The 254679-nt window shown below is 42.1% G+C and overlaps 5 protein-coding genes, 1 long non-coding RNA gene, 1 other non-coding gene and 4 pseudogenes across 8 annotated transcripts; 3 read left to right on the top strand and 8 right to left on the bottom strand.

The window, feature by feature from the left end:
* Positions 1 to 2255: 2255 nt before the first annotated feature.
* Positions 2256 to 17983, bottom strand: ISM2 (isthmin 2). Its single transcript, XM_088025156.1, is given in 12 exon segments — positions 2256 to 2776; positions 3950 to 4033; positions 4286 to 4427; positions 5700 to 6041; positions 7368 to 7542; positions 7544 to 7605; positions 7749 to 7830; positions 12585 to 12688; positions 15604 to 15718; positions 15881 to 16048; positions 16246 to 16645; positions 17947 to 17983. Coding segments are annotated over 12 exon segments (2232 nt in total).
* Positions 17984 to 20643: 2660 nt separating this feature from the next.
* LOC114208996 (U6 spliceosomal RNA) lies at positions 20644 to 20750 on the bottom strand. The gene has a single exon (XR_003609212.2). It is a non-coding gene; the product is annotated as a U6 spliceosomal RNA (small nuclear RNA).
* Positions 20751 to 25631: 4881 nt separating this feature from the next.
* SPTLC2 (serine palmitoyltransferase long chain base subunit 2) lies at positions 25632 to 127110 on the bottom strand. Its single transcript, XM_028097752.2, has 12 exons — positions 126876 to 127110; positions 103930 to 104124; positions 90235 to 90389; positions 88423 to 88571; positions 86032 to 86156; positions 81126 to 81219; positions 77924 to 78029; positions 76739 to 76958; positions 74367 to 74493; positions 33931 to 34066; positions 31111 to 31240; positions 25632 to 26751 (listed from the first exon to the last, which is right to left on the bottom strand). The coding sequence occupies exons 1-12, from the start codon at positions 127002 to 127004 to the stop codon at positions 26632 to 26634; spliced, it is 1686 nt and encodes a 561-aa protein (XP_027953553.1). The 5' UTR covers positions 127005 to 127110; the 3' UTR covers positions 25632 to 26631.
* LOC114225101 (ubiquitin carboxyl-terminal hydrolase isozyme L5 pseudogene) lies at positions 49198 to 50147 on the bottom strand (annotated as a pseudogene).
* LOC148163858 (heat shock protein HSP 90-beta pseudogene) lies at positions 94997 to 101613 on the bottom strand (annotated as a pseudogene).
* Positions 127111 to 131917: 4807 nt separating the features above from the next.
* LOC114198393 (cytochrome c oxidase assembly protein COX19 pseudogene) lies at positions 131918 to 132395 on the top strand (annotated as a pseudogene).
* Positions 132396 to 138110: 5715 nt separating this feature from the next.
* LOC114206630 (uncharacterized) lies at positions 138111 to 142824 on the bottom strand. The gene is made up of 4 exons (XR_003608701.2): positions 142154 to 142824; positions 141445 to 141524; positions 138736 to 138844; positions 138111 to 138196 (listed from the first exon to the last, which is right to left on the bottom strand). It is a non-coding gene; the product is annotated as an uncharacterized LOC114206630 (long non-coding RNA).
* A 19103-nt stretch (positions 142825 to 161927) lies between these two features.
* Positions 161928 to 185525, bottom strand: ALKBH1 (alkB homolog 1, histone H2A dioxygenase). The gene is made up of 6 exons (XM_028100046.2): positions 185339 to 185525; positions 182500 to 182608; positions 178916 to 179078; positions 169201 to 169291; positions 166211 to 166404; positions 161928 to 165195 (listed from the first exon to the last, which is right to left on the bottom strand). Exons 1-6 carry the CDS (start codon positions 185519 to 185521, stop codon positions 164766 to 164768), a joined length of 1170 nt encoding a protein of 389 aa, XP_027955847.1. The 5' UTR covers positions 185522 to 185525; the 3' UTR covers positions 161928 to 164765.
* An 85-nt stretch (positions 185526 to 185610) lies between these two features.
* SLIRP (SRA stem-loop interacting RNA binding protein) lies at positions 185611 to 193691 on the top strand. The gene is made up of 4 exons (XM_028097878.2): positions 185611 to 185722; positions 189631 to 189689; positions 193030 to 193137; positions 193583 to 193691. The coding sequence occupies exons 1-4, from the start codon at positions 185626 to 185628 to the stop codon at positions 193652 to 193654; spliced, it is 336 nt and encodes a 111-aa protein (XP_027953679.1). The 5' UTR covers positions 185611 to 185625; the 3' UTR covers positions 193655 to 193691.
* SNW1 (SNW domain containing 1) lies at positions 193692 to 226536 on the bottom strand. Of its 2 annotated transcripts, XM_028097864.2 has the most exons (14): positions 226465 to 226536; positions 221404 to 221557; positions 217306 to 217467; positions 208542 to 208637; positions 208303 to 208409; positions 207210 to 207314; positions 205461 to 205530; positions 204464 to 204529; positions 202683 to 202799; positions 201347 to 201488; positions 198289 to 198385; positions 196483 to 196600; positions 194462 to 194625; positions 193692 to 194381 (listed from the first exon to the last, which is right to left on the bottom strand). In XM_028097864.2, exons 1-14 carry the CDS (start codon positions 226476 to 226478, stop codon positions 194183 to 194185), a joined length of 1611 nt encoding a protein of 536 aa, XP_027953665.1. In that variant the 5' UTR covers positions 226479 to 226536; the 3' UTR covers positions 193692 to 194182. The 2 variants fall into 2 exon arrangements, with proteins under 2 accessions (XP_027953665.1, XP_027953655.1); XM_028097854.2 differs by having other exon boundaries at positions 193692 to 194625.
* An 8091-nt stretch (positions 226537 to 234627) lies between these two features.
* Positions 234628 to 235222, top strand: LOC114207701 (high mobility group protein B3 pseudogene; annotated as a pseudogene).
* Positions 235223 to 254679: the final 19457 nt, after the last annotated feature.

Raw genomic sequence — 254679 nt, 5'->3', positions numbered from 1 at the left:
AGCTAAACTCAGTTTGGGTAATAGACAACCACTAGGTACAGATTAAATTTAGACAATGTGTTTAAGTGTCAAGTTATATTAGAGAGGAGGGGAATTAGCAGATTCCTATGAAAACAGACTCTGGGATGTCTTTATCTTCTTATTTAATAAAAAGTTTCTGCTGGGGCACCTGGGTGGCTCAGTTGGTTGGGTGGCCGATTCTTGATTTCAGCTCTGGTCATGATCTCAGGGTCCTGGGATCGAGCCCATTGTTGGGTTCCCCACTCAGTGTGGAGTCTGCTTGGGATTCTGTCTCCCTCTCCCTCTGCTCCTCCTCCCACTCTCTCTCTCTCTCTCTCTCTCAAATAAATAAATTTGGAAATTTATTAACAGAATAAAGTAAATAAATAAAAACAGTTTCTGCTAAAAGATAATTAAAATATGCCTGTGCTAATAATCATGTCGATTGCCCCAGACAAGAGAAGGGGAGTGAACTTGGATCCCATCTGGTGACGCGACACCCGGCCCTCTCTGGCCCTGTAATATTTTAGTTGCACTGCAGTATTTTTAGACTGTGGGCCAGGACCAGACAAATAAACTTACCTCTAGGTGTGATGGTTATGGAAACATTAGCTCTCTGAGCATCTCCAGGTGGTGGCTTGGGACACATCTTGTCTCATCCTACTTTCCGATGTGTCTCTGTTCTTCCCCAAGTGCCAGGAGGGACAGTGCAGTGTCTGGTAAGGGTACAGGTCCACTTCCGTCATCTTACAGGTATAGTCCTCTGGGCAACTCTGCGTTGGATCCCCTGGGCGCAAACCACTTAGTCTGGAGTGTGTGCCATTTACCGCTGACTTAGAAGTCCTCCCGTCCCCAAGAACTAGCGAATGTGCCCCTGAGGTCCGGCCAGCACCTCCCAGGCTCCCAGACAACACCGTACAAGTGTGGGTAGGGGTAACTCACATCTACATCCAACCTCTGCACTCCAGGAGCCCCGCCCGCCCAGCTGGGTGAAGGAGTCGCAAACACAAGCATGGGCGGCTTGGGTTGGGCTGCAAGCAGGGCTCCCTACACCTCTGCTGAGGCTCCCAGTTCTTCATCAGACAGAATCTGAAAATAAAGTGCTTTATTGCTGAGGATCACAGAGAGCTTCAGGGCAGCTGTCCAGGGGCTGAGGTCTCCACCTTTTGGAGCTTTTGTGAACAGGACAGTTGGGACTTCAGCACTTCAGCTCCACAGAAGGCAAGGATGTATGGTTTGGGGGGCTAGGGGGCAGGGGAGAAACACAAGGTGTGCTAGGGGAGCCGATTAGGTGCATCTCTTCCCAGCTCTGAGCTCGGTGCATTCAGTAACAACAGCTTGGGAGCGTGAAGTAGGCCATGGTGGGAGTGTTTACACCACAGAAATCTAGGCTTCCCTGATTTCCCACCAACCCTGTCCAGAGAACTGGTTTACCAGTTCACCGTGGGGCACATCCTCCTGAGCGTAGCTCTGAGCCCACCCCAAGCCGTGCCATCTCCCAGGCCTGCACATGCCTATAACCTGGACAGAACAGAGGTGCTGGACAAAGAAAGGGACCTGAATTGGTTGACTTATTCCCTGCCTGGAGCCAGCCCTTGTCTCGGCCGCCTCAGCCTGTCTGTCCACATTTGGCCCCACAGATTGACTTCAGCCCTACACAAAAGGGGTGTCCCCTGAAAGGCACTTTGGAGCTGAGGACAACCTGTTAGGGACCCAGTCCTCGTCTGTGGTGGCTCCCAGTAGGGGTGGGGCAAGAGGGCCTCGTGCCACCACCCAGAGGTAAGGAGGGGGCTGCTCAGGAGGCTGGCTGCCCGCCTGGCAAGGGGCAGCTGTAGCGCCTCGGGGCCCGGGCCTCCCGCCACAGGTCCTTGGAACCACGGTGTGCATGGAGAGCTGGGCCCTCGCCTGTGCCCAGAGCCCAGCTCAGGGGGAAGGGGGAAGAAAATGCGTGGCCAGGCTGGGACACTGCCTCCCAGTGGGCAGAAGGCAGACCCCACAGACACACATTTCCCTGATATACCCCTCTACCTCAGGGACTGAGCTCCCTCCCTCGCCCTGGGCCTCCCCCGACCCTGTATACCACTCAGCCTTGTCCCCAGCCCCACCCCGACACCTGGGGTGCCCACCTGCCTGGGGTTCACAGGCGGAGGGCCGGTGGCAGCAGGCCGGCATCACCGGGTCTGGGCAGAGGCAGGGCGAGGGGTCTGCAGGGCGGGCGGGTTCTCGGGCACAGCGGGGCCCCCCACACACACCCATTAGTACTCCTTAGCCTCCTGCAACTGGGCCAGGTATTCGTCCTCAGGAGGGTTGTCGGCGCAGGCCCGGCCGTTGTCTGGGGGCCGCGCGGCATGGTAGCGGCTCCAGTCCCCCTTGCAGAGGATCCAGGGCAGCGTGGCCACCCTGAAGGGCAGCTCGGGCAAGAAGTGGGTGCTGACAAGGTCGGGAGCGCCGGCGCCCTTGCCCCAGGTCAGCAGCTGGCTGCCCGCGCCGTAGCGGAGGTGCTGGGCGGCCAGGGCGCGGCTGGCCACCGACGGCGGGGAGCGCAAGCAGAAGCGCGCCAAGGGCTGCTACAGGGCCAGGCGCTCCCGCGGGCCACTCGCATCCCCCCAGCGGAAGCTGCGGCCCCGGGGCTCATCCTGCAGGCTCACGGGGCGCTGGACACGGGCCTCCAGTGGGTACATGCAGGGGCAGCCAGGCAGGTCCTGCAGCACGTGACTCAGGTACTTGGCCAGGAAGTCACTCTTGCAGTTCAGCCACTCCTCACAGCTGTCCACATCTGCAGAGGGGGGAGGGGAGGCAGTCAGCCCCCCTCCCCCCTCCCCAGGTGGGGTGGAAGCTGATCAAAGCTGATCAGGGACCAATGCCCGGAGAGAGAGGGTCCCACACCAGAGCTGGGTGCAGTCGGTCCCACCCTCCCCTGTGGACAGAGAAGGGCTACCACACACCCTGCAGGAAACGTGAAGCAAGAGGCCACGTCTCAGAGTGGATGTTGGCCAAGGGGCTGGCGGAGGGCCCTGGAGGCTGTCCCTTTACGTGCTGGATGGTGGGAAGGAGCTGGGGTCTTGGGGAAGGAGCTGGGGGGGGGGGTTGGGGGCAGGGAACACTGTTTTAAACAATTCCACTGTCTTCACCATTGGTCTATTCTCGTTCTTACCTCCACCAGTCTCAGGCTCACTCTGTCTCTCTGGGCCCCCGGAAGTCCCCTCTGTCTATGCTGGCCTCCTCCATTCTCTCTCCCTTGGGAATGTGGCCTCTGATTCTGGCCACAGAGAACACATGGCTAGCTTCCTCTTTGCTCCAGAACATGGGGGCACACTCTGCCGTGTAGTGCTCAAGCTGGCCATGTGTGTCTCTCCTCCTAAGACCTGAGCTCCTTGAGGGCAGATCCCCGGCCCCGCAGGCTCACCCCACCAGCTCAGGGAGCGTCAGAGGATTGAGCATAGGGCCCATCTGCAAGGGGGCCTGTCGGCAGCTGCCTCCCTCCTTTATGGGGTGCAAGTGACACCAAGAGATGCAGATGCAGGACGTTCTAGTAAAAACAGCCTGCTCCCAAGCTGCTGGAAGGAGCAGTTCCGGAGTTCTGGCCCCTGACCTGTTTCTGATAGCACCCCTTCCCACACAGACCCTGCCTGAGAGCCTCCAGAGTGACCGGGAGTGGAAGGCAGAATATCCCCATCCCAGCCTGCAGCCAGGCAGAATATGCCCCACCGGGTGGTCTCCCATCAGGACCCTCTTTCCAGCAGGAATGTCAGGCTGGGAAAGGCCAATGGCTTGGTTAGGGGGACTCAAAAAGACCAGGGCCCCTTTACTGGGGAGGCTCACCTTCCAGCTGGAACATGTACTAGCTCTCCATGGATGGAAGTGAGATTCCTGTCTGTGCAGTGATGCTCCACCCTCCCGGCGAGGTTCTCCCCAAATCCCCAGGAGCAGGGCCTAGCTCCTCACTGACCTGGACCGAGCATGTGCGTAGCATTGTGGGCCAGGGGCTGCCACTGCTCACTGGGGAAGCCCAAGGGGTCCTTGTCCTCGGTGCCTTTGGGAAGAGAGGCGGCCAGGCTGGTGGGGCCCTGGTGCACCTCTGTGCTCCCAATGGGGAGGCCCAGCCCTCACTAGGCTCTCGGTGCCCACAGCATCTGGCCTAGGCCTGGGCCGAGGCCAGATCCCTGTATCTGTGAGCTGCCTGCATCCCTTCCCCCGGCCCTGCCCTCAAACAAGGCCCCCATTCCCAGGGCACCAAGCCCAGCATGAAAGCGGCTGCCTTTGCAGGCCCTGGGGCTCATCTCACCAGGACAAGGGGGCAGGTCGCAGGCTCGGGACTCGGTGGCCGTGCAGGTGGAGCCGCAGGGCCGAGTCCTCCTCTGGCTGCCGCTGCTGCAGCTCCCACCACAGGGAGACCAGGGGCTCCACTCCTCTGGAAGCTCATAGTCTGGGTCAAGGCAGGGAGCCAGGGGTGAGTGAGCAGAGCCCACAGGGAGCATCGGTGCCAATCAGCAGAAGGCGCCCCTTCCTCAGGAGGATGCCACCCGCGCCAGGGCTCCCGGCCTAGTGGACGAAGCATGGGCTGGACTTTGGCCCCCACCTGTCCCTCAGCTGGCACCCCTGTGCAGCGGACCCCCGTGCGGGTCATGTCAGTCAAAGCCACAGTGACAAGACCGCCCTGGCACTGCGATGTTAAGGAAGATCCTGACTTCCCATGTTCGGGACCCAGGCCTGGCCTGAGGAACCTGACGTACACCATGATGGCACGTGCAGGCCTCCCGCTGCACAGGGCTGAGAGCCGGGGGGGGGGGGGCGGTCTCTGTGGGATCCCCAAAGTCCTGACATAGCCAGCTCTCTCCTCACTTCCCAGGAGGGTCTGAGCAGGCAGGCACCAACATTTTAAGGACAATTAATGGATGAAGAGCTGAAAGGCATGAAAATTCTGCCAGTTTACATTATTTTGGTGAACTGGGGAAAACCTGCTGGGCCTCAGTCTTCATCACGGCACCGCCGTCCAAGGACGAAACGCCAGGGCTCTGGGGAGAATGGCTGCCACTGTGCATGAGACAGGTCCGTGCCCAGGGAAACCTGAACTGCAGCATAAAAAATAAGAACAGCCGTCACGGGGGCTGGCCAGGCGTGAGGGGGCATTTTCTGGACAGTCTGGGCTGTTATGTTGCATTCCAATAAAAACAGCCAATATTTAGTCTACTATATGCTGGCACTTGAAGTGCATTAACTCAATACCCTCTATACCCAATCTTATGTAGTAAGGGCGGTGTCATTCTCCATTCTAGAGAGAGAGGAAATGAGGCACAGAGAGGTTAAGTAACTTGCTGGTAAGCGGCAGAGACAGGATGCAAACCCCACACAGTCTGAAAACGAGGTCAGTTGTGAGTGGTGGGGTTTATATTATTTCCCAGTTTGTTGGCAACTGACAGATACGAATATATATCAAATTAACAAATGTCCGTCCTGCTGAGGGCGGGGGGGTCTCAAGGCTGTTGTGAAGGTCAAACGTTTGGGGAGAAATAAAACCCCAAATTTTGCAAGCAATGGGTAATGTTGCTACTGAGGGGATGACGGTGTTTCTACAGGCCTAAGCTCCCGGTCTCCACCGCTGCCCCTGCTCGGGAAGCTCTCGGGCCTCTCTCTCGCCCCATTTCCACTCAGGACCTCCAGAGGCGGCAGCCGGGGACGCCAAGATGGGAGCGCTCAGCATAGCCGTCTGTCTCCTTGAAGGCCCAGTCCCCGGGGGCCAGCCAGCCCTGCTCCCAGCTGTCTGCACTGAGCCCGGGCTCCCCCTCCTCATCGCTGTCCTCCTGGGCCTTGCTCTCACCGTGCTCTGCAGGGTAACCCTCCTCCTCCTCTTCGTCCCCTGGGGCTCTGCCCTTGAGATCAGTCCTCCCCTCCTCGCCCTCCAGGTGGCCGCAGAATAGGGGCCAGAAGAGCTCCTTGGCGGGCAGCCAGCTTGAGGCACCCTGGGGCCAGCAGCGGCTGGGCTCGGCCGGTAGGTCCATCTCCACCTCGGCCTGGGGCTCCTCCACCACCTCAACGGTCACCTGCAGAAGGACAGACCCAGGCCGGCCGGCAAAGGAGGGCTCAGGGCAAGACTCCAAAGACAGGATCATGATGAGTGTCGGTGGCAGGGACAGAGGCCCTCCCTTCCCTCCAAACCGGCTCATTTTCTTCACCAACCTTCCTGGCCTCCCAGGGCACAGGGGGTCACGATTTAAGCCTTGGCTGGGCATCCGAATCCCCTGGGTATCCAGACTCCTTGACCCAACCCTCAACACGCATTTAACTCCCTGACGTGGAGCCAGGCGCGGAAGCTTTAACATTGTGCCAGGATAGAGACCCACTCGTTTAAGAGACGCGGGCTGTGAATGGTGACTCTACGGGCCTGCGGGCTGCCCAGCCAGAGGGGCCGCCAACAGCCCTGGGGCTCATTGTGGGACTGGAAAATAACAGCAAAGATAGCAAACTCCCTCAGCGGCCCCGGGTTGCGGGGGGGGGGACACGGGGGGCGGTAAGGGAGTTCCCTCACTCGCCCCACGGTGGATGGGAAATAAGGAACATGAAATCATTTATGTGGAAGTGAACTTTGAAAACATTATTTTGACTATTATAAAATAATATGAGGGGCGCCTGGGTGGCTCAGTCGGTTAAACGTCTGCCTTCGGCTCAGGTCACAATCTAGGGGTCCTGGGATCGAGCTCCGCATCGGGCTCCCTGCTCAGTGGGGAGTCTGTTTCTCCCTCTCCCTCTGCTTCCCCCTCCCCCCGCTTGTGTGTGCGCTCTCTCTCAAATAAATAAATAAAATATTTTTTAAAAAAGAATATTAGATTCTACACTTTTTTGTGGCCTTTTCTCTTTTGATGAGAGTGTTTTGTAAACTGTAGATGCTGCACAAAATGCAGAACTACTACCGTCAGGGATTGAGGACCAGCAGCGGGGAACGTAAACTGGAATCCCACTGGCCCCATAAAGCCCCTCTGTGGCGGGCAGCCCCCCACTACCGGCCCACCCCATTCTGCACGCAACCGAGCCTACAGAAAGGGTTGGGCCTGGGTGGGGGCCACAAATCACTCCTCCCCCAGATTCCTGGAAGCCCCTGCAGCTCACGAGGCTTCTCCTCTCGTCTGGTCTTTATGACAGCCCTGCCAGAGCCGTCTGTCCCTCGTCATGGGCTAGAAAACAAGGGCTCAGGGGGCCACGTGCCCTGCTCAGTCTGTGGCTAGTAAGTGGATGAGCAGTACTCCCGCTACTCCATCTTCTGTGACCCCGAACAGGACCCCCGCCCTACAAGGAATATAGGATGGGAACACTGTTCATCCCAGCTCCTCTCCAGGGGTCCACTGGGCCCACAGCCCTCCTGTAGCTCTCACATGGATATTGGGGTTTGGGGCACTCAAGTCTGTGTTGGCCAATCCTGGCAGCTTCTGCAGCTCAAGCAGCAAGGGAGTGTCCTCCAGGGTCCTGGGAGGGGCCGCCCTGTCTGGGCTCAAGGCTGCTGGCTCACTGAGAGCCCGGCACCTATGACGGCATGGCCCTGCCTGAAGGCGTTCTGGGGAGTGGGTTCCCCTCTTCTTCCCTAGGAGAGCCGGGATCTGGGAAGGCTGACACCTGAAGGAGAGAGAGGGGGAGGGAGGGGTGATTGGGATCAGGGCTTGCCCCAAGTGGACTTGAAGAGAGGGATTCAGGAGCCCTGGGGTCTGTCCATGTCACAACTACCCGCCTCCCCCATGTGACTATGTATCCGAACATACCTGCTTTACCACCTCAGAGGGTGAGTGAGGCCATGTCCACAGACTGTTTGGACAGATGGTGTCCACATGAGGCATGATGGGGCTAAATCAGGTTTTTACACATAGAAGAGACACAAACCAACCTCCTCATTTCACAGATGAAGAAAACTGAGGTCTAGAGAGGGAAGCATGTGTTTCCAAATGCAGTTAGCAGACCACATGCTCTTGCCTGGGGAACAGACAGCGGGCCTCCCAAGTCAGGGCAGCAAGGCCCAGAAAGGCCCACAGGGAAGTGAGGGCAAAACCTCGGCCCAGCAGGCTCCCCGGCCACTGGCCCTCCCAAGCCGTCCAGGTGGGGGCTGTATTCCTTAGCATCCCTGACCACTGCTACCTTCCTTCCTCCAACTGCCCACCTGGGGCCCATTCCAGGGGCTGGTACGGCTGTCTGTCTGCCAGTTAATTCCCTCCACCGGCCAGTGCCCCTGGGGGGTCCACACCCGGACTGTCCCTGCTTCTGCTCAGATAGTAAGTGAAAGACCCTGGTTGTCTCTGACTCCAGCTGCAGCCCTCACCTGCTCAGACAGTGGGACACTAGGGTGGCCGTCCACCTACTTGCAGGCTGCAGCCATTACTCAGGTCTCCACAACAGGACGGAAAGAGCACTGTCCAGAGCTGCCTTTATGAGCCTCAGGGGCTGGGACCCTGTGGATTCTGCCCCGACTCAGTCCACAGCCTTGACCCCATCTCCCACCACCTACCTGAAACGGTGTGAAAAAACACAGGTCTGGACGGTCAGATCAGCTTGGGTTCAAATCCCAGCTCAGCCTCTTACTAGCTCATTCAACTTGATCTGCAAAATGAGGATAATTTCTACCTGGAAGGATTGTCAGAATTTTATTTATCAAACATCTCCCCAGCATCTGTGTGCCAGGCACTTTTCTAAACACTTAATCTCTCATGTCATCCTCCCAACAACCCTCAGAGGTAGGTGCTAGCTATCATCCCCATGGAAATGGACAATGGAAGCTGAAGCACAGAGAGGGCAAGCAACTTGCCCAAGGTCACACAGATATTTAGTGGCAGAGCCAGGATTTGAACCAGACAGCCTGGGCCCAGAGCCCACACTCTTCTTCTTTTTTTTTTTTTTAATTTTATTTTTAAGTAATCTCTACACCCAACGTGGGGCTTGAACCCACAACCCTGAGATCAAGAGTCACACGCTCCACCAACTGAGCCGGCCAGGCGCCCCAGAGCCCATACTGCTAACTGTTATGCTCGGACACTACAGGCAAGAGTGTGGAGAGTCTACTTCATAAATCGGAGGCTTACTCAGTCTAGTGTCTCACTATGACTTTCTTTCCTTGGGTTGGAAAAGAGAATCAGAACCTTCGGTCTCTCCCCTTTTGCCCCTCCCTGCAGGGGTCCGCAGACACCCGGCTCCAAGGCTCCTGCATTAATCACTGTGGGAGCACAGTGGGAGCCTGGCCCTGGAGTTGGCAGCCGAGTCAAAGGGCTCTGGTCTGGACAGCCAGGCTGGACGAGCAGAGACTGACAGCTGAGTAACAGAGCAACTCAGCCCCTTCGCTGACCAGTCCCGGAGGCCTGGCACATCCCCAGGGGCGGCCTTCCTGGCAGCTCCCAGCCACAAGGCCACCAAAGCCCTAACTGTCCCTGTGACATGGCTCAGCGGCTCCCCTGTCTGCGGCCTCCGGGGCCCAGGGACAGACAGTCTCAGGACAGCAGGACCTCAGGGTCTGCTGCCTCTCTGGCTGATGCAGAGGTCCCTGCCTCGCGAGCAGATAGTTAGGCAGTGGTTCTCAGTTGTTCTCAGTGGTTCTCAAATGAGGACATTTAGCCAGGTCTGGAGACATTTGTGGTTGTCGCAATTGGAGAGGGGTGCTACTGGCACCTTGTGGGTGAGGCTAGAGATCCTACGACACACAGGACAGCCCTCGTACAAATCATCCAGCCCAGAATGTCAACTATGCTGAGGTTAAGAAGCCCTGCCCTCGGGGCACCTGGCTGGCTCAGTCCGTAGAGCATGTGACTCTTGATCTCGGGGTCATGAGTTTGAATCCCACACCGGGTGTAGAGATTACTTAAATACATACATACATACATACATAAACTTAAAAAAAAAGAAAAAAAGAAACCCTGCTTAAAGTCAGGCCACTTAGGTCTGAATCCCTAGATAGGCTGGCTTCTGACCTGTGGGACCCTGACAGGGGCATATCCTCTGTGAGCATCCTTATCTGTAAAATGGGGAACAGTGATGGGAAAGAGCTGGTATCCAGCAGGTGCTCGGAATGCGTATTTCCAGCCCTCTTCAACCTCTCCACTCCGGGTGCCCAGGTGGACCAGGTGATGAGCAGAGGCCATAGAAAACCCCAGCTAAACATCCCAGGCACACATGCCACCCTTCTCTGGAGCTGCTCTCAGGGCCCCTTGCCCCGTGTTTCAGGCCCCAGGGAACCCCAGGAGTGGAGTGGAGGGGGGACACCCGTCTTAGTTTGTTCCTTCAGAAGCCAACCCTGACACGAGAATTCGAGGGCAAGTCATTCCTTTGAAAGGTGATCCCAGGAGACAGGAGCAGGGAGAGGGGGCGTGAGTCAGGGACGGGAATCAGCTAATATAGAACGCTCCCAGGTTAGTGACCCCGGGGGGGCAAGTGGGGCTCAGTCCCATCGGGTGTCTCAGCTTCTCCCCCAGAAGCGGGGGGCTGGGCTACGTACCTACAAGCCCCGCCTGTCACTGGTTGAGGGCTGCCAGGGGGAGGAGAGGATTTGCTCCCTGGGCGCCTCAGGCTGGCCGTGACAGCTCAGAGCAGGCCCTAGTGGCAGCGACAGCCGTCCGGTGGCTAGATACCAGCAAGTGGAAGAAAGGGCTGCAGAAATCCGGGCAGAGCCCCCCGTGCCTTGCCCCGCCAGTGCTGTGAGCACATCTTCCCTCCCGAGCCTGGGCCAGGCCCTTTAGGTGCCTCTGTCACCCCGGCTAGACTGCAGGCAGGACTTCAAGTCTGCTTCGTTCCTGCTGTAGCCTGCGCCTAGCACAGTGCCTGGCACACAGCAGGAGCTCAATCAATCACTGTTGAGTGACAGAACGAACACTAGCAACCCCGAGGGCTGAATGTGACCCTCTCTGTGTTAATGATGAGCCTACGGAGGCTCAGGCGGGGTCAGGGATTGACGGGAGGTCACCAAGGTTACCGTATTGAGCCTGGGTTCAAACTCAGCTCTGGCTGATCTTAACGCCCATGCCTGGGTGCACACACACGTGTGTGGGCACTCACGACAACCTCCACGAGCAACCACCTCTGGATTCACAAAGCACTTCCGCTTTTGTCATCCTGCTGGCCGCCAAATGGATGGTAACGGGGGCGGGCGGGAGTCCACTCGGCCCGGGTTCCAATCCCAACGTGTGCACTTCCGAGCTGTGTGACCGTGGGCAGGTTAACTTAATTGGCCTTAAACTCAGCCTCCATAAATTAAGGAAACAGCAGTCTCTGTCTTGTGTGGTTGTTGAGTTAGAAGTAGGGCTGCCTCACACATGGCCAGTGTGCAGTGAACCTTACCTAGAGGTGGTGACAGATGGTTTTGAGAGAGAGAGAGAGAGAGAGAGAGAGAGAGACCCTGTCACCAGGCACCGTTAGTTCTTTACATCTTGGTTGGTCTGAAGTCCCCAGCACCACCACTGACGTGGGAACTCTGGGGGGCGTATTCCCGCGGCCTGAGTTCTGAGGCTCCAGCCCCTTTAAGAACACCTGTCCTATCCCACGGGACCGCCGCACCCATCTGTTAGCCTCGCAAGTGGAGTTTCGCACAGGCACAAATACCCAAGTCCGTTCTTTGGGGGAATGGTGTCAACGCCCAGATAGACATGAGATATGTAGATATATACCAAGATCTATGCCCCCCCCACACACACGTGCATCCTCCCAGGCTTGGCCAGGCAGCCCTTGACCCACGTGCTTCCAGTCAACAGAAAAGCCCTTCCTGCACCGCATGAGCCTGCCCGCTAAGCTGCTTCAGCCCCCTCATTTCACCCCGGCCTCCCTTCCCTCTGCCGCAGGGCTCAGGAACTTGCTCTGGATAATGAACCCGGCGGCCAGGTGCAGCCCGGCACCCCCCTCCCCCCAGCCCCAGCAGTCCACGCCCATGCATACAGAGCCAGGCCTCGCACGCAGCCACCTTGGCCTCCCAGGAAGGGCCGGAGACCTAGGGCTCAACGGCACCTGCCTCTTCAGCCAGGCCAGAGGACCCCAGGCAGAGGAGGGCGCTGGACTTCACCCTCCAGCCCTCCCGGCCCCCAGCTGAGACCTCAGAGCTCCTCGTTCTCATGAGAGTACTAGTGATGGGGCTGGCTGCATGCTGGGTGCCCTGTGTCCTCGCACAGGCTGGGCATCTGACTGACCCCTCTGAGAGGCCCCACCTTCTCATTCTGCACTGCCCCCCCCAACTACGTAGTCAGTGTTGCCAAGCATGCTCACTGAATTCTCATGCCCCTTGGGGCAGGTGCTCGCGTCCTCCTCACTTCAAAGACGAGGCGGCCGAGGATCAGACAGGTGAGGTAATTTGGCTGGGGTCACCCAGGGGGCTGGCGGAACAAGACTCGAGGCAGATGGTCTGGCTGGAGGGGCTGTGCCTTAGCCCTTGTGCTTTGCCAACTCCGAGCAAGGGCTGTACCTTCTGGTTTGCAGACCGCCGCTCAGGTGCAGAGTGTGCCGAATGACCGAAACACTAGAGCAGGATATTCTGCTTCTCACAACCATCTTTCCGTTTGATCTTCGCAACAACCCAGTGAGAGGCAAAGGGAAGGAACGAGATAGGGAGACCGAGAGCCAGTGAGGCGAGGACTTGCCTGGGACGACCAAGCAGCCCAGCCTCCTGGTCCCCGTTCCTATACTTCCCTTTCTCCCTCAACCAGCTCTCCAGTAGTTCCAAATTCTGAGCAGGAAGAATGGTCTGGAGGGAGAGTGATGGTCACAGTCAAGGTCCAAGGAGGTAGCCAGTTGCCAGGGGAGGCTGGGGGCGAAGCCACAGGCTTGGCATCACACACGCCCACGTGATCCTCACTCACTGACTGGGCTAGGAAGTGGGCACACCCTAACCAAAGAAAACCGACCTGTAGGAATATATCTGCTTCTTGGTGCCCCGGCCTGGCAGCTGAGACCTTTCCACCCATCACGCCCCTCCTGCACTCCAGCCCTTGATGCCAGGCACCTGGCTGGATGACGCCCAGGACCGAAGTGCTGACTAAGCACCCCGGCCATATGTGTGACGCTGCCCCAGGCCCGCAGGCTCCTTCCTCTGGGCCTGAGCTCTTCACTCTCAGCCCGCCCCCTCACGCGTGCATCCTTCCGTGGGGACCGCATCCCTGTTGCTACAGCAGGAGAGCCTGCAGCTCCGCCCCACGGGGGACCCTTCCTGCGGGGCAGTCCGTGCAGCCTGGAATGCTGTCCCCTCCCTCCTCTCTCTCCCCTAGTTCTCATCTCCATCACCCTCTTGTGGCCCCAAGTCCTCAACTCTTTCCCCTACCCCCAGGTCTTCCCTTGCCTGCCCAGGAGGCGGGGGTGCCAGGGCGAGGTGTCCAGGGGTCCCGGAGTTAAGCCAAGCTGGGTTTCAATCCAGCTGCAGAACCCTGGGTTAGTTATTAGACCCACTGTCTGTTTCCTCATCCCTAAAACGAGGAAAATAAGACAAGGAACACAAAATGCTAGGCTGTGGCTGTTTGGGTGGTGTTCTGATCCTAACTAGAGCAGAAGACCCCCCCCAGGCAGAGCTCTGTCATTCCTTGCCCATCTAGCACCCACCAAATCCTTGTAACGACGATGCCACACACGTGCACCGTGCTTTCTCACCCAGCAGGCCAGCCGACAGAATGGGCTCTCTTACTCCCATTTGATTGTGGGGGTAAACTGAGGCTCAGCAACAGGCCTGCCCAGAGAGAGGGTGGCACATTTTGTTCCTGATGCTGATGATTTCAAGACTTTTCAAGACTTCAGATGAGCAGGCTGGGGTATGTCAGGCAAAGATGGACCACAAGGTCGCTGGTATAGCTCTTGAAATGACAGCCCTGGCTCCCAAGCTCAGTTAGGCTTACCGGCTCAGTGCCTTGATATTTCCTTCTGGAAAATGGGAATAACACCCATGTGCAACAATGAAATAACATCGCATAAAGTACTTCGCACAGACTCTGCAAGGCCCAGAGAAGGCTTACTTTCCCTCAGTCATCCTGTACCTTTAGATTGCGGGGGCGGGGGGGGGGCTTATGTTCTTCAGCTTCTTCAAAGTCTTTGGAGTTGTCAGTTATTTCTGACATATCACCTAAGGCCCTAGAATAGCACTCTGCCTTATCTTAACAGGATTTCTTAGCTAACACCTTGACGTGGAACAGCTTTAACACACATCACCCAGACTTATGAAGCAATGTTTGAGCTAGATGGGATCACGGAGATGACTTAGCCCCTCATTTTAAATGTCAGGAAATCATCCAAGGTGAGTCATACATGAGTTAATGACCCACTGGGACCAGAACCCCAGGCCCTGGGATCCAAGCTCTGTTTTTCCTTCATGGCACTAATTTGCTTTAACATGTTTTTGAGGGTTCTGCCAGGCCCTATGCTAGGGCTGGGAATATGACTTTGGCTCTGAAATAACTCATCCTCTAGGTTAGTCTTGGGGGAAGATCTGGCAAACATATAAAAAATAATCACAATACAAAGCAGTAAGTACTAAAATAGAAAATATGTCAAATGAGTAGGGGGGAAAATGTCAATTCAATTAATTGTATGACCACTGTCATCCCCACTTAGGAGGTGGGACTGGCCAGAGGCTGTTCGGTTCCTCTGGATTTGTCTATAGCAGTGGTCGCCAACAATGGTGAGGGGGAGGGGTGTCCCTCAGGAAACGCTGGGCAATGTCTGTCTCTGTCCAGGAGTGGGTGCTACAGGCATCTAGTGGGTCAAGGCCAGGGATGCTGCTAAATATGCTACAAAGAATTATACAACCCAAAATGACAGGAGTGTGGAGGTTTAGAGGCTCTGGTCTATAGGATGTACTCTGAACAAGGGGCAAAAATTGGACATTAGGGGCAAAAAATCTTGGATATTACAATGGTTTGTAACACACCAAAGTGGCATAGTACATAGACAACATATTTATGGTATTAAAATTTCAGTGGGAGAAGCATTTAGTGGGAAAAATATCTAAAAGTCTCCTTAGGAGGGCAGCATTAAAAAAAAAAAAGGTGGATAAATACCAGTCCACAGAGACCCCAAGTACCAGGCCCTTGCTTCCCACGACGTCTGGAGGGCCTCAACAGCCTAGGCACTACTAGCCCCCCAAGCTGGGGAACCACTCCCCCACCAGTCTCCTGCACCCCTCTGGGCCTCTCGGTGTCCTCATACAGAAAATGGGAAGAACTACTCTGTCCTCCTCCTAGAATAGCTCAGTGCATGGGAGGAGCCAGGACCCCCTGCCACACCAGTCTGCATTCCCTGGAACAAGTCTGGAGGGTTTTGTCCCCAGGGGATGAGTGTCCACTGCTGTCCACGGAGGAACGGCTGGACGGCTGACCCCTTGTGCAAGGAGGCAGGTTTTGACAAACCGTGGTTCCTCTACACGTCTAAACCACTTTTTTTCAACCCGCTCCTGTTTTCAGTCGCACCCCCAAAGCCCACTCACAGGCCACCCAGAAAGTGCCCCCTGCCCATCAGGTCTTAGCGACCTCTTCTGCTCTTCCAAGTGCGTAGTAATATCAAGGTCCCTGGCTGATCTGACTCCCCTGCAAGTTGAAAGACGCCACTCACTACCTCATCTCATCTCAATTCACACCCAAAGGGACTCAAATGCTTTGCAGGTCTGATTTGAGGCTGCACCGGCCGGTTATTCGGCCGGTCCAATCTCCGCAGCTCCGCGCAGCGCCGCGTTCGGCTCCCACCATCCCGGCCACTCTTGGAGCCGCCCCTGGAGTGGGGCGGCGTGGGGGAGGGTCTGCAGGAGAGTTTCGCTCAGAGCCAGGCAGCCGCAGGCGGGACAGGCCGGGCTGTCCCGCGGGGTCCGGGGTCCGCGCCCCGCGCTCAGCCCAGAAGTGGAGTCTCTCCCCCGCTGGCCCGCCGCCCGGCCGGGACGGGGGCTCCTGCAGGTCCGGCGCACCTGGCCCCCGCCCCGCGCCCGCCCTCGGAGGTCGCCGCTCGCGCCCCGGCCCCGCCGCTCACCTCCGCCAGCCTCGCGGGGCTCCGGGGCCGCGGCTTCCTCAGGGGGAGCGCCCGGTTCGCGGCCAGCAGCGCCGCCAGCAGCACCACGCCGAGGAGGTGCCCCGCGCTGCCGGGCAGTCAAGCCATCGTCTCCCTCCCGGCGCTGCTCCGCGCCGCGCCTCCTGAGCGGCTCCCGCGCGTCCCTTCGCGCCCGGCCTCCCCTCCTCCAGGGCCGGGAGCGCGCGGGGCTCGGCGCGGGAGGCGGGGGTGGGGGGTGGGGCAGACAGGCGGCCGCGGGGGCGCGCGGGGCGGGGGGCGCCGCGCCTTTCTCGGGTCAGCGCCCGGGACGTCCTCCGCGCTTCCCGGAGGGGCGGCTCCTCGGCGCGCCCAGACAGTCTCGGCCGGGCGGGCGGCTCCCTTTGATCTGGCCGCCTCCCCGCCCTGTGTCCCCGCCGCTGTCGCCGTCGTAGCCGCAAGCGAATTCCTGGCCGGGGGACGTCGCAGAGGCCGGCTCGCTCCAGCCCCGCGCTGCCGCTCCCGCGGGTCGCCCTGCCGGCGGGCGCGCCGACGGCGCAGGGACACTCGGACCGCCGAGGTTCGGCGGGCGGGGGACGCGCCGCACCCCGCGCGGGAGCCCTCAGCTCTTGGGCTTGTACCTCGAGGTAGGTTTGCTCGGGGAGGGAGGCCAGGAAGTCACCCCCACAAGGCTCCTCCAGCTCCTCTGCTGGAGGTGGAGCCCAGAGAAACACCTGCCACCGTGCGCCCGATTTCCTCAGGATGTTCTCAGAGCACGTCAAAAAACCAGAGAGGCTTGAGACTCAGATGTGATCATAAAGTCCCAGAAGGACAGCAAACGGCTGGACACGTGTGAGGTCGTGGTCAGAAGATCGTGCCCTGCCACTGGGTGTCACCTAGTTTTATCCTGGGTAAAAGAATGGGACCACCCACTCCCTCTAGCGAGACATTCATGCGGGGAATCCTCACATGTAGGGTACGCAGGTCATGAAATAAAAGCTCGGCTCATGATAAATATCAAGAAGTCCGAGGAGCAGTGACAATTTTTGTGGCCTGATGGGGATTGTGAGGGATTGTAAGCACAGTGAGACAAGGCAGGTGGGGGGCGGGGCAGGACTGGAGGGTTGGGGTTTGGACAGGTCAGTGAGGAGCAGTCAGAAGACACTAGGAGGGTGGCCACTCGGGGGCCACAAAGGCTGCCTAGGTTCAGGGCAGGGATAACAGATCCCTGGAAGTGCTGGGGAGGATGGCCAGGAAACCCACCATAGGGGTAAAACCTGGGATCTGGGTTTAGCCAAAGTGAAACTCTTAGGGGACTGAGCACAGTTGAGAGAAACCACTACTATCTGCAACAGCACAGCCCAGTACTCGCCAGTGTTTGGTGCATCACAGGGATTACAACCTGGGCCTGGAGTTGGCCACAGTGGTTTGAATCCTGCTTCTACCATTTATTAATAAGTTATCATTGGACAAGGTCTTTGACCTCTTGGTGCTTTCGTCGTTTATAAAAGTGTGTGTGGGTCGGGGAGTACTGACCTCGCAGATGTAAGGAGTAAATAAGAATCTGTGTTAAAGATTTTCATTAGGATGAAGTTGCCATTTTTTGGTCAAAAGGGTCAAACATTGGCAATTTCATGTGTTTCAACCTAATAAGATGCTTGGTACACGGTAAACACTCAAATGTTAGCCAAAAGAAACTGGCCTTTGAGCACCTGCTACACCATATGGCTTTTTCTAGACGAAAGGTGAGGCTACCTTGTTCTTTATTTTTTAGGATTTCTTTTTCACACCCAACCTATTTTGTCTTTTCGTCAAACTTCTGTACCTTCCACCAGATCAAAGTTAGAGCTCAAGTTCATTCCTTTGGATGGACCCGTCTCTGAGTCAGTCACTACAGCTGCGCTCCAAGCCCTTCTCCAGGCCCACCCCCCACCCGCCCTTACCTAGACAGCTGTCCTAGCCTCCTGACTGGTCCTGCTAGATCCACTCTTGTTCTCACTGCCTCCTCACCAGTGCTGTTCCTTGTCTTCACTGGAAAACAACGCATGGTCTGATACAGCCTTCTGAGTTAATCTGATTCTAGTCTTTCATTCTTTGAGCTACTTTACAACTCTGTAGGTTGTAGGTAAGAATAGTAAAATCATTCTTGTCTACAGAAATGCAAATTGTGTCCTGCCCTCCAGAGGCTCATTTGACCTCCCAAAGTGAAAGCAACCAGTTTTGCCTTCATTTGCACATTCATTTCAATATTCTTGTTCTAGAAATTTTGTTTTTCAGTATCTCCTTTGATTGCTTGTCATATCCTTACCAGTTTACTCATTCAGGAGTTAAATAAAATCTTTAACTCATGTTCATTTTTTTTGAAGATTTTTTTTTTATTTTTTTTATTTATTCATGAGAGACAGAGAGAGAGAGAGAGAAAGGCAGAGGGAGAAGCAGGCTCCCAAAGAGCAGGGAGCCCGATGTGGGACTCGATCCCAGGACCCCAGGATCATGACCTGAGCCGAAGGCAGACGCTTAACCATCTGAGCCACCCAGGCGCCCACTCATGTTCATTTTTATATCTGTAAGGGAATCAGGATTTTTTTTGAGAATGACCTTCTAACAGTCTTGCTGTACCGTTAATTCCTACCTCCCCAATCTTGGCTCACAGCAACCACTTGTCCACTCTGTCACGATAGGTTAGTTTTGCCTTTCTAGACTTTTGTATTAATAGAATCATATTTATGTATTCTTTTGTGTTTGGCTTTTTTATTTGAGCATGTTTCTAAGATTCATCCATATAGTTGTAGGTATCAGCCATTGTTCCTTCTCACTGCTGAGTAGTATTCAATCACATGAACATACTACAATTTGATTATCCATTCACAATGCTGGCATTTAGATTGTTTCTAGTTTAGGGCTATTATGAATTAAAGCAGCTGTGAATATTCAAGCGCAAGCGTGCACATGCTTTCACTTCTCTTAGATGAATGAAATTGCTGCCCCAAAACTGCTGAACTGTTTTCTCAAATGGCTGTGCACTTTGCATTCCCACATCTTTGCCAACACTTGGTTTTGTAACTTTTTTTGAATTTAGCCATTCTAGTGGGTGGGTGAGTGGTGGAATCTTATTATAGTTTTAATTTGCATTTCCCTGATGACCAGAGATGTTGAACATTTTTCCATGTGCTTTTTTGGTCATTAGTGTATCTCCCTTTGTGATGAGTCTGTTCAAATCTTTTGGGGCGCCTGGCTGGCTCAGTTGGTAGAGCACCCAACTCTTGATTGAAGGGTTGTGAATTCAAGCCCCATATTGGGTGTAGAGATTACTTAAAAAATAAAATCTTTAGGGACGCTGGGTGGGTCAGTCGGTTAAGCATCTGACTCTTGGTTTTGGCTTAGGTCGTGATCTCAGGGTCCCACATCAGGCTCTCTGCTGAGCGGCGAGTTGGCTTGTACCTCTCCCTCCCCTCTGCTCCTCACCTGGCATGCCTGTGCATGTGTGCTCTCTCAAATAGATAAAATCTTTTAAAAAATAAAAAAAATCTTTTAAAAAATCTTTTATTTATTTACTTGAGAGAGTGAGCATGAGCGGAGGCGGGGGGTGGGGTGGGTGGGTGGGGAGGGGCCGAGGAAAAGGGAGCAGACTCCCCGCTGAGCAGGAGCCGGATGTGGGACTCAATCCCAGGACCCTGAGATCTTGACCTGAGCTGAAGGCAGACACTTAACTGACAACCACCTAGGTGCCCCTCCCCAAAATAAAATCTTGTTAAAAAAGTGTTCAAACCTTTTCCCTATTTTTTATTTTTCTTAAAGATACTATTTATTTAACAGAGAGACACACAGCGAGAGAGGGAACACAAGCAGGGGGAGTGGGAGAGGGAGAAGCAGACTCCCTGCAGAGCAGGGAGCCTGATGTGGGGCTCGATCTCAGGACCCCAGGGTCATGACCTGAGCCGAAGGCAGACGCTTAACGACTGAGCCACCCAGGCGCCCCTTCCCTATTTTTTAGTGAATAGTCTTGCCTTATTGAAGTCTTGCCTTATATTTTAAGGGTTCTTTCTATACTCTGGATGGAAAAGCCTTTGTTAGATATATACTGTGGATGTATTATCCTAGTCTGGAGTTTGCATTTTCCTTTTATCAAGGCTTAAAGTTTTCATTTTGGTGAAGTACAGTTTATCAAGATTTTTGAGCCATGCTTTTTTGTGTTCTAAGAAATTGTTGCCTAATCCAGAGAACCAGATTTGCTTTTATATTTTCTCTTGGAAGTTTTATAGTTTTGATGTTCAGATCTATGGTTTAATTATTGTATATGATGTGAGGTAAGGGTTAAAAGTCTTTTCCCCTAGATATTCAGTTCCAGCACCATTAGCTGACTAACTGTACTTTTCCAGTTGAATTAACTTGGCACTTTTGTCGAAAATCAACTACCCATGTATGTATGGGTCTATTTCTGGACTTTTAATTTTTATTCTATTTTTTTAAAAAGATTTATTTATTTGAGAGAGCATGAGCAGGGGGAGCAGCACAGGGAGAGGGAGAAGCAAGCTCCCCGCGGAGCAGGGAGCCCGATGTGGGGCTCGATCCCAGGACCCTGAGATCATGACCTGAAGCCGAAGGCAGACGCTTAATGCCTGAGCCACCCAGGTGCCCAGTTATTCTAGTATGTTAACATACAGTGTTATGTTTGTTTCAGTGATTCAACAATTGTGTACATTTCTCGTAAATATGGAATGCTTCGTGAATTTGTGTTTCATCCTCGTGCAGGGGCCATGCCTCTCTTCCCCGTATCACTCCAATTTTAGTGTAAGTGCTGCTGAAGTGAACACTATCTCTGGACTTTCTGTGGTGTCTTATTTGTTCTCTCTGACCATTCTAATGCCAAATGCAGTCTTGGTTAGTATAGCTCTGTAAAAAGCTTTGAAATCAGGTAGTACAACTTCTTTTTCAAAATGGTTTTGGCTAGTCTAGGTCCTTTGCATGTCCATATACGTTTTACCAACTTGCCAATGTCTACCAAAAGAGCACACTAGGGATCTTTTTCAATGCTTGCAAACCCTCCTTAGTTTCCCCCAATGTGTAAGATCACTGCTCACCCCTGACAGCCCAGCGCAGCAAACTTCTGCCCCCTCCTCGCCAGCCCGCTTTGTCATCCTTCCCTTTGCTCCTGGAGCATCGGATCCTCCGTGCCTTAGAAAAGTCTTCTCTGTCACCTCTAAACCACATACTGGTTACATGTTTCTATCATGCTCTTTACTTTTCCTTCACAGCACTTACCAGTTTGTAAAATGATGTGTCCATATGCTTACTTGTTTACTATTTGTTTGCTGCTGGTATTGGTCATACTCAGTGCAGTGCCTAGCATGGAAACAGTACTCAGTATTTATTGGTTCAATGAATAAAGGCAGAGACAGCTTTCTGAATAGTTTATTTGGGCAAAACAATATATTTGCATGGGATGACTCTTACGTCATCTCAAGTAGTTCCCCTCCGGTTCTTAACATGTGCTTTCAAACGGATACACTTAACCCAACCCATCATTTAGAGCTTCACAGTCATCCAACAAGGTTAAAAAAAAAATCATCTGGCAAAAACGGGAGACGGGGGTAAGAGAGAAAGAGAGAAGCATGACATTTTAACACATTACTAGAATTTAAAATTTTTTATTTATATTTCCCCCTCTCACTCTCTCAGATTATATAAGCATCACAGCAATGGAGAGGGATTATCACAGCACCTCTTGCAAAATCCAGTTTACAGGCAAATTGGTCAATGGAAAAATAAAGGCCAACAAAAGAAGATCTCAGCTCCCCATAAGTGATTTCTCTATTCCTATTCTCTTTCCCCCTTCCCTTCATGTTTGCTGCCTTTATACAGAGAGGGCTCATCAAGACTGTGTGGGCATGCTGGCTGACCTGCACGGTGATCTCACCAGTATCCTGTGAAGAACCATCAAGGATGCTTTTTATCATTCCAACCATTGGTTTAACATCACTGAGGTAACATGACCTATCTACCCCACTCAGGAATACATCCCACATCCCCATAGAAGGCCTGCCCCGACCCACCAAGCTTTGCACAAGAAACCTGAAAACTGTGGGGAAAAGCAGACTCTGAACTGACTCAAGCCTCCTGGCGCAGGGAGGGATCCACTTACCCACAGAGATGGCAACAAGGAAGGACACTGAGCACATCTGGGTGGTGCTCTCGTCTTTACCTTGCATTCACCTTCCCCACAACTTCTCCAAAAGAACAGAGGTTTGGGCATTGCTTCATCAAAAACGTATAACCACAGTTTTAAGAACCATTGCATTCTTTAGGGTCAGTTTATTAGAACTCATCATACCACAAAGAGTCACAGTTCAAGGCCATCTATCGTGTGTACTATGTAGTAAACAAGACCTTGCCCACGGCTCCCCCATCAAGCCACTCCCAAGGGCGGACTGGGTATATCTCCAGACTCACGAGAAGACTAGAATAATAAACAACTTCAGCAAGTCCACAAGCTAAGTCCTTTGGGTCCCCCGTCTAAAAAAGAATCTATAGCAAAAGGTCCTTGGAAAACAGAAGTCACTGGAAATGACAAAAGGGGCAACATTTTCCATACAATTAAAAGCAAAAGGATCATTGGCTCATCCTAGCATTTCTTCTGTATTAAGGCAGGAAGCCAGCCTTCTAATTAGGCTATCTGGGCACATGGTCATTGGGTAGGAGCCTAAACACTACATTTCCTGTGGATAAATCTGAGGAGAAAAGAAGATACGCTTTTTGCCACGTGGAAGGTATTTTGATTAACTGGCTTAATGGATTAAGATGCCTGCTGGCTGGGCACTGAGCTTCCATGTTAAGCAGGTAGCAGCAGATCTTTAGGTTCTGGGGCTGCATTTAAGCAAGTAGCAGCTCAAAAGCCAAGAAGAATCATTTGATTCTCATAACTTCCCCTTGACGACCCCCTTGGGCTATGCTGAGTTTACCTGTGTGAAAGGCTCAATAGTTCTGATTTTCATGAAGGCAGACATTCAGAAGGAAAAGCCCCCACGCTCCTCCCCCTTTGCTGACCACATGAGTTGCAGCCAGAAGAGATGAAAGTCCATCTTGGCTTACCTCGACCACCAGGAAAGGAAAGACACTCTGGGAATTAGGTCACAGCAGTTCTTAATACAAGAGAACCTGAAGCCAGTCAGTTGTATCTACAAATTCTTACAAAATAAGAATTATCCAAATTCTTTTTCTTCACTGCCTACCACCCAGGACGACTAGGGGCCAGAGAGCCTCATCAGTTTGGAAAGGGAGCAGGGCTGGGGGGAGAGACAGGTAGGTAGTGGTTAATAGCATTGCTTTTTTCCCCTTCCCTGAGAAGCCAGGAAGTCTCTCCATGTGAGCCGTTCTTCCTCCTGGTTTTCACTAACAGAAACGAAGCAAAGCCTATTAAACACTAAAAATTCAGTCAGACTGGACTAGCCGTAACAAACTTAGATACAGGCTCCCTCAAGTAGGGAAGAAGGAAGTCCCCTGACTTCTGACATGTAAGGCTGAGTGTCCCAGGACAGGGTATCTGACCCAGCGATCCTCCAAGCACAGCACCAGCATCGAGTTTTTCTCTGGAGTTGACATTCTAAAACTCAAGAATGGGAAGATACAGAAAGGCCAAATGCAGGACAGAGGGACTGTAGAGACAAATCATTGGCACAATATTCCATTCCTGGGCTTCTGGAAGGGTGTTAAGCAAACGTAGCCGTCAGCCGTTGTTTGTTTTTTGATTAGTGTTCCAGGAGTCATTGTTTGCGGATAGCCCTCAGCCATTGCATAGGGTAGTTCTGTGCACCTTCCAGGATTGCTTCAGGAAGAAGCGTGTTTTGACCATCTAAAGTCCTCACCCTGTCGTGAAAGTTTAAGATAGTAACTATAGGACTAAGCTGCCAAGTTCTTCAAACAAGCAAGCAGGACTTTGGGGTTGGGGAGACTAAGATGATTTTTAACAGGAAGAAATTTTCCAGAGCAAAGCAAAAAGAGCAAGGACCCCGCCCCTGAACACACACTTTCACCATTTACTTACTGTAGAGTGTGTGCCATATTTTAGGGTAAAACTTTTAAAATAAAGGTGGGAGGAGAGTCTGCTACTGCCTCTTGATCCATTCTTTGTGATTCTGATGTCTCCTAGTTATAAATTTCCTGGTTTCTGATGTGATCAGCAGAAAAAGGTCTTACAAGCCTGAAATGGATAAAGGCAATGCTAAATAGAAAGAGGGATGAGAGAAAGTGGTAAGGATTTGTCATATCTCTATTGACTGACTCCGATGATCAACTTTGGTAGTAACTGTTAGCTGACACCTGCGTGCATCCCATCAGATTCGTGAGTCAGGCTGTGTTCACCCATGCACGAAACAATGCTTCAGTCTACTCCTTCCCAGTGACTATATTCGTATACGCCTGCATTTCCCCCAGTGCTTGGTTAAATAATGATACCTGTGATATGACTGGACTCTAGATTTCTATTACAGTTTCCAAGAAGAGACAACTAGCGTGTAAAACATTTTGTCTTCTAAAAAGCAGAGGTCCTGGGTGGATCACAGTTTTGTCTCTTCAAAATAAACTTGTAACTTAATTACATTTATTCTGACATAACTTTGCACTAGCAAAGTGATATATATTACATATATATATATATATATATATAAATGTACTGAAATGCCCATACTGACATTTTAAATTGCAGTGACTTCATGCAAACCAAAGTAAAAAGAGTAGCAAGGTAAGTTCACTGCTTGAAGTTTGGGACTTTTGCAAACCCTACACCATTTGATAACTGACTGCAGTGCAAAAGCTATCTGGTGTTCTAGTGGGGTTCTACGATGAGGAACAAGATGTAAAGGTTAGCAATGTATTTTATTCTACAGGACTAGTGACTTAGTTACCACAATGTCTTTTTTTACCTCAGTTTCTCCATGCTAAATACAGCCCCTGCATTTCTACTTGGTTCTTTCATTCACCCTTTTCTGTTCTTTAAAAAAGGAAAACAAAACCTTGGAATATTTCAAAGGCTGAAGGCTCTCAGATGCTGAGAGGGACCAAAGAGAACTTAAGACATGAAAACAAAGCTTCACCGACAATCCTGTTGCCCCCCATCCTCCACCACATGTGCCTGCATAAGCACCGCAGCTGATGCCAAGGGGCCCAGGAGAATTTCCACCAATACAAGGAGTGAGTTCAAAAATAGAGACGTGCAAAGCTACTTTCACACAGTGTTTTTCCATTCTGTTCCCGATCCTTCCCCCATATTACTTGATGGCTACTAAAAGACAAGCTGATCTTGGGCACAATAAAGTCAAAAGTTCTCTTCACTTAAGCTTTGGTGAACAGAAAAAAGAGCTTTAACATGGTGGTTTTCAGATTTGTTCTTTGGTCAAGCAGTTTAAAGCTCTCTGAAACTAGTCCCTTTACCTAGTATGAAAAGAGTCAAAATAGAGGATCCCAGTTTAGCGAAGAGATATGTGTTCAGAATTTCTCGGCGGGGGGGGGGGGGGGGCAGGGGGAGAAAAGAAAAAAGAGACCCTAAACCCCAGATGCCAGACTAGAAGTGTCTTAGGACATTAAGAGTAAAGGAGAACTAGCACTCAGAAGAGTAATGTTTAAATGGGTCAGCTTCTAAAAAGGGTAAGTTAACTTTAATTCTTAAACAGGAACATGACAAATGATTTCTGAGCAGAGGATTTACCAACATTTTCTTTTATCAGTTTAAATCCTAATCTGGACCCAGACCCAGGCAGAGGCGCTGACAATTCTGAAAGGCAGAAAGCAGTAGGAACCAAGCATGGACGTTCTGCCAGGTCTGTGCCCGCGACCCCGGCCCCCGGGCAACTGTGCGCACAGGACACACAGAGAGGCGGCAGGCGGCCTCACCACACGGGGCTACCCCGGGGTGGGGAATGGGGGTGCTTTCTCAACAATGTAAGCATTTTAAATAGCAGGTGGGAGTGTTAGTTTAGAGCTTAGGAAGGACCGAGAAATTGGACATACCCCTCAGACAGTGACCATCATCAATATCTGATGGTGAAAGAAGAAATCACCTGGTGACCAGAACAAGACCAAACTTTGGGAGGCTCCTGGCCAGGGGGAGTTACATGACGAGGGGCAGTTTTTAGCCGTGTTAGTGTTTATGGTTTTCCTTAAACAGCTGAACTTCAGACGAAAGGGAGACCACTTAGGTTGAATACTTGACTGGTTCAGTAAGGATTCCAAGGTTGGCGGCCTCTGAGACCTGGATTGGAAGTAAGCGGAAGGCACTTGCTCCCTGGGGAGAAGGGTTGGGTGAGTCTCGAAGCTGCAGTGCCGGGGCCAGCAGGAGCTTTGGATGGGCCAAGTCTGTAGGCAGCGGGGAGATGGTAACGGCCTGTGTGGTTAGCCAGAGCCAGGCTAGGGTCAGCGGGATTTCATAAGAAGAAGAGTTATAAAATAAAATATTTTTAATGGACAAAAAAGTAGAGTGAGGTCACCTCTTTTCTTAAAGGTGAAATGTAGCAAAGGAAGAATGTGAAGCAGTTTTTTTACTATTTACAAAATGCCATTTAGAACAAGGTGGCCACCGTCAGTAGTTGAGGAAATGTCTCTCGCGTGAGATGGCCACAGAAGTATGGTTCCTGGAACTGGCTCAGAAAGGCCACACACTGTCCTGGGGGAGGAAGAGTTCCTCCAAGGGAGCACCAAAAAGGCTCAGTCTTCTGTTTCTTCATAGGTAGTCTCGTCAAAGGGCCTGTCCAGTAGAGGCACCAACCGATGACGGGAATACTTGAGTTGCAACAGGTCCCCAACTTCATCTATCTCCTTTAAAGCCTAAAAATATATAAGAGTAGAGGTCATTCGGAGCCAGTAGGATGTGGGCATGCCTGGTGCTTTATGGTTCTAAAAACATTCATGGCAAGATTATCCTCTCGTGTGACCGTGTGCGTCTAGTGCATTAACTCTGATCAGACTATGGGACAGCTGTGGAAAGAGCCAGTTTTTGAGCAAGAACATCAGGCTGGTCATGAATAATAGGTTGTGAAGAGCAGTTATGTAGGATAAAGGGTAGAGCTCATCAAAGTATGCTATACTTAGGAGAAAAAGGAATATGCGCCCTGAACTTGCCAGGCTGGCTACCACTGTCATTTGTCCTTTCATACTTCAGTCCTTGCTGTTTCTGTTTAACTACAAGAAAACCGATGGGAAGTCTGCATTGAGATGCTTCCTAGATACAAGATGAAGAGAGCCCCCAAAGTACACTGAGGATCAGACTTAGTAAGAAAGAGGGGAAGCCGTTAGGAGACTCTGGGTAGGTCATGGACCAGGGGGGAGGGCGGGGGGGCAGCAAGAATGGACAGAGCCGGGACTTAAACTCAGACATGAGTTTGAACTCTAAAATCCTAACCTTGAGAGATCATCTTATCTTCCCATCAAAAACTACTTATCTCAGTGTAACTTTCTTATAAAACTTTTGTTTTTCCAAAAAAATTCAAGCACTAAGAAAAGTTATGAAATGAAAAGTTTCTTCCTGATTGCTACACCCATCAGCTCACTGAGTTAACCTTTCCAAAGAGCGGCACAGAGTGTCAGAACAGAGAATCCCAATACAAGAAGGGGATACGTGTTCACGATTTCTCAGGAAAAATCTAATAGAAGGACATGGACACTCAAAGCCCCAGATACTTCTCAGAGAAATCCAAAGAAGACTGTAAAAATATTGTAATCCTAGGTTCTAAGGCTTTTTAATAAAAGCACCTCACGCAGGCCTCACAATGCAGTTTCCATGGCAGCTCTCCAGCCCTATTATTCACTCCCCTAGCACCTGTGGATATTACCCAGTGGATCCAATGACAAATCCAGGGGGAAGGGCCTTAGCTTTCGAGACAGGGCTCTCTCCATGACACCATCTCATTAGACTAGGAAATGGTGAGGTGGATGTAGATGCTGGAGTGTGCCTCTACAAATTCCCATCACATCATATACATCTGTCCATTCTTACATTCATAATTTCATATGAAAATGTATACCTTCTACTTCATAACCGGAGTCAGTCAGTTGAATATTAGTAAAAGACACATTTACCTGTTCTTAAATTTTAACTTTTATCTTTTAAAAAGATTTTATTTATTTATTTGAGAGAGAGAGAATGAATGAGTGGGGGGAGGCACAGAGGGAGAAAGAGAATTCTCAAACAGACTCCCTGCTGAGCGCGGAGCCCAACGAGGGGCTCAATCTCATGACCTGAGCTGAAATCAAGAGTCAGACACTTAACCGACTGAGCCACCCAGGCGCCCCTAAATTTAACTTAAAAATCAGCATTTATAGGGGCACCTGGGTGGCTCTGTTGGTTAAGTGTCTGCCTTAGGCTTACGTCTTGATCTCTGGGTCCTGGGATAGAGCCCCACATCGGGCTTCCTGCTCGGCAGGGAGTCTGCTTCTCTCTCTCCTGTTCCCCCTGCTTATGCTCTCTAATAAATTAAAAAAAAAATCTTAAAAAGAAAAAAAAAAGAACAGTGGTATCTTTAAGAAAAGGTTTAACTGAAAGCTCCATATGGAAACAATTTAAGATTGAATTTCAGCTGGGAGAACCCATTAACCATTTATCCCCCCTGACCTCTGATATAGGATTTATTAATTTAAAACAACACATGACTAAGATCACAAAGTAAAAGACATTTATGAACTCTGACTTTAGAATATTTTTTTCATCGACATAAAACGAAAATGAATAGACAGAAAAACCCACAGTAGCCCAAAGGGATCTAGATTCCATGATTTCCTCTGATCTGATACCAAATATTTCAGATAAATAGATTTTATTTACATAAAACTGTAACTAGAAACTGCCAGTCTGCCATTATGTGGGTCACCTGGTTTGAGTGGGAATAAGGGCCGGTTACACGTATCACCATCTGTTAGCAAATAATCTACACTCAACCACTGGATTACAAGGTGAGCGGGGTTCTTAGGGGGAAAAACATGTAAACCACAGAGTTGAGTTTGATCCTTGAATGAGAGAATACTCTAGGACAGCTGTGCACTGGAGCTCATCGATAACCTTGCCTACCTCATTTTTAAAAAATGTTTTATTGTGATACAATTCACATGCCATAAAAGTCATCTTTTTAAAGTGTACAATTCAGTGCTTCTTAGTATATTCACAGAGGTGTACAATTTTCATCAGTATCTAAACTTAAAGTATTATCACCTGAAAAAAGAAACCCCATACTCACATCCTCACCCCTGCCTTCCCCAGGTCCGGACAACCATCAGTCTATTTTCTGACCCTATGGATTTGCCTATGCTGGACATTTCATAATGTGGTCTTTTGTGCCTGGCTTCTTTTACTTAGCATGATGTTTTCGGGTTCATCCATGTTGTAGGGCTCCAACTTCATTCTTTTGCATGTGGTTTATCCAGGTGTCCAGTACCATTTGTTGAAGAGACTATTCTTCCCCTATTACCTAGTCTGGGCTCTCTTGTAGAAAATCAACTGGCCATAGATGCTTGAGTGTATTTATGGACTCTCAGTTCTCTTCCACCATTAGTCTACAGGTCTATCCTTATGCTAGTCCGCCACTGCCTTAATTACTGTAGTTTGTAGTAAGTTTCACATCTGGGAAGTTTGACTCCTCCGACTCAGATTTTCTCTCTCCGTACTGTTTTGGCTATCTGGGGCCCCTTAACAGTTCCATATAAACTTTTTTTAAAGGCAAGTCAAACTTTGAACATCTAAATAGAAGAGAATGGAAGAAAAGCTGGTATCAGTGGGTTAAAAAAATAATAAATGCAGAAATTCCTAGTAAGATTTATGAGAAATGGGAAAATCTATTGAAAAAAATCTGAAAGGCACCATCACAATAAAGATACAGTACCAATAATAAACTGAATCCAATTTTCCAGTGTCAGAATGTGATTAAGAATATACTCATACTTGTGGAAGTTTTGTTATATAGAAATAAGGAAGAAAAATCAGTCTTCAGCTGCTCAGAAATAAAAATGTCAATTAAATTGCTACAATGAACTCTTAAAAACATGTTTTCATAATATTAAGATTAGTAGCTCTCCAATGAATTAATGGGTACTTCTAGCAACTGAGCCATGAACAATGAGGGTTTGAACTGTGTGTGGGTCCACTTACATGTGGATTTTTTCAATAAATACAGTACTATGTCTTTTCCTTATGATCTTCTTAATAACATTTTCTTTCTTCTAGCTTACTTTATTGTTAAGACTGTGGTATATAACACATATAACTTCCAAAATATGTTTGTTATCAGTAAGGCTTTCAGTTGACTAGTACTTAAGTTTTGGGGGAGGCAAGTTACATGTAGATTTTTTTACTTTGGGATGGGGGGTCGTGTTAGCTCCCCTACCCCTGCCCCCTGTGTTGTTCAAGGTCAACCATAATTTTTTTATGCAAATATCACATTCTAGAGTTCTATAAACTCCCAGAAAGCAATACCTACTTAAAGTCTGAAATCTTGGATGTGAAATAACAGCATGTTAAGAGAATATCACAAGAATAAATTAAGAAACCATAATTAAATTCAGTAATTATGAGCCCTTACTACATGCCTGGCACTGTGGTAGGTCCTGGAGATACAGAACGAGCAAAAGAGACTTAGTCTCTGCCCTCAAGATTTATCCAGTGGAGAAGACTGCCATTAAATAATTCCAGGTGGGAAGGATTTACTAATGGGGTATCTTAAGATTCCAAGGAAATGGCAAGCAAGAGGATTGGGGAATACCCTTGAGCAAGTTTCCTTTAAGTGGAGATGTGAAGAATCAGTAGGAGTCAGCCAGGCAAAGGAGAGAGAGGGCTCAAGAGAGAAAATTCTAGAGACACAGAACAACATACAAGAAGGCTTGCAGTAGAAACAGCTAGAGTACAAAGAGAGTTAGACAGTTGTAGAGGCCATAATAAGGGAGAGCGTGGAACAAGATAAAGCCATAAATTCCCCAGCGCCCTGACTATACAGGGTCTAGTGGGCAATGCTAAACGGTTTTGAATTTTTTTTTTTGTAAATAGCAGTGTTTTAAGCAGCATCGCATACTCCCTCCTCTATTTTACCAGTTAATTCCTTAGGTGCTCAAAGAACTTCAGGATCAACAGATGATCAATTTCATGTGATACCCAGGCCTCCTTAGTATAGGTATATTTATATCAAGGTGAGAGTGTCTACTTACGGTATCAAGTATTTCTTTGGTATGAGCTGCTGACAGGCAAAACCGGGCTCTGGACTCAATAATTGGAGTAGCAGGAAATCCCACCACAACTACACCGATATTCCGCTTCAGCATCTCCCGTCCAAAGGCACTGGGAGGAGAAAACAGGGTAAAGACACCAGGAAGAGTAATAAACCACAGAACAAAGGTCCTGAATGATTTAAAAACTCTTAGGTGATACAGACATTGGAAACTTCTATTAGGAATTTCCTCTAACTTCTTTTTAAGTTAAAATTGCCAGACTTAGGGGCAGCGGGGTGGTTCAGTCGGTTAGGCAGCTGACTCTTGATTTTGGCTCAGGTTCTGACCTCAGGGTCCTGGGATTGAGCACTGCATCGGGCTTCATGCTCAGTGGGGAGTCTGTTTGTCTCCCTCTCTCTCTGCTCCTCCCCACTGCTGGCTCGCACACACGTGCTCACACCCTCTCTCTCTCTCAAATGGATAAATAAATCTTTAAAAATATTGCCAGACTTCCTCAATTCAATCCTAAAGTGGTCTTCTCCCAAATGGTCTCCTTAACAAAGGTGAAGAATATAGCTGTCAGAGACCAAATTTTAATAGGGCTTGCCTAAACTAATTTGCAATTACAGCCTAAAAGTGTTCCTGATGCATAAATAGCTCATTAACTTCCATGTACATTTTATTTGCTAATTATGTTGTTTCTTGACTATTCCCTTAGGCTGTTTTTTTTTTTTTTAAGTTTATTTATTTAAGTAATCGCTACACCCAACATGGGGCTTGAACTCAACCCTGAGATCAAGAGTGGCATGCTCTTCCTACTACACCAGCCAGGCATCCTTTCCCTTAGCATTTTAAAGCATCTGTTTGAGAATAAGAAATTCCCCATTCTAATTACCTGCGTAACCAGCCTTTCCCCACTCCTTCTAGTACGTCCTCTGACCCTGAGCACCCTGCATCTTCAGCACACCCTCCCAAACGGTCTAGTTCTTTATTCCTGTCTGCCTCACCCTCTCTAAATCTTAATGATAATGTACACAGTTTCCCCTGTGTAGAACAGGTTAGACCCAGTTCTTTCTAAAGAAACAGTTCTAGACTAAGTCCTCCAGACCACACAACTCTTTATTTATGATAATTCCATTTAAGGAAGAGTGAGAAAACCCTACACCTCTGCTTTGGTTCATTCTCTCCATTCCCTCTGATGGTCAAATACGCATATGACTTCCTGTTGAAAACTGAACTCTTTTTCCCTCAGTGGCCACCTTTTCCCAACTGACCTCTTATTACTTTTGGAATCACCCTACTTCTGGGTTCCCTGCTTTTAATCGTTCCTCCTAGAGATCCATGTTAATGAACATTTACTGAGTGCCCTATGAGTGCCAGGGACTCTGGTGGGCACTGAGGATTCAAAGATGAATAAAAATATTTGCTCCTTTAATGAGTTCAATTAAACCTGAGAAATGATCCTTATCCATTTTATATTTAAGATCTAGTCAAAACTCACAAATCTGAAAAGGTATGTGGATTTTTTCTTTTTTTTTTTTTTACTAAGTCTACACTAAGCAGATAACTCTTTTTTACATTTCTGATGCAATTTTGCATATACTTATTTTGCAAATAATTGTATTAGCTCATTTCACATTACTTTTCAAATGTCTTCTGCTTTCATTATACACCTGGACTTCTCACCGGAAGCTATTCCAGGGCAAGGTTTTCCATTATGCACGAGTTGCATAAACCAAAGAAATTGGTGTAACCTGCACCTTGGGTAGTCATGCAACTAACTATATGCCCTGACCTCTCGGCCCACACTCCCCCCTTGGGCACTGCATTTTAGCTCCACGCACCTTCTTGCTACTCTTCAACTGGCTAAGCATGTTCCTGTGTTATGATCTTTGCAAAGAACTTCTTTCTCCAAGTGGCTAGCTCTGCTCCTTCCTGCTCAGATGTCACCTTCCCTTCCCCCCAGACACCCCCCTGAACACCCAGTTTGATACTGTCATCTGCCTGCCCACGGGGCACTCTCAATCTCCCATATCCTGGTTTACTTTTCCCTGTAACATGTAACGTCTTTTTTTTTTTTTTAAGATTTATTTATTTGAGAGAGAGCGAGCACGAGAGGGGGGAGGGTCAGAGGGAGAAGCAACTCCCCGTTGAGCAGGGAGCCCGATGTGGGACTCGATCCTGGGACTCTGGGATCATGACCTGAGCCGAAGGCAGTCGCTTAACCAACTGAGCCACCCAGGCCGCCCCCCTCTTCTAACAAATTACATAACGTATTTTTTGTCTGACTCCTGCCCCGTTAGAACATAAGCTCCACAAGGGCAGGGATTTTTATTTTTGTGTTCTGTCCACTGATCTATCCTAATCTCCTAGAAGAGTGCATTAAACTCAAATTTGTTTAATGAAAGACTAACAAGTTAACATATTTTATAAATTGGAATCCACTATTTAATCTATGGAATTCCTAGCAAATCTAGAAGGTTAACATAATGAGGCCAAGACAATTTTTCCTAACAAAATACACAAGCCTGAATCTAATATCATGGGAGCCTTGAGTCTAATGAGACCAGTCTGTAGCCTGCAACAGAACATACCCAATTTTGGGGCACCTGAGTGGCTGAGTTGTTAAGCATCTGCCTTCGGCTCAGGTCATGATCCCAGGGATCCTGGGATCGAGCCCCACATCCGGCTCCCTGCTCCACGGGAAGCCTGCTTCTCCTTCTCCCACTCCCTCTGCTTGTGTTCCCTCTTTCGCTGTATCTCTGTCAAATGAATAAATAAATAAAAAATCTTAAAAAAAAAAAAAAAAAAAGAACATACCCTATTTTGGCCGGCATGTAGAGCATCAAAGGCACCACTGGAGAGTCTTCATTCCCATAGATGATGAAGCCCATCTCTTTCAGACGTCTCCTAAAATACTTCGTGTTTTCAGCTAACTGCTGGATACACTCTTTGCCTGGAAAATCATGAGGAGGAAAGCACAAATAACACTAAGAAAAAAGGAGTGGAAAAAAGACAGCAACCTATCTCCATTTTATCAATCAGTCCTATGTTTGGTTCTTCATTTCTAACATAAAATGTTTTCACGTAACAAACTGTATGAAATATAAATATAAACAAATCTTGCTTTGTGGTCTGTCACAGGTGTTCCTAGTGGATTTTGTAGTAACATACAAAATGAAGTTTAATGATTAGTATTGTCATGGCACGTTAGCATCCTTAAACATTTAAATCAATACACCTCATTTAACACTCTACCATCCCTTCAGAGTATGTAGAATATTCACTGTTCCCTTCATTTTACAGATTAGGCGACTCTCACAAAGGTCCTGGCCTGCAGTCACAAGGTAATAAGGCACAGCTGAGACTAGAATCTAGGTCTCTCAACTTCAATATTCATCCCAATGAACCAAGCTGCAAATACTTTTACACATATGACCAGATATAGAGCCATCAGAGCCCCAAATTTTCCCCTTAAGAGTTTGAGTTTATGTCACCATCTCCCTGAAACATCTATCAGACAACAGTAGTGTATCCATAATAACATCATATTTTTTTAAAAGATTTATTTGACAGAGAGAGACACAGCGAGAGAAGGATCACAAGCAGGGGGGAGTGGGAGAGGGAGAAGCAGGCTTCTTGCTGAGCAAGGAGCCTGATGTGGGGCTCGATCCCAGGACCCTGGGATCATGACCTGAGCCGAAGGCAGATGCTTAACGAGTGAGCCACCCAGGCGCCCCCATAATGTCATATTTTTAATCCTAGTTTGTTCATCTTCCCTAAAATACAAATGGAATAAAACAAACATTTCTCAAACTGCTAACTAACTAAATGTTTGGACTGGGTTTTGACATTATGGTAGGTCAATCTATGAACAGATGTCCAAACAATCATTCTGTCCTAAGAGTAAGCCTAGGGGCACCTGGATGGCTCAGTTGGTTAAGCGACTGCCTTCGGCTCAGGTCATGATCCTGGAGTCCCGGGATCGAGTCCCACATTGGGCTCCCTGCTCAGCAGGGAGTCTGCGTCTCCCTCTGACCCTCTTCCCTCTCGTGCTCTCTATCTCTCATTCTCTCTCTCTCAAATAAATAAATAAAATCTTTAAAAAAAAAAGAGTAAGCCTAAATTCAAAACATCAGCTTGCAAAGGGCTAAGAACTGTTTCAGGGTCTTCTCGACCACAAATACTCATAAACAAGAAAAGGTTGCAGTCATTTTCTCACATATATTAGAGAGCCAACAAATTCACATTTTAAAAAATACAAATATCATACAATTCAAAAGATAAGTAATCAGTTTATCAGAAATACAGGTGGTTAACCAACGTCCTTAGAATACCAACTTATCCAACCATTCACTGATGAATAGCTACCCTCAGTAAGTCTGCTACAAGTAACCCACAGTTAATACTTTGTGCAAATAATTTTAGGTTGACTTCGACTGGCTTACTGTGAGCACTGAAGAACGCCACTTCAGTTATGACCCCGTCTCACAATAAAGCAGACATTAAAGTATGTTACATTTCAGTATGTCTATATCTGATGATTCTGTGCCCAGGTTTTCCCCCAGAAATACCAATACATGCTTACTCCACATTTAGAAAAAGAGACTTCCACTTCTGGCCAGGATAGAGTACCCAGGACCAGATTTACCTTTCTGCTGTCCACAACAGAAAACTGGAAAAAGCACATAAAACAAAATGTATATAGAATGTTTTTTCAAACACCGGGTCATAGGCAGCACTGGACTGTGCTGTTGGAGAAGGAAAACAAAACATGAGCCTCTGGATTGCTCCCTGACTGGCTAGAGGCAGGTCCCAGGCTGTTTGCTGCCCAGGGAGAGGAACCTAGTCTGGTCAGGGGAGGACACCAGAGATTGGAGTTGGGGAGTCTGCAGGAGGGGCCCCTTCAGCCTTTGGAGGAGTGCCATCCGCTCTGCATGAGAAGAAACCACCAGGGGCTGTGGAAAGAACTACCAGAAAACAGCAGAGTCAATAGTTCCTGGTGCTCATATGGAGTTGGCAACAGTTTGTATTTTCACCTCCCAAAATGGGAAGACCTCAGAATCACACTAGCCGTGGAGTGAAATTAGCCCTAGACTAAAAGTTGCTGTGGATCTATCCTAACAAACCTTAAAAGCAAGTCTGGAAAGGATCCAATTGATTCCAAGAACAAAGTCCAACAACACTACCTAAAGGAATACAACAAAGCGCAGCCCCTGATAATGTAAAATTTGCAACGTCTGGCATACAATAAAAAATTCCAGGCATTCAAAGAAACAGGAAAATATGACCCATCAACCAGGAGATAAGTCAATCAACAGAAACAGACCAGAAATGACAGAGTATCAGCAGACAAGGATGTACAAAATGCTATTATAAATACCCTCCCTACATTCAGAAAGGTGGAGGAAACACGATAAAGGGAGAAAGGAAATATATAAAAAGGAACAAACAATTGATACAGGCAACAATGCTGATGGATCTCAAAAGCATTATGTTACATGAAATAAGCCAGACACAGGTTATACAGCGTATGCATTCATTTATAGGAAAGTCTAAAAGACATAATTACAGACACAGAAGACAGATTAGTGATTGCCAGGGAGTGGAGAGAGAACTGACAGCAGAGGGGTATGAGGGAACTTTTGGGGGGGGTGACAAAAATATTCTAGCCCTTGACTGTGGTATGGTTACCTGACTGTATACATTTGTCAAAACTCATGGAATTATACACTTAAAATTGGTGAATTTTACTGTATACAAATGATATCTCATTAAAGATTATTGTTTTTTAAAATATTTATTTATTTGACAGAGAGAGAGACACACACACAGCGAGAGAGGGACATAAGCAGGGGGAGTGGGAGAGGGAGAAGCAGGCTTGCCGCGGAGCAGGGAGCCCGATGCGGGGCTCGATCCCAGGACCCAGGGACCATGACCTGAGCCGAAGGCAGATGCTTAACGACTGAGCCACCCAGGCGCCCCTAAAGATTTTTTAAAAAATTTAGTGAAACACTTGCATATTAGTATACGTTATTTTTTTTCTGTACCCACTTTTTTTGCAACTTGCTACCTTTTTCTCATCACAAACCAGTTAAAAATTTTTTTTCTCAGTCCAAGAGTAGCAAGAAAAATTATCAAGGAAGAAAAGAAATCTGAAGGATGTAGACCTTAACTTTTCCTTTTTTTTTTTTTAAAGATTTTATTTATTCATTTATTTGAGAGAGAGAGAGAGAGAGAGCACAAGCAGGGGGAGGGGCAGAGGGAGAAGCAGGCTCCCCAATGAGCGGGGAGCCCAACTCGGGGCTCGATCCCAGGACTCCGGGATCATGACCTGAGCCAAAGGCAGATGCTTAACTGACTGAGCCATCCACGTGCCCCAGACCTTAACTTTTCCAATTACTGTATCATTCTAAGTAAGTTTTCTTTAATGAAAGGAAGTGAAAATCTCAGTCTTACTATTCATCACCTCTGCTCTCTGACGAGAAGAGTCCCAGAAGAAAATACATCTAAAATGACACTCACATAACACAACATGAAGATAGTGGGAACAGCATTTAAAGTCTCCAACTTACACATCCCATTATTGTTGAACAGTATTCCTTTGTAAAGATACACCACCATTGTTTTGTTCGTATATCCACTCATATGTTACTGGACATCAAGGGATTACCAACCTTCACTTTGGCAGCTATAAAGTTTAGATTAAAAAGAATTCTCTCCTAAACATGTATTTAAGCATCCTAGTCACACTGGAATTGAAATAAAATTTAAAAATAAAATGAAAATAATAATAATAAAAGAATTAACAGCTCAATTTCACTTGATCCTGACTGCTTTTAGATGGATATAATAAAAGAATGTATTATTTATACTTTATACATAAAGAAACAGGCCCAGGGATGTTAAATTATTTCTCTAAGGCCTTTCTTTCAGGAGGTAGATCAAGGTTTTCTGATTCTGTCAATGCTTTTTCTTCTACACCACATCAAGCAATTATGTATTTTTCAAACTTTAAGGTGTTCAGTCCTTTATTGGGTAAGAGTATCTGTGTCTTATTTTTAAACAGCACTTACTGGCAATGAATGGAGGAGGGATGAATGGGTGCAGGAGCCTAAGGAGACACAGGGCAAGTATGAGACAAGTGAAAAGCAATTCTTCCAATCAACTCACCCTGAACAGCAAACTGCAATCTCTGCTGGTGAGTACAGGAATAAAGACTGAGTGGAAGTGTCAAGGCCAGTGCTAAAGAAGTCAGCTCAGAAATGGCCATCGTAGGGAATCACACAAATTAAGTGGTCTGTTGAACCTACAAAAGTCGTAGCCTGAACCATGAAACTGCTGATATTTGACTGTCACCTAAAAATGGCAATTTCTTATGGTTCAACCAAATAATTTCAAAGGCAATAATAGGAAAAGTAGACAAATAACTGCAAACAATTCAGTAAGCTCTGGCACTTATACATACTGGGAAGTAGTTACAAAGTTATTCCTTATTCTTAAGGTGATGCTGAATTTTAAAGACAACACAGTTACCCATTTTGAATTAAGTATCATCTAAAATACTAGTTAAGAGGCACCTGGGTGGCTCAGTCAGTTAAGCGTCTGCCTTCACCTCAGGTCATGATCCTAGGGACCTGGGATCCAGCCCCAGGCTGGGCTCTCTGCTCAGTGGGAAGCCTGCTTCTCCCTCCCCCCAGCCCAGCCCCACCATGTGCGCGCTCTGTCTGAAATAAATAAAATCCTTAATAATATAAAATAAAATACTAGTTAATACTAATGCAAGAAGTGTAATTGCTACTTTAATCCAATCTGCTAGCTCAGTTCCAAGAAGTTTTCTTACCGGAGTTGCAGCAAGTTATACTGGGCTGGAAAAATGGTCTAACAGCGATTTTTTTTTCTTTCTTCCTTTTTTTTAAAGTAATCTCTACACACAGGACTCAAACTGATGACCCCAACAAGAGTCACATGTTCTACCAAGTGGGCCAGGCAGATGCCCCTCTAATAGGGATTTAAAACATGTAAAGTGTAAAAAGAAGGTTTAGCCTTATTTTAAAAAAATCTCTTAAAATGTCTTTATTCTTTCAAGAACACAGATGGTAACAGAAGAGGTCAGCATTCTTCTCTACTTTTCAAACATAAATCTTTTTATTTATTTTTATTTTTTTTAAAGATTTTATGTATTTGACAGAGAGAGACACAGCGAGAGAGGGAACACAAGCAGGGGGAGTGTGAGAGGGAGAAGCAGGCTTCCCGCCGAGCAGGGAGCCGATGTGGGGCTCAATCCCAGGACCCTGGGATCATGACCTGAGCCGAAGGTAGAGATTTAACGACTAAGCCACCCAGGCGCCCCTCAAACATAAATCTTTAAGGATGATAAAAAGCAAAGCAATTCTGAGAAAACCTCTACACTGATTCTCTTGAAGTTTACAACTAAACCTCACTTTGTGGCTGTGTGTTTGTGGAGTTCTTCAATAAAAATCTGTGGTGTGGTACAAAAGAGAGAAAGAAAAGGAAACAGGAATACATAATTTAATTTCTCAGAAAATGTAAAAGATAACTTTAATAGGTCATTTTTAGTCCTCAACTTCTTTGCAATAAATTTTATGCTTAGGAAGTGATGAAGGATCAAAAGATTGTGATGGCATCATTAGGTTTAATTCTTTTAAGGAAAGAGAAAACCTAAAAAGGAGGGGCATCACAATTATTTACCTACTGATAACCTATATTAATAACTTTATATCACTTTTACAAAATAGGATTAGATTTGGAGCTATATATATTAACCGCTGCCAAACAGATTGTGAAGTTGAACCAACTGCATTCCAGATGTTATCCAAAAGGTCTATTTTATCACGTCTTAATCCAGATTCCTCGGGATTCTCATTCAGCCATGTAAACTTAATGTTTGAAGGAACTACCGGACTCAAAATTTCATACGCCCTCTCAGACAGGTATCAATCAGAACAGATAGTATTCTATGAGCTACAAATTTTCTAAAGTCTCAGGACTGGTTAAAGAAACGGGATAAGACCTATGTACAAAGTGAGGGGATACAAAAGGCAGCAGACATTTTGTCTTAAATGGTGTTAGTGCTAACTACTCAGAAGTTATGCTTCAAAGAATATAACATGTACTCACCTGCTTAAATAGCAATATAATTGTCAATTTAGGTGATGAGCTTTTATATAACTTATAATCAACAAAATATGTCTGAGTCTGCAACTTCAAAAACAACATTTCCGGTGTTAACTGAAATCTTTCAAAATAAAGGACACAAATATAAATGATATTCAGCCAGAGTTGATCCCCTAACTCACATCATACTCCATTATACAGCTCCTAATCTTCTTAGATTTCCTGGATATGCTGATATAATCTGCTTTCCTGGGAAAAATAAAATAAAATTACTGCTACTCTTCAGACTTATACTTCCCAATTAATTATAATGGGCTGGAATAATTTGAAATTGAAGAACTTCTTCCCCCACTTCCCCCTTCTTAAAGGGATAATCTCAAAGCAGATATGGGTTTTCTTAATTGAGGGTCCCCCAAACAAAACAGGTAGCCCCAAGAATGGTTTCAATTAGTTTTCAGCATTAATCACAAGGTAAGGGTCATAAGACAGGATAAAATATGGAAAAAAACTACCCAACACCTTGTTCTAATTATACTCTTAAACACATTACATTGTGGATATTTTACATAATATCTCTTAATACTTTATGTCTCAGAATTGAATTTAACTATCAATCTTTTAGTTTAATCATCTGTCCAAATGTCTCATTTTTGCTATTTGGAAAGTTACTTTTTCTAATATTTACTGTGGTTGGATTATACTGCAGAGTAGAAAGGAACGATGTTTCCCTCCAGCGGTTTTTCCTCTTGAAAAGCATTTTTAAAAAATAGAATAAACAGGGACATTGTGTGTTTACTTTGCCTATGTTAAGCGTGTGTTGCCACTGAAATCTACAATGAGGTTATACCTTAAAGATCTCTTAAATGAATGTTTATATAATATCAGGTAAATGAGATCACATGCAAACTATGTTTTCAAAGGCTATTCCTATGATTATGGAAGCTCTTAGTACTTTTCTCTTCAAGGCACAGAAAGGATGTAGTATATAGCAAGCACAGTGCCAGGCTCAATAAATGCTTCTTCCCTTTCTTTTTCATTTCAGCTACTGTATCTCTAAATATTACCATGTTGACTACCATCCAGCCTTATCTCCTGATAAGATACTACTTTATAGTCTACCGTCAGTGAATGTAAGAATGTTGATTCATATTAATCTAAATTGGCGTTCTCTTCTACTAGTGGTGCTACATCTGAATCCAATGTAAGGACAACAGCTCAATCTCTTGCTAGCCTGGAAGTATTTTGGGCCAAGATGAAGAGGGAATCAGGTCTGCCTTAACTATTGCTATCATGGCAATAGTTCCGAGAACTGTCAATTATTTGCATGGTAGAAGATCTCAGATGCAAAATCACGACACTTTCCAAAGAGACAAGTACACCTAAGGCTGAGAACTAAAATTCCTTTTATGCTCAGTACGTAAACCACAGCATCTTTCCTACATCAGTAACTTCTGAGAGGAAGAACAGACTTAGTAGGGCTGCACTCCTTTTCCTTTTAGAAAGAGCAAGTTTAAGAGTTATTCTGCAGCAGAGGAAACTAAACCAACGCCCGGAGGCGCTAAGTCACTCCAATGGAGGAACCAGGATTTGAACTCCCTGGTTCTTCTAGTCTCTTTTTTCTTTTCTCTCTCTCTTTTTTTTTTTTTTAGATTTATTTATTTATTTTAGAGGGGCAGGGAGGAGCAGAGGGAGAGGGAGAGAAAAACTTAGGCAGACTCTACTACATGCTGAGCCAAACACAGGGCTAGATTTCTTGACCCTGAGATCACGACCTGAGCTGAAACCAAGAGCCGGAGGCTTAACTGATGAAGCCACCCAGACGCCCCGCTGGTTCTTCTAGTTTCTAAGACTGTGCCCTTAGCCACTGCTCACTGATCCACTCCAGCTTCCGTATTAAGTAGGTCTTGAAAGGGAATGGTAGTTAACGGGAATGAAAAAGGAGAACTGAGTAACTGTTTAATTGAAGTCACTGACAGGGCTTGCTGGCACATACCTTGGAGACTTACCTGTCTCTTAGGACCTTTCACTAACTTGGCCTCCACCACCCCAGCCCGGGAGGCCACTCGGCTCCTGGATTCTTGGGCCCTGTCCATCTGCTCCTAGGGAAAGAGGCGGTGCCCAGAGACTTGCTTTCATCTGTAGCCTCCTTCGTAACAACGCTCCAACTGATCTTAAGGGTTAAACTGCTTCAAGCTTCTGCATTCTTTGCTTCCTGACCTAAGTCCCTGATCTATAGCAGACCTGACTTATTTCCTCTGAGATTTGCAGACCACTGGTCTTGAGGCGTGGAGGACTCAACCTTCCCGCAGATAAGGCCTGACTCCACGTGAAAACAGCTTTCCCGATGCCAGACGTCTGTTCAGGCTCATGTCCACTCAGGAGAGCTGCCGGACACTGGCTTCTCCTGCATGCAGCCCCCTCCCCTTTCCCGTGCCTTCCCTTTTAAAAGCCTCGGGCTTGCCCTGGATGGGGAAGATGGTCTTTGAGACGGTAGTCTACCACCTTGCCAGGTTGCCGGTTTCCTGAATAAAGCAACCTTTCCTTTCCCACCATCACTTGTCTCTCCAGTATCGATTTTCATGTGGCGAGAAGCCAAATCTGAGTTTGGAACTGGTTCTCTTGTCTGGTAACACTTGCAAATTTCCATTCTAAGATTTCTATCACTGCTCTATCTTCCAAAGGGGGGCATCCTGGAAAATTTCAGTCAACCATTGCCAGTATTTCTTAGTAAGACTGCTATTGGCATTTGGGGCACAATTCTTGGTTAAGGCTGTCCAGTGTCCTGAAGAGCATTTAGAATCACTAACCCCTTGGCGATAAATGCCAATACCACTTCCTCATAGCCCAGTCTGTGATACCAAACATGCCCCTAGATGTTTCCCAATGTGCCTTAGGAAGGCAGCACAGTTCTTGGTTAGTTGAGAACTACTATTGGCCCTAAAGTTATTTCTTCACAGGGAGCATGGGTTTCTTTTCTCTTTAGCCTTAAACTTAAGTTGGAGATGCATTAGCTGTATATAGATCTTAGGCATGTTTTTACCTCCCTTAGATTCAATTACCAATTATCTGGAGGAAGATATACATGTGGGGCAATCTGGTATATTTAGAGTATAAAACCACACATGGGAAAAACCAATATAAAATATGAGCTAACTGATTAACAGTGTATGAAAAGGCAATACTTTATGATTAGGTAGGGCCTCTCTTCAGCAGGCCCTTTCCTTACTTTCCTGGAATTTTATTTCTATTCCATTAATTTGACTGTTCCAAATTATTACAGCTTATATCATATATTGTACTCCCTCATTACTCTACTCTCTCCAGTTTTTCTCCTCCTTCTATTGAGATATAATTCATGTCCTGTAAAATTCACCCCTTTACAATGTACAATTCAGTGGTTTTTAGTAGAATCACAAAGTTGTGCCACCATCACCAGTATGTCATTCACCTCCCCCGCCCCAGGAAACTCCATAACTGTTAGCAGTCCTTCCCCATTTCCTCTCCCATTAATCTACTTCTTGTCTCTATGAATTTGCCTATTCTGGACGTTTCATATAAATGGAAAAATATAATATGTGGCCCATGGTGTCTTCCTTCTTTCACTTAACATGATGTTTCCAAGGTTCATCCATGTTGTAGCATGTGTCAGTACTTCATTCTTTTTTAATTGTCTTTGAGTGGATACACCACATTTTGTTTACCCACTCATCAGCTGATGCACATTGGGTTGTTTGCACTTTTTGGCTATTGTGAATAATGCTGCTATAAACATTCGTGTACAAGTTATCATGTAGACATATGTTTTCAATTTGGTTGGGAATACACCCAGGAAGAGAATTTCTGGGTAATATGCTAATTCCATGGTGTATGGTGTGTGAGGAACTTGAAACTGTTTTCCAAAGTAGCCTGGCAATTTTACATTTCCACCAGTAACATGGGAGCATTCCAATTTCTTGGATCCTCACTAACAATGTTAGTCTGTCTTCTTTATTCTAGTGTGTGTAAGGTGGTTTCCTGTGGTTTTCATTTGCAAATCCCTAATGTCTAACAGGTTTGAATAACTTCTTTTTTTGAGCTTATTGGCCATTTGTGTATCTTCTTTGGAGAAATACTTATTTGAATCCTTTGCCCATTTTTTAATTGGGTGTTTTAATTGGTTTTAGTATGAGTTGTAAAAGTTCTTTCTTATCAGACATGATTTACAAAATTCCTCCCGTTCTGAGGGCTGTATTTTCACTTTCTGGATGAGGTGTCCAGAACACCTTTCAAACAACAAAAGCTTTGATGAAGTACAATTTATTTTTCTTGGTTGCTTGTTCTTTTGAGTGTTAGAACTAAGAAATCACTGCCTGGGTGCCTTGATGGTGCAGTCGGTAAGACTCTCTCCCCCTCTCCCTCTGCCCTTCCCCGGATACACACACTCTCTCAAAAATAAATAAATCTTAAAAAAAAAAGAGAGAAAAGAAAAAAGAAATCACTGTCTAATCCCACAGTCATGAGGATTTACATCTATGTTTCTTCTAAGAGTTTTGTAAATTTAGCTCTTACATTTAGGCCTTTGATCCATATTAAGTTATTTTTATATATGGTGGGAGGTAGGGGTCCAACTTCATTTTTTTGCATGTAGATATGCAGTTGTCTCAGAATCATTCATTAGAAAACTGTTCTTTCCCCATTGGACTGTCCTGTTGAATACCAACTAATCATAAATTAAAAAGTTTACTTCTGGACTCTCAGTTGTATCTTTTTTTTTTTTTTAAGATTTATTTATTTTAGAGAGAGTGAGCAGGAGAAGGGTCGCAGAGGGAGGGAGAGAATCCTGAAGCTGATTCCCCGCTGAGTGCAGAGCCTGACACAGGGCTCAATTCCAAGACCCCGAGATCATGACCTGAGCCGAAATCAAGAGTCAGCCACTCGACTGACTGAGCGACCCTGGTGCCCCCAGACTCTCAGTTGTATTTCTTGGTCTATGTATTTATACTTATGCTGGTATGACACTATCTTGATACTACAGCTTTGGGACATGAGACTCCTCTAACTTTGTTCTTTTTCAAGTCTATTATAGGTCTCTTGCATTTCCATATGAATATTAGGATTTGCTTGCCAATTTCTACAAAAAACGTAGCTGGGATTTTGAAAGGGATATTGCTGAATCTATAGATCAACTTGGGAAGTACTGTCATCTTAACAATACTAAGTCCTCCAAGCCATGAGCACAGATATCTTTCCATTTGCTTAGGTCTTCTTCCTGTTTTGGTACATTTTTTTCTTGGGTAGAATGTAGTAAATATTGCCAAAATATTGAGTTGGGTTGAGAAGGCAAGGCAAAGGAAGAAATGAATAAACACATTTAATATAAAATGATACAGTTCCGGGCGCCTGGGTGGCTCAGTTCGTTGGGCGACTGCCTTCGGCTCAGGTCATGATCCTGGAGAACCGGGATCGAGTCCTGCATCGGGCTCCCTGCTCAGCAGGGAGTCTGCTTCTCCCTCTGACCCTCCCCCCTCTCATGTGCTCTCTCTCTCTCATTCTCGCTCTCTCAAATAAATAAATAAAATCTTAAAAAAAAATAAAATGATACAGTTCCTTAACCATCTGAGCCACCCAGGCGCCCCAAAATGATACAGTTCCTAATTTGAGTAAGAATAAATAATGTTTCTTCTTTTCTCCACTTCCCTTTCTAATCCCCTCTGGAAATGTGTTTTTAAATGTATTAAAATGTGTTGGAAAGGTTATACTGAGTATTGACAAGAGTATAACTCTCAAGATGTTGCTAGTCAGACTGTGAACTGGTACTTTGTAAAAATGGCAATATATGCTGAACCTAAGCATATGTCTATTCTATAATCTGGCAGTGCTATTCCTAGGTACAAACACCCAACAGAATTGTGTACCAAAAGACACATACAAGAGTGCCACTCTTAATAACAGCCCAAATCAGGAAACAACCAAAATGTCCATTAGCAGAATGAATAACTAGAAATATATTCTAACAATATTTATTGTTTGATACTAGGCAGCAATGCAAATGAACTACATTGTACCACCCAAATGTGCAAATAAATCTCAAGACATAATGATGAATAATATACAACAGATTCAAAAGAGTGATTATATGTATTATATGTATGATTCCACTCATATGAAGCTCAAGAACAGGCAAAACTAATAAATAGTGATAGAAGTCAAAATAGTGTCAAAATTATCTTTAGTCACTATGTCAAAATCTAATGATGTAATGTATGGTGTTTAACATAACATAAAAAAAACCATCATGTTGCATGCCTTAAACTTAAAAAAATATCTTTAGCAAGTTGGAATGGAGACTGGGAAGAGGCATAAGATAGCTTTCTGGGAAATGGAAATGTTCTATTTCATGATCTGGGGGGTGGTTAGACAGGTGTGTATTCACTGAACTGTATGCCTAAGATTTGTGCACGTTATTGTAGGAATGTTAATACTTAAATAAAAGTTAAAATAAACATTTAAATACTTGGAAAATCAAAGGAAGTTAAAAAAACTGGAATGAGATTAAATTTCTGATCCCTCAATTTATAATCTTAAGTATATCCAACCACTATTTAAGTAACCACCCTTAATAAAAATCACCCTTTTACTTAAAAAACAAAACCAAATAGAACTATCTAGATATTCCAGGGTGGTCTCGGGCATTCTCCTGCCAGCCTTTGTTATTCAAGACAAACCTGGAAAAATATTGAAATTTTTTGGTGCTGGGTGTTCCAGGAATTTCTAAGACAAGGGGAAGTGTTATGAAGCCCTTGCCTGGAGGCAGGAAATGAAAGCATAAAGGGGCTGGCCCTTCCTTTCTTTTCTCCTTTGTCTTTTTAAATGATCATATGAATAAAGGCACAAATCAGACAATACTAACCATAAAAATATTTATTTTCCACCTGTGCATCTGCTTTCATTCTCATAAAGTCATTTTTCCCTAGACATTTTAGTATCAGGTTTTTCTTCTACATACTTTGCAAGAGGGAGAAACTGAGGAAAGGCCAGCACAAAGTATCGCTAACAAGTCTGGTTCCCACTGCCTACTGGACGACTGCCTTTTAGGAGAGCTACGGGACATTATAATTGGAATTATCAGCGTGTGATGGGGCACAGAACTACTCAGCAGAGAACAAGTTAAGATGATGCTACCGTAGGACTGCAGCAGGAATAAGGGTTCACCAGAGAGATCAATTTGGGATTAAAAAAGCTTAACCGTCTCTGGGTGAGTCTAATATTATCAATGCACAAAAAAAACAGGGTCTCTTGAGACTGTGTTTCCTAAGAAAGACTCAAATCTGAAAATCTGACCATCAAATATGGTAATATTGGCAAAATATTAATTTCTCAGAACTAATGCTTTTGATAAATTAGAAGAGAAGGATGGGTTCTTTTGGAAGTGGAGGGTTTGACTTCCATTTTAAGAGGGGTAAAGCTGAGCAGAGGGAGTAGATGCAGACAGTTTACAGAAGGCTGGACTTGTCCCAGGACTTAAGATATTCCTGAACTAAATAAACCCCAGGTGAACAGAACATTCCGTACATGTGCAAGCATATCCTTTAATACAGAGAACTGCTGGGATTCCTGACTCCACTTAATCAGGAAATCAGAGTTCTAAAAATAATTTTTATTTCTTCCAAGAAAGAAGAAGTGGGTTGGCAAGTGAACATTTAGATTTGATAACCAACAGTAATAAAAAATATTCTGAAGTCTCTGGGGTTTTCAGGAGCCTAAAGGAAAATAATGGAATGTTGAATCCCCGTTAAAACTGCTACTTACTTTTTTTAAAATATGTACATCTACAAAAGTCTCAATAAAATGTGTAAGTTTGTTTCACACCATATTACTACTCCATATAAATGATGAACTATTCCATCAAATTCAGTATTGTCAATTAAAAGTGCTCAGATTTGAGAAAAATGACCAATTTATATTAAGTTCACCAAGTAAGAGTTAAAATTGTGCATACAGTAGCTGTGAATATGCTTTAGGATTTTTTTTAAGTCTGCTAAAATAAAATTGGGATGTTTATTACTTTTTCTACTGGTAGCAGTGAAAATCAGTAGACACTATACTTTTGTCTTTTTCAAATGAGCTGCATTAAAACCATACTTTCTCAAGGAAATACTGTTTCAAAATCCTCAAAATGTTTAGATATCAAAGACAAATACAGATTTTTTTTTCATTAATGGTGAGGAGAAACAAGAGATCCAGTTTAATCAAGATCTGCCATTTATAAATTTTAAGCATGTAACTGAGCTAAAAGATTGAGAGATTATAACAATTACAGGTAGAGAATATCATTTGTGCAATTTCTAGGTTCAGTATGATAGTGTACATCCAGAGAACCAAAAGAAGTTCTCAGATCCAGTGTCAAATAATGGAAATGGACAAGGACTCTTTTTTTTTTAAAGATTATTTATTTGAGAGAGAGAGAGAAAGAGCAGGAGCAGGGGGAAGGCAGAGGAAGAGGGGGAAGCAGACTCCCCGCTGAGCAGGGAGCCCAAAGAGGGGCCAAAGGCAGACACTTAACCCACTGGCACCCTGGACAAACACTCGTAACATCACTTTTATTTAATATGCACTACATATACATGATGCAGGTAGGGAAAGAATCCATGCATTAAAGACAAGACAGATTGGTACTATTGCCAAACATGCAGAGTCAATTAGGATGTTGCTCAAAGTTCTTTTTTTTTTTTTAAAGATTTTATTTATTTGAGATGGGGGGAGCAGCAGAGGGAGAGAGAGAAGCAGGCTCTCCACTGAGCAGGGAGCCCGATGTGGGGCTTGATCCCAGGACCCTAGGATCATGACATGAGCCGAAGGCAGACACTTAACCGACTGAGCCACCCAGGTGCCCCTCAAAAGTTCTTTATACTTAATGGTTTCCATTAAATAAGTGCAGAAGCAGAAATGTGTACACATCGCAAAACATCTTCATTTGGTTTCCTGTGCTTTCTTTGCATTGTTTTTCTTTTGCCTTTTCTACTAGTGGTATTAACTGCTGGTGTTCTGCTAGAGTCTTTAATGATTCCATAATGAAAGGCAGATAATTATGCTTCCTTCTGATATTTTCAAATCTTTTTAGTTTCTTTATTTCTTCTTCAATAAGCATCTAACTTTTGGTAACCTCTGACTGAACAGCATTTAACATATTGTTACCCTGATCTGTATCCATGGGTTCCTCAGCAAGTTGTCTTTGTAACTTTCTGCTACCTTCTCTTCATTTATCATTTTTCTATCAGACACATGGCTGTTAAGCTGAATCGAATTTCACCTTCACTGTACTTTTGTTCCTTTTTTTCTATGACTGGCCTCACTGTGCTGATCCAGTCATCTTGATGGTGTGCACTGAAACCAATCGGTCCTTCTCTTAATCCATCTAATTCATGCAATCTTCCATTTATAGGAATGTAACTGACAAAGTGAAAAGCATCTTCTTCTTCTGCTGACGTCTTTGCACCAAATTCAAACATCTGCTGTCTGGCAAAACTGTTGTGTACGTGTCAAATCACATCTGAACTGCTGAGTGCCAAACCTTTCATAGCTGCATCAAAGCTCTGTGAAAATTCTTTAAACTCTGACAATGTCTCTCCTAAATGGACATCTTGATGGGTATGGTTCAATAACACACTTACTACAGCTTGAGTAGCACAAGCATTATTAATTACCTGCTTGGCAAAAAATATCGTGTCAGGTCTGGAGTCCTGAACTACAGAGCCTGCTGGTTCTTCTCCTGGCTGCCACTTGAAAAGGAAAATTAACCCATCAACTGGCTTTAACTTTTCAAAATTCTCGGGCTCTAAACTCCATATTTCTTCTACTTGGGCTCCTCGGCAACCAAATTCTTCAATGAGTTCAGTGAAGACCCTGGGGTTGCTTTTCATGAGGCACACTCCCCGGGCCACACACGGCCCCGGCTGCTACTTCAGGCTCTGCCCACCTCCCACCCCCCCAACCAACTGCCACGGGCCTCTGGTCTCAGTGATCACAGCAAACCTGCCGCTGAGCTCATCAGCTGCTTGTCATCCTGCCTACTCCCACCCCGACAAGCCTGCTTCAGGATTTCTTAAAGAAATAAAAGTAAACACCTAAAGAAGTTGAATTTGGGGACTACTAACATTTTTTGAAGCCTTATTTAACTTTAAGATATAAAACTGTTAAAAAAAATCTAGTACATAAAAATAAAGAATAAAGATTTCATTTATTTTAGCATTTATTTGGTAGAAATACAGGAGATAGAAAAGTAGCATCATAGTCTTTACACCAAAGACAAAAATCTCACTAGGAAGACTACACAGAAAGGGAAGAACGGATTATGTGCTAGGCAAACAGCCATTAAACAAATATATCCTGAGTATCCACCCAGTGTGTGCCAGACATCTAGGCCCTGGATATACTATACGGAATGAAAGAGACAAAACTCCTGCCTGCATGGAGCATACATTCCGATGTGGGAGATGAACAACAAAAAAGGTAAATAACCCACTCAAGTGATGTGTGAGAAATAACCTGGATGAGCCAAACACTATCTCCACAAAGTGCCAACGCCCAGAAGCAAAAGCACGGGGCGCCTGGGTGGCTCCATTGGTTGGGCAGCTGCCTTTGGCTTGGGTCATGATCCCAGAGTCCTGGGATCGAGCCCCGCATCACGCTCCCCACTTAGCGGGAGTCTGCTTCTCCTTCTGACCCTCTCTGCTCTTGTACTCTCTCTCAAATAAATGAATAAAATCTTAAAAAAAAAAAAAAAAGCAGCAGCAGCAAAAACACACGTGGCATTTCCTAGGGCAGAGTGAACCAGCATGGTTGGAACTGAGCCTGTGTGCGATACAGAACGTCCATAGGGGGCCAGTCACAAGGGATTCATAGTCTTCACTGTTAAGAAAGGCTCTGACTCTGACTTTGACTTTGAGAAGCAGGAGAGTCCCCAGGAGAATTCTTAAAACAGAAGATTGATAAGATCTCCTACGTTTCCACAGGATCACCCTGAGTGCTGCATTTAAACAGAGGTGAGGACAAAAGTAGAGAGGGCATGGGAGGGGACAGTGGCTCAGACTAGGATGGCAGCAATAGGTAAGAAAAGTAGACAGGGGATATATTCTGAAGGTAGACAGAAATGGTACAAATTGTTAAAGTGCATAGAAGATAGAGAATAAATGTTTAATGAATGAATGAATCTTGGATAGGAAGGAGACCTATGTGGACTAGAGTACTCAGGAAAGGCATCCAAGAGTCATTACACTGCACTGGAACTCTCTGCATGGAGGTCTCTAATTTTCAGCATTGTTTATTTATCTTTATTTCTTCCAATTCATTTTTTCTTGACTGATCCCTCTATGACTATTAAATCCATGTGAAAATAGACAGAAGTCTAAGTGAAGTCAGTAACAGTGGGGATACAGAGTATGTTCAAAGATATTAAGGAGGCACAATCTAAAGGCTCTGGTGATTAAATATATGGAATGGAGAAGTAAAGAAAATATAAGTGATTTCTTGTTTGGACAACTTCATAAATAGTGATGCCATTATCTGAGGGAACACAAAAGAAAAAGCATGTTTGAGGAGAAACAAATGGAAAAGGCTAAAAACTTTAAGGAAACAAAACTCAATTTGGAAGGAGCAAGTATTTTTAAAGTCTAAAGGTTTAGGGGTGCCTGAGTGGCTCAGTCGTTAAGTGCCTGCCTTCAGCTCAGGTCATGATCCCAGGGTCCTGGGATAGAGCCCCACATCGGGCTCCCTGCTCTGCAGGGAGCCTGCTTCTCCCGCTCCCACTCCCCCTGGTTGTGTTCCCCTCTTTCGCTGTGTCTCTCTCTGTCGAATAAATAAAATCCTTAAAAAAAAAAGTCTAAAGGTTTAAAATCAAGTAGGTCAAGACTACTGCTTCTAAACTTGGATTGGCATATTAAAAGTTAATTACTGTTTGGAATGATGAGAAGATTCTGGAAATGGATAGTGGTAATGGTTGCACAACGCTGTAAAATGTACTTGATGCCAGTGAATTGTAGACCCCAAATTAGTTAAAATGTTAAATTTTATGTTACATATATTTTACCAGAGTGTTCACTCACTAGAGGTCAAGTTTTTTTTTAATGAGATATAATTCACATTCTATACAGTTCACCCATTTAAAACATGCCATTCAATGTTTTTACTATATTTGTAGAATTATGCAACCATCATAAACATTAATTTTAGAACATTTTTATTGCCCCCCAAAAGAAAACAGCACACATCAGCAGTCAGTCATTCCCATTTCATCCCAATCTTCCGGCCTAGACGTCAGGTGTAAGCGATACTTTTTTTTGTTTTTGAAGAATGTAATATAATTTATCCGAAAGTCACGTTTTTCTATGTAAACAAAAGACTTAAGGGGTAACTTCTAAAAAAAGTCCACACCTCTTAAAACCCTAAGTCTTGGGTGCCTGGGTGGCTCAGTCGGTTAAGCGACTGCCTTCAGCTCAGGTCATGATCCTGGAGTCCCGGGATCGAGTCCCACATCGGGCTCCCCGCTCGGCAGGGAGTCTGCTTCTCCCTCTGACCCTCTTCCCTCTCGTGCTCTCTATCTCTCATTCTCTCTCTCAAATAAATAAATAAAAAATCTTTAAAAAAAAACAAAACAAAAAACCCTAAGTCTTTCTCCACCATTAGCTTGGTGGTAAATACACAGCTCTACTGTGTAAAAATTCCCAGACATTTTTTCTGCAGTTTAGATGAAAATCATACAAATCAGTAAAAACAAGCAATTTGCTTTTTCATTTCCATTTTGTTTTTGTTATTTTCTACCAATGTTTTATGTATTTCTAAGCTGGAAAAACTCCAAAGGAACCACGAGCTCTATGAAAGATGAAGGACAGAAGTAAAAAAAAAAATTAGGTTATGGAAAAATTCCTGGGACCTTTTAAGACATGCCTCTGCTCTGTACCATCATTAATTTGCTCTTTTTATAAGTTTCTGTTTCTGTTCTTACACCTTTCATGTGTGGTCTCCTGTCTTCAAAACAAACTGCAAACTCTGAGGGCAAATACAGTTTTCTCCCCAGCACCTCCCCCCAAAACATACAAACATTCAAGTTGGTCTGAGAAAATGGAAACCCTTTTATGTGTTCAAACTAATTTGGATTCACAGCAGAATTAACTATATCCAATTACACTAAGGCAAATAATGAAATATCTCATATACAAAAAGCATTCTGACATTTGAACCTGGATGTCCAGGTTCAAATTCTGGCTCTACCACTTAGTAACTCTGTGACCTTGGGTAAGCAACTTAACCTCTCTGCTGCCTCATTTTATAAAAGTAGGAGAATTATGTCTAATACTTGTTCTGAGAATTTATTTACAAACTTAGAGCAGTGCTCAGTATATAGTAAACACAATAACATGTTCACTATTATTACTTCCTTCGATTTGTGTATTTTTCCCTTAAAATTATGCCATTTATACCTTCCACATTACATGATCTGACCCTCTAGCTTAGCTTTCAAAGATGAAATAAAGGATCCTGTTTTCCCTCACTGTTTCTAGTTCTCCACTTTTTTTTTTAAAGATTTTATTTATTTATTGAGAGAGAGAGAGAATGGTAGAGAGAGAGCATGAGATGGAGGAAGGTCAGAGGGAGAAGCAGACTCCTCGCTGAGCAGGGAGCCCGACGCAGGACTCGACCCTGGGACCCCAGGATCATGACCTGAGCCGAAGGCAGTCGCTCAACCAACTGAGCCACCCAGGCGCCCTAGTTCTCCACTTTTTAATCCCTTTTCATACTCTTAACACATAACACAGGACACAGCTGGTATTACCAACATTTAAACACATAAAGTTTACAATTTATCAATATGCCTCATATATTACATGCTCTACCATACTATCGGCTTTCCGAAGCTAGTTTTAGCCAGTGTTCCCTTATCTCTGCCTTCACATCACCCATTAATTGCCATCCAGATAAGGCTAATTTCCTATGCAACTGGAGTATTCAAGATGGCAAGCAGATGCCCTTATTTTCTGAAAACCACTCCTCTCCATAACAGGGATGCAACCTGGTCTCTACCTGGGCTAAACAGATTCTCTCCCCTAATTTGGAAGAGGCATACAGAGTTGCTTGTGCTGACATTTTAAAATCTGAAACCATCAGACAGCTATTTTGAAGTAAGACATCAAAGCAGTAAAAGCAGGTCTGAGAAAGACAGGAAATAATAACTCTACTGTCTTCCTAAATTTCACTCCTGAGCTGTAGTTTGGTTCTTTGGTGGCATGGACACTTCTGAAGTCAGACTGTCTGGGTTTATGTTCTGGCTCCATTCCATCCTCCACTAGCTGTAACGTTGTGGCTAGGTCACTTAACCTCTCTGAGCCCAGTTTCCTCATCTGCAAAATGGAATTCATAATGACAATGATTTCACCTACTTTGTAAGGTTGTTTTAAGGATTAAGTGAAGTAATACAGGCAAAGTGCTTAATAAAATGCCTTGTACATAGTGTTTAAAAACTCATTATTTCAATTATTTTATGTTTATATATGTAAGAATTTATTATTTTTATTATTTTACCTATAACATTATTTTAAGGTCTTACTCTTTCTTCAAATCAGAAAAAAGCCAGGAATAGATGAGTATATATACTTTGTCTTCTAAGGATATACTAAAGATCTTGAGCAAAAAGAAAAAAGCAAGCCAACTGAATCTTCTAACTCTAAAACCTAATCAGATGCCAAAAAGGACAGAATAAAAATTAATAAAATAAAACATAGAAGGGGTTAGGAGGTATTAAGAAATACTAGGAAAATGTTGCTTATTTTGAGAATTCAAAAAACTGAATGTTTTCCCTTAAGAAGTTTTTGAAGATGCTATGTCATTTTTCATGGCTGGCACACGGTAAGTAGTCAAAAAGTGATTGCTGAGTGAAAGAAACCTTATTGTGTCTTAAACTAAAAAAAAAAAAAAAAAAAAAGCCAAAACCAGACAGAGGAGGTAGAAGAAGTTCTCTCTAGATGTGTTAAAGATCAGGATCAATTAAAGGAATAATATGCCTTAAAAAGACTAAAAAAGATAAAAATGTAACAGACACAGCTCTTATCGGCTAATAAAATAAATTTAACATATTCTCAATTAACTATGCAGATGGGGGAAGAGTGAGGTACAACAGCAATGGTGCTCACATAACCAAGAAAGTCTCCATCTGAATTTGAAATATGTATTTTATTTTTTAATTTTTAAAGATTTTTATTTATTTATTTGAGGGGGGGAGAGAGAGCGTAAGCCATGAGGAGTAGAGAGGGGCAGAGGGAGAAGCAGACCCCCCCTACTGAGCAGGGAGCCCGATGTGGAGCTTGATCCCAGGACCCTGAGATCATGACCTGAGCCAAAGGAAGAGCTTTTAACTGACTAAACCACCCAGGCGCCCCTGAAATATATTTTAGTATCTTAAAAGCAGACTTACCTTATTGCTAACATTTAATTTTGGCATAAGTCTACATACGGCAGTTCCACCAAGAGGGGAAAAGACCAACACATATTTAGGGGAAATGATATACATGTTTAGTTGCAGAGGTGGATTAGGATGACAAATATGCCATAATCTGTTTGTAAAACCAAAAATATATGAAACATGCAAAATCTAAGAATAAACAGAAATTAATTAAGAAGGTCTGTTTGCAATCACTTTAAATATACAGAACAAACAAGTTCAACCCAAAGCAGCACAATCAGCTATCAAAAGTAACTTTTCCCAAGCAATGCCTTATCATGGCCTCTTTTCATTTCAATTACTGTTTTGAGCTTAGAAGTGCAAAAAATCTAGGTATAGAGACTGCATGATCTGGACATAACATAACCCCTTTCAGGAGGGGTGAAGGATCTGTAAGCAAATGTGTTCCAGCATAATTCTATGGAGATGCACTTTCAGACTTACAGGCTTCTCCTCCTGAATCTTCGGTAATTATGGCAGGTTTCTGGCAATTCACTGTTTTCTTCTACACTATCCTCACAATTACTGGTCAATACTCTCAGGCTGCAGTGACATCTGTGATGCTTTACACAGTATCAAAGGCCTTCACTAACTAATCCTATTTCTTACTGATCATTACTAGCTGAGTTCTCAACCATTGCCTTGAAGAAACCTCCAGAAGTCATGAAATGTGCATCTGAACACCTGGCATAATTCACTCCCTACTTGTGTGATAGCTCTATCACTTGCACACATTTGCTGGCCATTACACATAGGTCCAAACTGTTTGTCAGAACACAAAACACACAACAGAAAAAGAAGACACCACCAATGCTCAAGTTATGATAGAGAAAGAGCCTCTTGCCCAAGAGTTATCTGTGTTCTGCCGGGGCACAGAGTAATTCTCACTGGTCTAACGTTGAGGAGGGCAACTGGTGAGACTCCACTCTCACCAACTCTTGAACTATGGGGAGGAATTAACAAGGAACAGTAACAGAATGGCTTATTTTAGGGGCGCCCGCGTGGCTCAGATGGTTAAGCATCTGCCTTCGGCTCAGGTCATGATCCCAGGGTCCTGGGATCGAGTCCTGCATCGGGCTCCCTGCTAGGCGGGGAGCCTGCTTCTCCCTCTCCCTCTGCCTCTCTCTCCCTCTCTCTCTCTGACTTTCATGAATAAATAAAACATTACAAAGAAAAAAAAGAATGGCTTATTTTATTTTGTTTCATTTTTTTAATACTTCAGAGAGAATTAACATTGTAATACATTAGCCTTATATGGGGTGCTACCAGATGAAGGTATGCACATGAAATGCTGGAACAATATGGAACACTTCACTTACCATAATGACAAGATTCTGACATTCAAGCCAACTTGCATATGATCACTTGTTTAGGCATTGTTAGTGTCCCCATTTACAGAGAATTCACAAGCTGACAGCCCTCTCACAATGTGATTTCCTTCCCTTTTTTTTTTTAAGGTTTTATTTATTTATTTGACAGAGAGAGAGAGAGTGAGAGCAGGAACACAAGCAGGGGGAGTGGGAGAGGGAGAAGCAGGCTTCCCGCAGAGCAGGGAGTCCAATGTGGGACTCGATCCCAGAACCCTGGGATCATGACCTGAGCCGAAGGCAGGCGCTTAACAACTGAGCCACCCAGCCGCCCCTCTTTTGTTATTCTTAAGCACTATTAAACACAGAGGGTAGGGGAGGTATCCTAGCAGGACTCATCTGTTTTTTGTTCTGCCAAAATTATGGAGTACAGTCTAACAACCCTAGAACAAAACTGTCTCCAGTAACTGCTAAAAAGGCAGTAAGTGTTCTCATTTTCTTCCCTCCCATAACTACCAAACTCTTCTAATCAAGTGGTGTTATTTATATGCTATTGCTAAAAAGGAATAACAGTAATAAATCTGTAGACTATATGCCAAACAACTGACATGGATTATCCAAGGACATACGATCATAGGGACTGTACTTTCTGTGACATATGTATAATATTTGGGTTTTGAAAATAAGCATGTATTAGTTTTATAGACAAAATAAAGAATGAATAGATGAATACATTTAAATTGGTATTACAAATCCTGCATTTTGGATCCTTAAGATTGATCCCTGAGCTGTATTTATTCATGTTACTGATGACCTACTTTCTAGGAAATTGCCCAGGGTATAAACATCATTAACGGGACCAACTAAAAATCAACTAACAAATAGAAACTAAAATATAGTTAACTAACTTAATATTATAAGAAAACCAGAGTTTAGAACCCAAAGCTGGGTCTTCACTGCCAAGCACAATATGGAGGGGGGAAAAATTGACAGGCCTAGAACAGAGTTTATTCACTTATTTACATCTACTGAACCTGGAAAACTTTGCAGGCAAATTTTAATATTCAAGGCTAATCCACTGAGAACGCAGTGATGGCTAGTTTTGTGTCAACTTGCCTGAGCCACAGTGACCAGATACTTGGTCAAACATAATTTGGCTGTGCTTTGTGAGGACATTTGGGATGAGATTAACATTTGAATTGGTGGACTGAGTAAAGCTGAGTAAAGACTGTCCTCTGGGGGGACCTGGGTGGCGCAGTTAGTTAAGCGTCTGACTCTTGGGGTTTCGACTCAGGTTATGATCTAGGGTTGTGAGATTTGAGCCCTGTGTCGGGCTCTGCGCTCAGTGGAGTGTCTGCTTAAGACCCTCTCTCCTTCTCCCTCTGCCCCCCTCCCCCGCTCTCTCTAAAATAAATAAATAAATCTTAAAAAAAAAAAAAAAAGGATTGTCTTCCCTAATGTGGGTGGGCTTCATCCAATCGTTTGAAGGCCTCAAAAGAACAAATGGGTCCTCCTAAATAGGGAGGAATTCCTCCTGCCTGTCATGCTGGCACATCAGGTTTTTTTTCTGCCTTCAGACTTGAACTGAAGCATCAGCTCTTCCTGGGTCCCGAGACTAATGGCATTTGGACTAGAATTATATCAGCTCTTTTGCGTCTCCAGCTTGCCAAATGCAGATCTTGAGACTTGTAAGCCTCCATAACTATGTGAGCCAATTTCCTGTAATATCTCTATTTTCCGCTCTCCTTTTTCCTCTCTATAAAAACACCAAATAGGAAAAGTCCAGCAGATGCTTTATGATGATGATTGCAACTCTGATGCCTCAGAAAGCTTAGAATCCTGTCCAAGAAACAGCCATCTATTCTTTTGACCAAGTTATCCCAAGCCCAATGGGACTCGGATGATACTTAATGGAACATTTTCTTGAACAATGGCCACACTTTTACTTAGACGTTAAAAATAATCTCTAACTGCTGTTAAAGCCAGTCATCTTTAACTATCTTCTTTCTACTTCTCTCCCCAAACGGTCACCATCCCCACCATTAATGTTTGAAGTAATAAGCACAGAATTAGAAAGAGTACTAACCCATACAATTACTGTACTTCATTTAGACAGTTTTGGTTATAAAAAAAGAGATAAGAACCTCCTCCCCATGCCAAACACAGAAGCTGCTAGGTACTTCCTTTACTCTTCATCAATGGCAAAAAATAGCACTCTAGGTCTCCACGGCAGACCCCACCCTGCCACTGATGGGGTGTCATTTAGGAATCACTGAACGGTACACAACTCAAATCACATAGAGCAGCAAGTATCTTAGACCAAAAATCTTGTAGCCATACTCTCTGTACATTCCTCCAAGAACAGGGTATGTTACAGAATTAAAAACTGAATAAATGCAGTAAAGGTAAAGATCCATTAATGGAGAAAAGAAAACCAAAATGGAGAAAAGAAAAACTCTGATAACTTTTGCTTAGCTTATGAATCTTACGAGTACATAAGTACTAAAGTTGATTTCCATGCCAACAGAAATATATTGATAATTAACAAGATTAAACCACAAAGGAACTTCCACTCCATATTATTATTTTTATTTTTTCACATTTAGATGATACCTTAGTGTAGAGGACGGCAGAACAGGGATGAATTCTTAACTAAGTCATCCAGGTTTCTTTCCTAAAGAAGCAGCAGTCTCTCCTTCACTCATGTTTCTTAATTATCAACGGTCACCTTCTATGGACAGGTCTAAAGTGGGTGGAGAAGGCGGCAGACAACACTTTCCACTCATCACAACACTTTCTAGATCAATAAATTGTACATATGTCACAAGTACCCAATCAGGATGTACTGGGAAGAGTAGGATCTCATAGCTTACTGGAAAGGAGAGAGAGGGACAAAAGAATGCCTAAAGACACACATCAACCACCATTAAAGGTCCTCCTTTGTTCTTTACTACATGAACAGCTGCAGAATTTCAGCCTGTCGATTGAAATTAAGATCACTATACCTAGAAATACCTTCAAGTACTAAGTAAGACTAGAGAAGGAAGGAAGGGTGGGAGAGAGAGGAGAGCATGGGATGTAAAGAAAAAAACATTAGCGAAGCTATTCCAACACCCCACACTGTGTTGGAATTTGAATTTAATGAGTTCAGGTTTTTCACATGATTTCAGAGAAAGAAGGATAAAGTATCTTATCCAGAAATGTTAACCTAAAACAAGTATTTGCTAGAAGGCAGGGCAGACTGATTTGAATAACATATTCCCCTTAAGTACCAACTAAATTGCACTAGAAAATATTGGTTTTGAGGTCCTTAAGAGACCCAAGGAATAGGAAAATAAATGTACCTCCAACCCACTCTTTACAAGCTACTTTCGGGCTCCAGTGAACAGTCTTGTAAAAGGGATATTTATAAGGGACTTCTAGAAAGCAAGAGTTCAATAACTGTTTAACACTAAAGCAAAATGAGAAGGAGCTAGGTTCACCATCTCCTAGAAGCAGCCCTATTTTGCCAGACTGGCAACAAATAAAGTGCTCAGCCCTGGCAACTGTCAAGCTATTGAACATCAGGGCACTTGGGTGGCTCAGTTGGTTGAGCAACTGCCTTCGGCTCAGGTCATGATCCTGGAGTTACGGGATCGAGTCCCACATCGGGCTCCCTGCTCAGCAGGGAGTCTGCTTCTCCCTCTGACCCTCTTCCCTCTCGTGCTCTCTATCTCTCATTCTCTCTCAAATAAATAAATAAAATCTTTAAAAAAAAAAAAGCTATTGAACATCAAAGCAGACAGCCTGCCTCTCCCTCCCCTAGGGACACTGTTCCAAAGCTGACTTTGGTGTTTTGTCTCCCTACAAGAATTCGGCCAAGCATCTGACTCTACTCTCCCATATTACTACTGGTATTTCTCTCATCTGCAACTAGAGCAGCTTTTGCTAAGTGACTCTCTCAAGCACCGTTTATCACCCTCTCCACAGTCATAGCTTAATCCTTTAATTAGTTTCAATGCCAAAAACTAGGATTTCCTGAGGAGTGTCACAGGATGTGCACCAAGCAGCAGGGGCCAAGGCTTAAAGTTGTTCAAGAGTTTCAAAGAATGGTTGCTAACGCACAGCCAGGAACAGAGAGCCCTAAACAAAAGGAAGAAAGGAGGCCAAGTGCCTTAGAAAAATTAAGGAACTGAGTTTTATTTATTTCTAAAAGATTTTATTTGAGAGCGAGAGAGAGAGAGAGAGAGAGCACATGATCAGGGGGTAGGGGCAGAGGGAGAGAGAAGCAGACTCCCTTCCAGGACCCTGGGATCATGACCTAAGCAGATGCTTACCCCACTGAGCCACCCAGGCACCCCAAGGCACTGAGTTTTAGAGGGTGCCAGCTCACTGTCAGGACAGAAAGTCTTCATTTGTCCAAAGACTATCCTACTGTCCTTTGGGGCTGGAACACCTAACAAGCTACTTTTACTCCAAACTGAGGGATGAGGAAATCTGTGTACCTCGCTCAAGCACCCACCACCTTCAGATGAGAAGGGTCAGCAAATAAGGCAATTGCTGGTAAAGGCGAGGCTTGGAATTAACCTAGTAGTTGCAGAGGTGGAAGACAAGGACCTAATAAGTTTCACAAACTAATTAGTATTGAACTTTTTAAAGTTTATAGTGGGCAAGGCCATCTGTAGGTTATGCACTAAAAAATCTGATTCTGAATTAATAGGCCATTAAAAAAAATGTGAAACAAAAATAAATGCAACCAGACTTAAAGAGCCAACCATGGGTCTCTGAATTCTTAGTTCTCTTTCTCCCCTCTTAATTGGTTTCTGAGTTCTCCACTCATGCCTCGGATTCATTCAGCAAGGATCATCAGCTCTCTAGAAGAAAGCATAAAGGGATCCAGACTTCCAAAAACGATGAAAACTGGCAACTCAGTTTCACCACCAAGGTCCTGTTCCACAAGCCAACATGTCCCTTATTTTTCTTTCAAAAGAAAGAGACCCTATGTCTGGCTTTCCAATTTCCTTTCCTTCCCAAGTTACTACCTCTCAGTAGAGCAGCTCTTGGTTCTCTTTGGTGTAAACAAGCCCAAACAAAGAAATAAACAAACAAATAGCCCTTAAGTCCCTTAAAAATTAGTTTGCATTTTAAACTGAGGTTTTCTTTAAAATGCACATTCTAGGACCTTGTCCACCAAGACTGGGTAGTTTGGTAGAATGGACTAGAATCCTCATTTCTAACAACAGTGGTGCTCAACCTGGCTACACATTAAGATCTGGGGTGCTTTTAAGTAACACCCTGCAGGGGCCTCACCCCCCAGAAACTCAAACGGTCTGCAAGGGGCCCTGACATCAGCAATATGACTAATTTTGAAGCTTTCCTCTGTGAAAGCAACGTTAGGAACCACCACACCAACAGTGCCTCTGATGCAACGTGGTCCCATGGACAAAGTGTGAGAACAGAGGCTCACAAGAGTACACCTGAATGAGGTCTTTCTGAACCTCGCTCTACCACCAAAGCAGATAGCAGGCAGAGTAAAATATTTAGATAATTAGAAAAACCATAGGTGACTTTTTTTAAAATCAATTCCTCTTCAGAAAGCTCTTCAGAAGAGTATCTGGTTCTTAATTGAGAACAGAGTCCATCTATCTTCTCACTTATTTATACATATTAAGTATTCTTGTAGCAGTAAATCGCAAAGTTGATGAAAAACTAGGGTGAAGTCTCCTAGACAAAGTCCTCTGAAATACTTCTGGGGAAAAAAATACTTCTAACCATGTTAAGGTTTAGAAAGTTATTCTTCAAACAAAACAGAGCCTGGATTATAAGGTTCACAAATTACAAGTCATAAGAAGAATAGGTTGAAGTAATAATGGTCGTAAGTCTCAGCTAAACAATAATTGAATAAATCAAATTGTGGGGGAAATCTTTAAAATAAATTTGATTATGAAATAAAACTAAGGTAACTCACCCACTTCAATCTTAAAAAACAAACAACTCTGACTTCACAGTACTTTAAGAATTAGTTTACTTATATCATCTTACTAAATCTCCAAAATGAGGGCCACATCTAGTAGAGGGCTCCTTTCCTGTCCTAGGGGAACAACCTCAAACTCCTTATTTATGTTTTGTCTTAAGAACAATATTCTACTAAATGAACAAGTCTACATTTGTTCAAAGGTTAGCTCCGAGGGCTGTTGCCTGTGGGCATCTTACTTAATAGCCAGCTTCAAACAAACTCTGAAACAAGACACAAAAGGAGAGACCAGTCTTGTGGTGAGAAACTTCTATTAACATTTGGATTTGGAAGAAAGAAAGAAACTGGAAGTGGAAAAAGAAACACACTCGAGCAACAGAAAGCTCTTGAGTATTCTGAACAAATTTCTGAAGCGGAGAGGGAGGCTAAGAGGGTTACGGATCCACAGAGAGGAAACAGATAGGTAAATGCCCCCAAAGGGCTTTCATTTGTATGGCTGATTACTCAGAACTATATTTAGCTGTGTTTTGGAAAATTAGCAAACCAGAAGTCAGAAAATTAGAAAGGTTAAAAGGTCTGTTTTAATAAAATGTTAAATATCCTTACTGCAACTTTAGAAGAAGAGGATGGAGTTCAAGAAAGCCACGTTCTTTCTATTCAGAGACAAGATACTGAGAAAACTGGTACCATTTGTGGGTGCAAATTTCTCCACCAATAAAGTGGTCGTATTGCTTGCTGACTTGAGAAAGCTTAAGCCATTGGTTTAAAAGCCCTTTGGGCTAGATAATAACGAAGCTAATTTACAAAAGGAAAATCCTTCTTTTCCTCTGATAGCTGGTAATTTACTAGAGTGATAAGCTTCTATAGAAAAAAATCTGCTTAGAAAGATTGATAAGGAACGTAAGACTAATAAGATCTGAGTTGGCTTCAAATAATTAACTGGTTTTAAGGAAGTTTAAGATTTTGGTCAGGGGGGGGAGGTGGGCAGTGGGTGGTGGTGGTAAGGAAGGAGATTTTTGGAGAGGAGAAAGAAGGAGGAACCGGAGAAAAGGGGAAGCTGAACAAAGGAAGAATTTGCCTGTGTCTCTGAGACCAGCCCTTCTCTGGAATCCTATCCTTACCACTAGACTGGATGTTTTTTCAAAGGCAGAGATCATGTATTGTTCAACCCTGCACTGCTCAACTGCAAACCCACCACAGGATACAGAGTAGATGCTTGATAAATGTTTTATAAATGTGGACTCCAGTATTTTTTTTAACGGCATCCTAGGCAGTCAGTTATAAAGAAAGGAGGTAATCTAGTCTGACTCTCAGTGTCAGATACACTGCTAAGCTGTAAGTAAGAAGAAAAATGTGTTTATGAGAAAACTTGATTTTTATTTACATGAATTTCTAATAGTGAAATAAACAAATTAGGTAAAAGCAGATAAATAATAATAAAGAAGAAAGTGGAACCAAAACAGTCCTGGGCTCAGAAAGCACAGGACTTGGAGGGGGGTGTCCAGGCTAAGCCGGTCCACCAAACATAACAAGGGGATGTAAAAGCCATCAGCCTCCTGCAGAGAAGCAGGAAATTCTCCCTATGCCTGCCCCTCCCCCCCAAAGATTGTTTTCTTTAACAGTTCTGCCTCCTTAGCATGGGACTCCTGGAATGCTTTCTTTTTTTTCTTTGTTTTTAAAGTTTCTCAGCTCTCCTAAATCAATTTTTGACAGTTCCTGGGATTCTCAAGATGATCATTTAATACCTCATTAACAAGTCTATTATAGGAATTAATTCAAATGAGCCCAAACTAATTTTAATTAAACCTCAATCTGCCCAAGGTATTCCTTTTTTCTCTTACACCAATAGCCGCCTAAATAGGCCCAGTCCTTTAAAATTAAGAACTACAAAAAGTGCAGTTTTCTGGAAAATTACCTGCCATTTTTAAAAAGATTTTATTTATTGAGAGAGAGAGCCCGTGTGCACTGGAGCAGGAAGGAGGGGCAGAGGGAGGGAGAAGCAGACTCCCTGCTGAGCAGGGAGCCTGAGGACACAGGGCTCCTCCATATCAGGACCCTGGGATCAAGACCTGAGCCAAAGGCAGATGCTTAACCAACTGAGCCACTTGTCATCATTTTTAAATCTACCTAGTAAAATGTACCTATTTATTTTGTTCCATGATTTGGCCATTTGGTTTAACATTCATCTACTCAAGCAACATTCATCTATTCAAGCAACCATTTTCTAATAGTTATGGATCATGTGTGCATCCATCATTCATTCATTCATTCAGCAAATTTATCAAAAGGCTACTGGATGTCAGACACTAAGGTGGGTGCTGTGCATGTTATTAATTACATCTCTGGAAGAAATAAAATACAGCCAAGCACAGCTCTGGAAAATGGAAAAGCACAACTTTAGTTTCTTTGCTCAGACATGTTTTGTCTTGACTCATAAATAGATCTTACAGCTAAGTTTCCATTACTGGATGGGTGTGTGTGTGTGTGTTGTGTGTATGAAGTAAAAGCTAGAATTTCAAATGTCTAGTGGAATTTGTCAGAATTTCCTTGGTGTCAGTTTTCTACTCACCAGCCTGGCCTCATCCCTACGTTCACAAGCAGGCTGGCAGCACACCTCCCACCCACCAGTCCTTCACTTTGGTTCTGAGGTAAGATGCCTCCCAGTGTCTACTCACCAACCTAGTGGCATGTCCCTCTCTTCTTTGGGAAAAGGATAGCGACTGGAGGGAGAATGCAGGAAAGGTGTGAGGAAGAAAAAGGAGTGCTTACAAAGTAGGGTAGGGGATGGATCTCAACTTCCCTTGCATGCTGTAGCTTTCCTGAAGGCTCTACATTCTGGTCACCGCAGAGCAAATCATCTTCTCACCAAAAAAATGAGAACATTGCTTAACAATCAATCGTGTAATATTTGTGTGTATGTTTAAGCCTTACTTTCAATCGTATTTTAAGCAAGATTTATTTCCATATAAGTTATTCATGTAGCATGGAATCTGATAACAAAAAAAGTCTAACTCATAAAAGTAACACATTCATATGGTAAAATAAAATTCTAGCAGTACAGAATATTAAATACAAAGTAGAGAAGTCCCCCCTCCCCGCCTTGGCCAGCCACCTCCATTCCCATCCCAGGAAGCAGTGCCAGGTTCTCCTTCTGGCATTTTTGACGGCTAGCACTACAGTGCTGAATCCACTTTCCCCTCTGCTTCTCCTCCCAGAAACCCTGCGTGGTAGTGTGGTGAGAGAGCTGTGCTCCTGCTCCTTTCCATGTTTCTTTGACTAATCACCACCAAGTTTTGTCATATCACTATTTTTAATTCTAGTGGCCAGTCACCTTCATAAACCTAAAGACGATTCCTTAACGTAAAAACGTGCTGATTTATAAACAAGATAGTATCTATTAACTGTCCACCAAGTACATAACAGAAACTGATACACTTCCATGTCCCTCACCTTCCTTTATCCCCTTTCTACACCTCCTGTCTGCTACTGTTTACACTGTCAAGGTTTTTGTTCTTTATATCTGGTTTATAATCACTGCCAAAGTTTCCATGCTTTACCTGTAACTGACCCTACGAACTAGAAACTAACTGAAAGCAATATTATGATTATTTTACCCCACTTGTATTAAACAAAAGAAAATCTTCCAAGTGTCAAAGCTAAGTGATTTCTCTTTTTTTTTTTTTTTTGAAGATTTTATTTATTTGACAGAGAGAGACACAGTGAGAGAAGGAACACAAGCAGGGGGAGTGCGAGGGAGAAGCAGGCTTCCCGCGGAGCAGGGAGCCCGATGCGGGGCTCCGATGCGGGGCTCCGATGCGGGGCTCTGATGCGGGGCTCCATGCGGGGCTCAATCCCCTGAGCTGAAGGCAGATGCCTAATGACTGAGCCACCCAGGAGCCCCTGATTTCTCTTTTTTTAACCCCTAACAATTCAAGTCACATTTTAGTTTTGATTTAATGCAGACGAGTTGTTCACCCATTTCATAGCTCATTGTATTATCATTACACAACAACGATTTCAGATCCACTAATTCTGGCTTGGAAGGGAAAAAAGAGAAAAATCATACTAAGGCCAGAACTGGAGAGAGAACAGTAGCCCCTGTGAAAACATACAGTGCCATAAATCCTACATTCTGACACAGGTCATATCTTTGCTTAGAATAGAATAGATGTTAGTGGACAACCTTAAAACTCAACTGGAGTATTTAATGACAAGCAAATATTTATATTTTAATTCAAGACTAATCTGTTTTATAGTTACCTATAAATCTATTTATAAGAAACTAAGTTTAGCTTCTCTATCCTAATCTGATTTATAATGTTCCTCCAATGATTCTTAGGCTCCATTTCTTTTTTACTGATGAAATACACCTGCCAGTTAGAATGGAACAAATGCTTCCCAGGCATGGAAAGTGAGCTTACAAATGGTTGCTTCTGGTTACAAGAGGACCTGGCTAGGAAGAGCAAAGTCCAAACCACCTGTATCATCAAAGTATGAAGATTTATCCCACTAAGAGAAAATCAGTAACAGCATCAAGTCAAAAATACATTTATATTTTTTAAACTAAATTATTAATCTTAAATCTAACATACATTTTTCCCCCAAGTCCTATTATTCTAAGAACATTGATCAGTATACATGAGGCTTCAATTCAAGAATAATCCTATATAAGTGAATGAGGGATCTTATCCTCTTAGGTGTATAAATTTCTTAAGTCCTCAGCATTTAAGAACACAAAGAATATAATAAGGGACTAAATCATAGGTCATTAACTCTTACAATGCCTCTCTTCAAGGCACCAAAGTTATTATTCATTTAACCATCTACCAAGCATTTACTGGATGCCTACTATGTGCCAAACACGGTTTTAAACAGAAGCAATAAAGTGAACACAATGGCCAAAACTCCATGTTTTCATGGAGTTTATAATCCACTTTGGGAAGGTAGATAACAATTTTGTGAATAATCAAGTCAAACAAACCATTACTAACTCCAAGTTCCTGACACAGGCACTATTTAAGATGCAAAGGAGGAGCAAGACAAGGGTCCTCACAGGGGAGCTGACATCGACATGCAAAAACCACATAAAGGGTTAGTGAGCTTTCACACATTATACTGTGATATCCCTAAGATACTGGTTGATGATCTATGTCACCTGGCCAACAAGCTTTCAGAGTTACTGCCCAATACTACTGCCTATTAACGGAAAGTTCATTTTTGGGAAAGTGTCCCTCTTTCTAGAACAGTATTATTCTAATACTTTATTCCGTTTCAGCTTTGTATTACCAAACATGTTTGCTACAGGTACAAAATAAAGTGTGGATACTAATAAGATAACAGAGGACTCAGGGGTGCCCAGATGGTGCAGCTGGTTAACTGTCCAACTCTTTTTTTTTTTTAGCATCCAACTCTTGATTTCAGCTCAGGTCATGATCTCAGGGTCCTGAGATAGAGCCCCGACTTGGGGTCAGTGCTCAGCATGGAGTCTGCTTGGATTCTCTCTCCTTCCCCCCATCCCCTGCCACCCCCCATGCATGCTCTCTCTTTTCCAAAAATAAGTAAATAAATCTTAAAGAAAAAACTTAACACAGGACTCAAACTTCAAGACAAAACCAAAAATTATTAGACACACTGAATGCGGCAATAATAAACTTTATGCTCGTTGGAATTGTGAGGTAGCTACACAATCAGTTATGAAGAAAAGGACCAAAATCAAGTAACAAAATACTTGAGACAGTCAAAATTATAATGAAAAGGTAAGGCTTAGAGATTTCCTTATATGTTCGGTATTTTAGGACTGGACACAAACTATAACATCTAGCAGTTAAGTCTACTGATTGACTTGCATACACACTTTAAACAAACATTGTGTTCAAACATTAAACACTGGCTCTGTGAGACAAGATCATAAATTTGTGACATTATAAAGTTGTGAAATAGGGCTTTTGGGAGAAAAAGGGTATTAGCACAAAAGTCACAGCCTTTCAGCTCCCCCCCATTTCCAATTCACAGCACTATGGAAATTCAATGAGAGACAGAAATATTGTTGCAGCTCAGATGTAAACCTGACTCCTTCCAGGCAAATTTCTTCAAATATAGAAACTGAAGAACAGGGGCGCCTGGGTGGCTCAGGCGTTAAGCGTCTGCCTTCGGCTCAGGTCATGATCCCAGGGTCCTGGGATCGAGCCCCACATCGGGCTCCCTGCTCCATGGGAAGCCCGCTTCTCCCTCTCCCACTCCCCCTGCTTGTATTCCCTCTCTCGCTGTGTTATCTCTGTCAAATAAATAAATAAAATCTTTAAAAAAAAAAACAAAAAGAAACTGAACAGTGCAGTATTAAAATGTATGGTTCTAGAAAGCCTAGATAATCCAAAATGAAAATGAAAAATACCCCTAAAATAAATCATGCACACACATATATAATCATACAGAAACACATGACACCAATTAATTGATTCATACAAAACAGGAGAAGAAAGCAATAAACACTTGCAGAAGATATATTTGACATGGACTAAAGAAAAGATTGTTTGAGGCACAAAAACATTGTCCATACGGGAAAAAACTCATAAATTCTACCATATCAAAAAGGAAAACTTTTCTAAAACATAATTATTAGAAACAAGATTTAAAGAAAAGCCAATTTTCTCCCAGTTTGAGAGAAAACAGTAGTAAAGAATTATTCTTCTCTCCCTCTGGCCCTCCTCGCTGCTTGTGCTCTGTCTTAAATAAACAAAATCTTTAAAAAAAGCAGGGGGGGCGGCGCCTGGGTAGCTCAGTTGGTTAAGTGGCTGCTTTCCGCTCAGGTCATGACCTCAGGGTCCTGGGATGGATCAGGCTCCCTGCTCAACAGGGAGTCTGTTTTTCCCTCTCCCTCTGACCTTCCTCCCTGCTCCTGTTCTCTGTGTCTCAAATAAATAGATAAAATCTTTAAAAAAAAAAAAAGAAAAAAAGAATTATTACCGAGAATACATGAAGAACTCCTAAAAATACCCATCTAAATGAATGGCCAATCTGACTACTAATCAGGAAAATAGAAATAAGAACTACAATGAGGGGGCGCCTGGGTGGCTCAGTTGTTAAGCGTCTGCCTTCGACTCAGGTCATGGTCCCAGGGTCCTAGGATCAAGCCCCGCATCAGGCTCCCTGCTCAGCGGGAAGCCTGCTTCTCCCTCTCCCACTCCCCCTGCTTGTGTTCCCTCTCTCGCTGTCTCTGTCAAATAAATAAAATCTTAAAAAAAAAAATAGAAAGCATCTAAAATACCAATGACCTATTTTAACCCTGAGATAACTGACTCAGTATATGACTCAGTGATGAGGCACAATATGGAGTCCATTATATTCCCAGGTAGGTATTCCCTTGTCTCAATGAGCTTTAGCATTCCCACATGTTCTGCAAATGCAGGGACATCTGTGGTCCTCTTTTGCTCACCTACTTTCTTCATAGGTTTTTCTGCATGTCACAGGACATTTTCATTAGCAATGTGGGGAAGATGACAGAAATATTGCACAACACATTTAACAACTCAAAGTGAACAGGAGACCAGGTCCTATCAGGAAAAGAGCAGAAGTACAACTGCAGTAGACTCCACAGCCTCTTCCCCAGACTCGTGCCCAACTGAAAACATCTTTACTGGTGTGCTCATGACAATTTATTATAGTGGGTTTTGATTCAGACAGTTAAATATCATAAGGATTTCTGCCAGTCATCATGGCAAACAGTGAGCCTTCAGACAGTGAGGGATACTGACACTATATGGATTCGGTCATAGTAAAAGCATAAAAGTACAGAAAGAGACAATTTCAGAATAGTGATTATCTCTGGGGAAGGGGTGAGAGAAACAGAATCAAGAAAGGACACTAAAGGGAGTTTTAGCTACCTTTTTCTTTTTAAAAACTGAGATAAATGGGGTGAGATATTATCATTAAAATATGGGATCATGGGTACATTATTTTTTGTACCTTTTCATAAAAATATGAAGGACCAATAACATTCTTAACCAGTCTGATGCACGCCAGAAGCCTGCCAGCATTAATCAGCCCACAGATTCAAAGGAATCTGAATTCAATATTAAACAAGAATCTGAATTTTATTTTAGGGCAAGAGAACGAGTGTGTGTTTTTTTGTGTCACCCTAACACCCTTCACAAGTATGCCCCCCATCAGAACTGCCACCCTTCGAGCCTCTACCCTTCCCCACTCAATCATTCACAATCCCTCTACGTGAACTACTATGCTCAGGCCACAGTGGTCTCCTCGCTGTTACTGAACACAGAGTGGCCTCCATCTCCAGGCCTTTTTATCCCTGGATTTTCAGGGCCAAGTCCTCACCTTCTTCAAATTCTTGCTAAAAGTCTTACCTTCTCAATGACTGCCTTATTTGAAATTGCAAACTGGGTCCCCAGAACCCCTGATCATCCATCTTCCCTACTTCCCTTTTTCCCAGGGTACTTATCATTTTCTAGCACACTGTATAATTTACTTCCTACACTAGAAACCCCGTTGTGCAAAAACTTTGGGGTGTTTCATTCTTGATGAATCGCAAGTGTCTAGCAATAGCACCTAGCACACAGAGGGCAAATACTTGGTAAAGTGATTAATAAAACAATTTCTCTATGTTACAGTACTCTCTGGGACTGACAGAACAAGCCACTATCCTCTGTTATCTCCAATACTCCACAAGTATATACTCCTCTCAAATCATCTGCTTGTATGCCCATTTCCTGTGGATTCTGATTCAGAGTCTAACACAGAGTGAGATACTCAATGTTTATGGAATGAATGAAATTCAAGGTCTTGAACATAAAAGATTAAGTTTCACTCAGGGCAGGCTGCTTCTACTATAAACTCATACTCAGGTAAATTAATTGCAGGTACCTCTTTTTTTTTTTTTTAAGATTTTTATTTATTTATTTGACAGAGACACAGCAAGAGAGGGAACACAAGCAGGGCCAGCGGGAGAGGGAGAAGCAGGCTTCCCGCTGAGCAGGGAGCCCGATGCAGGGCTCGATCCCAGGACCCTGGACCCTGGGATCATGACCTGAGCCGAAGGCAGACACTTAATGACTGAGCCACCCAGGTGCCCCGCAGATACCTCTTTTTAAAGGTCACCTTAAGGCACAAAGGGCTGCTACCTGATTCACACTTTCTTTCTACTACAAAGACAATAAAAAGGTGCATTTAATGATGCCATAAAAATATGCATTACCTTACACACTCAAATCTAAAAGAAATCAGGTCAAATTTAATTAAGATCAGGTAGCCGGATTTAAGAGAGATGGTACTTCTCTCTACTTTTGGTTACATTTTTATTATCCTCTATTTTGGCAGAGAAGCAATGTAGCCAAAAGAAGTTTGCCTATACTAATTAAAAGTTTTAGAGAGCAATTTTTTAAAATATATAAAAGCTGGTAGTGGCAAGTCGTAAAAATGGCCACAAATTCTTGGACCCACTTTCCATTTGATGTGGAATCTGATTTCCCATGCTCTGCAATCTAGACTGGCCTTAGTGACCTGCTTGTTAACAACAAATCAGCAAAGGTCATGGGGTTTCAGCAGGTTATTTGGGAACACTTGCTCTGAAGCATCCCCTCTGGATTCCCAGTCACCATGCTATGAGGAGCCCATGCCTCATAGGGAGGACATGTGAAGGTGCTCTGGTCAACAGCCTCAGTTGAGCCCAGTGTTCAAGTCACTTCAGCCCAAGTGACATGGGAGGGAAGAAGCCTCCAGATGATCCCAGCCCCCAGCCATCTAAGTCCTCCCAGAGGCGTGAGTCTTTCAAGCTCAAGCCCTGGATATTATGGAGCAAAGACAAGGCATCCCTGCTGTGCCCTGACCGAATTCCTGACCTGCAGAATCTGTGAGCATAACAACATGGCTGTTGTTTCACACAACTAAGCTGGGGGGGGAGGGGCGCGTGTCAGAGAGGCAATAAATAAACTGGAAAATGAGTGCTAACCCAAAGCCTGTAACTAATTACCACATTTCATTTTCTCACCACCAGCAGAGCCTAGATTTCATTACTTAGTACAGGTAAGTCATTTATGCAGAGGTCACATATCACACAGATCCACATTCTAGGACAGGGCAAAGAAATTATCCAAAATTAACTCTTGATAGCTGTTAGCCATTCATTTTAGTCACCTTTCTGTACGCTGAATCAATAAGGTTGATGCACCTTTGTGAAGTAACTAGATAATTGCTAGCTATATAAATATATATCTCAGATCAAAACACTACTTCTGTTAACACCATGAGGAAGGAGAGAAGATACAGTAGCTACTGTTAAGAGGCGGTTACTCCCAAGGCTCCATGCTGTGTTCACAACATGAATGAAATATTTTCTTTCCCAAGGAATCAATTCATGAAACTGAAAATGATCAACACTTTGAAGATCTATTTCCAAAAATCTCTTGCTAGAGATAATAAGGATATACCACAGATCAGAAAAAAAATATTAAGGAAAAATTCTGATTTAAGAAAACAGATTTGCATCCATCAAAATCAGATTACTTTCTTCTTGTTTTCCAATACAAATCAAAACAATCTTACCATAAAATTTATATAAATGAAGAGTGGAGAGCTCAAAGCTGACAGTGTAAAATCTTTTACAAGAATAAAACTCATTTTAGAAGCATTTAAAAAGCAAGTAAAATTAATGTATGTCTCATACAATGGAAATACTTTTAGAAGTAAAAAAACAAAACAAAACAAAAATCCCAATTGTTCTAACTTTTCTGCAATCAACACTGCCCTCTAGTGATGCAGAATAAAAGTAAAATAAAAAAGCAAGTACCACATTTTATTTATTGTTCATTTCAGTGTGTTTGTCAGAGTATCTAGTTTGGACTACAAATTCCACCAAAGAAAGAAAAAACGAATTCAGGATGACTTTTATTACCTATTGTTAAATTAGAAACTCTTTAAAAAGGCATTAAATCAAGGACATTAATACATGCAAAGAGCAGCTTTTAAATACAATGGGAATGAAACATCGCTACACAGTGAGTTACATCTTCATACATAATTCAGGAAAGACCCTGCAACTTAGACTCTAAGACCTTAAGACCCTGCGAAATTCATACGATTCTGGAAAGACCCTGTGCCTTATCACTGAAGACTTATGAAAATAGGTAGAACAGTAAGATTAAATAAAGCATCACCATCTATAGCCAAGAAAATTCAACAGGAAGCAAGCCAGGCTAGTTCTCATGGCAGATGTGTATCAAACACAATGAAAAGTGTCCGGAGCAACCAACGCCTCACACACCTGACAGTTCTGCCCATTAGACTCCTCATTTTAGGAAAAAAGTTTGAGGAAAAGAGCACGTTTAGTTGCTAAGCATTTACTGAGCAGAGGAAGTTTTCCAAGAAAACAGAGACTTACCAAGGGTCGTGCCATCCTGCCCCATGATGCACTTCATAGAGGTGACAATCTGTTCCACGACAGGTGGTGACAGTGACGTGGCATACACAGCACTGTGAGAATGTGTCCGCAGATAGTCTATCAGCTCCTGGGGAGTTCACAGAAGCAAGGCATTAGAGGGAAAGCCTGAATTCTCTGCAATGTCACTGAACTCCTTCCAGGTGCAAGCACACTCTTCCTCCCTTCAACACCACTGGAAGAGGGACACTAATCTGAGATGCAGAGGTCAGAGGATACTATCAGCAACAACTGCATCGGACACATGCCAACCTCCTTAGGCTCAGGCTTTGTTTTGTTTTTTAAACATGCCACAACAAGAAAGAAAGAAAAACTAGTTTTAAAGAAGCCCTCTAAATTTGGAGAACATATCGCTTAATGTTATAAACAGATCTACAATGCTGAATTAAAGTGCTTAGATTACTTTTCAGACACAATAATTTACTTATAACTACTACAAAAAATATCATCTGCATATTACCCTATACCTGCAAAGCCCTGAGTAACAGAAAGACAGTTCTCTAACATCAATTTTAAAGGGATTAAATGTCCTCCAGATACACAGACATTTATAAAATGATACAAATATGGCAGGAATTAAATAGAAATTCACTGGGTCTTTCATGAGAACAGGAAAGCCATCTCATTGAAGAAAGAAAAACTTTGTATGTCAGTTACAAGGAGTCCAAAACAATCAGTTGTATATCCCTATTCTCTCCTTCTAACTTCACTAAATCTTTAAATAAAATGTGCAAAGTAGCTTACGTACCAGAACTCAACAAGGAGATACAAAATAGGACTGTAAAACAGTTTATCACTTCAAAAACACTAAAAACTGAACAAAAGCCACAAAAGCATAGATATACCAGACTTAAATGATGTCCCAGATTATTACTTTAAGTCCTTTGGTTTAGCAATAAATCTTACCAAAAAGCAAGCAACTTTCCAAAGTGAGCCTGGTCCCATTAACAAAAATTTGAGGTAAAAATCTATCAAACTTGACTAAAACCACTAATGAGTTTTCTCTAAAAGGCAATCAATTATTAAGAGAAAGTCCATGCTTTAAGTTTCCCAATGTCAGGTTTTAAAAAGGAATTAAAGATATTTATGAGCTCCTACTACATGCCACATACAAATATTTGACAATGTATTTTTATTAATACTATGGAGAGTTTTTTTCTTACAGTAAGTTTTATTGAGATATAATTCACTTTTCTAAAGTGTACAGTTCAGTGGCTTTTAGTATATTCACAGAGCTGTGCAACTTTCATCACTAATTTTTTTTTAAAATTTAATTAATTAATTAATTATTAAGTAGGCTCCACGCCCAACATGGGACTTGAACTCACGACCCCAGGATCAAGAGTCACATGTTCTACCAACTGAACCCCCACTATCTAATTTTAGAACATTTCATTATCTCAGAAAGAAACCTCATACCCATCAGAAGTCACCTTCCACTCACCACATCCCCTCAGCCCCTGGCAACTACGAACCTACATTCTGTCTCTGATTTACCTGTTCTGGATATATCACATAAAAGAAATAATATGTGACCTTTTGTGACTGACTTCTTTAAATTAACACAATGCTTTCAAGTTCATCCATGTTGTAGCATGGACATACACTATTTTTTCAACCCTTACTACAATCTTATAAATTGGGCATATTCATCTCTGTTTTACTGATAAGGAAATGGGAAGGTTAAATGCTTTGCCCCAGGGCTCACAAAGTTAGGGAAATATTCAAACCTAGACCTCTGTCTCATGGTTCAACCATTTCCACCACACCACATTGATTCTCAAATGCCTCAGAATTCATTACCCAATTTTTAAATTGAAAAGTACAATGCCTTATAGTAAACCAGAGCAGGCAAAATAATCTTTTAACTTTCTATCTTTATGCTCACCCAAGATGCAAGTGAGGCCAAGCGCAGGGAAACTGGTCTTCTATTCCCACTGGCTCTCATTATAAACTCACTACTTTTGAAATTGTGGGTACAACTCAAACCCAGAAAAAGACTGCGGCAAACAGGCAGCACCACTGTGCGTCCTTTCACATAAGAGGGTGTTCTGTATGTCAGACCAGCATGTGGTTTAGAACGAAGCTCAAGTAAGAAAACAACAAACAATGAACAGAACCAGCCTTTAGTTCATCAGAGTCACTCACTGAGCAACTCAAGTGTGAAGCCCACTGGCACTGTGAGCCTAAGCCACAAACAAATTCAGGATCTCCACATCCCAGTTCAGGATGCTTACCTGCTACACGTGAGTTACCAAATGTGGTAGCCAGAACCACCTTTACCCTTAATTGTTCAATTTGCGTGGCCCATTTACCTTCTTGCCTCCAATGTATCCTCCAGAAGCACCAAAGCTCTTTGTGAATGTGCCCATCATAACGTCCACATCCTCAGGATCCAGACCAAAGTAATCCACCACACCTCGACCTCTAGGGCCCAGAGCCCCAATGCTGTGAGCTTCATCTAGATATAAGTATGCCTTGTATTTCTTCTTAAGGGCAATCACTTCAGGAAGGCGAACAATAGATCCCTCCATGCTGGCAAAATGGATAAAAAATACACTGAGACTTTTTAACTCTCAAAATTAAGAGTTGGTCACCTTACTACTACTATTAATTTTCCCAGTTTATTGCTTTTTTACTTTTTTTATTTTTTTAAAGATTTTATTTATTTATTTGACAGAGAGAGACACAGAGAGAGAGGGAACACAAGCAGGGAGAGTGGGAGAGGGAGAAGCAGGCTTCCTGCTGAGCAGGGAGCCGATGTGGGGCTCAATCCCAGGACCCTGGGATCATGACCTGAGCCGAAGGCAGACGCTTAACGACTGAGCCACTCAGGCGCCCCTTCCCAGTTTATTGCTTTTTTAAATGGTTTGACAACTCTGCCTGTGATTTTAAACTGGCAAAGTTAGATGATGCCATGGCTAGGCAGATGTCTAGGGGAAAGGAAACTGGATCTTTTCAAACAAGCGCCAGAACAGAATTGACCTTAATTCACCACAGATGGATAAAGGTCACAGCAGATTCTTCTAACACTTGCAATTACAGGCAAGGTTGGATTTTGCATTACACTGCAGATGAAATTAAAACAGCAGAATAAAAGAATAAAAAAGATAGGAGGTAAGAGAGTTAAGTGCAAGGGCTGCAAATAAACCAGAATAAAATTGTTCTTAAAATGGAATGATGTAGAATTTGGTTTGACACATTAGAAAACATATTCTAATTCTTGCCCCTATGTATACATTCCCTCTACAAACAGTAGAAAAATAAAGGATGCAAAAAGAAAGGGAATTTGAAGACCATTAGCAAGATGGAAAGAATAAGAAAAGCCAGACAAAAAGACTTCTGTGCCAGTGTTGACTCTGCTTCCAGGTATTTTATCAAGTCATAAACACTGCCTCCTTGGTGTCCAGAGGGGTCCAGATTACTGTTCCCTTCTGCTTAAAAACTCTGTAATTTCCTGGAGCCAAATCAGAAAGATAAGAATAAGAAAACAGGATTACCTATATATTCCCTCCACAAGGATTAGAATTTTCTTCCAGGGCCTTCGTGTCCGAGGCTGACCATAAACAATGGCATCTTTCAACAGCTTCTCTAGGCTTTGCATATCTGTAAGTAGCACACAAAAAAGAATTTCAACACAAAGTACCTTCCTCTTTCTGAACCCTACTTCCGAAATGCAAATACACATTTCTTATTCAGGAAGTGTGTCTCAGATGGCAAAGGACATTAACATAATCATAACTGAGCCGAAAAAGATAAGGCAAAATGGGTAAGCTACTGCTAGCTTGAATGACAATCTCATCTAAAATGTAATGAATGTCCAAAACCACGGAAACTCCACTAAATGACTGTGGCACAGGCAGTTCCACTGGGTAGCATGCCTGTGAAATGACTGATGTTTCATGTTAAATACCAGGCCGTTCAGTTAGTGGGGTTTGTTTGTTTTGTTTTGTTTTTTTGTATTTGTAGAATCAACTGTATCTTTAATCCTAGTGAGTCATTCAGAAATACATGCATAAAGAAGACTGAGCAAGAGAGTGCAAATAAACAAATACACCTCCTAAAAAGCAAATATGGGGGAAAATTCAAAGTGTACGCCCCATTTCCTTTCACCTAGGATACACTCAATAACCGCTTGTTAAATAGCTTTATCTTAGTAGCGGGCTCAAAATACACCAGTCTGGGCATGCATGAGACTATGTGGTAAGAAAGCTTGGCAATCAGTTGAGACTGTTCCATGTTTGACTCGATCAGCTCTCTTGGTCCTTAAGGATGGTTACCAGGCCCAGAAACAACTTGGCTGGTACTACCACTAATGAGGATCATAATTTTCCTGTTAAAGATAAATGCTGTGAAGACCATTGTTACCATGACAGTAGACTTCATACTTAAAATATCTGCCCTGAAATAATGGCCTTAAGGACCTTTCCCCCAAAATCTATGCAATATTAAGTCTGGGGTATATTTAACAGGGGTGGAAGGCACCCCATCATAAAACGTGATTTTATATTCTTTATTGCTCAGGACTGAAGGAGGGGGTTACAAAGTTACATGATTTTGCTCTTTCTATGAAAGGACTTTGGTTAGGAAAGAGAAGTAAGGTAATAAAAACACATACCACAAGTGAGATTGCCAAAGGTTGTGACTCTGTTTATACCTTCAGTTATTCAGAACAAAACAATCTGCTACCTAACCCAGAGAGGAGATGCTACCACCGAAGTATGTCTATTGTGAGGCTGCTATTTCTGCTGCAGAGATCAATGTGTGGCACCCAGCAGGAGACAAATAAAAATGCACTCATTGTTTTAGTTTCCTCTGTTTATATACAGAAAGGAAGAGAAAAATATTGACTCAAAATTTTAGATGAAAGGAAGTACCTATACAATGCTTGACCGTATCACCTACTCAGGGAAAAAAAATTCAATTATCTCTCTCATATTATGCTTCCTAAATTCCATGCAAATTAAAGATTCAAATAAAAAATATACCACAAAACCATGAAAAGAAAATATGAGAGTAACTTTATAATCTTAAAATGGGGGAGGCATTATGCAAAATCTAAAACTCGTAAGAATAAATGTGCCAACACCATTTTAATAAATCTACCAGCAAGACACTAAAAGTTAAAAACGAAAAAAAGAGTAATTAATATAAAGGGCTCTTATACTCAGTGGAGAACCGAAACAGTTTGAAAATGGCCAATTCACAAAGAAATACAAACACAATTAACTGTATAAAAAAGTTGCTTAAAACCTAATAATCAAAGAAACAGAAATTAACATGTTATTGACTTACTCAATAGAAAATATTTTAAGTGATTCATAATGTCCTATGTCAGCCTGTAAGTAGAGTCACTGTCATGTTGTTGAGTAAAAATTTGTACCATATTTGGAGGCAATTTGGAAAAGTCTAAAAATTTTATAACCTTTTAATCAGGCATCCTAAGACTGCTAGGAATTTATCCTAAGGGCTTTTATCAGACCACTGAGCAAAAATGTGAGTAGGTAGTACTGTTTCTAGTAGAAAAATTTAGAAACCACCTTGATGTCCAAATTGAGGGATGGACTGAATGAGGGCAACTCCAGACACCACCTGCCACCCTGGCCTTAGGGGAGGAGGAGAGTCACATGGACCGTCAAAGTTCACACGTGTTTTAAGAAATAGGTTACACAATTGTGCTTAATAATGCCATGTACTTCATAAAACAAAATACTGTATGTATCATTTTCATTATAAAACATTTTAGACAAGACAAAGACAGAAGGAAGAAAGTTATTAGCATCCACACGCCTCCCATCCAGAGTACAGATCTAACATTTGGGTGTTTATTCTTCCAGACTTTTGTCTGTATGTGTACACATTTTGGCAAAAAAATGGTATTAGACGTACAGTTTGGTAATCTTTCCTCCCTACATGCTAGTATTTTAACTACAAAAGTTACTTTCTTATTGTAAATCATTATTTTAATAATACACAAGACCCCTCCACTTGGGGAGAAAGTTCTGGCAGTGCCATCTTCCTCTGGGGAGCAGCTGTTCATACCTGGACTCCAGTACCTGTTCTGTATCAGTGGTATTCCACTAGTGCTTTCTCAACAGTCTCTTCATTAACCGGCCAGAGCTCCTTAAGATGAGACCCTGCTTTATTCATCTCGGTAGCCCTGGTGTTACAGCAAGACACACCACAGGCATCTAGTAAATGCATACTGAACAAGTGACTTCTACACAAGGAAGATGAAAGAGTTGAAAGCTAAATAAAAGGAGAATATTGTATTTTGTACAGCCTCTGGAGAAATATGTATGAAATAGAGGCCTTCAGCCTCTATTTCTAATGAGGAAGAGGATAACTTCTAAAAGACTGGCCCAGAAGGACACTTTAAATGTTGCTACATGCTGGGCACTGGGGTGGCTCAGTCAGTTAAGCGGCTGCCTTCAGCTCAGGTCATGATCCCAGGGTCCTGGGATCGAGTCCCATATCAGGCTCCCTGCTCGGCGGGGAGACTGCTTCTCCCTCTCCCTCTGCCTGCCTCTCTGCCTACTTATGCTATCTCTCTGTCAAATAAATAAATAAAATCTTAAAAAAAAAAAGTTGCTACATGCTTCATTTATATCTTCCATTATTAACGTAACTACTGTTACCACTGCCATTAACCCAAAGAATATTAAACACTAAAGCCTGCAGTAAATTCCACATCAAACTCACTGTTGTGTTTGAAGATTCGAATGGTTGCTCCTGAGAGTCTGGCTCCTAGAACCAGCGAAGCATGGTTCAGTTCATCACTCAGAATCAGGCAACCCTGCAAAACCACCAGCACAGAAAGGTAAGAAGCTAGGGGGAAAGGTTTACTTACACAAATTACAAAATGCTAAAATCATTAATAATGGTATCTTATTAAGGAAAGCTTATACAACAGCAAAATTACCAATTTCAGGAAGGAAAGTATACATATTTTTGTTTTGCAAAATTAACTTAGTAGTAGATACAAAATTCTAGCCTTTTAATTTCTTCAGTTCTATGACCGACTTAAATATTCAGATATGTAGCAACAGGCTATTATTTATACCTAAAATCTGATATATCAGATAGTCTTCATGGGGTTTCAGTTTTGCTGGTTTGATGGCATTCCATATGAGTTTTGGTATGATGTGCTATTATTTGTGGGAAAAAGTGGGGGACAAGGGAGCTGAGGGAGTAAAGCATTCTTCCTCTCACTCCTAATAATACCCTGAATTCAATGAAGATTCCACTTACTAATACTCTCCCCCACTGACATGAAGTGTAGGCCTCAATTTTGCATTTAAAATCCCTCAATAAGCTCTACTTTAACATGTTAACATGAGTTTCTCCTAAGGCAACAAGAAAAGGCTGAAGCTCTCAGGGATTTTATTTCATCCCAGGTTCTTACTCTTCCACAGCTCAGGCCCTTCAACCTGTAAGAACTGAACTCAGAAACAGGTTTTTCTGCCAACAGTGTCCTCAAAATATCCACTTAGATTTTATAGTAAGGTGCAGAAAATATCAGCATGTTCCCGGAGAAAAAAGAAAGAAGACACACACACAAACACACACACACACACACACACAAACACTGATTTATAACAAAATATTCTTAGAGGGATACTTAAACTCGTAACAGCAGATGTCTACAATTTTTACACTGTGCAAAATTTTTATTATTAAGATAAAAAGCTACCTAGTTAAAAATGTGTACATTAAAAAGGAGAAGTAGAGTTGAAGGTACCAGTATGAAGGTACCATACCACAGTATGGGCTGATGGGTTTTAAAATGTATATGTAATGTAGTATACACATACACACAGACCTGTGTATGCATGAGTTAGTATACAAGCATATATTTTTCTAGCTCTAAGCACTGAGGGACAAGAAGCAGTGACACCCAAGGGGCCGTAAACACAACAGACCTTGATTTCTAAATACCACCCTCCAGTAAAATGAACCAGGGCTCAATGGAGAACTGGTTGACCCCAAAGCTAAAATAGGTTAAAAAAAAAAAAAAAAAGCTCAGGACCTCTTGTCATGCTACAAAGAAAGTGCTCTTTAGGGGGAAAAAAAAGAATGAGCACATATTTAAATGGCACAGGAGCCCACCTGAAAGATCTCCCAATGGCCAAAACTGGAACAATCCGAGCAACAAAATAAAGGGCAATCGTGCTGGATCCAAATAATAAAATATTCACGAATCTGTATTAATGTAAATGAATAGAGGAGAAGCAACAACTCTTCCTTCAGAAAAGTCAAGGTAAGGAAAGACAAGGAAAGTCAGGAACTGTCACACAATGGAGACTGAGGAGATACCACGCAGATCCTCGACAGAAAATGGTATCGGTGGAAAACCTGGTGAAATTGAAATAAGTTCTGCACTTCAGTTAATTGTATTGTATCAAGGTTAATTTTTTGGGTCTGATAAATTCCACTCTTATGTACGATATTAACATAAAAGGAAGCTGAGTGAAGGGTATACAGGAACTCTGTATTCTTTTACAAGCGTAAATTAATCTTTGAAAAAAAGTGTTAAAATTGGGGGGGTGGAAAAGGGAGAAACTGGGGAAGAAAATGAAGAGAGTGAATTTCTCTTCTGCAAGTCTTCAACCCTTTACTTACCACTCTTGGCATTCCACTATACCTTAAAAGGATACCCCCCTCCTTCCCCTCCATACAATTTTATTTTCTTCTCCTTCCAGCTCATTTTTTTGACAAAATCTGCAATATAACTTGCTATTTGCCTCCTTTTTAGACAGCCTTATTCACCATTTCTATGTATCAATCTACTATGAGGCTCTATTATATCGTTAGTTCAAAAATAAAATAAAAATTAAATGTCAGCAGTTAAAAGCTAAGTGCTTAATATGTTCCAGGGATTATGTTAAGGGTTTTAAAGGCAATATTACTTTTAATCCCCATTAAAAAAATCTATGAGGCAAGTACTATTATCCCCACTTTACATAAGAGGAAACTCCCTTTTAGAGGAGCAAGATTTTACAAATCTTGCTCAAGGTCACAAGCTTCGTGAGTGACTCATTACAAAGCTTCTGCTTCCAGAACACATGATCTTAATCTATAATATACTATCTCCCCCTGCCTTTAAGCTGAAAAATCAACCACCTCACAAATTTAGTATCAGATTCAAAGAAATATTAAAACTGGATTAGTTTCTGTCTTTAATGGATTAAATGATACTTAAACATTCAGCTATAAAGTTTGATTTGAAAGATAAATCTTTAAAGTAGTATCTTCCAAGTCTGTATACAAGATCTCTAATTCTACATGATTAGTTTCTGAACATACAGGGAAGAGCAGGATGAGATCATTTAACCCTCTAGGGCAAAAAATTCTGAGAAATTCCAAATAAGAATCTCAAGATTTATGCCACTCAAATGCAGGACAGGAATGTATTATAATCAATATGAAGTCAAAGAACCACACATTTATGTCTTTCGAGGTATCTGTCCATTGTATCTAAGCTGTTGAATTTACCAGCATAAAGTTGTTCTTATTTCCTTGTTATCCTTTTAATGTCTGTAGGATGTGCAATGATGTATCCTTTCTCATTCCTGCTACTGGCAATTTGTGTCTTCTCTATTTTTTATCCTCACCAGTCTGGCTAGAGATTTATCAATTTCATTCATTTTCTCAAAGAACCACCTTTGGGGGGCACCTGGGGGCTGCTTAGTTGGTTAAGCATTTGCCTTTGGCTCAGGTCATGATCCCGGGGTCCTGGGATCAAGCCTTGGGTCTGGCTCCCTGCTCAGAGGGGAGCCTGCTTTTCCCTCTCCCTCTGTCTCTCAAATAAATAAATAAAATCTTAAAAAAAAAAAAAGAAGCCCCTTGGTTTCATTCATTTTTCCTAATTCATTGACTTCTGAATTCAGCTTTATTTTATCCTTCCTCTATTTGAAATCTTTGCATTTAATCTTTTTTTTTTAAGATTTTATTTATTTATTTGACAGAGAGAGACACAGCGAGAGAGGGAACACAAGCAGCGGGAGTGGGAGAGGGAGAAGCAGGCTTCCCGCGGAGCAGGGAGCCCCGATGCGGGGCTTGATCCCAGGACCCTGGGATCATGACCTGAGCTAAAGGCAGACGCTTAACAACTGAGCCACCCAGGCGCCCCTGCTCTTCTTTCTTGAAGTTCTTATGTAGATGGCTGATTCAAAACTTTTCTCTTTTTCTTAATACAAGCCCTTAATAGCTGTATATTCCATCTGAGTATTGCTTTAGCTTCATCCCATATACTGTAATATGCTACATTTCCATTTAGCTCAGAGTATTTTCTATTTTTCCTTTCTTCTTTGACTTATGGGTTATTTGGAAATATGTTGTTTCATTTTCAAATATTTGAGGATTTTCCAAATATCTTTGTGTTACTTATTTCTAATTTAATTCCATATGATCAGAGAACATACTTTGAATAATTTAAATTTTTAAAAATTTGTTGAGGCTTTTTTAAAGGCCCAGAAAATGGTCTATCTTGGTAAATGTTTTGCTGTTGTTGGGTTAAGTGTTTCATAGATGTCAATTAAGTCAAGTTGGTTGATAATGTTTTTCAAGTGTTCCATAACGTTACTGAATTTCTGTCTAGTTCTTCTATCAATTATTCAGAGAGGGTAATGGAGATCTCTAATAATAATTATGTATTTGTCTATTTCTCCTTTCAATTTCTTCAACTTTTCCTACATGTACTTTGAAGCTCTATTATTAGGCACCTATACGTTTAAAATTGTTATGTCTTTTTGGGACACCTGGGTGGCTCAGTCAGTTAAGCACCCAACTGTTGATTTCAGCTCAGGTCTGGACTCAGGGTCATGGGATTGAGCCCCATGTTGGGCTCTGTGCTCAGCACAAAGTCTGCTTGAGATTCTCTCTCTCCCTCTCTGTCTGCCCCCTCCCAACCCCCCAATTTGTGCACTTGTGTGTGTATGTGTGCATGTGCACACATGCTCTAAAAAAAATAAAAAATAAAAACCTTGAGGGCCCTTTCAAGCCGAGTGCCAACCTGCTTAAAATGTGATTTAGAGTTTATCTCTTCTCTCCTTAACTGCCCCCTTACACACTCTACCCACACATACACTTTTATTACTATTATTATTACTACTTTTAATCTTATTATTAACCTATATTATTACTTTAAACCTGTATCATTACCTGTATTTTACATATATACACATATTTTGCCCATATATCTCTGAGCACCATGCATTATGATAGGAACAAGTATTAGGGTACTTATGTATTTTTGTCTTTTTCTACTTAGGAAAAACCATCTGCTAAATAACCTTCCAAACTAAACATTCTTTCTTTCAAAATTTTAGCCTTTTATGAGGTTTTTATTTCTTAGAATCCCTTTCAAAACTGTATGAAATGAAGAAGGCAAGAGTCATCTAATGGGAGAGAAAGGATCATGGGTTCTAGCAAGAAAGTTTCAACTGATATAAGTCTCCTTGGGATATACTAATAAAAATTTGTGTTAGAAATATCTTTGGGTAGACCATGCGTAGTCTGAAGTTTACAACAGCCTTGGGCTTGCTCTGAATGCTTTACAAAACAAAATATACAACAGAGTTTTCATAAATGACAGACTAAGTCTTACTTTGCCAACAAGAGCAGGAATGTTCATTGAATTTGTTGCAAATCCCATGCCATATGCCATAGCAGCTTCTACTCCCAAGAAACTTGCCACAAGCTTTTCTAGCTCTTCATGCTTATCCAGGTTTCCTGTATGGAGAAGTTAATGAAGTTAATACTATCAAATCCCAAATTTAAGAATCACTCATTACTTTATAAAAAGAAATCATAGTCTACATGTGACGACCTTTTCAGACTAAGCTCCATGGAAGAGTATTATGAAGAGAAATGGCTGATAAAGGACACAGTAGTTGAATTTACCACGTCTGATGGAATTCCTGCAAAGAAGGTTGCCAATAATTTCTCCCATTCCTGCTGACACATGCCAGTTCCAATATAGGCTTTAAGAGGCCTGGCAACATCTGCTTTTATTTTATTTTTTTTTTAAGATTTTATTTGTTTATTTGACAGACAGAGACACAGCAAGAGAGAGAGCACAAACAGGGGGAGTGGGAGAGGGAGAAGCAGGCTTCCCGCTGGGCAGGGAGCCCGATGTAGGGCTCGATCCCAGGACCCTGGGATCATGACCTGAGCCGAAGGCAGACGCTTAACGACTGAGCCACCCAGGCGCCCCAACATCTGCTTTTATACTTTTGGAGTCAGCTACCATGTAAAACAGTCTAACTAGCTGTTGTAAAGAGAGACCACATGGAGAGGGAGAAGTTCTGGAGGATAAGAGACTATCTGAAAGGGGAATGCAGGGCTCAGTCAGCCCTCACCTGATCCCAATACCCAGCTGAGGTGCCAAACATGTAAGTGAAGCCATCCTGGACACTCTGTCATCGGCCAGAATGCCCCACCCATATCACATGGATTCAAGATAAATGTTAAGCCCTCCCCAAATCGCAGCATCAAGCAAATAAATGTATGTTTCTGTTTTAAGTCACTAAGGTTTGGAATGATTTGTTATATAGCAAAAGACAAATTAAAAAGCATCCTCCTTCACTTTGTACTGTGATCTTATATCAATACTCAAATCCTTAAGGACCAAACAAGACTGATCAATGATACTAGCTAAATGCAGAAAAGATGATGAGAAAAAACACTGCTGAACTAGGATGCTACATGTCCTCAAAGCTTTAAGCAAGTCATTTAACCTCTCTGGGCTTCAGTTCCTTATCTGCTAAATACTAATAATATTTGCTCTATCTACCTCATGATATTGTTGAGGATCAAAAGAGAATAGGTTCAAGCAGTTTATAAAGTGCCATAAAGATGTAAGGTCTGATTACTATATGTCGTCACTGCACAATGCTTCCTTAACCACATCATTGAGGACCCTGAGTGTAAATGACCCAGCTACATTTGCCAGTCTTTAGATCCACGAGAAATAATGAGGAATTATTGTCTTAATCCACTAAGTTTTGGGGTGATTCACTGTAATAAATATCCTGGAAGTTGCCTTATAATTTCTATAGTAATCAGTCTCTCAAACAAAATGGAAGAATTTGGAATCTTCCTATGAACAAAAATTAATTCTCTTTAGGGGCTCCTGGGTGGCTCAGTTGGTTAAGCGCCTGCCTTTGGCTCAGGTCATAATCCTGGGGTCCTGGGTTCCAGCCCCACATCTCGAGCTCCCTGCTCAGCCTGCTTCTCCCTCTGCACTCATGCTATCTCAAATAAATAAAATCTTTAAAAAAAAATTCTCTTTATACAAACCTGTTCACCTTTACATTTTATAGACTTAACAATAATAAGAGTTAACATTTATTGAGTGTTTTCCATGTCACAAGCACTTCACATGAATTATGTGAATTAAAATAATTCTTTTTTTTTTTTTTTTTAAGATTTCATTTATTTATTTGACAGAGAGAGCGAGAGAGCACAAGCAGGGGGAGCAGGAGAAGGTGAGAGAGAAGCAGGCTCCCTGCCAAGCAAGGAGCCCGATGCGGGGCCAGATCCCAGGACCCTGGGATCATGCCCTGAGCTAAAGGCAGACGTCCAACCAACTGAGCCACCCAGGCGCCCCTGATTTAATTCTTCAAAGAGCCCTATAAGATAGGAATTATTATCAGCCTCCAATTACCGGTATGGAAACATATTAACCGTCGTATGTCCATGGGGTCAGTAATAATAAGTGGCACCCTTAACCACTATCATTTGTGGTTAAAAGCCAACATTAAAGTTATAAATGAATCAAATATTTATGGAACCTTTCTAGACACATTTTATAACATAAAGGAAAAGGTAAATATGTCTCAAAATGTGTTGAAAGCATTAAAATCATCCATTACTTCAGAAGCTATAAGGCAAAGTACATACTTGGATGCTTACTATTCTAGCTCTGTACCAGCACTATTCCCCCCTGAGTAGCACAGTTAAGAACATCAGCTGGCCAAACAAAGCCTACGCTTACCGATTTCCTGCCGAGTGCTACACACTCCGACTCCATACTCCTCTAGGACTTTGGCAGCTGCTTCTTGACATGATCCTGTATTCCGTGCAAAGCCAAGATAGTTGTAGGAACCCATGTTTATAACGCCTTTAATTATATTCCCTGTGTACCTGTGTTTCAATAGCACAAAAGTTCATGAAACTCATGAGCAAATCAAATACTTACATGTAATAATAAACATACTGGTAATACAAAAGGAAGCACAATATACAGGAAATAAGGAGAATATGGCCTAGGTGAAAAGCAGCTCAAACTCACTACCAATTAAGAAAATGAAAGTTAAAACAAAATACTAATTTTCACTTACCAATAATGATAAAGATTTAAAAACTGACCATATCCAGTGCTGGCCAGGATAGTCTCATATACTGTAGATAAGAATATCAGTCAGTACTGTTTTTTTTTTTTGGAGGGCAGTTTGGAAGTACTTATCCATTTAAAAGATAAACATACTTTTTGACTCAGCAATCTCCACCCACATATGAAAAAATATATGCATAAAGATCCTTTAAGAGTCACTACACAATGGGGTACCTGGGTGGCTCAGTTGGTTGAGCGTCCAACTCTTGGTTTTGGCTCAGGCCATGACCTCAGGGTGGTGGGATGGCGCCCAGAGTTGGGCTCTGTGCTCCGCAGGGAGTCTGTCTGAGATTCTCTCCTTCACCCTCTGTCCCTCCACCCCCCCGCGCACTCTCTCTCTAAAATAAATAAAATCAAATCTTAAAAAAAAAAAGTCACTACACAATTTTACTTACTACACTGGCACATAGACCAGTGACATTCCACATGCGGAAGCTCAGTCAGCCTGGGCCCACAAGTGAGAACAACATGGTTCAGAGGCTCCACCAACCTAAGGCGGACACGAAGTATGGACAAGAAACACACCACTGCTATTTGAACTCTGAGATTTTGGGGTTTTTAACAAACGATGATGCGACCCACCCTTTATATACTATATACGACTATACTTTAGGATACTCAGTAGCCACTACTAATAATGAATTTGCTGTGAATATAGATAAGCAGGATATTACCAGCATGTTAGCAAGTAAAAAAGACATAAAATGATTTCTATAGTATGATTCCATTTTTATAAATCAAAAACTACTTGTATGTCACCCCACAGATTCACTACATACATGCCCCACAGAAAACATCTGGAGGAATCATACACAACAAACTGGTAACAATGGTCACCTCTGGGGAGTGAAGCCTTGTGAAGAAGTGGGTTTGCAGAAGGGATAGTGGTTAGTTGTCATGGGAGAACATTTCATTTATCTGTATTATGTCTTTTTTTTAAATAATAACAATGCAACCATATAATACTTGTGCTATCTAAACAATAAAATTTTATGAATATGAAAAGTTTTCTAAACTATTCAATCTATTTAAGTAAAAGCATTCTCTATGTCCTTGAATCATGTGAGAAATCAGAATATCCAGAAGTAAATTCAGACACTTGATTCTGGTAAGTGGCGTAACAGGACAGTTTTTCTTTGGTTTTTTTGTTTGTTTTTCTTTTTAATAAGTCGAGTTTTGTTTTCAATTATAATACAACACAGTATCAAACGTCATAGAAAAATGCATTTTAAAAATCTGGATAACAAAAAAGATCTGGATAACAATGAATATGCAAGGAAACTAATTATGTTGTACTGTACTCTCAGCTTCTCTTGTTTTAACAGATTACTCAATTTGCAATAGAATGTATTCTGAAGTGAAGAAATTCTTTCTGTCTTGCTGTCAAGAAATAATTTCCCAACTGAGACTCACTTGAAGGACCAGTTGTAATCATGAGACTGCCTCTCCATGATGTCCACCCTGGCTCCAGGCACACTGCAGATCGGTCGATTCCAGTTGTCTCTAATCCTCATGTAGAGGTTCCTTGTATAGAAGTTTTCAAAATCCTGATACAATGACACAAAGTCCTGCCAACAGATGGTGAAATACCATGAATTTAACTGAATTACTTCAGAAAATTTTTACAACTTCCCTTTCCATGTTGCAAAAGTGCTTGAAAATGACAGGCCAATTATAGTGAATTAACTGATAAGGAAAACATTTGGAAAGGCATCAATTCTCTACGTTAAAACAACTCTTGAAGCATCTGGCTGGCTCAATCAGTAAGAGCATGCAACTCTTTTTTTTTCCTTTTTATTAAAGTTTATTTATTTATTTGACAGAGAGACAGTGAGAGAGGGAACACAAGCAGGGGGGAGAGGGAGAAGCAGGCCTCCCACTGAGGAGGGAGCCTGATGTGGGGGCTCGATCCCAGTACCCTGGGATCATGACCTGAGCCGAAGGCAGACGCTTAACAACTGAGCCACCCAGGCACCCCAAGAGCATGCAACTCTTGATCTTAGGATTTTGAGTTCAAGCCCCATATTGGGCATAGAGATTACTTAAAAAAAAAAAGTAAAACAACTCTTAATCAGGTACACGTCACTCGGCTCTGATGGTTACCTATATGAAATGGTTGTAAATAACTATCTAACTACATGAATATAAAGCCAAAGAATTTAACTTAATAAGTAGACCTCATAAAAATAAAACTTCATTGTACAATTCTGTCATTTAAATGACTTTCCTTGGGGCGCCTGGGTGGCTCAGTTGTTAAGCATCTGCCTTTGGCTCACGTCATGATCCCGGGGTCCTGGGATCGAGTCCCACATCGGGCTCCCTGCTCCGCGGGAAGCCTGCTTCTCCCTCTCCCACTCCCCCTGCTTGTGTTCCCTCTCTCGCTATGTGTCTCTCTGTCAAATAAATAAATAAAATATTTTTAAAAAAATAAAATAAATGACTTTCCTTGCTAATAACCTCAAAAGGACTTCTCTCCTGCCTCCCAAGTAATATATTGGGAAATGCCATTAAAAAACACTATAATTTCAGTTTCAAACAAGAAAAATAATTCTGGAATTAAAATTCCATCTCTGCATATTTTCAAAGATCAAAGTGAAAGACATCCAAAGAAAAATGATAAACAAGACACACTTAAAAGTAGTTTATATAGAAAGACACTTATCTCCGGTTTCTTTCCTTGGATGGGAGTTAAAAAAAAAAGATTCTTATGATGAATTCCCACGACCAAGGACTTAGAGCCCTCCCTTCTTCTATGAAATAAGTTACACTAAAAATTAAGTCTATAAAAAATAATCTGGAGCTAAAATGAATGCATAATGTCATGTCCCATGTGGTATGGGACTGCTCAGAACATGATCAGACCACATTAGATCAACTCCTGAAGATAAGGGGTAAACCAAACAGAAAGAAAACTATACTATAGTTTTACTATAGTTAGCAAACTGCTGAACTTCCAGCCCTGAGATCTGGACTTACGTTAAATAAGCTAATCAGAAACATTCAAGTTTAAGCCTTATTTTGTTAGACTTTCATTGCTAAAGAAGACTCTTCATAAAATTTTATAATTAACAACCTTCTATGACATTGGGCTCTAAAGAAACTACTAAATAAGCCTCGCAGTAGATAAAATCTTAAATCAGGCTGAGCAGAGTCAGAAAGTACTCTTAGGAATGTGCAGGGGCGCCTGGGTGGCTCAGTTGGTTAAGCGACTGCCTTCGGCTCAGGTCATGATCCTAGGGTCCTGGGATTGAGCCCCACATCTGGCTTCTTGCTTAGCAGGGAGCCTGCTTCTCCCTCTCCCTCTACCTGCTACTCCACCTGCTTGTGCTCTCTGTCAAATAAATACATAAAAATTCTTTTTTTTTCCTTAAAGATTTTATTTATTTATTTATTTGACAGAGAGAGAGACACAGTGAAAGAAGGAACACAAGCAGGGGGAGTGGAAGAGGGAGAAGCAGGCTCCCCGCAGAGCAGGGAGCCAGATGCAGGGCTCGATCCCAGGACCCCGGGACCACGACCTGAGCTGAAGGCAGATGCCTAACGACTGAGCCACCCAGGTGCGCCCATAAATAAAAATTCTTAAAATAATAAAAAAAAAAAGTACTCTTAGGAATGTACAGTACCTGATACCATCTCTTTCATAATTGGTTCTAACATTTACATTTCCTTAGAGAAAATATCCATAAATAATGTGTCTATCACAATTGGAAACTTACTACTTAACTGGTATGTCCCTTTTGATAGTCTCCTCTTCCAACAAGAATACTGAGTGAATGAAAACTGGAACAAAGACATCCAATTCTAATTTGGGACTTTTCATTCACATGCATTTATTTCCCAAAGGAAAAAACAAAACAAAACAAAAAAGTTGTCTTCAATCCTTTTCAATTCACATCAAATAGGGTAAACAGTACTAATTCTTCTTGATCTCATTTCTTTATAGCCTTTCTAAATACTGTACATTAATGTTAAAGGTATTGACTCAAACACTGCACATTAATGTTAAAGGTATTAACCCAAACACCTGAGAGAAATACTCCATCACAAATTTTTATTAGAAACAAGGAGCACTATTTTTGTTTTTACTACATAAACAGCAAAAAACACTTAAAAAGTCTGGTCCCCCATCCAAGTACTAACCAGGCCCGACCCTGCTTAGCTTCCGAGATCAGTCTGGTCCCATTTACCAGAAGGCTTACCAAACCCCAGTATAGAAGGAAGGCTGCAGGCTAAAATGAAGTAGAGCTCTGGGGAACCAGTGACCTAGTGGTGTGTGGCTGGGAGGCGGGGGGGGGGTTCCATTCTCCGTAACAGACATTGCCAACATCAGGGAGCTCACGGCTCAGCCTTACACTGAGAGAACAACTAAGTCCCTGAGATGGGAACAGACTTGCACAGAATGATGGGGAAATTGCCACGGTGAGGGGATGTTAGAGACCAAAGGCAGTTGGGACAGAATGGCAGAAGAGAGGGACTCATGGCCAGGGTAGCAGTCTCACCGCAGTTAGAAGGTTTGGTGGAGAGAGCTGAAAGGTAGCTACCCAAACTCCCTGCAGCTTAGCAATGAAAAATGGGAATGGAAAGGTATCACTATTCAGGGTTCTAGTTCTAGGCAACAAGGGTGAGTGTCCATTTCAAAAAATATCTCATCCAGTTTAAATATTCAAGGACTAGAGGCCTTCTCTCTTCATTCATCCATTCAAATACCTTTTACTGAAGAATACTTCTGCCAGACTCTGGATATATTAAAGAACATGACTGTTCTCTCTGCAAACTCTGACACCCCCACTACTCCTACCCTCCCGCTCCCCACCCTGTCTCCCATCCCACTCCACAACCCCAACCCCCCCCTTCCCCCTCAGTTTAGTCACTGTGAAATGACTTTAGTCAGGGCTGACCTAATGCCTCTTTGCTCAGTCACTGAACAAACATTTACTGACCTGTTCTTCCCAGGGACTAAGCTAGGCATGGGGATAAAAATGAGTAAGACACAACCTCTACACTCCTAAGATCTCTTAAAGGAGTGGAGCGGCACACAAATGAAGTTACAATACAGTGTAACAAGCACTCTAAAGGGATACTTGCCCAAACAAAAAATACTTAACTGGTGGGTGAATGACAATGATAGAGTCAAGTACAAATAGCCTTCATGCACTGTTTGAACTTGATGCATTCCTCATGCACATGTTTCCTGAAGATGTTTCAACAAACCCCACATACTAGCAGATACACATGATAAACAGAGAACAATATCTAGTTAAGCTACACTCTGGATTGCTGGATGTGAAATCCCCAGGTAAGTAACTTCTACCAGTAGCCTCAAAGAGAAAAATTCAAATTCATGGATTTGTTAATTCAGGATCATTGAAGACCTTACCAAAAGTAGTCTGGAGTCATCCCAATAATTAGACAATAAATACCTTTTATTGACTGAGGTTGAGTCTTTTAGAAAACATTGTATACTATTCAAAATAAATAGGTACCGCCTATTCTAGTGCCTATGCAGGGCTTAAGATCACAGTGGAAAAGGCTGAGTACTACCACTTTCAGAAGCTGACTTTATTATAACAATTGCCCATGGTTGTTAAGAGCAATTCTGGCCCAACACAGATGTCCAAATATGATAATAAAGATGATGGGGGCACCTGGGTGGCTCAGTCAGTTAAGCGACTGCCTTCGGCTCAGATCATGATCCTGGAGTCCCGGGATCGAGTCCCACATCGGGCTCCCTGCTCAGCAGGAAGTCTGCTTCTCCCTCTGACCCTCTTCCCTCTCCTGCTTTCTATCTCTCACTCTCTCTCTCTAATAAATAAATAAAATCTTTAAAAAAAAATAAAGATGATGATAATCACAACAGCAGCAAGAGTTCCATTTGAGTACTTATGATACTTATGGTATGTCTTGAGTACTTGGTATGTCTTGCATTACATACATTTGCTCTTAAATATCCCTGCACCCTCTTTTTTTTTTTAACTGTATAAAACTGTATCTTCTTTATTTTGCATACTTTAATCTCGGAACAAAATAAAAAAAAAAAAACACCCACAATACATATCCAAACCCCGTCAAATATCAGAAGGGATAGGGCTTGAGGGCCTTCTTTCCTGCCTCAAAGACAGGAGAAAAAAAAAGAAAAAACCACTAGACATCAGCAGAAGGAACCAGCTGAACCGGGGCCACTCGGGGCTGCTGGGGAGCCATGGGGACACTATACAGAGGGCACAAGGTCTGCAGGTAGAACTAATCTACTTCTTCCATGCGAGAGGCATCCTCATCACCCTCAAGGTGGGGGGATCTCAGCAGGAACAGCAGCACTGGGTTCCTCTGCGGTCACTTCATCTTCATCAGTGCCCAGCCCTAGCTTGATCATGCGGTAGATGCGGTTGGAGTGAGTCTGGGGATCCTCGAGTGAGAAGCCGGAGGAGAGCAGAGCTGTTTCAAACAGCAGCACCACCAGGTCCTTGACTGCCTTGTCATTCTTGTCCGCCTCCGCCTTCTGCCGCAGCGTTTCCACGATGGGGTGGTCAGGGTTGATCTCCAGGTGCTTCTTGGCCATCATATAGCCCATCGTAGAGTTGTCCCAAAGGGCCTGGGCTTTCATGATCCGCTCCATGTTGGCCGTCCAGCCATAGGTGCTCGTCACAATGCAGCCAGGGTGAAGACACTAGCCTATTGGAGATTGTCACCTTCTCAACCTTCTTATCCAAGATTTCTTTCATGAGTTTGCAGAGGTACTTGAACTTGGCCTTGCTCTCCTCCATTTTCTTCTTCTCCTCTTCATCCTCAGGCAGCTCCAGGCCCTCCTTGGTAACTGAGACCAGACTCTTCCCATCAAACTCCTTGAGCTGCTGCACGCAGTACTCATCGATACGCTCCGTCATGTACACTACCTCGAAGCCCCGCTTCCACACTCGCTCCACAAAAGCGGAGTTGGCAACCTGCTCCTTGCTCTCACCAGTGATGTAATAGATGGACTTCTGGGTCTCTTTCATGCGGGACACATATTCTGAAAGAGAAGTCATCTCATCCCCAGACTGGGAAATGTGGTAACACAGCAGCTCAGAAAGGCGGCGCCGGTTAGTAGAGTCCTGCACCCTCTTAAAAAAAGATATTACTCCCAATTTCAGAAAGACAAAATGGCTTTCCCATTTAGGGAACTAGTCAGAGGCAGAGCCAGGAACTTATCCAGGCCTCTTCATTCCAAAGTCTATGCCCATACATTTCCATGACATACGATTTTTTCTGAAAGGTTTATGTGTCACAGCTTGTTGAGCTGTCTGACTCAACAATGTGCATCCCAATTTACTTAGAGTAACATCTGATCACAAGAAAACCTACTTCATCTGATGGTGCTAAGATACTTACATATCTGGCAAAGATCAGGATGCTTCAAAACTCTGAACTACTGAAACTGAAGACACACAATGACATTTCAAAATTAAAGATAGCTGTTTTCTTAGATCTAAAACAGAGTCATCTGTTTGTCCATGTGTGTACACACACACGCACACACACAACCCTATGAATACTTCAATTCAAAAGACTCAACACTTTTCATTGTTATTACCACCACTCCCAGTATTATTATCTTAAACATTGACTGAAGGTCTAGTAAGTTCAAAACACTCTTCTAGGCACTGGGTGTATAGTAGTAAACAAAAAGATAACAATAATCTCTGCCCTTGTGGAATTTATATTTTGGTGGAAGAGACAGACACTAAATGAGACAAATGTATAAAGTATCTTAAACAGTGAAAAATGCTAATGGAAACAAAAATCAGATAAGGAAGGGGGCTGTAAAATGCCGGAGCCATGCTAGAACTTAGCTAGGGTGGCCAGAGTAGAATAAAAGAAAAGGAAGCGAGGGAGCTCTCCATTTGACCATCTGGAGGAAGAGCTTCCCTGGTAGGCAAACAGCTAATACAAAGCAGTGGGGCGGGAATGTACCCGGTTTACCAAGGAACTCCAAAAGGCCAGTGTGGCTGAAGCAGATGAGCGACAGGCTAAGCAGGAGGTGATGTCCAGGTTGATACGTAGTTGAATCTGGATTTCCTGATGGGCTACACATGGTGTGTGACAGAAAGAAGAGTCAAGGATATCACTGTGGTCTTCAGCCTAAGCAATGGCAGAAGAGAACTATTATCCATAGAGATGTGGAAGATAGCCAGCTGTTCACGAGGGGATGTCAGCTTAGTTTTGGACATGTAAAGTTTGAGATGCCTGTGTGGAGACGTCAAATGGGCAGCTAGATACCCAGGTGTAGAGATCAACGAGGAAGTCAGTGCTAGAGATATAAACATGGATGTTACTAGCATACAGAGGTACCAAAAGCCATGATAATGGACGAAATCACCAAGAGAGTCTGTACAGATGATATAAGGACCAAGGATGAAGCCAATGCCATACCCATATCAACATTTAGAAGTTGGGCTAATGAGAAGGATCTAGCAAGAGAGAATGAGAGAGGCAGGAGAAAAACCTGGCAAGTATAATGCCTGAAAACCAACCAAGTAAGCAAAATGCTCCCGGAAGGAAAGTGATCAATTGTGTCAAATGCTGCTGGCAGGCCAAGCAAGGTAAAGACTGAGTAAGGAATATGAGATTTTGTAACACAGGCGTCACGGGTGATCTTGAGAAGAATCGTTTTAGTTGAAGTGGTAGGCGCAAAATCCTGACTGGAGTGAGTTCAGTAAAGAATGGGAAGCAAGACACTGGAAACACCTATGTCAGAGAATTTTACTGTACAAGGAAGAAAGAGGGGTGCCTGGCTGGCTCAGTTGGTAGAACAAGAACAAGACCCTTGATCTTGGGGTTGTGAGTTCAAGCCCCACACTGGGCGTAAAGCTTACTTACTTATAAATAAACAAACAAATAAATAAATAAAATAAAATAAAATAAAATAAAATAAAATAAAATAAACGTTAGAAGGAATGGAGTAGATGGAGGAGAAAGGATCAAGAGAAAGCTTGTTTTTTAAGATGGGAAAAATAACATGTCTATGCTACTGGGAATGATCTGGTAGAGGACAAATGGATGCAAAGCTGATTCACTAGACTCCTAATGGTCAAAATGGAATGTGTAGTAAATAGGAGCAGAGTATTGGACAGTCATCATGTGCTGTCTCTAACAAGCTCCACCGGATGGCCAGGTTTAAGTAGAGTAGATCACTTCTTTACATTTTCAGGTATTTACTACCAAAGCTGTCATGGGAGTTTCAAAATGCTTTCATGAAAAATATATATAAAACCAAAATACAGCTTAAAATGTAAGGAAACCAACAGGGTTTCTTCAACTGGGATCGAAGAACTGTTGAGGGTTTGTGGGTAGTCTTAAGAATCTAGGAATTCTATTTTTTTAAACTTTACTTCTTCATTTTGATAAACACTTTAAATCAGTTTACCAGTTTAGCACCTTAACGGTACTCAATTTAAACTTGGAATGACTTAGGATATTAGACAGGGCCACCAGATCTTTAAACTTTTACATTCTCAGTTAGCAGTACAAAAACAGTTCCAAATTGTTAAATAAAGAAAAGCTGAAAAGAGAGAGCCTAAAGATTTGAAACACCAAAAAAAAAAGGGGGGGTGCCTTGCTAAAAAAAAGCTGCACTATCACTCGAAACAGAAAAGCCCAATAGGTGACAGGGAAACTTTTGCAAATCTATGAATGTCATCAGTGCAAAAGAATAAAGTGGTTACCTAAGACAAAACTCTTTAAGAAGGTTCATTTGGGATACAGCTTTGTACCAGTGAGAAGTCCCTAGAGTAAGTAAAAATAGATGACTGTTAACATAATAAAATAAAAGTAAAAAAAAATAGATGACTGTTCTATATGATGGAATACGATTCAGTACTACAAAGGAATGAATTACTGAAATCTACTACAACATGGATGAACCTCAAAAACACTATGCCAAGTGAAAGGGGGCAGACACAAAAGATCACACACTGTATGATCCCATTTATAGGAAACATCTAGAGACAGAAAGTAGATTAGTGGTTGCCTAGGGTGATGAGGGGGAGTAATGAGTGACTGCTAATGGGTATGGGGTTTCTTTTTCAGATAATAAAAATGTCATAAAATTAGATTATGGTGCTGGTTACACACCTGTGAAACTACAGTTGACCCCTGAACAACATGGGTTTGAACTGTGCAGGTCCACCTACACACGGATTTTTCCCAATAAATAAAGTACAGTACAATACATGTATTTTCACCTTATAATTTTTTTTTTTAAGATTTTATGTATTTGACAGAAAGAGACACAGCGAGAGAGGGAACACAAGCAGGGGGAGTGGGAGAGGGAGAAGCAGGCTCCCCCACAGAGCAGGGAGCCCGATGCAGGGCTTGACCCCAGGACCCTGGGATCATGACCTGAGCCAAAGGCAGACGCTTAACGACTGAACCACCCAGGCACCCCTCCTTATAATCTTAATAACATTTTCTTTTCTCTAGCTTACTTTATTATAAGAATACAGTGTATAATACAACTTACAAAATATGTGTTAATTGACTGTTTATGTTATCAGCAAGGCTTTGGGTCAACAGCAGTTAAGTATTAGGGGAGTCAAAAGTTACACATGAATTTTCAGCAGCATGGGGGAAGAGCTGGCACCTTTTTCAAGGGTCAACTGTAATGCTAAAAACAACTGAATTACACATTTTAAACAGGTGACCTTTATGGTATATAAATTATATCTCAATGAAGTTATTAAAAAAAAAAAATAGAGAACTGCCATCCGGGTCTCCACACACATAAAACAATGGCACGTAGAGCTCTTTGTAAATCCCCAGAACTAAAAAAGACAAACTAATTGATAATCCACCAGCTTAATACATCAAGTAACTGTACTACATTAATAGTTTCCAAAGATACTGCTAAAATGACAATTATCAGAATATTCTCAGTATACTACTTTTTAAAGGAGGTCAAGAATAAAATCCTTCCAGGAATTCCTGTTAATATATTTCAATCAATTTCCTTCTTTTGTATCTTGAAAATTAAACATATCAGGAGATGAACATATAATGTTCCTTCCTAATATCCTATCCCTCCCATTTTTTAATATGTGGTCATGAACAAACCATAGAGGCAAAATGTTAGGTTTAGTAAGTGTGTGGTAACCACCTGCCATCATTTATTTGCTCCTTAAGACTCCTAGGTATTTCCTATCTAGATACTAGAACATTTTATTTTTTATTTTATTTTATTTTTTTGACAGAGAGAGACACAGTGAGAGAGGAAACACAGGCAGGGGGAGTGGGAGAGGGAGAAGCAGGCTTCCTGCTGGGCAGGGAGCCTGATGTGGGACTCAATCCCAGGAACCTGGGACCATGACCTCAGCCAAAGGCAGACGCTTAACGACTGAGCCACCCAGGCGCCCAATACTAGAACATTTTAAATTCAACCTTTTGCTTTATCTAATCACATACATGATTCTGGAGTGCTAGTTTCACCTCACGTAAAAAAGAAACAGACCACAGACTGGGAAAAACAACAGTCTCATCCAAAACAACACTAATGACAGAGGATCAAGCAGTAAAGAATTCAAAGAATTTTTTGCAATTTAAATAGAACAAACTCACGCTAACTCATCTTTATTTTTGAAAAATTTAAAATTTTTCTTTTGCTTTTTTTTTTAAGATTCTATTTATTTGAGAGAGAGAAAGAGACAGCACATATGGGGGGAGGGGCAGAGGGAGAGAGAGAAGCAGACTCCCCGCTGAGCAGGGAGCCTGATGCGGGGTTGGGGTTTGGTCTCAGAACCCCACGACCAAAACAGGAGCCTAAGGCAGACACTTAACCAACTGAGCCACCCAGGCGCCCCTAACTTATCTTTAGAGTGGGACCATGGGACTCAGTTCTACCCAAAGCAACATACGAAGAACCAGCATAAATAGGTAAGATGGACTCTCTTTTATAATGGAATGAGGAAGAAAATAAGGATGTGGTTATAAACACCATTCACGCAGTGAAATGAGGAAGTGGCAACATTCTATTTGAATTTTATGATCCCAACCAGGCACTTTCCCTAACCTCTTCCAGTGTAACACCTTAAAATTTGCATATCCCTCTCACTACATCTAATCCAGAATCAGAAAACAAACATGTTCTACCATAAGGCTGAATGATCTTCCTTCCCTCTAAAGGCTGAATTTTTGTAAGAAAATGGCAGAATTCAGTTGGTTTGACTGTTAATGTTATCTACTGTGAAAAGCCTACTGAAATGAATTTGAATAAATTAGCATAGTCCTTCAAATTAGCAAATGTTCCCCTCTGTCCCACATACTTTCTCCTATTACTTCTTCCTCTAAGAATTATTTCCTGATTAACTCGATGCTACTCAGTTATTTTTTTGTTCTACATCTGCATACAATTCAAACACTACTTACGTGTACAGGGCTTTTACAAAGACCTGTTAGATTTGAAGACTTTATGTTTCCTCAACAAAATCAAAAATAATACTTAAGAATGAAATCTATATGTTCTAATACTTTAATACATAGGTCAAGTACACACAGGCCACCACAATACTCAGGAGTCAATTCATCCTCTGGAACATGATATAAGTTCCAAACATAATGTACTTTTTCACAAAGTAATTTGGATACAGCTCCATTGTTTCACTCATTCTTCAGCACACTTTGATAGAACACCAGCTGTGCAATCTCTCCTGTCACACCCCTGTGCAAAAACCACCCAGATTCCTCACTGCCTACCAAAGTTCGTTTGACATTCAAAACACAAGCTTTCATACACCCACATTCCAGGTTCTCCCAAACATCCCTCATGCCTCCCCTCAGCCAGGATGGCTCTCCACATCACAATCAGCACCCCCGACCCCCACCTTCACATGTTAGTTAGCAGGTCTCTACAGTGTGTCCACACTAGGAGAGGTCCCTATAAAAAAAGATTTTCTAATTTGAATATGGGAATAAAACTTTAGTTTCCATCAGTCACAACCACCATCAACTCAGTATGACAGGAAGATACTGGCCTGTAAACAAGTAACTGTAATACCAGACAACCCCGCAAGTATACAGTAAGCTCTAACTTATAGTAAGTGGGTCATACCTGAGTGATGTACAGAATCAACATACTGTCGATGCACTCTAGCCACAAAGTCTATTTGGGATGTACAGAGGTAGATAAAAGGAAGAATCAAAAAATTTAAAAATTTGTTCTGGTTTTCAATGATCAAAACTAGTTTGGCCTACTGGACCAAGCTCTGAATACAGGGCTTTGCTTGCATTAGGTATTCAAGAAATACCTTCTTGATGAAATGAATACGTAGGCATCTCAGGGCAATGAGAAGGAGGACCAACTTGTGGTGCTGGGGCTGGGAATGGCGCAGAATGGCTCAGATGAGACAGAAGAGAGCCTGGATCCTGGGTTCTCCCAGGACCAGAATCTTCAATCCCCATACTGACTGGTTTGGATCCCTTCTTTCCCCATGTTTCTAGATGCTCCCTTGCCCTTCCCGCCACAGGACCACCACCCATTCCCAGTATCTAATGGCTCCTCTCTCAGTGGTGACCTTGCTGCCATCACATCTGCCTTTCTCCTCTAATACCCCACAAAAATGAGAGGTATGATGGCCAAAAAATCTAACTTCGGAAACCCTTCTCTAACCTAGTATATTCCTTGGGCTAGAGGACAACCTCTCCATACTTCACATGCCAAGAACAAACACGTTTGTTTTTAGAAAAACCAGGCATTTCACTCTAATTTTATTTATTTTTGAGAATAGGCAACACATGTATCCTGTACAGAACTCTAGAGGTGCAAAGGAGTATACAGAGAAAAGTGAAGTTGGGGTCCTTCCCCCCAGAGACAATCATTATCATCTCTATTTACAATTACTAAAACAAGACTGTTTTGTTTTTTGTTTTTTTTTAACTGTGAATAGAGTAGCTTAGCAACATTGTTTTCAGGCTTGTTTGGGGAAAGGAGCTATCTGTGAGCCAAACACCTATGTATAATGTGTCTATGAGAAAATACATCGTAAGTCTTCCAGAACTTCTTTGTCTTCTCAGAAGACTGGAGCCACAGCTTGGGATACAGCACAATACCACGAACATAAAGAACATGGCTTCTGGCATTTCAGACAGACCCATGTCTGTGTTACCAGCTCTGACACTAAGCAACTCAGGAAATGTTATTTTAACTTGTGCATTTTAGCTTTCTCATTCATCATATAGGAATAGATTCTTGTGATGATTAAACTGGAAATATGTTAAATGTGGGGTGCCTAGGTGGCTCAGTCGGGTGAGCATCCAACTCTTGGTTCCAGCTCAGGTTATGATCTCAGGGTCCTGGGACTGAGCCCAGGAGCCCAACTCAGCAACCAGCTCAGCAGCGAGCCTGCCTGAGATTCTCTCTCCCTTTGCCCCTCCCCTCAGTGCCAATGCACGTGCACTCTCTCTCAAATAAAGAAACAGACCTTTAGGGGCGCCTGGGTGGCTCAGTCATTAAGCATCTGCCTTAGGCTCAGGTCATGATCCCAGGGTCCTGGGATCAAGCCCCACATCAGGCTCCAGCCCCGCATCGGGCTCCAGCCCCGCATCGGGCTCCCAGCTCAGCGGGAAGCCTGTTTCCCCTCTCCCACTTGCCCTACTTGTGTTCCCTCTCCCGCAGTCTGTCAAATAAGTAACTAAAATCTTTAAAAAAAAAAAAAATAGACCTTTAAAAAATAAAAGAAGAAATACGTTAAATGCTTTGATTTTTCCATGCCTTAACCTTGTTTTCTGCTTTCTTTGTAAAATACTTTCATTTAACTGCATCTGGAATATTTTTATTTTAATGTGTATCCAAATTTTTTTTTAAGATTTTATTTATTTATTTGAGAGAGAGAGACAGCGCACACACAAGCAGGGGGAGCAGCAGAGGGAGAGGCAGAAGCAGGCTCCCCGCTGAGCAGGGAGCCCAATGTGGGGCTCAATCACAGGACCCCGGGATCATGACTTGAGCCAAAGGCAGACACTTAACTGACTGAGCCACCCAGGCGACCCACGTGTATCCAAATTTCTAAATAAAAAAATGAGTGAGAATACCAGAATGTCTATCAAAGGCTTCCACTTACAGAATCGAAGACTCTTAACAATTACCTGTTGTTCTTTTCTTTCTGTTGCATGATGACACTTTTCAATTCTCCAATGCCTCAAGAAATCTCGAAGATATCCAAAGAGAGTGAGTACACCATACCCCACATAAGTAAGTACAGCAACCAGCATTGGTGTTTCTTCAAAAGCTTCATTAAATGGTCTTTTGTAAAGTCCTCCATTTTGTGTAACATGATGGATCTAAAACAGAGGTTAAAAACATTTATTTCGATCCCACGAAAAAGATTACTACTTAAAACCTAATTCCTTACAGATCTGCATAACTTCAGAATTCTCTAATAGTCAAAAAAAATCCACTAAGATCTATCAGGGCATAATTTTTTTCAACAGAAATATTTTAAGTTATATATACTTTAAATAAACAGTAAAGAAAGAAAAACAGAGAAGGAACTGCCTAAGAACAATGCTTAACACTCATTTTTGTCATTATTTGATTTTTTAACTAGATCTTAAAACACTATGGTTGGAGTGTGTATAATTTCCTTTGTTCTAATAAAGCCGATAAAAAAACGAATCAACAAAGAAAAAGCCTATCCTGAAAAATAGTATATTAGTTTACAAATGAAGTAGTCAAAGTAAATCAGTCCTAGAATAAACAAAAATATTTATGTTTTCCTGCTGTAGAGTCTTTTTTTTTCCTGCTCTATAGTCTTAAAGCCACCAGCCGTCGTATTCCAAATAATGACCAGCACTAGGCCCCTGCAGAAACCTGTGGTTTATTAACAGCCTCTGTTGTGGTAACATAAATAAATAATGCATAAAAGTAAAATGCTTACATAACAGTGGTTCAGCACTGTACAGAAGCAGAAAGTAGAAAGCAACACAAGGGGAAAAACAGTTAAGAGTGATCAGTAACTGTCATGAAATCATTCTGTCCCCCTTCATCTTGACCTAAGTATCCATTTCCACTTTTAAGATTATCCCTGGTTTCATCCTTTGGGATACCTGAATTTTAATATACAGATACCAAGCTACTGCACTTTTGATCTCAGAGCTTAAAGCTTTTTACTTTTTGGCCAATCTTAATGGAAATCTTTTATGGAAAAATCTCATCAGAGAAGTTTGTGTTAACTTTAATCTTATCTTTGAAACAGCCAACTGCAGTGAGGATGCTCACTCCCTATTTACCAGGAACATATTTTCAACTGAGGACTGTACTAGAGTTATGAAAAGCCCCTATTATGAAAGAATAAAAGATTCTTTCTTGGCCTCTCAGGCAACTTGATCCAAGGGTCAATATATTTTAGAATATTATATCCCAATAATATTCTTTGGGGAAAGCTACCTGAATGCTGCAAGTCAGAACAGCTGGAAAAGAAATAGTTGTTCTTAGCAAGGGAAAGGCTTTCAGATAGGCATGATCCTTGGAATCCGCTGTCACTGCTTCAATTCGATGGCCTAAAGAACTTCTGAAAACTATTTGAAAAACTGATACAGGTCTTCATCAATCTCTTCCTCAAAGGGGTGGAAATCTGTGCCAACGTTTACTACTTAAACTTTTATGCAGGAGCAAGGTTGCAATGTGTTTAGAACAGAATAGCTAGAAGTGAGCCAATAACTGAAGAGATTGTTTAAAAATTAATAATATAGCACATAAACAAGCTATTAAGCCAGACAAAGCAAAATCAAAAACACTTAAAACAACAAAAATAATATTCTGATCATCTCTTTAAAAAACTGTATCTAAAAGAACATTGTATTTAATACCAATACCCAACTCTCCTTAACTCTGAGACTGTTTTCTCTCAATAGAACATACTAGTAAAAAGTAAGGCAATTTTCAGAGCTCCTAAGTCTCTAACAAATGTGTGACAGATTTATACGTCAGGAATGCTGTGGGTGGATCCCTTTAAAAGATATCCGACTTGATCTGAGGCACACCCAAACCAGCAAGACCAAGTATATTCATACAGTTGAATGGATGGTCTAGGAAGGAGGAAGTTAAATCATTAGTTTGCTTTTAAATATTGTGATTCTATCACAGTGTCACTTTAACTGCATTTTAAGGAACTGAGATTCATCTATGAAGTAACTTTTGGAAAACAGCCTCAGTCAAAACACAGATCACTCTGATCATTCAGGGCGAGAATGTACAGGCCAACTGATACGCAAACCTCTGGTAGTTGACAAAATCTTAGAAATCAGAGAAAAAAAATTATTTGATCTTCAATTACTGATGCTAAATTTTATTTGACATGATTCAAATAAAAATAGTAGTATTACCACATCTGAAACTAATGATGTACTATATGTTGGCTAATTGAATCTAAATAAAAAATGGAAAAGAATAGTAGTATTACCATCTTATACATGTATAATGTTCCATAAGGGAAAGCACCAGGCTTATTTTGCTCATTATCACACATCTAGCACTCAGGAGAGTATTTATTAAGTGCTTAACAAATAGTAAGTACTCAGTAATGTTTCCTTTTACTACTATTAGTATTACAGAAAGTGGCACCTTACAGAAGCTCAATAAGCATTTGCTGAATGAATGAAAATACACATTATGCTTTTTTTTCTTTCAGCAGTAAGTACCCTGTAACAGAAGGGTTTAAGCAAGTTACAGTGACTGCACAATTAATATTAGGACATTTCCAGAACCCACATCTAATACCTTTTAGTCTCAACTACATTGGAGGTCAAATTCACACTAAACAAAACATGGGCTACAAACTCTTCCAGGGTATTTCATATTCTAGATTCACCAAGCAAGAGGGCTCTTAAGGGGTCTTTCATTCATTCTAACAAGAATTACACTGTTAACAAGGCAATCAAGAAAAATATTAGCTTATCACTCCCTCCAGGTTAAAAAAAAAACAACAGTTCAGTCTGCTCACATTAAACATAAAAAGAGTGTAACAGTGCTAGTATTATTAATCAAGGGAAGATTTAAGTACTCCAACAAAAACCAAGATAGTTTGCTTGAAAAGTAACATTTTTTTCAAGCAAATGCAAAAGAAAAAAAGGCCAAAGAAGAAATTTTTTTTTCAGTCAAAATCATAAGCACATCATCATAAAACACATTACAAGAAGAGGAGAGGGGAAAAAAACCAAACCAATAAGCCATTTTGTTCACATGCCTATAGGCCATCAACTACACTTATTAAACAGCTGAAAAAAGACTCTTAACCAAAGCAATAATGGAAAGGTATAATCAAGATAAACCATAAACAATATATATGCACTAAAACCATCTGGAAGGAGACACAAATTGGAGTGGGGAGTGGGATAGAGGTAGAACGCCTACTTCCTATTTATAACCCTCTGAACCAATTTGCTTTTTCATTTTTACGAGAGTACACATACTGAATTTTCATTTATCATTTTGTTTTAAAAATGTTTAATGAATTTTCTCACTGATTTTATTCACCATTTGGACTAAAACAGAGTTAATAAAAGCAACATATGCCTCTCATGATAACCTCAGGTCTCTATCTACAGCCTCTCTAGAGAACTGTCATCTACTTGCTAGCTCTCAAACAGACTGTAAATGCTGGTTAAGTATGCACAAATCTACATGTCAATTCCAAATTTTCCCCAGAACTCCAAATTTACATTTCGACCTGCCACCTGTAAGTTCCACTTGGACATCCCAACTCAACAAGTCTGAAGCTGAACTTCTCTCACCATCTTCACTCCTCCCTCAATTAAAACCAGATTATCCTCCTGTATCACCCACCTGGTTGGCAGCATCACCACCCAGTCTACCCAGTCTCCCAACTTTGGAGTCTTCTTTAGCTCCACCTCATTTTCGGACTTCATTCTAGAACCAGTAATGAATTTGTGTGCCTTGGTTCAAGACCTTCTTGTGGGGCACCAGGGAATTTTAAGGAGGTTGGAAATGTTCTACATCTTGAGAGAGGTACTGGAGACACAGTACACACACAGGTAAAAAGTCATGGAGCATGATGTATTTTATGCACTTACCTGAATGTATGTTACTCCTCAATTTTAAAAAACCCTCAGTGCCTCTTCCTTCACTGGACCACTGTAATATCCTCCCCTTCCTGTCTGGTCTCCCTGCCACCAAGACCCTCTCCACACCCCAATTATCCTTCTAGTCACACCAAACTTCTTGCCGCAGCCTTTCCAACAAGAATTCTCCCCTAGAGAAGGAGTGCAAATCTGACAGCAATAAGGCAATAATAAATAATGTTTACTGTGAGAAGTCGAGGCAGTAAAACAAGCATTTTAGAATGTGGAGGTAAACACCAAAAAGAAGATGGAAAAAGAGCAGAAGAGAGCAGAAGACTGCTGTGTATTTCATAACAAGCCATGTGGAACCATCTGATGCTTGAAACCATGTGCTACAGGCTGTTAGGAATTCTTAGATCCTACAGGACTGGACCACAGAGCTATTTCGCTGTGAATGTATGCTATTTTAAAGACAAGAAAGAATAATTCCAAAAACAATTCAGATATCATCAGGGTACTCTTCTCAGTTTCAAAGGTGGGGGACCATCACTGCAGACAGAATCAATAGGTAAGTGCCTCGGAAAGGAAGCCTGAAGCATAGGGGGTAGAGGGGAGTGACCCCCATCCCAGTGGGTCCAGAGGGCATAGCATCAAACCAAAGAGGATTATTCTTGATCCTTAGGATCTCATGGAATTTGCCTTGCTCAATTTTGGACTTGGTTAGGACCCATCACCCCTTTCTTCCTTCTAATTTCTCTCTTTTGGAATGGAAATGTTTATCCTCTGCCTGTCCCACCATAGTATTTTCAAAACACAAAACTTACATGGCTTCATGAGCTCAAAGCTGGAGAGGAATTGTCTTAGGATAAATTGTATCTCGAGTTTCACTCATATCAGATGTAAATGATATTTAGATGAGACTTTCGACTATAGACTTTAGAGCTGATGCTGGAATGAGTTAAGACTTTTGAAGTTGCTAGGGCAAAATGAATGTATTTTGCGTGCATTAAGAATATGATTTTAGGGGGATAATGGGCAGAATGTTATAGGCTGAATATTTGTCTCCCCCCGCCTCATTCATATATTGAAGCTCTAGTGTAATGCTATTTCAAAGTAGGGCCTTAGGGAGGTAATTAGGTTTACATCAGGTCATGAGGATGGGCCCCATAATGTGATTAATGCCCTTAGAAGAAAAGGCAGAGAGCTCCACTGAAGAATAGCTCTGTGAACACACTGTGAGAAAGCTATCTACAAGTCCCAGGAAGAACGCCCTCACCAAGAACTCAATCTGCCAGCAACCTGATCTTGGACTTCCTGAACCATGCCAAATATCTGTTGTTTAAGCAATCTTGTCAATGGCATTTTCTTATGGCAGCCCAAGCTGACTAAGACAAAGGTAAAGGGAGAGAATGTATACAACCTACTCTCAATTGATTCAGGAAGAAGTAACTGTGCGGTGTGTGTATGCGTGTGTGTAGAGAGTGAGAACAATGGAGAATTTTCTTCATGAACCATTTGAGTCAGGTGCAGTTATGATGTACCTTTATACATCAGTGTGTCTCCCTTAAAAACAAAGATATTCTCTTACATAACTACAGAACAATTTTCAAAACCAGGAAACCAATAGAATACTAATATCCAGTCTACAGACTGTATTTATATTTTGCCAAGTGTCCTAATAATGTCTTTATAGCCAAAAAAAAAAAAAAATCCTAGATCATGTGTTGCGTTCTGTCTCTCCAGTTTCAGAATAAAGAAAAAGGGTAAGTTTTGATTACACTGTAAACTGACTTATAAGGAATGATCCTAAGCAGAGGTTTTGAGAATCCCATGAAAGAACAGAGGGTAACTATGTAATTAAGCAATAATGGGGAAGTAATTAGTGGGAAGCAAAAGCAGACACTTCTGATATGAATTAATAAATCACATGAGCATGATTTTATAAGCAAATAGACACAGTATCGCTGAATGTGTCAGTAGTATGACAGAACCCGCCCAGCTGGCAGAGAGTTTGGAACATTAAAAAAAAAATTAATGTCCAATATGAACAACCATTATTGTTTTGGCAATCAAAAGACTGCCATCATGCCTTTTCTGCTAAACGAACCCCATTCACTTCCAGTGGTATATTCTGTTGTTCCTTAAAATTAGTTCTGCTGAAATGGCCCTTTCTTGGAATTTTACTGAAATGTACTAGCCTCTCCCTACTGCATACCATACATACTAAAGAAAACAGTTTGGAGCTTTGCACCAGTCACACAAGCTATTCCACACTCTGAACATGTATTTCCAGAAGTGTCCTCTTTTTTCCACAAGCAACTTTTGAAAAGTAAGGAGTCCACGTTTTTTCTTGCAATCAGGATAAATTCCCTACTTTTTGTCAAAAAGTATCTCCTATGGAATGGACTGTGCTTCCAAAGCTTGCTGGAAAACAAACATATTTTTTTAAAGATTTTATTTACTTATTTGACAGAGAGAGAAAGAGTACAAGTAGGCAGAGAGGCAGGCAGAGGGAAAGAGAGAAGCAGGCTCCTTGCTGAGCAGGGAGCCCAATGTGGGGCTTAATGCCAGGACCCCGGCCGGGATCATGACCTGAGCTGAAGGCAAACACTTAACCGACTGAGCCACCCAGGTGCCCCAACAAACATATTTTGACATTACGATTTTCCTATTTGAAAACTCAAGAATGGAGACGCCCACATATATATGCCCTGGCACTTTTTCAGTTCAGTGGCATCCCGTGCACTCGGGCAGCGAGGTTCTGCCCCGGAGTTACCATTCTCCCTTGCCACCCACACCTCCTCTGTAGCACTTCCCGATCTCCAGATAAGCTTCGTGGCATAACAGACAGATGCAACCGTCAGGAGATCTGAGCATGAGTGCAGCTCTGCCACAGATTCTGCTCCTTGATCGGAGCTCTCTTCCACCTCTGACATGTTCTGGGCCTGTAACCCCACGCCCTCCACGCTGGTTCTGGAGTGGACACCACCTGAGGGACAACCTGGTTCGCATCAATTTCCCCTCTCTGCGGAAAATCTGACACATGGGGGTAGGCCCCTGGTGGTCACATCTGCAGTATGACTGTATTCCTGGGTCCTGACTGACTGACGCGGGGGTAGGCACCTATGCCAAAATAAACCTAACAACCCTCTCTCACGGGGATTTACGATTTCAACAGGTTAAGAGTGTGAAGGGCACTAGACCTCCAACATCCTGGAGAAAAGCTCCGTGAACTCCTGCTGCTGAGGTCCCAAGTGCTGTGCTATTTCCTGCCTGACTTCTCTGAGTTATTCATCATTTCTACCTTACTCCCTCCTTTTATTTATTTTTTGCATGCCTATCATCCTTGCAATAAATCACCTTTTTGTTTAGATAGAGTCAGTTTCTGTTGCTATTAACTGAAAAAAGTGTGTTTTTTATTTTTTGTTTAAAGATTTTATTTATTTGAGAGAGACAGAGAGAGTACAAGCTGGGGGGGGCGCAGAGAGGGAGGGACAGAGAGACAAGCAGACTCCCTGCTGAGTGTGGAGCAGAGAGTGTAGGGCTCCATCCCAGGACCCTGAGATCATAACCTGAGCTGAAGTCAGCCGCTTAACCAACTGAGCCACCCAGGCGCCCCTTAAGTGAAAGAAATTTAACAGATACATATTCCATATTCCATGATAAAATCTCTTAGAACTTCTTTTGTACACTTATCGACTGGGTATTTATATGTTAAGAGAGCCTACAGACTTTTAGAGTTTCAGTAAAATTTTTAAGTACGTCTCTCAACTGTCAATTTTGTGCATTTGGAATATTGTTCACTCTTTATCTAGGATAAGGGATACCTGGTTCAAAATTATAAGGTATTGAAGCACATGAGATTCTGATTGCCTGCTATAACTAAACTGTTTCCAGGTTCTCATTAATACACATGAAGATAGACCAAAAAAGGAAAACAAAAAAATCTGAACTAGTATTTTTATAAAGGGCAACAGCAGACCACAGATCAAAATTCAGACAATATTTGTCTGCTAATTTTGCCTAACTGCAGAGAACATGCTCATAACCATTAAACAAGACTCTTTAATGGTTGAAAAATCATAAACCAAAGGGGATGTAATAGATTATTTAATACAGGAGTTTAAGAAAATTGACTCTTTAGGAAAAAAACCTCTGATTAGAGCTTCTCCTCACACCATACTATACCAGAGAAGGCTAACTGGCTCCCTGTGAATATTCTCCCTATCTCCCCTTTAGTAATAGAACCCCTCAGGTTTAGCTGGGTCCATGGCCACCCAGCTACTTTCTACATTTCCCAGTCTCTCCAGCAGCTAGGTAGCCATGTGATGAAATTCTGGCCAAAGAGGAAATGCGGACAGGTACCAGGGTTGGATTACATCCTTTAAAACAGCAATTGCTTTCCTTCCACTTCTCTTTCTCTCTGCCAGTGGCTTGGAATGGAGATGTGGTTGAGACTGAGATGCAAATACAACATCCTAAAAGATTACAGAACAACAAAGAAGATAGCTCATAATCTACCTACTGAGTGCTACCAGTCTACCTTCAGACTTCATGAAGAGAAATAATTTCTATACTGTTTGAACAACTTTATTTTTATGTCATATTTACAACAACAACAAAAATTAAAACAAAAACGCTTCTAGGTTAAAATTCATAGGTAGAGGCAAGCCATCAATTTCACAGAACAACTAGGTAAAACAATAGATTACTTAAGACAAGAAATAGTTTTAAAGACAATGCAAAGCATGTCCTCCATGCAAAGCAAAAAGGGCAAGATACACTAAGATTCCAGAGAGGGAAGAACCTTTCCTTAGTGAGCTGAAATTGCTAGTCATTTTCTCTCCTGGTGGTATTTGCAGAATGTGAGCATGAATGATCGTAACTGGGCTTGCCATAGGCAGAAGAACTCTGCCAAGAGAAAGAAAAAACCAGCGGAGCTTATGACAGCTCTATAGGATGGTGTGACAGACTAAATTCTAACACAGCCCCAGATGCATGGCCAGTTTTCTGCACAGGACACTTACCAAGTGCTAGAAAAGCTGGAGAGCTGGACTAGAAAGGTGACTTGAAATCAACCACAATCTTACAATGCTTAGGAGATAAAGTCATACTAGAGGGAGGGGCTTGTAACAAACACACAATGGATCCCATCCTTAGACAGTGCTCCCCAGAGTGGACTGAATCTACCCAAAGATTTAGCCCAGCCCCACCCAGCTCCATCCCTGGTTAGATGGCGGGTGCTCAGCCCCACACGGTACCTAAGAGCGCAAAAGATGAAAAGAACTCGCATCTCTGCAGGTCCGTTACGTGCAGCAATCAATCAGAAATGTCTGCTTTCCCAGGGGGCAGGGTGGGAATGTGGGCATGACTGAAGGAGAGAGAAGGCAGAGGACACAGCAGTCTACATATTCCCTCTCATCACTGCAGTACTGCCAGCCCTGGGAAATCCCTTACAACTTGACCCCTCCCTCCCTTTAATTTCACATGTCCAGAAATGGACACTCCTCCTGTTTAATTTTTTAACATTTCAAAACTGCACGAATAACTTTCAGACATCAAAGCCACTCCTAGGAACCCAGAGCTCCCTTTCTACCAAAGAGCTCAAAATCAGCATAATCATCTCATTCTTTCGACAAATATTTCATCTCTATATGTCAAGGACTGTACTCTGTAACCCAGGGTGCCTGGCTGGCCAAGTCAGTGGAGTGTATGACTCTTGTTCTTCAGGTTGTGAGTTCGAGCTCTACACTGGGTGTAGAGATTACTGAAAAATAAAATCTTTTTTTAAAAAAGGAGATTAAAAAAATAGGTGATAATCCTAGTATTCAAGAATTCTTCAGGTTTTTTTTTTCCAAAAAAGGATACAAATATCAGCATGGTCTTTGAGATAAAAAAAGAATAAGGAAACTGTTTTAAAGAATACTGTCAAAAGGGATTATATTTAAATATGCAAGATAAAAAATACACAAAAAGTGAGAAACATTTCTTTTACAAGTGATTCCCACTCTTCCTCTTCACATGACTAAATGACAACACCAAAGAAAGGAGATTAAGCAAAGTGTCCAGTCATAAGAAAACTAAATTCAAAGTTGGGATTAGAATCCAAGCCTTTACATTTTCCATTTATTGCCATTTCTTAGTCATATTCCCGAGATTTTCTATGAATCAAGTTTTCCTTTAATGATTTCAGAAATACTAGTCTGATTGTTTTAAAATCATCAGTGGCTTTCAGTGGAATATTAGAATTTCACTTTAAACTCACCCCTTGTGCTCCTTTTTGCGCTTCATATAGAATTAGCTAATTTTGCTGTTCATATTACTAGCTATACTTGGATTGAGATAAGTAGTTATATGAGCTTCCTCTGTTAAAAAAATGGCTGGGACGCCTGGGTGGCTCAGTTGGTAAAGCGGCTGCCTTCGGCTCAGGTCATCATCCCAGGGTCCTGGGATCGAGTCCCACCTCGGGCTCCTTGCTCAGTGGGGAACCTGCTTCTCCCTCTGCCTGCCACTCCCCCTGCTTGTGCTCTCTCTGACAAATAAATAAATAAAATCTTAAAAAAAAAAAAGGTCTGTCTTTAGGAAACCAGAACACTAACTTTGCTGTCCTAGAAATAATCTGCTTCCTTTGCCTCTATATACAAGCCAAGCGTGTACAGGAAGCAATAAGGTACTATCCTTTAGCAAGTACAGCAGAGCTCTCTGACAGGTGGCTCTCTTACAGTCCAGTCGGTGATCACAGACCAGGTTTCTCAGCCCAGCCTCATGGCATTTCAAATCAAGGTGAGGACGGGAGAAATGGCAGAAAGTCAGTGCTGACAGGTTTCCTTTCTCTAAGGGAAGCCCTAAGCATCATCTCACAGCTTAGACCCCTCATAAGACAATGGGAACGGGTGCTACAGAAGTTCCACTACTGGCCACGCTGCCCCTTAGGAAGAGCTCATGGAAAGGCGATAACAGAGTGGGTCTGGGCCATTTCCAGACCACTGGGCCATCATCAGCCTATTCTTTTTTTTTTTTTTTTTAAAGATTTTATTTATTTATTTGAGAGAGAGAGAGAATGAGAGATAGAAAGCACGAGAGGGAAGAGGGTCAGAGGGAGAAGCAGACTCCCTGCTGAGCAGGAAGCCCGATGCGGGACTCGATCCCGGGACTCCAGGATCATGACCCGAGCCGAAGGCAGTCGCTTAACCAACTGAGCCACCCAGGCGCCCTCATCAGCCTATTCTTATTCCTCCTCACAAGCTGTCACCACTACCAGGAACACTCAGTAAGCCCCCACAGACTTTAACCACCTGCAAGCCTGAAACACTATAAAGTGTGCTATGGGTGTCTTTAATGGCACATGTTACCACAACCTGTTTCTTGTGTATGTTTACATTATTTTGGGAAAGTGTTTTTTGTCAGCCAGCAAGTATATATGATAGCATACTGTAATTAATACAAAAAAAAGATAAAAAATCTACTCAACATGTAGTTTTATCAAAACTTAACAATTAGCTTATAGGCTTTAGATCTTATTTTTTCCCACGAAATAAAACATTAAAGTTATCATTCATTCTTTCATTTATTCCACTGATACTTATTGAGCCTCTACTATGAGCTAAGCATGATCTGAGCACTAGAATACAGTACCATACACTCCAGAGGGAGAGGTGGACAATAAATAATCAAGTAGATGTATAATAAAGTACCAGGCAGTTTGTAAGTTCTATAACCAGGAAAAAAAAAATCATGGCAAGAGGAAAGCATTTTAGGCAAAGTGGTCAAGGGGTAAGCAAAATCTACATGGAGGAGGGGAGAAAACTAAGGAGAAAAGTTTTCCAGGCTGAGCTAACATGAGGACACAAGCCCTGGAGTAGGCGCACTCCATGTGTTTGGGGAAGGGCAGAAAGGCCTGCTTGGCTGGAGGGCAGTGACCTGGCAGGACATGAAATCAGAAGAGTGTGAGAGCCAGATGATACAGGGTCTTGTAAACCAACAGAAACTGTCTTTTGTTGTCAGCGATAAGAAGCTCTCCGGAGAGCGTCATGCTCTGACTTATGTTTAAGCAGTTCCCCAATCCTTTTAAGAAGTTTGTCCTGGGGAAGTGCTATTTCCCTTTTTCCCCAAAAGTATAAAAGCTACCCTGAATTTAGTGTTCATCATTTCCATGCCTTTAAAAAATACCTTTCCTTTCAAAAATAAATACCTTTCTTATATACATAGCCATAAACAATATAGTATTGCCCTGCATGTTTTTAATCCTTATATACATAACATACTGTATGTATCTTTCTGTAACTTTTGTTTAACAATATGTGTCTGAGATTTGCCCATGTCTGTAATAGAGATCTCGATTCATCTTTTCAGTGCTGTATTCAATGTATCAATATGCCATACTAGTTTTCTTGTTTGTTGTGGGGGTGGGGATGTGTGGGTAAGTCATTCTCCTACTAATGAAAAGCTAGGTTACTTCCAATTTTTTGTTCTTATGTTTTTATAGTAAACTTTCTTAAACATGTCTCCTTGTGCCATGAGCAGAATTTCTTCGGAAAACCATGTGTTATAGTTGAATTGATTCCCCCAAAAGTAGTACGTTGAAGTTCCTAATGCCCAATACCTCACACATTACATGTGCATTGGGTTGATATAAAAATGTTCTTTCCTAGTTTGAAATGTTCAAAATGTTCAATAGTTCAAAAATGTTTGAAAACCTCAGTTGTTGTATATACCCAGAGACAAACTTAATAGGGTAGTCATTAGGAATGTGTATCTCAACTTTTGTATAAATGCCAAATTGTTCTCCAAGGCAATTGCACCAATTTATGCTAAGAGCACCTGTATACAAGTTCCCATTGCTACATAAGTGTCAACCTTTAATATGGTCATATTTTTACAGCTTTCAAAAGCTACAGATGAAAACAGTTACCTGGCTGTTTTAATTTATAGTAACTTGAACTAGTGAGGATGAGCATATTCATATATTTATTTTCCAATCAAGTTCTTTTCCTATGAATTGACAGTTCCTATCTTTTGCCCATTTTTCTCCTGGAGTGCATGCTTGTTTCTCACTGATTTATAAGGCTTTCTGGTTGAGATACTAGCCCTTCATCAGTGAGGTGTTACAAATGTTTCCTCCCAGTCCATGGCTTGTTTTTTCACTTTTGGTGTCACTTTGTTTATGATGTCATATGGTGCACAAGGCTTCTGTTTTTTAAATAAGTTTTATTGAAATATAATTAACAAATCATTAAATTTGTCCTTTCTAAGTGTACGGTTCAGTGTTTTTTATTATATTCACATAGTGGTACAACCACAACTTTAAAACATTTTCATGGGGCGCCTGGGTGGCTCAGTTGTTAGGCATCTGCCTTAGGCTTAGGTCAGAGTCCTGGGATCGAGCCCCAGATCGCATCAGGCTCCTTGCTTGGCGGGAGGCCTGCTTCTCCCTCTCCCACTCCCCCTGCTTGTGTTCCTGCTCTCGCTATCTCTATCAAATAAATAAATAAAATTAAAAAAAATTTCATTTTAAAATGATATTCTGATTCTGATCAGAATCATATATATACACACATACATATACACTTTTTGAGTAACGATCTATTTCTACGCATTTATCCTTATGAAAAAAATCAAAAGTGAAATGTATAGTATTCACGTATTGAAAATATTGGGGAAAGTCTACACATTATGCACAGGGATTCATTAAATAAATTACACTATAGATTCATATTATGGAATTTATGTACCCCTTAAAAGAATGATGTTTGTCTTACTGATTGGTGATAGGATATATTAATGATACTAAGCGAAAGAATTAATGATATTAAGCAATTTCTTTTATATAAAATTGTACCCCCTCCCTGCCTATTGCACATATATAAATGTATATATATTTGTATTTGTGTGTGTGTGTGTGTGTGTGTGTGTGTGTGTGTGTGTGTCTATTTGTCTGGCAGGATATACATCAAAATGTTACAGTGGTTATCTCTGGGTTGTAGAATTTCAGAAGATATTTATTTTCTTTATATTTTAATGTGTTGGTTTGATGTTTTGCAAGTATGATGTTTTTCCAACTCCAATATTTTCAGATAAAATTGCATGTGAAGTATGTTGACTTTACAACAGAAACACTACAGGGGCGCCTGGGTGGCTCAGGCAGTTAAGCATCTACTTTGGCTCAGGTCATGATCTCGGGGTCCTGGGATGGAGCCTGGCAACAGGCTCCCCACTGGGCAGGGAGTCCGCTTGTTCCTCTCCTTCTGCCCCTCCCCTAACTCGTGTTCTCTCTCTCTCAAATAAATAAAATCTTAAAGGAAAACACTACATGTGTCCACTTTAAATTTTATTGAAATGTTCAAAAAATACTTAAAACTGAAAAAATGTAAACCTTTTCAGATATGTAAACTCTGATGAGGAGTGTAACACAAATACTATTCTCCTTAAGGACAAACTCTCCCCCCGGAAAATTTAAATCCCCATAAGAGGGTTGTTGGGTTCATCGTACCATTGGTGCCTACCCCCGTGTCAGTCAGTCAGGACCCAGGAATACAATCATACTGCAGATGTGACCACCAGGGGCCTACCCCCATGTGTCAGAGATTTTCTGCAGAGAGGGGAAATTGATGCAAACCAGGTTGTCCCTCAGGTGGTGTCCACTCCAGAACCAGCATGGAGGGCGTGGGGTTACAGGCCCAGAACATGTCAGAGGTGGAAGAGAGCTCCGATCAAGGAGCAGAATCTGTGGCAGAGCTGCACTCATGCTCAGATCTCCTGACGGTTGCATCTGTCTGTTACGCCACGAAGCTTATCTGGAGATCGGGAAGTGCTACAGAGGAGGTGTGGGTGGCAAGGGAGAATGGTAACTCCGGGGCAGAACCTCGCTGCCTGAGTGCACGGGATGCCACTGAACTGAAAAAGTGCCAGGGCATATATATGTGGGCGTCTCCATTTTTGAGTTTTCAAATAGGAAAATCGTAATGTCAAAATATATTTGTTTTTCAGCGAGCTTTGGAAGCACTCTTCAGTCCATTCCATAGGAGATACTTTTTGACAAAAAGTAGGGAATTTATCCTGATTGCAAGAAAAAATGTGGACTCCCTACTTTTCAAAAGTTGCCCGTGGAAAAAAGAAGACACTTCTGGAAATATATGTTCAGAGTGTGGAATACCTTGTGGCATACCTAATTTAAACTCCTCAAATGTTACCGGTAATTTTTGAACTGCCAAATTCAGTGGCTTAAGATAAAGCAGGCATGGGACGCCTGGGTGGCTCAGTTGTTAAGCATCTGCCTTCGGCTCGGGTCATGATCCCAGGGTCCTGGGATCAAGCCCCACATCGGGCTCCCTGCTCCATGGGAAGCCTGCTTCTCCCTCTCCCACTCCCCCTGCTTGTGTTCCCTCTCTCGCTGTGTCTCTCTCTGTCAAATAAATAAATAAAATCTTAAAAAAAAAAAAAAAAAGATAAACCAGGCTCTACCAACTAACTAACTGGGACAGTTATTTAAATGGTCTGGAACTGTCTTATTTAGAACCTGGTAACAATACTTGCCCGGCAAGGCCCTTGTGAAGATCAGATGGGTGAAGAAGCTGGGGGAGGTCCTGGTCACAGTAAAGGGTACCTATTATAATTATATCTTTGGTTTCCCACCACCATGTTGCTTACCTCTCTCTAACTGAAACAGCCTTCCTTTCCTAGGGCTTTCTCATACCACTTCCTAATGCTTCTGTTCTCTCACAGTCAACCTTCCTGGGGTGCCTGGGTGGCTCAGTCGGTGAAGCGGCTGCCTTTGGCTCAGGTCATGATCCTGGAGTCCCGGGATCGAGTTCCACATCAGTGAGTCTGCTTCTCCCACTGACCCTCCCCACTCTCATGTGCTCTCTCTCTCAAAAAAAAAAAACAAAATCTTTAAAAAAAAAAAAAAACCTTCCTCAGCAGTGTGTGTGTCTTCCAGTAACATTATGATTCCCCAGTATTACATCCTTCGTGCTTCCTCTTCTTGCTTAGTGCCATCTTCTATCTGCTTCACCAACTTGCGCAGCTTCAACGATCACTCATCCATTCCTTTAAGATTTCCTGAGTTCCTATTACATACTAGGCACAGTGCAAATATGGTAGCCCCCTCCCATTGTCTGCGTGTTCAGTTACCCACGGCCGACCACAGTCTGAAAGCTGATGATCCTCCTTCTGACATATCAAAGGCTAAACAGTAGGCTTGATGCTGTGTTACAGCGCCTACTTCATTCCCCTCACTTCATCTCATCATGTAGGCCTATTACCATCTCACATCATCACAAGAAGGGTAAGTATAGTACAACAAGATATTTTGAGAGAGACCACATTCACATGACTTCTGTTACAGCATGTTGTTATAATTTTCTATTTTATTATTATTGTTGTTACTCTCTTACTGTGCCTAATTTATAAATTAACCTTTATCATGGGTATGTATGAATAGGAAAAAAAAACAGTATACATAGGATTCGGTACTATCCACTATATACAGTGCATTCAGGCATCCACTGGTGGTCTTGGAACATATGATGCCTTGCAGATAAAGGGGACTACTGCAGTAAAATCTCAGATGTTTGCTGAAAGGGCACCAAGAGGCTTATTTAGAATAAGTCAAAACCTTCACATGTGAGATGTCAGTACTTTATCTACACAACAGTTTCTAAACTTCCCAGATTACAAAAATTGTTGAATACTTTCCCCAACCTCAGTATGTGTTATTTGGAGTAAGGCTGGATCATACCCACAGTCTCAGTACAACTGCATATTTCACTATACTTAGAAATTATCAGAAAGCAGCAGACTGGTAAAACAGACCACATTAAAAAAATTAACCCCCAACACCAGGGGTTATCACAATCCTTTAGGGTCCTATAGTACACATGTATTATTTCTATAATCAGAAGCAAAATATTTTAAAACAAATGGAAAAATAGCAACCTTAACCTTTATAATGGGTCTTAAAGGTAGCCTTTTTATTTTTTAAAGATTTTATTTATTTATTTGACAGAGACAGAGACAGCGAGGGCAGGAACACAAGCAAGGGGAGTGGGAGAGGGAGAAGCAGGCCTCCCGTGGAGCAGGGAGCCCGATGTGGGACTCGATCCCAGGACCCTGAGACCATGACCTGAGCCGAAGGCAGACGCTTAACAACTGAGCCACCCAGGCGCCCTTAAAGGTAGCCTTAAAGGCAACAAAAGTTAAGATAAATTTTCTGACATTAAATGTGTGAAGAGCAAGGACTTACTTGCTTAATCAGTCACAAATTACAAATTATATTAGAAGCTATTCAGAAGGCAACTGACTTTTGAGGCCACAAACCATGTATTTAATCAAGTAAGGCACACCCACTCAGAATGCAAACACAGTCTCTACCCATCCCTCTCAATTGCCCATTCTGCCAATAAACACTACTTCTTTCTTTCAAAAATTGAATCTAATTGAATCTCAACCAATTAACTATCTTGCGCAGAGCACTACGAAGTTTCTAGGGCACCTACACCAACCCTAAAAAGTGGGCAAGTCTGCTTTCTCTGAATATGCAAGTTTTAAAATACAATCTTAAGAACACAGAGGTTTATATATTAAATACTGGTCTCACTTCCCAAGAATTTTTATTAAAGAGAATTCCTGAGTACCTCAAATGACTCTGGAATCTTTCAGATCCAGCTAGTAAGATTTGAAATGTTCTCCTTGAGACAAAAAGCATTCAAAACAAAAATCTAGTCCCACAGCTGTAGTTACAATATTATTTTTGCAAAGCCTTGAGGTCTTCGGATGTCTCATCAGGCCTTCAAAACTTGAACAGGTATCCAGACCATTCTAGATACTCCTCCCATTCTTGCCTCATAACTAACTTTTCAGTTACTGTTTCCTCTCAGCGGAAACAAAAGCTAGTAGCTATTTAGTAAACCACCCTTCATTATTCATTTGCCTCCTTCTAAGTATAAGTAGCAGGACCAGCTCTTTGTTCTTTCAACTTTGCTTGGCCTAAAGAGCTTGACTTGTGCCCCAAGTCCTCCTTAGAATCTTACCTATTTTGGCAGCTAGAAGGCTGTCATCATTCTAATATCTCATTAAAACTACTTCTAAAGGGAAAAAGTTAGGCTCAAAACAGTCTCAAAGGCAGATAGTTTCTTTCCTTCAATTACTTGTTAACTAATTCAGGAAGGTAAAACGCATGTCTAAATCTCAAAAGTTCTATAAAGAAATGGAAGATCTAAAAAAAGTGCTGTAAACAAGGAGCTCTAAAAGTAAAAACAGACAGTATTATATTTCAGGTGCAACCAAAATATGGCACTTATTTAATCAAACGTTAAATCCACAGTAAAAGACTCTTGTAATTAAAATCACTGAACACTGCAACATGCTGCTGAAAAAAATTCCTGCAAATCCTCTAGAGGTCTTTAAAAATAGGACAGAATCAGCTATCAAGATGAGTTTTAATAAAGTCCTACAAAAAGATAAAGGGACTGAATTACATAAATCCCTAAAGGCTTCTTCCAGCTCTAATTTTGCCAAAGCTTCCAATTCTAACTCTTTCAGTTTCCCTAGTGATATTTGCCGCCCTTTACCTCAAATAAAGGCCTACCCTCCTCCCCTCTCCTCTCTGAATGGCAAGGGAGGAAAAATTACCGCTTTATTGCTTCTCTTCCTTGTGACAACTCTGTGTCTACTGTCATCCTTAAAAAATAGTAATGTCTACCCACGGCTGCTGTAAATACAAAACCCAATACTCCTGTGATGCTTCTCCTCCACTCTCACAGAGCTACCCACCCTCACGGCACTTCTGACACCTAAGACTGTCAGATCCCACAAGTGAAGGGCTTGGTCCCAGGAGACTGCTCCCTGCCCCACCCCCACCTCAGACGCCTGTCCCAAGTCCAGGCGTCCCCTGTGCTCCTAACCCATAAGCTATAAATCAGGTTCCCACCACTTCCTCCTCTGGTTGATAATTTGCTACAATGGCTCAGGGAACTCAGGAAAACTGTTTACCTACTGTTTCCTAGTTTATTATAAAAAGATACAATAAAGGATACAGATGAACATCCAGGTGGAAGAGGTGCACAGAGCGGAAGGTGTGTGGGAAGGGGCACGCCACTCTCCTAGCACCTCCACATGTTCAGCAACCCGGAAGCTCTCTCAACCTGGTACTTTGGGGATTTTTATGGAAGCTTCACCACATCGACCTGAGCGATCATTAACTCCATTTCCTGCCCCTTAACCCCCTCTCTGGAGAATGTGGGGAGGGGCTGAAAATTCCAAGCTTCTAATCATGGCTTGGTCTTTCGGGTGAGCAGCCCCCATCCAGGAGCCCACCCAGAGTCACCTCATTAGAACAAAAGACACACCTATCACCAGGGATATTCCAAGGGATTTAGGAACTCTCTGTCAGGAATAAGGGTCAAAGACTAAATATTAGAACAAAAGATGCTCCTAGTATTCCTATCACTTAGGAAATTACACAAGTTTTAGGAGTTCTGTGGCAGGAACTAGAAGCAGAAACATATATGCATACTTTCCCCCTATTATCTCACAGCTACTATGCAAAAAAAACCCCAAACAAACAGAAAATAACAATTGTTGGTGAGGATGTGGAGAAATAGGAAGCCTTGTGCACTGTTGATGGGAATGTAAAATGGTGTAGCTGCTGTGGAAAACAATGTGGCATTTCCTCAAAAAATTAAAAATAGAATTATCATGTGATCCAGCAATTCCACTTCTGGGTATATATCCAAGAAAACTGAAAGCAGGGTCTTGAAGAGATACTTGTACACCCATGTTCAAAGCAGCATTATTCACAATACCTAAAACCTGAAAGCAACCCAAGTGTCCAATGACAAATAAATAGCTAAGCAAAATGTGGTATGTTGCAATGGAATATTATTCAGCCTTAAAAAGGAAGGAAATTTTGGGGCACTTGGGTGGCTCAGTCGGTTAAGCATTTGCCTTCAGCTCAGGTCATGATCCCAGGGTCGTGAGATAGAATCCCACACTGGGCTCCCTGCTCAGCGGGAGTCTGCTTCTCCCTCTGCCTCTGTCCCTGCCCCCCTGCTCATGATCCCTTGTTTTCTCTCTCTCTCTAATAAATAAAATCTTAAAAAAAGGGGGGGAGGAGGAAATTCTGATACACACTGCTACATGGATGAACCATGAGGACATTATGCTACACGAAATAAGCCAGACACAAAAAGAAAAATATAGTATGATTTCATTTATCTGAGGTACTTACAGCAGTCAAATTCATAGAGAAAGAAAGCAGAATGGTCGTTGCCAAGGACTGGGAGGAGAGAATGGGGAGTTACTATTTAATGGGTACAGAGTTTCAGTTCTGCAAGATGAAAAAAGTTATGGCAGTGGATGGTGGTGATGGTTGCACAACATGAGGAATGCATTTAATGCCACTTAATTGTATGCTTACAAATGGATAAGATGGTAAATTTTATGTGTTTTACCACAATAAGAAAATAATTGGAGAAAAAAATCAGAAAACAAAAACAAACAGAAACGTTTGTTTTATATGCCCTTTCTACCACAGGATCTATTTACTCAAACTCTAAACCCAAATCTAACAAAGGGCAAGCACATATATTCATCCCTTCAAACACTGAAACTCTTGAGAGTGTAAAAGAATCCTAGAAGTTTCTAACTTCTCTCCTGTTCATTAAAAGACAAATGTTGGGATATGTGAGGAAATGAATGTATATCCCGGGTTTAAAAACTCTAAATTTATATTTTACTTAAAAGATGACACACACCTGCACACTTAACATCTTATGTGTATTTTTATGGCATAATTGGCAACATTTCCCCCAGAAAGTAGGGGGAAATAAATAGGGGTTGGTGCACTATCACTTTAATTGAAACAAAGACAATTTAAATTATTTTAAAGAAACTCTTGCTCCCATGAAGTTACCAAAAGCCTCTCTTTTGCTTAAGAAAAAACAAAAACTAATAGATAATATTCCTCATATTCATGTACAAACCTATATCCCTAAAGTTTTTGTTTTAAAAACACTTGTGACAAAGGGGCGCCTGGGTGGCTCGGTCCGTTAAGCGGCTGCCTTCAGCTCAGGTCATGATCCCAGAGTCCTGGGATCGAGCCCCACGTCGGGCTCCCTGCTCAGTGGATAGCCTGCTTCTCCCTCTCTCTCTGCCTGCCTCTCTGCCTACTTGTGCTCTCTCTCTCTGTCAAATAAATAAATAAAATCTTTAAAAAATAAAAAAATAAAAACACTTGTGACAAAGGGTTTTCTAGAAGGGATACTGGAGCCCTAACCACTTTTTTCAGGCATTCCAGTAGACCAGTCTTCCAGATGCCACCGTAGTGCCTTGAGTGGAATTTTTCACTAAAATATACTAGAAAAAGCCAGATGTTAGAGTCATACAGATTTTTAAATTTCACTTTAGCAACTTGATATGTCTTCATTTTACTCTTGGTGGGCAACCTCTGAAGAAATATCATACCTACAAATGCTAGATTATTAGAGACTATGGGAGAAATTTATTATTAAATCAGAACATAACTCCTACGTTAAGTGAAAAGAGCACCTAAACACAAAACGCCTCTGAACAACTTTCTCTTGACTTCCTTTTCCCTCTTAAAAAATCATAATCCATTCCATCTGCAAAGTATTTTCTGACTCCCATCCGTCAGGTTTCTCTGTTACATTCTCTACCACCGCAATTTTGTCTTATTAACCATTTATGTTGCTAAAAAAAAAAACCCTTACACAGCCAAAAATGAAGATAAATCTTTGGAATATGTGCATTATGGTGCCTTCCACCTTCAGGGGAGGTCAAGGCTCTTTTATGTGTTTTCCCAACTCTCATAGCCTTGCTATGTCAACATGACTCGGAGGAATGCTTTATTTTCTGTTTCACACCAAACAGTAACAGGCCTATCTATCCCAACTACTGACTGGGGGAGGAGGCTGCTAAAAATCTATATTAAAGCCAAATTAAATCACAATAGTCACACTACTGCTATTGGGAACAGATGACTTTGGGGCAAGAAAACGTTTTCCTTAATATCTAAACGGGATTTATAAGTATGAAAGTCAATTGCAAATTTCACAACACTCTTCCAGCAATACTGATCTTTCAGTCTTTTTAACCAGCTCGTCTTTAAAAATACATTTCAGGAGAATCTGTCAATCCAGAGAACTGGAAGGCCGTTACTAATTACTGTCTTCAATCCAAAACTTTTTCAAAATATTGCAGAACTCCCTGGACTTGGTTGGTGATTCAGCCTTGGTTAACTCCTATGGAGACTCATCACAAGTCACCATCTGGGTTCAACAAGCCCCTTGTGCGATCGCACTCTTGCTCACAGGGCCCACCTAACTCAACCTGGAGCCCGGGATGGGGTCTTACCACAGGGTAAGAGCATAATGCTAGTGAGGCACCAGCCCAGGTTCACTGCCAGATGTGTGGTCCAGTGCCTTGTTTGCAGAAGGGGGTAGGTACGTGGTAGGAAGAGACTTGGGTGTGTTTCCGCCTGGTACCACGTCCTAACTTTTTTTGCCTCCTGAGGACCCCGAGGGCTGTTTTCCTTGGAGGGTTTCAGGACTCTTAAGAGGAAGCAACCACCTCGAGGACATGAGGAGGGAGCCTCAAGAGAAAGAACCAAGAGCCCTCGAGTGGATCCTCCCGGGGTCCGCGGGGTCACTCCCTGCTTCCCCGGGGGGCCAGCCCATACTTCTGGCCAGATCAGGGGGAGGAAGGTATTCGGACTTTGAGCCAAAGCCCAAACCTCGGAAGGAAAGGAGGAAGACCTCAGACGCGGAGACACGAGGGAGCCCCTACGCCGCCCTTGAGCCTCCCGCTTGGGGCAGGCCCGGTCAGCGCCCGGACACCGCCGCCAGCACACCTGAGCCGTGCCCGGCGCCCGCCCCCGCGGACGGTCACCGCGACCTCGCCCCGCCCGGCCGCCCCCTCTGCCGGGTCCGCACAGGCTCAGCTCACGGGGTCCCGGCCCGCCACCTCCGGCTCAGCCCGGCCGCCCGGTCCCACCATACCTGGCCGGCGGCGGCTGCGGCGACAGCAGCGCTGCTCCTCACGTACCCGTTCCTCACTTCCCCGTTCGCCACGCAGCCGTTCGCCCTCACCGGGCGACGGCAGCAGCAGCCTCCGGGCCCCGGCCGCATCGTCCCGACAGCACCAGGCGCAAGGCAGGTTCTGTAGGCGGCAGCCCAGGCGGCGGCAGCTCCAGGGGCGCTCCGCACACCACCCACCTCCCCGAAACCGGAAATGGCTGCACGCCGCCGCCAATTACCGGCCTGGCAGTCACAAGGGGCGGGGCCCACTCCCGCGGAGGCGGTGGCTCGCCCAAGGCCTGGCGGCCAAGGGGAAACGGGGCGGGGCCGGACAGGAGGGACACGAGCCTGAGGACTGCTGGCCATCTGGAGGAGGAGGAGGCGGACCCCATGCTGCTGTCTGGCCAATCACGGGCGACAGCAAAGGCGGCTCGCGGGTGTCGAGGAGGGGCCTGGGTAGGGTTTGGCGGCTTCTTGGTCCACGCAGAGGAGGCGGGGCCCAGGAAGAAGTAGGCCAATTAGAATATGAGGAAAGGAAGGGGGCTGAGCCGCAGTGTCCAGAGCAGGTTCCCGGGTTCTCTTGGACAGGTGGCGGCGTCTCTGCCTTTGCCCCCGGGGAAGTTCTGGGATGTGAATCCCAGGCGGAGACAGGGCTCCTTGATTTAAAATCAGCGAATTCCTATATGGGTATCTATAGGATAGCATTTTTAGCATTTTTAGCATTCTCTCACCATTTTTCAATATGCTGCGTACATTAACGCATTTCTTAATAATTCAGATGTCTCTTTGCCCTTCACATCTGCCCCTAATCTGGGTTTTCTGTACAATTTCCTTTAAAGAGTACCTCCTTAAGAGTCAGGAAACCTGGTCTCATTCCAACTCTGCCTATAACTGAAAGCTAAGCCTTGAGTATTTAGCCATTTTGGGAGCCAAATTCTCTAAAATAGAGTTAATACTTTCTGTCTCATAGGCTCATTGCAAGAAATACGTTAATAAAACATTGTACACCTATCATAATGCCTGGCCCATGGTAGGAGCATAATAAATACTATTTTGCACCCCTTGAGTTCTATCTTCCCATAGGAGTTAGAAAGGAAATGGATCTACATCATAACAAGAGACTTTTGGTTACCCATAAGGAATTTAGTTCTTTAGGAAAGAGATTGACAACTATCAGTTTTTCCTGGTTTAGGAGCTGAACAATCTAACAGCAGGTGGACAGAGCAGATATCTTCTTTGAGTCAGTAAGCACTATGATCCTAAAGAACATAAGTTTGTGATAGAAGTATAAGGCTAAAAGAAAAACATGTGGCTTGCACCACGTGGTGCTTACATTCTAGGGAGAGAAAAGGTGTACGTGTATAACACAAACAGCAATAAAAGGCCTACAGAAGGCTGGAGTTCTGATGAGGAAGGCTGGACTACAGTGACAAGTCTAGACTTTCCATATAAAAACTTTTTTAGGGCAGGAATCTGGTTGGAAGCAGGGCTAAGGGATTTAATTGAAGCTTTCCAATTTGGAATTTGGAAAAGACTTGGGAAGAAGATGTGGGATGAGCTTAATCTTTTTTTTTTAAAGATTTTATTTATTTATTTATTTGAAAGAGCAAGAATGAGAGAGAGAGAGAGCACATGAGAGGGGGGAGGGTCAGAGGGAGAAGCAGACTCCCCACTGAGCAGCAGGGAGCCCAATGCGGGACTCGATCCTGGGACTCCAGGATCATGACCTGAGCCAAAGGCAGTCGCTTAACCAACTGAGCCACCCAGGCGCCCAGATGAGCTTAATCTTGAAGGATGAGCAGTATTTGCAGAACTGGGGATGAGAGGTAAGGGGAGGGTGTTCCCAGGAGAGGGAACCTTCAGAAGCTCATGTACAGAGGCTGGAAAACGCAAAGCCTTAAATTAGAGCCTAAGAGTGAAGACTGTGACTAGATTAGAGGAATCCTGTTAGCCAGTCCCTCTCTCTGGAGGGCAGGACACAGGTCCTTGTCTTGTTCTGCCACTTACTCACCACGTGTGGTCTTAGATGAGTCATGCAACATCAGTCTTGGTTTCCTCACCCATCTTACAAAATTAATACCTGTACTACTTACCTCACAGGGTTTTTGTGAGCATCAGTGATATATTACACAAATGATCTGATAACCTTGCACACCATTGCTAAATCACAAAAGGGATGCCGCAGAAGGCAGTAGGTAACACCCCAGGCTCCATGCAAACGGGAAAACAGCTCCTTCCAGATGCATAAGCCACCTCATCACCATTTTACTGAGTTCACATGCAAAGTTCTGGGCTAGGCACTGGGGTTACAAGTCTTCCTTCAAGATTGCTCAAACCATTTCAACTGTAAAACCTTTCTTGAATTCCAACCGCCTCACAAAATTAGTCTCTTTCTTCACTGTAAGCTTTATACCACCTGTGTTAGCAAGCTTGTGTCACATTACTTTGGGATTCTTTTTTTTTTTTTTTTTTGATTGTGAGATTACAGAGTGGTTCAGAGCAAGAGCTCCATGGTCACACAGAATTGGAGACTCAGCTCGAGCATTTAAAAGCCTTGTGACTTTGGCAAAGCTGCTTGACTTCCTTCACTGTGACTCAGTTCCTTCGTCTGTAAAATGAAACATATCTCAAAGGGTTGTTGTAAGAATGAAAAAAGAAAACCACTCAGTACCAGAGCCTGTCACATAATAGTTAATACGTGCTGGCAATCATTTGTTGAGGATATGAATTATTTGTCAAATGAATGAAGGAATGAATGAATGAATATACTTATACCCCCAACTAGACAGAGAACAAGCTCCTTGAGGTCAGGGGATTGTCTAGTTCACCTTTGGGTTCCTAGCACCTAGCACATAGTAAATAATAAATGTCTGATGAATAACACATGGACAAATGAATGAAAATCTGGCCCTGCCTCCAAGGAGCCTTCTATCATATGGAGACTGTGTTAAGATTCTTGTGATTGGGGGCGCCTGGGTGGCTCAGTCAGTTAAGCATCTGCCTTCAGCTCAGGTCATGATCCCAGGGTCCTGGATCGAGCCCCGCATTGGGCTCTCTGCTCAGTGGGAAGCCTGCTTCTCCCTCTCCTACTCCCTCTGCTTGTGTTCCCTCTCTCGCTGTGTCTCTCTCTGTCAAATAAATAAATAAAATCTTTTAAAATTAAAAAAAAAGATTCTTGTGATTGCAGCTAACATAGGTCAATATTAGAAAACTTTATCAAGAAAGGCAAAATTATTGCAATGCTCCTCAAGATAGGGAAGCGTGGGGACTCAAAAATCCCAAACCTTGGCAACAGACAATTATAGGCCATCCTCCTAGCACCGACCCACTTGTGAGGCTTAGCTTTCAGCCACCTACTACTTTCATATTCCTTAGGTCAAATTTATAAACTCCCAGGAAAGAGAGATCTGATTGGCCTTAGCTTAGGGTGAGATGTCTAATGCTCACCCAATCCATGGTGGTCAAAGCACAAGGTCAAGCTGCTGGAGGTGAGGAATCAGTCACACAGAAGGAGGAATTGCTGCAGAGAAGAAAGGACAGCCCTATCATTGTCTGCTGCAAGGAGCTAGAACATGGTCATGAATAGAACAAGTAACAATCACTTGGAAGGAGTATTGAAGGAGGAGCCTTCCAATATAGCATTAAAAAAAATTTTTTTAAGTAAACTCTACGGCCAACGTGGGGCTTGAACTCACGACCCTGAGATCAAGAGTTGCCTGCTTTATCAACTGAGCCAGCCAGGCACCCCCAGTATAGCATTTTTAAAGAGCCATGCAAGACTGCCTAGGAAGAGAAATGAAGTGAGAGAAAGCAGGCTATTTAGCCAGAGGAGCAGGCAGTCTGCTCCATCAGGGGTCTTGATTGCATGGATGCGAGTTCTTTCATTGGAAGGTTATTAGCAGCTCAGTGACGTGGCTGAAGGCTGGAGGACTGGGCTTAGACAAAGTCAGGAGTAAGAGGTTCTCCAGAAGGCTGGGCAGCAAGGGCCTCAGGAGGGTTTATGGCAGAAACTCTCTGATGAGTATACCACCACCAAAAGAAATGAGCTCCAACCACATTTACCATCTTGGGTCACTTGCCCAAGAGTTAAAGTCCCAGGAGAGAGCATCTGATTGGCTGAGTTTAGGTCACATGGGTCCATATGTGTAGGGGCTGAAGGGGGGCACCCTTTCATGGTGAGAGCTGCTTTCCAAAATTCACCCTCCCAAAAAGAGGGTGCGAAATGAAGAGAGGTGATTTTCCAAAAGGAAATTGGGGACCTCGTAGAAAAAGGGAGTGGACACTGGGCAGGAAGAAATCATGAATGTCTGTTAAGACTGCAGAAGATTCATAAGGGAAAAGGGGCCCTTTCGAGGTACTCTGCTTCAGTACAAAAGCTAGGGCTGGATAACTCAGAGGTAATTATTTGATCCTGGCCCTGAGATCATCACTTGGTCTTTCCTTTCCAAGCTTTTCTTTTTTTCTTTTTCTTTCTTTCTTTCCTTCCTTCTTCCTTCCTTCCTCCCTTCCTTCCTTCCTTTCTTTCTTTCTTTTTCTTTCCTTTTCTTTCTTTCTTTCTTTCTTTCTTTCTTCTTTCTTTCTTTCTTTCTTTCTTTCTTTCTTTCTTTCTTTCTTTCTTTCTTAAGATTTTATTTATTTATTTGAGAGAGAGAGAGAGAAAGCACAAGCAGAAGGGAAGGGTAGAGGGAGAAGCAGACTCCCCACTGAGCAGGGAGCCCGACACGGGGCTCGATCCCAAGACCCTGGAACCATAACCTGAGCTGAAGGCAGACACTTCACTGACTCAACCACCCAGGCGCCCTCCTTTCCAAACTTTTCATGCTTGTTCATTTTTGTATTTGGCCAGTCATTCAACAACTACCTTTTCTGGGCATCATGTTATTACATCAGGTACTACAAATACAAGGATAGGGCGCCTGGCTGGCTTAGTTGGTACAGCATGTGACTCTTGATCTTAGGGTTGTGAGTTCGAGCCCCATGTGAGGGATAGAGTTTAATTAAAAAAAAATACAATGAGGTCAACAGCCATGAATTTTGGGTACGAGAGCTTCCAGCCACAGCACCAGACACGGGCAGCTTCCCACTGGATCACTTTGGTGAACGTAAAAGCTTTAAAGAGAAATTCATCAAGTATCTCACTGATAAATTCAAAAATGCTTTGTGCAGAAATGAATCAAAAGACTATTTAGAGGGGCGCCTGGGTGGCTCAGTTGGTTAAGCGACTGCCTTCGGCTCAGGTCATGATCCCGGAGTCCTAGGATCGAGCCCTGCATCAGGCTCCCGGCTCAGTGGGGAGCCTGCTTCTCCCTCTGACCCTCTCCCCTCTCATGCTGTTTCTCTCTCTCTTGCTCTCTAATAAAGAAAGAAAGAAAGAAAGAAAATCTCAGAAAAAAAAGACTATTAAGAATGCAGATTGGAGAGGCGGTTGATGGCACAAAAACCCCTGGGAAACTGGGATTTGATTTGATCGTTGGAAAACCAGAGGCAAAAACTAACTTCTAATGGCAAAAAGACAACCTTCCGCTGGGTCGTCCAGGATTGACCTTGTCACCTGAGGATTTATGGTTAGGTGCTATGACTTAAAAAGGAGCTTCCAGAATGCCCTCCTTGATGGAAACATCTCATCCTGATGTTTTCCAGGTTATTTTGAAAAATTATTGTTCCTTTTAGATCTCATTCTCCCCCAAGAGTGTTAGGTTTTGTTTTTTTCTTTATAAAGGTTTTTTTTTTTAAGATTTTATTTATTTATTTGACAGAGAGAGAGCACAAGTAGGCAAAGCGGCAGGAAGAGGGAGAGAGAGAAGCAGGCTTCCCGCTGAGCAGGGAGCCTGATGTGGGACTTGATCCCAGGACCCTGGGATCATGACCTGAGTCGAAGGCAGACGCTTAACGACTGAGCCACCCAGGCGCCCCAAGATTTGATTTTTTTTTTAAAGAGTGTTAGGTTTTAAAAAAATAAAGAGTGTCAGGTTTTATCTTTACATTGTGTGCAGCAGAGTTCCTAGGGAGACCCACGACGGGAGCTCAGAATGTGGAGTCATGCCTGTTTAGTGAGGGGACACATGGACCTCTGTGCAATCGTGACCCCACATGGTAATACTCTGCATAGCTTCTCAATACCGACATGGTAAATGTTTACAGCTTTAGCCTCTTATATAGATATTATTAGAAAACCATTCCCTAGCAAAATGGTTTCTTTTCTGTACTCACAAATATATATGCCTGTTTATTTCCTTTTTGAAAAACAAAAAGAGTATAAACTTGAAAATGAGAAAAAAATGCAATGATAAACAGAAAGAAACATAATCTCTGCACTTGTGGAGCTTATGGTCTTGATTGACAAGAAATGGGTTTGTTGTTTCCCTTTTTACTACTCCTAACCTAATACAGTGAGTGAAAGAGTCTGATTCTCTCCCTGAGTTTCTGGCCCTACTTTTGCCAGAAAACTTGGATAACATTTTTGGACCATTTTCAGTGGCAATATTTGCACCCACAAAACTGAGTAGGCCCTGGGACAAGAGCTTGGAATTGCATTATTATTTTAAAGCCTGGGCTGTTTAAAGGAATGATTGCATGCAAATATGAAACTTTAATAGCAAATAGGAAACTTTAAACCTGATTGGCTCAGGGTGCCTGCAAAGCACCCAGTAGAGTGATTTTAATCTGTGTCTAACAAGGGACTCCTGGGTGGCTCAATTGGTTAAGGGTCTGCCTTTGGCTCAGGTCATGATCTCAGGATCCTGGGATAGAGACCCTCATCAGGCTGCCTGCTCAGCAGGGGGTCAGCTTCTCCCTCTCCCTCTGCCTGCAGCTCCCCTTGCTTATGCTCCCTCTCTTTCTCTTTCTCTCAAATAAATAAATAAAATCTTTAAATAAAAATCTGTGTCTATCAAAGTATTTGAAGCTGGAGCTGGGAGAGAAGACAGATGAGTGCTCCAGGAATAGGCAGGTAGAGCCTGTGTCTCAATGGTAGCTATCTGCGTGTGTGTTTCCTCTGCCCTAAAAGCACCTCCAAGCCTCCCACTCAACCACCACACCCCACACTGCCACCCTGGACTTCCTGTGGGTATTCACTCAGTTGACTGTCGCAGTCATCTGAGGTTCTGCTTCAGGAAGTGGACTTTTGCTTCTGGCTCCAGGAAGAAGGGGTAGTGCTGCAGATAACCATTATAATGGTGGTGCTATTAGTCAAAGCTTTTTGAGTTGCAAGTTTTGAAACTGAATTCAAATTGGATTAAGTATAAAGGAGATTTATTGGCTCACATAACCAAAAAGAGTAGGGTATAGCTCTAACTGGATTCATATGCTCAAACCATGCCATCAGGAATCCATCTCCATTCTTGGCTTGGTGTCCCTCTGAGTTGGCTTCATTCACACATAAGGGGTCACCATGTCATGGTAAAGAGGGCTCATGGCTGGCAAGCTTGCATTCAACCAGCCTTAAAATCTCAGCTGAGAGAGAGTGCTTCCTTTCTGGACTCTGAGTGAGGGTCCTGGCGAAGTTCCCATTGGCCCAGCTCAGGTCACATGCGTCAGGCGGATGTTGAATTGATTGGCCATGCCTGAGTCTTGTGCCCACTCACTCCCTCAGGTCTGAGGCAAGAGCTCTGAGAAGGGGAGACCAGTGGTTTCTGGAATGGGAGAGATAGGTGCTGTTTCCAGAAAAAAAGGGTGCTGGGTAGGCATAAACAACAGATATACTGCTCATGTTGGGTATGATGATAACAATAAGCAGCAGGAGGTAAGAATGCCTAGGAGATTCTCACCGCTTTTAGAAGACATTATTAAGAAATACCAATTTTAGACTTTCCCTCCTCCCCAAATCCAACCTCCAAAATTTACTCCAAATTTATATTTATTTAAACTGATTAAAGTGATTGGTATCTTATCATTTTCATCTTCATTAAATCATCATCCCAAAGCAATTAATAAACAACCTCTGTGTATGTAGTTGTATCAGAAAAATAGAAATATCATCTCTACAAACTGAGAATTTACTCTCACAGGGAGCATAAATAATGACAGAGGACTCACAGACAACCATACTACCTCTGAATATGTTAGGTATTGTCAGTTTTAAATGATATAATTGAATTGTATATGTAAAGGATACCTCAGTTAAAAAAAAAAGTTAAGGGAAAAATGACATAAGTTAGAAGGTTCATTCATTCCTAGGCAGGGTGGCATACATATCCTATGGAGTGATGAGATTTGCATAGCTATTTTTTTTTTAAGTAGGCTCCATGCCCAACATGGAGCTTGAACTCAGCAGCCTGAGATCAAGAGTCTACCCACTGAGCCAGCCAGGAGCTCTCAATCCAATCTTGACTTTCCTCATGTTGACCATTCCATACTGATTTGCCAACCCATAGCTAGCATTTCAGTGGGTTGTTTCTCTATCATTCATTCCACTCTTCCTTCACTGGTTAGTAGTCATATATTTAGACTGGGGTTAACTACTGCCCAGGCCCTTGCCATGGTGACAGATTTATGGACATACAAAGCTTAGTTGATTCAATCGTGGTAAGACTGGAGATTTGGGTTCAGTGAGTGGAGGAAGGAAACCTATCTATTCTCCTGGAAGGTGTGCTATATGAATGTGAAGCTTACAACTGCTGCAGCCATTTGGCTACCAGAAAGAAAACTTGTGTAAGGATGAAGCCAACATCAGGAAGTGAGCAGAGTGGCTCACGGACATGTGGAGGGGGTGCTCTGATCAAACCATGCCTGAAGCTTACATCTAGATATTTCAGTTATACTGAGGCAAGAAATTTTCCTTAATTGTTTATGCCACTTGAATTTTTTTTAAGTTGGAACTTAAAGCACCCTAAGTATTACTGTCCCTCAGGAGAACTTTTTTTACAACATTATTGATGTATAATTGACATCATATAAACTATATATATTTAAGTGTAAGATGAGCTTTGAATATGTACACACCTGTGAAGTCATCTCCACAATCCAAATAATGAAAATATTCCAACAGCCTCAAAGTATATCTTGGAATCCCTCCCTCCTTCACCACCTTTCTCCATCCCTTTCTGTCAATACACTAGTTTGCATTATCTAAATTTTATGTAACAGAAACCCTGAGCTGTTGTTTAAGACAATGGAAGAGGGGCACCCGGCTGCCTCAGTTGGAAGAGCATGCGACACTTGACCTTGGGGTTGTGAGTTTGAGCCCCATATCGGGTGTAGGGATTACTTAGAAATAAAATCTTAAAAAAAATAAAAATAAGACAATGGAAGAGTGCAAAGGAGGAGCCATTGGTACCTGTGATGCCCCAGTGCACTGCTTTGTCTCAAGTCACAGGCCCTGCTTCCGACATTCTGGCACCTAGCTCCTTGGGCACTCCAGACACAGCTCTTGCGGACCCCCAGGTGGACTCTTTTTTTTTAGTAATGTTTGTTTCTATTACAAAAGCAACATATATTTAATGTAGGAAAGTTAGAATATAATATAAACAAAAGAAAAGGGGAAGATAAAAGGGGAAGAAATTAAAACCACTAATAATATATATTGATATATGACCTTCCAGGAATAATAAGAAAAAAAAATAGTGAAAGAAAGATGGGAAGAAAATTTGGGGCAAAATGGGCAGCATGAGCAGTCACCAAGATACAAAACAGCCTAGAATGTGGGCAGACGACACAGCTGCTTGTTTTTTCTGGAGCAGGGTCCTAGAGGAGTAGTTTTCATGCTACAGTCCCGTAATGAAGTATATAGCACTCAACATGTGTCATTTTACATTCAAGGTATTTGTGTACCCACTTACATTTGTTTTCTCATCCACTAATAGAAACTAGTGAAACATACTCAGTTAATTTGTTGGGTTACTTATGTATCTTTTCATGCATCTGTATCCCAAAGAATCAGACCCAAGAATTCTGTGTTCAGGTTGTGATGATTCAATGGTTGTTTTTTTTTTTTTTAAGATTTTCTTTATTTATTTGAGAGAGAGAGAGAGAGCAAGCCCAACGCAGTGGGGTAGAGGCAGAGGGAGAGAGAGAAGCCGACTCCCCACTGAGCAGGGAGCCTGACGTGGGGCTCAATCCCAGGACCCTGGAATCACGACCTGAGCTGAAGGCAGACACTTAATGGACTGAACCACCCAGGTGCCCCCCTACTTTTCAGTTTTTAAAAATTTTTTTCTACTTTTCAGTGTTTAAAAAAGAATCTATTTATAATTATAATAATTAAAAACCCAATGACAGAGTGGGACTACAAGGTTGCTTTAATGTTTAACATTTTAAAAAATTAACATAATACATTATTTTAATAGAATAAAGGACAGGGACTCCTGGGTGGCTCAGTCGGTTGAACATCCGACTCTTGATTTTGGGTAGGGTCACCATCTCAGGGTTGTGAGATCAAGCCCTGCAGTGGGCTCCGCAGTGGGGAGTCTGCTTGAGATTCTCTTTCCCACTCCTTCTGCAACAAAATGAAATAAAAGTCATCCAGATTAGAAAGGAAGAAGTATAAGAATCTCTATTTGCTGGTGACACAATCTTATACATAGAAAATACCAAGGATACACTAACAAATGGTCAGTATTAATAGATAAGTTAAATACAAAGGTGTCAGGATATAAGGTTAATAAACAAAAATCAATAGTATTTCTATATTCTAGTAAACATTCTCAAAATGAAATTAAGAAAACAATTCTATTAAACAGCCCGTCAAAGACTAAAATAGAGAGAAAAAAACAACAAAAGGGGCACTTGGGTGACTCGGTTAAGTGAGTGACTCTTTTTTTTTTTTTTAAGATTTTATTTGACAGAGACACAGCGAGAGAGGGAACACAAGCTCCGGAGAGTGAGAGCGGGAGAAGCAGGCCTCCCACCGAGCAGGGAGCCCGATGCGGGGCTCGAACCCAGGACCCTGGGATCATGACCTGAGCTGAAGGCAGACACTCAACAACTGAGCCACCCAGGCGCCCCGAGTGAGTGACTCTTGATTTCAGCTCACATCATGATCTCAGGATCCTGGGACTGAGCCCCGCATTGGGCTCAGCACCCAGAGGGGAGTCTGCTTCAGGATTCTCTCTCTCCCTCTGCCCCTCCTCCCACTCTCTCATATAAAGAAATAAATCTTTTAAAAAAATTAACAGAAAAGTGCAAGGTTTATACACTGAAAACTACAAAATATTACTGAAAAAATGTAATCTAAATAATGCAAAGATATCCCATTTCAGGGATTGAAAGACTTACTATTGTGAAGATGACACTGCTAATTCAGTGCCCTCTCCATCCAAATCCCAGCTGTGTTTTTTGGAGACATTGACAAGCTGATCCTAAAATTCCTAGGGAATGGCAAGGCACCCAGTCAAAACAGTCTTGATAAAGAACAAAATTAGGACTTACACCGCCTGATTTCAGAACTTTACCATACAGCTGCAATAATCAAGATAGTGTGCTAGCATTAGAATAGGCATAAACAATGGAATAAAATTCAGAATCCAGAAGTAAACCCTGATATTGACAATCACTTGATTTTCAACAAGAGTGCCTGGACAACTGAAGGACGAAAAGAATGATCTTTCCAACAAATGGTGCTGGTACAACTAGATATCCACATGCAAAATAATGAAATTAGACCCCTAACCATATACAAAAATTAAGTCAAATGTATCAAGGAACTAAAAGTAAGCACTATAAAATTATAAAATTCTTAGAAGAAAATATAGGTATAAATCTTCACATCCATGGATTAGGCAATGGTTTTAGATATGACACCAAAAGCATAAGCAACCAAAGTAAAAATATATACATTGGATTTCATCAAATTTAAGAACTTTTGTTCTCGGAAGGACACCATTAAGAAAGTGAAAAAACAGGGCACCTGGGTGGTCCAGTCAGTTAAATGTCTGACTCTTGATCTCAGCTCAGGTCTTGATCCCAGTGTTGTGAGTTCAAGCCCCATGTTGGGCTCCATGCTGGGTGTGGAGCCTCTTAAAAAAAAAAAAAAAATTAAAGTGAAAAAACAACCCATAGAATGGAAGAAAATATTTATTTGCAAATCATATATCTGATAAGAGACTTGTATCACATATGTAAAGAACTCTCATAACTTAATAATAAAAAGACAACCAAAAAAGGCACCCTATTTTCAAATGGGCAAAGGACTTGAATAGACATTTATCCAAAAAACCTAATTAAAAAAATTCCAGAACCAAGAAAATAAAGGGAACAAAAGAAAAAGAAAGAAAGAAAGAAAGAAAGAAAGAAAGAAAGAAAGAAAGAAAGAAAGAAAGAAAGAAAGAAAGAAAGAAAGAAAAGAAAGAAAAGCAAATGACTAATAAGCAAATGGAAGCACACTCAACTTCATTAGTCGTTAAGGAAATGTCAGTCAAAACCACAATGAGATACCAGGTCATACCCACTAGGATAGCTAAAATTAAAAGCCACACAACAAATGTTAGTGAGGATATGGAGGAATTGGAATCCTCATACAGTCCTGGTGGGAATGTAGAATGGTGCAGTAGCTTTGTAAAACAATTTGGCAGGTCCTCAAAATGTTAAATATAGAGTTAGCATATGATTATACAGTTCCATTCCTCTAGGGACCTACCCAGGAGAGATGAAAACATACGCCAACATAAAAACTTGTATTCAAATCTTCATAGCAGCATTATGTGTAATATCTAAAATGTAGAAACAACTCAAATGTACGTATCACCTGATGAATGGATAAACAAAGGGTCATCTATCCATACAATGGAATAAAAAGGAATGAAATACACATGCTGCAACATACATGAAACTTGAAAACATTATGCTAAGTGAGAAAAGCCAGATAAAAAGACTACATATTGGTCCAGAACAGGCAAATCAGAGACAAAAATAAATTAGTGATTGCCTTAGGCTGGGGTGTGGGGTGGGGGGAGGGTAAGGGGAGGAAGGTGGGATTGGGATGCAAGGTTTCTATCTGGGACCATGAAGATGTTCTACAATTAAATTATGGTAGTGGTTGTGCAACTCTGTAAGTACTAAAACCACTGCATTGTATACTATAGGTGTTGAAGTTTAAAGTATATAAATTACATCTCAATAAAGCTTTAAAAAACAAAACCTAATGGGGCGCCTGGGTGGCTCAGTCGTTAGGCATCTGCCTTCAGCTCAGGTCATGATCCCAGGGTCCTGGGATGGAGTCCTGAGTCAGGCACTCTGGTCAGCGGGGAGCCTGCTTCTCCCTCTCCCTCGGCCTGCCCCTCGGCCTGCCCCTCCGCCCGCTTATGCGCGCTCTCTCTCTCTCTAATAAATAAATAAAATCTTAAAAAAAACAAACAACCTAAGACACTTAAAAAAAAAAAACTCTCACAGGAATAACGTCCTCTTCATTGATGGGGAAGGGATTGTGTTTTATAAATCCTGTAATTTCAACACCTACCTCAGTGCCTGGCAATGGAGCACTTGATGACAGTTTAATAAAGGGAAGGAAGGAAAGAAGGAAAGAGGGAAGAGATGAATAGATATGACTATGATATTCCTTCAAAAACTATTCACTTTCTCTAGTGTGCCAAGAACCTAACATACATTGTCATTGGCCTCACCTTGCACATGAGGAAACTGGATCTCCTTGGAGGACCTGTAACTGACTCAAATCCTATGCTAGTGAACAGTAGAGGGAAAATCAGAACCCAAGTCTGTATATGCCAAAGCCAATATTCTGTATATTCATTTCTGTAATTTTGATGAAGATCTGGAACTATAAGGGTGATTGGAAGCTATGTTGACATGAGTTGGAGAACTGTGTAGGCATGTGCGTGAATGCACTGAAGGATGGACAAGGGAAGGAAAGGGGTAGCTTCTGAAAATTTATGTTAGGTGTTGGTGGGATTCGAAGGGGCCCGATAAATAATACTCTTTTTCTTATCAAAGTTCTGAACAAACTGAGAAATAAGACAAAAGGGTGAAAGTGCAGGGTTGGACTGGTGGGCTTGGAGCCCATGTGAGTTGCACTTGGGTTAATGCTTTGCCATCACTGTCTTGCAATTCTTGGTACTTTCTTGCAATTCTTGGTACTTCCGATTTTGTACTAGGTCCCACAATTACGTAACTGACAAAGATGTCACCTGACAAAATATCACCTCTATTACTGTTAGAAGGGGTCTGGGAGCATGTGGTTTGAGTGTGACAGCAAACTCCTAACCTTCAGTCTAGACCTTGGGCAACCCACCTAAGGGAAAGTTTGAGTCTGCAACGTGTACGCATTTTACTCACTCCCACTGGTCCCAGTGGAAAAGAAGAAAGAGAGAGACCAGACCCCCCAAGCCGGACCATTGATAAATCCCTCCCATCCAGTGGAGAAATCTATTCCATGCCAACCAGGTACCTGACTCCACCTCCCTGGGAAGGGGTAAAGGATGGGGCAGGAAGCCAAGAGTGATTAGGTAAACCAGAGAAATGAGGAGACATTCCTTTTTACAGTAGTCAAGATTCTTTTGGTTACAAATAACAGACACAATGAAATTAGCTTAAATGGAACAGGACGTTTTGAAAAGGTGTTGCCAACAGTCTTTGTTTTAAAGCAACACCCAGGGGCACCCACCTGGCTCAGTTGGAAGAGTGTGTCACTCTTGATCTTGGTTGGGGTCATGAATTGGAGCCCTATGTTAGGTGTAGAGGTTACTTAAATAAATAAAAAACTTAAATTAAAAAAAATAATAAAGCAACACCAAATCCTTCCCCCCCTTTTCCCCTGCTAATTTTGTTCAGGTACAGAGAGGAAATTCCTTCATCTCAGAGAAGCGGATGTCCTGCCAGCTCTATGAATCATAATCATGGAAATCCAATTCCCTTTTCCTTGCCAGGCACTCAGGTTTCCAGCCTGTCTTGCAGGTATAGTAAATATATGAAACAGTTCTAGCCAATAAGATATAAGAACTTCTATGGAGACTCTAAGAAGGAGGGATTTTTTTCATTAACAAAAACTAAGCCTCTTTGCATCTGCTCCCTTCCTTCTTACTTGAAGCAATGATGTGAGGACATGACATCTGGAGCCATGGAAGCTATATTGAGACCATGAAGAAACAAGCACAGAATGAAAAGTCGACATGCTGAATGGCATAGCCAAAAGATGAAAGAGTCTGGGTCCTTGATGATATAGCTGAACTGAACACACCCTAGCTCTGCCTGCCTTCAGACTTAAGGAAACAATATGTCCTAACGGCTCAAGCCATGGTCACTTAGGTTATCTCTTATCTGCAGTCAAATACATCCAAACTCCTACAGACTTACACCACACTTATAGTGAATACCAAGGAAGCCAAGGGCAGCTGCTCTCCAACAGGAAGCAGGAACTGGAAAGTTGTCACACTCGTAGGCAGTTAACTCTCTCTTCCAGCCTCCTCTCTGAGAACGTGTGTCTTTCTTCGTTGTTTCTACAGACCAGTTTTCACTGGTGCAACATTCACACAGCAAAGCCTTCTGCGTCTGCATTTCCTGCATCTAAGAGACCAGCTCAGGCTGCAACAGCATCTCAAGCTCAATTCCAAAGTCTAGAAGAGAGGGGAGGCTTGACCCCGTTGTGGGTCCTGTATTTCCCTGACACCGTAGGGGCAAAGTCACACGCTGGAACACGGCGACCAAGGGCCCCTCCGTATGTGTGTGAGATTCCCAGAGAAAGGGGAGGCATGGGCTAAAAGATACCCCTAACTATCTACCTTATCGGCTGAGCAAAAAAGGGAGATAAAAGCCAGGTTAAGTATGTTAGAGAGTGGGCGGGAAGGGGCCTGAGAGAGATGGAAAGATTCTGGCAGCAAGTGGAAAGGCTGGAAGAGGGACGAGCTATCTCCGGGGGGGTAACTGAGAAATTCCTCAGAAGTCAAAATTCAATCCCCTAAAGACTTTCCTTGAATGAGTGAAGGAGAGAGGTGGCCCGGGAAATAAGAAGGAAGGAAAGGAGTGGCCCTGGAGAAGGAAAAACCTGTCACCGAGAAAACAGAGGGTAGGACTGGACGCGCCGCGAACCTCCCCGCCCCCGCCCCCCAAGAGGGAAAGCCAAGGACTTAGGCAGATTTTAGGCCGAAGTCCCCCCGAGGACGTGTGTTTGTGTGCGTTTCCTGGCAGTCGCTGGCAGCAAACGTTTCTGTCGAGACAAGGTCACTGCAACAGATTGGGGTCAGCCTTAATGCTGTTTCCCCACAGAGACGAGAACACGGCGTGGAGGCCGGAACACTGCCCCCAGGGTCCCCGGCTTCCCACGTGGCCGCCCAAATAAACGCCACAGCCGGTAGTGGGGACTAGGGGGCACGGAGCGATTCCGAGAAGGGCGGGACGGCGGGGTGGGACATGGGGCGCAGGGTGGCTGCCGAGCCCCTCCCGCTTCTCCCGGGTGCGCCAGGGCCGGGGCGGGGCGGAAGGCGTGCGCAGGCGCAGACGCAGGCGCTGGCCCGGGGGACGCTGAAGGACGTGTTCCGGGAAAGCGCAGGAAGGAAGTCGGGGCAGTCAGATAGCGCGGGCTGGGGAGTTACGGTGGACAGTTCTGGGAACACAGAGGCCGGGGTCGATTTGCATCCAACCCCCCTTCCTCCCCGCCTCTTTCTCTGCATTCCTGCATAATTTGTCAGCCAGGCCCTGGGCCTCTGCGCACGCACTTTCCACTTGGCCTCCGGGAGGGATCGGGCGTGCGTGCTTGGTTCACTACAGGTCATCCAGTGCCGTGCTCCGCACATAGGAGGTGCTCAGCAAATATTTCTTCCATGAGTCAGTGCGTGGAACTTTGTCACCAGAAGAAAGGATCCAACACATAAGCTGATGTGTTGGTTGTCTAATAAGGGGGTACTCCCGGAGAAGAGTAACCTTTACACCGTTTTTGGCTCTCCCCTTCGAAATGTTACTGTTGGGTTTGTTTTGTGTGGGTAGACTGAGACAGGAAAAAAGGTTTGGAACCCCTGGACCAATTAGTAATTTCCCAGACTAATTCGTAGGAGGGGAATATTTTTGTTTAAGTGAAATTTCACCTGGATGTCTAAACAAATCACAGAGATTAACAACAACAACAAAACCAATAGTTGCTCTTCTGCCGGATCCTCAGTGAAGAGCTGGTTTTCAAAATCATTCATCCGGTGCGTGGTGGGTTCTGTCTATAGAGCGTAGGACTCTTGATCTCCGGGTCATGAGTTCAAGCCCCACAATGGGATCCTACTTAAAAAAAAAAAAGAATGAAAGAAACAAAAACATTCATCTGCTGCTACTCCAGGGTTACTGGTAAAGAACTGAGGCCCAGATGGATGATAACTAAAATTATTGTGGTAATCTTTTCATAATATATGTATGTCAAGTTATTATGCTGTACATCTTAAACTTATAGTGTTGTATGTCAATTATATCTTAATGAAACTGAAAAAATAAACGGTTTAATTTAAAAAACAGTACTGAAGCCCAGAGAGGCTAAGTGACTTACTCAGTGTCACACAGCAAAGAAGGAAAGAAAGAGGGCAACAACAACTAAAAACCCACAGGAATTTGAGTAAAAGCCAAGAGAAAATGATGGCTTGCAGTTCAGATTCTACTTGTTGCCTGTTTTTATACAACTTGAGATCAAAGAATTTTTTTACACTTTTAAATGGTTAAAAAATCAAAAAGATTATTATTCTGTGACTTGTGATTATATGAAATTCACATGTCAGTGTCCACAGTTTTATTGGTACACAGCCATGCCCATTCACTTACTGCTGCTTTCAACACTACAAAGGCAGGACTGAGTAGTTAGTACACAAACTATAAGTGGCCCACAAAGCCTGAAATATTTACCATCTGGCCCTTTACAGGAAAAGTTTGCTTAGTTCAGGTCTGGAATTCTCAGGGGTTCCTCAGGTTTTCAACTACTTCAGAAAGCCTTAGATGCTGGGATCTGGGTGGATTATGTGACAGTGAGTGATGAGGGGAGAGAGGACTGCAGATACGGGGGTCCTTTGATTAAAGGCCTAGAAAGCAAGGGCAAGTTCATGGCCAGCTGTAGGCAGTACAGGAAAGAGAGCAGGTCTAACCTAAGCTAGGTAATTATAAAATCAGGGACAACCTGACTTTCTGAGACTCTCCTGTGTTCTCTTCTGGGTACTGTAAGGTTTATAGACAAGTTCCTAGGATGCTGCACAAGAGGCTCACAGTGCTGTTCGAAGACTGTCTGTAAGAACACTCTGGTAATGATGGGGGGCAGTGTCAGCTTCTCACCAGGCTCTGTCCTTCCTCCTATTATATTAGCTAATATTTATTGAACACTTTTTCTGTACCAGGCACTATGCTAAATACCTTTCAAACATTATTTCTTCTATGGGATAGACTTTAGTATATATTTTTTAAAGATTTTATTTCTTTGAGAGAGAGAGAGAGAGAGTGCATGCACATGAGCAGGGGGAGGGGCAGAGGGAGAGGGAGAAGCAGACTCCCTGCTGAGCAGGGAGCCCAGGACCCCAGGACCATGACCGAGCCGAAGGGGCTTAACCGACTGAGTCACCCAGGTGCCCATCTCCATTTTGCAGATGAGGAAACTAAGACTTAGTAAGCCTACTGTTCCCCTATGGAGACTGAACAAGGAAGTGGGTGGGGTCAGGATCCAAACTTAGATCAGCCTAATTTTATAGTGTATTTTTTTTAAGATTTATTTATTTTAGAGAGAGAGCAAGTGTGCAAGTGGGGGGGAGGAGCAGAGGGAGAAGAAGAGAAACAGACTCCCCACTGAGCATGGGGCTTGATCCTATGACCCTGAAATCATGACCTGAACGGAAATCAAGAGTCAGACACCCAACCAACTGAGCCACTCAGGTGCCCCTCTGGTGAATTTCTTAAGCAGCACACTGTATTGCCAGTGATGGGAGTTGGGTACATCCTAGTCCGTGTAATGCCCCCTGAGAATGACACAGTGAATCATTCAGGGTCTGATCGGGAGAAGGGAAACCACTCTGAGTACTTGAAACAAAGGGCAGTGGGATGCAGAGAACTGGTGATAGAAAAGCTGAGAAGACTGTGGGAGACAATAAGCCCAGAATTAGCAAAAGCAGAATGCTACCAGCACTCCTAAGCTGGAAAGGGGTCTTAGTCTGTTCAGGCCACCATAACAGAATACCACAGACTGGGTGGCTTAAACAAGAGGAATTTCTTTCTTAGAGTTCTGGGGAAGATCTTGGGAAGTCCAAGATCAAGGTGCTGGCAAGGCAGAATTCATCCTGAGGCCTCTCCTCTTGCCTCGTAGGTGGCCGCCCCCTCTCTGTGTGCTTACATGATCTCTTCCTTGTGTCTCAGCAAAGAGCGACAGCAAGCTCTCCGGTGTCTCTTCTTATTAGGGTACTGATGCCATTGGATCGGCACCTCATCCTGATGGTCTTGCTTAACCTTAATTACCTCCATAAAGGCCCTATCTGCAAACACAGTCACACCGAGGGTTAGGGCTTCAACATACGAATTTGGGGTGGGGTGACACAAACATTCAGTCCATAACAGGTAAAGAATGGAGGTGGTGTTACAGAGCCCAGGGATGGGGTCAGGTGGTTTCAGACAGAACTGTGATGGATCTGACGGCAGGAGCCAAAGGCATAGAAAAGGTGCAGCAGCTCCTGAAGATGCTGCCCATGGCAGAGAGAGAAGGGGGAAAGAGCCTGACTTTTCCTTTTCTCATGCCTTCTTGTCCCCTGTCTTCAGTCAAACTGAGCAGGAAGCCACCTGACTCAGAAAGTCCTGGGAAATGCAGTGCGTAGGAGTCAGTCCCACTTTGAGAGAGAGCAGGGGAAGGAGAAAAATAGATTTGGGTGTTTGGACTGGCCCAAAGAGCTTCACAGAAATTCTCTTGCTCCTCGTTGGTTAGCCTTGAGCCACTGTATTAAAAAAATGAGCAAACCTATCCTTGTTCACGCGTAACAATGTTTCTGGGAGGATACACAGGAAGCAGGACCAGTGACATAATTTGGGGGCCCCGCGCAAAACAGAAACGCTAGGCCCCTTGTTAAAATATTGTTAAAAATTTCAGGATGGCAATGGCAGAGTAGTAAGTGTCCTTCTAAGAATGAGGGCCTGCGTGACTGCAGAGATAGTTCACCCAGGAGGTCAGCCCTGATAAGAAACTCCTAACATGATTACTTCTATAAAGTGGTACTGAGGGTTGGGGGAGGGAGGGAGGATTTACTTATCATATTATACTCTGGTGTGCATTGAATACATGTGCCACTACAATAAATTAAAAATATTTCACTCATAATGAATTTGAGCCAAGATATGCACAACCACCTTAAGGACACAGAGTGCCTTCCAGATTAGCAGAACTTGACACAGTAGTCTGATTGAAACCATTGATCTATCATGGGGCACCTGGCCTGGCTGGCTCAGTTGGAGGAGTGTGTGACTTGATTTTGGGGTTGTGAGTTCAAGCCCTACATTGGGTGTAGAGATTATTTAAATAAATAAACTTTAAAAAAATGATTAAAAAAAAAAGAAACCATTGATCTATCTCAAGAAAAAATATGTCTGTTAGAAAGGGGTTACCAGGGCGTCTGGGTGGGTTAGTCGGTTAAGCGTCTGCCTTTGGCTCAGGTCGTGATCCCAGGGTTCTGGGACTGAGCCCCACGTCAGGCTCCTTGCTCAGCAGGGAATCTGCTTCTCCCTCTGCCCCTCACCCTGCTTGTGCTCTCTCTCTCTTTCTCTCTCACTTTCTCTGTCTCTCTCAAATAAATAAATAAAATCTAAAAAAAAAGATTTAAGGGGTTACCAGATTTTATATATATATACACACCTTTATGTAGCACATATAGACAGAACATTTTATTAGTATATAATTATTTTATAAGTTTAAATTTAGGGCATTTACTTCTCAATCAGTGAGAAAATATCTATCATTTTGATACATAGAAAAAGTTGAGATTATTGCCATCTATTGTGCTATCAGCCTCAGCAGCAGAGTTAGCATTTTTGGTTTGTTTACACATGTCTTGGTCAGGATAAGTTAGGTTTTCGTTTTTGTTTTCAGGATTTTATTTATTTGAGAGAGAGAGCGAGCGAGCACAAGCAGTGGGGAAGAGCAGAGGGAGGAGGGAGAAGCAGACACCTGGTGAGCAGGGATCCCAACGAGGGGCTCAGTCCCAGGAGCCTGAGATCAGGACCTGAACCGAAGGCAAACACTCCATGGACTGAGCCACCCAGGTGCCCCAGAATAGGTTAGGTTATGTTGCTATGACCGATGACCCCAACATTTCAGCGGCGTGTAACAAAGGCTTATTTCTCACTGTCTCTGTCTAGCAAGCTGCAGGCCGTACTACGTGCTGCCTTCTTTCCAGTGCGTGGCCATCCTCAGTAGCTGAGAGAAGAAAGAACCTCGGGGAACATCGCCTGGCTTTTAGAACTCTGTCTCTGAGGTGGCATAAATTATTTCCACTCGCATTTTATTGGCCCAAACAAATCACATAGTCAAGCCTGAGGTCAATAAAGCAAGGAAATATAATCCCATCCAAGGGGAAAGCCGTGAATCCTTGTCAGCAACAATACCATCTATCATAGCAAAACACTGCAGAAATCTGGATTAACAGAAAAATCCTTAGACATGATAAGATCTCACCTGGCAGTCTCAAGCTCTCTAATTACATGAGTCCCCGAGCTAGAAATAAAAATGGGAAAATTTGTTTCAAAGTTGAATCACTAAGCCCTGAGCTAATCACCGCTCATAAATATAAAAGTGAGACTAGAAGCATCCATCTGAAACCAAGCAGTAAAGCATCTCCATTTTGTCACTCTCGCCATGTGATGGGTTAAGCATTCACTTTTTTATTGCCCAACAGATTCTTAGCCCTGTGATTAAAGGACGTCTCTAGGAGATATGGCCGACCTTTGCTCACCATTCAGTACAGCGCAGCGGGCATGCGTTCCGAGGGTGCACCCACTTGGATAATTTCACGTGAGACTTGCCCCGGCCTGGAATTTTCAGTAAGAACCGGTGCCGAACTCCAGTCTTCCTAATTGGTGTCCCATTGACAAGGCGTTCGAATACACTCATGGACACGGCAGGAAATCCCACCCCAAGGACTGCTCCGAAGGGTGGTGGTTATCATGTCATGGCATACAAATAAAGACACAGAGAGGTCTCAGAAATTCCAATTCCTGGAGCGGCCAGGCGGATAACTTAGGTGGTCAAAAGGATAAGAAAGAGCACGGGCCCTCTAACTCCTTGTTGGCAGGCTGTGGAAGGAGAGGAGAAGATAGAATGGAGAGCCTGCCTGCACGCCTAAAGGAAACAGCTACCGTTCAGCGCTAGCCAGTTGTTGCTCTAGAGAAAAAAAACTTTTTTTTTAAGTTGCAAATCAAATTTATATGGAACATCTGCGGGCTTTAAATATTGGCAGTAGGGGCGCCTGGGTGGCTCAGTCCTTAAGTGTCTGCCTTCAGCTCAGGTCATGATCCCAGGGTCCTGGGACCAAGCCCTGCATTGGGCTCCCTGCTCTGCGGGAAGCCTGCTTCCCCCTCTCCCACTCCCCCTGCTTGTGTTCCCTCTCTCGCTGTCTCTCTCTGTCAAATAGATAAATAAAATCTTAAAAAAAATATATTGGCAGTAATTCAGAATTGTGAAATATGGTGTAGGCCAAATAAAACACCTTCGCAGGCTGTGTTTGGGGTTGTAAGTCTGCTCTGTGAGCAAGTAGGAGCCTGCTCTGAGGAAATAGTGTAGGAAGACTTCCTTTGGCTTAGTAAAAGCCACTTTATTTATTTTTTAAAAGATTTTATTTATGTATTTGACAGACAAAGATAGTGAGAGCAGGAACACAAGTAGGGGGAATGGGAGAGGGAGAAGCAGCCTCCCTGTGGAGCAGGGAGCCCCATGCGGGGCTCGATTCCAGGACCCTGGGATCATGACCTGAGCTGAAGGCAGACGCTTAACGACTGAGCCATCCAGGTGCCCCTATTTATTTACTTTTTTAAATTTATTTATTTTAGAGAGAGAGCCGGTGGGGTGGAGGGAAGGGAAGAGGGAGAGAGAGAGAGAATCTCAAGCAGACTCCCCACTAAGCACGGAGCCCTAGGTGGGGCTCAATCTCAGGGCCCTGAGATCAAAGAGTGGGACGGGACACTCAACCGACTGAGCCACCCAAGCGCTCCAGTAAAGGCCACTTTATATGTTGACCTTTTATGATCAGGTATAAGGACCCCAGGAATCTTCTAGAATGAAAATTTCCAATATCCCCTATTCTTAGTCCTCTCCAGCTGAAGTTAGAGAATTCTGTTGGGAGTGAATCTAGATGGTTTTTGACCAGGACCTTGCAGCAGCATTATCATTTCAACCTAGAATTGCTGGGATAAAATTACCATGAGAGAGAAGTCTCCACTTATGATTCAGATTAAAATGAAATGAAAACACACACACACACACACACGCCAACGTGGAATGCTATAAACCAATTGAAAACAATGGTTATCTTGTAGTGGGATGGGTGGCAACTTTTACTCTCTAAATATTTGTGCATTTGTATTTTTTTTTTACAACAAGACTATTACTTTCATAATCAGGGAGAAAATAAGGTCCTTTATTTCCATTTTGAAGAAAGAAGAGAAGAAACGGATGCAGCCTAGTAGCTTGAGCACTGCAGGTGGAGGAAAAAGTGACTACTTAATGCTGGTTGCTGGATGAGAGAACAGAGAGTAGAGAGGGCAGGCGGGAAGGCCGGGAGAAAGGACGGAGGGAGGAGGGAAATCTGGTCAGCAGGCAGGCAAACCCTGGGAGTGCTGGCCGGTCTGGGGTGAATTAATTGAGAGATGGGGGAATTAGGGATCTGTTGTTTGGGTAATCAGCCCCAAGTCAGACGCTATTTTTTATCCTCAGTGAATGTTTACCCTGCGATCTCGGCGCCCGGCTTCTGCCCTCCATGTGCCACTGGCTCTGAGTCCAGAACAAGATTTTGAGCCTTAGATGGGGGTTTTACTGAGAAAAAGTGTAACAGGCAAAGCCAACCCTTCCTGTCAGCCACTTGGTTCGGGTAACCACTTGAGCGCTTTCTAGGCCCAGGGGTCTTCGTGCTCCATGCTGGGGATTCAGAGAACAGGCTTCTCTTGGGAGGAGGAGCTCAGAGGCTGGAAACAAGGATGTCTGTCTGGCTATGAGCTGCGGTTGAGGAGGAGGCTTGGAGGTGGAGAGAGCACTTGTGACCACAGGCCTCTTTCACTTGCTGTCCGTGTGACTGTGGGCACATGACCTGACCCCTGACCTCTCAGTTTCCTCATCTGTGAAATGGGGATGGTAACAGCGTCTGGTTTATTAGGGTTATCGTGAGGATTAAAGAGATAATGTCTCTGGAACCCTTAGCACAGGGACTGGCGTTAAGTGACCCGTGTTAGCGATTGTTCTGTACACAAGTGCTCAGGGGAGCCGTGTGAGGGGCCAGGATTCTCCCACAGGGGGCCAAGGAAGCCACAGAGGCACGAAGTGGATCTTCATGGAGGAATAAGAGTTTGTTTAGTGGGCAAAGGTGGAATTTATTGCCAGCAAAAGAAATGAGGCACAGAAATGTATGGTGGGTTGTTGAAGGTGGTGGCTGTGCGTGTGCGTGTGTGTATGTGAGAGAGAGAGAGAGAGAGAGAGAGAGAGAGAGAGAGAGAGAGAGACTCTCAGTGGCCCTAGAAATGTAGGCTGGCTTCCACTTGAGAAAGCCCTTGTAAACCAGGCTAATAGCCTTGGGCTTTATCTTTCCCTTGAAGACACGGGGTGTGTGAGCAGGGAGGCATGAGAGATTTGGCTGTGTTTTTGAGGTTTCTAAGCAAAGAACAGCAGAATTAGATATATGTTCTGAAAAGAAGGTTCTGGAAGAGATGTCCTTCCCTTTTGTAGAGTGGCCAGGAGCCTCTGGCTGTTGTCCCTGAACTGGCCACTAGAGGGAGGCCTGGGCCCAGAAGTGGCACCACACTGCGTGGCATTGAAGGGCTCCAGGTCCCTGGCCGCCAAGTAGGGGCACCACGGAGGCAGCTAAATCTCGACTCCCATCAGCCCCTCACCTAGGCTGAGGCAAACTTGCCCTATTACAGACAAGGGCACTGGCAAGTTTGGAAGAAAAGACAAGACGTGCTGTGGGAACCTTGATCTCCATGCATCTAACAACATACTGAGCTGTTCATCTCCCTTCCAGCTCATTCTCCCTCTTCCTATTCCTGCCTCTGGCCCATTCCAAGTGTGTGGACACCCCAGTCTGCATGGCCACGCTTTGCCCACAAGTCCACAGATAGCCCAGGGGTGCATATAGTGGTGGAGAGATGAACCTGAGGATGAGGCCTGCGTCGACCCAGAGACTTGAGCCATTAGGGAAGAGAATTCTGGGGTCTTGGGTGCTCAGAGCACAGTCTAGAAGAGGGTCAAGGGCTCTAGGCAGGTACTTCCTTTGGCTGTGGATGAGTCTCCTCTAGGGGAGGGATGTGGTTAAAGGAGGGACCCAAGGATGTGTGTTCTTCCAGCCAGATCTGGAGTGAAAGTATCTTGTGTTATTTCTGCCTTTACACATAACGTTTGGCAGGGAGCCTAGCAGTTAGTGGGTTTTCAATAAAAGCTGCTTGAATGAATGACTTCACCTCCAACTCTTGACTGGCTTCTTATGTGAGGGAGCCCAGTTACTTTTCCTTTGTTGAGGGTTCTGTGGTTTTAAGAAAGATCCACACGTTCTTTGACATTCTCCTGAAGGAATGGAGCCTTGTTCCCCTTCTGGGCCAGCCTGTCAGCAACTTGAAAGTGTGGATGCTACTTTGAGAACTAGGTCATAAAGGCACTGTGACTTTCTCCCCTTTATCACTTGGATTGTTGCTCCAGAGAAGCAGCTGCTGTGTCAAGAGAACACTCAGGTGGCCCTGTGCAGAGGCCTGTGGTTGGCGGGAGGGAAACTGAGGCCTCCTGCCAGCTCTCATGTGGGAAGCTGATGATGCCCCAGCCCAGATCAAGCTTTGGATGATGGCACCCTGACCTACAGCCTCATAACCACCCAGCCAAGCCGCCTCCTGAGAAACTGTGTGAGATAATACATATTTATCATTTTGGGGGCACGTGAGTGGCTCAGTCGTTAGGCGTCTGCCTTCGGCTCAGGTCATGATCCCAGAGTCCTGGGATCAAGCTTCGCGTCAGGCTCCCTGCTCAGCGGGAAGCCTCCTTCTCCCTCTCCCACTCCCTCTGCTTGTGTTCCCTCTCTCGCTGTGTCTCTGTCGAATAAATAAAATCTTTTAAAAAATGCATATTTATCATTTTATGTCATTACATGGAGGGTAATTGTTATGAAGCAATGAATAACTACCACAGGCTTCAAGGAGACTCCCCAAAAGTAGCACTCTTATTTCCTGCTTAGGTTTTGTATAAGTCAAAAAATAAGTCAAAAGTAAATATGGAAGGTGACGTGTCACCTATTTATTAGCGACAAGAGGCCAGTCTTTCACCAACTGAGCTGGCTAACACTGAACCGAAAATTTAGGCAGACTTACTCACCCAGTCCTAAGAAACACCTGGTGGAGACAAACCTCCCCTCACAGAAGGGTCCAGAAGGGGAATAAAAGCATGGAGGGGAGAATTTCTATTCGACTAGGAAAGAGACAAGGTGTGGGTCTGAGTCAAGGATGCCCACATGTTCTTCCCAAAATGGACAGTAAGTCACTGCTCATACCCTCCCCCACCAGGGCAGGAGGAGCACTGGGGCGTAGAGAGTTCTAGAAGCTCGGATAATGAAGCTTCCTTCACAAGAAGGAAATGTCAGGAGTGAGGAAGAAGTCTCCTGCCTCCTACTCTTCCCTTCCATCTGTCCCTGGGTCTCTCCCATGCCCGTGACCTCTTTCTTCCCCACAGGGTCAGCACCCCCGGGGTGACTCTGCCATCCTTGGAGTCTTGCTACTACTTTCATTCTTCTGCCGCTTCCTGTTGTGTCCTGGGAACTCTTTGTTAACTTGGGGGCTTTGCACGCTGCTCTGCACACACCAGCCCGTCACTCTGGACATGCTGGGAATCGTGAGGCTTTCAACTGGTCATTTTGAGACTGACATTTTCTCTTTCCCTGGGCCTCTTTGTCCCAGCCTTCGGGGGTACGGTTTTGTTAACTTGCCGACGGACCGAACCATCTCCGCAGGAATACTGTATAAATGTGACATCATCACTCTTTTTCCACGAAGACCTTATCAGGGAGAAACATTCGATTTTACTGGTGGGAATGCGGTTCTGGGAAAGTATTTAATGACCAGCAAGCAGTGGCAGAGAGCCAGGGGAGAACGGAAAATCCTGTCACCCTGTCTGAGAGCTCAGTAATAATATGCACATCTGTTTCATATGTACAGCTACTTCAAAGTCTGATTACACTTATTTCTCAGGGTTGGGAATCCAGCAGAATATCGATGCTTTCTTCCTTTGTTCTTTCTCAAAGATGCACGCTTCTCACTAGTCAACATGCCACAGCTCTAGCCTGGGATATTCCAATCTCCAATCCCTCACCGTTGCTTAAAAAAGAAAAGAAAAGAGAAGAAAAGCTTGCAGGGCGCCTGGCTGGCTGGCTCAGTCGGTGGAGCCTGCGATTCTTGATCTTGGGTCATGAGTTCATGCCCCACATTGGGCATAGAGATTACTTAAAAAACAAAACAACTTGCCACTAACCTTGAGGTCATATTCGACTTTTCCATCCGAATTCTGTTTCAACAAAGTCCGCATCGTCCTTGGATATGTCTCTTAGATTCACCCTTTCATGTATTTAAGTTCATCTGAGTAACACAGGAGCACGGAGTGCGGAATCCTAGAGTAAAAGGCGAAAGGGGCCCATGGCTGTTTGCAAGTTCTTCCCATCCCACTCCAGCTGCCCCTTTGCAACCTCAGTCTACCATTCCCTTCCTCAGGAGGGGGTCTCTTTCCCGGTCCCTTAAACTGGGCTGACTTTGGACTTGCTTTGACCGACAGAGCAGTGTGGCGTGCTGTTGTGGAGTTGCTGGGCCTCGGCTGTCAGCGGTTCCCTGCTTCTGCTCTCCTGGCCCTGGGAAGCTACCTGGGGCGTCCCTGAAGGAAGCCGGTGCTGCGCACTGCAGCAAGAGGCCATGGAGGCTGAGGCGGCCTGGCTGGTGGCTGTCACCCATCCCTGCACCTGAGTCAGAGCTCGGGGAGATCCAGCACAGGAGTGACCTAGCCAACCCGTGGAATCAGGAAAGAGAATACGGTTTTGGGTGTTTTGAGTCACTAGCTCTGGGCAGGGGTTGTTAGGCGGTAAAGGAGAACTGAAGCCACCCCCATCAGCCCTCTCCCACTCCCCTCTTCCCAGACCATTCCCGGCACACTATAAATACCCTGGGTACATAACCGCATGAACTAAAACACAGCAGTGTGAGGACGTATGTTCACGTGGATACAGATGGATTCCATCGCTCTCAAATCTCTGCAGAGCACTCTGCTGTGCTGATGTCCTGCCCTTTATTCACCTGTTCCTCAGTCACGGACATGCGGGCTGTTTCTGACTTCTCGCTGCTCCAAGGAGCAGCCAGTGAACATCCTTGTGCCTTCCTCCCTACTCTAATCCACCCTGCCCGCCACTCGCCACTCGCCACTCGGAGTTGAGGGTGGGCGGAAGGAACATCAGTTGGTGCCTAGGGGCCTCCTGGTAAGTGCCTGCAGACTTTTGGCCTGACCCCGCCCCTCTGGAGAAGACAGGGAAGCATGTGTGCCCCGGAGCCACCGCCGTTCCTCTCCCCTTGCCTATCCTCTCAGGCACGATGGCCAGGCTGGAGAGGACACCCAAAGGAGATTTATAACGGAGTTGGAGACGCGGCTGTGTGGTAGGAGCGTCGGAAAGCAGATGGACCCCGGCAGGCTCCTTCGGGGGCCTGTCGCCGAGGCTGTGCACTCATCTGGCGCTCCACAGTCCCTCTCTGCTGTCTGGGGGCGCTTCTGGGACCTGCGTGATTGGCCGAGGGGTTGCAGGAAAGGCCAGGAGACGAGTGGCGGGGGCTGCTGACAAGGCGCTCCATGTGCCTCAGTGTGGATGTGACCAAACTCAGGGATATGCTGCTGTTAAATGAAGTGAGGCATCGCCATGGCAACACAGCTTTCTGCTCCCAGCCAGATGCCAAAGCCCTTAAATTATATTTTTCTGGCTGAAAGCACCTCAGTTGCCTCTGGTCTCCAAAGCCATGGGACTGTGGGGGCACCAGATGCCTCACCCTCATCTCCAACCTTTCAACAAAGCCCAAGAGGTGATAAGGGGAGGGGGGCTGGGGCACTGATGAATTTTGTTTGGGGGAGGGCCTGGGAGTAGCCCCTGGTGAACGGGGAGAGGGGAGCCATGGACAGACCCCATTTCTCTTATCTCCTGGTCCAGTGATCGGGGCTCAACATCCTCCAGCACTTCATTCTAGAAGGTAAACTGTACAATGAACGTCAATAGAGATGCCAATCATTTCTTCCACTAACCATTTCCTTGCCTTCCGTCCATTGTCCTCCCTTTGAAGGGGAATGTATCCCTGGCTCCCTGGCCACAGCTGACTGCACCGGGGTAGACAACTGACCCGGAGAATATCAAGCCGATTCTCTTCCAGCAATTTGGATTTGGGTTTATTACTTATATGCAACCAACCTGGAAGGGCAGGGACTGAAGGTGCCACTTGGGGGCAGCCCTGTGTAAGTCAAGTCAGCAAAGTGGGTCTGCAAAGAGAAGCGGACAGGCGGAGGGCAGCCAAGACCGGTGAGGGACGGAGAGGTAGAGGAGGGAAATATGGCAGTTGCTGTGGTCCTGAGGTCGTTCCTGATTCTGGTTCACAGGGAGGCAGGGCGCACTTCCTGCCCTCGGGTGCTTTTTGCCATCGGATAGGTTTGTGTCTTGTAGTGGAATGAATGATCCCTCATTAAGGCATCAGGAGTACTTGGAGAGGGTTTGGCTGACGATGCTGGAAATGCTTTTCTAGCCACATTCCTAGTCAGGATAAGGAGTGACTCTCTCAAAAAAAGCCACTTAGAGATTTTGCACACACATACACACACATACACACACACATATTTGCATATATATGCACAAAATGTGGCTGCCAACTTTCTGCAGCCAATTATTTGCAAAGAAGCTTCATGATACACAATGTCACATTATGAGGTGGACAAAGGGGAGCCTGGGTGGCTCAGTGGGTTAAGCATCCATCTCTTGGTTTCCGCTTAGGTTGTGATCTATGGGTCGTGAGATAGAGCCTTATGTCGGGCTCCTCGCTCAGTGGGGAGTCAGCTTGAGATTCTCTCCCTCTGCTTCTCCCCTCGCTCATGCTCTCTCTCCCCCAAATAAATCAATCTTTAAAAAAAAAAGAGAACAAAGGAAATTTTCTTCAATTACCGACAATGTTTTATTGAGCAGCTACTATGTACCAGGCAGTATTCTGGGTGTCAGGGAAATGTCAGTGAACATGACAGAAAAAAGCCTGCCCTTAAGGAGCTTATCCTTTGGAGGACACAGATAACAGAGTGAACAAACGATATGACAGCAGACATTGCTAAGGCTATGAACAGAATAAACAAATCTCTCAATGTGAGTTGCACAGAATCCACTCTTAAGGTTTGAAAAAATCCTCAAGTTTCCAGATGGGACAAAAGAGATAATAAATGGCCTTTAGAGGAGGGCAGTAAAGCTAACTCTAGCTGATTCTTTGTTGGCTTTTATGTTACTTGCTTCAGGGAGCCTCTCCCGACCATCTCTGCATTAAGGGCCTCTCCTATTGCACCTTGTACTTGGCCCCTCACGGCATACTTTACGGTGACTGCCTGCTTATGTGGGTGTTCTCCCCACTCACTGTGGGGCCTGAGGGCAGGAACGATGCCTGTCACATTCACATCATACAGCGACTCACACTTCACAGACGCTCAATAAATAGTTGCTGGGTGAATGAACAAAGGGGCTGGTGCCGAGCCCCAGCATCAATGCTGACATTCCTTCTACTTCTGTAGGCAATTCTCCCACCATGTGACACCCCCCAAAAGCAGAAGTAGTTGGCTAATGCCACAGACATGGCCCCACTGTCTTCAGAGATAAGAGAAACATCTTCCACAGCTAGAAACCCAGGAGAGGTGGCTTGTTCACTCTCTTCCAGCTGTTGAGACTGACACCTTTGGGCTGAGCACCTCTTAAAGGTGAAGAAGCGAAGGCCCGTACCGGGCCTGTGTCTGGTGGCTCTCACGAAGTGCTGGGAGCAAGGAGCGCAGCCGGCCACACTTGTAGGCCTAATCTCACTCTGGGGACAGGACCGTTAACTCATTAACAAAAGGGAACACACAACACGCCCAGGAACTGCACACGTGCACACACCCACCAGCGCGCCCCAATCAGCAGAGTTTACCTCTCCTCCCTCTGGCTCTCACCACGGAGCTAACAGAAATACTGCGCCGCTGATGCTATCTGCCCAGCTGTGTCCCTAGGGGACAGCACTGTGGCGCTCACAGTTCAAGGTTGACAGTTTATTGCCTTCACAACCAAAGCCAGTTGGCATTTTCATCTCAGAGACAGAACAAGATATGTAGCCACAACAGACTACCTGAGCTTAGGATAGACAGAAATATGACGGCGGCTGGTTCTCCAGCCGGCCAGCAGAGAACCTGACCCGGAGACCACTAAGAAAGCCTTTGCGGTAGCAGCCCAAAGTCGGGGCTCACTGTGTCACTCGACACAAGGCCACATCTTATCTCTAAAGTTACCTCCAGAGTTTGGAGAAAGATGAATTTCCTCCATTCCTTATTGCTGAATGATTCTTTATAGGGTTTGCTAATGCATAATTTAAAGGATTTATATAGGTAATGTATAAATATGCTCTTAAAAAAAAAATCAGACAACACAAAAGCATAGAGAGTCCCCGTACCACTTCCCAGTCTCCTTCCCACTACTACATCTGGGTGTCTCTTTCCAGAGATGTGTTTATAAACAGGTATGTGCATACACAGATAATAGTCTTATTTAGTTTTTACATAGTGTTTTTATATATACATTTACATATACATAATAGTTTTACACATTGGTTTTTTACTGTATGTATAGTTTTGCAATTTCTTATTTTTAAATAACCAATGTATCTTGGCGTCCTTTTCTATTGGCCATTCTTGTGAAAGGTGCATAGTCTCAATATTCCATAGTGTACATGAACCAGGATTCAATGAACTCTTTCCCTATGGACTAACATTTGGGTATGTGTCCAGTTTTCTGCTGTTCTGAACAACACTGTGATGAACATCTTTTTATATACACCATGGTGTCCCTGCATAGGCATTGCCTTTTTTTTTTTAAGATTTATTTATTTTAGAGAAAGGGAGAGAGAGTGAGCGAGCAGGAGCATGACAGGGAGGGGCAGAGGGAGAGGGTCTCAAGCAGACTCTTCTGCTGAGCAGGGAGCTAAATGCGGGGCTCAATCCCATGACCCCGAGATCACTTCCTGAGCCCAAACCAAGAGTTGGATGCTTAACCAACTGTGCGGAGAACTACATTTTCACTGTTGTGTTAGTGTATAAGTGTCCCATTTTCACATATCCCATCGACCATGGACATCCATTCATTCTACAAACATATACTGAACTATAATGGGCCAGGCACTGTCCTAGAAAACTAGGGCACTTCTCTGTCTTATGGCACTTACAGTGCAGTAGAGGGAAAAAATAATTTTCTAGCATGTCATATTTTCTTTAGAAGCATGATTTCCTTAGTAAATTATGTAGAATTTTGGTCATAAATGCTAAGACAAAATAGAGTATGGTAAAGAATATTAGGAATGCCCTTGGGATTGGGATTTTTGAATAGGCTAGTCAAGGAAGGTGTCCCCAGGGTGGTATTTGAGCCTATGAAGGAAGTGCGAGTTTGAATTTTGGGCAAAGGGAGCAAACCAGCACCAAGGCTCAGGGCAGGAATGTGCTAGGTCTGTTCAGAGGTGCAGCAAGGAGGTCAGTGTGGCCTGAACAGAGTTGGTGAGATGGTCAAGAGGAAATGGAGGCCAGGGTGGGTAGGGACTTGTAGGCAAGAATAAGATTCCAAAATTTGGGGCTGACTTGGTGCAATGGCCTCGCTCTGGCTGCAACGTTAAGAGTAAAGGATGGGGTCGGGGGCATGAGCATGGAAGGAGCAGTTGTGAGGCTCCTGCAATAATCCATTTGAGAGATGAGAGAGCTTTGGGCCAGGACAGCAGCAGTGAGGTGAAGAGAAGTGGTTAGATTCTGGAGCCAACATTTACTGTGGGATTAGAAGTCCAGTGTGAGTGAGGAGACAGGAGACTATGATTGCCTTGATTCTGCCACGTGGACAGGTACAAGTTTACATCTCCTCCTTGAATTTGCGTTTCCCTACTTACTAGCAAGGTTAGCTTCTTTTCACGTTTACTGACACTTGAATTACTTTCTTGAGAAGTTCCGGTTTTCCTCTCTCTTTTTTAAAGATTTTATTTATTTATTTGAGAGAGAGAATGAGCAGGGAGGAGGGGTAGAGGGAGAAAGACGAGAGAGAGAGAGAGAGAGAGAGAGAGAGAGAAGCAGACTCCTCGATGAGCAGAGAATCTGACTTGGGACTCGATCCCAAGACCCTGGGATCATAACCTGAGGCGAAGGCAGACGCTTAATGACTGAGCCACCCAGGTGCCCCACGTTTTCCTCTTTTCCTCCGGTTAATGCCTGATTTCCTTAACAAAAATCTCATCTGTGGGGGTTTTGCTTGCTGTTTATCCAACCTCTGAGGTTAGTTTCTCACTTTAGAAATACAGCATTGCTGAGCGAGCAGGTAACCCCAGATTACTTGGTCAAATCTCTTTATAGATGAGGAAACTGGGGCTCAGTTGAATGATTTATTCCAGGTCACACAGCTCAGCGTGGGAGCCGTTACTAAAATTTAGCTTTCCTGATCACCACTCTATTTCACTTTCCATCTACTATACCATTTTTACCAATAAAATTAACAAGAGCCAACGAACTCATCTCTCCATAAGGATTTACCTTTGGGTAAGATAGCTGATCAAAAGGAACGTCAATAAAAATGTACTACCCAGGCTAAGCCACTGGATTTGCATCGCTTTTTTTCACTGTAACCTTTGAAACAGGAGAAAACGGGCGGGGTGTCTTTCCTGCCTGGCCCACGCTGAGATCAATAATCACTTGGCTCCTTTCCGCCTCATTACTGTTCTAATTTGCCTTCACTGAATCCACCCAAGGTGTGAGTGTAGTTTTTTTCCTACTCTAATAAACCAACCTTTTAGATTAAGGGAAAAGAGAAAAGGGATAAGACCAGCTTATCTTAGTGAGAAAGGAAATGGAAAAAGTAGAACATGGCAGGCCATACTTGCTAAGTTGGGCTTGTTCAGCAACACAGCCGTCTCACTGACGGCCTCGGGTCCTTCTAGGAAAAACCCGATGTAGGGTGCTGGAAGCAGGCAAGCGGCTCTACTGAAGTAATAAGCAGAGAGTCAAGAGAGGATCCACCTTAGCCAGACTTTTTTTTTTTTTTTTTTTTAAGTAAGTTCTATGCCCAAGCATGGGGCTTGAATTCACGACCCTGAGATCTGGAGTCCCATGCTCCACCGACTGGCCAGCCAGACATATTTTAAAGCAAGAGGAAGATCAGAAAGATTGAAAGGACCCAGAGTGGACTGGAAGTGATGAGGGCACATACTTGCAAAGGTGAGTGGACACTTGAAGCTGCTGCTCTGAGCTCAGTGTGTGCCAGATCCGCTCCCTTCCAAAAGCATCACAAAGGCCTTCTCCAAAAGAGCTGTTACGCTGGCTGCAGAAAATTTAGGAGATATTAAAACACTATAACCCTCCAGCCTTCTCTGTGCATGTACACTTGGTGCATACAAAAACACTGGCAAAATGCAATGCATACTGGCTTTAAGCTGTTTTTCTCAGTTAACATATTGAGCATTTCCTCCATGTATTTAATCTGTCTCTGTGACATGACTGATAGTGGCCATACAGGATTTTACTACATAAAAATTTTCCTCAAACAAGCCTCTTTTGTTAGACCATGTTGATGTTCCTGGATTTGGAAAGTGACAGATTTCAGGTAGAGGTAGAATTACCAGGTCAGAGTATTTCTCAAAGAAAAACAAAAACAAAAAACAAAAACAACCAAAACCCCACAAACATTTATTCTTTAAAAGAGAAAGATTTCAAAAGATTTTCAATGTGGAAAAAAAAAAATCACACATACAGAAAAAGAACAAAATAAACATCAACTATAATCCCACCATCATTCACATTTTGGTATATGCCTATCCTTTCAGTTTTTAAAAAAAACATGTAAACATTCTATACAAAATTACACATGGTTTCATAATGGACTTTTCTCGTTAAACTATGAGTATTTTCTCATATCTCTACGTGTTCTTCCAAAACGTTAACTTTAAACAGCTAGAGTTCCCTTGCATGGTGATGTCACACTCACTAGGACAGAACCACAAATGCAGGTACTTTCTGCAAAGAACAGTGCCTCTTGATAGAAAACAGTGCTCAATAACCACTTCCCGAATGAATACATGAACTTTGTCAACCAACTCCCTGTTGCTGGATATTGAGCTTATTTGGGACTTTCACTGTTAGGAAAAAAATCTCCTTGGCCCCTTTCCCTGATTTTAGGTTCCTGTCTAGGGGCCTAGCTTCCTTTCTCCGGCATCCACCAACACTTTCTTCTGTGCAAGGCCAGATCACTTAGGCTCTATGGTGTCTGCGGCAACTACTCAACTCTGTCACCTGAGTGTGAGGGAGCAGCCACAGGTCATCTCTAAATAAGTGTGACTGTGTTCCGATTAAGACTTTACTTATGGACACAGAAATTTGGTTTCTTCTCATTTTCATGAAATACTATTCTCTTGACTTTTTCTCCCCAGCCACTTAGAAATGTAAAAACTATTTTTAGTCCGTGGGCAGTACAAACACAGGAGGTCCATCAGCATTTGCTGCCTCTTGACATAGAAAATGTCTGGTGGACAACTAAAACAAACCTTCGCGGATCATCCTCATGTAAATGTGGAAAAATCACCAATTTTTCCTTTTTCCTCAATTGCATCATTTTCTGCTTACTGTGAAGGTAGAACTGCATTATAGATCTTCAACTATGGGTTCCTCACAAAAATAAATGAAAATGAGAGAGACGGGAGAATTTAATGGTGTAAACAATTTTCCTCACCGGCCAACTCAATCAGCACATCCCTTGAGGGAGTGTGTGTGGGCTGGGAGATCGGAATCTGCTCTTCTCTTGGCTGGCCTGATTCTATAGGCTGCTCACAGCACACATATCTCGCTTCACGGAGTGTCAGTTTACAGTCTGAATATGTACTTTTTTTGCACCACATTATTCCTAAACACAAGTTAGCACCTTTATCTGATACTCAACTGACTAAAGAGCAAACTATTCTAATGCTGAAGGATGGGTTGACCTACTGGATTTGCTAAATGACAGGATGTGGGTTTCCAGTGGGTCACATATGATGTACACTATGGAAAACATAAGGGATTTTTCCAGTGGTAATTTTAAACATTTAAACTTAATTATTTAAAATAATTTAATTATCTAAAATTTTCCCATCACGCACTAAGTTTTGAGGTCATTTAGACGTAAGGGACAAATGTATTAATTTTTATTTCTTAAAAAACAAGTATCAAAATATGAACTCAATATGTAATGTTCCTAAGAAGAAAAAAGGCAGGCAGAGACATACAGACGTGGCGAGTCTTGTCGCAAGCAGCAGGTATCCAAGTGGCTTCCAGCCAGTCGTCCACACAGACAATAGGCGATGTTTCTAAGAGTCCATGCAGTAATAAAATACTGACACCATGTTTCTAGAAAGGAGCACTAAACTCCCATTATCATTTGAAATGGAAGATGGTAGTAAATACTATCTTCATGTCATAGATGAGGAAACTGAGGCTCTGAGAAATGTAAAGCAGCTCAGCTAAGGGTAGAGTGAGTCAAGCTGGTGGGGGTACAAAGATTAAAACTTGGTGCATCATGCATTTTCCAAGCTGCTCACAATCACAAAAGACAGCAGTGACTGGAATATCAAAGAATATTCTCTCCTGTGAGACAGTCACAGAGAAGACTTAGGGCAGAGTGGGATGGCACAGGGCAGAACAGCTGGAGGGCTCCCACAGCATGAACAACACAGCAAGTCAAAACAGGAAAAAACGAATCCCAGATTCGCTAACCCTCAAAGATAGATATAGATCTTTAATTTAAAGGAGAGAAAGTTTATTCATGGAGAAAACAGTTACTGAACACCCTTGGGGCTTTTTCAGTCCAACAATTAAAATTGCATTAAAAAGCCAACAGGAAGAGTTTAGACCTAAAAGAAATCTGGAGAAACTACTGCTCCCCTTCCCTTGGCTTTATATATATTTTATCTTTTACGCAAGAGAGATAGCTGTGATTAATTTCTTTCTTAGGAGATGAGGTTTCTAGTTCCATTGTCTTAATGTGTATAGGACTTTTCTGTGAAAGCCAGAGAAGACAGAAGAAAAGATCACTGGATGGCTGGAACAATGAAGGTGAGACTAATGGTTGGTTCCTGGAACCACAGTTTTACCACAAATCACTAGATGGGGTAGCAGGAGGGGTGTCAGGTTTCCCATTAATAAATCTGAGGTATTTAAGGCTCCAATAACATGGAAACTCACTCCCACCTCCCTCAGAGGTAATGGCAGAGGCTGGAAAGGCTATTCTGGAAGGTCAAAGCTCCTTGGACTTCCACATACATTAGTGCCAACATCTAACCAGACTGGACCATGTCCAACATGAGCAAAGTGGCTAATTGCTTTACTCTTCAGGATGGGTTCCAAGGCAGCACTATGATCCATGATGAGCTTTTCCCTGTCTTTTTGTTGGCTTGTCCTGATGCTAGAGTCTATGGTAATACAAGAAAGCGTGGCCATTTACTGTGAGACCCGCCTGAGGAAAAGAACGGGGTCTCCAAGTCTCAGCTGTCAGGGTTTAACTTCACTCGTTTTACTTGGCAATTCTTGTCGTCCAGGTGGCAGAAACCTTCTATGGTGATGTCTCTTTTCTTCTCCTCCATGGATTCCCAAGGGAAGTCCTGGTCTGTGGCCAGTACCTGTCGGACAGTCATGTTCACACGAGCGGTTTTCAAGTAGCTGGTGCACACCTGCCAGTCCTCCTCAGAGCAGGGCTCTACCACTGAATCTCTGGGGAGGATGGCTGGGAGAGGTGTCTCTAGGCAGCATGGCAGGCTTTCCCCTTGAGGACTCGGAAGGACCCTTGGGACTGCATGGTTCAACAGGCGGCTGAAACCTGACATTACCATGATGTCACCGCTGTGCATAAACATGGCTGTGGGCGCTTCATCTCTTTTGAGGCCACCCAGGAGAAAGATGGCAGACTGTCCGAAGCTATACAAAAATAAGTAAAACGATACACAACAGTAAGTTTCTGTTACTAACCACGGCCGGGAAAGTTACTGCCAACCACATTCATTTTGAGTTTCATCTTGACACTTACTGCTCTCACATCCTCCTTTTTAATCTGTGCTAAGACCCTTCCCTTTTGGCTTGTGTCTCTAAGTGACCAACCCATGATCTGCTGATTGAACTTAGCATAGCCCACAGGACTGATACAATATAAAATTTGAAGCACTTAAATAAGCAGATTAAAAATTTAGTTTTAATATTACTGGTATAAGTTTTAGTGATGCATCTTTAAGATTTAAGCCTTCCAATGAATTGAGTCCCTTACTGTATTTATCATGCCCATTCACTTTTTAAGATTTTATTTATTTATTTGAGAGAGAGAGTGAGCAAGAAAGAGAGCACATGAGCAAGGGCAGAGGGACAGGGAGAAGCAGATGCCCCTGCTGAGTAGGGAGCCCGATGTGGGGCTCGATCCCAGGACCCTGGAATCATGACCTGAGCCGAAGGCAGATGCTTAACTGACTGAGCCACCCAGGCAGCCCGCCTGTTCAGATAAGGCAATTAACAGAAGACACTGTTCAGGCACTTTCTTTGTGAACTACAGCTGCAGCACTTTGCCCAATTTAAACTTATGTTAAGGGAGGCAAGGTAGTAAACTAGTCAGGCTTCTGTGCTTTACTCTTCCCTATTCCAAAAAGGTTGCTCGTTTCGCCGTATGGCCTTACACTTGCCTATTCCAAAGACACTAATGATACCTTTCAATACAAAAGGTGGACTCCATGCATCTTACACAGAAATATTAACTCTAATTTGGTTACTACTCTTAAGGACGAGGCTAATTTTACTTATGATAACATTGTTAAGACACCCAGAAGTAAAAGATTATAGAGTCCAACCATTTCTTAAAGTCCTATGTTTTTATTTATTTTAGCTAGAAATGCTTTAGCATAAGGAATGAGGGATAGAAAGTAATCCCAAATCCCTAGAACCAGCTTACCTGAAAGACAGCAGGGGTTTGGAGTGATCTAGTTCAGATCTGTCTACGTGGATTCCCAGGGTGGAGTCCAATCTGTAGTAATTCAGGATACCTGCCTCGGCTCGGAAACCCTGAAACCCACAGGCTGTGGCTACTTGCTCTGAGAGGAAAGCCAGGTCAGAAGGGAAAGGTGTGTAATGATCGGCTGAGTATTTCTTTGATAAAAGTAGGGAAAATAAGAAAAATAAAAAATGATCTCAGGAAAATAGGAAACTGTGACATAAGATTAATTACCACTTTAAAATTATGTGACTTACATGTAATCCTAACATAGCATGATTTATCCGTTTTCGGGGTATCCAGTAATCCAATAAGGAAATGTTCAAAATTGCGAGCACCTAGGACATGGCAGGCACCATGCTGTGCAGTGCTAAATCAGACAAGTTCACCCTGCATGGAGTCTACCTGTGAAGCAATTACTACGTTTCCCTCTGGTGCACTTCAATCCCAAATAGGATCATTCTCATAGGACAAAAAAGCAACTCAAAACTGTCACTGCCAAGAGGCACATGATGACTAAATGTAATGTGGTATCTTGGAACAGAAAAAGGACCTCAGTTAAAAACTAAAAATAACTGAATGAAAGCTAAGAAAATATGAATAAAACATGGACTTCGCCATTTTAATAATGCATTAACATTGGTCCACTAATTGAGACAAAGGTACCATAATAATGTAAGATGTTGATAGGGAGAACTGGGTGTGGGAACTCTGTACTATCTTTTCAACTGTCTGTAAATCCAGAACTATCCTACATTAAAACAAAGAAAGCAAGAAAGCAATTCAAATACAACAGCCAGTTTGGTTTTGGGCCCCTCAGCCCGCAACATGGCACACTGCCAATTTCACTGGTCAGTCTGACGGGATGACATGCTCAGAACATCTGAACTGAAACTAACTTATACCATGGTCAAGGCAGGACCTTAAAATGGAAGTAATTTTCAGCATTTACCTTCCTGGACTATTTTTAGCATGTAAAGATCACAATATCCCTCTCTCTTCTCTTAAACAAAACAAAACCCATCAAAGGGCAGAACACTCACTCTCTCTACAAAAGCCTGCAGTTTAGGAGAACGACAAGGTGGCAGTCTCCTAGGCAGACCAGGGTGAGGGCTGCTGGCCATGTAAGCCTGCAGCAGCCTGATGCCCCTCCTCTGTCTTGCTGCTGCTCTTGCGTCTCCCTTTGCCCAACAACCTCAAACCACACCAGCAAATCCACTTCCGCCTCACATCTCCGCTAGTGCCCTGACGTATCCCAGCTGTAGCAACAGGGCATAGCTCTGGCCAGAAGTGAGCTTTAACTTCAGGTTAAGGCAGACTTTTGTGAAAGGCCATTAAAGGATGGCCAAGCCTCTTCAGCTGGAATTTCTGTGTTTTATTTTTTCCTTCTTTTCCTTAAGTGCAAATAAGAAGAGTTCCCATTTAATTTCCCAAAACTAAGGATACAGCTAGAGAACTATAAGGTTTTCTCTACCCTTTCAAGTTTCAGTCCTTCACAAGATCAACTAGTCAGAGGTACTGTTCTAGCACCAGGTTACCTCTGTGAGCTTTCAACCCTATCCCCAACTATCTATATGCACTAGTCTTCTTACTTCTCTTTCTTTTCTCTGTTGAGTCACTCAGGGTTTCCGGTAATTTTTCACTCCACATTTTTCTTAGTAAATGAGAGTAACTTTAAGCCCTTGGGGAATACCAGTATCAGCAATAAATATAACATCATAAAAAATAAGCTAACATGTATCATGTTAATGTATTTAACTTCTCAAAACAAGCCGGCACCACTGTAATCACGATGCGGGTATTATGCCTTTGACGCTCACGCCCCCCTTCCATAGGATAGGCATGCACTATCCTATGGAAGGCCAGATTCAACTCCGGGCTGGCTAACCCAGAGAGAATCACCTGGCTATTTCCCCAAACACAGATATCCAGTCTTCCATTAAATCTGCATTACTGAAAGTAGTATGTCATGAACATTTTTGAACAACATTTATCATTATTTTGAGCAGTTAATTTAATTATTAATAAGCCGGGTTGACTGAAACTATGGAGCTTTTAGTAAGTAACTAGTTAGTAGGAAGATGGTCTTTAGCAATCTATTTATTCAGTTTATTCTCAAAATTAGTCCTTCCACTTGGTGTCAAACATCTCACGGAGACAAGAGGCACTAGGCTGCCCGTTAAAGAGGAGGTCCTTTTGGAAGAATGGAGGTCAGGAAAGAAGAAATTGTACCTCAAGAAAACACTGAACTTCGTTAACTGCAGGACATTCTTTCCTACCTGTGTCTTGCTCAGAACTTATATAGCAGGCAAAGGTGTCTTTTGTGAGCTGACAGAGAACACCAGAAGTATATGGAGCTCCTTTTACTCCAAATAGATATTATGTAGAAAACAGAAGCTCGGGGTGCCTGGGTGGCTCAGTCAGTTAAGCGTCTGCCTTTGGCTCAGGTCATGATCCCAGCATCCTGGGATTGAGCCCTGCAGTGGGCTCCGTGCTCAGCAGGGAGCCTGCTTCTCCCTCTCCCTCTGCCTGCTTGTCTACTTGTGATCTCTCTCTCTCTCTCTGTCAAATAAATAAATAAAATCTTAAAAAAAAAAAAAGAAAATACAAGCTCAACAAACACTAAACAATAATGGAAATAAAGGTTTTGAGAATTGCTCTTGAATGCAGTAAAGAAAAATCTGTACCCCTGAAACATACTTAGAGAAAGCACCAATGACTTCTGATGAAATGATATAACCTAAGGGCGTATGAAGAAATTTTCTCTTGGGAGAAATTATTCATTCCTCTTGAGACACTGTTATCGAGAGGATTTTAAGAGATAAAAGAAAGAGATCCTTCCACAAATGGATAATCTGACACTTTACAAACTTGGCCAAGAAGACATCCAACTACTGAGCTCAAGGAGTGAAAAAGTGAAGACAATAGAATTTGCAAGGAAATTTGCATACCTTACTGTCCCAGTTATAATGGTAGCCTAGGGTCACCCAGCGCAACTTCTCTAGTAAACTTCGGGGTCTCCGTTTATTTGCTTCTTTGTACCTGTGAAGATTGGGGACAAAAGAGGATTTATTCACCTCAAATGGCAGCAACAGCCCTTTGCATGCATGGAATTTGGTATTCCTTGGTATAAGTTGTTAGCAAAGATCTTGACAGGGGAAGTGAGAACAAATGAGTTGACTAAAAAACATGTTAGCATTTCTTTTTTAAGATTTATTCATTTGACAGAGTGTGTGTGCGTGCGTGCTGGGGGGGGTGGTCGGGGGAGGGGCAGAGGGAAAGAATCCCAAGCAGACTCCCTGCTAAGTGGGGAGCTGGACCCAGGGCTCGATCTCAGGACCCTGAGATCATGACCTAAGACGAAATCAAGTCGGACACTTATGCCCCCATGTTAGCATTTCTGATTTTTAGTCCTTGGTTCTAAATCCTCTGCTGAACAGTACCAATTTTATATTATTATTATTTTTTAAAGATTTTATTTATTTATTTGTCAGAGGGAGAGACAGAGCACAAGCAAGGAGGGGGGCGCTGAGGGAGAAGGAGAAGCGGACTCCCCACTGAGCAGGGAGCCCAATGTGGGGCTGGATCCCGGGATTCCACGATCATGACATGACCTAAGCCAAAGGCAGATGCTTAACCAACTAAGCCACCCAGGCACCCCCATGTTAGCACTTCTAACTTTTAGTCCTTGGTTCTAAACCCTCTGCTGAATGGGATCAATTTTAAATGGCAGGTCTCCAGCATCTCAATAATGATAAAACAAGAACAACACAGAAATGTCTTTATCCGTCCATTGGAAATGGGACCAAGGGCACTATGGGTAATTGAAAATTTGGCTAATAGAACATGTTCCATTTGGTTTGCTGAAAGTGAGGTATGATTAATCATAACTATCACTATGTTTATAATGATGGTGGCTTCCCAGAATTATAGGTTGGGGGAAAAAGTTTGGCAAAATATACATTGTTTACAATAAAAAATAACTGGTTTAACATGACTTCTTCAACCCTGTCTAACATAGCTTAGATAATTGAGGCTTAGCTAACAATTAAGGACCACTGTAATTGATTTGGTTTCTGACATCCCCTTGTTCAAACACAGGCTTCTGTAAAACAGAGAGGTGCCCTTTCTGCAATTATATCCTGTCTGATCAAATCTATGGGATTAACTACTCTTTTTCTAAGGAGGAAGAAGCTTCTTTGATTTACCTCTAAATGTCTAAAAATACGAGAATGCTAGGCCTGATAATTTTAGGGTTTGTTTTTCCTATGTAATTTACATCAGCAAATGAACAAATATTTTTGTCCAAGAACCACTGCTGTTTAAAAAAGAAAAGATTAGACTGTTTTAAGGACTTCATATTTTGACAGGAAATGACAGATAAGTATAAGAAAAAATGAAGGGAAAATTAAAGGCAGTATAAAATCTATACTAAACTGAATACCACAAGACTTTGAGGACCATTGGAATTAAGAAAAAGGAGAGCTCAAAGTTAGCTGTCTAATCAGTTAAGGCCTCATGACAGAGTTGGGAGTTGAACATAGCACTGAAGAATGGCCAGCATTTAAACAGACAGTGGAGCAGTGGTCAATACCTGCATACCACATGAGCAGAAGCAAAGGTTTTATTAGAGGCTCACACTGTAAGTGGCACTCATCTTGACTGACAGAGCTTACAGAATAGATGCTATCTGTCCTCACAAAGTTTACATTCTAAGGACATCGTGACACAGATATCCATCAAGACCACTAGCTAAAAGGAATGGAACAAACACCAATTTACTTAGGACAGCAGTGCAGAAAAGAGGCAGAGCAGATCTGACTGCTATCCTCTGAAAGTCCTGCTTGCAAGGTTGGCTGTTGGCAGGCATCTGGAACTTGGAATCTGGGGAGGTTCACACCATTCCCGGAACTGCTGTTCACCGTGCCTAAACTTTTTATGCAAAACAGTATGGTTTATGTTAAACAGCTGCCTTCCTTCTGGGAGTCTGGAATTTGGTTTGTGTCACACAGAAACTATGGGACCAGCCCCTAGTAAGAACCTGGGCACTAAGCTTCCCTGGTAGACAACATTTCACACATGTTGTCACAACTTGTTATTGGGGGAATTAAGTATACCTTCTGTGGCTTCACTGGGAAAAAACCCTGGGAGCTTGAGCCTGGTTTTCCCAGGACTTTACTCAATGTGTCTTTTCCCTTCACTGATTTTGCTTTGTATTCTTTGAACTGGAATAAATCTTATCCATGAAGACAGCTATGTGCTGAGCCCTCCTCGTGAATCACCAAAATTGGGTATGGTCTTGGGGACACCTTGCACATGAGAAGACAGATAATGATTAGCAGTTCAGGGGAAACAATATATATACGTGGCCAGTGACTGCAACTAGCTGATGTGAACAGTTACCACGTAGAACTACCATTAATTATTTACATTTTCTATGTGTAAAAACTAAAAACTGGAAAGAAAAAAAAAAGGAATGCATAGTTACTAACATAACCTGAGTTCTACCAATGTTTCTTCAGCTAAAGACATAAATAAAAAAGAACTCCCTGATGATCCCCTCTGGAGAACATAAGCTATTTTAGTAGCCTTGGGATAGAAAATAAGAATGACCTCTCATTTCTGGATTCATGTGAATATTGTGGTTAACAGTGCATACCCCACTTAGTTTCTGCCAAGTGGTTTCCAAATTTTAATGGTCAGGAGAATCACCTAGAGCCCCCTAGAGGGCTTGTTAAAACTCAAATGGTTGGGCACAGGCATATAAATTCTGATTCAGCAGGTCTAGGACAGAGCCTAAGAACCTGCATTTCTAATAAGCTCCCAAGAGATGGGGATGCTGAATGAGGGACCACACTTTGAAAAACACTATTCTAGCCAAAATTAAAAAACAAAACAAAATACCTTCCATCTTTCTAGATCAATAAAGGATTATTTTATTCTTGATGGAGAACTCATACTATTAAATCAAAATTAGATCAATCTAAACAAATAAAGGTAACAACAATGAGGATCTAAAAATAATTCAGGGGGCACCTGGGTGGCTCAGTCAGTTAAGGAGTAGCTCTTGATTTCGGTTCAGGTCATGATCTCAGGGTTGTGAGATCAAGCCCCATGTCAGACTCCACACTGAGGATGGAGCCTGCTTGAGATTCTCTCTCTCCCTCTCCCTCTGCCCCTCCCCTCCACCACCCTCTCTAAAATAAATAAATGAAAAAAAAAATTCAGAAGGCAATGGTATTTTAGACATTCGATATAGTATCACCAAGCTGCTTTTCCATCAAGAGTCAGTCTAATGTTCCTTAAGAATGGGGCATACACTATTACAATTAACAGGTTTGTGGTATTGTTAACAATAAAATCATCAAAAGCATAGTAATAAGCATGAATAGAATCATCCTATATTACACCTTTTAAAATTTGTTCTTTTAGAAAACCAAAGAACATCTCTTTTCTACCTTAATTGTATCACTATAAGGAAGACTTTGGGCTTTGCCTTGTATTACTGAGGGGGCCCGTGTAAGGGTATAAAACCATTAAGCCCAGGCCACCTTACAAAAAGGAAAAAAAAAGCTTAAAGACTTGTGTAGTGAAAGAATAGCTGTGATCATTGAGTGTGCCATTTTGAGGATGATTCTATACACACACACATTTTGTGTATGTGTTAGAGCCATGTAGGTATAAGACTCCACCCCTTTGCGAACACAATTTCAATTCTTTTCTTTGTATGGAATTTCTGGTAGGAAAGTAACAATAATTATTAAGACTGGCCTTCAAGATGTGAGAGCAGGACTGGCCAACACTAGCTACTTCCTGTCTCAGCACTACTTAGGGACCATTCTGGTCCCTGTGGGCTTTGAGTAAAGTCTTGAACACTGAATAGTTTAAGGCCAAAACCAAGTTTAACCCACTCCCAGATGATTTTCAAGCAGGCAATACTGACAGATTAGTAAGGGGGATGGGCTGTTTTCTTTTTAAACCTGAATTGTCCAAACGGAGGCCAGGAAGGCTCAGTGCCAATAGAGCTGCCATATCCATGCTAAGAATGCAAGGGATATGTTGGCACCTAACTTTAAATCTTTATCCAATTAACCAAAAGAATGTTTTCAAGCAAGTATGACCCTGATTATTGGTTCTCACTGCAAAGAGAAAACACGCTATGCTCCCTGCCCCTGCTGCAGCTCCAAGCACTGGCAGGAGGATGATGGACGGGTGAGCTGGCCACCTTCTCCCCTGGTGAATGTGCCCACACAGCAATTTGCTCACTTTCTGTCATGGATAAGTGCTTCATGTAAGTGCTGGTATTTCTCTCAGCAATCATGTCCTCTAATGCTGCTTTCAACTGCACCCTAACTGGGTGGAAATGAACTCTCCTGCTTGTCCATTCTTCGTGCAGTGGTAGTTTGAGTGTCATAACTAAGCACTGGAATTTCCTTTTCTTCCTTGCTTCAAGGGACTTTAGTGAATCATTATGAACGCAAAAGTACTCAGGGCAGAAAACGTCTAAGGTTGTTTATGATAAAAGGCCTTAAAAATCCTATTACAGATACTTGTTTTTCAATCATTTTTTTAAAGTTTTACTTAAGTAATCTCTACATCCAATGTGGGGCTCAAACTCATGATCCCAAGATCAAGAGTTGCCTACTGACTGAGCCAGCTGCACACCCCACTTTACTATGGTCTTTATATGTAACTGACACATCTCCCTCTCTCTGACTTCACTCCTAAGCTCAGTTTCCTATTTCCAAAGGCATACTGGACATCTTTGCCGGGATACTCCACACGCATTTCAAAAACATTAACCCCCAAGCTACACTATGGATTGTCTCTGCTCCTTCTCGTCCTCCAATCCTATTTCCATTAAAAATCTTAGTATATAATGTTACAATGAACATGGAGAGGCAGATATTTTTTTGAGACACTGATTTTTTCCCCCTTTGGTTATATACCCAGAAGTGAAATTGCTGTATCCTCTGGTAATTCATTTTTTTTTTTTAAGTAACAGTAGATTTTTTTTTTTTTTTTTAGATTTTATTTGACAGAAGGAGAGAGTGCACAAGCAGGGGGAGCGGCAGGCAGAGGGAGAGAGACAAGCAGACTCCCTGCTGAGCAGGGAGCCCGATGTGGGGCTTGATCCCAGGACCCTGAAATTATGATCTGAGCTGAAGGCAGACGCTTAACTGACTGAACCACCCAGGTGCCCCTGGTAATCCTACTTTTAACTTTTGGAGGAACCTCCACTGTTGTACATAAATAATTCCAACAGCCAAGACAAAGAAACAACCTGAGTGTCCAGTGATGGATGAATGGATAAAGAAAACATGATACATAACATATAAATGAAAAGTATTCAGCCATAAAAAAGGAAATCCTGTCATTTGTGATAACATGAACCTTAAGTGCATTGTGCTAAGTGAAATGTTAGGGAAAGACAAACACTGTATGATCTTACTTGTATGTGGTAACTAAAAAATCTAAACTTGCAGAAACAGAAAAGACTGAAAGCTGCCAAAGGTGAGGGTAGGTGGGTGTAGATAAATAAGTTCTGAGGATCTAATGTAAAACGTGGTGACTATAGTTAACAAAACTGTATTGTGTATTTGCTAAAAGAGTAAATCTTATTCTCATCACACACACAAAAAAATTTTATAACTAGGTGAGGTGACTTAACTCACCAAGATAATCGTTTTGCAATATATAGATACCAAATTGTTATACACCTCGAACTAATATAATATTAGTATCTAGGAATAGGAGTATCTTTGTTATTCACAGTGGGCCCTATGACCACAGCTAAGTTTATGCTAAGGAGATGACTCAGGATGTGAGCTTGTCAGGCTAGAAAAACCAATCATGTGATTAGAGGGATTGAGGCTTTCAGTCAAGTGATACTAGCTAAACCTCAGGGCCTGGGTCGGGGGCTAGAAACTAAATAAAATCATGTGACTAATAATTTAATCAATCATGCTTAAGTAGCGAAGCCCTCCAAAAAAACTGAATACTAGGTTTGGGAGAGCTTCCTGGGAAGGTGACACATCCTGATTCCATGGAAGCTCTGCATTCAGGACCCTCCCAGACATCACCCTACATGTTTCCTCATTGGGAGGGCCCTGATTTGCAACTTTTATAATAAAACTGTAATTGTAAGTATGATTACATACTTGAATTTCTTTCTTAAATTCTGTGAGTTGTTTTATTTGAGTTATGAACCTGAGGGGTCATGGGAACTCCCCGAATTTGTAACCAGTTGGTCAGAAGTGTGGGTAGCTTGGGATCTCCCAAACTTGTGGCTGGTGTCCTAAGTGAGGGTGGCTTGGTTGGAGACCATGCCCTCAACCTGTGATGTCCTTGTCGACTCTGAATGCTGAATGACTGCAACAAAACTGAACTGCAGTACTGCAGAGGAGAAACCGTAAGAGAAGTGCCAGAATTTCTATACTCAATCAGAAAACAGACTGAAGAGGGGTGCCTGGATGGCTTGGTCAGTTAAATGTCTGACTTTGGCTTATGGGGGCCCTGGGATAGAGCCCTTACTTGTCCCTCTGTCTGCCGCCTCCCACCCCCCCAGCTCATGCACGTGCACGCACTCTCTCAAATAAATAAAATCTTAAAAAAAAGAAAACAGACTGAAGAGGCATGAGAACAGACACAAGGAGACACGCTAGGAGGCTAATGCAGTAAATGATGGTGGCTCAGACTAAGGCGGCCGTGACAGAGATGCTGAAAATTGATTTTATTTATTATGATGGTAGCCCTCCTATATTTGCTAAAGAGTTGAATTTAAGATTTTTGAATGGCTGTACTGTGGCTGCATTCTACTACTGGGGTATGTCATACTTGATTTATCTGATCTCTTGCTGACAGACACTTAGCTTGTTTCTCAGTTTTTCCCATTACGAACAATGCTGCAATGAAGATGCTTATACCTAACTACCGTAATCTTGTGCAAGAATCTCTAGCTACACTATTCACTCACAAGAAACTCTGAACAAAACAGAACTGAGGTGCCCTACTTTTGTGAACAAACTTATTTTTCCCTCTAAGTTCAAGTATTTCTTCTTCATTTCCTATTTCAAAGTTTCTTCTTCCTTGACCACAGAAACCTAGAAAGTTAAAGTGCAAAGGATCCTAAGGGCCTCTGGCTCAGCAGTTCTCAAAGTGGGTATTATGGTCAATAATCAGAATCTCTAGGGAATCTTCTTCAATGACAGACCCTCTTCCTTTCTGACCTGCTCTGGGAAAGTGGGGAGAGCTGACATGCTGTCCAAGTGACTACAACCATAATCTGCCCACCTGAAATGGCTTATCCAGTCCAATCCCTTTGTTTCCCAGATGAGGAAACCAAAACACATATCACAGTGACAGGAGAACTAGTGTCCTAATCGATTTTCGATGCCACCACTTTCTTCCAACCCTTGACAACAGAAGGTAGGACCACCACATTTTTTATTTTTACTAATTCGCAAGACAAAAAAACAAAAAAAAAAAAACAGAAAAAGCCCCTCACCATTGTTCACAGGATGATTTATTAAAGAGGTTCATCTGAATTATCTTAGAAGATGACAACTGGGACTTCTGCAGTCATTTGTCAGAAGGAAAAAAAAAATCAATTACTTAAAAATACAGGGTGGTTTAACCTCAAACTCTAAGCTCTCTAATTTCACTCAACCATGATCTTCCTTTACTCAGTTCTAAAGAAGACATCATTAAGAGCTTATAGAGGGCGTTTCCCACTGCTCCTGTCTTTCTCATAACCTGCAGACCAAGAAGGCTTTAAAGGAAAACCAATGAATTTTAGTTTTCCTTTCCCTTTCAACTAAAGGAAATCTTCTATTTCCTCTGTTGGAATTAGTATGACACAGTTTTCTGAAAACAACCATTAGAGATCCCAAGTCCAAAGAGAACACACAAAGCCAGCACAGTGGTTTTAATGGGCTGTTCTGAAGATTTCTCGCATATTACCTTGTTTAATCCTCACACTGTTAAATAAGGGAAGGACTACTATGAGGCACAGAAAGGTTAAGAAACTTGCTCAAATTTACATACCTAGTAAGTGGCAGACCAGGGATGTGAGCCCAGGTGATCGGACTCTAGACCTAGTGCTTTATTTACGTCACTAAAGCCTTTTTTTTTTTTTAAGATTTTATTTATTTATTTGACAGAGAGAGAGAGATAGCGAGAGCAGGAACACAAGCAGGGGGAGTGGGAGAGGGACAGACGCAGGCTTCCCGCCAAGCAGGGAGCCTGATGCGGGACCCGATCCCAGGACTCTGGGATCATGACCCAAGCCGAAGGCAGACATCCAACGACTGAGCCACCCAGGCGCCCTCACTAAAGCCTTTATAGTCTGGCCCTAACCTACTTCTTCTGCTTCATCTCTCGCCAATTCTATCCATCACTTCCAGGAAGCATCTTCTATAAACTACCTCCAACCTAGCCACTATTCCCATAATATCTTATAAACTCTATCTCTGTACCTGCCAAACTAATTATATGTCTCTGCCCTCAACTAACCTACAAATTCCTTGAAAGCAGGAACTGTGTCTTATCTGTTGTTGAATCTCTAACACTCAAGCACAGTATCTGACGCATGGTAGAAACTGAATAGGTATTTGTTGAATAAACACATGAACTCCCACATTCTACACTATTTTATAGAACTTACTGTGCCTTGAATATTACCTCTCTGCTCTGTCTGCTCTCTCTACCCCAAACAGCCTTCTTGCTCTTCTGACAAGGAAACTCCTAATCATTTTTGAAGACCCAGTTCAAATGGACAGAGGAGAAAGAGGATAATAGACCCAATTAAAAAGTATTTTCTTCTTCGTTGACACTTCTTTCTGCCTAGAGGAATTATTTCTCCCTCTGGCCCCCATAGCATTTTTCTAAACACTTACTCTAACACTTTCTAAGCTCTATTAGAATTATTCTGCCATAGACCTGCCATAGACCATGCACTCCTGAGTACAAAGCCAGTGTCCTATGAATCGTTGTATCTCCAGTGCTTAGCATCACGTCTGGTACACAATTAACCCTCAATAAATATTTGTGGAATGATGGGGCACCTGACTTTAAAAAAATTATATATTTGTGAATGAATAAAGGTTGATTCAACATTAACGTGCAAACATTAGTTCTCATGAGGAATAACTAAAAAACTGCTAGTGGCACTGAGTTCATCTAGGAGCGTAGAAATAAAGAGCTTTTAGTATTAAATTTTTCCAGGATATCACAAGTCTTCAAAGGAACTCATGTTGTTTATTTTTTTTAAAGACTTGGTATTTTTTCAAGTGATCTCCAAACCCAATGTGGGGCTCGAACTCACAACCCCAAAATCAAGAGTTGCATGCTCTACCATCTAAGCCAGCCAGGTGCTCCTGGAACTCACTTTAAGTAGAAAAAGGGCTGAAGCTGAATGAAAATGAACCAGCTGATGATTAATGAGGATGAACTCGAGATTCAAGCTATGATAAGGAAATCTTCAAAATGGATCTCAATCGAATGTAACTGTCAAAGCATCTGTCCAAATGTTCCCAGGGGAAAGAATATAATTGTGCTGTTTTTGCATGGAAACAAGGAAGAAACAGGTCAGTTACTTTCACTGCACTGTTCTGGAGTAGGTCCCCTAAAGATGTGCAGTGAGCCGAGTTGAATATGAACACTTACCTCAGAAACTCTTTGCTCTGTTCCCAGAGGTCCTGAGTCTCTTCTTGGGTCATGTGCTTGTCTAGGTTACACACATTTGGTTTCTGGGAATATAACTTAAGGCACTGCTTCACCCAGTGCCACTGGTAACCTGGGAGGAAGGGGTTTGGGATAAAAATAAATCCTATACAAAAGGACAGGTGGGGAAAAAAGGAGAGGAGGAAATTCTCCATCAGTTATTGATATAATTTATTTTTGCTGACATCCTTATACCCACTACTTTATTCCCTATCTCCTTTTGTTCATGTTTTGTGGCTTCCACATTTATAAGTAAATGTTCTCATCCCTATTCTCCGATTTTAGAGAAAGGGAAGAAAGAAAAAAATTCTTAAGAGAAACAAATATTCCACAACCATCAACTGTTACCCCAAAGCGAACTTTAGAATTGGTAATGTCAAAAGTCACCGCTCAAATCTGCACCAGGTATTTATCGTTTATAAAGGTGGTAGCTGCTTCCTGCAATTACTACCTGTGATAGCTCAGCATCCCCCCTTGGCCTTCTTTGTTGTCCAGTATCTGGCTAACAATTCTTATATTAAGTTCCCTCAGCTAAAATAACTGGTGTGACTTCTGCCTATGATTGAAATCTGACTGACAGAACAGGGAAGAAAGAGGCTGTGAAGTACATCCACTCAGTATGGCATGACGCAGATACCTACAGCATGGGTGCTGAAAAGATCTTCTGGGACCTGGAAAGTAATTTAATGTCGTTCTTCTCCTGTGGCAAAGATGAATAACAATATTTAGCTGGAATTCTATGCAGGGTAAGGATCCATTTAACAAACACACACTATGTACTTTCTTAAGAATTAGAGATGAAAAACTGTCCTTAGTGAAGCCCCTGGAGACGGGACAGCAGAGACTGCTACGCAGACAATGCCTTGCGGAAGCCTGGCTATGAAAGGAAACAAAGGTTGAAGAGCAGCCATGGAAGAATAAAGAATTTAAGGGGAGAGTTTATGGTTTTTAGGGTTGGGAAAGGCCTAAGCATGCTTACAGATAATGCGAAAGAACCGGCAGAGAGAAACTGGTTGAAAACAGAAGAAAGGAAAGGAGCAGAGCAAGGTCTTGAAAGCTGGAAGGGGTGAAAGCATGTGGGATCGAAAAGGTGAAGGGCCTGGCTTTGAACAGAAGGTGTTCCTCTAAAATTGGAGGACAGGAGTAAGAACATTTGTTTCTGAGTGTGGAGGCCACTTTTGCATTTCATGCACCAACAAAATTCTCCAAGTAATTTAAGAGTGTGACAGGACTGTCAATATTTTGAGAGGAAAAAAAAAGATACGAAAAACCCCCCAACTTACCCACTTATCAGCATTATTTCACAAAATAAAGATTATAACATTCCCTAAAATATCAGATTAAAGGAAGAATACCACTGACCCAGTGACAGGAAGATGAATACCTTTTTAGGCAGTCCACTCTAGATAACTGTTGCCTTTCTTTTATTGAATTTGCCTTTTAATTTTCATGCATTGATCTTAGGTTTGAACACACAGAGCAACCCCCAAATTAGTTTCTCATTCTTCAAAAATACCTTCTAGTTTTCCAGTTAACATTTATCAATCATTTACTATGTGCCAGGCATGGGCTTAAGTACTTTACAATGTACTCACATTTAATCTTCACAATAACCTTACAAAGTGAGCACCTTTTTATACACATTTTACTTATCAGGAAACTGAGGCCAAGAAAGATTAAGAAACTTGCCCAAGGTCATACAGTGGATGGGAGAGCCACGACTTGAACCCAGGTAGCCTCATGTCACAGGCTTAACCACTAGTATATAATGCTCCCATCCCTTTGTGTGTATGACAACCTTTCAAATGTTGGATGCTGTCAGGTTCCCTCTCAGCTTTATTCTTCTTTCAGACCCATGACTTCCTGCTCATTCTTTGAAGGACAGGTCGTGATTACTCAAGTTCCTTCACAACAAGCAGAATCCAGAAGTAAACACAATCCTTCTGATCAAGTCTGAATAAGAGACGGTCATTTCCCATGTTCTGGACATTACACTTCTATTAAATACAGCTTCAAATGTCAGGGAGGACAGAATGAAGTCTCTAAGGACATAATGAGGTACCAACTCACAAAATGTGGCCTAAGTGTGAAATCCTAGAAAACCTCAAAATCAATACACCTATTTAGACAATAGATAAACCAAAGTGGGATCGATAACTCTGTGGTCTTAACAATTTGTTAAGAAAAGAGGGCATGGAAACAGAGAAATAAGGCCTTGAAAACAGGAGGTAGGCCTGAAAGGTCAAGGGCAGCCTTCAAGAACAAAAAGTACATAAAAGACTACTGGTGATGCACAGTCCTCATTCACCCAAACTCACGGGAAGCCACGCTTTCATACATAAAAGCCATCATCTGACTACTCTTTCACGAAGAACTGAAGTGCATGAGGCCTTTTAGGGAAGTATTGAAACTGTTATATCATCCTATGTTATTAACAAATATATCAGTGGTCATAATGTATTAAGAGCTGTAACACAGACCTGGCCCATGGCATAATGAAAATTAGTTTTTAGGGATTTTTTTCTTGCTTTTAATCTGTATTTGAAATCACAAAATACAATGTTATTTTTTTTCTTTATGTCCTCTCCAAGAAAAAGGATGACAGATAAAAGATTATTTGACCAAATAAGGCATTTCTGTATTTTCTTTTTTATTTAATTATATAATTTGAGAGAATGAGAGCATGAGAAGGGGGAGGGTCAGGGGGAGAAGCAGGCTCCCCACTGAGCAGGGAGCCTAATACAGGTCTTGATCCCAGGACCTGAGCCGAAGGCAGCCGCTTAACCGACTGAGCCACCCAGGCACCCCTCTATTTTCTAAATAGTTCATAATATTTAATCTACAATAGCCCCATAATCCTAAAAGAAAAAAAGATTAAGGGCGCTTGGCTGGCTCAGTCTGCGACGCTCATCTTGGGGTGTGAGTTTGGGCCCCAAACTGGGGGTAGCGTTTACTCAAAAAAAAGACTAAAAACGTTACCCATTTTTCATTATGTTCTTAATTTCTAGGTCTGTAAGGTGAGCTACCCAATATTATTGAAGTTCAAAATGCTAAATTATTTAGTCTATTAGGGCTTCTGATCTCATTAACTAATGTTCTTTTCAAAAGCTCAGCCTTAATAATAGCAACAATTTTTAAGTTGTTTTTCTTTTTTCTGCCACACGAGAACATAGAGACTTTGTGATTAGAGCGACCATTATGAATTGTTCCATCATTCAAAGCGGTTCTTCTGCCAGAGTAGGTGTTTGTGGAGTAGTGGCAGGGAGCCCAGAGTCAAGGTGCTAATTTTTGATTTGTACCTGGTGTGTCATTTTCTGCACTTAAGGTAGGCACAACTGACTCCTGTTCTAACCTTTGGGAATGCTAAATAAATGGAAATCTTAGATGAGGCAGATTTAAAAAGAGTTTGGGAGTGAAATATTTCTGTGTTTAGTTTTCCCCTTTGTCTATTTACCTGCTTACAACTCCTCTCCTGAAATTAGACAAATGATTATATGATTTTGTCTTCTGAGGTCAGCTGCACTCACCAGGATAGCCTTGGAGTCCATAGGCTTGCCACTTGCTGACTGGCTGAAGTCCTGCTCTATGTGCATCGTGGTCACTGACGGAAGATACACTCAGCTGAGATCTAACCACCTGGCAGGAAGGAAAGAGAAGTTGGCGCGCTAAAGCTATTTTGCAGGTCAGATCTGAGAATCTCAAACTTCTAAAGATATTTCTAGTATGAGGCAAAATTAGGAGTCCTAAGTCTGGGCTCCTAAACTTAGTTCTGCCACTTACTTGATGTAAGACTTCGATAAGTCACTTAACTTCTTAGAGCCTCAGTTTTTTCATGTATATACTAATAAACACTAGAAAGCAATATAAAATTAAGCAGTATGAGAAGCAGACTGATTTTGGCCTTCAAGACTACCTTTCTGTATGACCCCACACCTTTGTGGATTTCTTGTAAAACTCTAAGTCATGAGAGATGTCCTGAAATATCCTCAGTCAAAATTCTGTTCACCTCAATTCGGCCCAACAATAATGCTTCTGAGGTACTTGTATACAGTTGGTGTTTAAACAGACCTATGAGGAACATCAGGCAGGGGAGGTTAAGAGAATGGAAGCGAATGCTCCAACCAGACAGAACAACTGTTTCAGTAAAACTGGAAACCCTGTTTGCTGAAAGAATAATATTTATTCTCTTTTAGATGAAACTTCAAACTGAAGCCCAGGGCTTTTGCCTTTGTTAATTACTGAGAAATTAAGTCTTTCAGGGGCTCATGAAGTTTTCTTTGCATATGAGAGCACCTTATGGATGGCTCATTAAATAGGTTAAGGGATCCAATATTCAGTCACTAAAGGACATTCAGAAAACAAAAACCTTTATTCCTCCATTAATAATAAACTTAAGAGTCTGGCTTGCCTTAGTATACATCAAATGTTCTCTTCCAAAAAGGTATGATCTCTTATCCTATCAACTTCACCAAGTGTAGAGATTTCCAGAAAAAAATACCAACTAGTTGCTGTGTATTACCAGTCTGTAATAAAATGGCTATCTGGAACTCTCTGAGAGGCCTGACCAGCCAGTTGTTTCAGGTACTGATAAGATGTTTTTATTTCAAACATTTTACAATGATCTCTCAAATAGACCATACTTAATAATGCACTGTAATTCAGCAACACCCTCATAGCTGAAGTAAGTCTGTGGACTTACTCTCCACGCTAAGCTGAAACAAACCTCTGAGTCTTTAAAAAAAAGTCCTGCACCACCCTTGCCCGTTAGCCATGCTTTCTCCACTGCTCATCCGTCAGTTGCTCTCATAGCAACTTTCTTCTCCAGTTCGCTACCTTCAATCTGTTTTGAGCTTAAGAACTAAACAGCCAAGTTTTTTTTTTTTTAAAGGGAAAGACAGAGAAGGAGAGCACAGTGAGAGTGACAGGAAGAAGCAGATTCCCTGCTGAGCAGGGCTCATGACCTGAGCCAAAGGCAGAGGCTTAACCGACCGATCCACACAGGTGCCCCTAAACACCCAAGTTTTTATGTACTCAATGGATAGTGTATTTATTGAGTGCTTACTGTTTTAGATACAGTGCTAGACAATATTTTCTTCTCAGAGACTAAAAGTATTTTTTTCTTAAGGATTTATTTATTTATTTGACAGAGAGCGAGACAGCGAGAGAGGGAACACAAGCAGGTGGTGTGGGGGAGGGAAAAGCAGGCTCCCCGCTGAGCAGGGAGCCCAATGGCGCTCCATCCCAGGACTCTGGGATCATGGCCTGAGCCGAAGGCGGCCACTTAACCAACTGAGCCACCCAGGCGCCCTGACTAAAAGTATTTTTAAGAGACAGAGAGCTCGTGCAAGCACAGCAGGGTAGGCAGAGGGAGGAGGAGAGAATTTTATGCAGGCTCCATGCTCAGTGCGGATATCACTACCTTGAGATCATGACCTGAGCTGAAATCGAGTCAGATGCTTAACTGAATGAGCAACAAAGGCGCCCCTTCTAAAAGTATTTAAGTACTGCCGCAAAATACAGGCAAAAGGAACTGAATGAGGATCTGACCCATGTACATTATTCTTAGAGAGCTAACTTTCTGCATGCTATTTTGACAACTCTAAGACCATTTCTGCTAACAAACGAAGTTCCAGACAAATAGCTATAGCTATTCGATTTTGAGAGCTATACTAAGCTTAGAAATAATCCTTCATCCAGCCATCTGTGGACAACACCAAGGCCAAATTAAAGGACCAGGGATCCTCAGTGTTACAGCGACTGTAAAGAAATTACTCATTATAGTATAGTTGTGATTTTCCCTGTGCCCCCCTGTCCTCCTTTATGTTGCTTTTCTTACTTCCCATGGGGAAAGGTAGAAATAATGGATAGCGTTCGGATTCGTTTGCCTTTTACTTTCAAAGGTGGAGAAATCATCTGAATCTCTCAACGCCCTCTTTCTAAAAGGGCCCAGAGACGACAGGGACCAGTTTTATGGACAACGGTTTAACCAACAACATCGATCCCTTTCTGTTCAGGGACTACTCGGGTAGTTGTTTTTTTCAAGTTGCAGAGCGCTATCCTAACATCTACGAATACGATGTATGGGTTTTTACACAAATCGAAGTAGAGATGCAAATGGACAGTTAATGTTAGGAATGAACACCAATTCCCAGGCATTCTCTGAGGCCGCGGCCGCGTGAAGGAACCGGTAGCACAGAGCTTCACCGTCAAAGTGTGACGCTTCGTGGACAGTTAAACTCCGCGCCCATGTAGAGCGGGAATTACTCAGTAACACTCAGTCTGGACGGGAAAAGAGGTGAGGACCCTGAAGCCCCTCCAAGAGCGAGGCGAGGCGACCGGGGGCGCGGGCCGCTCCTCTGTCCGTACCTTGCGGGCACTAGGCCCCGTCCCGCGGGCTGCGTGGGCCGCCGAGAAGTCAATGACCGCTCCCAGGTCTGCGGTCCCAGGGCGGCTCTGACGGTAGAAGCGGAAAAGCTTCCGAAAGGCGTCCTCCCGCGGCTCTGCCGCCAGCGTCGCTACAGAGCCCACGGCCGCCGCCATCTTCCCCATGTCGTTGTCCGGTCTCTTCTGACCCGGAAGCAGATTGCGTGCCCCAGATTCGCCAGATTCTTCCGGGGTCGCGACCACAGGTCACAGAGGCCCTCGATCTAAAGATGGCGGCTTCAGCAGTGAGGGGGGCTGTGGCGCTGCGTACGAGTGTTAGCCGGCCCGTGGCTTTTGTCAGAAAAATTCCCTGGACCGCGGCTTCGAGTGAGTGATGGAGACGTGTTTGGGGCGGAAGTTTTAGGTACAAGCGATCCTCAAAAGCACTGCTTTCGGCGGAATACTTAAGTCAGCGTGGTGGCTGTATTAAGAGCTGTGGTTCCTGAGCAAGCCAGTGAGCAGAAATAAAAAAATTTTTTCAATGAATCGTTCAGGGATGCCCCTTGAGCTTTTGCGGCACGTATTCAGGGTCTCCTGCCTTTCCAGAGTGATTCGGTGGAATGTTCGTTCCTTGAAAACTTAAGATTTACGATTTAGAAGGGATTATTTTGACAGTGGTGTGAAGGGTGGATTCAAACTGGCAAGATTGAAGGCAAGGAGACGCACTAAAAGGCAATTTCAACAATTTAGTCCAAAGACGAGGACCTGAAATAGGGTAGTGGTAAAAAGGGGGTCAGATTCACTTATGTTAACAAAACAGAATCAACGGTTTTTCGCGATGGCTTGAATGGGGTCAGAGTACGGAAGGAGGGAAAGGGAAGGACTTCGAGGTTTTTAGCGTTGGTGAATATCGTGGTTAGAATGTAGGGGAAGCAGGTTGAAAGAAGATGAGGAGTAAAGTTTAAATGTGTTGAGTTTGAGAAAAACCTGTGAGGTCTCCGTCAGGCCGGTGAACAGAGGAGATTGTGTATCATTGATTGAGAAGTGCACTTTGAAGCCCTGCTGCCTAGGTTAGAATTCCGCCTTGGCCATTTAGTACTTGTGTAGCCTAACGGGAGGTAATTTGGGAAGAGGGCTCACCGCTGTACCTCAGTTTCATCTATGAAATGGAGTCAGTAATACCTTCTCAATAGGAATTTTGATTGGATTAAATGAGTTTATATGTAAACCACTTAGCCTTGTGCTAGATACAGACTATGTACTCAATAAATGATAGTCGTTTTTGTGATTACTATAACTGAAGCTCATGGGAGAGGCCTAGGCTGGAGATAGAGGTTGGGAGTAATCAGTATTGAAATCTCTCACCAACATTGATTTTTGTCAGTTGCAGTTTTGAAAAAAGGTTTTTACATTTGCTTACCAAAAATTAAAAATCCAGTCACTTTTGTAGGTATTCATGTATCAGGTCATCTCCCTTAAACAAAAGAATGGAACTGGGAATTACTTTCCTCTTAGCTTTTGTGGCCCAGGTGTGAGTAGTAGAATGGGAAATAGATTGGTTTGGGTCCCACCTTCTTAATATGTAGCAGATGAATATCTAGGCAGTACAATGTCTTGCTTAGGCCCTGTGAAACTGTAAAGGCACAGGGCGTCATCTTGCAGTTGCAAGTTTCCAGACCATAATGGGTTGGTTTAAAACTCATAAAAAGAGTCTGTGTAGGGTGCCTGGGTGGCTCAGTTGGTTGGGCAACTGTCTTTGGCTCAGGTCATGATCCTGGAGTCTCTGGATTGAGTCCCGCATCCGGGCTCCCTGCTCGGCAGGGAGTCTGCTTCTCCCTCTGACCCTCCCCCCTCTCATGTGCTCTCTCTCATTCTGTCTCAAATAAATAAATAAAATCTTTTTAAAAAAAAGAGTCTGTGTAACATATAACTTAGAAGCAGTCTCAGTTCATTGATACATTCAGCAAATATTTCAGGAGTATCTGTGGTTGGTGTTCTTGGTGCTTGCAGCAGTTTTCCCGTAGCAGTTATAGGTAATTGGGAAGAGGGTTACCTTCCAGAGCTTGTTTGTTTTGGAAGTGAATGTTTTCCAGAACTTTTTAATACCTGGTTTAAAATATGCATATTTAACACTATTTTGTGTTCTCGAGCAAGCCAGTGAGCAGAAATAAAAAGTTTTTTTCAGTGAATCGTTCAGGGATGCCCCTTGAGCTTTTGCGGCACGTATTCAGGGTCTCCTGCCTTTCCAGAGTGATTCGGTGGAACGTTCGTTCCTTGGAAACTTTTACAACTTACGTAACAAAGATTTACAATTTAGAAGGGATTATTTTGACAGTGGTGTGAAGGGTGGATTCAAACTGGCAAGATTGAAGGCTTATATGGTATTCCTTACAAATGTGGATTTTAGTTTCTCTTGAAGACTCAGCTGACCTGGTCACACAGGGTCCGTGTCCCCCACACGGGTACAGTCCAGGGACCTCACAGTGACCACGCTCTCTGGCCAGGCCCTGAGCTTTCCGGCAGGCCACCGTCCCTATTCCACTCCCCTCACCTGCCAGGGTCCTGGGGCTCTGGGTGGGGTCCCACCAACTCGCTGTGTGAGGATGTTCTGATGCTGATCCATGAGGTCCTGAATTTGCCGAATGTTTGACCAACTGTTAGAGCTCTTCAGAAATTTAGTCCCTGTGGGTTGTTGAAGGATTACTAGGCATTTATTCATTCAGCAAATATTGCCCTACTGTGTTCAATTACTGTTGACATAGGGGACTCAACACTCAGGGAGTTTATGGTGTAGTGGTGAGGGTGAGGAGACTTAAAACAGATACAGGCAGTTGTTGAACCAGTGAGGTTTAGATGAACTAGGGGAAAATAACCCAGTAATATGAAATATAGATCAGCGAAAGTATAAGCACTGCAGTTCAGAAGAGATCAGGTAGTTTTTTAAGATTATCTACTATGCATCTTTGAGGCCTTACGGGGATAGTACATTGCCTTGTATTGCAGTAGAAGCCCAATAAAATAATATTCAGTGGATATATTTGGCCAGGGTCCTGAAGGATAGTTATAATTAAGCAGCGAGAAATAGGATTACTGACATAGCAAGGGGAAAGAATGACAGGCAAAGATGGGAATCCATAGGACAGATAAATAGAATTTCAATTGCCATACTAGAGAGTAACTATGGGCCAGCAATGGGTAATAAGGCAGGAAGGGTAAGTAGGGTCATCTCAACAAATTTTAGAGTGTCACCTATTTAACCAAGTGTAAACTTTATGAAAGGCAAGTAAATTGAGCTTTTATTTGAAAATTTCTAACATGACTAGCAACATACTTACTGTATTTTAATGATCTGTTTTCTGTGTGAGTTTCTCACAGGGATTATTATCCATGCACCTAGTACAGTAACTGATGAAGACATTCATTATCTGCTGGGAGTGATGAGTATAGTCAGCTCAGCAATTTATTTGTGTATGCCCCCACCCCATCATCTCCCCAAATCTCTGGCGCATTGCAGCTTTATACAGATGGTTCCTGACTTACAATGGTTTGGTTTACAGTTTTTTGACTTTACAGTGGTGTGAAAGTGATAGGCATTCTAAAGAAACTATACTTCAAATTTTTCAATTTTGATTTTTTTCCCATGCTAGTGATAGGCAGTATGATACTCTCTTGTGATATGAGGCAGCAGCATCAGCAAGGTGCAGCTCCCAGTCAGCCATGTGATCACGAGGATAAACAACTGATAGACTTACAGCCATTTTGTCCCCATATAACCATTCTGGTTTTCATTTTCAGTAGTCAATAAATTACATGAGAAATTCAAAACTTTATTATAAAATAGGCTATGTGTTGGATGGTTTTGCCCAATTGTAGGTGAATGTAAGTGTTCTGAGCATGTTTAAGGTAGGCTAGGCTAAGCTATGATGTTCAGTAGGTTAGGTGTATTAAATGCATTTTCAATTTATGATAGTTTTATCAATGTAGCCCCATCATAACTTGAGGACGATCTGTAGTCAATACCATAGCTACTTCTTAATCTTAAGGCTTCAAGGAAATGCAAATGGTAGTTCCTGTTCACAAGAAGTTTGGGGACTCTAGGTCCCCAGTCTAGGATGGAGGATACAAAATACATTAACTACTTTTTTTTTTTTTAAGTAATCTCTATGCCCAACGTGGGGCTTGAACTCAACCCTGAGATCAAGAGTCACATGCTCTACCATCTGAGCCAACCAGGTGCCCCAAATATATTAACTAATAAATTAACTACTTTTAACATGTTTTCTCCTCCTATACAGGTGAGCTGAGAGAACACTTTGCACAGTTTGGCCATGTACGAAAGTGCACTGTACCCTTTGTGAGTATTATCTTTAAAAAAAATGTTATCCTTTAATTATTGATCTTCTGATTTTATCCTTGAACTCTTGACTGTTTGTTAAAGCATATCAGCTTATATAACTTTTAATGGAGTGAAGCTATTCATAGTGTTTATTGATAAAATTGTGGGTGATAGTGATTAAAAAGTAAAAAAAACCTTATCTTGTATAACAAATTAGCACACATTTTTTTTTCTAAAGATTTATTTGAGAGAGAGAGAGAGAGGGAAAGCACAGAGGGAGAATGAGAGGGAGAAGCAGACTCCCAGCTGAGCAGAGAGCCTGATGTGGGGCTCGATCACAGGACCCTGAGATCATGACCAGAGCTGTAGGCAGACGCTTAACCAACTGAGCTACCCAGGTGCCCCAAATTACCACACACTTAGGGACTCAAAACAACACACATATATATTAACTCACAGTTTCTGCAGATCAGAAGTCTGGGCACAGCCTTGCTGAGTCTTCTGCTTGGGGTCTCACATAGCTACAGTCAGGCATGAGCTGGGACTTTGGTCTCATCAGAGGCTCAAAGGCTCAGTTGGGAAAGACTGATTTTCAAGTTCTCTCAGGTTGTTGGCAGAAGTCATCTTTGAACTGTACGACTGAAATACCTACTTTTTTGCTGGCTTTCAGCTTGTAGGGACCTGCAGTTCCTTGTTACCTGGCAGGTGTGTGGGCTCTCTCCCAGCATGGCAGCTTACTTCTTCAGTCAGCAGGGGAGTTTCTCCATTCTGTTAAGACTGCCTTGTAACATAGTCATGGGAGTGACATCGCATCACCTTTGCTATATAACCTGATCAGGGGAGCAGCATCCCATCATTTTTGCCACATTCTTTTGCTTAGAAGCATGTCACAGGTCCCTCACACACCCAAGAGGAGGGGATTATTCAGAGCGTTAACATAGTGGGACATACGGAGATCATGGAACTATCTTAGAATTCTGCCTACTCCAGTATTACAATAAGGACTTGATACTAGAGGATGATTTTATCATCAAACTAATTGGCAGAGAATATCTATTTTAAACTTCATCCTTATTAAATGTTTTTTTCTTTTAGTGTTTTTATATTTGTTACATTTTCTTTGCTTTCTAAGGAAGATTTAGAAATCAGTTTATAAATTTGTTCTACTTTATCCTGGGCTGTATTTGTCTGGGGGCTTTCTAGAATTACTGCATTTTTGGGGGTGGGTTGGGAGTACACTATAGTTCACCTCAACTGCTTCACTAAAACTGCCCCTTTTTTCCTCATGGCACTGAAAAGGCTACGGCAAAATATTAACCTAAAGTAATTAAAATTCTTAACTCTTGATTTCATGTTAGTTGCATTCCAAGGATCTAATAGATTACTCATCTCTGGTGCTAGTGAGGGTATAGGGAAGCTGGCACTGAAATTGTTCAGAAGTTTACTTCATTTCTGAAGGGTAGTTTGGCAAAATCAAAACTAAGAATTTGCATTTGCTTTGATGTAGCAATTCCATTTTTAGGAATTCTACAGAAATGGTATGGTCAAGAATGTTCAAAGCAGCATTGTTTAATAATATAACTGGAAAGAACCTAAATGTTCATTAATGGGATTAAATAGGTATTAATTCATTGATACAATGGAGTTTTAATACAGTTGATTAAAAGAACGAGGCACAAGTATTACACAAAAATGTTTATGAGTTTAAAAACTACAATTTTACAAAGAGGATGAAATTTCTCTTTTTTTGATGAGCATTAAAAAAAATTTTTCCTGGGGCACCTGAGTGGCTAAATCCATTAAGTGTCTGACTCTTGATCTCAGTTCAGGTTTCAGTCTCAGGGGTTGTGAATTCAAGCCCTGCTTTGGGCTCCACGCTACATAGGCGTGGAACCTACTTAAAAATATCTCCAAAAATAGTAACACATTTTTCTTGGTTGCCATTTCGTTCTTAAAAGTATAAGCAAGATTATTTAGGACCTAGAGTTAACGTCTTAGATTTAAACAAAAGAAAACTTTGATTCTTGCTAAAACTAAGTAAAATGTAACAGGAGAAAAGTTTTTTTTTTTTTAAGATTTTATTTATTTATTTGTCAGAGAGAGTGCACAAGCAGAGAGAACAGCAGGCAGAGGAGGAGGGACAAACAGGCTCCTACTGAGCAGGGAGCCCAATGTGGGACTTGATCCCAGCCAAAAGCAGATGCTTAACTGACTGAGCCACCCAAGCGCCCAGAAATCCAGGTTCCTGTAACTTAGATATATAGTACCTAAGTTTTGCATAAACACAAATTTTTTAAGGCTTTTACTTAAAGAAATGGCCATATGGAAGTAGAGGAGAAATTGTAGCTGAGGTAAGGAGTGAATCACTGGGATATTACCAGAAACTTTTCCTGCAGTCTAGGTTAAGACTTAAAAAGTCACCTTTTAAATATGGGGGCAATTTCTAAAAATTTGGTTTGGGGGCTGGTGCAGAGCACAACATAACTTTGTCACAAGATTGATGAGGTACACTGAGTAAATAGACATCTTTATATCTGTTCTTAAATAGTAGGACTGGTCAGGTGGGGGCAGGGTGCATCCAAACACACTAGAATCTTTTCCACTTGTGCTGTGTATAGGTTGGATGATAAGCACTCTGCCTTTTGCACAAGGGGAAGTAGCGTTACTGTAAGTCTGGAGCTAGGTAAATAAGGGTAATGTATATTTTTTTTTCTATTTTTCATTAGGACTATATAATTATAATGGTAGTGGTGGTGATGAGAGTAATTGGTCTCCAAAATTAACAGAAATGAACTAGGTTTCGAGGCTTAATTTTTTAGTTTCTAAAAGTGAGGAAGTTAGAAACAGAGTTTCTTTATGTGATCAAAGTGTCCCTTTATTGGGGCACCTGGGTGGCTTAGTCGTTAAGAGTCTACCTTCGGCTCAGGTCATGATCCCAGGGTCCTGGGATCGAGTCCCACATTGGGCTCTCTGCCCCGCGGGAAGTCTGCTTCTCCCTCTCCCACTCCCCCTGCTTGTGTTCCCTCTCTCGCTGTCTCTCTCTCTGTCAAATAAATGAAATAAAAATAAAATAAAAAAAGTCCCTTTATTATTGTTAGTGTAGTTTGTATCTCGAATGACAGAAACCTCACTACCCGTATTTTACTTCCTCCAATGGCAGCAGAAAAGCAAAATGTTAAGATTAACTCAAGGGTTAACCTTTGGTAACTAGGAGGGTAAGTATGTATTAAAACAAGGTTTTTGACATTTATTAAAATGTCAGTTATCCCATTTTGGCAGATGAAAAAGTTGGTGATTTGGAGCTTATGGAAACTTTCTGCAGTTCATGATTAATCTTTTTTAAATTTTGAATTTTTAGGACAAAGAGACTGGATTTCACAGAGGTATGGGTTGGATTCAGTTTTCTTCAGAAGAAGAACTTCAGAACGCACTACAACAAGAAAATCATATTCTTGATGGAGTAAAGGTAAATATTTTTCTGTATAACATCATGAGCTTTCTGTGTATCAGTTTAGTAGGTCAGAAGTATGGAATGACAAGGACTTTGGGAGATTTGTAACTTAAGTTCCCTTAATATTGGTTAAAGAATGGTGGTGGGTAGAGTGCCCATTATAAAATGTCTGGAGAGGGTAGTTTAGGAAGACCCTTTAATAGTTAGCAAGGTATATTCTAACACAGAACAGCAGTCTACTTACAAAGTAGGGAGACTGGGGTTGAAATCCTGGCTTTGCCACTTACTATGCAACCTTGGGTTAAACTGACTTAGTCTTAAGACCAGGGAACAAATAACACCCTCTTGACTTACTGGTGCTGACTCCCTCATAAATAGGCAGTCTTAAAGTGGCAGTTTTCAGTTGTAAGTTTTTGCAGATACTGTCTTTCCTTACAATGCTTATTTGATTTTTTTTTAGCTCCATGTTCAAGCTCAAAGACCAAAAGTTTTGCAAGGGGATCAAACATCTGATGAAGAGAAAGATTTTTGAGACTATTACTACCTATTAAAGTAAACAAAATTAAAAATTTTGTCTAAATGTTTTTATTTGAAACAAATAGTTGCACCAAGCAAGAGCTTACTTTCCCCACTCCAAATTAAAACAGAGCGTAATAGGGGCAAACGTCATTTGGCAGGACAGTTCCAGTATGTGAACATCCTTCTTTTCCTTGTGGTTGGGGCAACTTTATTCATCAGCAGTCATTCTTACACAAAATATTAACCCCAAAGTACTAATGTCACATGAAAGGAAGTGGTCTTAATTTCATGTGTGGGGCAGTATGTTCTATAAATGCCAAAAGGTAGGAGAAGCACAAACACAACCCACTCTTTAAAAAAAACTAAATAGTTGAAAGAATTTTCCATCCCCTCCCACCCCTTACTCCCGTAATAAAAAGTAGTGCTGGGGTCTGACACCCAGATTTGGTTTTTATCCTGGCCATTTACAAAGTGTTTGCCCATCTGACTTGCATCATTAGGGTTATGGATAAAAGTTCATTCACTTTGAAGAGAGGTGTATCTACTCCTTCCTCCTCTTCTTGCCTTCATGCTCATGTTCCTTGGGGCGGCTGCTATCTGAGGGTCTTTTAGAGCCACCGTGCTGTTTGGCTTCTTCCAAAAACTTGTCCAAACCAAAAGGATCTTCCTCAAACTGAACTGGTCCTTCTCGGCCTCTTTGCCTACGGTCTGAACCAGAAAACTCCTTATCGGGAACAAATCTAGGGAAAAAGAGAAAGGACTATGAACTACTTTGTTTTCACTGGTGCAAACAATGAAACTGAGCTGTCTGCCTTGGTACCTGTTGGTCTTTATTCTGGCTTCTAGGTCATCACCATACATGTCCTTGTCCAGATTTTTACTGGGCCTGTAAATATTCTGGGCCATATCTTTACCACCTCTCCAGGCTTGATCATAAACGTTGTAAATTTCATCTTCTCCACCTGCAAAACCACTGTCCATACCCTGTGGGAAAATGACATTAAATAAAAATGTATTATTAAAAGTTGGATCTGATTACATTCATGTAATCATTTATAGCACACATTTTCAGCAATCTGAATTGCAAATTAAAAAGATCTTCATAAAAAAACAAAGTCCATAAACTTTTATTCTTACCACCTTTGGTCCTTAGATTAAGTAAAGTGCTAATTAACAAGTTTGACCACTTGAGTGAAGTAGTCATTAAAATTGGAGAGTATAAGCAGGTACTTAACAATTTCAGTTGTACAGACAGTGGCAAGAAGATAAAAGAACCGTAAAGTATTTATCTGATGTTATTTACTTATTAAGTAATTAAGTTCTTTGCCCAACATGGGGTTTGAACTCACAACCCCAAGATTAAGAGTTGGACGCTGTACTGACAGTTATCTCATGGCATTTAGAATAATAATGCTATATCCCTTAACTCCCTGAGAACATAACTATTATAGCATGGGACAATAAGGCTCTTAATGAAAATCCTAAGTCGACAACAAACAAATTTGTTTCATATATTTGGATGGTTCCTTAATACAGGGATGTGCTTTTTTAGAAAAAATTTTATCACAGCTTTGAAATAAGCTTAAGCTTGTAAGAGGTGACTGACTGTCATAAATACTTAGGTGGAACTTTCATACCTAACACCCCTTTGCTCAGGCTGGTGAGTTACCACTGCATTGTGTTTAAGAACACAACCTTTGAAATCAAACGTTTGAATCTTCTATCAATTTCTAGCTAAACCTCTATGTGTCTCAATTTCCTCATATATAAGTAGAGATTATAATAAATAGTATGACTTAATAGGTTTTTGTAAGGATTAAGTGAGATAATAAAAGTGAAAGACTTAGAACAATGCCAGGAATGTAAAAAAGTACCCAATAAAGAGCTTACTCAAATACTACCTTCAAATCTTAAAGCCTCCAAGTCATAATAAATTCTTCCCCTCTGTATCCCAGTAGAACATTATACTTCCATATTTTTATTGCAGTCTGCCCTGTCCTTATTTATACATATATATGTCTTTTCCGGTAGAAGGTTCCTTGAGGGCAAAGGCATATCCATCTTTGATCTCACTGTCTTTAGCACAGTATATAATCACTGTTGGGTGGATGAACACATAAAGGCACTTCTTCCGGCCTAATGTATCCTAGCTAGTTAATAATGATAGGTATTAGAAATCACATTTCCTGACAACTAGTCTAGCACTTAAATTTAGTTTTATAGCTTCACCTTTTAAAGATCTCAAGTTATGTTTCTTTAGCATTAAGTTTGTTTTTCAAAGATCAACAAAAAACCCAAGAGATACTTTTGAAGGACACTGGCTTTACTTTATAAATAAAAGACTGATATACTAAAACCAAGTTTTGTCACCTTATTTCTTTCATTTTCTACCAGTGTCTTAAATCTTAGCCAACTTTAAGAGGTCAAAATCAGAGTTGTTTCATCTTACATCAAATAAGATGAGATGAGATAAAACAGTTCTGGGGCGCCTGGGTGGCTCAGTTGGTTAAGCGACTGCCTTCGGCTCAGGTCGTGATCCTGGAGTCCCGGGATCAAGTCCCGCATCAGGCTCCCTGCTCAGCAGGGAGTCTGCTTCTCCCTCTGACCCTCCCCCCTCTCATGTGCTCTCTCTCTCTCTTATTCTCTCTCTCAAATAAATAAAACCTTTAAAAAAAAAGATAAAACAGTTCTGTAAGTCACAACACGCAACTTCTAATTTTTTTTCTCTCACTATGCCAGCACACCTTAGGCTGATCAATCTATGATATGTTAGTTTTCTTTTCCCCGAGGACTGGTATTCACATCAACATTTAAGACATGCTATTTCTAAACTCCTCGTACCTTGGACTGGTTGAAAAGCCTTTGGTCATACTGAACTTCATTGGACGTCCGAGGATTGGGCACACCAAGAGCAATGACTTCACTGATATCTCGATTTTCATTTCTCTGTAGTTTCGACCTGTTTCAAAATACAATGTCACTAACAAAACTCTTCACAGACAAGCTGAATTTCAATTTAAATACAACCAATCTCAGAAGCAAAGTTAACGAATACGTCCTGTTCATATCTTGTGAACATATATCCCCTGATAATGCATAATCAGGTTGGTAGTCCTTACAGCATTTCAGAGACATGGTTATTAGAACAGGTAGGGTTTTACAATCAGGCCCTCCTGTTAGCTGAAAAGAACTGTCAAGGGACTCACTCTGGACATTAAGTCTTTAATAGAAGCAATCACCTTACAGAGAGAGCATGCTGAGATATGAAATTGCTACAGTCTGTATTTGCTATTATACGAGGATTGGGGGGGACTAGATGCAAATCAGATGTATCATATGAATCACTTTCAATAAGCCAGAATCTGTTCTTACCTAAACCACATTTAGTAATTTTATCCTATTAGAATTTTGAGGAAAACATGTCAATGACTGAATTACTCAGTCTGATTTTCAATATTCAGATTATCTTAATTCCCCTGCTGTTTCAGTATGTATGCAATCTACACTGTAATGAAACCATGGTAACTGTCATTTATTTTACCAGAAACTCAGGTCTTAAAATAATTTCTATAGACAACCTGATTTTCACCCAATCACAAGCTTACAGCTTTTCTATGTTATCAATTCTCATAACCACTTTACTGGTTTTAAGGGCCCAATTTATCTACAGAGTCCTTTTGATTTTTACAGCTTGGGAATTTCAGACCGAGAGTATCATTAATTGTGCACTTTCATATTCATTCCTCTCTCTTCTACACTGCACATTTACCCACAACTGTAAATTCAGATTTTCTGCTTCTCCATGACTTCACTTATCCAGGGAGATGAGCTATGCCATTATTAAATAACAAAGAGCACCACCAGCAGGAATCATCTTTTTCGTGTTTAAGACATGACTTGGAAAAATGGATTGTATCAGCTCACAAAGTGATTAGAGCATGGAAAACTCATATGGAAAGAAAATGCTTTATATTTGCATTTAACCCTCACTCAGAATTCAGTGCTCAGCCTTTGGTGAAGCATAAACTTTACCAATCCTCACTTTAGTGCAAGTCCCCATACATGTATTTTGCTTGTTCCATTCAGGTCTGTACTTATTAGCAGTGTTGTGTTAAGTTTCCCAAGTAATTTTATATGGTAGCTCTGTCTTTCTGAATTTTAAGTGAACTACTCATGAGAAGAGGCCAATTTTCACTTCTCACAAAACCTGCTCTTGTCCCCCATTGTACTCGGGATGGCCCTCTGCATGTAGGATCTCAATGAAGGTATAGAATCTTCTTCCCTGTCTAGAGGAATAGGCGCATAAGTTTGTCTCACCACTTGAAACAGGCAAAGAACAGACCAGAACAGTCCTATCTACTACCTTCTTTTCACAAACATGATCTGAATTCCCTTTTCTATATCCCTATCATTCACAAGTCCCGCTAACTCTATAAGGTGATGAGAAAGGATTTCTTTTAGGGACAGTCAATTTTCTGCTAAGAAAAGTAGATAGTTTAGTGTAAGAAAATAAGTGCTGATTTAGTAAGTTATCAATCTAGAGGAAAGGGAAAGAAGCAAAACTGGTCTCAGTGGACTAAACCTCTTCTCGAAAAGGTTCACAAAACCCACTCCTCATAATTTGCATTTCTTTCAAATAGCACCTACCTCTTATCAGGAGCTGCCCTGGAAAGATTCCTGTCGTGCTGTCTCTCTTTTCGCCTGTCATGCCGGATTTCATCCCTCTCACGTGCCTCCCCATCCTCTGTGTGAAGAGAGTTGAAAATTACTTCATCACTATATTACCCATTAATATTTGGAACAAGAGAATATTCTCTAACCCATGACAGATAATTCCATGAATTTCTTTATAGTCACACTCAGCCCTTTTAACTCAGTTGCAATTAATTTAAATCCAACAGTATTTGTTTAATTCTTTTTTGAATGTGAATTCCAGAATCATGCATGCAGCTCAAGTGTTTAGAGGTAAAGTATACTGATGACTTTAACTTAATTTGAAATGCATCAGAATTGCAAGGTGAATTGATAGATGGATAGAAAGATCAGTAGATAGATGATAAAGCAAATTAAGCAATGTTAACTGTTAAAAAAAAGTTAATTGTAGAATCTAGGTGGTGGAGATATGGGTGTTCATTGTATAATTCTTTCAACTTTTTTGTATGTTTCAAAACTGTCATATTAAAATTTCAACAGGGCGCCTGGGTGGCTCGGTTGTTAGGGGTCGGCCTTCGGCTCAGGTTGTGATCCCAGGGTCCTGGGATCGAGCCCCACGTCGGGCTCCCTGCTCGGTGGGAAGCCTGCTTCTTCCTCACCCACTCCCCCTGCTTGTGTTCCCTCTCTCGCTGTGTCTCTGTCAAATAATAAAATCTTTAAAAAAAAATTTTTTTTTTCAGGAAAAATTATGTGTAAATTTACCCTTACATTTTCAAAGACTGGCTGAATAAAGAACCTTTTGCTCGTGGTCCACAGGGGCTGGTTATATCTTGATCTCTACCTACTGTGTTTATGTCTATCTTCATTTTCTCTTCTCTCTCCAGTCTGAAGGGATACAGCTTTGGAGCCAGCCTGTCTGGATTCAAGTCCTGTTCCTATGATAGATTAACCATGTGACCTCATACAGGTCACTCAGCCACTCTGAGCCTTAGTCTCCTCCTCTGTAAAATGGTGACAATCCTAGAACCACTGGAAGGGGTTGCTGGAGCCAGGATTATAACGGCAATACATGTAAAGTGCTCACAGTGGTGTCTTCCATAAGCAATCAATAAACGTTAGTTCTTTTTAATATCTGACAACACATTTTTCAGAATTTTAGCTAATTCCTCAAGAACCATTCTTAATTTCTTACCAGTGTAGAGACTTAGATACAGGGAAATCTGACGTCTAATTACCTTCAGTGGCTAAGTGTATGTACAACAGGTAGGTTTTTGTATCTTGCCTCACTGAGTCATTCATATATGATTCAAGGATGTGGATCACTACTTATAATTCTGGTTACTTCTCTATAGCTGAACTCTGGACTCCTATAACCAACTGCCTGCTTGACACCTCCATCTTAAACTTAACATGTCTACAACTAAAGTAAACTTTCCCTCCCAAACCTCTTCCCCTGCAGTCTTCCTACTATTAGTAAATGGCAACTCAATCCCTCCCAATTGCTCATGTCAAAAGTTGTGGAGTCATCCTTGACTCTTTTTCTTCCATACCTCTACCTAATCCATAAGCAAATTTTGTCAGCTCTCTCTCCATGGTCTGTATTTGACCATGTTTTCCCTGCCTCTCATCATCATCTCTCATCTGGTCACTGCAGTAGCCCTCCAAATGGTTTCCCTACTCCTCCACATGCCCATTTCACAGCCTGCTCATATATGGCAGATCATGCTGCTCTCCTCAAAGTCTTCAACTGCTTCCCATGTTATCTGAAGTGAAAGCCATGTCGCTAAAATGGCTGAAAGAGCACACACGATCTGGCCACTACTCTTCCTATTTACTCTAACTACTCCGACGCCTCATCTACTATTCAGCTTTCTTACTCCAATCCAGCTATACTGGCTCCTGCTTTTCCTTTAACACGACAGGTATACTCCCAACTCAAGGCCTTTGCACTTGCTGTTCCTTCTATCTGGGATGCTCTTCAAAGCCCCAGATATCTACAAGGCTCACTTCCTTACTTCCTTCAAGTTTCTGTGCTAATGTTACCATCTCAGAAGTGAGGTCCATTCTGACCACCCTCTCCTTCTGGCACTTCCTGTTTTATTTTTCTCCATAGCAATTATTACTGTACTATTATCACTAATCATCTAGTAATGATAATTAACTTTTTTGGTCTGTTTACACTCACTAGAATGTTCACTACTATACCCCCAACCTAACAGAAATCCTTGTGTCTAGAAGAGAACCTTGCATATCGTAGATGCTCAATATGAATTGAGTGAATGAATAATTGTACTAGTTTAGGATTTATTAACGAAACAAACCGCCCTCACAACTTTCTTGAATTAGAATTAGTCTTCTCACTCTAAATGAATTAATACACCAGTGTAAACACTAAATAAAGCCAGAGAGAAAATATTGGCAGATTTAATGATTACAGGTTTATTAGCCTACAAGTAAGAAAAAGTGGATTATTTTACTATGTGGGAAAGCTGAATTATTCAGTTGGAGATCTCATTTTTCTAAGTTTCAAGAAAATTAAAATGAGAGAAAAATCAAGCCCATCACTTGAGTAATACATGATTTTTAAAAGTACATTACTCTGAACTTTAAAAATGTCCACTGTAGTCCCATACTGAAGGCCCTTCTTTAAATATATACTCTTGGGGTGCCTGGGTGGCTTAGTAGATTAAGCATCTGCCTTCAGCTCAGGTCATGATCCCAGCAACCTGGGATCCAGCCCCACATCGGTGGGGGAGGGTCCCTGCTCAGCGGGGAGTCTGCTTCTCCCTCCCCTGGCTCTTGTGCTCTTGCTCACTCCCTCTCTCTCCCTCTCAAATAAATAAAATCTTAAAAAAATACATATATATATTATTTTCTACTGCTACAGCTCAGTAGCAGAAGTTACTCTTTCATTTCTATATTATTTGTGAAATATCTACATTTTCTTTATAGGTGTGTATTAGTTTTGTGTGCAGTAAAAACAACAGTGAGTCTCTAAAATGATATGTATTGTTTGTATGGTAAATTCAACTTAGGAAAGAGAATGTCACACCTTTTTCCACATGGGTTTTGATCCCAGCTCTTCTCTCCCTGGCTTTCTGGGCCATTTCTCTAAGTTTCTCTTCATGTTTCTCCTTTTCTTTTTGCGCCATCTTTCTCTCTACTTGAGCACGCATTTCTACAGCTTCACGAGCCTGTTAGTAAAGTTGAATGTTAAATCAGACACGGTTGGGGGAAAAGTTACAGCTATCATCCAATATCCTGACTGAAGTTTAGCTTGAAAGAGCAGGTATAAAGAATTCAGATTTGTTATTGCTGGTTAAAACAAAGATTCTTGTCCACTAAAAGAAAGCTTGCCTGGAAGACACTGCAAACTTAGATTTTTCACTCTGGAAAATGTATTAGTGGTTGAAACTTATTATAATGACTCCAATAATCTTGTAAGTCACTGTTTCACTAATGCTTTCTCAGAAACAACCCAAAAAATAAAATTAAACAAGACTCTAATAAAGAAATTTTCAGTATCAATAACATAGCAGGAATTGGTTATGTGTTCAAAATCAAGCAAATCTATTTAAGATAAAGCCTTTAGCAAGAGATTTTTATAAGGGTGCTTGCTGTGATGCAGGAGATACACTTTTCTATGTTCTAAATGCATGCCATGATGTATGTGAACTTCTAGGTCACACACATTAATAATATTAATGTCATAATATTAATAGACAACCAATATTATGACTATCATTTTCTACAGCATTCATCAGAATGTTTATTTGCCCTTCTATGCTACCGACCATTTGGGAGACATCTATATTTAACAGAAAAAAAATATGAAATCTAAAAACAGCAGTCAGTCTTCTCTTTAAAAATGAGATCGGGGTGCCTAGGTGGCTCAGTCAGTTAAGCGTCTGCCTTTGGCTCAGGTCATGATCCCAGGGTCCTGGGATCGAGTCCTGCATAGGGCTCCCTGCTCAGCAGGGAGTCTGCTTCTCCCTCTGCTTCTGCCCGTCTCTCTCTCTCTCTGTCAAATGAATACATAAAATCTTAAGGAAAAAAAAATAACAATGAAATTAGCCTAGTGAACCATCGTTCTGGAATGTTGTGAGGAAGCTGGATCGCCAGTGGTAGGGTGTGTGTACAAGTCTACAAAGGCTGAGACCAGGTACAGAGCTGCAAATAGCACATGCCAAAGGTGCAAGCCTCGCTGGGTACTCAGTACTTTAGCTGAAACAGCAGTATCTTATGTAAATCAAACCATCAGGCTGAATGGCTTAAAATTTACAGTGATGTGTCAATTAAACTGGAATGAACAAACAGTATCTTAGGTAACCAAAAATGGATTTACAAATTATCAAGAGCATTAAACCCTTTCATTATAAGAGACCAACCTTCCGATCAGCAATATAGAGGGCTTCAGCCAGCTTGGCAAAGTTCTCATTGATGTGAACTGTCTGCAGGCCTCTTCCATCAGCAGCCAGACGTTTGTCTAATGGAATTGTATACCCCTGTGTGACAGCAGGCAGAAAACACCAGTCATAAAAGAGCAGCAACAGATTCTTTAAAATTAGATTTAAATATGTCCATTTTGACCACCACTGAGCTGAAGTTCTTTTTCTTACATCTTTCTTCACAATTATGCTATAGCAGCAGCTAACACCGACGACGACTTCGTGTGGAGGCCAATTCAAAGCACTTCACATCTGTGGTCCCATTTAACCCTCACAGTAACTCTGGAAGGCTGGTAACAATGCGTTTCCATTTCACAGATGCTGCTGCTGAGGTAGGGAGCTTAGGTAATGTCCCCAAGGGCACACAGTTAATAAACAGATGAGCTAAAATTTAAACTTGGGCAGTTATGATGTGAGAGCCCAAGCTCTGAGCAAATATTCTCATGTTAATAATTGTGAGTTATAATAAAAGGAAATCACTATCAAATAGCTAAGTAGTTGCTCCTCAAGTAATAGAACAGTCATACAAAAGTGGAATAAATCACTAAAATCAGAGAATATATAGGTAGTTTAATGTGCGGTACTATTTTAATGACTTGTCAGATTCTTAGAATACTGGAAGTTTTAGTAAATGGAAAAAAGATAAGTTATTTGACAGACAACTGAGATTCTTCCTGTTCTGAAATTTTGCACCCTATTTTCAATAACTCAAGGAATAGGCTTGAACATCCAGGACATTTCAGGCTTAGCTTTATTTTTCCAGATTTATGACTACATTCCCAAATGCTGACCTCTTGTCTATAGTCTTTACTGCTAATACAGGGAAGTGTTACAGAATCAGCTCAAGATACCACAGTTACATATACGTTAATCAAGCCAAAATGGACCACCAATAATTTTTTTGTTATAGGATGAGTGCATAACTTTCTTTAGGAAATAATTTATATTTAATCTACAAATTAAAGTGGCCTTCTTCACTCATCAAAAATAGAATTATGAAACACAACTTGGGGGAAATGGGGAAATAGTGATTAGAAAATATATTTCAGGGGTGCCTGGGTGACTCAGTTGGTTAAGAGTCTGACTCTTGGTTTCAGCTCAGGTCATGATCTCAGGGTCCTGAGATCGAGCCCTGTGTTGGGCTCTGCACTCAGGGCAGAGTCTGTCCCTCTCCCTCTGTTCTTCCCCTGCTTGTGTGCTCTCTCTCTCTCAAATAAATAAATAAAATGAAAAAGAAAAAGGAAGGAAAATATATTTCACATTATTTTGCAGATACTTCATGACTCCTGGAAGTATTGGTGCTTAGAGATATGAAGGATTTAAATAGCTTATGCACACATTGTTATAAACAGAAAAAAATGCTTAAAAATTGAAGCACTGAATATATCCATTTACTGTTTTGTCATATTGCCATTTAAACTGGTTTAAGAAATGATTTTAGATATCAATTTCTAAATTTTCTAAAGAATACCTATCCCTTCTCTATATGCTTCTGATAACTACAATTCACTAAAAGAATCTACACAGTATTCATGTGACTGGAATACTATGGGTTTCTACTACATTAAAAAGAAGAAAGTCACATAAGTTGGTGTTCCTTTTTGAAAACACTCAGCTAAGTGAGATGCTGAGGATTTAATGAAAGTTTCTGAGGCTAAAGCTCCTTCCTGTTTCCCAGCAGGTTCTAATAGTAGGAGACTGATTTTATGAAACTTAATTACCTTTGCATTTTTCCAGTTTGAAATACAAGGAGGGATCTTCCACTCTTGTTGCTCCTTCACGGTCATCTGAGTGGACAAAAGAATGGAAGAAGAGACATTTTCCTATTTGTAGTCCAGCTAAAAACCTATGTACAATGTTCTCTTCAAAGACAGTTTAATAAACATTGACATGTGAATAGATTTAGTCAAAGGTCAAAATTCCATTTGTTTGGTAGCACTATATACTATGTTCCCATACCATTGATTCTAGTAATAACTTTAATATAAAAAATGGAAAATAATCTACAAATTATTTTTGACAATTATTAATGCTGGTGAGTATTTTTCCATATTTAAAGTGATATGAGAGGCACCTAGGTGGCTCAGTCAGTTGAGTGTTTAATACCTCTTGGTTTTGGCTCAGGTCATGATCTTAGGGTCGTAGGATCAAGCCCTGCACTGGGCTCTGCTCTCAGCGGAGGGTCTGCTTGGGATTCTCTTTTCCTCTCTCTCTGCCTCTGCCCCTCACCCCACTCATGCATTCACTCCCTAAAATAAGTAAATAAATCTTTAAAAAAATAAAGAATTGGTCTATTAAAAAAATAAAGTGACAAGACTTCTTTAAGATGAAAATCTGTTCTTTCAGTTGGATAATAAATCATACCTAAAAAATGCCACTCAGATTATCAGAGGCCTATTAATCCACCACTTCCTCTAACTATGATAATATCCTGCTTATCGAATAGCAGACCCTGCCTGTTCATTCCATTTAAAGTAGGGGTCAGGCTAATAACATGAAAACTAATAGCTAACATTTTACATACATTCTCATAAACACTCTGGAACTACACATTAGTCCTGAGTGGGTCCTTATTTGATCTTAAAAATCATATTACAAAAACAGTAAGCATGGCAAAATGTATCCATATAGGCATCTAGACTTTGTTCTATGGGAGGTTACTTATAAAATTAATAATCATGAGTACAAAAAAAGATGTTAGACTATAGCAAAGATTACCTTTCGGCTAGGAGAATGCATGACAGGTGCAGGAGGGGAAGGTGGTCCTCGGGGAATTTTCTTATTAATCCTAAAGGATAAATCAAAGCACAACCAGAGAGTGTTAGACATTTTTCCATTTTGGTTAATTATGTCTCAAGTTTCCCCTTCCCATTTATAAAGCTTCAAACATATACAAAATCTATTTAATAGAGTTTATAATGAATGTTCATCTATCATATATGTCACTCAGCTTCCACAACTGTTAAAACACAGCCAACCTTGTCATCATTACCCACCTCACCTCCACAATATCATTATCATTTCATAGGGTAATATACTTTTTTTTTTTTTAAAGTAGGCTCTACAACCAACATCAGGCTTGGATTCATGATCCTGAGATCAAGACTCACATGCTCTACCAACTGAGCCAGCCAGGTATCCCTACTTTTTTCTTTTATTTATTTATTTTTTAAGAGAGGGAGTGGGGAGAGGGAGAGAGAGAACCTCAAGCAGGCTCCACATTCTGCAAAGCCTGATGTGGGGCTTGATCTCACAATCCTGAGATCATGAGCTAAGCTAAGATCAAGAGTCAGATGCTTAACCGAATGAGTACGCAGGTGCCCCTGCTTTTATTTTTTTAGAGTGGGGGGAGGGGCAGAGGGAGAGAGAATCTCATGCAGGCTCCATGCCCAGTGTGGAGCCTGATGTGGGGCTCAATCCTGGGACCCTGAGATCATGACCTAAGCCAAAATCAAGAGTTCGATGCTTTACAGACTCAGCCACTCAGGTGCCCCATTTTTTTTTTTTAAACAGCTTTACTGAGGTACAATGGACATGCAATTAACTACATACACTTAAGTGTACTATTTAAGTCTGACACAAGTGTACACCCGTGAAACCTATCATCACAATCAAGACAGTGAACATACTCGTCACCTTCAAGTTTCTGTGCGTTCCTTGCCTACCCTTCTTGTCCCTCTCCTCTCCGCTCCTCCTCTCCTTCACCACAGGCATTGATCTACCTCCTGTAACTACAGGTTAGTTTTCATTTTCTAGAGTTTTATAGAATTGGAATCATACAGAATGTACTTGTTTTTGTCTGGTTTCTTTCACTCAACATAGTAATTTTGAGATTCATCCATGTTATTTCATGTGTTAAAAGTTTACTCTTTTTTATTAAATTAATTAAAACAATTATTTTAATATCAATAGTATTCCATGTATAAATGTCCCACAATTTATTTATCCTCTCACTCACTGATGGACATTTGGGACATTTTGCTCCTCTCGTATCTTTTTTAAGAATACTGTTTTATTGGGGCGCCTGGGTGGCTCAGTCGTTAAGCATCGCCTTAGGCTCAGGTTATGATCCCAGAGTTCTGGGATCGAGCCCCGCATCGGGCTCCCTGCTTGGCAAGAAGCCTGCTTCTCCCTCTCCCACTGCCCCTGCTTGTGTTCCCTCTCTCGCTGTGTCTCTGTCAAATAAATAAATAAAATCTTTAAAAAAAAAAAAAGAATACTGTTTTATTGGGGCGCCTGGGTGACTCAGATGGTTGAGCCTCTGCCTTCAGCTCAGGTCATGATCTCTAGGTCCTGGGATCGAACCCCATGTCAGGCTCGCAGCTCATCATGCTGTCTGCTTCTCCTTCTCCCTCTGCCTCTCCCCCTGCTTGTGCTCTGTCTCTCTCTCTCAAATGAATAAATAAAATCTTAAAAAAACAAAACAAAACAAAACGGTGTTTTATTCTCATGACGCTACCTACTTACTTGAACCTTGGAGGCTCCATTGGATCTTTCTGCATTTCCACCATCCGAATAACTCTCTGTTTAGCTCCAGAGTTGAAAGCCACTCCTTGTTGAGATGGTGTGTATCTGAAGAATGCAGATGAAACTAAAGGTATAACTAGTTCAAACTCAACAGGTATTTTTCTTCTGTTTCAATTCTAAGCTAGACTATACTGTCAATTCCTTTCATAAAGTATTAATAGAAAGTTGCAAAAATATTTAGGCAGAGCAGATAGCAATGGAAATAAGAGAACTAACAGCAATAATGAATTGTAAGCAAAATGTAAACTAGAGTCATATTAGTTTGCAAATAATCCATCCCTGGTCATTTTCCACCATGGAAGGCACGGTGTTCAATTTCACAGATAAGAGGTCTAGAAAATGGTACCTATTTTGTAAGTTTGCATTTGCAGAAGAAACACCCCATAATATTCTCAGCAGGCAGCTTAGAATTAGTAGTTCTTGACTAATCATAGGTTGTAAAACAGAGAAAAAATAATAGTAGCAGCTCTATAAGCTCTGATTTTTCCTGTAATACCTACATGTGAATCATCTCTCTACAAAAGGATTTAGTTGAATGAAATCCTTCAAAATCTGTAAGTATTATAAAGATGCCTATTATTATATAAATGGTATTAGTACACCACTAATATTCTGTTATTATACTATTATTACATGTTATATGCCTACTATTATACAGTAATTATGACATTATCAATATACTAATATTATTTATACCATTATATAAATATTATATAAATATATGTTATATAAAGCCTATTATATACAAATGGGAAACTATAATATTTGCAGTTTGGATCATATGCTATAAGTAACTATTAATTTCTAAAAACAAAAAATATATTTTGAAAATAGCCTAACAGCTAAATATCTTCTAAGTAGATATCTTTAAAAAATTCTGCTTTCAATAGTCTGCACGGAGTCAATAGGCTTCAGGTCATTATTCAAAAAATTACATTTTCAACTGTGACTAAGTAGGATAGTGAAAGAATACCAGGACCCCCAATCCCAATCAAGTCTGACATGAAACCAAGACTTCCAGGCAAGATCATACCGAATATATTGAGCAGGAGCCAGTTTATCAGCAGCTCGAACTGGCATGGCTGCAGCAACCTTCTGTGATACAGATTTTTCTAAGGCTACCCTTGTCTTTTCTGTTATCTGAAATAAGAAATACCATATTGAGTGGTTTGAAAGTTAATAAAGATGTACAAAGTCATCTAAAATACATATATATATATATATATATATATATATATATATATATATATATATCTTTCAATACCCTATTACCTCTTTAATGGCTTCTTCATCAGGTCTTTGTAGGTCTGGGTCATCTGCATTCATGACTTCCTTGGGAACCAGGTCAGTATACTTGCTATAAATGACCTAAAATTTTCAAACACAAGCAGGCTCAAGAAAAGCAGAGAATGAAAAGAAGCAACCTCATTAAATAATTTCAGAAGTCAGCACACTTATAAATTTAGGACACAGATTTTGTCTTTTAGATTTTAAAACCAAGGAAGCTTAAAATATATACACAAATTACTGCCCTGGCTATATAAGTTAATAATTTTCCTTTGACCTCATGCATTTACATTATTTGAGATCTTCTAATCAAGTCAGTATCCAAATAAATTGCGCCAACAAAATCTTATGCATCAGTGATCCCTATTTTTGAGGCTAAGACTTGAAATTAATGATGATATAAATTGTCTATAGCACCATTATCCTGGATTACAAGCTCATCAGAATTTAAGTCAGGTTACCAAATAATTTTCAAATTCACTGGGCCTGGAAAATTTCATTGACCTCACTCTACTTATAATGTTTGTCTTTTCCGGCATCAACTCTATTCACAGACTAAGAAAATGAACACGTGCCATGGTCAAAAAACCCAGAACACTTTCTTCTGTGGGGAAAAAAAAAAGGAAAAACAAAACATATTCTATATACACAACTTACTTTGTACTCATTATCCAAATTTAGGATGGCTGTAATTTCTACTGGGCTCACCATGTTTCTATGAAGCTGACACTGATGTGGTAGGCCCCCAACAGATAGAGTATTACTTACTTTTGTGTCCATCTATACTTTTTGAATACTTTCATAAAAACTTACATGGCACACTTTACAGAAAAAAAGGGGGTCCTGGAAAAAAAATTTTTTTTTAAAGATTTTATTTATTTGACAGAGAGAGCACAAGCAGAAGGAGAGAGAGGGAGAAGCAGGCTCCCTGCTGAGCAAGGAGCCCAATGTGGGACTTGATCCCAGGACCCTGGGATCATCACCCAGGCCAAAGGCAGCCGCTTAACCTACTGAGCCACCCAGGCGTCCCAGAGGTACTGGAAATTTAACAAACAGCATTCTAGATTTTGCTGCTTGAGTCAGGAATTTTTGATACACTAAAGAACAACTAATGAATACGAAAGAAAACCGAATTCCCAGGTACTTAAGACCTTCAAGAATTACTACTGTAAACCAAAGTCTTATATCAATAATTGCATTCTAACATGACATTCCTTAGAAATAGCTTAAAGGAGGGGTGCCTGGGTGGCTCAGTCAATTAAGCATCTTTTTTTTTTAAGACTTTATTTATTTATTTGACAGAGAGATATATATCGAGAGAGGGAACACAAGCAGGGGGAGTGGGAGAGGGAGAAGCAGGCTCCCCGCGGAGCAGGGAGCCCGATGTGGGACTCGATCCCAGGACCCCGGGATCATGACCTGAGCCAAAGGCAGACGATTAACGACCGAGCTACCCAGACACCCCAAGCATCCGACTCTTGATTTCGGTTCATTTCATGATCTCAGAGTGGTGAGATCAATCCCCACGTGGGGCTCTATGCTCAGTGTGGAGTCTGCTTGCCTCCCCTTCCGCTTCCACTCTCAATCTCTCTCATAAATAAACAAACAAACAAATAAAATCTTTACCAAAAAAATAGCTTAAAGGAAATGCAGGCTATTCTTAATTTCTTATTCCAAACAACAGAGCAAAAAATACTTCCTGGCTGGGCGCCTGGGTGGCAACTGCCTTCGGCTCAGGTCATGATCCCGGAGTCCTGGGATCAAGTCCCCCATCGGGCTCCCTGCTCAGCAGGGAGTCTGCTTCTCCCTCTGACCCTACCCCCTCCTGTGCTCCCTCTCTCACTCCTCTAATAAATAAAATAAAATCTTAAAAAAAAAATACTTCCTGGCCTATACAACCTGACCTGGCTTTGCCTACAGCTTTAATCTCCCCCTGTACCTCTCACTTCCTCATTCATTATGCTTCAATCACATTAGCTCTTCCTGTTTTTTTTTAAAGATTTTATTTATTTATTTGACAGAGAGACACAGCAAGAGAGGGAACACAAGCAGGGGGAGTGGGAGAGGGAGAAGCAGGAGTCCCGCAGAGCAGGGAGCCCGACACGGGGCTCGATCCCAGGACCCTGGGATCATGACCTGAGCTGAAGGCAGACGCTTAACCGACTGAGCCACCCAGGTGCCCCGCTCTTCCTGTTTTCTGAACACAACATGCTTTCCCCCCAGAATTCTGGGCCTTAAAAGTGTTGTTCCCAGTTCTTCATGTGAATTCTCAAGCTCTGAGTCTCAGTTCAAAGGTCATGAATGCATTGATGAGGCCTGTCCTGACTACCATGCTAAAGCAACCCTTCCCCACCCAATCACTGTCACAGCACTCTTTGAGTATTGTCTTCAAAGCATTGCTCACAGTATGCAATTATTTCCCATTTTACTTGTTTATCTATATCTCTATTAAAGTAATAAAAATAGCTAAAATTTATTAAGCACTTATTTTGTGCCACTATTCTTTTGCTTTATATGTATTAACTACCTGAACTTTTCTATCAACCCTGAGGTATGTACAATGATTATACCTATGTTACTGATAAGGAATCTCTCATTCATTAAAGTATCTCCAGGGCCTGTAACAATGCCTGGTCCACAGGAGGCATTCAAGTCAATATTTTTTGTACAAATGAATGAATATATGAATTTTAGAGATGCTCAATTCTATTCTAAAGGTGATGATATTGTAGGCCCTACAGAAGGTTCTCTATAATCTGTGGATTTCCCAGAAAAAAATATCTCATGGCTACAGAGAAATCTCTAGCTTGTTTTTCTCAGGAATGAAACAAAGGATCAGGAAAGAAAGTGTAGACAGTTTACCACAAAACATGACCACTGATATGTGAGCTGCTAGTGTCACCATCTTCTCAGTGTTCATTTGGAAGGGACCTAAAACTCACTCTGGGGACAAGAGTGAGGCTCAGTACATTAAGATCACACAGCTAGTAACTGACCTCAAAAGTCTTATTTCAAGATTGAAAAATCTATATCACATGAGTTTAAAATTACATAACAATACTCTAGAAAATAATATCGAGACTATGAAGAGTTAATTACTTTTACACAGCAATCATTACAGGAAGGGATTCTAAGTAAATGGCTCCCTGGTAGTCATATATGCTCAACATAAAGTCTCAATACTAATTTAGCATACAAGAGCCATTTGCTGCTTCTTATTCGGGTATTCCAAAGTTAATAACCCTTTAAGTGAACATCAATAAGATTCTAGCATCTCACAAAGCTGAGTGAAGGACGTCTGAAGAGCAAGATTCCTCCATGGTAATTAACTATAAAACCCCAAATTTTTATTGCTTGAGACCAAATGTGCTGAAGAAACTCAGTATATCCCAGGAGGCAAAGGGGCTAGGGAGGGTTATCTGAAAAAATACAATATACTCTAGAAGGTATGAGGAGCACAAATGAGCTGTGTGAACAATATAAAGCAATAACTCATCTGTGAAACTTTATTTTTATTACTGAAAACTGGCAAAGGACTGGACTGACCTGACAGGATAAATCTGTCAACATATTCACCATTTGGGGGGTAAAAAGGAAACACCATCTTTAGACTTAGCTTGTTTGTGAAATCATACGAACAAGGCAAAATACAATTTATCTTGGGGTCAGTTTAAAGCTGCTGAGAGTTATTTTTGCGGGGGGGAGGAAGGGGCTGAAGGTATTCTTTATCATGTATGTAACATTTCCCACAGAACTATTTCAGAAGGAAAAATGTAAACATCAAGGCTTTTTATTTCAAGATTTATCACAAAAGTCACAATTGGGGGAAAAAAGGGATTTAGTTCCATCAAAATTTAATTCAAGAAATGTTTTTCCCTACCAATTTTGTATTACCACAAGTCTTGTGTATACAGTATTTATTTTACATGTAGAGAGATCTATGGTCTTAGACTTGCTCTAGAATATTATCCCTTGCAATCTTGCCTTTTTTCATAATCTCTTATACCCACGCCTAGCATTTACCATTCTTGACCTTTCACTATTAATATTTCAGTGAGAACTCTCAGGTTTCTGAAGAAAACCAGATCCCTCTGATATAAATCAGAAATCTTTGCACTATAATGCAAATTCAATAATCCAATAAACTATTTTCATCCTATGCCAAAGACCTGAATATCAGCCTCCTGAATGATAATAAATTTTTAAAAGCCCCATTTTAAAGCCACATTTAGTAGCCAATTCCTACTTCTAAAACAGGAAAATCAGTGGTTTTAAAACAGGGCATTGCTGCCACCTCCAAGGCACTACAGGCATTTAATAGGTAGTGGCAATCATGTTAAACATTATACAGTGTTCAAGACAGTCCCAAACAATCAAGAAGTGTCCCCTCCTCCAACATGCATTTGCCAACATGTACTCAGTTAATGTTGAATTATTAAATGCATTCAAAAACTTCATGAAAAAAACTTTCAGACATTCTCTGGGTATCAGAGAAAATTTGTGGTTTCCAATCTTGAAATTTAATGCAAAATGGGCTAAAACAGTATGTCATTCAAAATTATCAACCTGCCAATACCAAACTACTGTCCTAAAGTGCTGCTTTTTCCTAACCAATGAGAGGAGAGGCAATACATACCAATAAAGAATAGTGATTATTCCAAAGAAGAAGAGATGTATCAAAAGAAAGGCAGTTAAAGCCCAGTGAAGGCCTCCACGGCACAGAGGACATTTACAGTATATGCCCTGCTGTATAGGGACCTATTTTTCCTTTTGCAGGAATCAACTATGCTTTCCTACTGGCTCAGGAGAAGTGGTTTTCTGTTATTCAATGAAAAGTGCTATCGCTTCTCCAATAATCACTGATGAATGTCTGTGTGCCAAAATCTCAAGCACTAAGTTAGGTGCGAAAGAGGAATCCTAAAGATACAATCTCTGTCCTCATAGAGCTTACAGTCAAATGACATAGGTAGTGGTGAAAGGTTAAGTACAGCAAAAGGTGATGACTGCTATGATAAACATAGGGAAGAGGAAGAAAGGAAACCCCATTTAGCCAAGGAAGCTTAGGAGGAGTACACTAAAACAGTGAAGAGCAAGCTGCAATTTGAAAGCAACAGAACTGAGTTGAAGAATAGGGGAAGGGCTTTCCCATGCACAGGAGGGCATGCCTGGGAAGTTCCCATGGTAAGACAGAACGTGCTGTATTAGGAGAGCCGCCAGTAGTTCCTCACAGCAGATCTTTACAGAAAATGCCTGAAAGCCTTTTCTTCTTTTTTTAAAAGATTTAAAAAAATGTTGAAGTCATCTCTACACCCAGTGTGGGAGCTCGAACTCACAACCCCAAGGTCAACAGTTGTGTTCGTTCCATCGACTGAGCCAGCTGGGCGCCATGAAAGTTTTTTCTTCTTTAACAACCATGCACAATGGTGATTATTTTGTACTGAAAATAAACAGAATGGCTAAAACTGGACTTTTTACTTTTGGACTTCAGTATTCTGGTCATGAGAGTTGAGGCTAGGCTAGAAAGGTAAGGAAGGGGTCATGTGTGCCATAAGGATCTTGGCTGGTTACCCTAGAGGCCACGGAAAGATTTTAAGCGTGGACACTTGTGTGTGTGTGTGTGTGTGTGTGTGTGTGTGTGTGTGTGTGTGTGTGTGTGTGTGTGTGTGTGTAGAGAGAGAGAGAGAGAGAGAGAAAGCTAAACAAATAAACAAGGATGAATCTGTTTTTCTAGGCAGGCAAAACAAATGCCAAGGAGATCGGTTCAGACTCTGCTGTGGTAAATAAAGCAAGAAATGATAAGGGCCTGAATTAAGTAGCAGAGAAGGGCATATACTTGAGAAGTGTTAAGAAGATAAATTATGGTGACTAAACAGATGGAGGGCCTAAGGGAAACACAAAGGAATGGAATGAGTGTTCAGCAAAGTCTTTTTAGAGAACACATAGCTTTATGTGTCACATTTGACATCTGAATATCCTTTGACCCAGTAAATCCACTAAGAATTTATTTTACACAAATATTCACGTGCAAAAAGGTATTTGTATATGGATCTTAAGTACTGCCTGAAAAGTAAAAAATTAGAAACCACCAATTTTTTTTTTTTTTAAGAAACAACCAATGCTTAAAAATAAAAATTCAGGCCTAAGTACACCATAGAATTATATATAGATCTTTTAAAAATAAAGCACACTAGGGCACTTGGGTGGCTCAGTCAGTTAAGCCTCTGACTCTTGGTTTTGGCTCAGGTCATGATCTCAGGGTCATGAGATTGAGCCCTGTGTTGGACTCCATGCTCAGTGCAGAGTCTGCTTGAGATTCTCTCTCTCCCTCTGCCCCTCCCCCTCCCTGTGCACGTACTCTCTCCTGAAAATAAATAAATCTTAAAAAAAAAAAAGCCAACCTATATATACTAATAAAAATCTTCAAAATATATTAAGTAAAAAAAGCAAGTCTATGAAAGTTATGAATATTAAAATCTTTCATGTAAAAAAAGATGTTTGTGTATAAAGTGGGAATATGTATACATCAATATCTAAATCCATAACAAAGATCTGGAAGGATGTATATCATTATAGTAACAGTACTTACCTCTGGGAAGTGAAGTGGGAGAAGTAGGCAGAACTGTATATACATACTTATGTACTGCTGATATCTTCTACAGTAAGAACTTATTATTAGTGTATTAAAAAAAAATCATTAAAATAAGGGGAAAAAAGAACTCCCAGACTTTTAGCATAGTCAATCAGAAGATATCACTGCCAGTCGCTGAGTTAGAGAATAGAGAAGGTAGATTAAGTGGAATATTATGCACTTAGGTTTGGGTTTGATGAGCAGTACTTTGGGAAAATCTAATAGCTTTGCCCTTGCAGACACTAAGACAGAAAGACCTAGAGCCCAGGAGAGAAAACTGGGCTGGAGACACAGATCCAACAGTCACCAAAGTAAGTGGCAATTTTAGCCAAGGGAATAAATTAGATTAGTCAAAGAGATGGTGTTGTGAGAAACAGTCTTAGAGACTTTTGCCAGAGTTTATCTCAGCAGACTGGCTGAGGTGAGGCTCTATTACAGTGAAATGAAGAATGAAAGAAAGTGAAGAAGTAGAGAGAACAGATAACAAGCAAAAAGCTTGAAGGCAAGTGAAGAAAACTAGGTGGAAATTTGGTGGTAGCTAGAGAGAGTCCTGAGGGTGGTCGGGGAAAAATTTTCTAACAAAAGATGAGATGAGAAAAGCAAGCATATTTAAGAGCTCACAGGAAGGAGCCAGGAGAGGAGGGGAGATGAAAGTCATGGTTAACAAGAAGAATAAAGAAAAAGTGAGGCTGTAAAGGAGAGGGTAAGGAATGAGATCCAGGATACACTACAGCATATCTGGCAAGATTAGGTTTAGATACAAGAGCTTTCTTATAGAGACAAAAGGAAAAGTCAAGACAGAAAGCCCCATGTAGGATAAAGAAAGCAGACAATTTTCTTCCACTAGTCTTTATATGCAAACAGATGTCACCTAGTCACCTGTTAAACTGAGAGGAGATGGAGAGGAGGAGGAGTTAGAGGTTGGAGGAACACCAAGGGAGCCCAGGTGAAACCCAAGACACAGATTTGCATGACAGTGTAACTGTTTTCCCTAAGAACTCAGGTCCCTTGATGCAGGAGCAGAGGATGGGTTGCCATTAGTGCTATTTTAGAGGGTAAAATGAAAATGTTTCCAGGACAGTGAGACAAAGGACAGGAACTGAAGGTTCTCAAGTTTATTTTTCCCAACATCTTCAATTCTAAAGATATCTTTACCTTTATGTGGAGCACTTATTTACAAGGGAAAAAACTAGGTCTTCTTAAAAACAGTTCCTTGACTCTGAGTATAGCTGCTCTGTGATGAGATTATTTTAAGTAAATTTTATTTTTGGTCTTTGGATTACTTTGTAAGCAGGGCCATCATAAATCTGGATAGCAAGTGCCAGTTTTATACTTAAGGGAGAAAAAAGTTTGTGTAATTCAAATGAACCATTAAAGTAATTAAATATCTATATGAGTACTTTGTAAGTACACGAGAAAGAATCAGAAGACTATACAAAAAACCTAATTTTTTTTTTTGTGGGATGCTAGAATTGTAGTTTTGAACAATTTTCTAGCATTTAAAAACTGTTAGTACTATAAAAGAGCTTAAAACAATTAGAATTTAACAATTTCAAATTGTTTTCAAAATGTTAAACAAATAGATGAAAACCTCAAGTATATATAAGTTTTCATCAATTTGGGAGACTTCAAAGGAAAAACTCATTGCTATTATGAAGTCCTAATATATTGTTCATATTGTTATGAAGTCCTATCTTCAGTTAGCTTAAGTATATTTCATTGCTACTCTTTTTAATTCTGAGAGAGCACGGGAGTGCACGAGCAAGGGAAGGGGCAGAAGGAGAGGGAGGGAGGGAGGGAGGGAGGGGGGGAGAGAGAGAGAGAGAGAGAGAGAGAGAGAGAGAGAGAGAGAGAGAGAGAGAGAGAGAGAGAGAAAGAATCCTCAAGCAGACTCCCCACTGAGCGTGGAGTCCAACACAGGGCTTGATCCCAGGACCGTGAGATCATGACCTGAGCCGAAATCAAGAGTTGGAGGCTTAACCGACTAAGCCACCCAGGTGCCCCTCATTGCTACTTTTAATAAAACTAAATGGCCAGATATGTATCATTTACAGACAATAAAAAACAAAAACAAACAAACAAAAAACCTCTTCAAAAGATATTTATCATTGAGAGGATTACCTTGTCTTTTGACTGTCCTTGCCGAGCAATTGCATCATATTTAATTTTTCCTTCAGCATCCACCTGAATGGCCAGTGCATTTGACATTTTTTTCTTTCGCCCCATATCCAGTGGATACTGGGCCACATGGATCTCTGGAAAAGCACCTCCATCTCCAAAATCCTATGTATTAAAAAGAAAAGAAATAAGAACATTTAATTGTAATTTCAGATTCAAGATACATTCATTCGTTCAACAATTATCGAGATGTTATGCTAGATGCTAGAGATATAGCAATAAAGAAAACAGAGGTCCCTGGTCTTGTACAGTGTACATCCTAGTGGGCAAAGATATAAAAAGCCTAATCTTTGGCTTGTGATAAATGCCTTGAAAATATAATGGGACTGCAAAGACAGGCTACTTTCAATAGGGCAGGGATGGCCTTTGTGAAGAAGTAACATGAGCTAAAGCCTGAATAATGAGAAATCAGGCATGGGAAGATCTGAGGGAAGCATTTTCTAGGCAGAGCAAATAGTGTGAAGGCCCTGCTGCAAGAATGAACTTGGAATGTTCCAGGAAACAAGTGGATGTGGGTCTAGGAAACAAGCCCCGATGTGGGGCTGGAGCCTGCTGAGGACAGAGGAGCAGACACACAGGTGATAAGCTTGCATGGGCAGACAAACACCAGATCATGAAAGGGCTTCTAAACCATGGCAACAAATCTAGATTTTTATATGTTTATATATATTAAGAAATTAAGGACAGTGTTTAGGACAAGGAAAAGATTTTTAGTTTTAGTATACATAATTTTCTTAGTGAGCTAAGATATAAGTGAGCTAAGATATAATATAAGCTGTAATAGTGCAGAAATGTAAAGAATTTTTTCTTAGAACCAGACTTTCATAACATATTTATTCATGTTCCACAAGAAGCAAATAAACAGAATAGGAAGGCCTCAGAAATGAGTTCACCATTTTTCTAATGGTGACTATGTACAATTATTTAGGAGAGGACTAAGACTTCTAAAGTAGAACAAGCTAAGTAAAGCCTGTTGATGAAGTTTAGCATTATAAAAAAAAGGTAGCTCATCAAATAAACAAAGGAATATTAAATATAATTTTTAAATAATTTTGTTAAATTTAGTAATATTTGCTTAGGACCTTATAATGTACAAAATATAACCCACACTCATTTAATTCTTGTATTTCTTCAACATCTCATATTTTCATATGGAAAAAATTCAAGTTTAGAAAAGTTAAGTGATTTTTTCTTTTTTTTTTTTAGGATTTTATTTATTTATTTGACAGAGAGAGACAGCTAGAGAGGGAACACAAGCAGTGGGAGAGGGAGAGAAAAGCAGGCTCCCGCTGAGCAGGGAGCCCAATGCGGGACTTGATCCCAGGACCCTGGGATCATGACCTGAGCTGAAGGCAGATGCTTAACGACTGAGCCACCCAGGCACCCAAGTTAAGTGATTTTCCCAAGATGTCGTGGCTAGCATATGCAGGATTTGAACTCAGATCTTTTGATTCCAAAAAACTTTGTATTTTCTATTGAATTAAAATTCCCTTCTTTTAGCTCAAAAAAGGGCAAGTCAGTACTACTAAAAAATGATAGGAAAAAGATATTTTTAAAAATTTTTATTTAAATTCTAGCTAGTTAACATACAGTGCAATATTAGTTTCAGGAGTAGAATTCAGTGATTCATCACTTACATACAACAAGATAGGAAAAAATATTAAAATCAATCATTTCGAGGAGGTTTGATGAAAAAACTTTACGAAAATAACAACTTTTTTTTAAGGTTTTATTTATTTATTTGACAGAGACAGAGAACCCCCAAGTGGGGGAGCCGCAGTTAGAGGGCCAGGGAGAAGCAGGCTCCCCGCTGAGCAAGGAGCCTAATGTGGGGCTCCATCCCAGGACCCTGGGATCATGACTTGAGCCGAAGGCAAAAGCTTAACCGACTGACCACCCAGGCACCCTGAAAATAACAACTTTTATAAGACCTCCTCCTTCAAGAAATATTCCATTAGATCTTGGACATGTGATTTCCTAGGTACAATATGTTGACTTGCTAAACAAAAATTTTGACATTTTTAAAAACAAACAGTAAAGCTAAGGGAGACATTTTCTTATAAATTAGGTAGAAAATTGTTAAAGCAATTTCCAAGAAAGGTGCTACCTGTACCCAGGCCATCAATCTGACACATGCCCAGATTTGCTGGGGTTCTTGAAATATAATAAGCCCTTCAGAACTGTGGATGTGGCACTATGTGGTCATTAAGCTTACCAGAAAATCATAGTTTTTACTTTGAAAACTAGAACAAAATGCTTTCTGCATAGAACGTTCACTCCCCTACAAAAGCATTCACAGTATTTCCAGATTAGCTGGCCATCTTGGTTTGATTTTCAAATAAACTGTTCTGTTCCACCAGGATATATGAAACCTTTAGTCAAGTAAGATTTTAAGAAGTTAAGAGTCCCTGAATGTCATAATGCTGAAATGGAAATATGGATGAGATTTCTGTTGTATGTAAAATGATGCCTGCCACCCCCTGCCTTATAATCTATTGAGAGGCAAACAAAGAATATCTAGCATCCCTCCAAAGAGACATACTACCCTTCTCTTAGATAATGCCAATCCCTACCTTTTTGCCCCAGATAAGTGGGCATTATAGCCTCCTTGATAATCTTCTATTTTGCACAAATTACACTATCAGTGAAAACAAAAGCAACAACAACAATCCCATAGTAATTTTAGTAAGACTGGCCTTCACACATTAGAATTAATAAGGTCTAGAGAAGAGCTGAGAAAAAAAACAAGGAAATTTTTTAGAAGATATGATCTAGTTGGGAGTTTGTCTTCTAGGCTCTATAGAGTGTTCTGGTAGGTAGGGGGAATCCTAAACATGGGAGAGACTGAGAATACAGATGGCATCTTTTTGGGTGCAAAGCAACAAATTTCAGTCCAATGAATACTTAGTTCACTAGGATCACCACTTGGAGGCATATAAAAAAAGGTAAGGGCATGAGCCCTTCACATTTGTAAGGTAAAAATCACAACCATAAAAGGACAAAATATAACAAAGTGATAAAACGAAATACCTGGGTACAAAAATGAATGGTATAAGAACAGAGTAGTAGGGCAGGGACATTCCTTGGGAAGTGGAGGAAGGAAATTTGCAGGAGTCAGAAGGAATATTGAGAGATGGAGAAGAAAAAGGCTTGATCAAAGAGGAAGTGGTCTTGGGGAAACAAAATAGTTAAGTCTCAAATATTTGCTTTTCTCCCTAGATGAAAAAGGTGGTCAAGCATGGGAAATCTGTCCTGGAATTAGGGAAAGGAATATGTATTGAACTGTAGTACAGGATACAGAGTAACTAGGAGGACAGGTACTGCCAAAGATGTTTGTTTTTTGGGAACAAGCTAGAGATATAAAAAGATCATTCCAGATTTCTTCTTTCGCCCTCACTGCCTCCAATTCTACCATCAAATTCTCTTAAACCTTCTAAAAAATTTACCTAATCCGTATATTAGACCTATATAAACATTCTCAAATTGAAGACAAGAAAACAGATGAAAGGAGGTCAGGATCTAACCAGGGTCACACAAACAGTAAGAAGCACAGGTATGATGCAAAAACACTTATTTTTATTTATTCTTTTAAACTACTTGCCAGTGCTCTTACCACTATACTTAACAGGAAGGAAATCAGAAAAAGAAATGCTGCTGGAGTTTTCCCTGGAGGAAGGCTGTCTCTGCAGGGTTATCGTGCATTCAGGGAGAAGGGAGGGAAAGGCACCCGAACATGAACTCATTCTTTCATTTTCTCCTCTTACTTTCCCATTATTTTCCATATGCAGTAATTGCTGATTTACAGAGGGTATGTTAGTTTCTTTTGTACATGTTTAATAGCTGGACATAAGAAGAGATATAAGCAGATATAATTCTCTTGTGATCACAAAGCAGTGATAATAAGCCAGAAGAAAAAGATCAGTGCCCTAAGGGGAGTACAAGTCTTACAAACACACAGCCAGGATTTCTAGCATATTGGTATTCATGTGCAGAGGTTCTAGGGTTTAAATTTATTTTACAAGGGTTAGCACAATTATTTACCTCTAATAACCGAGGTATCCAGCCTTTCCGGTACCCGTATGGGGGAGGTTCTCTTCGGGAGGAGACCAGTGAGGTCTGTCGTGATCTCTGGGATCTTGCCTTTTCTTCAGCCTCAAGCTGGTCCTGAGATAGCTGAGTAGGTGCAGGTAAAAAGCTATAAGCAAAGATAATAAAAGTCAGAATTTTAAAAAATTCTTACATTTGATCATTGCAATTTGGCCATCAGAGACTATTTTACTATATTACTTTGTCCCTTGAGCAGAAGGTCAAACATTTTGATGATTTACGGCAGTATTAAATATCAGTCATTTTATTTTGTCTGAAAAGAAATAAGTACTCAGAGACATACAATAAAAAACATTTGACTAGGATGCAGGCAAATATGCCCAGAATAAAAAATTGATAGTTCATATAATAGATAAACTATAAACTATTGAGTTTTTATGCTTTCTTGTAACAAGCAAGGAAGCACCCTCTATTACCCAGGGGCCAACTGTCTACTATATGGTCACCTTAATGTCTTTACTACTTTCAAACTCCTTATTTTTAATTGCTTTACTTTTATGCTTCTTACTTTTAACTATTTTAGTGTCAATACAAAAAAATAAGTACTAGTACTGAATGTAACAAAGAGGTGGATAAAAGAAAATACATGTTGCATATTTAAGTGTGTTTTCCCAAAGGTATCTAGTTTAGAATGCAATTTAAAAGTTAAGAGGTCAAAGATTCAAAGCAGAAATTCTAAAGATGTAGTCTGTTATTCTTTAATCAAAGCAGCCTTTCTACCAAGCAATTCTTAGCAACTTTGAAGTACGATAAATATTATTATAGAGATACCCCAAAGGACCATAAAAGGATCCCAATAAACAAATAATACATTTAATAGAAAAGTTAAGGTTTCTTTGTGATTCTTGGCTAGTAAGCATATTTGAGTAAACAATAGAACTTATTTATTCAAAATATTTATTGATCACTCGGGTGTAGGTACTGTGCTAGGTACGCAAGACTATAAACAGAAAGACAGGTTACACTTTTGCAGAGGCGAGACAATCCCTCATACAAATCCATAATTACAAATTCTGTTAAATGATGAAGGAAAAGTAAAGAGTGCTATGACAACATACTTAAGAGGGATCTAATCTGGTCTAGAGAGTCGGGTACTGTGATGGTTAAGGGCCCAGAGTTCAAATCCTACCTATGCCAGGTAGTAACCCAGGTAAGTTACCTACCTCTCTGAACCTCTGTCTTCTCATCTGTAGAGACAGATCGAAAGAATACCTACCTCACAGAGTTGCTCTAAGTACTAAATGAGAAAATCTATGAACCCCCAGCACAGTGTCTAAACACAGTATTTAGACTTGATTATTCGGAGCTTCCCCCAATTTGGGTTAGTTGCCCCCATCCATGCTCCTACAAGACTCCCTATGTACTACTACTATAACATCTATCTTACTGTATCAGAATCATCTACTCATTTACCTTTCTTTTTCTCACTAGACTAAGCAACTTGCAGGAATCATGCCTTCTGCTTCTTTTATCCCTAACTCTCCAGGCATTGTCTAGCTCACAGCAAGGGCTACTTAAATGTTTGCAGGAGAGCTAAATTCACTCTGCCCTTTGCAATAACAATCTTTATGTCACTACAATGTTATATGCCTTCAGCCATCTCAAGATCTTCACATTTGCTATTCCATCTGCCATAAAATATTCTATTTCAGAACATTCTTTTCCTATAGTGCTTTTATAGAAAACTCTTCCCCAGTTCATTCATTCATTCATTCATATTTAAAGATTTTAATAAGTAATCTCTACACCCAACATGGGGCTTGAACTTACAACCCCAAGATCAACAGTCCCATGCTCTACTGACTGAACCAGCCAGGTGCCCTCATCCTAGGTCTTTTAGTCTTTCCTTCTTAGCATTCATGTCTCTTCTCAATTATACCTCCCCACAGCTGTTTTCTGACCACCTCATCCAAAACGGCAGCCCCACATTTTGAGTCACTCTGTCCTTTTTTCTTTATTTTATTCCTAGTAATTATTACCTGAAATCGCATTTTTTTTAAAGATTTTATTTATTTATTTGACAGAAAGAGAGAGCAAGAGAGCACAAGCAGGGGGAGCGGCAGGCAGAGGGAGAAGCAGGCTCCTCGCTGCACAAGAAGCCTGATGTGGGACTCTACCCCAGGACCCTGGGATCATGACCTGAACAGAAGGCAGACTTTTTTTTTTTTTAAAGATTTTATTCATTCATTCATGAGAGACAGAGACAGAGAGAGAGAGGCAGAGGGAGAAGCAGGCTCCCAAGGAGCAGGGAGCCCGATGCGGGACTTGATCCCAGGACTCTGGGATCACGACCTGAGCCGAAGGCAGACGCTTAACCATCTGAGCCACCCAGGCACCCCAGAAGGCAGACTCTTAACCGACTGAGCCACCCAAGTGCCCTGAAACTGCATTACTGATTTGTTTACACACACACACACACACACACACACACACACACACACGCATATGGTCTGTCTCTCCTAGAATATAAGCTCTTTGAAAATAAAGGAGTTTGCCAGACTGATTTAATACTGTAAAACCAGCACTAGAATAGTGTCTGGCACATGGTAGATCTTTGACAAATACTAACTGAATGATGAATGAATGGATGGATGAATGGAGTCAAAAGTTTTGGGCTTCTACCATAGTTATATTCAGCACACCATGTATATCTAATACACAGGAGGGATACAAAGATGGTTACAAAGAAGCCAAAACATTTACTTATTTTCTCTTTTCTTTACCACCTGCTGGAAGAATGGTTACCAATATGATCAAAAGGCAGGCAGCCTGACAAAGCAAAGAGTTTAGATAATTCAGTAAACAGGTAACTTGGCCTGGATTAGGGTCTGAACATACTCTAGTCTTCCAGAGGGTCTTAATTGTGCTGCTTCTTGTAAAAGATGACATTCCCATAAAGAGGCACACTCCTGTGGTGGCAGGGTAGGGGGAAGGAGTACATAGTGGGCTGTAGGTTGTAAATGCAAGCGGAAGTCTACCTCAGTGGTTCTCAACTGGGGGGCAAAGTAACTACAATGTAGGTATTTGACAAGGTCTGGAGACATTATGATCCTCAAGACTTGGGGGTAGGGAATGGAGAGGGGGCGGGGGAGGGGTGCCACTGGCATCTAATGGATAGAGGCCAAAGATGCTGCTAAATATCTTACTATACATAGGACAGCCGCATACCAGAATGAATTATCCAGTCCAATACATCAACAGTGCCACTGTTGTGACATCTTAGTCTACTCTTTCCCCTTCACCAAATAAAGCATATTAAATGCAAGTGATATTATTAGATACATAACCCCAAATACACTTGAATTTAGAGAACTAAATCAGTATGACTTTAAATCTTTAGTTTAGTAACAATAATTGGTGACACCAATACTGTAACACATCAGTATGTCAAGTCCCTGCTGTTAAGTAATCCTTGATAGATCTTGGAGATAAATAACATTTCACCTAGAATCAAATAGAACTCAATGAAATCAGAAAACTAGGTAGTCCTCAAGGCTAGCCATTTAAAGACTGCACTCTGCCACTGCAATTTTAAGCACACAATACCCACAACATCTCTGTTATTTTTCCCGTGTCCTTTTCAAATTCCACCTTTTCCACAATACCTTTCTTCATAACTCTGGTAATCTTTGCACTCAAAGGTTTGCTGCTTGTAACATTTACTAAAGAAAACTCCCTAGTCCATTCAATTTATTTAATCTAATTCTTTTGCACTTAAGGTTAGTATTACACAAGTGAGCATTCTGTGTTATTCTTTTTCATATCTGTATGCCTTGTACCCCATCTTCCCTGCAAAGACTGTTAGATTTTTTTTTGTATACACACAAACCCTAGGATAGAGCAAGGCACCCAAAATTAATTCCCCCAAGAATTTCTTTTTTTTTTTTAAAGATTTATTTATTTATTTGAGAGAACGAGAATGAGAGAGAGAGAGAGAGTACATGAGAGGGGGTAAGGTTAGAGGGAGAAGCAGGCTCCTCGCTGAGCAGGCAGCCCGATGCGGGACTCGATCCCGGGACTCCAGGATCATGACCTGAGCTGAAGGCAGTAGCTTAACCAACTGAGCCACCCAGGCGCCCTCCCCCAAGAATTTTCTGATTAAAACATTTTGTGGGATTAACTGTCATCAGCCAGGAAAAATAAGTGTGAGGAGAATCAAGTGTGTTTAGGGAGCGCAAGCTTATGTCCTAAAACGATTACTTTACAACCATCTTTGACAACTCAACTTTTCCTGCTTCATTCGCAGGGAAAGTTTTTCTACTTAGATGTGGCAACAAGGTCGCGGACTAGTAGGAGTTATGTAACTCCTCGGAATCTCCCAGTTAAGCACCTTTTTCTCAAAGGCGGGGACCACTTTACATGCGGTTACCAAGGCAACTGGGAACAGCAAAAATCTGAAGTGGTTCTATCTAATTCTAAGGTCCAAAGTTAAAAGTGCGGAGCAGCGGCGCATTATTAGTAGACAGTGGCCACCACCAGTGGCTAATTTAAAAAAATCTCTGTTCAGTGCCGGTCCCCCCTTTTTTTTCAGGAATCCTTGTTTCGGGGCACAGGCAAGACTTCGGCAGACACACGGCGGTAAGCCGGGCAGTCGGCTCCCGCCGCTTCACTTCGTTCAAATAAGCCACTGCCCTCCACACCCCCGCCGTGTCCGCCCGAGCTGTGGACCAGACGGAGCGCTCTCCACAACCCCAAGATGCTCAAGCGAAAAACACGTGCGACTCCTTGGCATCTGAGGCCGGAGAACTATTCGCCACGCCGAGGTTTTCGACCCTAGTGAGGGGACGAACTCAACCCGGGAAACTGCTCAGGAAAGACCCCAGCTTCAGTGAGGCCTAGTCGCCCCGGAAGCCGGGAGCAGGGCCTAGTCGTAGTCGCGGCCCACGTCGCTCTTTGTCCCGAGCCAGGTCAGCGCCCGGAGACAGTGGGCAGAGAAATGAAAAAGGTAGGTACTCCCAGACCCTTCCGTATCGAGGACCCCCATCAACAACCCACCTGGTGAGCGCCATCTTCTTCCGCTTCTTCCAGCGCGAGCGACAGCACCGCGGGGCGGGTCTTTCCCCTTGATGAGGAGGGGAAAGGAAGGAGCCCGCGATGCGCAGGCGCCTCAGCCGAAAGGCCTTCTGGGATTTGTAGTTCTTTGAACAAGAGTACAGTTCGGTTCTGTCCTAACCAGACTGAGCGGTTATGAGATAAGGGCTTCAGTTAAGAAAGGCAGATGCATCCCTTGTACAGTGTGACAGAATAGGGCGTTCCCTAGGCAAAATAACGAAGGTGAGATGCCTTTTAAGCTGCTTATTGTATTCCCTGCTCAGTCTCATTCTCCTTGTAGGGATCCCCAATGCAAGAGTATCCCAGGAACGGCAACGTTAAATAAAAGGGTGAAAGGGTTTTAAAACAATAGGAAATCGTGAGACTGTCGAATTGAGAGTTTGGGGGACGCTCTAAAAACATTCACACTCGAAACTTTTCTTTAAACGCTGTCCCCTACCTCCACACCCCACCCCCAAAACACTCTCCTGGGGAGGTATTGTGTGATCCTTGTTAAGTTACCTTTACAACACTTCTTTTGTGTATTATGTTCTGTTTTTATGTATGTACGTGTTTTATATTATGTGTTTTACGTAGATTATGGGTTAAACATAATCTTCGATGAACCGGTAGGATAAATGAAATCTGCTTACAAATACTGAAGGGAGGGAAGTAGGTGGAGTATAGATGAAATGAGAATAGCCGTTTTTGATCACTGTTGAAACTGGATAATGGGGAAAGGGATGTTCATTATACTAACACGTTTGATATTTTCCATGATAAAGAGTAGATAAAAACTTTTAGTTGCAGTATAGCACACATACAGAAAGGTGCATAGAGTGTAAGTGTACAGCTCTTTGAATTTTCCCAAACCAACCGCACTACTTTGAGCATCAGAAGCAGCATTCCCTACCCAAGATGACTCAATTTCTGGTGACAAGATGTTGTAGGTTCATCTAGTATTTTTTCTACTCCACACTTGGATTCAGTCATTTCTCCAGGGAGTCCTCCTTTAAGTGGGAAAGTGATATTTAGAGAGAATGATTTGGATGCTACAAATGTTCATTGTTATTGGGCTGATTATTGTTTGTAAGCCTTTTTAGTCTACAGATCTAAAAAATTTAGATATGCACACATATTTTTTGAGAAAATGCATCATGCATTTATATTAATATTTTCCATGCAAATTTAGGATTACACAGATTTTACTTAATTTTGATTTTATATTCATATCTCTTCTGAAAATCTTGGTGCCTAATGACATTAACATAATTACATATGGCAATAATAATTAATTAACATAATTAACATAATTGCTTTATCCTACTGTATATATAAAATAGTTTCAGAATAACATTACTAAAATGATTACTAAACATATGCTTACTGATAAGTTTCTGCCTTTTTTTTTTTTTTCAATTCTTTTTGCCCTTAGAGTATATCTCTCTAGGTGTGTAGAGTCAAATTGCATTGCTTCAAATTGACTTGGGGAGAGGTGCACCTGATAGGCTCAGTTGGTAGAGTATGCAAGTCTTGATCTCAGGTTTTTAAGTCTGAGCCCCATGTTGGGTGTAGAGATTTCTTAAAAATAAATAAACACAGTCACTTGGAATAGTTCCTCTCTGTGAGATTATGCCACTAACTTGATAGTCAGGTTTATTTCATTTTGCTTTGGATTCTTAGGCGTTGCTTTAAAAAAATTGTTTTGTGAAACAGTTACATGGTTTCAAAGCCAAAATTTACCAAACAGGTAGTACATTTAGAGAAGTCTAGATTCTTTCCCTGATTCTTCTGTCATTTTCCCTTCCTCTCCTTATAGATAATCCTTTTAAAAAAATTTTATGGTTTATCCTTTCACTTAAAAATATACACAAACACATGTGTTTGTGTATTGTCTTTCTTTCTTAGAAATTGTTAGATACCATACACACTTTTCTCCACCTTCGTTTTTTTCACTTATTATTATATCTTGGAGATCACTCTTTTGCAGTATATAGAAATCAGATTGGAGATTTTGAGTAGAGAAGACACAGGATCTGATTTGTGTTTTATGAAGATCCTTATGATTGCTGTTTTGAAAATGAACACCAAGAAGCAAGGAAGGAAAGAAGGAGACCAGTTGGGTGGCTTTTGTGATAATTCAGGGGATAGATGCTGATGGTTTAGGGAGGTAGGGAGGTAGTAGTAGAGATGGTAAGAAGAGATTGGAATCTGGATCCATTTTGAAGGTAGAACTAACAAATTTTAATGATAGAATTGATGTGAAGTATGAAAGAGAATAATCAAGGATGGTTCTGAGGGTTTTTGTCTGAGAAATTAGAGGGATGGAATTGCCATTTACTAAGATGGGAAAATTGCAAGAGGGTCATGTGGGAGAAGATCAGGAGTTTGGCTTTGAACATGTTACATTTGAAATGGTGTTAGACAAAGATAGCCAGGTAAAGATGTCATGTAAGTAGTTGTATATACAAGTTTGAAGTATGGGGGGAAAGGTCTGGGCTGGAGACCTTTGGGGGTAGATGGTATGTAAATTGATGATACTGGATGAGATCACCTAGGGAGTGAGTATAGCCCCAGAGGAGAAGCAGTTCAAGGGGAGATCGGCGAGATGAAAAACCAGTGAAGGAAACTGAAAAGGAATGGCCAGATGTTTGATCAATGGAATTATTGGAGATAAAGCATCCGTCTTGCTTTTGGATCAGAAACTATAAGATTATAGGCTTGAGTTACCAGTATTTATCTATCCTGGCAGATAGCAAGAACCTGTGACAGGAAAGAATGAGGCCACCATGCAAGAAAGAAGGAGACCAAAAGGGTAAAGAGGAGAATAAGAGATTGAGAGATGTTGAGACCTCTAACAACATCTTGGGAGTTCCTGGATTCAGCAGTGCCTGAAGACTGCACCATCTGAATTTTATTTATTTATTTATTTATTTATTTATTTATTTATTCATCCTGAATTTTTTAAATTAAGTGAGCCAATGAATTATTTTGTTGGCTTTAATTTGGTTTGAATTGATTCTCTATCATTAGCAATGGAAAGGAGTTTATACAATATTTATTTTCTGCACTCCATTAATACTTATTTCTCCCCAAGTCTTAACATTTATCACACTTTATAGATTTTGGTGGTTTACTTGACTGCAAAGAAGATTGAATCTCTCTCCTCTCCTGTGCCTGAACAATCTTGGGCAAGTCCTCAACCCTCACTGGATATAGACTCCTTATCTGTAAAAGCATAGCGTGGGACCAAATAATATCAAAGATCCCTTCTAGTGTCAGTATCCTTTTATTCTTGGTATGTTTTTCTTTTTTTTTTTTTTAAGTACACCCACTGTGGGACTTGAACTCACAACCCTGGGATCAAGAGTTGCATGCTCTACCAACTGAGCCAGCCAGGTAACCCATTTTTTTCTAGTTTTTAAATCTCTAGATAAAGATTTTAAAAAATTTGCCGTTCCAGGAACTATGAATACACACAACTTAGATGAATCTGAGAGGCATCATGCTGAGTGAAAGAAGTCAGTCTCAAAAGATTATATATTACATTGGTCGTCAAGCAATGCAGGCATTAGGGACATCGACTCTCCATGCAATCACAAATCCTTGTATAACTTTGACTCTCCCAAACTGTAACTACTATAACTTAATGTGAAATAAAATAACTTAAAACTTACAATATGGTAAGCTAGAGAAAAGAAAATATTATTAAGAAAATCATAAGAGGGACACCTGGGTGGCTCAGTCAGTTAAGTGTCTGCCTTTGGCTCGGGTCATGATCCTAGGGTCCTGGGATGGAGCCCTGAGCCCTGCATCGGGCTCCCTGTTCAGCAGGGAGCCTGCTTCTCCCTCTGCCTGCAGCTCCCCCTGCTTGTGCTCTCTCTCTCTGACAAATCAATCAATCTTAAAAAAACTCACAAGAGAAAATACATTTACAGTACTGTACTGTATTGAATCAGTACACCTATTTTAATTAAATTCCATCTATAAGTGGACCTCATGGTTCAAACGCATGTTGTTCAAGGGTCAACTGCATTTATGACATTCTTGAAATGACATAATTTTAGTGACAGAGAACAGATCCGTGGTTGTCAGAGATTAACAGTGGGGGTCAGATGTGACCGCCACAAGAAGTGTTTTGGGGTGATGGAATTGTTCTGTATCCTGATTGTGATGGTGGTTATATGCCTTTATTACAGGTGTTAAAGTTCAAAGAACTGTATACCAAAAAAGTCAATTTTACTGTATGACAATTAAAGAAACCTGGTCTTGTTCTTACTGCCCTACTGTTAGAAAGGAAATGGAAAATGAATTCATTTTCTATTGTCATGTAACAAATTGTCACAAACTTAGTGGCTTAAGACAATACCCATTTATTAGCTCACATTTCTGTAGGTCAGAACCTGGCACAGCATGACTGGGTTCTCTGCCCAGGGGATCACAGGCCTAAATCATGATGTTGGCCAGGCTGGATTCTCATCAGGCTGAGGCTCGTCAGAAAAGTCCATCCCCAAGTGCGTTTTTGTTGTTGGCAGAATTTGGTTGCTTGCCTAGGATTGAGGTCCCTGTTTTGTTGTGTGCTCTCAGTCGGGGCCACCCTCACCTCCTGCTGGCCACTCTCAAGCCCTTCCCATTGTGGATATTTGCTTTCTTCCAGGCCAGCTGGGCACATCTCCTTCTCTTCCTGCCATCAGACCAAGAAGACTCTCTGCTTTTATTTTTTATTTATTTTTTATTTTTTTTAAAGATTTTATTTATTTATTAGAGAGAGAGAATGAGAGATAGAGAGCACAAGAGGGAAGAGGGTCAGAGGGAGAAGCAGACTCCCCGTCGAGCAGGGAGCCCGATGTGGGACTCGATCCCGGGACTCCAGGATCATGACCCGAGCCGAAGGCAGTCGCTTAACCAACTGAGCCACCCAGGCGCCCGAAGACTCTCTGCTTTTAAAGGGCTCATTGATTAAGTCAGGTTGATCCAGATAATCTCCTTATCTTAAAGTCAATTTTGCCCTATAATGACATATTAACACCCCAAGGATTAATGCAAGGCATGTATGTAAACGGTGAGCAGGGAGGGAGATCTTGGGATAGATCTTAGATCCTGCCACAGGATATAAGCCAAAAGGAAAACAAAAAACCCTATTTTGGTAAATGTAGGATTATGGATCACATTGTGTAGTGTAATAAGCATGATCTAGGAATCTGAAGATATAAATTCAAGCTATGGCTTCACCAGTAGACTGTGTTATTGTGGTCAGTGATGTGATATGGACCAGGAGTGAACGGTCAAGGAAGAATTCTTGAGATGTGTTCAGTGCAAAGAGATTTTATTAAAGAAGGGCAACAGGACCTGTGGGCAGAAAAAGCTGCACTGTGATTGTGAGGAGCGATTGATTATATACTTTTAAGTTGGGGGGGTAGAAATAAAGGAAAGGTCTAAAGAGATTTTCATATGTTAAAGAAGATTTATGGGATCCTGGAGGTCCAGCTATTATCACACCAAAGTTGCCTTTTGCCTCTAGCAAAGCATTAACAGTGTGGCAGTTGTGAGTTCCTGGAGGAATGTCACACTCCGCCTGTCTCCAGAATTTATCAGTGGGCTGCAAATTGTAAGGAAATTTAATTTTACCTACCTTTCTTTTGCCTTTGTTCTCCTCATCAGTCAAGACACTTCTCTGGGCCCCAATTTTACCAATCTTAAAATGCTGATCATGTTGGCTGCTGTACGCATATCATGGAGTGATTTTGGGGACTTAATTGAAGTAATGTAGGTGAACATGTTTTACTCAACTCTAAAGCACTATGTAAATATATATAGTTATTACTGTTAATATTTTGGTTGACATTGATCTGCTTTAACCTCTGCTCCAAGAATGTATTATTTCAATGTATTATTTCTGCAAATCAGAGAAGGTCCCAGAAGCCAAGATAAAGGAGCTTAGATTTAATTCAGCAGGTGATTCGGAGCTGAAGGAGGATTTAAATAGAGGGCTGGGTCACAGCAACTGGCAAGAAAGACAGTTCTTAAGTCAGAGTGGGTTTCTATGGTGATGAGAGACAAAGGAGGCCGCTGAGGACAAGGTTAAAGTAATTAACATGGGACGTCGGTAGGATACAGACTAAGACCTGAGATGCAGGATTGAAAGAAAGGGGCGGAGAAGTGCTTCTAGGATCCACTCTCATTTCTCCTAGGGCACATTCGAGCAAAGCATTTCTACCAGTGGTGGTCCCTCACTGTCCTTGGGGTGTATAGAGAATAACAACTGACTTTAATAGCAATCTTGACAAAACATAATTAAGAAAGCAAATCTACTGCAAAAGCGATATGATATTATACCCCAAGGCCAAGCATTTTATCCAGTTTTGTGGGGGAGGAGACTTGAGTTCCATGTGCTGGATCTTCCTCAAAGCATTCATCCCTCATTATCACAGGTAAATCAGCAGCTGCCTGCTCGAAATAGAGAGCCCTGTGCAGTCCCCTGGTTGCCAGGAACTATCAGCTCACTCCACTCTTGGTATTCTAGATAGAGGGGGGAGTTCATTCTCAGAGACGCGAGGGCCTAACTTGATAACTAACTAGCTGTGACTCCAGAGCCACAGATAACATAACTTATGAGGTGGTAGGGTGGAGGGATTAAGCACAGATTCCAAAGTCAGCTTTCCTGGGCTCCTCTCCCAGCTCCCTTAGTTGCTGGCTGCGCATCCTGGGCATACCACTTAACTTCTTTCTCAGTATTTTTTTTACTGGCCAAAATTTGGGAAAGTAAGTATAACCTATTCTCGTAAAGTTGTCAGAACAATGAAATGATGTAACTCATGTGAAGTGCTTAGAACAACGTCCAGGGTTAATCTTATTGGCCTGAACAACATAAATTAAGCGTCTTGAGCTTCAGATTTTGCATTTGTAAAGTGAGGCAATTGAACTTAATTTTATTTCTAAGTTACCTTCTGCTTAACAGTCTATTCTTCTATATGATGGATATTTTTTAAATTTTATTTATTTATTTTTTGATTTCACTTATTTATTTGAGAGAGAGAGACAGAGATAGTGAGAGAGAGCACAAGTGGGGAGGAGAGGGAGAAGCAGGCTCCCCGCATAGCAAGGAGCCTGATGCAGGACTCGATTCCAGGACCCCGGAATCATGACCTGAGCTGAAGGCAGACGCTTAACCGACTGAGCCACCCAGGCACCCTATGATGGATAATTTTATTTAATGCAGTGCCAGTATTTTATGCTCTGATGCCATTCTGTTTTAGTTATTGCTGCTTTATTTATATTCATTCTCTGGTGAAAAGTAGCATTGCCCCACCTCCCTTTCATATGACTTCCCAATCTTTAAAAATTTTGTAGAACCAACGTATTAGTTTGTATTAAAGTATAGTGGAAGAGGCCATACTTACAGATTACTTAGTAACTGCAAGAGAAAATATGTAACTTTATAACGGAGAGATCTTGCCATCATCACAAGGATCATTTTTAGAAGGACAGTCTGACATTAGGTGCTTCCCCAATTACCTGATCAAGTCAGACCTAGCTTCCAGCTCATAAGAAATTCAGGAGATAGAGGAAAAGTTAAATAGCATAAGGAAACAGAAAAATCCAGAATGCGAGACATTCTACAGGACAACTGGCCTAGACTCCTCAAAATGTCAAAGTTATAAAGAAAAAAAGTAATAGAAAGAGCTGGATGAGACATACCAAATGCAATGAGTAAAAAAGCTTGATTGGATTCTGGTTCAGTTGGGGAAAACTGTAAAGATATTCTTGGGACATTTGAAGAAATTTGATATGGACTGGTAATAGACTACATTATGGTGTTTTTGCTAAAAATGTCAATAGTTGTTAACATTTTGTTATATTTGCTTTCTCTGTCCCTCCCTGTCTGTCCCCCTTACTATAAACACACAGACACACAGACACACAGACACACAGACACACACACACTTTGTTGTTGTTGTTAAGCTGAACTGTTAAAAAGCAAGTTGCACACATTTCATCCCCAAACGCTTTGGTATGCATCTCCTAAGAATAAGGACATTCGAGGCGGCTCTCGTGGAGGCAGCCAGCACGAGGCTGGGGAGTGCTGAGCCGCGCATCGTGCCCTGCGCTGCCCAGACTAGCGAACAGTACAGTCAGGATGGCTAAAGGTGATCCCAAGAAACCAAAGGGCAAGATGTCTGCTTATGCCTTCTTTGTGCAGACATACAGAGAGGAACATAAGAAGAAAAACCCAGAGGTCCCTGTCAATTTTGCAGAATTTTCCAAGAAGTGCTCTGAGAGGTGGAAGACAATGTCTGGGAAAGAGAAGTCTAAATTTGATGAAATGGCAAAGGCAGATAAAGTGAGCTATGATCGGGAAATGAAGGATTATGGACCAGCTAAGGGAGGCAAGAAGAAGAAGGACCCTAATGCCCCCGAAAGGCCACCGTCTGGATTCTTCCTGTTCTGTTCAGAATTCCGTCCCAAGATCAAGTCTACAAACCCTGGTATCTCTATTGGAGATGTGGCCAAGAAGCTGGGTGAAATGTGGAATAACTTAAGTGACAGTGAAAAGCAGCCTTACAACAATAAGGCAGCGAAGCCGAAGGAGAAGTACGAGAAGGATGTCGCTGACTATAAGTCTAAAGGAAAGTTTGATGGCGCAAAGGGTCCCGCCAAAGTTCCCCGGGAAAAGGTGGAAGAGGAAGATGAAGACGAGGAGGAGGAGGAGGAGGATGAATAAATAAAACCGTTACTCTGTCTCCTTGTGAATATACCTTAGGGTAGGGAGCGCCGCCGCCGCCACCCCTCTTCTTCGAGGCGTGTCCGTTGCCCTCCTTTGGTTTAATTACACAATTGGGTCATATGGTCATATTGTAGTTTCTCAAAGTGCTCTAGAAATTGTCAGTGGTTTACATGAAGTGGCCATGGGTGTCCGGAGCACCCTGAAACTGTATCAAAGTTGTACATATTTCCAAACATTTTTAAAATGAAAAGGCTCTCGTGTTCTCCTCACTCTGTGCACTTTGCTGTTGGCGTGACAAGGCATTTAAAGATGTTTCTGGCATTTATTTTTTTAATTTGTAAGGTGGTGTTAACTATATGGTTATTGGCTAGAAATCCTGAGTTATCAACTGTACATATCTATAGTTTGTAAAAAGAACAAAACAACCGAGACAAACTCTCGATGCTCCTTGCTTAGCGTTGAGGCGGTGGGGAAGATGCCTTTTGGAGGGGCTGTAGCTCAGGGCGTGCACTGTGAGGCTGGACCTGTGGACACTGTAGTGGGCATCCATTTAGCTTCAGGTTGTCTTGTTTCTGTATATAGTGACCTAGCATTCTGCTGCCATTCTTAGCTGTGGCAAAGGGGGGGTCAGCTGGCATGAGAAGTGTTTGGATCCTTTTTAGTTAACTGCGGTAGTTTTAAACTGTTTGTTTTTAAACGAACTGTAGAACTCTTCATTGTCAGCAAAGCGAAGAGCCACTGCATCAATGAAAGTTCAAGAACCTTCTGTACTAAACACACTTTGCAACGTTCTGTTATTTTTTTTTGTATGTTTAGAATGCTGAAATGTTTTTGAAGTTAAATAAACAGTATTACATTTAAAAAAAAGGAATGAGGACATTCTCCTATAGCTAATATCATCCTAAATGAGGAAAAACTGAGAGCTTTTCCTCTATGGTCAGGAATAAGACAAGGATGTTCAGTCTCATCATTTTTATTCGACATAGTACTGGAAATGGGTTTTTTGTATATGGGTTTTATTATGTTGATGTATGTTCCCTCTAAACCTACTTTGTTGAGTTTTTTTTTTTATCATGAATGGATGTTGTACTTTATCAAATGCTTTTTCTGCATCTATTGAAATGATCATATGGTTCTTATCCTTTCTCTTATTAATGTGGTGTATCATGTTGATTGATTTGCAAATATTGAACTACCCTTGCAGCCCAGGAATAAATCCCACTTGATCAAAGTGAATGATTTTTTTAATGTATTGTTGGATTTGGTTTGCTAGTATTTTATTGAGAATTTTTGCTTCTATGTTCATCAGGGATGTTGGCCTCTAGTTCTCTTTTTTTGGTGGTTTTGGTATCAGGGTAATGCTGGCCTCATAGATTGAATTTGGAAGTTTTCCTTCCTTTTCTACTTTTTGGAATTGTTTGAGAAGAATAAGTATTAACTCTTTTTTTAAGTATTTGGTAGAATTCGCCTGTGAAGCTGTCTGGTCCTGGGCTTTTGTTTCTTGGGAGTTTTTTTGATTACTGATTCAATTTCTTTGCAGGTTATCAGTCTGTTCAAGTTTTCTCTTTCTTCCTGTTTCAGTTTTGGTAGTTTGTATGTTTCTAGGAATTTATCCATTTCTTCTATGTTGTCCAATTTGTTGTTTTTCATAATATTCTCTTATAACTGTTTGTATTTCTGTGGTATTGTTATTTCTCCTCCTCATTTGTGGTTTTATTTATTTGGGTCCTTTTTTTAAAAAAAGATTTTATTTATTTATATGACAGAAGGAGAGAGAGCACAAGTAGGCAGAGCAGCAGGCAGAGGGAAGGGAGAAGCAAACTCTCCGCTGAGCAGGGAGCCGGATGCGGGGCGGGATCTCAGGACCCTGGAATCATGACCTGAGCCAAAGGCAGCTGCTTTACCAACTGAGCCTCCCTGGCACCCCTATTTGGGTCCTTTCTGTTTTCTTTTTGATAAGTCTGGCTAGAGGTTTATCAATTTTATTAATTTTTTCAAAGAACTAGCTCCTGGTTTCACTGATCTGTTCTATTGTTGTTTTGTTTTGCTTTTGCTTTTAGTTTCTATATCATTTATTTCTGCTCTAGTCTTTTTTATTTCCTTCCTTCTGCTGACTTTAGATTTGCCAACAGCATTTTTAAAAGAGCTAGAACAAACAATCCTAAAATTTGTATGGAGCCACAAAAGACCCCAAATAGCCAAAGCAATCTTGAAGAAGAAAAGCAAGTCAGAGACATCACAATTCCAAACTTCAAGTTATATTACAAAGCTGTAGTAATCAAAACAGTGTGTGGTGCTGGCACAAAAATAGACACATAGACCAATGGAATGGAATAGAAAACCCAGAAATGAACCCACAACTATATGGTCAATTAATCTTTGACAAAACAGGAAGGAATATCCAATGGGAAAAAGACAGTCTCTTTAACAAATGTATTAGGAAAACTGGACAGCAACATACAAAAGAATGAAACTGGACCACACACTGTACATAAAAATAAATTCAAAATGGACTAAAGATCTAAACATGAGACTTGAAACCTTAAAAATCCTGGAAGAGAACACAGGCAATAACCGCTTTGACACTGGCCATAGCAACTTCTTTCTAGGTATGTCTCCAGAGGCAAGGGAAACAAAAGCAAAAATAAATTATTGCAACTTCATCAAAATAAAAAGCTTCTGCACAGCAAAGGAAGTTTTTCAACAAAACTAAAAGCCAGCCTACAGAATGGGAGAAGATTTTTGCAAATGACATCCAATAAAGCTTTAGTATCCAAAATCTACTAAGAACTTATCAAACTCAAATTATTCCTAAAACAGGAATAATCCAATTTAAAAATGGGCAGAAGACATGAATAGACATTTTTCCAAAGAGGCTAACAGACACATGAAAAGATACTCAACATCACTCATCATTAGGGAAATGCAAATTAAAACTCCAATGAGATATCTCCTCATACCTGTCAGAGTGGCTGAAATCAACAACACAAGAAATAACAGGTGTTGGTGAGGATGCGGAGAAAGGGGAATCCCCTTGCACTGTTGGTGGGAAGGCAAACTTGTGCAGCTACTCTGGAAAACAGTATGGAGGTTCCTCAAAAAGTTAAAAATAAAACTACCTTTTGGTCCAGCAATTGCATTACTAGATATTTACCCAAAGAATACAAGGATCCTGATTAGAACAGGATCAAACAGGATTCAAACATGCACCCTGATGTTTATTAGCAGCATTATCTACAAGAGCCAAATTATGGAAGCAACCTAAATGTCCACTGATTGATGAATGGATAAAGAAGATGTGGTGTGTATGTATGTATGTGTATGTGTGTGTATATATATTTATTGCTATTGTTGTGTGTGTATATGTGTATATATATATATACATATATATAATTCAGCCATATAAAAGAATGAAATCTTACCATTTGCAATGACATGGTTGGAGCTAGAGAGTATAATGCTAAGCAAAATAAGTCAGTCAGAGAAAGACAAATACCATGATTTCACTCATATGTAGAATTTAAGAAACAAAACAAATGAGCAAAGGAAAAAAATTGAGAGAGAGAGGCAAACCAAGAAAGAGAACTATAGAGAACAAAGTGATGGTTTACCAGAAAGGAGGTGGGTGGAGGGAATGGGTTAAACAGGTGTTGGGGATTAAGGAGTACACTTGTGATGGGCACCAGGTAATGTATGGAAGTGTTGAATCACTATATCATACACCTGAAACTAATATTACACTGTTTATTAACTAACTGGAATTTAAATAAAAACTAAAAAAAATGTGCCCCCCCCAAACACTTTTGTGCTTCAAAGGATACCATCAAGAAAGTGAAAAGCCAATCTACAGAATGGGAGAAAATATTTGCAAATCACATATCTGCTAAGGAATTTATAGCCAGAATATATAAAGAACTCTTACAATTCAACCACAAAAAGACAAATAATCCAATTAGAGACAGGACAAAGGATTTGAATAGATGTTTCTTCAAAGAAGATATGTGAATGGCCAATAACCACACAAAAATTGCTCAATGTCATTAGCAATCAGGGAAATGCAAATCACAGCTATATTTACTAGGATGACTAAAATAAAAATGACAAACAAAAACAAGTATTGATGAGGCTGTGGAGAAATTGGAACCCTCATACATTGCTGGTGGTAGTGTAAAATGGTGCAGCCACTTTGGAAAACAATTTGGCGGTTCCTCAGAAAGTTAAATGTAGAGTTACCTATGACCCAGCAATTCCACTTTCAGGTATATAGCTAAGAAAATTGAAAATATATGTCCACACAAAAACTAGAGCACAAATTGTGTATAGCATCATTATTTATAATAACCCCAAAGTAGAAACAACCCAAATGTCCATCAACTGATGAATGAATAAACAAAATGTGATCTATTCCTCAAATGGAATATTATTTGGCAATAAAAAGGAATGTAGTATTGATCCGTGCTAAAATATTAATCTTGAGCAAGATTAGCCCACATGCGAAGTTGGAAGGTGCAGTCTATAAGAGATTACCTTCACTTGTAACACTAATTATAAATTTTGGGGTTCCTAAAGCCCTCTTAATTTTGATAATTAGAAGGACACACAGAACTCACTGAAAGGGGATATCCTCATGGTTTATTACAGGAAAAGGCTCTAGATTAAAATCAGCCAAGGAAAGAAGTACATAGGACAGAGTCCAGGAGGATTCCAAAGGTGAAGCATCTGGTTGACCTCTCCCTGAGTAGCCAGGACAGTGTTGTTCTCCTGGCATTGATACAGACAATGCGCAAGCAGTACTGCCAACCAGGGAAGCTTACCCGAGCCCTGCTGGCCAAAGTTTTTACTGGGCTTCCATCATGTAGGCATATCTGATTACTTATGTGGCTGATCTCAGTCTCTAGCCCCTCCAGGTATCTATTGATATTGGGGGTGACCTAAAGCCCACAGTAAATCACATTGCTGGTCTTTCTGGCCAGCCCCCACCCTAAGACTGTTTGATGTGTCTGGCCTCCACCGACTATCTGGTGACCCAAGACTCCCGAGCAAACAAAGATACTCTTATTAAGCATGACATTGCAAGAGCTTAGAGATTACTCTCAAGAAGCTGAGGACAAAGGCCAGATCTCTGTGCAAGGTTAAATTCTTGACTACAGAAACCTTGGAAACATTATGTTAAGTGAAAGAAGCCTATCACAAAAGGCCAGATATAATTCCATTCATATACAATTTCTAGAATAGAAAAATGCATAGAGACAAAAAGTAGATTAATAGTTCCTGGGGGATGGGAGGGTGGGGAGGGTGCCTGCCTGGCCCAGTCCATAAAGCATGGGACTTTTGATCTCAGGGTTGTGAGTTCAAGCCCCATGTTGGGCATAGAGCTTACTTAAAAAAAAAAAAAAATTCCTGGGGCTGGGTTGGGTGGGAGTGGAGGATAGGAAAGGTGAGTGACTGCTAATGGGTATAGAATTTCTTTTTGAAGTGTTGCAAAATTATATGGTGCTGATGGTAGCACAATCTGTGAATATACTAAAAACCACTGATCTGTATACTTTAAAAGGTGAATTTTATGGAATGTGAAATATATTTCAATAAAGCTGAAAAGCGAAGTTGAGTAAAATGCAAAATTAATAAAATGAATAAATAAGTGAATAAAAAGTATGATATAGTATTCCTTCACTAATTTTTTTTCCAAATTAAATTTAGAATTATTTTGTTGAGTACTTTTTAAAAAGCTTGTAGGAATGTTTTTATTGAGTTGACCATGAATTTACTTAGAGAGGGCTGATATCTTTACAGTTTTGTGTCTCAGGAACACTGTTTAGGTGTTGACTTATTAAAATCTTCTTTCATATCTTTCAATAACATTTTGAAGTTTTCTTTACATGGATTGTATCCATCTCTCAGGATATTGATTCCTAGGTATCTCATTTCTTTATCATAAATGCAATCTCTGTTTTATATTATTCCTAAATATAGCAGTAATTTTTATTAAGCAAAACCAAAAATGTTCTGAAACATAGCAATTTATGAGTAGAATCAATTTTTTGACTATAGGTGACTTAACATGAGGGTTTACTTGTATACGGTGAAATGTGTTCCTACATCTCCTTCCTGGGACTGAACAGTTCTTTGGTTTGATGTACAGGAAAGAGGCTTTGCTCTCAGCGACTTCCCTCCTTGAGCTAAGAGACTTCCTGTTCAAAAGCACTTGCAAGACCTGCTGACCCCATTTCTTTTCGGATTTAATTATTCTTTTTGAATGTTGGCTCCAACCTGAAGGGGATTTGAAACGTAAGGCTCCAGGGGGGATGAAGCTTCAGACCCAAGATAACTATTCCTTTTTCTGTTCAACAGCCTGGCAGGAGAACAATTTACCCCCTGCCCTGAGTGCTGTCATTTATTCTGATCTCTTACTCATTCCCTATCAAGTGTGCTGCTGGCTCAGAAGGCAGGCATCTGGTATCTGAAGTGACTCCTTACATTGCTTCCTTGTCTTTTCGCTCGCAACAAGATATTCCACTAAAATATGCCTGTTTGTGGATTAAGAAGCTGCTGTGCGTGTGCATAACCTATGGTGGAAAATACTGGCACAAAAAGAATAGTTATTATTTGCCGATGAGCTCTTCTATGCCTGTTTGTCTCATTTACCCCCTTACAACAGCCCTGTGAGTAGTTCACTCTTGTCTCCATTTTACAGACCAAGAAATGGAGGCTCAGAGATGTTATGTAAATTGCCCAAGGTGACAAATAGAAAGTGACCAATCTGGAACTTCATCCCAAGGAATATGATCTTAACCACTATTCCATACCTGCCCCTGAGGGGAAGTCTACTTTTCTAAGAAATCTGGAGTCAGACGTGAGTTTGAGTCCTGCCCCCTTTGCTTACTAGCTCTTTAACCATCAGCAAGTCTACCTACCTGAAAAGGTCCTGAAGTTGAGGTGAGATAATGAATGGAAAGGGCTTCAGTGCTTGGGTCACCGTGAGTACTAAATAAATATCGGCTGTTACTCTTCAAAAATGTATCACAAAGGGACGCCTGGGTGGCTCAGTCGGTTAAGCGTCTGCTTTCAGCTCAGGTCATGATTCCAGGGTCTTGGGATCGAGTCCTGCACTGGGCTCCTTGCTCAGCGGGGAGTCTACTTCTCCCTCTGCCTGCTGCTTCCCCTGCTTGTGCTCTTTCTCCCTGACAAATACATAAATGAAATCTTTAAAAAAAAGTATCACAAATTTGTCAGAAAATTAGCTTTTTCTGTACCAGACCCTGTGTTAATTTGGGGAACTCAGCGAAATACTGCACAGCACAAGTCCTAACAACCAGGGGGTTGGTCCATCTGGGGCTTCTGGACTGAATCTGGCCTTCAGAAGTATTCTGTTTGTCCCCCATACACATACTTTTAAAACTTCTGAATTAGGTGCAGACAATTCGAAATGGAGAGATGATAATAAAAATCTGGACTTCCCACTGCTTTTGAAAACCAGTAGAGCTGACAACACTGGGCCTATATTCTCCCATGGCAGCCGTCATCTAGCATGCAGTTTGTCATGTGGGAATGTGGGCCACAGACCCCACCACCCCCTGTTATGTCCAAACCTGAGGATGTCACTGGTCATTCACTGCTGCAGTTGCACTGTTTTTCTTATGATAGAAGTAAAACTTATCATGTACCTAGGATGCTCTCAAAAGAAATCATAAGATAGGTCAAGGGAGCTGCATGATTTAAGAAAAATGAATGACATTTTTGCTTAAAAGCCAGGATTATTCTCATGTCTGACATGTGTCACTCATTTTGGTTATCTTCTAGGCCTCTGTAGGCATATGCGTTGGCAGCCCCCGGCGTGAAAAGGTAACCTCACAATGTGATAAGTGCCACGCTGGAGGAGATGCTTTGCAAGTACCAAGAAGAAGCACAGGCCTGGGAGTTCAGAGGATGCTTCCTGTAATGTCACCTGACCAGGGTCATGTGCTATTAGTGGGTGAGGCCCAGAAGGACAGTGACAGAGGTTTGGGTGGTGGGTGGGGTTGGGGAGCTGTTTAAGCAGATGGAACAGCTTGAGAAAGGGCTCGTCTATGCCTGTTGACCTGCGTTTGGCCTTCTACCCTGACCCCTTCCCAGAGGGGCTCGTATTTCTAGCTCTCACATCACTGACAGACAAAAGATGACTGGACCCAGTCAATGACTGGACCCAGTCCTGGCTCCATACACCAGCTGTACTCATATCCCCAGGTCTCCCTGACTCACCAGACACCCATAGACCCTGGGCACCACCCCTCAAAATCCCATCAACACAAGCTCTTAACAGAAGGAGTTTTCACACTCATCACCCAGTTACACATCAACAATAATATAGAGTTATTCCTTCAGATGAGGGGCTGAGGGTTTAGTGTTTAAATCAGAGAAGTCAGAGTCTTTGTGGCTGGTGGAATTTGCCCCCCTCTGCAAAATAAACCACCCCTGAATACCTGTTCCTGACAAAGGCAAATTACATTTTTCCCAGGGCAATAAAGAGAAGACTCTAGAGGTGAGAGTGTTTCTCTGGGAAGAGTCCAGAAAAGTGGAGAGAGAAGGAATCTAGCACCTCTCAATTTGAGAATGGAAGTCTGTCTCAATAGGCAGGGCCAGCCTCCACCCATAGGAAAAGTAATTTTGTTCATAGTGGGTAAATCCTGTGAACTTTTTTTTTTTTTTGGAGGGCATCCACCCAGCAAAGGAACTAGCAGGTCTAGGTGTGACTGGTGGGAATGTCAACCGAAAGTGAAGGACTTGGACACCTGGGTGGCTCAGTTGGTAAGCGACTGCCTTTGGCTCAGGTCATGACCCCGGGGTCCTGGGATCGAGTCCCGCATAGGGCTTCCCTTGCCCTGTGGGGAGCCTGCTTCTCCCTTTTGTCTGCCTGCCACTCTCCTTGCTTGTGCTCTCTCTCTGTCAAATAAATAAATAAAATCTTAAAAAAAAAAAAAAAGAAAGTGAAGGATTTGAGTCTATCCTTGCTCACAGGCAGGAGTCCATTCCTACCAGGGGTCTGAGAGACTTGGTAGAGGCTGGGTGAAGGCTTGAGGATAGAAGAGACTTCCCTTGCTGAGTTCAAGGTCAAGTTCAACATCCAGTCAAGAACTCTGCTCCAAATCATGATAAGATACCAGCCGACACTCACTAGGGTGGCTATAATAAAACAGGCAGACAATGACAAGTATTAATGAGGATGTGGAGAAAATTAGAACCCTCATACGTTGCTGGTGGGAATAAAGGGTGCAGCTACTTTGGAAAACAGTTTGGCAGTTCCTCAAAATGTTAAACACAGAATTACCGTATGACCCAGAAACTCCACTCCTAGGTATATACCCAAGAGAAATGAAAACATGTTCACACAGAAACCCGTACACAATGTTCAGAGCAGCATTATTCATAAGAGTCAACATGTGGAAACAACCCAAATGTCCATCAACTGATGAATGGATAAGCAAAATGTATTCCCATACAGTAGAATACCATTCAGTAGCAAGAAATGAAATAGCAGCACATGATACAACATATACAAACCCTGAAAACATTTTACCAAGTGAGAGAAGCCCATCACAAAAGATTAGACATTATAATTCCATTTATATGAAATGTTCAGAACAGGCATAACCATACAGCACGGGTAGTGGTTGCCCAGAGCTAGGGCCAGGGTGGGGGGGACCAGGAAAGACCAGTGGGTTTCTTTTTACAATGTTAGATTGAGTTTCTTTTTACAATGTTGAAAAGGTCCTAAAATTAGATAGGATGATGGTTGTACAACTCTGTGAATGTAATAAAAACCACTGAAATGTACCCTTTGAAAGGGTGAATTTTATGGTATGTGAATTATATCTCAGTAAAGCTGTTATTGAAAAAGAGATCTCTGAGTTTCCTGAGACCCCCCTCTGAGATAACTGGAAGCCACAGTGGACTTGCAGGCTTTTTTTTTTTTTTTAATTCTTGAGCCTCTATTTATTAACTCTGTATCTGCTGATTGCCTTAAGACATTTTTCTTTTCTTTTCTTTTTTAAGATTTTTATTTATTTTTTGACAGAGAGAGACACGGTGAGAGAGGGAACACAAGCAGGGGGAGTGGGAGAGGGAGAAGCAGGCTTCCCGCTGAGCAGGGAGCCCGATGAGGGGCTCGATCACAGGACCCTGGGATCATGACCTGAACCAAAGTTAGACGCTAGATGACTGAGTCACCCAGGTGCCCCAAGACCTTTTTCTTTTCTTTGCTTTGCTTTTTAAAAGATTTTATTTGTTTGACAGAGATAGACACAGTGAGAGAAGGAACACAAGCAGGGGGAGTGTGGGAGGGAGAAGCAGGCTTCCCGTGGAGCAGGGAGCCCGATGCAGGGCTTGACCCAGTACCCCAGACCATGACCTGAGTCCAAGGCAGCCGCTTAACGACTGAGCCATCCAGGCGCCCCCAGCAAGACCCTTTTCTAATGGATATGCCTGAGCCCTGAAGGCGGACTCCTGGCTTTACCACTAGTGTGATATTGAACAAGTTAGTTAACCTCTTGACTTCAGTCTCCCCATTTGACAAAAGAGATATTAATTGTACCTTCTTCATAGGTTAAGTGTGAAATATGTGATTAATACATGAAGCCTATTTAGAAAAGTACCTGTCACATAGTTAACCTCTGGATGTATGTGTAATCATTATTTATATATTAAAACCCTAGACCAGTATTTAGCACATGGTAAGTGCCCTATAAGGATTACCTATTAACATTACTGTATTTTTAGTAGACAGGGCAAGGGCTAACTTGTCTGAGACTTTATGTGTTCTGCCACCAATGAACATTTGAGCTGCTTACAATTTAGAGTTAGTAACGAACAATATGGCCTTGAATATTCGTGTATTACTTCCTCTAGGGTATATATACTTAGGAATGGGTGGCTGAGTCATGGGGTATGCAGATCTTCCTGGTTTGGATAATGCCAAACCAGGGTCAAAGTGGTTGATTCAGTTTATAGCCTCACCTCCAACACTTGGAAGTCTCATCTTATAAAATTTTATATCTGGTTTGTAATGATGGAATCGATTTTAATTTGCATTTCCCTGATTAGTGATGAGGGGAGTGCCTTGGATTTCCTCTTTTGTGAAGTCTTCTTGTCCCTTTCTGACCAGGTTGTGTGTCTTTTTTTTTGTTTGTTTGTTTTTAAGATTTTACTTATTTATTAGAGAGAGAGAGCAGGGGGAGTGGGAGGGACAGAGGAAGAGGGACAAGCAGACTCCCTGCTGAGCGGGGAGCCCAATGCGGGGCTCGATCCCAGGACCCTGAGATCATGACCTGAGCCATAGACAGATGCTTAACCGACGGAGCCACCCAGGGGCAGTCTTTTTCTTGTCAATTTGTGGGAATTCTTCATGTGGTTTGGAAACTAGTCCTTTGTCCATTACATGTACTTCTAGTTCTCTGCTTGTCTTTTTGCTTCAACATGATATTTTTTGATGAACAATTTTGATTATTAAGTAAGTTTATGAATCTTTTCTATTCTGATTAGTGCTCTTTGTGTGTTGTCTAAGAAATTCTTTTCTGTCCCAAGGTCTTGAACATGCTTTCCTGTATTCTCTTGTAAAAGCTTTCTAGTTTTTCCTTTTACACTTGGGCCAATTCCACCTGGAACTGACTACTGTGCATGAGGTGAAATAGGAGTGTAATTTCAATTTTTTCTACATGGGTGCTCAATTGTATCAGTACCGTTTATTAAAAAGTCCGCTCTTTCCTCATGGATCTGCTGGCCACCTCTGCCATGTAGCAAATGTCCGAATGTGTAGATCTGTTTGGGGGCTCTTTATTCTGTTCCTCTTACAGCTGGTCCTCTCACCTTGCTCTGCTTATTCAATAGCCTCAGAAATATTTCTCTTGGCTCTTTACCTTGAGAATCAGCTTATCAAGTTCTACCCCCCAAAAATTAAAAGGTAAAAAGTAACTAAAACTGTTCCCAATCTGTGTACATCTCAAGGTCTAACTGGAGGGTAGTGGGCAGGAACTTTTTTTTTCCACCTGGAAGTGAATGAAGAAGCATGTAGATTTAGTTGCCCCTCTTTTATCGGCTAGCAATCTTATCCCAGGGACATCAGTATGGGGTTGAAAACAACAGACAGAGAAGGGCAGAGCCACGGGAGTTGCTAAGGATAGAGTCAGGCTGTGTTTTCTACGGGTGTCTCAGCTTTATCAGTTTGACTTGGGATTTCTTTGGAATGCAACCAAAAACATCCTAACTTATCTTAAATACAGCTTGAATGCAGAAGCAAGTAAAAAAACCCTTTTCATGAAAAGGTAAACAGCTGGGTGCCTGGGTGGCTCAGTTGGTTAAGCAACTGCCTTTGGCTTAGGTCATGATCCTGGAGTCCCTGGATCAAGTCCCACATCGGGCTCCCTTCTCAGCAGGGAGTCTGCTTCTCCCTCTGACCCTCCCCCCCTTCTCATGTGCTCTCTCTCTGTCTCAAATAAATAAATAAAATCTTTTTTTAAAAAAGGTAAACAGCTGTCACAAAAGCTATGAATTTTTTTTTCCATAGGAAGGTAATATGTAATGCTAATGCTAACGATGATAGTTATAGCTAACATTTACTAAGCCAGGCACTGTGCTAGGAAATGTACAGGTAAGGTAATATATCATTACATTTATGATCTTACTCAATGGCCATGACCTTCCAATGTTACTCTCTTTCCAGATCCAGAGAAGTAAAGTAACTCTCACAATGTCACAGAGCTAATAGGATTCAAATATAGGCCCATCAGGCTCCAACACGCTTATCAATGATTCTTTTGAACTAGAATTCCTTATGAAATAGGGAAAAATAAAAGCTTCCAGAAGAATAAGATTTTGGAGAAAGGGAAATTCTACTTCACTCCTGGCAGAAACATAAATGGATATGACCTTTCTAGAGAACAGTTTGGCAGTGTGTATTAAATACCCGAAAATATTTATATTTCTTTAACTACTAGTTCTACTTTTAAAAAATGAGTGGGGCCCCCAAATAAAGATCTTCAAGGATGTTCAGAGCAGCAAAATTTTTAGTTAGCAACATTTAGTTTTGACTAAATGTTAGGAACTAAAATACTATTGCAACTATTAAGGCTAATAATGTAGAATTTTTAATGACAAGGAAAAATATACTATCTTAAGTGAAAGAAGTAGATTATAAAACAATATTCACAGCAGGATTCCTAATGTATTATTTAAAAGGCAAGAAGGGTATACCGTAAATTGATAGTGGTGATTATCTCTGCGGGATGAGATTATGGATGATTTAAATTTTCTTCTTTTACTTTTCTGAAATTTTCAAGTTTCAACCATGAATATGCAGAACACTTTATTTATAAAAATCTCAAACATATTCAAAAGTAGAGAGAACAGAAAAATGAACCTGATGAGCACCACCAGCTTTAACATTTTTCAACACAAGGCCAATCTTGCCCATGGTACTCCTTACCCCTCCCTCCCCCAGGTTATTTTGAAGCAAATCTCAAACATCATATTTTATTTGCAAAAATTTCAGTGCTCTTCTCTAAAAGATATGGTCCTTTCTAAAAACCACAACCACAGTACCATTATCACACCTACATTTAAAAATAACAAATTCTTCAATATCTTCAAATATCCATCTCGTCTATTTTGGCATTTCTCTGATTGTCTTAAACATTTTTGTTTTGTATCTTTCTTGTGTGTTCTTGGTTTTGCTTTTTTAATATATATATTTTGCTTACTTGAATCAAGGTCCAAGTAAAGTTTATCCATTGTGACTGGTTGCTGTGTCTCATATCTGTTTTACCTGTAGGTTCCCTCTTTCCTGCTCCAACTCTTATTTTTTTTCATGCAATATTTTGTTGAAGAAATCAGATCATTTGCCTCCTAGGGTTTCCTATAGCCTTGATCTTGCATCTTTGTGATGGTCTTCCTCCTTTGTTTCTTGTAAATTCTTCATTAGATCTAGAAGCTTGATCAGATACAAGGTTTTGTTTGACTTTGTTTTTGTTGTGGGGTTAGGGGAGGTACAGAGCAACTTCACAGATGGTGGTGTTTACTTCTATCAGGAAAATTCAAAGTCTGGTGGACTTTCTTGTGATATTAGCAGACATTACCACTGCTACACCCATAAATCATTAGGAATTGCAGATTGGTGATGTTCTCTCATTCCTTTTTCACTTATTAGCTGTCATACTTCTGCAAAAGAGAATTTCACAAAGGAAAAAGAGAATGAATGCCTGATACTTTCTTTTTAATGACCCATTTTAAAAATAATTAGGTTGTTTTCTAGTATTCTTTGGAGATGACTTAAAATTTTTTTTTTTTAGAGTACTATTATAAACTCCCAGAGGTAAAGATCCTTGATGTGCTTCAATCCATTGATAATCAGATTGTTCTACACTTTTGCAAGTGGGAGGCTCTTCATGTCAACTTCTGAGTTCTTCTGACCCAACCCTCGCAGTCTTTGATAACTTCCATGCTTTTTGGTATGACAAGATATTTCAGGATCATCTTAAACATTTCCATCCCCAGGTCTGGAATAAGTCTCTAAGAAGCCTCGATTTCTTTTAGTGGGACAATCTGTGTCCTAGGAGGTGTGAATAAATGATTATTTTTAAAGATTTTATTTATTTATTATTTGACAGAGAGAGACACAGCGAGAGAGGGAACACAGCAGGAGGAGTGGGAGAGGGAGAAGCAGGCTTCCCGCTGAGCAGGGAGCCTGATGCGGGGCTCGATCCCAGGACCCTGGGATCACGACCTGAGCCGAAGGCAGACGCTTAACGACTGAGCCACCCAGGCGCCCCAATAAATGATTTTTAATAAAAGGAATAGCAGACACTGGATGGTGCATAACAGTACAAAATGAATAGAATTATAAAAGTGTCACAGCCCAGAACCCCTTTAGAGAAAGAGACATGGTGCCACACAACTCAACAGGAATTTCCACACCATATCACAGACATGACTCCCAGTCACCCAGAAAACTTAAACTCTGTTCAGCAAACTTATTTTACAAGGAAGTGTAAAACTTTAAAAAGATTGTATGTGTGGATAAGCCCCAGTTATCTGGAAAATTAATGTAGATAGAATGTTTCATTCACCTCAACAGAGGTTCTTAGGCTTATGCTGAGACTAGAATCATTCAGGGAGCTTGTCAAAATACTGATTTCTGGGCCTTACTCCAGACCATTTGAATCCAGGGAGGAGGGCTTGGAATTTGTATATTCAGAAGACTTGCAAGTGATCTAGAAGCAGGTGGTCCTAAAAGCTACCCTGTGGTGAACTCTGCCAGATAGACAGACAGACAGACAGACAGACAGATAAAGTAAGGGGAGGAGGAGAGATGCCTTTAAAGAGTACACATTGGAGCATACTTTTGCGAACCAAATCACATTAAAAAAAATCTAGTGATTCTCTTTTTCTGATTTCAAAAGGATTTTATTCTCTGTGAAAATTTGAAATATAGAAAAACAAAGAGAAGAAAATAACCACCTGCAATCCTATTCCCCAGACATGATGTCCATTAAGTTGATGTATAGCCTTCCAGCCTTCTTAAGGGCGTTTCAATTGCTCTTCTTTTGCTAGCAGACACCATCACTGACTTGCCTGGGGGCTCTCAGCTAGTAAGTGGGAGAGTCCACACTGGAACCCAGCTGCTGAATCCTGAACTTCATTATGTTCCAATCGAACAGAAACAGAGGAGCTTGCTGCCTGCCCTCGCCTCCCCCCGCCCCCCTCGCGTCCAGCATTACTTTACACATGTCTATATTGCATTTTAAAAATTGACTGTAAAATTAAAAAGCAATAATCTGTGTCTACCATCGGGCTGTGGGCTTCTCAGCAGGGTAGGAAAATCATATTATTTATATCAGTATCCTCAAAACAAGGCCTGGTGCTTAATAGTGGCTCAGTACCTGGGACAGGGTAGACACCCAACAACTGTTTCTTCCAGGCATGGAGTGGAAGACAATTAGGTCTCTATGGCCTCTTGTGGAACTGAACTTCACGTGTCCTAGATTTTCCCAGACTGACCTGGTTTTCTCCCAAAGAAACAGTTTCTAGCATCCCAGAATTCGAAAAACAGGATACTTTCCTGAAAGCACGATGTGGGAATGGGTGAGGGTGTAACCTTCCAGACATTTCCTAATGAGGCAGCGCCCTTCCGCCCTGTTAATTTTCTGGAGGATGGGGAGCTGTCAGTGGCCAACACTCACAGGAGCTGAGTGATGGGGATACTGGCCTGGTAAAGGGGACCTGGGCAGAACTTAAAGCGTGTGTACTACACCACCTAAAATTATCTAGTGTACACCAGGGGCACCTGTACCATAGTTGGGAAGGTCCCAGTGTAGAGAATGGGATAGTGAATGCAGTATTTTAGGTGGTGGTTTGTGGAATGTCTGTGAGGGGGAGGAGTATGGAGGAAGGGGGACCAGATGGAAGTCTGTGGAAAAGTCTAGACATGGGGATGCATGGGAAGCTTGACAATGCTTGTGGTGACAGGAATGGTGAGGAAGGGTACGAAAGGAAGGGTATGTAGAAGGAAGTGTCAATAGCCTAAGTTAGGCGGCACTGAGGAGAAGGAAGGGAAGAGGAACCTGGGGACCCGGGAGAAAAGCAGCACCTGGGCAGGCAGAGAGATTTAGGGCGAGGATGCTAGCTTGGTCCTTCCGTCAAGACCAAGAGAGCAATTCCCTAACACGAATGTTGGTGGGACTAGCTTCTCCTTTGCTTTTGTCCAGGGTGTCCCTTGTTAAAGATAAGGACTTGCTGCTCAGATTTCAGCAAAAGGGCATGAGAGGTGGAGGACAAAGCCCACGTGCCTCTTCTTCCCACAGAAACGCCAACCCACCCACCTGCCCCATCAGCAGGGGCTTGGGGGAAGCTGCAAGACCCTTTCCTCTTTCAGGATCAAATTCGCCCTCAACATGAGTCACGTTTCCAGTTGTCTTTCTTTTCTGATAAGGGAGTCCTCACTGGCTCCACTGCCCTCCTTCCTTGGCAACAGATCGGTGGTGTGAGATTTAAGTTCTCAAGAAAACTAAAAGAGACACAAAGATCCTCAGGCTCTATCTCACGTGAGCCAAGAACTTCTTTGGGAGTAGAGGGTCAGTGCAGACAAAGGCACTCTGATCACTTGTGACAGTTTGTCTCTCTAATTATAGAAAGTATTTAACTATTGTTCTGTAATTGCTTGCTGCAGTTAGGTTTGAGCATTGTATTTTTTTTTTTTTGCTTTTGTTTTTTGTTTTGACGAAAGCCTGCTTTCTGATGAGTTGTTCTTTTTTTTTTCTTTTTTCCCTCCTTTGGTCCACTGCCATACCAGTCCCTGGCTATTCCTCTACATCACGGAAGGAGGTGGTATGGTCTTTCTGGAGAAGCCACTTTACCTCATCAAATTGTTTCTGTGGCTTCCCCACCCCTCCCAGTTGCTTAATAGAGAAAGGGAATTAACATTTGTTGAGCATCTACTTAGTATTTGCCCGACATTGTACTAAGCCCTTGCGTAGGCTGTTTTATTCAATCCTTACAGCTAGCCTGAGAGGAGGTATTATTATCCCCAATTTACAGAAGAGGGATCTAAGACGCAGGAAGGCCACAGCCAGTAAGCAGCTGAGCCAAGATTCAAACCCAGGGCTGTCAGACTCCATGTTGCCTCTCTTTCAGAAATGAAGAGGATTTTTTATAGACTGGCTAATAAAAAATTGCTGCTGATGCAACTAGCACTGTGGGAGAATTGGGGAATCCTGCTTCATTACCCTGAAAGTGCCGATTTCTAGGTCCCCAGCTAGTGAAAGGGCTTGGTGGGGAAGCCTGCAGGACTCCGATAGGAGGGGGGATTCCTGTGTTGTGGGGTTCCTGTGTTGAGGTCTGGGACTCCTGGGGCATGGAGAAATTTCTGAATTCATGGCAGCAATGGCAAGGAGGGAAACCACCTCCTCCCCACCAACAGGGGCTGCAGCGGTCAGGATCCTACAGGGAGTAGATGCATGTTCAACGCAGTGTTGCATGAATGAACTGCTTAGAGGAGGTACAGGCAGTTAAGGGACCTATCAAGTGGTGAGGAAGCAGCTGGGCGCTAGCAGAGCAGAAAGCTCTCACTGCTCCCGGGTCTGAGGGCGTGCAGTGTGGGTGTTCCTGCAGCCCAGTGAGAGCTGGGGCTGGGCAGAAGGAACACAGCCTCTGCTGGAATGCAGACCCAAAGGGCAGGAGCACACACAGGAAGTGGTGTATGTCTGTGTGCATGTGTGTGCATGTGTGTGTGTGTGTGTGTGAGAGAGAGAGAGAGAGAGAGAGAGAGAGAACAGATATCTGAGCCTCTATCTCCTTGGGTCTCCCTGTCTCCTGCCCATGCTTACCAGTAGCCAAACCCAACTGTAAGATAGAGGACAGAGGAGCCCCAGGGATGCAGCCTGTGCTGGTCAGTCTCCTGGGCAGAGGGCAGGACAGAGAAGGGTGGAAAGAGGACCTCCAGCAGGGTACAGAGGATATTCAGCCCAGCGGCTTGCTCAACTGTGCCCTCGATGTCAGTCTAGGGAGGTTGGACATTGCTTACAGACGCAAAGAATCGTGGAATGGGAATGCTGGAAGAGTCCTAGAGTTCTGCCCATAGAACTCCTATACTTTACAAAAGAGGATCCTGAATCACAGGGAGGAAAATGACTGGTCCAAGGTCCAAGGTCAGCAGCCAACTAGTAGCATAGGCAGGACTGGAACCAGCTAACCAAACTCCCAATCCATCCTGCCTCTTAACTGAGAGCTGTGGTCGATTAATGGGTTGATAATAAAGCTGAGCCAGCTTGCCTATTTCCTGTTAAAACTGCTCAAAAACCTCAGGGCCGTAGTTTACTTTGGCTCCAGACATTTGCCTCAAATGATTCCCTCTAAATACACCTATGATCAGTGTGGGCTGCTCATTCCGGAGTGTGGGCTCTGGAGTCAGACTCATGGGACAGAACCCCAGCTCTGCCCTTACCGAGTGATCTTGGACAAGCTGCTTGACTTCTGTGCCTTAGTTTGCTCAGCTATAAAATGGGGATAATAATGGTATCTATCTCATATATCATGAAAGTTATATGAGAAAATATACTTAAAGCACTTAGACTAGCATCTGGCAATAATAAGTGCTTGATAAATGACAGCATTTCTACTATTTATTAGCATATATAAATTTATATGTGATATATGTGTACACACATACACACTCACACACACGTATCTCTCCAGTAAACTGATTTAGAATTCTGGTTAAGAATTCATTTGGTTTTTACCCTGAGATATATCAGCTGTTTCTTGCAAGGCATTTTTCCTCTTCCTTATGACAAATAAGAAAACTGAAGAGTATGACAATTATAACTCAATAAACCTGGAAAAAAAAGGAGAAAACCGAAGGGCCTGTGTGATGTGCTTTTTGTGGGATCCCTCAGCTAGTCAGAGGCAGATAAGAAATACCTGCTCTCCATGTC

The sequence above is a fragment of the Eumetopias jubatus genome, unplaced genomic scaffold (genome assembly GCF_037043125.1).
Source record: "Eumetopias jubatus isolate StellerSeaLion01/CBP00866 unplaced genomic scaffold, mEumJub1_p1.0 scaffold_7, whole genome shotgun sequence".
NCBI lineage: Eukaryota > Metazoa > Chordata > Mammalia > Carnivora > Otariidae > Eumetopias > Eumetopias jubatus.
Note: the sequence above shows the minus strand (reverse complement) of the source record. Positions and strands in the feature narration are given on the sequence as shown.

Coding starts and splice junctions, on each gene's coding strand:
- SPTLC2 (XM_028097752.2), bottom strand. CDS start 127,004: ATGCGGCCGGGGCCCGGAGGCTGCTGCTGCCGTCGCCCGGTGAGGGCG. Junction 81,220..86,031: donor TTCCTGCTCTTGTTGGCAAA/GTAAGACTTAGT, acceptor GTGGTTTTGCAG/GGTTGCCTGATTCTGAGTGA. Junction 78,030..81,125: donor TCGAATCTTCAAACACAACA/GTGAGTTTGATG, acceptor TGCTACTTACAG/ATATGCAAAGCCTAGAGAAG.
- ALKBH1 (XM_028100046.2), bottom strand. CDS start 185,521: ATGGGGAAGATGGCGGCGGCCGTGGGCTCTGTAGCGACGCTGGCGGCA. Junction 182,609..185,338: donor CGGGGCCTAGTGCCCGCAAG/GTACGGACAGAG, acceptor CCTTCCTGCCAG/GTGGTTAGATCTCAGCTGAG. Junction 169,292..178,915: donor CAGAGCAAAGAGTTTCTGAG/GTAAGTGTTCAT, acceptor CAATCTTCACAG/GTACAAAGAAGCAAATAAAC.
- SLIRP (XM_028097878.2), top strand. CDS start 185,626: ATGGCGGCTTCAGCAGTGAGGGGGGCTGTGGCGCTGCGTACGAGTGTT. Junction 185,723..189,630: donor TCCCTGGACCGCGGCTTCGA/GTGAGTGATGGA, acceptor CCTCCTATACAG/GTGAGCTGAGAGAACACTTT. Junction 193,138..193,582: donor ATATTCTTGATGGAGTAAAG/GTAAATATTTTT, acceptor ATTTTTTTTTAG/CTCCATGTTCAAGCTCAAAG.
- SNW1 (XM_028097854.2), bottom strand. Junction 217,468..221,403: donor GGATACCTCGGTTATTAGAG/GTAAATAATTGT, acceptor TTTAATACATAG/GATTTTGGAGATGGAGGTGC. Junction 207,315..208,302: donor GCTCCTGCTCAATATATTCG/GTATGATCTTGC, acceptor TGCATTCTTCAG/ATACACACCATCTCAACAAG.